Source organism: Cinclus cinclus, chromosome 14, assembly GCF_963662255.1.
Source record: "Cinclus cinclus chromosome 14, bCinCin1.1, whole genome shotgun sequence".
Lineage (NCBI taxonomy): Eukaryota > Metazoa > Chordata > Aves > Passeriformes > Cinclidae > Cinclus > Cinclus cinclus.
The window spans coordinates 20,983,725-21,204,034 of NC_085059.1; the positions used below are offsets into that span (position 1 = coordinate 20,983,725).

General features: G+C 49.6%; 7 protein-coding genes across 12 annotated transcripts; 4 read left to right on the forward strand and 3 right to left on the reverse strand.

Annotated features, from left to right (window-relative positions):
* Nucleotides 1–30,173: 30,173 nt before the first annotated feature.
* Nucleotides 30,174–33,410, reverse strand: GRXCR2 (glutaredoxin and cysteine rich domain containing 2). Its single transcript, XM_062501846.1, has 3 exons — nucleotides 33,060–33,410; nucleotides 31,376–31,591; nucleotides 30,174–30,353 (listed from the first exon to the last, which is right to left on the reverse strand). Exons 1-3 carry the CDS (start codon nucleotides 33,408–33,410, stop codon nucleotides 30,174–30,176), a joined length of 747 nt encoding a protein of 248 aa, XP_062357830.1.
* An 8,209-nt stretch (nucleotides 33,411–41,619) lies between these two features.
* On the forward strand, nucleotides 41,620–61,856 carry SH3RF2 (SH3 domain containing ring finger 2). The gene is made up of 8 exons (XM_062502328.1): nucleotides 41,620–41,991; nucleotides 51,680–51,937; nucleotides 53,563–53,886; nucleotides 57,259–57,353; nucleotides 59,260–59,430; nucleotides 59,636–59,862; nucleotides 60,423–60,784; nucleotides 61,572–61,856. The coding sequence occupies exons 1-8, from the start codon at nucleotides 41,620–41,622 to the stop codon at nucleotides 61,854–61,856; spliced, it is 2,094 nt and encodes a 697-aa protein (XP_062358312.1).
* A 3,247-nt stretch (nucleotides 61,857–65,103) lies between these two features.
* Nucleotides 65,104–89,915, reverse strand: LARS1 (leucyl-tRNA synthetase 1). Its single transcript, XM_062502071.1, has 32 exons — nucleotides 89,729–89,915; nucleotides 88,715–88,833; nucleotides 87,294–87,381; nucleotides 86,629–86,709; nucleotides 86,062–86,202; nucleotides 85,010–85,171; nucleotides 84,213–84,325; nucleotides 83,742–83,805; nucleotides 83,133–83,200; nucleotides 82,555–82,780; nucleotides 81,401–81,488; nucleotides 81,234–81,310; nucleotides 80,537–80,590; nucleotides 79,727–79,867; nucleotides 78,951–79,028; nucleotides 77,986–78,071; nucleotides 77,830–77,895; nucleotides 77,654–77,736; nucleotides 76,874–77,012; nucleotides 74,680–74,892; nucleotides 73,791–73,848; nucleotides 73,010–73,073; nucleotides 72,256–72,439; nucleotides 71,949–72,039; nucleotides 70,952–71,092; nucleotides 70,274–70,414; nucleotides 70,084–70,194; nucleotides 69,177–69,287; nucleotides 67,691–67,795; nucleotides 66,573–66,668; nucleotides 66,088–66,220; nucleotides 65,104–65,450 (listed from the first exon to the last, which is right to left on the reverse strand). The coding sequence occupies exons 1-32, from the start codon at nucleotides 89,732–89,734 to the stop codon at nucleotides 65,245–65,247; spliced, it is 3,534 nt and encodes a 1,177-aa protein (XP_062358055.1). The 5' UTR covers nucleotides 89,735–89,915; the 3' UTR covers nucleotides 65,104–65,244.
* Nucleotides 89,916–90,178: 263 nt separating this feature from the next.
* RBM27 (RNA binding motif protein 27) lies at nucleotides 90,179–109,642 on the forward strand. Of its 3 annotated transcripts, XM_062502073.1 has the most exons (21): nucleotides 90,185–90,283; nucleotides 92,852–92,970; nucleotides 93,733–93,857; nucleotides 95,599–95,705; nucleotides 96,258–96,448; nucleotides 97,241–97,504; nucleotides 98,036–98,266; nucleotides 99,310–99,444; nucleotides 101,431–101,580; nucleotides 103,394–103,541; nucleotides 103,809–103,962; nucleotides 104,627–104,878; nucleotides 104,972–105,100; nucleotides 105,930–106,052; nucleotides 106,604–106,678; nucleotides 106,792–106,956; nucleotides 107,383–107,487; nucleotides 107,575–107,766; nucleotides 108,022–108,108; nucleotides 108,559–108,669; nucleotides 109,304–109,642. In XM_062502073.1, exons 1-21 carry the CDS (start codon nucleotides 90,225–90,227, stop codon nucleotides 109,388–109,390), a joined length of 3,009 nt encoding a protein of 1,002 aa, XP_062358057.1. In that variant the 5' UTR covers nucleotides 90,185–90,224; the 3' UTR covers nucleotides 109,391–109,642. The 3 variants fall into 3 exon arrangements, with proteins under 3 accessions (XP_062358059.1, XP_062358057.1, XP_062358058.1); XM_062502075.1 differs by lacking the exon at nucleotides 93,733–93,857 and having other exon boundaries at nucleotides 90,179–90,283; XM_062502074.1 differs by lacking the exon at nucleotides 101,431–101,580.
* Nucleotides 109,643–119,275: 9,633 nt separating this feature from the next.
* Nucleotides 119,276–120,508, forward strand: POU4F3 (POU class 4 homeobox 3). Its single transcript, XM_062502238.1, has 2 exons — nucleotides 119,276–119,395; nucleotides 119,660–120,508. Exons 1-2 carry the CDS (start codon nucleotides 119,276–119,278, stop codon nucleotides 120,506–120,508), a joined length of 969 nt encoding a protein of 322 aa, XP_062358222.1.
* An 8,634-nt stretch (nucleotides 120,509–129,142) lies between these two features.
* Nucleotides 129,143–158,432, forward strand: TCERG1 (transcription elongation regulator 1). Of its 2 annotated transcripts, none has more exons than XM_062501933.1 (21): nucleotides 129,143–129,213; nucleotides 130,059–130,284; nucleotides 132,720–132,872; nucleotides 133,004–133,241; nucleotides 135,746–135,988; nucleotides 139,557–139,619; nucleotides 140,839–141,036; nucleotides 142,272–142,387; nucleotides 143,474–143,562; nucleotides 143,847–144,007; nucleotides 144,744–144,831; nucleotides 145,836–145,971; nucleotides 146,830–146,919; nucleotides 147,645–147,763; nucleotides 149,704–149,854; nucleotides 153,984–154,148; nucleotides 154,855–155,037; nucleotides 155,598–155,777; nucleotides 156,598–156,681; nucleotides 156,919–157,019; nucleotides 157,321–158,432. In XM_062501933.1, the coding sequence occupies exons 1-21, from the start codon at nucleotides 129,143–129,145 to the stop codon at nucleotides 157,520–157,522; spliced, it is 3,057 nt and encodes a 1,018-aa protein (XP_062357917.1). In that variant the 3' UTR covers nucleotides 157,523–158,432. The 2 variants fall into 2 exon arrangements, with proteins under 2 accessions (XP_062357917.1, XP_062357918.1); XM_062501934.1 differs by having other exon boundaries at nucleotides 144,765–144,831.
* Nucleotides 158,433–162,188: 3,756 nt separating this feature from the next.
* Nucleotides 162,189–217,140, reverse strand: PPP2R2B (protein phosphatase 2 regulatory subunit Bbeta). 3 transcript variants are annotated; one of them, XM_062501941.1, is made up of 10 exons: nucleotides 217,131–217,140; nucleotides 216,920–216,997; nucleotides 173,679–173,776; nucleotides 172,389–172,554; nucleotides 170,978–171,090; nucleotides 166,082–166,259; nucleotides 164,783–164,947; nucleotides 163,542–163,711; nucleotides 162,916–163,007; nucleotides 162,189–162,468 (listed from the first exon to the last, which is right to left on the reverse strand). In XM_062501941.1, exons 1-10 carry the CDS (start codon nucleotides 217,138–217,140, stop codon nucleotides 162,189–162,191), a joined length of 1,350 nt encoding a protein of 449 aa, XP_062357925.1. The 3 variants fall into 3 exon arrangements, with proteins under 3 accessions (XP_062357925.1, XP_062357927.1, XP_062357928.1); XM_062501943.1 differs by lacking the exons at nucleotides 216,920–216,997; nucleotides 217,131–217,140 and adding an exon at nucleotides 214,365–214,443; XM_062501944.1 differs by lacking the exons at nucleotides 216,920–216,997; nucleotides 217,131–217,140 and adding an exon at nucleotides 199,388–199,457.
* Nucleotides 217,141–220,310: the final 3,170 nt, after the last annotated feature.

The window sequence follows — 220,310 nt, forward strand, 5'->3', positions numbered from 1 at the left end:
CCAAGGTTTCTACCTCATTATAATGCTCAGATTCACCATATCTGTGGGGTAACCTGAAAATAACTACTGTGGGAAGAAATCCCTGCCAGGGAAGTGTCAGAAACATAGCATACCAATATGTGTGCTGTAGCCAAAGAAAGGTTAAGAAATAGAAAATTTCAATTCAATATATATTTATAATTCATTTTCAGTGAAGGAAAAAAAATAAAGTCTCTAACCTATAGTTGAGCTCTAAATGTTTTTTTTGAAAGCAAGCACAAAAGAAACAGGAATGTAGCAAAGTTGAAGCTTGATTTTTAGTTTGAAAATACTTGAGGGAGCAATTTTCCTGCTGCAGCTTCAGGTGGGTTATTTTGCCATTAGTCCAGGAACTGGTTTGTTGGGTTTTTTTAACGCCTGTGATTGTTCAGCAAATTACAGTGTTTGCAGCTGCCATCCCAGACACCGTGGTGCTGATTTCTGGTTCACTGAACACAAAATTCCTCTCACACCCCACAGGGACCCGCTCCGAGCTGCTGCACAGCGCGAGGGAAGGCTGAGCACACCCTGCTAAATCCCAGATCCCACATCCCACAGCCCAGCACCGCCCAGCTCCCAGGCCACTGAGCCCCTACAAACGGGGGGTGTCCCACAGAACCCCTGAAGATAGGGGTGTTCTTATAGAACCCCTAAAGATAGGGGTGTTCCTACAGAACCCCTAAAGATAGGGGTGTTCCTACAGAACCCACAGCACGTCCCAGCAGTGGCAGTGCCAGCAGGGTTGGGGGTCAGGCCCCAAGGGAAGGACAATTCCCAGTGGGGTTTCCTGGACAGGTTCCTACACAGCCACGTGTCCCCTCAAGCAGCCTCACTCCCCTTCATCCCTGTTCCCTTATTTATCAGTCCCTTCCCTTTCCCATATTACAGACAGGCTCTGGAGCCTCTCCTGATTCTCAGTGTCAGAGAAGTTCTTGAAGCTGTGCAGAGAATATGTAAGATGAATATTATGATCTCACCTTTTTATACTTGCTGAATATTTAAAGGGTTTTAGCTCCCTTAAAATAAATCCTCTCCAAGTGGAAGGACAGAGGGCCACTGTTTCCATAACAACCACTCCTCAGAAAATCTTCTTTTGGTAAATACAGCAGAATTAACTGCACAGTTTTAATATTTAATCGCATCCTGTTAGACATGTATGAACAAAGGTAAACTTTAGTTCACCTTGCCTCTCTCTCACCTGTCTCACTGAGCAAAGCCTGGCTCCTTTCAGAGGAGCAGAGGAGCCCCGTGAGCTCATTCACTGCTCTGCTGATGGGCACCCCTGGAAACAAAATAGGATTGAAAATTGCTGATGCATCTTCCATCATTGCAATTTCCACAAGGTTAGAACAAGTCACTTCGGATAAAATCCTGGGAGAGCCGAGGCAACTGTCTGGGTAATAAACATGAAAAGGCATTCTCTGTTCTGTGCTAGGTGGGGACAAAATGGAACTGAGGCTCCTGGCAGAATCCTAAAACCAAAGTGTGAATTCTCTGATTTGAATATGGAGGAGAGAGGCAGCTCGAGGGGTCTCACACCCCGTACAACCTGTCCAGCAGGCAAGAAAGACATTCCCCATCCCTGGAAGAGTCCAAGGCCAGGCTGGATGGGGCTTGGAGCAGCCAGGGCAGGGTTGGAACAAGATGAGCTCCAAGGTCCCTTCCAACCCAAACCGTTCAGTGATTTTTGGCCACTTCTGGGTTTTTTTTCTGTTTCTGTGTCTGTGCACTCTCGCTGCCGTGCCATGAGCAGCGAGGGAGGAGCCCCAGCCCAGCAGACAGGCAGCCCAAGGCAGGGAGCCCTGGAGCCCCCAGCCCCTGCGGCCAGCACAGAGCCCAGCCTGAGCTCCTGAGCTGCTCATCAGAGCAGAGCTGCTCGCAGCCATCCTTAACTCCCCACGTACGGATGAGTACGAAATTGGAATTCACAGGTTGGAGGTTTTCACACAAAACTCACTAAACTGTTTCCATCAACTACAGTTGAAAAAAAAAATTCCATACCTTAAATTGGTATTAAGCTTTTTTTCCCCCACACTTTAAACAAACACAGTCCTTATAAATTTCTGCCCATTTTTAGTAAGAGCAGCTCAGCAGACACTGCAATACATAGACCAGGCAGAATGTACTTGCCACATTTAAATACATTTGTTTGGGCTTTTAGTAAAATTCATTGTCTTGCTATTGTGACTGTTTTTCTACCATAAAACCACTCCAGCTTCAGCCTCAGAAGAGATAAAAAGCACCTCCCTCCTTTCCAGTACCGCATAGTGACCCCAGAAGAAAGAACTTTACAATTCAGCTGATTTTTAACCTTTCAGAATAAGGGTTTAGTGAGCTCAGTCTTAGCTCACAATGAGCACATTCACCACAGCCTTCTCCTCACACAGGTGAGTGTTGCACGTTAAAAACACCAAATCTGGCCATTTATCTTGGTGGCACACTTGTGCTCTGAGCTCTTGGTTAAGGCACAAATGTCCCAGTAAGTGGCAGCTGTTTGGTGACATGTTTTAAGCATGTTCAGGAGAACTTCCAGATCTCCTTTTCCAATCACATGAAGAAAACACAAAGCAGCAAGGTTGGAAGATTTGATGAAATCAAATGGCAAATACGGCCATTCTTTGAGAGCTGCAAGATGCTCTCATGAAAACATTCACACACAGGGTTGTTTTTAGAAAATAGCCTCTATCACATCTTCTGTTTCCTGCTTTTTGTTATGATTATTCCTTGGGCTGAGAGCAGAGGACAGACTAAAGCCTTGGGATTTATATAGCATCAAGAAATTGGTGTACAGGGACTATTCAACACAAATATAAGTACCTGTGAGAACCAGGTGAAAACAAAAAACAATACACAGAAACCAGCTCTGGGTTAAATCTAACCTGGAACTTTCACCCAGAGGTGAGGATGGCTTTTCATTTTGTTTTCCAGGCAATCCATTGGTATTATTTCAGACATGAAGGACTGAGGATTTCTCTAGACTGTGAGTGGGCAAAGCAAAGGGAGGCCTCAAGCAAAGATGAAGGTTTCATTGGAAAAAAAGTGTCAGTTATTTATCAAAGGTGGACAAAGTCAAGGCTCTCCAGGTCAGTGTAAGACAGGGGAGTTGTTTGCTCTGGCTGACACACGAGCAATTCCCTCACTGATACTCACCTGCACATTCTCCAATTTAGCAGTTCTGTGTAATCTAAGGATTATTTCCCTGCATTGCACACAAAGGAATAAAAGCTGTCTGGAGTGGAATGAAGATGACAGCTAGCTCAGGGCATTTCCAGCTTTGGCACAGAGCACTGGGAATGGAGGGTGGACAAAAAGCAGAGCCAGGGCTGTGCCAGGGGACGAAGGGCTGCTGACACCTGAGGAGCAGTGGGAGTGCTGCACAATGCACCACAGAGGGGAAAAGTGGAGGTTACGCCACGAGGGCCAAGCATGCCAAAACCATTTTAATGTTGCTCCTCTCAGGTGAGCTGGAGATGCGAGGTAGAGCAGGAGGTGACAGCACCACACACAGAGCCTGCCATCAAAGGAACCTGCTCTCCAGCCTTTAGCACACCCTAAGAATTGCTTGTCTGCACAATTAATTGCCTGCACTGTGCTCATTTTTACAATCCATTTGGAAGGAAAAATGTTGAGAAGAATGAAGATGTCTTTGACCTTCATCTCCTCAGATGGAGATGTCCCTGCTGCCTATTTCCTGACTTCCATGGAATTGCACTGCATTTGGGAAACATGAAAAATACGGTTGACTCAATCCCTGTGAGTTATTCTGGAGGAGTCAGGTTCTTGGTGAGATTGAAATTCTATGGCTGCACTGTTTAAGATATTGGAAACACAGAACTGCCAGCTGCATGACACTGAAAACAGCGTGGATACTTGGCAGAATACATCAGAGCCCAGTATTCTGCTCTGTTATTTATTGTGCATTTTTAACCCTTCACATTCCTCCAGTCAGAAACTGCTTTGCATAACTTGGCCTTCGCTGGCTTTGGCTTTACCTTCAGGAAGACCCTGCCTAGGTGGCAAAGGGACAGCACCACTGAGTCAGGAATAAGAAACATGAGGAGCAGTGCTGGAGCTCTGGTGTCCAAAGCCTTCGGTGCCACAACAGCTGTCAAACATTGCAGGAATCAACTGGAAAACAGGGACAGCTTTGATACACCCCAAAGTTCAGCAAGCCTCAGGAGGAATTAAAGGAAGATGAATCCGTGCTGATAAATTCCAACCTGTCCCAGTTTTACAATTAAATGTTGTCAAGGCAAATTACCCACAAGCAGGTTTCATTCCTTTTTCTGTATTTAAAGGTCCCCAACTGCCGTGTCCATGTTTCCAGCCAGCAGGTAAAGCCATTAGAGATGAGCTGATGTAAGAAAGCTCACTGAGCAGCAGAGGAGCTCCTGGAACTCAGACAAGCTCTTTAACACATCTTTTACAAGCAAAGGCCCAGCTCTGAAGTAATTCTCCCCAAACAGCAGACAACACAGCAGACAACAAGTGCAACCAGCTTTTCCGTATCCTCGTGTGACACCACACTTACGTTCCATCCAGGGCTCCCTGATTCCCACACAGACTCTTGCTCAGATAAAACCTGGACCTGACCTTGAAAGCTGCAGGCAAAAAGTGGAATGTTATGTAAGCAGTGGCAGCCCAAATTAAACAAACACTGCAGAAGTGCAGACAGACGTGTGTCCCTGGCAGGAAGGAAAGGTCTGAGCCAAGCATGGGCTGGAGCAGCAGCGCTCCCCAGGTGAGCTCTGCTGTTGGCTGTACAGATTTGCTATTACAAGTACCAGTGATATTAACAGTGGTGGAATTAAAAAAAACCCTATTTACTCAGTTATAGGGCTGCCCAAATCTCGTTCAGACAAACACAAGTTAATGCTGAAACACCAGGAACCAAGCTTAGGCAGCCTGGATAATTAAGATTCCTGGACTGGGACGAGCACACGTGTTTGAATGTGATTTCAGGGCTGAACCTGCCGTGATTCATCAGCCGCAGCCATGTAAAGACAACATGAAAACAAACGTATTAGTGGTGCTTTTTTTGGGAGGTGGAAGTGCTGCATTCTGTAAGTCAGCACTTTTCTCAGTCTGTAGGATCCTGTTTACTACTGCTCCTGTTTACTGCAGCTCCCGCCTCACTGCTCTGACTCACGAATAATCTCACAGCCCTGGGAGCAGCGATCCCAGGCAGTGGGAAGGGCTGGAAGTGGATGCGGGCAGCCAGCTCACATCCAAGTGTGAGCACAGACACGGGCTCAGCACTGCCGGGGCCCGGGAAAGTCACAGGATAAGGTCTTACTGCTCCAGGTAAAACTCCTGCAGCATCCCAGCACCTGCAGCATCCCAACACCTGCACCATCCCAGCACCTGCACCACCCCAGCTCTTGCACCACCCCAGCACCTGCACCCTCCCAGCACCTGCACCCTCCCAGCACCTGCAGCATCCCAGCACCTGCACCACCCCAGCTCTTGCACCACCCCAGCACCTGCACCCTCCCAGCACCTGCACCATCCCAGCACCTGCACCCTCCCAGCACCTGCACCACCCCAGCTCTTGCACCACCCCAGCACCTGCAGCATCCCAGCACCTGCACCATCCCAACACCTGCACCCTCCCAGCACCTGCACCACCCCAGCTCTTGCACCACCCCAGCACCTGCACCATCCCAGCACCTGCACCCTCCCAGCACCTGCACCACCCCAGCACCTGCAGCACCCCAGCACCTGCACCCTCCCAGCACCTGCAGCATCCCAACACCTGCACCATCCCAGCACCTGCACCACCCCAGCTCTTGCACCATCCCAGCACCTGCACCCTCCCAGCACCTGCACCACCCCAGCACCTGCAGCATCCCAGCACCTGCACCCTCCCAGCACCTGCACCACCCCAGCACCTGCACCATCCCAGCACTTGCAGCATCCCAACACCTGCAGCATCCCAGCACCTGCACCCTCCCAGCACCTGCACCACCCCAGCACCTGCACCATCCCAGCACTTGCAGCATCCCAACACCTGCACCATCCCAGCACCTGCACCACCCCAGCACCTGCAGCACCCCTGTACCTGCAGCACCCCAGCACCTGCAGCACCCCAGCACCCCTGCAGCACCCCTGCAGCAGCAGATGCTCCCTCCCCACCAAGCTGCCTGGTCCTGGTCTCACTGGAACAGTCCTGGATTCAAAGCACGTTCAAGCAATCAATTGACAACCTGTCATTAAACACTGTCAGAAGTGTCAAAACAGGCATCCTATCGTTTTCAATTTCCATGTTTGTTGTTATTTTTAATGCGACAGATTCATCACAGAAAATATTCAAATTGATCTTAGATGTTCAAAATTTCACTTAAATTCAACATCAGTGTCATGCCTAAGTAGCAGGTTTCAGACCTGTTTGAGACCCTTTTTGGGAGTACCCAGAGACAGAGTCCTCAGTATCACCTTCCCCTCCCTGCTTGCTGCCGCCTGTCCTTTCCATAAATCCCTGCCCTGTGCAGACCCAGCCAGCCTTTAGCCTGCCAACAGACTCTCAGTGCACGGAGACCTGAAGGCAGGGATTATTCCCAATTTAAAAACAAACCTGCACCTGTACAGTAAGATTTTGAACAGTCATAAAGCCAAGAATGAAAAAACCCCAAAACCAAAGCTACATCCAGCCACCAGCCCTCCCTGTCCTGCTCCCTGAGCTATGCAGTAGCACTGTTTTGGTCACAGAGGCCACACAGGTTTACATCAAGCTTATTCTGTAATGAAGATTAATGCCTTCTCCAGCTATAATTCAGCATTAAAAAAAAATTAAAAAGTTTTACTTGGGGAAAAGCCTCATGAACTGTACTCTTCCAGCCAGCCCTAAATTAAAGGGACTTTTTCAAGAGCCTGCTTGCACGATTAAAAGAACATTTGAAATATAAACCTTCCTTCCACAGCTCAAAAGCAAGGCAAAAAAAATGATATTGCATTCTCTGCCAGTAATTGCACAAGGGCTCAATATTAACCTGGTCAATGAAATTCAATCAGCTGAAAAGCACAGGTAGCACTGAGCAGACCAGGCCATTCCTTCCCGGGCACATTTTCCTGCAAGTGAAACAAAGGAGCATTTATCCTGCCCCCATTGCCAGCTCCCAGGAATGATCCCACTCTCATGGGGCTGTGAACGTCTCCTGGTGCTGCTGGGCTGAGCCCAGCCCCTGCCCAGCCTGAACCAGGGTGCAGGGAGGGGAGATGGGAAAGGAGAACAGAAGAATTACTGCTGAAGTCATCCAGTTCAAGTGACAATGAAAAGCAGAACATTCAGACAAGCCTAGAACCACAGAAGCAGGCTGGAAAAGCCTCTAACACCAACCACCCCCCAACACCAAGGCCACTGAGCACGTCCCCAGGTGCCACATCCCCACGTCTGCCAAAAACCAGCGTGACACCCACGGGTGCCAGGGCAGGGACAGCCCCCTGTGGGCATCACACAGCTGGGGACTGCAAAGCTGTGTTTGCTGGCCCAGCTTGTGTCTCACTGCTCTCACACAGAGAGCAAAGAGCCCCTCTGCTCCCCAAATCCTGCTCTCCACGGGGATCCCACATCCCACGGAAAGGGGGCCCTGGGGAGAACCCCAAGCCATCAGCACGAGGCTGGGGCGCAGGGGGAGAAGCTGCTTCACTCTGAGCTGCTTCCAAGGTGCACTTCAGCAGCAATTTCCCAGCTGCAGGATGGGCTCTCAGAAGGATAATTACAGCTGCAGGTTCCGTGCTCACGGCTTTGCCAGTTGCTGTCAGACACTGTGCTGGGAGGCAGCAGAGGCAAAGCTGGGCTTGGCCTTTCTCAAATCCTCCCTTTGTTCACCTTCAGTTTATCTGCACCTCCAGCAAAACTGAAATCCTGGACAACAAGCAATAATGGTGTTTTGGTGAGAGCTGAAAAGGTGTTTCAAAGCGCCCAGCAGAGCCCTCAGGCACGGAACAGCACAAGGAACGCTGCAGACCTGTGCTGCTCCTGCACCAGCTCTCTCAAGAGGAAAAAAATGATGCAAAGTGCCTCCATTGTCACCAAACCAGCCCCAGCCCCACCCTGAGGATCTCCTGTCACTAGGTTTTGCCCTTAATGCCACGAAGCCAGAAGTGCTCCTTCTTCGCTTCTCTTCAACCAGGGAGGAAGTTCTTGAACCTCATTTGTCTGAAAAAGCCACTAAACACTGCCAAGGTAGTAACTAATCCCAAAGGAGCTGAGGAAGGTTCAATAATTATCTGAGGTGTGACTGGAAGAAGCCAAGACTGCTGCTCGGAGCCAAGTGCAGAGCAGCTGGTACAGCCCAGCCTGGGCTCAGCTTTTCCCACAGCCCTTACTCCTGCCCCAGCTCTCACCCCAGAGTGGCAGGGCTCCTGAGCTGGGGAGAGTGCCCAGCCTCATGTAAATACTTCATCGATTTTCTTCCTCCCTCCAGATGGTGCAGTTCAGAAGAATTGTTTTTAAATGATGCCTTCCAGAAGCAGCTAGCAGCACAGCCAATAACAGGCATATTTCAGTGGAGCACTGACCTCCTTCCCTCCCCAGGCAGCTGAGGCACCCGCAGCCCTGCGAGGGTTTGTACAAACCACCTGCAGCCCATGAACTCGAGCAGATGGCCTCTAATTGCAACTGCAACCCCTCAGCTCTTACCACTCCTTGTTTATGTTTCCAGCAGGACTCAGAGATGGCTCTGGAGAACAGCTCTGATTCCTTGCCACGTCCAGTTGAATTCTTTTCCTTCCCTCTAAACCCAGATAAGCACATGCACCGAGGAAAAATTTAATGTGACTGATGAGCCAAACTTGTTCCTGCTTCAAAGTGGTCAAAACACTGCAGTGTCCAAAGAGGAAAAGCAGCTTGGGGGCAGTGGCCAGCTCAGGATGGATGGATGGATGATGGATGGATGGATGATGGATGGATGATGGATGGATGGATGGATGGATGGATGATGGATGGATGATGGATGGATGGATGGATGGATGGATGGATGGATGATGGATGGATGGATGGATGATGGATGGATGGATGGATGGATGGATGATGGATGGATGGATGGATGATGGATGGATGATGGATGGATGGATGGATGGATGGATGATGGATAGATGGATGATGGATGGATGATGGATGGATGATGGATGGATGGATGGATGATGGATGGATGGATGGATGGATGATGGATGGATGGATGATGGATGGATGGATGATGGATGATGGATGGATGATGGATGGATGGATGAATGGATGGATGGATGGATGGATGGATGGATGGATGGATGGATGAATGGATGGATGGATGATGGATGGATGATGGATGGATGGATGGATGGATGATGGATGGATGGATGAATGGATGGATGGATGATGGATGGATGATGGATGGATGGATGGATGGATGATGGATGATGGATGGATGATGGATGGATGGATGATGGATGGATGGATGGATGGATGATGGATGATGGATGGATGATGGATGGATGGATGATGGATGGATGGATGGATGATGGATGGATGATGGATGGATGGATGATGGATGGATGGATGGATGGACGGACACAGGGATGGACACACAGGGATGGATACAGTGATGGACATAGGGATGGACAGCCACAACAACCCCACACCCCGAGGGTCATGGGCACTGAGCTGCCAAACACAGTCTTCAAGGAGCAGCAGGGAAAATTTGAATTTTATTGCCAGGAGCTGGTCAAAAAGCAAGAGGTGGAGAAGCTGGGCAGGCTGTGGGCAGCCAAGGCTACTGCACTGCTGCCTCCCCAGGGACAGCACGTGAGGCTGCACACTCACCCCAGTGCTGCTCCTGTGCAGACAGGCACCAGCAAACACCCAGCCACACAAAAATTAAGGCTTGACTTTTTGGCAGTTTTCCCAGTACTTTTTAAAAAGCTGTAAAGTAGGTCACTGCACAATATGGAATTTCCCAGATATTTGCACCTTTTAGTAGAAACACTGGAGGGAACAAATTTACACTGTGGGTGAAAATGGGCTCAGGGTCATCTCAGAATATGAAATCCACCCCTGGCTTTCAGGGAGCCTTCCCTGCTCCTGGAGCATCCTCTCAGCCCAGCCCCAGAGGGGCAGAGGCTCCTGCCTCGTGCTGGGGGGGGTGGGAGAGCAGAGGGCCAGGGTCAGAACCCTCCTGCACCTCAGGGAAGGAGCAGGGAGAACCTGCCCCTGTTACAGCCCAGCCTGCTCTGCAGAGGGCTGGATAAAGGAGCTGGGCAGGCAGGGAGTGCTGAGACACCTGAGAGCATCACCCCGAGTGCACGCAGTGCCCAGCACCACGCACTTCCCTGGGGAGCCTGGGGCTTGTACCGGGAGGGGACAGCACAAAACCTTCTCCCCTCACCTCCAGACGTGTCACTGGGTATCCTCTAAACCAGCCCAGCCTGTGGTGAGCAGCTGCCCCTTCCTGCACCTGCTCCAGCCACACAAACACATCCAACTCCTCTGGAAATGAGGTTCATTACCATTCCTTCGATTTTCTGTACATAAATATTTGCAGAAGCTCTTTATCTTTTTCCTCAGAGCTGCATCTCTCTCCCCAGATGCCCAGCCAGCCTTCTTTTTCATCATTAGAAAATGCTGTAGGCTTAAAAAGTGAAACCCAACAAGATGCATCAAGGGGAAAAGCATTGCTGGCACAGGACACGCCTGGAAGTGCCAGTCCCAGGTCCTCTGTGCTCTGCCTGGCTGGGAAGGGAAAGTTTTGCCTGATAATTCCTCCCATGCTGCTGGGAATCTGTCTTTCATTTTGCCATGGAGCACAAGCAGCACCATCCCTCCAGCTGCCTGGGCTTCCTGGAGCCCACTGGTGAAACCAGGACATGCCGTGGAGCATCCCAGCCTCCCAGGCAGGGAAATAAGCCTGTCCTTTCTGTTCTCTTCGGGTTTTTGAAGCAGGCAGTTTATCCTCGCTGCTGTGCCAGCCACTTTGAGCTGTCTGGTGCCCAAGTGCCCTGGGGACAGCTGTGAAGGTGGCAGCAGGCTGCTGCAGCCCCGAGCATCTCACCTCACCCACACGGACACGCAGCACCCTCTGCCCCAGGTTAAAAGCTTTTCCATTAGCAGCTTCATTGGATGCATTTTGTAGAAAGATAAAGCACCAGGAGAAAATAAAGCCTTGTCATTTCCCTCTGCAAATAATTCAGGGCTGTAATGAGAAGGAATCAATCAAGGCAGAGCACTTTGGGTAGCAAGGTCTTTCCCGTGGTGTCAACGGGAAACTCGTATAAAACCCTGGCACTTCCACAGCCTCAGCATCTTCTGCACAGGGCTGAGGTGCCAAAGGGACCCAGGCTGTGCCTCTGTTGATGTTAAAGCAAATGAGAACCAAAGCAAAAGAAAGAGAAAGATAAGCATGAAGGAATTTACAGAGAAATCACGGCTCTGGCCCATTAACCCTTTCTCAAAGCTGTGTCTGTAGGAGCAGTGCAGGGACAGAGGAAGGTGAGGAAGGCAGCACCCTCCAGCCCCAGAGACACCCCAGAACACCCTGAAGAGGCAGCAGGCACAGGGCTCACCCGCAGGGGAAACTGAAGAACAAAACGTTCGATTCCTGAACAAAGGAAAGCTGATTCTTGACATTTGGAACAATTTCTGTTTCACACGAATGGCAGTTTAAAAATACCAGTGAAATGCAGTGTGTGTTGTCCCAAAGCCAGGGTGGTGACCTGAGATGGCAGCAATGTCCCTCCAAATGTCACAGATGTTCTCACCACCTTCTGTTTACAAGGCAGCAGCAAATGTGAGAGTTTTCCAGTGCTCAGCTCTGGACACATCCTTCCTCCCAGCCACAACTCCCTTCTCCCAGTCCTGCCTAGGATCATGGGAGCAAAGGGAATTATTCTCCTTTTGAAAGGATCCAGTCTTGGGCAGACTTTATTTCCTTTGAAAATATGACTTTTATTAGGAAGGAAAACACTGTCATAGAATCATAGAATGGTTGGAAGGGACCTTAAAGATTGTCTCATTCCAGCCCACTCATTCCACTGTCCAGCACATGTTCAGCACCTTTACAGCATGAGTTCTGAAGAGTGCAGGAGATCCAGGCTGGGCTGCCAGGCCCTTTATCCAGGCACGCTGGTGCTCCAGTCACTGCACACAGCAGCTCCATGGCATCAGATGGACAGAGTGTCCTGGCTTAGCTGGCACTGCCTGTGCCCAGCTCCTGCCCACAGTGCCAGCTGCTTCAGGCTCTGGGCCAAGCCAGGTTGCAGCATGGAGCTCAGGTGAGCAGTTAATTCCCTGGGAATAAAAACAAAAACAAAGCTTCAGTCACATTCAGCAAAAAGATTTGACTGTGTAAACAACCAAGAGGCCCAGAAATAGCAAAAGCTGTGTGAGGTTTGTTTTGGACAGCCTGGAGTGTGACCACAGGCACCCAGGGGTGTCCTGGCCAAGGGAGAGACACCAAGCAGCCCTGGGGGTCAGACCCTGCCATACCCCCTGAGAACAGCTCCATGTCCCCAAGATCAGATCCTGTATCCATCCTGAGAACAGCTCCGTGTCCCCAAGATCAGATCCTGTATCCATCCTGAGAACAGCTCCATGTCCCCAAGATCAGATCCTGTATCCCCCCTGAGAACAGCTCCATGTCCCCAAGATCAGATCCTGTATCCATCCTGAGAACAGCTCCGTGTCCCCAAGATCAGATCCTGTATCCATCCTGAGAACAGCTCCATGTCCCCAAGATCAGATCCTGTATCCATCCTGAGAACAGCTCCATGTCCCCAAGATCAGATCCTGTATCCCCCCTGAGAACAGCTCCATGTCCCCAAGATCAGATCCTGTATCCATCCTGAGAACAGCTCCGTGTCCCCAAGATCAGATCCTGTATCCATCCTGAGAACAGCTCCATGTCCCCAAGATCAGATCCTGTATCCATCCTGAGAACAGCTCCATGTCCCCAAGATCAGATCCTGTATCCCCCTGAGAACAGCTCCGTGTCCCCAAGATCAGATCCTGTATCCCCCTGAGAACAGCTCCGTGTCCCCAAGATCAGATCCTGTATCCCCCTGAGAACAGCCCAGGGGTCAGACCCTGCATATCCTGGGCTCCCTGAGCAAAGGCAATTGGGACCACAGCTCCCCAGAGCCCCCTCCAGCACTGCTTCAAACCCCACAAATGATAAATATTAAAGCAGGCAATGCCCCAAATCCTGCCACTCCTACTGGAATGTTTTTCCCGTTAGTGAGACAGACTGGAAATGTTTTACAAAACAACAAATAAACATGGCAAAAAAATCACACAGAGCTGAAAGCTGGGAGCAAGGCATTTAAATGATGGGTTTAGATCACGGCACAGCTACCCTGAACTGAATTAATTGGTGTACTCAGAGCTGTCAGCTCTGCCAGGGTGGAAATGAGCAGCAGGGCTAGAGGGCAAACTTCCAGCAGCTCTTTATGGGAGCAGCAGAGCCCTGTGGCACCAGCCAGGCCAGGCTCAGCCCTTGGGCAGGTCGTGGTCACCAGCGTGTCCCACCCCACTCCAGCCCCTCACCCCAGTGCTGCTTCCTCCGTCCTGTCCCAGTTCACTCCCTGCTCCTCTGTCCCCCCTGTGATCCAGCTGTGTTTCCTGCATGGGGATTTTTGTGTCATTATTTTTGTCATTAATTTCACACCTCCTGTTGCCCTCTGCTCTCAGTTCCCAGAGCTCCCCCTCCGTGCCCCAGCCCATCCTGGAGCTTTACCAAAGCAGCTCCTTACATTCTGACTCGGGTTTTGTTGCAGTTAAATATGTACAGCAGAAAGCTGTTCCTAGGGAAAGTTTTCCTGGGAGCCAGCTGCTCCGAGTGCTGCTCCAGCAATGCACATGCTGCAGTTCTGGGTGAGCAGAGCTGTGCCTGGCTCAGCCACGGGGCCTGGGGCTCACAGCCTTCATCCAGCTTTCATCCAGCCTTTATCCAGCCCCCGTGCTGCTTCCTCCAGCCCCACCCAGGTGGGATGTTCAACACACCTGTGTGATTGAGCAGGAGATAGAGGAGGCACCATCCCTGGGCCCCAGGACAAGGGCAGGGAAGAGCTGAGGGGAAAAATAATTCAGTGTGGGGCATCAGATCTGGTCCATCCATTTCCCATGACAATGTTTTTGTTGACATTTCTGTATGCAATGGGAAGGAACACACAGAGGAGAAACCAAAGGCAAGTGACAGCTGGAAAATGTTCAAGGCGGGTGAAGTGACAGCGTTGGGCACAGTGACACGGCGTGCCCAGGGCACACATCCCTCAGAGCCCACAGCTCCACCAGTCCTGGGCTCCCAGGGAAACGGGGTCACATGGGAATGGTGGGGTGACCCCAGTCCCAGCACAGGCTCAGCAGAGCTCATCCAGGTCAGGGGAGCCCCAGGATGAGCTGGGACAGCCCCAGTGCCCTGCCCAGGTCAGGGGAGCCCCAGGATGAGCTGGGACAGCCCCAGTGCCCTGCCCAGGTCAGAGGAGCCCCAGGATGAGCTGGGACAGTCCCAGTGCCCTGCCCAGGTCAGAGGAGCCCCAGGATGAGCTGGGACAGTCCCAGTGCCCTGCCCACAGTCCCAGCTTCACCGGGGGCACCACACTCACCTCCTGCTGATGGGGAACTGGGGCTCTGGAGAACAGAATGGATTTATTGGACTTCTATTATTCATAAATTTACTTCGGAGCTGGGGGCTGATACAAATGCTTCCTCACCCTAATTCCAATATCCAGAGTGATGTGAGACTGAAAATGCCAGTCCTAAAATTATATATAGCAGTTCAAATAGAAGCAATTTGATAATTTCCTCAGGCGCACAAAGCAGCAACTCAGTAAGAATAAATATGCTAATGAATGTATTTAGTCTTGGCCATTACATTTCATAAATATTTACTGCTCAGTATTCAGAGTCCCAATTCACAATAATCAGTTACCAACCAAAACAAGAAGTGTGAAGGGAAGCGTTTTGTTCTGCTGTGCCAATACAAAATAGATCCATTTCCTACAGACCCTGCTGGGGCTCCACATCTGGCACAGAGGGACCCCACAGCACAGCCAGTGCAGCACCAAACACACCTGAAGGCAACAAGCAGGTACCTCAGTCCCTCAGTCCAAGCAGGACATGCCCCTGTCAGACTGACTGACATCAGTGCAGCCTCTCAGGTTTGCCAAGGGAGTTACTTATGGAATCCATCACCCTGGCAGTGTGACAACTGCTTTTTCTTCTCACAGTGCTGCAGACTTCCAGGCAGAACCTTCAGGAGGAGAAGGGGAAGGAGGGGACTCCATTAAATGAATAAAATAGGAAAGGGCAGGTAAAGTCATTACCTGGTATCTTTTCAGCAAGGAACAACTAAATCAAAGCCTAATCAATATATTCCTTTCAAGTAAGGTTCAAACACAAATCCCAGCCCCAGGAGGCCAGGCTTGAGGGAGCTAAATTTACACTGCTCAGAGGGCAAGGATGCACTTGCAATGCAGAACAAACATCACCTGCCCATTAAACCCTGCACTCCACAGCTGCAGCTAAAAGCTTCCCTGATGGACAGGCTGTGGAGCAGAGCCCTGGAGGAGGCACTCAGCTCCTGCACAGCCCTCCTGCCATCCATGTCCTTATCCATCCATGTCACAGCCCCTCTGCTGGGACACCCCACATGGTCCCCAGGGCAGGAACAGCTCCAGGTAAGCCCTCAAGTCAGGGCCACCTTGTCACTGAGGCAGGACAAGAACAGTCTATCCCAGATGGCAGGACAAGAACAGTCTATCCTGGGTGGCAGGACAAGAACAGCCTCTCCCAGGTGGCAGGACCACGAGGGAAACACCAAACAGCCTCTGAGCTCCAGCAGCTCTGAGCAGCCCAGGTCTGTACCTGGAATATCTGCCAGGAGCTGCACTGACTGCCAGGTGGCAGGGACAGGGAGCACACCCTGTGCCACACCTGTAACACACACCACACCTTCCCCAAGCCCTCTGGGGTTCCAGTTCGGGGTTAAGGGCTGCACGGGACCGGCACCAGCAGCCTGAAGTGACTCCTGTAAAGGCAGTGGGGACAAGGAGCACCCTTGTCACCACACCAGCACCCCCAGCACCCTGTCCCCAGCCAGCAGAATGTTTTGTGCTGCCTCTGGACAGAGCACCCAAACCCTTTCCTTCTCCTTGTGACCAGGACAAAACGTTGTCAGTGCAATATTTATTATTTGAGCTCAGCACTTCACAAGCTCCACATCCTGCAGTCAGTTGCCACCTCCATGTGTTCAAGTCAAGCAAAAGGAACTTGAAAAGGAAACCAAGTGAAAATGGTAGAAATGCTGGAGCACTTACAGGGGATAAATAATGTATCGACACAGCAGAAGTTTCCTCCTACAAAAGGATTCTTTATTGTGTGGCCTTAACTTGGCTCAGAGCTGCTCCCAAAAATTCCCCTGACCCACCCTGTCCTTGAGGAGTTTTACAAAGCATAACTTTCCCCTCTCATTCTATAAAATACATATATTATCATGGCTCACTCCACAAATTCTTGCTTGGAACCACATGAGATTGTAACATCTCTGTTAGGGTTACACCTAGGGTTAGGATTCCACCAAGGGTTAGGGTTACACCAAGGGTTAGGTAGGGATCAGCAAACCACAATGCCCAGAGATCCAACGACTCTGCAGCCAAAAAAGGAATGTCAGGGGGAGAACTGGAGGGCCACATCATGTCTCACTGTACACTTTTTTCTAGGCACCACCACCCCCCACATGTGACTTTAACATCTCTGTTAGGGTTACACCTAGGGTTAGGTAGGGATTAGAAAACCACAAACCCAGTGCTCCAATGAATCTGCAGCAAAAAAAGCAGTACCAAGGGAAGTACAGGAGTGCAACATCATGACTCCCTCCACATTTTTCTTGGTGCTGCCGCTTCTCCTTGTGACGATTTATTATTCAATCTGGACTGTGTAAATACATGAGTTTTATCATAGCCATGCACAAGATTTAATATTCATACAGTATTTTCTCCTGCCTGTCATGCAGCTCATCCCCTACTCCATTTTCTGCCCCTCACTCTGCTGCTTCCCTGACTCCCTTATCTCCCCCAGCTCTCCAGCAGACAAGGCAGCAGAGGAGAGCTGTCAGGATCAAGGAGATAAAGCTGGAATCAGGCTCAGCTGCTCACACATCCCAGGCAGTGCAGCAGGTGGAGGGAACAGTGCTGCTGGTCAGGCCAGCAGGGCAGGGCTGGGAGATAAGGAGTGAACAGAGGCCAGGGGAACATTTATCAGTCACTGCCATTCTTGCAATGTACATTACAAAACTTTAAATGTCATCACCGTGCTGTCACTGATGACATTTGTGTGTCTGTGCCTCAGAGCCGTGGCTGAGCAGGGCAGGGTCCCTCGGGAGCAGCTGGGGAGGATTGGGGTGCCCGGATCCAGCTGCTGCTGAGGGACAGGGGCTGCGGGGCTGACCACACCCCTTACCTGGCCAGGTGTGCCTGTGCTTCCTCTGTGTGCCCTGCAGGCACAGCCACCATCGCTGAGGGGTTTCTGCAGCTCTGTGGGGACACCAGGGAGGTTTCATCCACGTGTGACCCATGGCTCTGTTCTGCCACACGCCAGCTCCACGCGTGTCCCCCTCACACAGCACAGCTGTCACTGCTCCTTCTTCCTTTTAAAGCCTCAACACAAAAATCTCGGGGCTATAAAAACAAGCAAATGGTAATCAGCCGTGGAAACTAAGCATTTGAAACATTTCCATCAGCAGCTCAGGGCACAGGCTCCACCAGCAGCTGCAGAAGCACCAAGGAGAGGCTGGGGCCATTGGGCCCTGCACCAGCAGAGAGGAGTGACCACAGGGCTATGGAATGTCCACAGGGCTATGGAATGTCCCAAGGACTGCAGAACTGTCTGCACAAATCACAGAAGTGTCCACAGGGACTGCAGGCGCTGCCAGGCTCTGGGATCCTACCCCTGCCCACCTCTGGAAAACAGACAGAATGCTGCTACAGCCACTTAAACACCAAATCAAGCCAAATTTCATCAGAATGAACCGCTTGGTCCCCACGGATAGTCAGGGTCTGCACATGTCCTGAGCCTCCAAATGTGTTCAAAGCCCAAACTCACAGAGAACAAGGCTTGCACTGAGCCCCATTTCCAGGCACGCCGCAGGAGATGTGGCTGTCAGATCTGCCTTGTCTATGGGACAGGGCTCCCTGCAATGAAAGGCCTTGGAATGCTGGTTCCCTCGGGATGCTCCACTGGAGAGCTTTTATCCTGCTCATAATTCTGACTGAGACACAGCTACTGAAGTGCCAGAACTGCTGGGGGGGAAGTGACTGGGGCTGCAGTAAATACATCCAGCTGCAAAAACCATCTGAGGGCTGGAGGAAGATGCATGACATGAGGTAAATTCCCAGGGCCTGCTTTTGACTATTCCAGTGTAAAGGTGCTATAGAACCACAAATTGTTATTATAGTATTAGCTGGTAAAACGAGGCATTAGGGAGAAGAACTGCCTCAATGCCTGGGGGAAATCAGGAAATGGAATGAATTACAGAAACGGATACAGTTATACATGCCCTGTTCTAAAATGTATTTGAAACAAAACGATTACCATAATAAAAGTAAATCCATTTCTGTTCTGCTTATTCTCTGTAGACAAAAGAAAGGGTCAAGAATTTTTTCATCAATTAAAAGATATAAAGAAGCAGGACTCAAAACATCAATTTAATTTTGAGCGCAGATGATCCGGTGATTTGAAAAAAAATAGAATTTAATTCAGGGAAGAAAATCAAGTAATAAAAGACTTACCTTCCTCACACCTTGTTTCCAAAATTGACAGTATGAGTTTCCAAAATTGACTGTGTGAGTTTCCCACACACAGCTGCCTGTCCTGAGAAACAGAGACAGAGCAGAACACCCTTTCCTTTTTCTGTCTGCTTAGTAAACATTGAGTAAACTCTGCATTAGAAAGCTCGTGTTCGATCCCTGAGCAGGGGATTCATCTCTTCACGACTCTTTCAAGACAACCCCAAAGGCAAACACAAGGGGACAGAGGGACATCAGTGCAATGAGGGGCTGGGACGTCCCCTGCCAGGGCCAGCACTGCCACAGGTGCAGAGGGGCTGTCCCCAGGGGGACAGGGCACAGGGAGGGGACAAGGAACAGAGAGGGGACAGGGTACAGAGAGAGGACAGGGCACGGAGGGGACAGGGCACGGAGGGGACAGGGCACAGGGAGGGGACAGGGCACAGGAGGGGACAGGGCACAGGGAGGGGACAGGGCACGGAGGGGACAGGGCACGGAGGGGACAGGGCACGGAGGGGACAGGGCACAGGGAGGGGACAGGGCACGGAGGGGACAGGGCACGGAGGGGACAGAGCACAGGGAGGGGACAGAGCACAGGAGGGGACAGGGCACAGGGAGGGGACAGAGCACAGGGAGGACACCCTGAGGGAACCATCAGGGAAGCTCACAGGGCTGCAGGAGGGGAGCAGCTCCCTGGCCCAGGAGGGACAGCAGCACAAACTCGCAGCTCTGCACCCAGCTGCTCTGCCAGAGCTCCTCTATTCGTTCAGTGCCACCATTGCAGGGGACAGAGGAGGGATGCTGGGGAGATATTGACCCTAGATTGATCCCCTGGCAGGCAGCTGGCAGGCCTGCAGCAGCACAACACGGGCACGGGGAGAAGTCTATTAATGAGCTCCAACTACTAAATTATTGACTAGTTAAGTACTGCAAATTTGGTCTAATTGTTTTCATGATGGGAGTTTAATTAAAGTGTCTTTTGTATAAAAAGTCTAGCAATATCCTTGTTCAGATAGTGTCAGGCAGAGCTTCCAAAGCCTGCCTGGCTTTCAAAACCAAATTAAAAGTTGCATCCAATGCAAAGCTCTTCAAAAGAGGGAGCTTTTGTGTGGGAGAGCCCTTTAATTCCCAGCTCCAGCTCCCAAGTCCTGCTCCTGAACCACGAGTGCCTCTCCCCATCAGGGGCGCTTCTCACCCTGCATGCTCTTCTCACCTTGCTGTGAGACTGCAGCTCCAGGACCACAGGAAAGGAGGGAAGTGTTGGGCAGGAATGGAAATCTGATGGCAATGGATGTGTACAAAATGAAAAGAGAAGGAAGGTTCCCAGGGAGGAGGGGGAAAGCAGCCAAACCCAAACACTGAGGGAAAGCAAATGACACCAAAAATTCAGGTTGCACACGATTCTCCACTGCAGAAAGACAGGAATTACCTGCCCAGACACAGGGCAATCTGACAGTACACAACTTCAGCATAAACCCAGGCAGTCACAGCAGAGTTTGATCCCTGACTTGCCCTTTGGTTTGGCACTGAGAGCACTTCCCAGATCCCTCCCTGGACCTGCCCAGGTGAGCTCGTGCCTAGCACAGCACAGGTGTTCAGGTGCATTCCTCCAGAAATTGTCCCTCAGCCAAACACAGCCAGCTGCAAGCAGAGGGGAGCAGATGCCAGGACACAAACTGCTTTGATACTGCAGCCCTGGGGGCCAGGAGCCCCAGAGCTCTCCCAGGCTGCATCCCAACAGCAGCACTGGGAGCACTGGGACAGTGGCAGGAGCTCACCCTGATGGTAACACCGGTGCTTCCTGGCCTCCAGATACACAGATATGCCTCATCGTGCTTTTTCCATGCCTCATAATTTTTTATGGCAATGCCTACTTGCTACTAGATATTTCCAGATATGTATATGCCCTGCCTGGAAGCAGAATCCAAGAATTGGCTTTGCTAGGATATGGAGCAGTTGGCAGCACCGCATCCACATTTATTTAGGACAAAATTACACCTGCCACTGGGAGGAAAAACTATGCTGTGGTTAAATTGACTGTTGGGATTAAGCAAGCGTCGCTTCAGTTGCCCCAGTTCCATCAGGGACACCAGGCAGGTCGCAGTCTCTGCTCCCTGACTTGCAGTTCTCCAGCTGAAGACAATAAGGGATGTGACTGTCAGTGTTAAACTGGATAAACTCATCCACACCCACGGATGGGGGTCTGCCCAGTGCCTAAGCCCTGGTCCTTGCAGGGGCTGCATTAGGGGTTTGATAGAAGTGTGGGCACAGTGAACACCTTGAGATCAGGCCATGATGAGGGACCAGCTGCTGCAATTAAAGTCTCTACAGCAACAGGGCCAACATTCATAGAGCCATGCAGCTCTGGGAGCCCCAGAGAGGACAGAGAGTCCCAGCAAACTTCTGAAACAAAACAGTTTAAAAAGCCAGAGGAATGTGTCCAGAATCCCAGAGTGGGCTTTCAAAAATGCCTGAGCCACAAGGGTTTTAATTTCTTCTGAAGTTACTGGGTTTTTTCTTGAACACCCTCAGAGCTTTTGGAAGTCACGTGGACTTTGCTGGACAACCCTGCCACACTTCCCAGGGAACAGCACCAGGCAAAAGCAACGACAAATTACAAGAGACACCAGAACAAAGTGGGAATTAATGGGGTTGACATCAGCTGGAAATAATTCTTTCTTTTTTTTTTTTTTTTGTTGGTCACATGTATCACATACATGCTCATTTCAAAGCTACAGGAATTAGAAATTCCACTCTGATTCTGCCATAAATGTGCATCCAGACATTTCTAGGTTCCACTCTGCACAAGGCATGATCTCCAGGCAGAGCCCCGTGGAAGCTCACACCTCTGGGCACAGCAGACACCCACAGAGGAAAGGAGAGGGAATGGTTTGGGAAGGAGCACGCTCCATGCTGAGGGCTGGCAAGCAGGAGGGAGCTGATAATTCTTGAACTTCTGTCCAAGCATCTGCTGGTGGACGCGAGAGCAAAGCAGAGGCTGTGCCTCACCTGCTGTGCAGAGCAGTGGGCAGCCTGCTCCGGCTGCACAGCAGCACAGAAAATTAATTCCCAGCAATTATCTGTGCTCTGGCCAAAGAACCCAAGCCTGTGTGTAAACAAGCCAGAGGAGAGCTACAGGACAGCTACAGCTGCTGCTCCACGTGCATTCAAGAGCCTCAGAAATCTTATTCAAACCCCTGTCACTCCAAGCATTCAAAAGGCAACAAAAAGCCATTTTGGAGGGTCTGGGCTTGCAGCAGCAGCCCTGAGCAGACACAGGGGTTCTGCTGCCCAGTGCCCAGCACTTCCCAGGCTGGGTGCTCCCAGCTCCCTCCCAGTTCTCCCAGTCTCACGGACTCCTCACTTGCAGAGGACACATCCTGTGTCCATGTCAGTGAGCTTGCAGAGCTGTGTTTCTCTTCTGCCCACTAAGTCAAGATTATATTTTCGAGTAGGCGTTGGGTTAGGGTTAGATTGATAGCCTGATCTGGGGAATGGAAGAATTACAGCTTTAAACAAAGAAACAAAAAAAGAAAGAAAAGGAAGGATGGGGTAGAATCATCTCTCAGTATTTGGATAGAATTACTGCCTGTAGGCAGGACTGAGGGTTCTGCAGGGCACATCAGGCAGATTATCCCCAGTGAGAGCACTCAGCTTCCTCAGCCACTACACAAACCCTTCAGGGCTCAGGGGAGCTGCTCAGTCCCCAGGCAGAGTTCCCAGACCCTGCAGGTCACCTCACCTTGGTCCTTCCCCTCCTGCCACTGACAGCCAAGGAGGGAGCAGAGGAGCCAATTTGAAGCAATTACCTGCAAGGCAGCCCAGCCCACATAGGACCAGCAGCAGGAGAAAGGCTCAGACTTCTCTTCAACAGCAGCTTCTCTAACTCTTAAAAAAAAAAACATTTGAGGAAATGTGATCCCTTTAAACACGACAAACCACAGCAAATCATTAAGGGTTTACAACTTGACTAAATTACCTTTCTTACAATTTCAGGAATTACATTCTGGCACACTGCAAGTCTCCAGTAAGTAATCCCCAAATGCAAACCTGATGAGAGAAGAGAATCAGAAGGGAAGAGTCACAGCAGCACATATTACCATTTTTAAATAAAAACAAAGAATTGGAAGATTTTACAGCACAGCAAATGCACAAGCAGCAATGCTGGCAAATTACAGAGCACTTGGGGAAAGTTCCTTTTACTTTTAAGCATAAGTCAGTGCTGCTGCTGCTTTGCCAGCAGGCTGTGACAGGAGGGCACCTGTACCCAGCAGTGCCAGCCAGGGCCCTGGCACAGCTCAGGGGACAAACATTGCACTGGCAGCCACCCCAGGGACAGGACCCCTCCCACAGCCCCAGCACACAGACTGAGCTTCAGTTTAATCCTGCCCCCCACCCAGCTGCCATTGCCAGGCTGGTTCTCACACTGCATGGGATTCACAGAGCAGTCCTGCCTCATCACACACTTTTTTCCCATTGAGTTGGACTCTGTGACAAGGACAAAACTATCTATTAGGAAACAAATTACAGTTATTTAGTACTTCTAAAAAAACGGCTGGCTTTTAGAATCACTTTGCCTTTTAATATTTAATGACCCAGATCAAGAACAGAACGCTCCTGGAGGAGCAGCCAGCTGGCAGGCAGCCCAGGGGAGAGAATTCTCTGGGATCATGGAGCACCTTCTCCAACAGCTGCGTTTGGTGGGATCTGGGAAACAAAGCTTCCTTGGGTTTGGTTCCTGAGCTGGAGCAAACACATCCTGGGGGTAACATGAAGCATCTCCACAAGCAGACAGCAGAGGGGTGTTCTCAGGAAGAGCCGTTTCCTGCACCTGCAGGGAAGGGCAGGAAGGTGTGTGGCACTTCTCTGGGCACCCTCGCTTAAAGACAGAGCAAGCCTGGCACAAAAACCACCACTGAACCAAATTATATCTCTAAATGCATGACAAAGAATTTTGGGGCTGAAACTCTGGGGATTAAATCGTTGGGGACTAAAAATATAATGCCTGAAAGTTGCTATTTCACCCAAAATGAATATTTGATTGTGGTTCCTGTAGAAGAACGTGGGTTGTTTTGCCCCCAAGTCCTAAGGCGCTTGTTTTCCACGTGGTTCCACAACTGTTAATCCATCCTAGAATTGTACAGGCTGCTGTAGGGCACCATCCTGTGTAAGAAAAGCATGCACAAAACAGGACTTCTGAGGATGGACACTCTGCTTGGGAGGTTACAAAACTCTGGCCAGGAATGAGACACAGAAGGGACCTGACTCCCCATGGCAAAAGGCAATCAGCATTCACCTGGGTGACAAACTATACTGTAAAGCACAAGATAATTTAGTGATCTCAAATAACACCAGAACCTTACTGTGACTTCCATACTAATGCAAATGCCAGGCTAAAGAAATACTGCCATCAGCCTGGCAGGAAAGAAAACAGAAGCTTTAGGAAAGGCAGGCAAATTGCATTTTAAGGCTAACACAGTTATGTAGTGCAATTATGATGTGCCATCACAGGTGCTCCAAAACTGTGATATAACAGAATTCTGATGTAAAAGGTTCTTGTGTTCTAAGCTAAAAAGGTTGACAATCCCAGAACAAAACCGTTCAATAAACCTAGCTCTACTGTTTTTTCTTACTGCAGAATACTAGTTGATTTAAAAAGCACAAGGTTTTCAAGGCCTGCTCTATACCAAAACTCGAGGCTTCTCTACCACATGCTGTTTTGAAATGGCAGTAGTGGCACAACTACATTATTGATGTAACCTGCACTCTCCAAGGCCCAGTTGTGTGAAACAAAAAGCCATTTACATGAACCTTCCACTAAATAGCAGGCTCTGTTACCCAGTGTTTAAACAGGCTCCACTTCCTACATGTAACTGTGAAAGAGACAACATTACAAATCTCCAGCAGATGTAATGACTGGGAGAGGGGAAGGACCCCAGTCCTCCGCACACCGGTGTCCCTCTGTCCCTCTGTCCCCCTGTCCCTCTCTCCCTCTGTCCTCTGTCCCTCTGTCCCCCTGTCCCCCTGTCCCTCTCTCCCTCTGTCCCCCTGTCCCTCTGTCCCCCTGTCCCTCTGTCCCCCTGTCCCTCTGTCCCTCCATCCCCGGCACCTCCCGGACAGCAGCGCCACCGTGTGGCCGCCCTGCAGCGCTGCAGGGGGGGGATCGGGCCCGACCCCGCACAGGGACCCCGGGACAGACACCGGGACAGACAGACAGACAACCCGGGACAGACAGAGACAACCCGGCTCGGGATCCCCGGCTCGGGACCCCCGGTACAGGAACCCCCAGCACAGGGACCCCCAGCTCTGGACCCCCAGCTCGGGACCCCCGGCACAGGGACCCCCGGCACAAGGACCCCCGGCACAGGGACCCCCGGCACAGGGACCCCCAGCTCTGGACCCCGGCACAGGGACCCCCGGCACAGGGACCCCCAGCTCGGGACCCCCAGCTCGGGACCCCCGGCACAGGGACCCCCAGCTCGGGACCCCCGGCACAGGGACCCTCAGCTTGGACCCCCAGCTCTGGACCCCCGGCACAGGGACCCCCGGCACAGGGACCCCCAGCTCGGGACCCCCAGCTCGGGACCCCCGGCACAGGGACCCCCGGCACAGGGACCCCCGGCACAGGGACCCCCGGCTCGGACTCTCTCCCTTGCCCCCCTCACTCTCCCCCCCCGCAGCCGCAGCCCCGGCCCAGCCCCGCTCGCCATCCCTCGGAACGGCAAACCTGAGACACGGAGCAGGGACAGGATCCCGACGAAGCGTGCACCCTTCTCCTGAAGTCGTTAATGAGCTCCTGGAATATATTTCTCTCCGGAGTGATTTGCTTATTTCAAGAATTTTTCTCGTCCATCACACGGAGTGTCCCTAAAGCAACCACAAAGCTGACTTTTTCTGGAACCCACCCATAGCTCCAAATAATTTTTCCCACCCCACTATTGGCTTTGAGTGTTTCCAGAAACCCTCAGCACCTCAGCATGGGGGTTCCAGTGGTTCCAGGGCCATCCCTCACATTGCTCCAACCAGAACCAGCCATTCTCCACTTGCAAAAACCCAACAAATAAAACTACACCAAGAATTCCTGTGCCCTCTCTCATCATCCAGCAAATGCATCGATTGTTTTCCACCAACAGCAACAAGCAGGATTGGTTGTATTGGTCATTATTCCGAATCCTGGGAATTCAGACCCCACGTACCTTTGCTGGCTGTGCCATCATCTCCAGAAGCAGCAGGTACCAGAAGTTGTTGCAGGGGAATCACCAGCCACTGGGGCTGCACAGACTTCTGCAGCAGAGACATCACTGCAGCTCACACAGAGCAGTTCGTGTAAAATCAAAAAATTTCAAAGCAATCAAGGGCTGGGTTTACATGCAAATCAAATGTAGCCCACATAAATCAAAATGACAGCCTCAAAGACTTGCAAAAATAATAATGTTTAAATTCATAAATATTCCAGTTCTTTCCTTATTAACTGCAGGGAAATAAGGCAGTGATATTGCAAATTCAGCTAAAGCTTTCCGGATTCCTCCACTTGTTTTCTGCTTTGGAAGGGTGGTGGCTGTGAGTAAATGTAAATTAAAAACCCACTGCACAGATTAGTCACTGCGATAAAGACTGATAAGTACAGAACCCTCTCACATACAGATGTGCCTATTTCAAATACAGATCAATTCATCACACTTGAACTAAATGTTTTGTTCCCAGGTCATGGACTCACTTTAAAACGACCCCTGCAATCACTTAAAGGCCACCCAAAATAACCCAACACCTACAGTGACACTTTCCACTGTCCAAGGGGCCTTTGTGCTCCATCCTCATGGACCACAGCTGGAGCTGGCAAACAAAATCCCCAGCTGAGGCCAAACATGGATTTCTGTGGGCCAGGAGCTGTCTTGGCACTAACACGCCCTTGAAGCTTTGGCTCTGGTCTCTGAGAGCTTGTCTGGTCACACCTTCCCACCTGTTCTGTAGCACAACATTCCAAGGCTCCACCTGCAGAGTCACAACAGAGAGAACCAGGGCAGGAGCCTCAAGTCAGCTTCGACCAAGGCATTTATTAGTAACTCTGGGAACCACTCTTCAGTGCTGCTGCGTTCTGGGTACAAGCCATGCAGCACACTTTGCAGTCATGTACAAACCAGGATTGTTTTCACCTCCAGTTCTGCTCTCCTGGCTGCTGCTGTCACTGCTCAGCTCCAGGGACCCTTCCCCATGCAACAATTCCATTTGCACTTCTGATTTGGCTCAAACCCTTCACAACAAGGAGCACTAACTCTGCTTCTCCCTTCACCTCGAGCTGCCAAACGCCCAACAAAGTCAGCAAGAGGTGGCCCTGACTTCTCTTTTCCAAGTTTGCTCCAAGTTTTCCCCACGTCTTTCAGAGCACATCCATCGGCTCACCATGGTGTGGCATCCAACAACAGTTAGTGAGCGAGGCTGCCCGAGCCTTCCGGAGACACAGCTCTGCACTTCTGCAGCATGGACAGAGAAGAAATGGTTGTTTTCTTGCTCTTGGGATTGTTTTTCCCTTTAGAGAAACCATTAAATGCCTTTTTGCGTGCTCCTGTTCTAAGGCAAACCAAGAACAGCTGTAGAAAGTTAACAAAAACAGGAGAAGCAGACTCCAGGCTAATCATCTTTGCCTGCATTTACTGTTCAGAGTCCTGGCAGTTGTGAGGTTTGGGTTTTGCCTTTGCAAAAGAATATCACATGCAGGACAGTTTGGGGTTTGGTACAGGCTCACCACCACTCCAGGGTCTGCTTCTATTATTGAGCCATTAAACACCAGATAAAAAATAGGTGATCAATTAAACCATAACCATGCCACCAGTTTTAGAGATTCCTGTCACCACCAGTATAGATTCCCGCACCAGCAATTTTAGAGATTCCTGTATTTCACCCACCATTCTCATCAGAGACACTTCAGCTGACCCCACTGAGATCACACGCAGAAGCCTGCTGACTTCAGCAATGTCATCTTTCTGGGCTTTCAGCAAACCGGAAAAACTTGTTATTTTTTTGGCAGAAGTTCAACACATCATCTTCCACTCCTACCCTGACCCATAAAGTAATCCAGCTCGTAAAGATCTGGCAGTTTCTGGTAGCAGGTTACCCAGCAGAAGCTCCCCTGCAGCCCCGGGCTGGCAGCAGCAGGAGCCAGGCTGCCCAGTGCAGGTCCCTGTGGCGCTGCCTCAGCTCTGCCCGTCGGGCTGGGCCGTGGCCGGAGCCGCATTTGTGCTTCTGAGCTGCTGACACAACCAGGCTGCAGCAGGGGCTTGGCTTGTGCCCTCCACCCTGTGCCACCAGCCCAGCAGGGAGGGAGGGAGGGAGGGAGGGAGAGAGGGAGAGAGGGAGAGAGGGAGAGAGGGATGTGGGCTCTGATGCAGCAGAAATAAAACCAGCAACGTGTGAAAGGAGCCCATTGCCTCGGCAGTAGCTAAGCAGGATGCTGCAAGAAAGCTCAAACTTTTGCCATGTGAAATAAGAGCATTTATTGGGTAAATCAGCATGTCACCAAAAATAAAAGGAGTACGTTGGAGGCTGGGGAGGGAAATCCCTGCTCTGCTTGGTCCGCAGTCTCCAGGACACTGGAACCTGTGGGATAGAACTGAGCAAAGGCAGAGCTCAGCTTCTGGCTGCAGGCATCACCCCTGGGACCTGTCCACATGATGGGAACAGCTGACACAGCCAGGAGGAGTGACAGTGGTTGGGAAGCATTATAATTACCAAAGAACAATAAATATTGATTTTAAAAGTGCGTATTTGAGTCTGCTTTTATTGTAAACACTATCAGGCAATTTTGCCTGGTTACTTTTTCTTATCTTAGAGCCAGCAAACTCTCCACCAAGCCAAACAAACTGAGATCAAACAGGTCATATTTGAGGGAAGGGATCTGCCTGACAGCAATTTCTGATTTGGGAAGTCTCACCTGCCCTCAGTGATACCCCAAGGACAACATATTTTCACATTGTGGATACCGATCTGGTGAGTGAAGCCAATCAAGTATCTCCAGTAGATTGATGCACTTTTAAGAAAAGAAACCCTCAGTACCCACAGCAGAATTTCTGCAGAAGACATGTGGAAGTGTAGGAGCTAGAACAGTATTGTTTTGAATAATTTCAGTATTGCAGAGAAACCGTGTAACCTACCACAGGAAAAGAGAAACTTGGCCATAAATTATCCTGCCTGGGCTTGCAGCCTCAGTGTGCAGCACACGTGAGCAGCCTCTAACTCATCAGGGTCCCACAGGGAATATGGGAGTTCAGGCTGCACTGACATCACTCCTGAATATAAAAGGTTATAAGTCAATGCTTTAGACAAAAAATACTATTTCCCCTGTTTGCCTCAGGCTCTCACAGACCCTGTGTTCTATGCACCAGTGGCAGTCTGCAAAAGATCCCCATCATTGCTTCATCTCACTAATTAGAGTTTACCTGCAGCAGATTACAACACGGGATTAATATTAAGCAAGACCTGTCCTGCTCACCCTCAGCCTGGTCCTGAGAAGTGCTGAGCAGCATACAGGGGAGTTTTGATTCAGCCCTTCCTCGTAGGGAGGCTCAAACTTAATAACTTCGATTTAGAATAATAAATTCACATACCCAGCTTTGGGAAGGGTTTTCAATTCCCTCCCATAAATCAGACCCCAGAGGAATCCCTGTGTCACTGAAGCAAGTGTCATATCAGCAAAATCTCAGGAATGCTTCTGACCCTGCAGGGCACAGAGAGAGAACAGCAATGGCAGTGCCATTTTCAGTGTTCAGCAAGTTAGACCCGGAGAGGCATTGCTGGGACAAAGAGAGCACGGACCTGGGCTGGAACGCACTGGTACCAGTACCCCCTGTGCAGCTGGACTGGTACCAACTGCTCCTGCTCTGGCACAGACTGGTCCCAGTACCCCTGCACACCTGCACTGGTACAGACTGGTCCCAGTACCACCTGCGCACCTGCACTGGTACCACCTGCACACCTGGCATGGTGCTGACACTGCCCCACTCCTGCTGAAGGAGCAGCCCATGGTCAGAGCTGGCTGTGCCTTTCCCCTCTGTTGAACACTTGTCCCACGGGATGCAGGAAGGGTGAACACCCCCGGTGTCCCCAGGACCCATGGACACCCCAGTGTCCCCAGGACCCATGAACACCCCCGGTGTCCCCAGGACCCATGGACACCCCAGTGTCCCCAGGACCCATGAACACCCCCGGTTTCCCCAGGACCCATGGACACCCCCAGTGTCCCCAGGACCCATGAACACCCCCGGTGTCCCCAGGACCCATGAACACCCCCGGTGTCCCCAGGACCCATGGACACCCCAGTGTCCCCAGGACCCATGAACACCCCCGGTGTCCCCAGGACCCATGGACACCCCCAGTGTCCCCAGGCTGGCAGCAGCCCAGCCCAGCCCAGCTCAGGCTGCACACACCCGGCACGGCTGCCGCCCGCTCTCGTCGCACGCCGGGCAGCGCAGTGCCCGGTAGGATTCCCGGAATCTGTTTGCCAGCATGGAGAACTTGCTTCCGTGGCACAGCGAGCAGGGAGCACAGCCTGAGCCTCTGCACTGGGAACAGCCGTGTGCAGCATCGCCCTCCTGAAGGAGACAGCAGGCAAAGTCTGTTAGCGGGTGTGAGATACCAAAGTCAGGAACATTCCAGAAAGGGAAACTCTGACTCCCGGTCTTTGCCGTCACAGTTGCTCCTGATACACCACTCTGCCTGTGACAATCGGTTCTCCACAGCAAGGACTTCAATCAAAAGGCTCCCACATGCTTGGGGAAAATTTGTGGCTACTGCTAGAAAATGAGAAGTTAATGTGAGTGGGATTATAACACACAATACTCCAAACTCCTTCTCCTCTGCACAGCTCCACCCATGCTCCTCTCATTTTTATCATGCCATTTCCACTCTGTGGGCTCAGGTTTGAGCCACACTTCATTTCTGCAGGGATTGCCCATCACACTTTCTCCCCAAACCCCTCGTCACTGCCACGCACACCCTCTTTGAGCTGTCTTTTGTGCCTGCCTCTCTCCCACTGTGCCAGGCAGCCTCTCTCAAATCCCACCTTGAAATTCCTGGGAGCAGAAGGGCTGCGGTGACCCACTCTCAGTACAGGCCAGGCTCAGTTCCATGAAACTGCATCAGCTCCACAGGACAACATCAGGTTTTGTGGGATCTGATCATGGTCAGACTAATTGGGATTCTGACCAACAAAGACTCCCCCATGAGAAAGTACATGTAAGGCACAACCTTATTTCAGCTGATACTAAAATTTTAGCCTGAAGCAGTCTCAGCCACAGAGCAGCTGTGTTTAGCCTTGTCAGGCTGGAGAAGCTCTGGGCTGTTCTTATCCCACTGGGAGGGGTGACAAGGGATGGAGCCCAGCCAGGCTCTGGAAATGCCAGCCATCTCCAGGGGGAGAAAGGAGTGGGAGACACGAGCAGCTGGAAGCAGTCTGCTGTCCCAGAGCATGAGCTCAGCACAGTGCGGGTCCTTGTCTCCTGAGGGAAACACGAACAGAGTGGTGCTTTTTACCCAGACTTAGGTACAGAGATGAATGGGGCTTGGGCGGTCTGACCAGGACTAAGGGGAAAAGGCACTTTCCTTCTTCTCTTACCTGTACATGCTGGTTACAAGTGACCTTATTCTCCACATCTTTTTTATGTCCACCACTAAACCATTCTTTCTTGTCCCGGTACACGAATGTCCAGTCATTTATTCCCTCAGAATGGATGATTCTTCTCATGAGCTCTTTCTGGTCCATCGGGGCACGGATGATTTTCAGGTTATTGGTGTAGATGATGATCTTGCCAAAATCTACAACTGGGGAACTCTGAAGAAGGAAGTTACCAGTGTCTCACCAGTATAAATTCACTCTGTAAACACTGTTGGTCCCTGCACTTCCAGAGGAGCCTCCCCTCCACCAGGCCAGCTCCCCTGACCACCCCCAGAGCATTCAGAAAATCAGTGCAGGTACAGCCCTGATGGGTGAATTTGTATTTTTTTTCTAGTAATTTTAAAGCTAAGCTTGGTGAAACATTTCCCTGAGAGCAGCACTTCGCTGACCTGGTCCCTCCTCCCTGGGTGTTGTATGGAGTTACTGGTATTGTTTTACACACTCTTCATATTTCACTCCAAGGGTCTGTGTCAAGAAGCCATGAAAAAGGAGATGTTCTCCTAAAACATGCCCTGAGTCACATCAGCTGCCAGGAGGTGTTTGGTGCTCTCCTGGCACTGGGGCACCTGCTCCCCTGTGGGGAGAAACACGAGGGGCAGGCAGGTGAGGCCAGTCCCGGCCACATGCAGGAGGTGAGAGCCTGGTGTGTGTTACACAGACACGGTGTCTCCAAGCTCCAGTGCGTGCTGGTGCAACACAAGCTGGGACTGGACACTGTGGTTACTCCAGTATCTGTGGCTGGGGAGGCTGGGGAGGGAGAGGAGTGTTACCCAGGAATGCAAAACAAATTAACGGGCTGGATAAGATCACAGCAGTGCCCTGTCTTTGGGCAGGAGAGATTCCTCGTGGTCTGATGTTTGCAGGCAAACTCCATGTCCAGTGTGTTAGCAGGTCAAATATCAGCCAGCTGGGTTTCCCACACACAGCTGTGATGAGCACCAGGAATTAACAGACTTTCAGTGTGCTCAAATCAAGGCCATAAAAAGTATTTACACATGTTGTGCATGTACTGCCTCTTTATTAGGGCTAAAGGAACACTTCTCTATCAGTGGCATTAATTATATGTTAAGAAAAGCCGGTGAAACTAAGCTGGGATTGTCAAAGTAGCCAAAGAGGAATTCTGGCTGCCAGGGGATGCAGACACCTGGTACCCTGATGGTAGCACTGGCTTCCTGCCAGATGAAGTCACACAACTTTAATATTTTAAATATATCTAATTAACTTAACATCCTCCTTACATTTGACTGATCTAGATGTAGCAGGATTCCCATGTACAGATATCAATATGTATGGAAATGTTCTCTTATACTCTATCCAATGGACAGATGCAGATCAGCACCAGGAGAAGCCAGAGCACAGCTGGAGCACAACTGGCAGATGCTGTTCCCTCCTGCCTGCACTGGTGCAGACCCTGAGGATCCTGCCATGTGTGGCATATCCAGCATGTGGAATTCCTGGGATAATGGCTGGGGATTCACAGCCACCCTTTTCAAGTCCTGGTCTGACAAAACATTTTTATCAGGATAAGGCTGCAGTGTGAGACCCCTGTCCCAAGCTGCTCTGGGCAGGATTTATCCCAAAGCCGGTCCGGTCCCAGACAGGGCGCACCGTGGCCAGCACTTACCCTGCAGAGGCTGGCTCCAGGCTGGCAGTCGCTGGCCAGGGGCAGGGGCAGGGTCCCCGTGAGCCCGTGGCTCTGATCCTCTCGGAGGATGCTGATCCTCTGGGCGCTCAGGGCTGTGGGCAAGTAGAAGCTGTTGTGTGGCTCCTCCCCAGGCTCGCACAGGGGGTCTCCTGGCTCGAAGCTGTGCCGCAGGAATCGTCTCGAGTGCTCCTTGGCCGGGGGCTCGAGCTCCTGCCCATCCTCATAGACCTGCTTCAACACCCTGCCACTGTAGGCTGAGGAGATTTTGAACCTCACCTTGCGGGGCCGGCCCTCGTGCCAATGGCTCAGCTTCTTCTGGGGCTCGTCCATCCTTGGAATTGCAAGCTGCAGGTCCTGGAGATCAGCTCCGAGAGCTTTGGTCCAAAAGAAACCACTCCCGGCTTCCCCCCGCCACATGATGTATAATTCAAGGTTTCTAGTAGTTCCTCTCGTCTTACGGCAAAACCGACACCACTGGATTAAATATTGATGGAAATTCACAAAGAGAAAATATCACTGGTAGGGAAGTCAAAAGCAGGTTGGTGAGGGGGGGCCAGGCTGGACACCACAGGAAGAAAGGAGTTAACCTGGAAGGAGAGGATTAAATAGGAAACTCTACCCTTGTTTGTGAAACCATGGAAATGTTTCTGCCACAAGCTGTGATAAGAACTACCCCAAATACATCATACCAGCAGCTTTTCATAATTTTCTGACAAGGTAAAAAGTTAAAAAGACAAATTCAGAGAAAAAGCAATCCAGCCTCATAAATTGCAAATGTGAGTAATTCCTCTCCCATTCTCACACTGAAACCCTGAGAGCACAAAGCTCAGTTTCATTTTAATCTAATGTGTTCCTCTACAGGTTGTGAGATCTAATTAAGATATTATGTCGTTAATGCTCAATTCTTATTTGTAATTCTTCATGCCTTTTAGGGGCTTTTGGACTGTTCTGGGTTTGGTTTTCATTTTTAGGAGACAGTCATGACCTCAGGCAGCCCCAGCTGAGGGACTTCATTTCCCCAACACTCCCAAACCTCCATCTCTGGGCAGCCCATCCTCAGAGATCCCACCCCAAATCTGGCACCTCACCCTATCTCTGGCACAGAGGATTTGGTTCCTGTGCCCATCCCCAGCTGGACACGCCGAGCTCCTCCGACCTTTTGAGGGGTAAAACAAAGAGTATGTGTGGTACAAAACACATCTACAGGTAACTGCTGTCTGGGCTTTAAACATCTGCCAACACCTCCTTGAATCACTCCCTAAAGGAGTTAAAATCTCTTCTTTTTGAGTTGAAAGATTTTAGTAGCTACCCACATTGCACATCAAGTGGGACTCTGCCTTGGTAGGATGTAGGCAGAGCTTCATTTAACTTCTTTCAGTTCAGAGCCAGCACTGTTAAAGCTTAATGCTCTCAATAGGTTAATTGATTCTGGTTTTAAGAAGTTTGTTAATGAAATCCTGGCATGACAGTTTGGAAGCTGCCTGCCCATAACTCCACTGCACAGACCTTCCACCAGCCAAGCAGCTTCTCTCATGACAGACACTGCTCTGAGGGTCCCTTGGGCTGCTGGAAGCCTTATCATAAGGACATGTAAAAAATTGTTTGTGGTACCAAGAGAACAAGCCTGGACAGCCCTGGGTAAGCACTGGAAGACCTGGGAGCCGCCCTCGGCATCCCCAGCACTGCAGGGCTGGTGCCAGTCTCCATCCTATCACACACCGGAGAATCTCACTCCGTATGAAAACTCTGATTTGTATGAAACACACTCGGCATTGCTGCACTCACTTGGGATCCATCCTTCCCCTGTGACCCCCACTGAAAGAGGCCTCAGAACTGCTGCTTTTCAAAGGGTCCCCAGCATCCATCCTCTGACACAAATCACATTCTGAGATACCTCAGCTGGAGATCATTTTCTTTTGGTTAAGGAAACAACCAGACAGGAAAGGAAGTTCAAAGCAGCAATGAGAGAGCAGAGCATGAGCAGCACTGTGAGCCCAGCAAAGCAAGTGGTGGCTGTGCAGTTGTTCCCAGGTGCAGCCACAGCTCAGACCCACAGCTCATCCTCTGCAGGATGCAGCCAGGCACAGCCAGCCCCTGGCACGGCTGCCCCGGTGTCCTGCAGCCACACCCGTGTCACCCTAGGGCCAGGACACACAGGCAGCTGCTCATCCCACAGCCTGCATGAGCCTTACTAAAAATACAGCAAAAATAACTTTGCATTAACAGTGAAATCATTAAGCTGCACGACCTAGATCATCACAGCACTATATTTGACTTCAGGTTCTGTTCCTCTGCATTTCAATGGCATCTGTCTTTCAGGCATGGGGTCTCTCCTGCCCAGCACAGCCCAGGGAGGACTGGGGAGCTGCAGGCTCTGCAGAACAGAGCCAGCCCCTGCCCTGAGCAGCACCAGGTGCTGCGTTGGAGCCACTGCAGCAAAGCTGGGGCTGTACAAAGCAGGGCTGAAGGAAGAGCCACACTGAGCTGGACTTTGAAGGCATGTTTCCACCTGCAAGCTTTGCTAGAAAATACTTTGTTGTGCTGTGCTTCCTTAGAGCAAGCACTGCTGCCCTGGTGCCCCAGCACAGGAGCAGGAGGGGGATGAGCATGGGGCTCTCAGCTGCAGGAGTGCCCTGCCCTCATCACACAGCATCGAGAGCAAGGGGCCAGGACACCAAGGATGCTTACAACAGCCAAGTGACAGAAAGAGCAAGGCCTGGGAGGACATTCACAGGCAGCCAGCACAGCCACCACTCCCTCTGGCCAGGCAGCCTGCACCTAGATTCCATCATTCCTTGTGCCAGGAGACATTGGCATCTGCAGCTAGAAGTGAACCTCCAAAAATACAAGTATTCTGGGAGTTTCCTGCCCAGCAGCACTGAGGCAGTCTCAGCTAAAGCCAGCACGGCTGGGTATGGATTTAGCTCAGTGCCTGACTCTCTGATGCAAATATCTAACACCTCCTTGGGAGTCCTGAGCACCTGATTAGATCTGAACCAAGGTGTGATGTCATGCTGCATCATCTGCCTTCGTGAAGGGGCTGGCAGCATTTCCTTTTGTGTTCAGCCTCCTGTTTTCACAAAAATGCCAAAGTCCCAGGTTATTTAAAGCTCTGTGTGCTTTAACGCTGCACTGAGCTGGATTCACAAGTCACGAGGGCGCACAGACACCGAGCTACACGTACACACCTTCACACTCTCCCTGAGCCCACGGAACTCCATCCTCCAGGAATCCAAGCTGAGGTTTCCCTGTGCCAGCACAAGGCAGGGCCGCTGCACATTCCTGGGGGCTGAAGTCAGCAGGACTGGGGGACGCCCAGCACCTCCGGGAGAGCTCCTTGATGAAAGCCAGCTTACCCTGCACCTAAGTAAGCACAAAAATCCTGAAGTCACAAAGAAACAAAGGGAAACAAAACAGGAAAAAGAGCTTCAAAGAGGGAAATTCCCAGGTACTGAGTTTATCTATGGACACAGCTCTCCCTGGGCTTCTGAGAGAAGCAGCACAGCCTGGGACCAGAGCCCAGGAAAACCCTGGGTGCAGTGGGCAAGGGACAGCCTGGGCACTGGCCATGGCACAGGGGCACTGGCCACTGCTTGGGGGAGCACGCAGGGCAGGGAAATGCCAATCTTCTGAATAAACCTACCTGGTGCTGAAGTGAGCACCTGAGGAGCAGTGCTGTGCCCCACAGCTGCGTTCTGTGGTTCTGCTCTGCTCTGAAGGGAGAAAGGATGAGTGTGCCAGAAAGCCCAGAGCTGCAGAGTGGGAGGCACTGGGCACTGGGCACTGGGCACTGCTGGGGGGCCAGGGGTTCCCAGGCAGCTCCAGCTCCCAGCAGAGGAGCAGGGGCCCTGGGCCATGCAGATCAGAGGTGTCAGAGCTGGGTCTGTGTCTGCCCCACAGTCCCACAGGTCTGGTGGCAGCTTTAGCCACCCCCATCCCATTCCTGCCAGGTGCAGGGACCAGGCGCAGGAGGAGGAAGAGGAGGAGGAGCAGGAGGAGGAGGCCTGGGTGACCTCTCCAGTCACAGGAAGGACACATCCATCCTCTCTCACTGTTGCTCAGCCTGGTTCCACCGCCAACTACTCCTAATGACACTTCAACAAACACACAACAATCTGTCTTCGTGAAAATCGGTGAATAAATTTAATTTAAAAATACTTTTCTATTTCTGGACAGGCACCACTCTACTTCAGCTACTTCAGAATCAGCTGAGGCCTTCACAGCACCCAACAGCCAGACTGCACAAGGCTCTAATGGCAAAATACAGCATTCAGCCCTCTGTGAGCTTAATAAACAGCGCCTCTCAACCCTCATCTATGTGAAGTGTAGATGGGGTCTCAGTGTTTGGCTTCTATCCTCCAGCTGATGTGCATGTACCTCATGAAGGGGAAAAAGAAGGAAAGGGAAAGGGAAAGGGAAAGGGAAAGGGAAAGGGAAAGGGAAAGGGAAAGGGAAAGGGAAAGGGAAAGGGAAAGGGAAAGGGAAAGGGAAAGGGAAAGGGAAAGGGAAAGGGAAAGGGAAAGGGAAAGGGAAAGGGAAAGGGAAAGGGAAAGGGAAAGGGAAAGGGAAAGGGAAAGGAAAGGAAAGGAAAGGAAAGGAAAGGAAAGGAAAGGAAAGGAAAGGAAAGGAAAGGAAAGGAAAGGAAAGGAAAGGAAAGGAAAGGAAAGGAAAGGCTGAAACTCACAGTTCCCCGAGGGTTTGTCTCTTGGTGCCCCTCGGGGCTGTGGGGTGGGTGCTGGGAGCAGGGAGGTGGTGGCTACTGGCTGTGCCCAGCACAGGGCACCAGGCATTGGTTGGAGAAGTGGAAAATTGTAGAGAGGCTCCTTCTCTGCTGGCTGCAGGTCCCCACACTCTGCACACCCCTGCAGAGTCATGCTGACCTAATTATGTCTTCAGGCAAACCAAATTTATTTACTCACTGTACCGGGTCCTGCTGCCAGCACTGCTGTGCACTCAGAGCCCACAGCCAGTGGCCACTGCCCAGGACCAGCCATCCTGGGCCAGGAGCAGCAATCCCATCCCAACCTTGGGGTCTGGAGACTCAGGCAGGTCCTGCCACTGGCCCCTTGCAGCAGCAGCACTGGGTGCTGTGTTTGTGGGTGGGTGGGAGAATGAGCTGCCAGCTCAGATCTCTAATCTGTAGGAGCCTGTAAGAGGCACCCCCTCTCGCTGCCCCCCAGCAGCTAAAAACAGCCTGAAAGGTCCCTCTTCCCCCGGGAAGGAGGCATGTGGCATCCACTCGCATGGTGCAGAGTGGCTGAGGCTTTTTATACCCCCTGGAGGTGCTGCTGTGCTGTGCCTTCTCATGGCACACACAGCCCTGGCTGCAGCTGCAGTGGCCACTGAACCCCAGCCCAGGGGCCACTGAACCCCCCTGTGGCTCCTGTGGGATGAGGACAAAGAATGTTTGCACCTTGCTTTGGGATCCATTGGAGCTGTTTTCTGAGTCAATGCTGGAGCTGGGGGAAGCCAAAAGAGGCACCCCCCGGGAGAGATGTGTGTGCAACCACTTGGTGTGGGAGCAAAGGTGGGCACATTGCTCTCGACGTTGTCTCCCAATTTCCTCCTCCACGATAAACCTCTTTGTGTAACCCAGTCTTGCAACACACATTTCAGAGGATCCATCCCTTCAGCACCCTGCATCCATCCCCTGGCAAGCTGCAGAGGCTCCTGGGGATCCGTGGGGCCGTGCCCAGGCAGAGCCCTGTGCAGCCTGCGGCCCCAGAGCAGCGTCCTGCACAGCAGGCACCTGCTGCATCCAGCCTGAGATAATTACAGCATCCAACACACTCTGCTGAAATGAAAGGGAAGGCTGAGCATCTTTCTAGCTCTGCCTTTATTCTTTAACCCCAGTTAAGAGTCATGTTGGAAGAGAGAAGCAGTGACAGATAATGAAGTTCAGGGGAATGGCCTGAGTGTGAAGTGGAAAACCAGGAAAGCCTCACATCCTAATCCCAAACTGGACACTGATATGCTGGGTGGCCTCGTGCCCTGGTTTCATCCATGTGAGCTGGGGACTGGGGGATGCTTAGTCTGAGGGCATTCCAGAGATTAATTAGCTTTCAGGAAGTGCTTTGAAGATTTACCGTGTTGTATTTGTATAAGTGTTAGCACAGCCGGAGTTTGTATTGCAGCAGAACGGATCAGAGCCCTGCTTGGCTGCTCTGGCAGCTCAGAAGCTGCCTCTGGAAAAGCCCTGGCCTCAGGGAGCCCCAGCCCCCTCATCCCCTGGGCCCCCTGGGTGTGCTCAGAATGGCTGGGTTCCCCAGCCTGGCCCCTCCTGAGGCACCTGCGAGGTCAGCATTCACTCCAGCTGTGGCCAGTGGTTTCCCTTGGGAATTCAGCAGGAGCTGTGCATGTGTGTCCCCCCAGCAGAACCTCGGTCCCAGCCGTGTCTCTGAGAGTGCAGCCAATGCAGCCTGGCCCTTAAAGAGCAGGAAAACCGAGGGAGCAGCCAGCAAACAGATCTGGCTGGAGATGAGCAGGAGCCAGCATGCAGAGAACCATCACTCGAGTTCCAGCACCTCTACACTCCACACTGCAGAGTACTTCAGAATTCCATGTCCTTTCTAATCTAATCAGAGGAAAATACAAACTGAGTGCTAATCACAGAGCACAAATAGGAAAAAATACATATATTAAAAAAACAACCTTCACCGCCTTTGTTTTCGGTATAATTTATGTCAAGCACCACATTTAGAACCGCTGGCAGATGAGCTGGTGCTGATTGCAGCATCATTCATTAAGCAGTGTGTGCCCCACCAGCCCAGCACACATCACCATGACAGACTGCAGAGCAGCACCAAAGCAAAAGGAAACTTGAGATGAAACAGAGTGAGGTCATTAGTTCCTGGCATTATCCTGAAAATGTTTGTCAACATTTTATTTTAGCCAAATGGCCACTGTATTACAGAAAAACAAAAATATTTTGTTTTGACATAATCATGATCTGGAGGGGAGATCTTTTGAAAAAAAATTAATCCTCTCCACACTGTACTTCTGAAGAATCCTGAGAGTAGGGCAGGGACGGCTGCAGCCTCATGATGTTACCCAAGACATCTTCGGATTTACAGTCTCGTCCCCTGGTATTTGTAGTACTCTTATGTTGAAAACACAGAGCTGAAACACAGCAAGGTTTGTAAAGAAAATGGTCTTAGACCTTAACTGCCCCCCTGCTCTCCTTAGGCAATCCATCAGTATGTGCAGAGATAGGAATGCAGCTGATAAGGGGAATGCCAATTACAGGTACCAGATGGTCCCTGGCCTCCCCTGCCGAAGGCAGCGCCTCGCTGGGTGGGCAAGGGCCCCTCAGACCCCTCTGGCTGTTGCTGGGCTCATGTCTGGCTGGGCTCATGTCTGGCTGGGCTCAGGTCTGGCTGGGCTCAGGTCTGGCTGGGCTCATGTCTGGCTGAGCCCAGGCCTGGCTGGGCTCGCACACGGACCCTGCCCGCAGGCAGCACGTTCTGGCCATGCTCAGCACCCACTCGCAGCCCCCTTGCCCCGGCACCAGCCCCTTGCCGAGCAGCCTGGGGCTGGGCGCTGCTGGAGCACAGGCAGCAGCAGGAGCACGCAGAGGGTCAGCCCGGCCCTGCTGGCGCTGTCCTGGCCCCCAGGCAGGTGCTCTCCAGGTGAGCATCCCCGGGAACGCCGGGCTGGAGCGGCCGCTGTCCATCCGGAGCACCAGGCGCAGGAAGCCGGGTCCGGACCGGGTCTGGCGCTCGCCGCTCTCTCAGCGGGCCCGTGGCAGCCCCCGGTGCCAGGGCTGCCCTGGGGACATCGCGGCTGAGCTGCAGGCCCGGGCTTGAGCCGCGCCGAGCGCCGGCCGCAGCCCCGAGCCGGGAGCCGAACAGGTTGGGCGGCTCCGGGCTGGGGGAGGAATAATCGCCCGGGGTTGATTGAGCGAGCTGAGGCAGCCAAACCGGGCGAGGATGGCACTGCGCAGCCAGTGAAGGGCTGGCTTTCCCTGGAGCCGCTGGGAGCGGGCAGGGAGCGAGCCCGGCCGGCACGGAGGGGTGCGGGTGTGCGGGATGGGCTGCAGCCCGAGCCCAGCCCCAGCAGCTCGGGGCTGATGTTTATCAGCGCTCCTCTCCTGAGCCGCTGCATTTTTCCGAGCCGTGTCGGGAGCGCTGCCGCCTGCCCGGCTCCGGGACCTGGGGCTGCCCTGCCCGGCCCCGGGCGCAGCCCGGAGCCGGCCCCTGGCTCCGGCTGAGTCAGGAGTGACTCATTCCGAGCCGGGCTGCAGCGCAGGGAGTGCGTTCTCACATTGGCGAGCGCAGCTCTGGATGTAGGTGGCTGCGTTCGCGCTCCGGCAGCCAGCTCTGCTCCGGCTCCCTCCTCCGAGCCCCCGTACGGGACCGAGCCCAGCTCTGCTCCGGCTCCCTCCTCCGAGCCCCCCGTACGGGACCGAGCCCAGCTCTGCTCCGGCTCCCTCCTCCGAGCCCCCGTACGGGACCGAGCCCAGCTCTGGTTCTCAGCCGGCTCCGGTGGATGTGGGGTGTGGATGGCCCGGCTCCGCTCCTGAAGGGGCTCTACGCTGAAAATGGATGACTTGGCTCTCCTTGACCTGTTGGAGTGTCCCGTGTGCTTTGAAAAGCTCGACGCCACAGCAAAGGTGCTGCCGTGCCAGCACACGTTCTGCAAGCCCTGTCTGCAGAGGATCCTGAAATCCCAGAAGGAGCTGCGGTGCCCCGAGTGCAGGACCCTCGTCCTGGGCAGCATCGAGCAGCTGCCCTCCAACCTGCTCCTCATTCGCCTCCTGGATGGGGTCAGGTGTGGACAAAACGTCACCAGGTTTGGTTCGATCCAGAGGTCGGGGGTCCTGTCCTCCCCCGCCTCCATCAGGAGGGTCCCCAGGGGGCTGCAGCTGCACCAGCACCGGCTGGCAACCAACCCCAGGATCCACATGGAAGGGGTAAGGAGTTTCTCAGTTCTTTCTTCTGCCCATGACCATAGAAAGGTTCCTGCTGTGTGCCCAGAGCCAGGAACCTTCTCTGCAGAGTGTTTGAAGTGAGACTGAGTGTTTTGTTTGCAAATTTCACTGCTGTTTCCATGTGATATTTGACTATTTCAAGTTGACAACAGCAGAAATTGATTCCCAGGCAGAGATGAAGCAGCCTGCCCTCCTCCTTACAAAAACTTCCCAGCACCTCTTTTCTCCCAGAGTTTTCAGATGCTTCCAGGCTTTTGGGGGCATTTCAGGTGCTTGGACTTTTGGGCAATACATTGCTTTTGATTGATAGCAATTAAGTCAGTAATTGCAGAGCTGTAACTGTTAGTGGTGGAGAAGGTATTTCCATAGCTGCTCCTCAGTTTTCCCTGGAAAAGAAGGGGGGTGTCCAATGATGCTGCTGCTGCTCCTTCCAAAGTTCTTGGAGGTTCACTAGTTAAAAATATTAAATTTGACTCACTTTCGACTGTACCTAGGGATGAATTACAAGGCTAATTTTAAAATTCTAAGTTCTTTCAATCATTTCCTATAACAATACAAAAGCTTTTCTTGAATAATGAGGACGTGATATTAGACCTGTTAAAAGATGATGGAATTTAGGGTAAAGACTTGTGGCTTCACCTTTCACGCATTCTATTCCTGGATTTCCATTTCTCTCACGTGAACAGTCCTGTACAATGTCTCTAAAACCTTTTAATAACACTCAGAGGCTTGGCTGGGGGGGCTGTTGGATCCCAGAGCCTGCTCAGGGCTGTGCAGGTCGGGTGCTGTGCCCTGGCTGGAGCCGTGCAGAGGTTGCCGTGTGCTGTGGGTATGAGCTGGCACGTGTCTCCCAGGAATTCTGTGGTGTGGATGAGGGATCTGGACCAAAACGCACCAAAACCAGGCATCCTTCGGGAGCTGCTCTCCCTGAGCCCGAGGCAGCATGTCCCTTTCCCGGGAGCACTGCCTGGCACAGCACAGAGCCGGGGACAGGGCTGGGGTGGGTGGGTGACACTGCCCAGCTCAGAGCACCCTCCTGGCACAGCACAGAGACAGGGACAGGGCTGGGGTGGGTGGGTGACACTGCCCAGCTCAGAGCACCCTCCTGGCACAGCACAGAGACAGGGACAGGGCTGGGGTGGGTGGGTGACACTGCCCAGCTCAGAGCACCCTCCTGGCTACAGCCCCACGAGGGGCACAGAGCCAGGGGCAGGTGGAGCAGGTCCTTGGGCTGCCAGGGGCTCCCTCCACAGACCCTTGCTGGGAGCCAGCAGCTCTCCAGGGCAGCTGCAGGAGCTGCTGGGCACAAACCACCCAACAGTGACAGGTTTTAGTCCCTGCCATCCCAGGCAGCATTCCAGGTGACAAGGAGAAGGTTGTAGTTTTTCCAGCTGGACTCTCCTGGCCCTGGATAAAAGAGCACAAATGCACTTGTCTAGTTTTCTTCTCTCTCACTCATTTCATGTTTCTTTAACTGGTTCTCAGGACAGGTAGGAACTTGCTGCTGGGATATAATGGCAACGTCCATCCATCTATAGCTTCCAAAAGCTTTTAAGACTAACTTAAGACCAAACTGCTAGGAATCAGCAGAGCCAGGGAGCGCTTCGAGGGGCAGTGGCTGTGGCTGGCTCCCTGGCACTGGGACAGCCCTCTGAGCTCCTGTGCCTCTCTGGGAAGGGCTATAAAACACATTACACTGAAATACTCTTAGACGTAATTAGTTAATTATAAAACACTTTGGAATCCTCTGCTGCAAGGTCAAGAATGCAACGTATTAGTCACATTTTGGTTTTAGTGGTTTTAAATACCTGCATTAAGGATCAGTCGTTCCTTTGGGTACTCCGGTGGGATGTTAATGGATTTGGAGCCTCCCCTGAGCTGGCACAGCAGCATGTCGCCCAGCACAGCAGGGACATGTTGGAAAGTGCCTGTGCAGTGCAAAGATGAGACAATGATGAGGATGACTTGTCATCACCCTACCCCATGAATGCTTGAGTCCCAGGGAATTCCACCTGGAGGAATCTGGGCAAACAGAGACCTCCAGATGTTTGTGAACCTCAGAGCAGATTCTTTTAGTCAGGAATCACAGTGAGAGCAGCTGCCCTGCAGTGCTGCTCACCTCACCACAGCTCTCCCCTGGTACTCACAACTGCAGTGTCCATGTGCTGCAGCAGAAGGTCGCAGCTCCCCAAAACCAGACTGCCCCAATCTGCAAGGGCTGCTAATTCCCACAGTGCTATCCACCCCCTGTGCTACGGAGCAAACACAGCTGATGTGCCTCACACAGCTCTGCAGCCCGAACCTCCACCCAGCCAGCGCAGGGCCAGCATTTGGTTTTACCAAGGCTGTTCTAGAAATAAACTTCCTGTACTCCCTGGAGCTGAGAACATCACAAGTTTGATCAAAGTTTCTCTCTCAGCAAAGATGTTTCCTTGCCAGCTCTTTGCTCTTCATGCTCATGAGCATCCATGAAGGAGAAAATGAACTCAATCCGTGCTCAGCCAGCAAGCCAAGAGCTGGTGTTGTTCCGAGCAGGAGGAGCAGGCAGGCCCCCACAGAGCTGCTGGATGAGCACAAACGCAGCACTCGGTCTGCGGTCAGGAATTTCCCAGAGCCAGTTGTTAAAAACCAGGGAATTTTCTAATTGCAGCCCATCCCAAGCAATTTATTTGCTGGCATTTAAATCCCTTTTGAATCCACTTCCTACGAGCTAACGTGGTGTGGGCACGTGCTGGGTTTGTGCACGTGGAGCCAGCCTGGCAGTGCCAGGTCCTGCTCAGCCCCTGAGCCCCCAGCTCTGAGCCCCTGCTGTGCCCCACGGCTGCTCCTGGCACCTCAGCCAGGCCCTCAGATCCTGAACATCAATGCAGAGAGGAAAAGGCTTTGGATTTTCAGGATCTCCACATAATAAACTGTCTGGAATTTAAGAATAAAAGGACTTGCTGGGAGGTGTATGCATAAGTAAGCCACGCTGAAGCCTTTGAACTCTTAGCAGCCGCCCCTGGCATGTGCCAGGTGTGGTTCCAGCTTGTGCTGAAGCTCCTCCTCACCTGGCTGCAGCCCCAGCATGAGCTGGTGAGCAAGCAGAGCATGTGTGCTGAGGTGTGCACAAACCTCCCACACCTCTGCAGGGATGCAGGCTGACCCAGCTGCACCCTGCACACAGCAAAACTCCATCCAGGCCACGGAGCAGCTGCTGGGGTGCTGAACTTGGGCATGAACAGACATGGGACAGTGAGCCAGAGGAAAGAAGTTTTGAGTATGACAGCTTGCCTTAGGAAAACACAGACCACGCAGATTTAACTGTGACTTGGGCTATTTTCTCTTTGCATGAACTGAGTGCTCAACACCCCCTTCCAGCACTTCATGGGAGATAGACAGATAACACCTCTATTGGGATAAAAATACTCTGCACTCCAACGTCCCACCTTCACACTGACGTCTATAGATAGTGCCTGCAGCTTGGTATTTTCTTCTTCTCCAGAATCATCTCCAGCTCCTTTCTGCATTTGACAGACAGAACTTGGATTGCTGGAGCTTCTTGAAGTCTTGTTCAAAGCAAACTCCATGTTTGCACCTGGCAAAGGCAAGGGACTTTCCTGGTCCCTGTACTGAGCCACCCTCCCCAAAACCCCCAGCAGTTCCTGTGTGGTCACAGCAGTGACCTCACAACGTGTGTCCTGTCCCCTGGGGCTGGCTGTGGGGATGTCACACACACCTGGGTGCTGCCCAGGCTCTGCCTCAGGTGCTGGAGCTGGCTCCTCTCCCAGCACAGCATCCTTGCACCCCACAGCTGCTGGGTTTGGTGGGGTGTCACAGAGCCCCTCAGCTGGACACTGAGAGGTTTTGGGAGTGCCCACAGAGCCCCCCGCTGGACACTGAGATGTTTCCTTTGGCTGCACAATTCTGTGTGGCTGTAGGGCCTTTCTGGAGGGAGGATTTGTCCCAAGTCTCCTGCCCTGCCGTGTCCCACCAGGGCTAATCCCACTCTAACAGAACGAGGAGCCTCTCCCACAATGCTGCTGGCACACCTGCATTGCTGTGCTTTCTCCCTCTGCAGGTAGTTTTAGCACTTTTATCTACTACCAAGGGAACGAGGCCAACATAGGCTGATGGGCAGCACACACCCCAAAAGCTGCGTGAGCAGCAGAGCTGGCACAGGGCACTCCTGGGTGGTACCTCAGCAGTGGAAAGCCCAAGGACCTGAATGGCCAACAGCAGGAGCCAGTTTCCCTGGTTTTACAAAATTAGGTATGGAGCTGCAAACACATAAAAGTGTTTTAATTTGTTTCCAAGGCAATGAGTCAGGTTCGGACGGCGAGTCAGGAATAGCACAGGAGGGCTCCTGCGTGAGCTCACCTGCACAGTGCCACAGTCAGCCAGGAGCCTCCAGGTCTGAGTGTCCCTCTCCCATTTCCCTGCTGTTGATGGCCACTGTCCCCGGTCTGTGGAGCTGGTCCCTTCCCCGAGTTTGTGGTTTTCCCTCCAGAGGGGAGGGTGGGGAGGGGGCACAGGCTCTCTGCAGTGTGCCAGGGCTGGAGGCAGGGGAGTCCTGAGGGACAGGAGAGCTCTCCCTGCTGCCAGCACCCTCTCAGCTCACAGAGGGTCCAGGCCCGGTGCCCACTGGCAGAGGTGGCCACGTCGCCCAGGACTGGCAGCGCTGGCTGAGGAGCCACATCAGCACTCCCTTTGCCAGAGCAGGGAGGGCACTGAGCCAGCAGGGAGAGGGCTCAGGAGAAGCAGGAGGGAGCAGGATGCAGATTTCCTCCTTGCACAACAAACAGCCTCCTTGAGAACAGTGGTGCTGAGGCAGAGCATCATGACCGGGCACGCCGAGGGCTGACACAGTTTGTTTTCCGTGCAGCTCAAAGCCCTGACACACAAGTTAACCACGGCCTGGGACTGCTGACAGCAGCACAGACTCATCTGATAGAGCAGCAGCGAGCCAAGAGCCCTGAGAGGGAGGGTTTGGTGCAGGCACTGCAGCCTGAGCTCGCTGGGACCCCAGCACGCCCCGCTACATCCTCTCCTTCCCTCCCAGACCTGGCCCTGCTCTCCCTGTGCCCCCATGGCTCTGCCAGCACCCAGGAGCAAAGCCAGCCCAGCTCCAGCTCCAGCCCCGGGCATTCCTCCTGCTCACCTGGATGTCCCCCATGTTTGACACAGGCACAGTGTGTCCTGATCCAGCCGTGTCCCCTGGGGAGCCGTGGGACATCCCCAGGACAGGCATTCCTCTCGGGGCTCAGCATCTCTCATCCTCTCTCCATCACAGAAGCTTTTCTGTGTTTTCTGTAATCATTTCCACCATTTTCCATGTCCCCTTTACCTTCCAAAGCCAGGCCAGGTTCAGAAGTGATGTGAGCCTTGGTGCAGTGGTGCCCAGGGCTGTGAGTGAGCAGAGATGCTCCCCCTGCCATTGCCCAGCAGCTGCAGCCATGCAGATGGAGCAGCACAAAACCAGCTAAACCCATACAATTTACATCTCCAGCATCTTCCCATGATGGTCGCTTGGCTCAGGAGCAGGTGGCCACCAGCATTAGCCGTGGCCAGTGCTGGCCTCCCATTTGGGCAGCTCCAGGGCTGACATGAGCAGGAGAGACTGGCTTTGTTCTCCTGGTGCACACAGTCTGCACACAGGAGCAATTCTCCTCAGGGAAGAAATAATGCAGAAACCACCCAACTGTCTGAATCCTCAGAACATAATTATGTGAAGAGATTGAAATGACAAGTTCACTTTTGAAGGTTTTGTTCTCTGTGACAAGGCTGAAGTTATCTCCTCTGCCAAAATGCAGAAAAACAGAATCGTAATGGCAATTAATTTACATTCAAATAGCTCTTTTCATCCACCTGGATCCCGCAGAGCCCTGAACTGAGCTAGCTGAGCACACAAGCAGGATGGGGCTCATTCATGCCATGGAGACATGGGCAGCTGTGGCAGGATGTTGGAGGCAGCTCTCAGTGATGAGAGGGATGGAGATGTTGTTGATCTTCTCTATAAAAAGGCAGCGAGTGCTCATCAGGAGCATGGCCTGGGCTGTGTCCTCACATGTGTCCTGGACTCACTGGCTGCCCCAGGGTGAGACATTCACCCTGCCCAGTGCTGTCCTGCCTCCTGCACAGGTCCTTGGGAAGGCAAAAGACACTTCTTGTGTAAATTCCCGTGCTCTGAGTAGGGTCTTCCATGAGTACCCTGCTGCCAAATGAGGAGTTAGAACCTGCTCATTTCAGATAATCACAGACTGCATTTCTCTGCTAGGAAGAGATGCCCCAAATTGCTTCCTCACACACATATACATATTTTTAATCTTCTTTGTTTTGTGCGGAGGGAGACTCAGAGGCATTGGATGGCTGCCCAGCACAACTGATGCCAAATGCCAAAAATAGTGAAAAAATAAAATCTTTTCTCCATTATTGGCCTCAAATCCACTGAGAATGGGGACAAGGAATGGAGTGCATCTGCCATGACCATCCCTGCTGGCAGAGTGGCCAAGGAGGGAAAAGCATCTCCCCAGAGAGGGTGCTGGTGCAAGGGGGTTCTGCTGCACACCTGGCCTTACCTGCTGCCTTCTCTCCCCAGTGCTCTCCCACACTCTCTCCTGGCACCCCATGGCAAGGGGCACCTGGGGCTGGGCTGCTCTGAGAGCCTGAAGGAGCTCCTGGGTCTCACTCAGGCATGATGGAAGAGGAAACAGAGGGGAAAATCAGGAAAAATGAGGCAGCATTAAAAAAAGCTACAGGCACCCCCAAAATGGGTTTCCTCACTGTAGTTTCTCTCTCTCATACTGATCACAAACTTTCAGCAGCCTTTAGCTGGGTTTTGCACAAAGCTGCTCCCAGCATTTTCTCACCAAGATGCTCAGACAGCGTGTGCTGCTCTCATTGTGCTGAACATTCCACTGCTACTGCCACCCTGCTGGAATGAAATGCTGCTTTGGACTGACTCAAACCAGCTGGACATGCTAACGGGAGAAGGTTCCATCAAAAACAAGCAGGTCCTGCTGCCAGGACCTGGCCCAAGGAAGCCTCTCCTCTGCCCTCAGCCACCTCCAGGCACTCCTAGTCTTTATCGCAGGTTAATTAGCACCCCAGTTTCTGCCTTTGCAATTAACCCACTTTAAATAAAGCAAAACAGATCCCTTGCAGAGGATCTGGGAGAGGTGGGAGTGGGCAGAAACCAACCCAGACTGAGCCAGGCTCAGATCAGCTCAGAGCTGCTGCTGCTGATAATGATGATGGCCCAGGACCGACCCCAGCTCCATCACCGGGGTTGTCACAGCTGCTTCTGCTGTTCTTTCCTGCACCCTACACACATGTTAAACAAACAGGGACACTGTCTTTCTGAAATCTTCAGCTTGCAGCTTTATTTTGTGACAAGCTGTACAGTAAAAACCACATTAGTTGCTCCCTGTGGGTAGGTAAAGGCTTAGTTTACATCCTAAATAAAGTTGGAAAATCTATGCGATATTTTTGGCTCAGTAGCTGAGAAGCCAGACAAAATTTCTTTTAAAAAACGTAGAATATCAAAACCTACAGACTTTTGAAAAAGCTGACTTGGGTTGGGAGATTTGAATGGGCAGAAAAGTGTGAGGAAAGGGTTAAAGAGGAGGGGAAGAGCTGAAGGTTGTGAGTGTGGTTAGAGGAAGAAAGAGCCCATGCATCCATGAATGCCAGTGGAGGGATGAGTTCGGGCAGACCTAACCCACAAACACACCTGTCCCACCTGGGTTTCGGGTGTTTCTCCCAATCTGCCCTGCTGTCTCATCCCTTTGCCTGCTGAAGAAAGAACATTCCAGACTCTCAGCACTCTGCTGCTTGCTCCCTGTTCCCAGTTAGCACCAGGTATGCATTTAATTTCAGAGTTGCTCTTCTTTCTGATGTATTTCCATAACTCGTTGGTGCTGCCTTTAATGTTTTGCTGTATCCTGCTGTTCCCTCACATCCCAGACCTTGCTGCTCCTTCTTCCCAAGCCCTTTGTGAAATTCCCATTTGTTTTCTGGCTGCTCCTGAGGCAGTCCAGGGTCTGTGCTCCCCATGCTGGTGTGACCCCAGCCAGTGGTGCCAGCGTGGTTCTGGGGGAGAGCTGCTGCCCGTGCTCCCTGTGCCCACATCTGCACTCCTCTTGGGAAAACTCACCTGCCCAGGTGTGTTTGCAGGGAGTCCCCATGCCCTTGGCATGGATGGGGTCCCTGGTTTTCCATGGAAAGCAGCACTGGCCCAAGCCTCCCTTCCCCATTTCTTTTCTCCCAGCTGTGGGTGTCACTGAGCCAGGCGTGTGTGTTTATTGTGAGCACAAATTAACAGAGAGAATGACTTAATTAGAACTAAACATTAAACTAATTGCTTCCCATTTTAAAGGCTTTGAAGTAAAAGCAGTATGTGAATTTTTTCTCTTCTTGGTTCCTTTTCCCTACCAGGCATCAGGGTTTGGGGATGCTAGAAGATGCGCTCTTTCCAAAAACTTAATTTCCATGGGAAATTCAATATTTTTCACTCTCCTGGAAACTAACATTTTGATTCTCATTTCTATCTCCCCGACCTCTGAGAAGTGGCTGAGAGTGAGCTCTGCAGGAGTCCTGCCTGAGCCCTGGTCACAGACACAGGTGGATTTGGGGAAATGCACAGTGAAAGGCAGGAAATCTGGAATGTGTCAGTGGTGCAGAAGTCTCCTGTGAGATGAGTGGGAAGGGGTGACTGTGGCTTGCCGGAACTGCAGGGCATGGTCCTCACCATGGCACAACTCCTGGCAGCCTCTGAAGAGAGGAGAGGACAATGCAGACACACAGAGCCCAGGGAGGAGGCAGCTGAGCAGCCTCTTGTCCCTGGGCACTTCTGCCTAAAGCTGATCCAGGCTCTGGAGCTGGGGACAATCCCAGTTCCCCAGCTCCCAGCATGGAGCTCATGCAGCTGTGCCACCAGCTCAGAGCCAGGAGTGGAGCTCAGCATTTGGGTTATCCCTTAAGGTGTGGGGCTGACCTGTGCCTGGACCCTCCCTGGGGAGGGCAGGAGCTCCACAGAGTTCTGCTGCAGGCAGGGCTCAGCTCAGCAGCTGCTTCAGGGGAGCTTGACAGGGAGAGTCAAGATCCCCACGTACCCGTATCTCTTCTGGGTTTGGCATATCTTTATGTCATGTTACACTGCAACAATGATAGCATCAAGCCACCTCTGCCCATAACCCAGGAAAAGGCTGAAATAAACCCACAGTCACCTGTATTAAAGCAGGGATACAGCCTCAGGAGCACAGAACCTGCACTCACCTTGCTCTGCTGTGTTCTCCTGGCGGGTGACAGCCACCAGGTCAGCTGGATGATGGCTGTGACCTCCAGTCCTTCTGAAATAGAAATACCTGGGTCATTAAAATACACATTGTGTTGGAAGAGCCCTCATAGCAGGCACTAAGATCCCATGGGAAGACTAGTTTAAGGCCTTAACTGTTTCTTAATATCCTTAAACAAGTCCAGCCTGCTTTTCATCTTGATACAAACTTAGCATAAGTATTTGGGAGCTTGTCTTCATTAGTAAAGCCCATCAAGGAAGGATGTGGGTAGTTAATCCTAATAAATGTATGCTTAAGCCTTAGACCTCTGCATTTTTTTCCCATTAATTACTAGTGCTTTTGGGGAACTTTGTCTGTGTCGGACAAACTGCAGGGGCTGTTTCTTGTCCCCCCAGGTGCCCCGAGCCAGGGCCCTGTACACGTACAGAGGGCACAACCCCGGGGAGCTGCGCTTCAACAAGGGGGACACGATCGTGCTGCTGCGGCAGCTGGATGAGAACTGGTACCTGGGCGAGCTCAACGGCTCCAGCGGCGTGTTCCCAGCCAGCTCCGTGCAGGTCATCCAGCACCTGCCCCTGCCCCGCCCTCTCTACAGCCTGGACCTGCGGGGCAGGGACAAGGGCGACAGCAAGGACATCCTGACCTTCCAGAAGGTACCACGGGCACGGGGCTCTGCCTCTCCCCGGCTCCTCGGCAGCTCCTGGCAGGTGACTGAGGGTCCCCGTGAGGCTCCCCATGCCCTTTGGACGCTGCTGCCAGCAGTTATCCCTCCCCTCTGGGCACGCAGGTGTCCAAGAGCATCCACAGAGGGATGCAGGAGGCCCCTGGCCGGTGCCAGCTCAGAGCAGCACTCCCGGGGCTGCGGCTCCTGAGCCCTTCCAGCTTCCTGGCAGAACTCTGGTCTAGACATTAATTGTGTTGTGGAGCTCAGCTTGAGATGTGGGGTGTAAATGGCACCGGCACCAGTTCCTAGAAATAAAATTAATACCTGTAATGCTCATAATTACAGCAAGCTCTGCTTTGCGGCTGTTTTATAGGAGGATGCAAGCAAAGCGTCTTATTTGAAGCTCTAATATATTTTTTAAATGTCTTTTCATTTAATTAAATAACTTTAGCTTCAGTAATGACTTATTCAAGTCTGGCATTAACAGACAGTTAAGGGACACAAAGCCACCGAGGAATCAGAAATTAAGTCCAGAGAAGGCAAAGGTAGGGCTACTGTGGGACACACGGGGCTCTCCCGGCTCTGGCACACAACTTGTGCCCCATTTTATCATGTCTCCTGGGATTTAGATAGGCAGAAAAATGTTTCCAATTTGCTCACACACAGAAATGACAGGATGGCCATGGCACATGTGTCACACGTGTGGGCTTTAAACTTTTTTTTGGAGAGGGAAATGGGAAAACCACCCCTGCTGTAAAATGATGACTGGGAGACACCTGTACCTCTCCTGCCATGGTCTCCCTGTCCATCCCAGCACATTGCCTCCCACGAGTGGGTGAGGATCTCCACGTTATGCAATTCATTAATGTCAGCAGTAAATCATGATTAATTCCTCTGGCATCCATCGTGGTGAAAAACACTGTCACCACATGCCCTTTACTACTAACACCCTGCTCAGCAGTTTCCAAGAAGTACTGAGTGAACACTGCCCTATGCAAACTAGGGGCCTGCCTCTCCCTCATTAACCCCAATCCTTAACAAGCCAGGGTTTTTTAGGTGGAAGCAGCACCAAGCTGTGAATGTTAAAGCTGACAGAGATGGATGGATCCATCCCAGGTGGATCTGATCCTGCTGGGAATGCCACCATCAGTGAGGGCCCCTCTGAGCCCGTGCCATACCCTCAGCTGCAGGGCTTGGGTGTCCCGCTGCAAGGTGTAGCCACGTGTGCCAGCACAGATGGGGAAAGGGCAATGAGTCTAAACATCCCTTCTCATTCAGAGATAGAGTTATTAATTACAGCTCTCCTGGCACCTCTGCCAGCCAAGGTAGGTATCAGGGGGAGCATTCATCCTCAGGAAACCCTTGTCTTACCAAAGGTTTTCGAACCAATTTAAATTTTGCTGTCATCTTTGAATTGGGAACTTTATACCCAGAATTTGTCTCTGACACCAGATGAGAGAAACAACAGAGCCCCAAGATTTTAAAGATAACCTGTAACCCTGCTGAACTCTGCCTGCAGCTATGCTGCCAGGTGGGGAAGGGGAACAGAGAGCTCCAGGGCTGTGCCAGGTGTAACTTCTGGAACCCCACCACGTCTCCTGTTGTCTCCTGCAGCCCAGCAGCCCCGCTCAGCAGCTCCTGCAGGCCACCAAGGGCCACTGGTCCCCGCAGCCCAAGGGCTCATCCCTGCGAGCGGCGTCTCCCAAGGCCAAGGCCACGGGCTCGCTGCCCTTCCCCAAGGTGCCCGAGCCCAGGAGGAAGAGCCTGCGGCAGTTCTCCATCACCACAGCCCTCAACACCCTGAACCGCATGGTGCACGCTCCCGCCGAGCGCCCGGCGCTGCACATCAGCTCCCCCGTGCTCATCAGCTCCAGCAACCCCAGCGTGCCCACCCCGGGCAGCGAGAGACCCGAGCCCCCCCACGGGCCCCCCGTGCAGGTAAGGCAGCGGCTCTGCTCCGAAACCGGGGTCGTCCCGAGGCAGAGAGCTCCACGGACCTTCTGGAATTTATCCACCCCAGAGTCTCATTCCTTCTTCTCACGCTGACTCAAGATCTGAGCGCAGGATGTATCTGCACAGATATAGCAGAAAAGGGGGGTTTACATTTATATGACGTTTTTCATAGTCAAGGTTGCTCCAACCTTTTTGGAGTAGTCACCCAGCCCCTGGCAGTGACACCTGCAGGCGCTTTGTGCTGAGCACCAGCCTGCAGAGAGCCAGCATGTGATATCTGGGTTGGGGGGGAAATGAAACCCTACAGTTCCATAACTCAAATGAAGCTGTACCATGTCTCACACCCCCAAAGGGACCGTGCCCAAAAGTGCCAACAGCAGAAACAAGAGAGGGTCCATGTTATGGTCTGGCCTTAGAAGGGTTGGAAATTCCTTCTTTCAGACAGCAGAGCTGCTGCCAGGGATTTGCAGGGGAATCTGTGCCATTTCTGAGGCTGCACAGGATGCAGATTTCCTCTCCCATTGCTGAGTTTGGGCTGCAATAACTGAGCTGCAGTGCTGAGATTCCTTCACAAGGAATGGGCAGGTGGGCACTGCCAGGGAGCAGGGGCTACACCCCAGGCACAGCCAGCAGAGCTGGACAAGGCACAGCAGAGGAACTCTACCAGGGACTGTGCCAGGAACTGTGCCATGGCTGTGGGGCTCACACTGCAGGACCTGCCTGCCTGGCACTCAGCAGCTCGGGCTCCTCTCGGCCCATAAAAGGGAATAATCAGCGCTGCCCCAGCCTCCGCCTCCTGCTCTTGCTTCCCCTGGGGTGCCAAGCCGGGCTCAGGTGAGCCAGAACCAGTTTGCAGGGATGTGATGCCATGTCTGTGCCTGTGCCTCTTGTGCAAGGCTGCGGGGTGAGGGCAGCGGGGCACCCACGCCCTCCCTCTCCACCTCTGGAATCTCTCCCAGTCACAGCCCAGCTGGGTCCCTGGGCTGGCAGCCCTTGAGGCTGGCCAGGAGCTGCTGCTGTTCCGTGAAGGGAGCTGACAAACCCCACAGCTCAGGAAATTATGGGACCTTACAGGACCTGTCAGGAGCTACTGGGCTTCCCTCCACACCAGGCACCACGAGGACTCTCAGTAGGGGCTCCTGTGTCAGCAGTGCTGGGGTCACATTGGTGACACACCAGACAAGAAGATGGAGTGAGAGAGGGATTTTTGGAGAGGCAGGGAATTAAACCCTTTGTACTTACAAGAGTTTGCAAGGTGCTTGCAGGACACCAGCAAAAGTGAGTGCACAAATCAGTTATATGTGACTCAAAAATATTTCTTTCAATCTTTTTTCCCCTCTGCATTGTTGCAAATGCAAAGGGAGTTTTGAGGATGCTCTAAATGATAGCTCCTCCCAGGCACAGGGGAATACAGAAATGAAAATCATGGAACTTTCCACCCAGAAGGGACATTTCAACACAGTTCCATAAGGAAAACCAGCGAAAGGTTGTCATTTTGTTCCAGTGCAGGAAAAAAAAAAAACAAAACAAAAAAAAACCCAAAAAAACCCTCCAAATACCTAAAATTCAAGCATTTTGATTATGGTAATTAATAAAACAGAATTATAACTTCCAGTCAACTTTATGAGCACCTGGTCCAATCCTACCTGGACTAGAAAACGAGGAATGCAGAGAAGGCTTGAAGCTGACCTGCCACTCCAGGTTCGAGACAGAAGCTGGAATTACTGGGGTGTTTTAATTAATCTAATTTACTGCAGAGCGCCAGAGTGGGTGAGTCACTTTTCTTTTTTCCTAGGTCCTTGCCAAGCCAGTGCTCCAGCACTGCATTACAGAAATGACCACTAGAAATTAGATTTGACATGAACATGAGATTAAAGCCCCAGCTTGCATCATTACAGATCCTGTGGTGGTTGCTGGAGAGCACAGCTGTGCCACATCCAAGCAGGACGACATTCTACTGCCCAGAGCTTCCCAGGACGTTGCCATCACCCTGGGAGCTCTGTGCCCCACAGAGGCCACACTTCACCAGCAGCAGGGCACAGCCGGGGTGTGCAGGGCTGGGTCTGCATGGGAAGGAGCCACTGCTGGCAGCTGCTTTGGGCTGCAGAAGGGACAGCCCAGCAGAAGAGTGTCCCCATGCCAAACCACCTCCTGCCATCCTCCCTCCACTCACCCAGCACAGCTCCTCTTCACCCACCCCAGCGCTGCTGCACTGACAGCACTGCTGAAAGCCAGCAGGACACAGGCAGGGGCTAGGGGGACAAGTCAGAGTGTGTCCAGCTGGCACAGACACACAGGTTTGGTAGGTGGGACCCTGCAGAGCCCAGCAAGCACAAGGGACACAAAACCAAACTCAGAAGAAGAACAGAAACACCCACAGGCAGGTCCTGGATGCTCAGCAGACACTGGGCACAGGACCCCCAACAGCTCAGAGACCCCCCCAGAGTGGGGACACCAGCCCAGCTGGGAGATGAGGAGGGACAGGGGCTGGGAACAGCCCAGAACACCACTCTTGACCCCACTGGCACAGAAGGGACAAGAAGTCACCCTCTGGCCCTGGCAGGCAAGAAGTCTGGCACAGCACAAGGCACAGCTCCCTCAGCAGCAGGAATGGGGCTGCAGCTCCTCCCTGGAAGCCCAGAGAGCCCCACAGGGGACATCGTGGTGCCTGGTGCCACTCTGCAGTGCAAAATGACAGTGAGGAAAGGAAAAGGGGAAAGGAAAAGGGGAAAGGAAAAGGGGAAAGGAAAAGGGGAAAGGAAAAGGGGAAAGGAAAAGGGGAAAGGAAAAGGGGAAAGGAAAAGGGGAAAGGAAAAGGGGAAAGGAAAAGGGGAAAGGAAAAGGGGAAAGGAAAAGGGGAAAGGAAAAGGGGAAAGGAAAAGGGGAAAGGAAAAGGGGAAAGGAAAAGGGGAAAGGAAAAGGGGAAAGGAAAAGGGGAAAGGAAAAGGGGAAAGGAAAAGGGGAAAGGAAAAGGGGAAAGGAAAAGGGGAAAGGAAAAGGGGAAAGGAAAAGGGGAAAGGAAAAGGGGAAAGGAAAAGGGGAAAGGAAAAGGGGAAAGGAAAAGGGGAAAGGAAAAGGGGAAAGGAAAAGGGGAAAGGAAAAGGAAAAGGATCACAGGGTCTTGATGACCCTGGAGGCTTTTCCAGCCTAAATGATTCATTCTGTGATTCTGAGTCTTCCTCTTGCTGCCTGGTCTTTTTTTTAACTCAAATGCTCCAGACTCTATTTCCTGAAATGTCATTGGTGGTTTTTTGAAGGGTGCGTGAAGCCAGTCAAATGTTAGCTGCTCATCCAGTGGCTGAAAGAAGCAGACAACCAGATTAACATTTTGTTTTCTTTGCTTCCCTTCTCCCGCAGGTCAGCACCTCTTACTACCCCACACCAGGACCCCTGGGGCCCCCAGCAGCCATCCTCACCCTGCCCCACCTGCAGCACCATGGGCCAGCTTACCTGTACGTAAGGAAACTGAAATGCTTTGGGGACAGGGTGTAATTTCCTGCAGCCTCACCAGGAGCTCGCTCCTGCCAGGCAGGTGCACACAGAGCAGAGGGCAGCTTGGATCCAAATGCAGATCCATGCAGGAATGGACCTGGCTGCTCTGAGCACGGGGTGACAGAGACCTGATAGCACAACTGAGTGCATCCTTCTGCCTCACTCCAGTATCTATGGAGAAATAGGTCTGCCCGTTTGTCAACAAGGCATTTTAATTTTTTTAAGTGTAAAGAAATTAATTACTCCTTGAGTGCCTCTAGCTATTTATCCTGAAACCTTCATGGCCACTGGTGTTTTCAACGATCCAGTTTTTGAAAACCTTCACAGAGTTAATATTTGCAGATAACACTCTATGATTATTACATCAAGGTAAGATTCACCACCCTGGCACTTTAGTAAAGCACCTAAAATAACAACAGCATCACAACAGGCTGTTTACACAGCATTCAGCATCCCTGGTGCAGAGCCAGGCTGTGGGAATGCTGGTGCCCAGGAGTAGCACCCACAGCTGGGTGCCGTGCTGAGACCCCCACACACCATCATCAGCCAGCCAGGACTCCAGCACATCCTTAATCCAAAGGACAAGAGAACTCCCAAGACCTTAAAATAATTTTAAAAGGATGGTGTAAGAGCATGCCACCAGCTGCCTGGTTTGCAGAGATGCAGTGCCAGGCCAGCAGCTGCAGAGCCTCCCCTGGATGTGGCTCCTGAGCAGCTAGAGAACACCCAGAGCACACCTGGGCTGTGCCACACCCTGAGGGAACAGCCCCTCACACAGACCGGCCCAGTAGGTCAAACCTTCAGATGCTTGTGCTGAGCAACAGCGAGAGAGAAACCTTTCTAAGAGTCCTGGGGTAGCCCCTGACTGTCCAGCCACCGTGGCTGTTGTTTGTGTTTTGTAAATAAAACCCAAGAATTGCAGTGTTGGGCTGTAACTTATTGATTCTTGGCGCAGATCACATTCCCCTAGAAAAAAATAACAGTGCAATTAAATGGGTTACACTTGAGACGAATTCAAGTTCTTTCAAGATCAGATAGGGATTTTTTTTAAAAAATACACTGTTTTCTTTTGCTGCTCTTTTGCTATGTGCTCACATGTGGGTCAGTGAAAAGAAAACTTCAGTCCTTGGCCCCAATCCCAGAATCACAAAAGAGAGGTCTAGGGGGGATTTCAGAATAATTTCCAATATGATTTCCTCACTACCCCGGAGTGGAGCCATGTACCTCCTCCTCTGTCCATCTTCCATGACCTCCAGTGGCAGGGACCGCAGTCTTTGTGTTCCAGTCAAGGAGGAGGGAGGGAGGGAAGGAGGGAGGGAAAGAGGGAGAGCAAGACTGGTGCTGGTCCCTGGGCCTCCAACACCTCCTGGTGATCCTCCAGGCAAGCAGATCCAAGGCCTCTGGTTTCAAAGGCGGAATTGCCTGATGCTATCTTGAACAGGCACCATACCTGTGCTCTTTCAAGAGCTTTGCCTTAGGACAGGTCCTTGTCAGGCCCTGATCCGTGTTCCTGATGGAGCACTCACTGTGTGAGTGCAGAGCAGCAGCTTCCTCCTCCCCTGGGCTGGCACTTCTGGGACAGAAACTATCCTCCTGAGCTGCTTTGTTCTCCATTCCCGCTGGCTCTTTTATTCATATCCCCTTTGCCTGAGGGGACAGGCTGTTTCCTCCCTGCAAGTTCTCTCCACAAAGAGCAGCACCCAAAGGCTCGATGCAGCGCTGGCTGCAGAGGCTCTGTTCAAGCAGCAGCTGCTCCTGCAGAGCCAGCAGCATCATTCCCCAGCTCAGCTGGACCCCGGAGCTCCGGGGTGCTCCAGCCGCCCTGCCCGGGGCAGCTCTGCCTCCTCTCATGCCCTCTCTCCCCAGGTGCGTGGCTCTCCACTCCTACCCGGCTCATGGACCGGACGAGCTGGAGCTGCAGAAGGGAGAAGGGGTCCGTGTTTTCGGCAAGGACCAGGACGGGTGGCTGCGGGGCATGTCCCTGGTCACCGGCAGAGTCGGGCTCTTCCCCAGCAACTACGTCGCTCCCCTCTTCAGGTCTGGAATTCCTTACGTGAAACAAAAACATGGAGAGGGAAGGCGGTGACACGTAGAACTTGGGGTCTTCTTGTTTCCCCAGAGAATCCATGGCAAGGCATCCCCCCGTACTGAACAGGGACCCCCCCAGTACTGAGCAGTACTGGCCAGGGGTCCCTCGCAGGTAGGATGGCACCCGGCATCTCTCACCCTTCTTTTCCAACAGGAAATCGAGTCTCTCCGACTCGAAGATGCCTTCCCTGTACACCTCATGGACGCTGTCCACGTCCTCGCTGTCCTCGCAGGGCAGCGTGGCCGAGCAGGGCCCGCGGCAGAGCCGAGCGCTGCGGCCGCTGCCGCTCCCCGTTCCCGTTCCCGTTCCCGTGCCCGGCCCCGGGCGGGCCCCGCCGGCTCCGGCCCCGCTGCGGCGCGGCCGCGGCAGCGCCAGGAAGAGTGAGTGCTCGGGGGGCTGGGGAGGGAGCGGGGGACACATCCCCAACCCGCCCCAGCTGCTGCGGGTCGTGCTCCGCGCCCCTGCCCGGCCCCGGCCCTGGCTGCTCTGGGAATTCCGGGCCGTTTGACTCAGCGTGGAAAAATTCCTTGCAAAGCTTCGCGCAAAGCTCGGTGGTTTTATTTGCGAGGAGGCTGCAAGGTTTATCTTCATTCCATACACACTGTTTTGTAATAGACTCCCAGGCGTATTTGGGGAACCAAGTGGTGTGCTCCCAGCTCTGGCAGCAGGGCTGCTCCTGGAGGCAGCAGAGCCCGGGCAGAGGCCACTGGCAGTGGTTTTTCACCCGAAACCTGGTGTAAAATCACACCCGAAACCTGGTGTAAAAATCACACCCGAAACCTGGTGTAAAAATCACACCTGAAATCGGTCCCGGCGCACAGGGGTGAGCGCGGGGTGATCGCTGGGAGCTACAGTCCCACAGCGCCCTGTGAGCAGGGCTGCTCACTCTGCGCTTTTGGGATTCCTGACTAAGTTCCTTCCCATGGTCCTTGCTCCCCAGACGGATCCCTGCAGAGGCCAGGACAGGCAGGGACCCCCGTGCAGATCTCCGGCTCCCTCAGGCGTCCCACGGCCGCGGGGCGACCTCAGCACTTCCAGCTTTACACGCACGGCAGCCCCGCAGCGCACAGCATCCCTCCCGGAGCTGGCCTGGACGAGGCATCGCAGCCAGATGTCTCCTACGAGGCTTCGCCGGCGCTGCTGGTCAGGGGAGGGGAGAGCCGGACCCCATCCGTGTGCAGCTCGGTGATCCTGGACGCCAAAGACCCCCCGGTGAAGAGCGAGGCAGCTCCAAAGCCTCCCGCGTCAGCCCCACCGTCCATCCTGGTGAAACCAGAAACCTCCCGCAACAGCGCCGAGAAGGTACAGAACCCCCAGAACCCCCCAGAACCCCCAGTGCCCCCGAGCATCCCCTTGGAACCAGCGGTGGCAGCCAAAACTAACCTGGACCAATTCTCCCGAGGGCTTTGCTCCATCCTCGCCAGCTTTCCTTCCAGTGGAAACCACTGGGATTGACACAGGCCTTAGGAAATCGGGTATTTGTGCTGCTGACGAAGCTGCTCAGATTAAGGAAGGCAGAATGCTGCAGGGGCTCTGTCCCTGTCACCAAGTTCAGCCAAAGTAAATCTCAAGACTTTTCTGAGGTCATAAATTGGGCAAGAATCTGCGAGTTTGGGAGCAAATGCCACAGAATTGGTGATGCAGAGCTTTGCAGAACTCCCCCATCTCCCTCACAGTCAGCTGGGCTGAGCCAAATGGAATGGGAATTTCTTTCCCTTCTGGCAGCCGGAGAGAAATTCCATAAAGGTAAAATCATTCTGAAAACTGCCCTTGCGACGGCTTCCCCTTCCCCTAGTACCCAAAGAACGTGCCCAAATCGCCCCACATGCCACCCCCAGAGCTCGCAGGCAGTTCAGCATCATCTGATGGAGCCCACGGCTGTGCGAGGGCAGGAGCGGCTCTCCCTGCCCACCGCTAGCTGCCAGCACTGCCTGGGGCTCTCTTCCACCTGCACATCACCCCGGGCTCCTCTGCAGGATCCCGTGCCCCGCAAGGATCCCCCAGCACTTCTCCCCGGTTTTGCAGGAGCAGTGGGGAGGGCGGGCTGGCTCTGAGCTCCCCCCTGATCCTGGCCCCATTCTCGCTGCAGCAAGTGAAGACGGTGAGGTTCCAGAACCACAGCCCGCCGCCTCCCAAGCGGCACAGCCTGCAGCCCTCGCCGAGGCTGACCCGCAGCAGGACAGAGCCCGGGCCCGAGGGGCTCCTGGGCGAGCCCCGCCTGGGCCCCGAGCTGCTGGTGCTGTACTCGCCACGCCTGGGCTCCAGCCCCCTGCACCCGCGCCGGGCGCTGCACCCCAAGGCGCTGTCGCTGGACCTGTCGGGACAGCTGACCTTCCCCATCAAGAAGAGCTACAGCAGCATCTCTGCGAACTGAGCGGGTAACCCTCTGCCTTCCTCCCCGCTCCTGCTCCTCTCCCTCGGCGCAGGGCGAGCGCCCAGCGCTGCATCCTCGCCCCCGCTCCCCGCCTGGGCCGAGGCCGCTGCTCCCTCGGGACCTGGGGCTTGCAGAGACCCCCGGGGGACCCCCGGGGGACCCTCTGCCCCAGGGCTGCCCGAGCACGGGGAGATGTGCCCGGGGGCTGTGGTCTCCACAGAACCGACATCCATTCCCCGGGTCGCTGCCCGCTCCGCACCACAGCAGCAGCGGCAGGGGAGGAAAGCGTGCAGCTATCAGGAGGAGTTTCGCTCGTTCTGATCTCCTCAGGGCTGCAGGGAAGCCCACGGAGATTAAACACTGGCTCATTACCTGCCTGTCTCAGGATAAAGAAACCGTAAATCAGAATCAGTCGGCTCCTGGCTGATGGTTCACGCTGCCTTCAAGGGGAGAGGATCACTCCGATATTTTATTAGGGTGGTTGCTCGCTTGCTTGCTTTTCTCATTGGTTTTAGCCCAGGAATTTTAACACAGAAGTCTAAAAGGTGATTTGGAGGGCAAAGAGCCAATGAAAAGGGCTTTGCCATCACTGCAGTCACCCAGGCTCTGCAGTGAGGGCGCTGAATCTCCCTTCTCCTCATTGCTTGTTTTCCTCTGATCACCTGTCAGCTACCTCCTGCCCACCAGCTCCTTCCAGCCCTCCCTAACACCTGCCCACTCACATGTGGCTGTTGTAAATATCTTAAGTGGGATCCATGGGTTTCAGATGCATGAAACACTGTCTATGTAACAGAAAGCAGAATTCAGAGCTCACTGTGCCCAGACCCTGCTCTGCCCCAGCAGCACCAGCTCTGGCTTCCAGCTTGCCCCAGTCCAAGCGTTCTGCTGTGAATCCCAGGGAAGCCAGCAGAGCCGTGCGTGCTCTCAGACAAACCTCTGCACAACAGATTTTGGGGTTCATACTTAGTTTTCGTTGCTGATTTATCCATCAGCAGTTCCCAGCCCAGCTGCAAGCACCTGACAGGAGGAGCTGTGCTCCCTCCAAAACTGCCCTGAAATCCCACCCTCGGTTACCTGCACACAAACCCGAGGAAGGAACTCCATTGAGCAATGGAGACTCCCTGGCACAGCCTCAGAGAAGGACACATTTTCCTAAAACTACACAAAGGGAATGGATAAAACAATAAAACTGCACCACAACCCCTGGACCTTCCCCCTTCCAGACTTCATGTTTGTGGAGCAGGAAAGCTGGGTCTGCCTGTGGGGATTTTCAGTGGCACAGCAACCTCCAAGGCACAGATCTGTTCTCACTCTGTGCTCTCTGTCAGTATTGCAGCTCCTGCAGAAACACCCTGACAAGCTGAAAGCATGCTCTGCGCCCAGGTACAAAGGGTGGCAGCAGCTGCAGAAGTGAGGGTGAGTCCAGCTCAGCGATGGCACCTCAGAGACAGCTGAGTGCCTCGGGGCAGAAGAGCTGGCTCTGTGCTGAGAACTCCTGTCATCCTTCTAAAGCTGGACCACAAAGCAGCTGGCTCTGGCTCTGAGACACATCCACATACCCCAGCACCCTCAGAAATGAACAGAATTGCACTCAGTCCATCAGTTCCCTCTCCCTCTGGGAACTAAGAATTCAAACACTGGCTCCAAAACGTTTTAGTTGGAAACACCAGAGCAGCCTGGGACTGTGTAAAATCACACATTTATCGATCTGAGGAGGTTTATTCATTGTCCAACAGTCATTGGAGTTAATTTGTGAAATGACATGCTTAAAGCATAATCACAGCTCAAGACTTTTCAGGTTTTTTGTCATATACTTCAGTATCTGTCCCATTTAAAAAGTAACATTTCCAAATATTCATGGAACCAGTGTTTAGAACCCCAAACTGCCCATGAAGAGATGGAGACTTGCCAGCAAAGCCCATGGGAGTTCCATGGCTGATCCCTTCTTGTGTAGGGATGCGTTCCCAGTGGGAAGCAGTGATGGATCCAAGGATCCATCCGCAAGGGATGCCCAGTGCCAGCCTGAGGACGACTGTAAGGGTAATGAAGGGGGGAAAAGATGTATTCAAAGTTGCAGCCAAAAGAGATCTTACAGGCAGAAGGGGTCAACAAAAGTTCCCTGATCCTTCACATGCACACGACCAAGCAGAGTTCCATTGTCTCCTTTCTGACCCAGCCCAGGGAATGCTCCAATGAAACACTACAGCCAGGTCACCATCAGTGAGAAATCATAAATTACTATTTTTTACATATGTATCTTAGAAACTGTAGGATGTATAACCTTTGCTTAGTCGGTGATGGGTAGGAAGAATAAATCAAATATGTTTAGTTTATTGTTCAGAGGCACTTGGACAAATTCAGAGATGATGAATATTTTTTCCATGAAATGAAGTTCATTTTTTAAAGGTTTTTTTCAATTTAAGGTACTATTTGGGAGAAAAGTCAATAAACAAGAAGATATTAGTTTCCTGTTTTATATTAATCTTTAAGCTATTTATTTTGTATTTCTGTAAAAAAAAAAAAAAGCAAAGTTTTAAAGATATTTTAAGTTTTCAGAAGTTTATTCATCTAAGTTTGTAGCACTAATGCTTAGCTCTGTAGCCTGCAAATAATTAAATTAATTGGGGCCAAATGGATTACAGCCCCTCAAGCACTGGAAGCACTGTGGGGGGCACTGGGGCTCAGGAAAGTTTTGGCACCCACTGTGTGAGGCACCAGCCCGTGGAAGCTGCTGTGGCACCATTAAAACTTTTTGCATGAAAAGGCCCAAGAATGTTTATTTTCACTTTCTTATTTCAGGTTTTGCCTATTGGGAACAGATGGCAAGGGGAGGGGGGTGCCTGTCTGTGGGTATGAAACAGGATGGGAAGAAGTCTGAGTACCCAGGAAAGAACACACAGTGATGAGACCTTGGGCATGCAAGGTGTCAGAATGACTTTGAGCCAGCACAGGTGACACCAGCATACTCCTTGCCTTGTGTGACAGCAGTTCCCACCTGCCAGGGCCACCCCTCTCCCCCACCCAGGCAGCACCAGGCTCTTCAGTTAAAGCCTGCAGCTGAGCTGGATGCAGCTGAGGAGGAGCACAGCTCCTTGGAGGAACAAGTGCAATTCCAAGTGTGGCATTCACATTTGTTTCTGAAGACCCTGCCCACAGCTGGAAAGGAAGAGTCTCCTTCCAGGGTAACTGTTTCTTTTCAAGAGAAGCCAAAGCACCAGAGGAAAATAATTTTATTATATCTCTGTTTCAAAGAGCAGGGACAACACACACGTGAACTCAGGTTGGTTTGGGTGGGCTGGTTTTTTTAGAGGACAAATTCTCCCTTTTGTTTAATACAGATGCTTCAAAGTCCCTCCCTGAACCTTCTCACTGCCAGGTACACGCCCGTTCAGTGAACCAGGTAAACAATTGTGTCCCCAACGTCCCTTGTCAGGCCATTCTCAGTGACACAGACATGCCTCTGGGCCAGGTCAATGTGGAAGGTGGCTTGTTCCAGGATAGGAGTTTTCCCTGCTTCCTCTTTGCCAAGGACTGGAACGCGGCGGGGCCCAAGCACGGGATCATCAAACCTCATGAGCTTCACCTTAGAGAGATCTGCACAGAGAGAGCAGCAGGTCAGGCATGGGAGCTGTACACAGAGTTAACCACAGCAATGCTGAGCCCTTGGAACTTCCACGCCTGCTCCGAGGAAATATATTCTCATGGCAATACCTGTCATGTTAAGGTTTACAGCAATACAACAACATCCTTCAGTGGTTACAGTTACCAACAGAAATGGGGATAAACCACACAGAAACACCAGCTCCTAATGCCACATTGCAAATACTGAATTTGCTTAATCTGGCTCAGGACAGGTCTGAGTAACTGAACAGCTGTTCCTCGTTTTCTGAGGAATGAACTGCAGAAACTGGGAGCAAGAAGAAGGTGAGAGTTGATTTCAATACAATTCCCTATCAAAAGCCAGACTAATAATTAGACTGCTAAGCAGACCAAGAAGCCTGGGACCCTTCAGGTCAGCCCTCCTGCAAGTGCAGCCTTGCAGCCCTGTGCCCAACAGCACACTGACACCTTCTGGGAAGACAGGGATGGAGCCCCTGCTTCATCTCGCTCCATTCCCAAGCCTCCACCAGCAGGAGCTGGCAGTACCTCACATCCCTGCACACACAGGGCATGTCACACCTGTGTGCCCCCCTCAGCAGGTGGCACAGCTGTACAGCTGCACTGATGCTACCTTTGATCCCCCTGTCCATCTTCATCAGGCGCCTGATGATGGTCTCTCTGTTGTCCCCTTGCCTGATGTCCATTCTTGTGGAGAAGTGGCCATTGGAGGGTTGAGGGTTCACCAGGAACACAGACACACCAGGCTGTGAGAAACAATACACACCTTAAAGGAGAACCTGTGCATGTGATCCCTCAGCAGAAACATGAAACTAAACATCTGCTGTTAATAAACCTTCCAGAGGAATAAAATCTCTTTAGAACCTGGGTACCAGCACTGCCCCAACTCTAAAATGCAGCCCAAGGTACAACAAGGGTTTAAGGGAAATCAGCGACATTTTTACTTTTAGGGTTAGAAATATTCATACATGATAAACATTCATGTCTGACCAAAGTTTTTAAATGGCATATTTTAAAAAACCCAAACAAAAGTAAAGTTTCAAATTAAGTTTTTAAATTAAGTTTTCAGACTTCCAACATCTGAATTTCTGATTTTACCTCAGTTCTGAATATAGAAAATGGTTTTCCAGGACAGCAGTCTTCTTTGATTTTATCTTCTGCTTCAGATGCAAACTTCACCTCAATGTGATCCAGCTGTCAAAGAAAGAATGGGGGAGGAGGGAATAAGCAGGAGTTTAATAGTTTTAGAGGGAAGAGCAGAGGTTACAGCCCCATCGAACAGCTGCTCATGTAGGAAAAGGGAAAGCAAACCTGCACTGACATAAAGCAACAAAAGCACACTTGAACCCATAAAACCTTGTTTGGAAGGGATCTCTGAGGGTCACCTACTCCCTGTGTGAGGTGCCAAGACCCCACTGTCAGGCTCTGAGAACAGGGACCCCCAGAAAGCCCCCAGCCCTTCTGGCTGTTTCCAGCAGTGTCTCCCTGTTCTGAGAACACATTGCTCTCTCCCCTGTCAGGGGGCTGTGAAGATTTACAGACCCCTACAGTAAAAGCTGCTGCTCACTCTTGGCTTTGCTCTGACAAAGGGCCAGTAAAGCCACACTTGTTTCATACTGCACAGGTTACATCAGCTCTGCAATATATACAGCTCCTAATTCTTAAAAAACAATTGCTTTTGATTTTGACTTTCGGTGTTGGTGTTGTTTGGTTTTATTTGTTCTGGGTTTTTTAACACCACATGCCTGAGCTGTCTCCTCATTACTATGCTGCCTATTAAACTAAATTCTGCTCATCATATGAAGCAGCACAACTGCTACCAGACTGGATGCCTTTTCCACAGCACAGTGTGGAAAGCCCTGCCAAGAGCCTGCTCCTTGCAGAGGGCAGGCAGCCTGCTGCAGCCAGCATGCCACTGCAGGTACCAAGGACTGACTGCTCATGCTGATGCCTTGAAGCAGCTCCTTCTAATTTCTTCAGCTGGAAACCTGAGATGGAGACTGGTTCAGAGAAAAATGTCTCCTCAAAAGTACCAGTGGATGTCACTGTCACAGCTACACCCAGAACTGCAGTGAAAAGCAGCCCTGTTTTCTGTAACCACGTTTGTAGTGCACACCTACCAGAAGTTAACATAACAAGGCTTAGAGCCTTAGGGAAGGCTGCTGCTCCAGCTATCCCAACAAATGTCAAGTAGTAGGTGCCAAATCTGTACCAACCTCCAGGGAATTTGTCAAATAGACAATGTTCTCCATGAGCACTGCACGCTCATCAAACTCCAGTTCAAGATCAAGAACACGAGAACCATTTTTCTCCAAGTTTTCCTGTGAGGGAGAGGGGAAAAAAGTATTAAAACCCTCTAAAGGCTGTAAGTAGAATGATGCTTCAAAACAGCAAACTATCCACATTAATCATGAAAATAATAGGCTTGTAAATCTGAGAGCTCTCTGCTGGCACAACATTAACATTGGAGCAATAATTTTCTTATAACAGGGCTTCTTCTACAGGGAGCTGGTGACACTGATGGGAGGAGTAACAGCAATTAGAACACGTTTTTAATATAGAATTGAAAAGGTATTTGACATTCACAGTTATTTAAATCCCTACTTAATGTGCAGGTTGAGAATTCACAGAATCAGTCAGCATTTCAGTGGTATTTCACAGCAGGAAACTCAGGCTTATGACCCAGTTTAAAATAAAGGACAAGCCCACAACACCTGGACGTGCTCACAGCGAGTTCTCTGCAGGGAAATAACCACCACTTTGTACGTTAACATAAAAGTAACTTAATTAGTCCAGAAAGCCAGCAGCAACAGTCACAAGAGACACAGTATTAAAGGCAGTCTAAAAACCACACTTTTTTTTATTTTTGACTAAAACAGAACTTCCTGTTTGGAGTTTAATCTGTCCCTGCCTGGCTCTCACATGCTGAGCCAGCTGTCTCCTTTGAAGCTCTGCTTTGTCAGCCTCAGCATGGTTGTGGTTTCCTGGTTTCCTCATCAGTGTAATGTGAAAGATTCCCTTTTAATGTGGAACTGCTTCCCTTTGTAAATCACAGAGGTGCTCCTACATTCCAGCCCTCCTCTGATGAGTAGGAAGCACAAGCAGAAATGCTCCTTGTGCCTTGGAATTGATGAATAATTGGTTTCAAAGACACTGCTCAGGGGAGTCCGAGCTCAGAAGTTTCCATGTCTCTGTGGGAAATAGGTTGTTGCTCTTTGGAGGTGAAAAGACGGATTTGAGGAAAGTCTCAGCTCCTTCCCCACATGCCCCAGGATCACTCAGTGCTGCCAGAATAAAGAAAAGATGGATTTGAGGAAAGTCTCAGCTCGTTCCTCACATGCTCCAGGGATCACTCACTGCTGCCAGAATAAAGACACCAAAACACAGCCATGTTCCAGCCCCAACTCTTAGGACTGAGAGCTTGTCTGATCTTTCCTAGCTGGATCAGTGGATCTAACACATCCCTACAGTTCTTACAAACTTAGACAGGAAGCTCCAGAATTGCTCTGTGCTCTCTGCTCCTCTGAAGCCCTTCACCTGGGCTAATTCACATAGAGACATTTTTATTATGCAGTTCTTCTAGAGATGTAAAAGATGTTCATTAACAAACCCTTGAAGGTGCCAAACAAACAAAGGGCAAGCAGGGGGACACTGCACCCACAAAAGCCTTTCCTGTACCAGAACTGTCCCTCTGACACTTACCTTAACCATGGCAACAAAAGGCATCACCTTCTTCATGTACTTCTTCAGCTCTGGCAAGGTGTTCAACTCACTGGCAATTACTTTATTATCTGGCAGCTGACCTCCACTGGCCTAAACAGGGATGAACAAGCATTAAAGAGAGGAGCTATCATGAAAAAACTTGCTCTTCAATATCATATATCTTTCCTGCTCTCCCATAAATACTAGCAAAGTTTACCAGCATCAATGATTCCACAGATAGTTTTCTCATCCTTTTGAAACCCAAACAGCATTTAACACTAATACAGAAGAAAGTCTATACAATGCCCAAAGGTGAATACTCCCAAGAACAAATTCCACACGAGGAATATTGGTTTATCTCATTGCCACAAGCTGGAATAGTCAGGACTCCCAAATCCATCAGCTACAACCCTGGTGTGCTCAAGCTGAGGATGGTTCATCAGGATCCCAAAAGCCACTCTCAGCAGTCTCCCCATGTCACGCTATTTCTTGTCACACTGCTGAGTGGTATACACTTACTCAAGGACTAGAACAAAGCTTCTAAGCCCCTTGCAGAGGAAGGCAAGCAGTAGTCTGTCAGAGAACCATCTTTCCTCAAAAACACACTTGTAAAGAAGAATATTTAAAAGCTAACCATTTACAAATGGAAGAAACAACAGAGCATAGGCACATTTTTACTCAGATTGTCAAAACCAATGAAACACAACTGTTAAATCAATGACAGTCCTCGGGACATTTTCGTTAAGCATCAAAACTTACTGGACAGTTGTAAAAGCATAAAGAAAATGAATCTATTGGAATAATTTGGTAACAATGTACAGCTTACAAACTTTCAATAGGTGAATAATGCCCCCCAAACAGCAGGCAAGCAGCTGGAGGAGAGGAGGAGCAGAGAGGGGATAAGCACCTGAAAGTGCTTGCGCAGCACGGACAGCGTGGTGTGCTGCCAGGGTGGGTAGCTCTTGGCCACGTAGATGGTGCAGTGAGAAGGCTTCTGGGGAGGCTCTTTGGTACTTTTCTGAGGAAAGAAAAAAAAATCAGGAGGGAGTCGCCAGGCAATACAGAATGATCAGCCACGCACACAAACAGCCCCTCACCTTTCCCTTCGCAGGAGCCATGCAGCTCTTGAGGCGCAGGCGCAGGTCGTGAGCTGCTTCCATCAGGTACTGGGAGGAACGAATCAGCACCTCATCCACGGGCCCTGCTGCTGGCCACGAGGCCCTCATGATGGAGCCAGCCTTTGGGCAGAGCAAGACAGGAATGCACTGAGGGGAACACACCTTAGCTGGTGGGTTTCCAACCACGATAGCTTGGATTGGAAAAGAGAGTTTAGCCAGGTTGGATCTCAGTGAGCACCCACCCATAACACCCTAAAGGAGTGGGCACACAGCCAACAAGCACTTCTTTGCAAGTGTGCTCAGGACTGTACACACAATCGCAACTACCATACAGCTAGGGATTGCCATCTACAAGCAGAGGGCTTAAAAAACATTAAAAGTAAGCTTCACACAGAAGAGTAAGACTGTTGTGTTGTTTCACTTAATTTTAAATCACCTCTTTGTAAGCAGATAATGCTAGTGACTGATACTGATGTTCACACACCACCACAGTAACAGGCCAGCCCCCTGCAGTCACTGTTCCAGGGACACCGAGCCACTACAACCCCTTGGATTCTGACATATTTTGTCTACTTGTACATGAATATCTGACACGGGTGTTACTGAAATAAAGAAAAGCTCAGCTCTGAATCAATGCCAGAACTGAAATGTCAGTACCTTCCCCAGCAGGGACCAGATGTGCTCACACAGGTGGGGGCAGATGGGGGCCAGCAGCAAAGTCTGCACCTCGATGAACTGGAACACCAGGTCCCTGTGCATGCCCTCGATGGCCAGCTCCCGGTACTTGTCCTTCGCTGCCTGGAACAACAGCACAGCCATCAGCCCTCTGCTGCCAGGGACAAACACCCAGAGTCACACACACACACACACCCCCACACACACACCCCTGTGGGCTCCAACACGCCTTCACAACATGAGCAGCTTGTTATAATCCATTACTGAGTTCTAAGAACTGTATTTTCCTGAAGCATCCACATGTGAATCTGCCAGTTGGCCATTGGATTTTGCATTTATGTGGTACTTTAAAAAACTGTTTATTGGCACAAACATAGAAGACAAAAACAGCCACAGCTGTGCATCAGGTGCTGTCATCCCAAATAACTTGCATACCAATACTAATAAGGACTAAGAAAAAGGCAATGAATATGATCTATCTTTACACATAATTCAGCCTATTTAGCCCTACTCCTGAGTATCTCAGAGCAGCCACATGAAGGAGTGTGTGCAATTCATTAAATGGAGCAGCATGGCTCTGCAGACACTCTGGAGTCATGGTTTATGGAGGATATCAAAAAGCACTATGCTTCCAAACAATTTTATTGATGCATTATCTGGATTTCTCATAAAGAGTCCTTTATCACAAAAGATACAAGAAAGGCAACACTCTTTTTAATAGTGTCTTTTTTTTAAGCAGTTTCTTGCTCATATTGGGTATCAGGACTATTTGCAGAACTGCATTTGCTTTCCTCTGGATCTTTGTAAACTGACACAAGCAGACCTCTATAATTCCACATTTATTCCCTTGAAGTCCTCTTGTTTCTTGGCACAATTCTGATTCCAATTCAGCTGTATAATTAAAAGGATCAGAGACAGAAGGATCAAAAGAAATCCACAAACTAACAAATACCAGGTGTCACTCTCTTCCACCTCCTACCTGAAATTCAAAGAACCCAGTTTTCAGAGCTTCCTTAAACATCATCTTCTCATAATTTTGGTCTGTCTTCATTATGCCTGCATTCATCTCACTGGGGAGGGAAGGGAAATGACAACATCAATACAGCATATGTCCTACGTAATGGCAACACTGTAAAACTGTCACCAATGTAGCCAAACCCCATAACCTGCTCTGGAATGAGCTCTGTTTTATAGAATTCAATAATTTTTAGAAAAAAATAACTATAGGATTCCCCCTTGCAAGGAAAAACCTGGCCCAAACTGTATTATTAAGCTTTGTACCATACCTGGCAAAAACTCTGTCATTGAAGGTGCTAGCTGGGCCACTCCTCAGGCTATCTCTGTTTGCAATCATCTCCTTCACCCACTCCACCCATGTGTAGAGACGAAGAATACCAGCATCTGCCATGGCTTCCACAAAGTTGGCATCTTCAACAGTGTCTCCAGCATCAGCCAAGGCCAAACGCATGCCTGAAGGAAAGGGGATCAGCTGCCACGGCTGGGCAGATATCCCTGGGGATATCCATGAGGATATCCAGCTGCTGTGCTGGGTGCCACAAGCTGGCCAATACCCATGGAGTGCCGTGCCTCAAAGGAGGCACTTCCCCTGGGAGAGGAACACTGCCCTCCCTGGGAAGGGACCAGACAGACACCAGAACCAGGAGAGCAGCACAGTCACTGCCCAAAGCACAGGAGCTTGGAAGGAGCACGGCACACACGGATACACAGGGCACAGACACATACACACCCCACACACACCAACAGTGTGTCCTGGGTTCTGATCTCCTCAGTGAACGTAGAAAGGTCCAGCAGGCTGCTCTGCTCCTGCAGGGCTCAGCCCCAGCAGCAGCTCCTGGCTGAACCAGGTGTGCTAACACACATCCCAACCTTCGAAGTGGAGTTCAGCTTTTCAAAAAGAACAGGTGGTGAGTGGCAGATTTATTGCCATTCAGTACTCCAATAAACTCCTTTGAGAGCAGAACACTCATTTGAGTAGTTTTGGCATAACTGGCAATCAGATTCAGGTCAGAATGCACTCACCATCTGCAGAAAACTTGTCAACAGCTTGAGTGAGAGTGAGGAAGTTGCCTGTCGATTTAGACATCTGAAAGAAAGATAAGACTGTTTGTTTTCTAACACATCCCCTGTGTTGGTGGATAAGCAAGACAGACCCAACAAGGGTTTGGGCAAACAATTTTCTCATGAATCACAGCAAAAAAGCTCTTTGGTAAATCTGAATGAGGTCTCACAGCAAAAGCACACTGAACTCTGCATGCACTCAGCAACAAAATATAATTCCAGAAATTCTCTCAATTAAACACTACTTTAAAACTGGCAGTTTCAGATCATCCTGCATTGATTTTTCAAGAAGGACTCCACCAGGGTTTGTTTCAGGGTTTTTTTGATTCCTATCAGTCTCCAAGATATAACTCCTGGGTTCAGGTACTTTTAATTCAGTGTCAGTACTTGCACATATTAGCAACCTATTGGTACAAACTTTTTCCTCTCACTGCACATAACTCCAATGCTCTAAAAAGCTAAACTTTAGTTAAATAAATATTCAGTATTACCCTAAAACTTCACAGAAATGCACGGAACTCTTCACTAAACTGGTGAGACTACACAAGAGCCGACTTAAGGGAAAGTGATACATAGAATCACAGGCAAGGCAGATTTTTACCTACAATGAATGAAAAGCTGGAGAGCACTAATGAAGAAATGTCACTGTTTCCCCTGCTTACATCCCAAGAAGTTTCCAGTCTGGCTAGCAAATGCATATTCAGACAACATAAAAGCCATGTCACACAAAACTTCACTGTACCTTTTCAGAGTTGAGGAGCAGATGTCCATTGGCTCTCACAGCTACTGGCCACTTTTCCCTGTTTGACGATAAGATACAAATCTTTTGGCAAAGTAAATACATTTCCTATTTTTTGAAAAAGGAACAAGCATTTTATGTGCCAGTTTGAGACAAACACCTTAAGTGGAATCTTCAAAAAAAATACCTAAGGGTTGTCTTAAATATATTAAGGAGTGCCTCTGAAGATGAAAAGAACTGCAGTATAAAGGCTAAGGATTATCATTGCTGAAATGCAAGGTAGGGAGCAGTGCACCTGCAATTACAGTTCATTTACGTCACCTTCCTCTATTCAGATATTTTTAATTTAAAGGCCAGTGATTGGCACTGCCCAAGAGCACACAACAGTGTGGGGTCCACATCTCTACCCATGAAGGAAGGAGATATTAAATTACCCACAATCATCTTTTACTATGAAGCAGAAACCCACTTTTCCTATATATAGGAAAATACATACAACCCCTAAAGCAAAGTTCAAGGGAATGCAAACAGTATCTTCAACATAAAAGCATCATGCAATGGGCAAAGATTCCCAACCAGTCCTGCACAGTCCATGGGAGAATACATGGCTCTTTTAACCATGCTTGAGAAGGAATTGAGGAGACTTAATAATAAAGCAACATAAATTCCAGTGCATGAATCCAACTCAACACTGGGAAATCCATAGGAGGAGATAATGCAGAAAAAACAGGGGAAATAATAGTAGAAGCCCCTTCCATTTCAATAACTTCTATTACAGACAATTGTATCAAAGCTGCAATATGAAAGAATACATTTTTCAACACAATTCTAAATGCTGTACAGTCCAAAGGCCATTAGCAAATGTAACAGAACTGCAAACTCTCCAACTTACCTTTGTTCTGACCACATGGCCACGTGATTATAGAGGTAGTACGACAGGTGATTTGGAACAAGATCTTTGCCAGAAACTCTGAGATCCACAGGATACCAAAACTCAAACTCCTCCTTCAGCTTATCCAACTTTTCTTTTGGAATCTCAGTTTTAGGGAATGGAGCTGTCTTGAAGAAGATGTAATCCCAAACCTCTTTGCTCATTTGATGTGCCCTGCACAGAATCAGTCCCACATTGCACAGTCAGTGAAAGCTCCTCACACTCCACAGCACTTTCTATAAGACAGCTTAGATCTGTTGCTCCATTCTCACAGCACAGTCCACATGATCAGTAAACATGGACAGAGTGCCCAGGGCCTTTGCCTGAGTGAATCCAAGGTCAGAAACAAATTCAGAACTGCTCAAGCCATGCTCTGCTTAAACTCCCCTTTGAGATTTCCCAACAAAACATAAAGACTCCCATAAAGTTAAAGTGATTAATAAGTAAAGCATAATCTTGAATATTCTGGAAGCCTGATCATTTCTTTTCCAAATGTCACCACCCAAGCCCCAGCACCACCTGTGACCTGAGGTGGACACTGAGAGCCACTCACTGCTATGTCTTATCGACCCATTCCTTTTGGCTTCCCAGAAGTCAAAGAGCAGGAGGACAGGAGAGAACTGCTGTACAGTTCAAGGCTGCATCCTACATGGAAAATATTCGTGGTCTTTTCCCATTTCAAATGCAACGAACATTTAAAATTACCATTGATTGCAAGACACATCTTACCAATTACCAGAGGTAGGATCCACAATTTTGAAGGAAAATACTCATGAGATGCAACTGAGACCCACAGCTCTGTGGCTGGCCACTGGGCTGTATTAACACATATCCTTCTTGTTTCTACAGAGATCTTTATTCCTGGCTCTCAGAACTCGAGCAGAGCACACCAGATACTGCGTGCATTCCAAATTAAATACTTTCAAGCCAAAGTCTGCTATGTGTTAGCACCTGTTAAGGAGCTTTGACCTTTGCTATGCAGAGAGGAGAAGCATTCTAGACCCCAAATACTTCCAGCACACATTAAAAAAAACACCTCAGATGATAGTCTGTACTACCAAATCCTACAGGCACAGCTTTGCTGGTTTGTTTCCGACAGTTCTTGTTCTATGCTTTCAATTCCTGTGCTGTGATTTGGCTTGTGTTTGATGCCAAATCCACTGTAACTGAAGGTGACTGGAAGGATAGGCCATAAACCCCCTTTTCCTTCACACCACAGAGCAAGTATCAGTAAAAAGCATTTTCCAAGGCTGCTTAATGTTATCTACTTGCACAGGAGAGCACTCTAATTGTACATGCCTAATTACATCAGATCTGTAATTCAGGGCCCAGGATGCTCACTTCAAAGCTTGTTTCTAGACACAACTAGCTTGTGCATAGCTCCTCTGTAATTACAGAGGTTTGAGCCCACATGACAGCCTTGCCCAGCCTCAGAGGTATTTCTGTCTGTAAGAATCAGAATCTTTACCTTGGAAATGGTTTTTAGATTAGTTACAGCATCAAGTAAGGAAAGTTTCCATTCCAATATGTAAACTACTCCAGAAATTAGTCCATAAACCACACAGAATTAGAGCAGATGAGTTAAGTCTGAAGTCTGATCCCTATCACCCCACTTAAAAGTCACTCCAGCCAAGAGGTCATGTGCCTCCTTCCCCCTTGCCCTGAAGGCTTCCACAGACAAGTTGTGGATAAAATATGGTTCTAAGCTTCCAGGAGTGTGACAGTGACAAAAATCAAGAGATAAATCCTGTTCCCTCTGTACACTGGAGCCTACAATTTATTGTGGTGCACAACAGTCTCAGCAAGCAGACACCTAAACAGCCACTGAAACCCATCACACAACAACCTGCCAAGGCCCATTTCAAGGCAAGTCAAAGAAGTATTGAAAAAGGTGATTTACTCTCCACATAGGTCCTTCAGAGATGCTTTCAGAAGCATTTTTCCGCTCTCTCTCCTTTTCTCACTGCCTACCTCACTTCTCTCCTTATTGCCCCTCTGCAGACCTGTTCTAACTCAGCTCATGGTAAGTTTAATAAAGATGCTTTTTACACACAAAAGCAAAGATTCAGTGTCCTTGGTAAGTGTTTCTGCAGAGCAATTCAGGACATAAGCACACTCAATTAAACAGGAGAACTTAATGGTTCCCTCTCCTTACCTGATGCCCAGAGGAGATTCTCCTTGGCCCCTCAGGTTCCCTCCCTGCAGCAGGTGAGCCACGGTGTAATAGGCCATGTAGATGGTGGAGTCAGAGAGAGACTCTATGAGCCACTGCTCATCCCAAGGTAAGCGGGTCCCTGGGTAGGGAAGGCTGTGTCAGCACCAGCAGCACACCCCCACCCACACACACAACTCACAAGCACAGGAGCAGCTCATGATTCTCCATGGAACACATAAACATACATATACTCATTAGTACTCATGCTTTTAAAAACATTTGGTTTAAAAATTAAATCATGCATTTGAAAATTTTACTCAAGAGCAAACAACTGCTGATTTTCAATCTGTTTCCTGACACAGCTCAGCTCAAGAACTGTGAATTCTGTGAATTCGAGAACATCTGCTGTGGGTTATAGTGCACTTCTAGGAGCTGTTCCTAGTCAGGCTACGCAAGATGAAGGCGAGTCAGAACTCAAAGAGAAAACCCAAGAGATGGTACAAGTTCCCTCTTCTGACGTCCCTTCCAAATCAATGGCCCAGACAAAAAGCTACCAAGATGCTGCACAGACTACCTGCAGTAGTGCAAAGATTACCAGCCCCATGCACATCCAACAAAGCATACCTTCTCTGGGATGCTGGGCCAAGATACAAGTTGCACAATGTTGCTCCCACACCTCCCTGTATCACTGGGGATGTTGTACAGCACTTAAGCCTTCCAAAAGAAATGAGGAGTACCATCCTTACAAAGCACTAACTGAGAATGGAATGATTTGCCTACCTAAGCCATACGTCCTGGAGCATGCATGCTCTTGTAGCCAGCCTAAGGTAGCTTCAAAATTTCTCCTAGTCTCTTCACAGAACCTATAAGAAAGAAGCTCTTACTGCTTTCAGCCCTCTCAGACCCCACCAACAGCAGCAAAGTCACTCTCCTTTACAGCCACGTTCATAACTCACGTCTCCAGGTGTTGCAAGCACTCTGACGCCTGTTTCTTCCAGCTCACTTCACCATAATCTAAATACCTACAGTCGGGAGAGGTTTATTGTAATAAAGCAATTAAGAAGTAGTGTGCAACTGGAGCAACTGTCTAACTACAGTTTTATTTCACTTACCACTGATCACAAAGGGCCACAACACACTCATCAGCAGATCTCGATATAACTTGTTTCTCGGGTTCCATATAAACCATGGCTTCACCCTAAGAGTTGAAAGGGCAATGAAAGCTGAGATTTAAGTACTGAGCAAAGTATTGAAAACACTGATAACTTACTAAAAAGCATCCCCTCCATTCTAATGTGCTTTATAGCATTTACTGCGTATCTCTCAGCACAGCTCTCTGCCTCAGTATTTTCCCTCAGGTAAAATGAGGCAAGGCTTGACTCTGTATACTTCTCTAAGGTACCAGCTCATACCACTTTGTACAGAATGCATGAGGAAAAGGAGGACATAAGCACAAAATACTCCCCACTGACTGAAACAGCTCCTACGAAACTCTGGGGGACAGAGGAAGGGGGAAAGGCAAAGGAGAACGGGATGCTGAGCTCCAAATCCACTTGCACACATCATGCATGCTGATGCAGTATAATCTGGACATAACAATGCCACAACAAGGGAATAATGACTAAAGGCCTGAAGCCTCTCCCACTCCCAGTCCTCATCAAGGAGTCTCATTAGAGGGATGCCACACTCTTTGTTTACTGCTCTCTGTTTTCTGAAAGAGGAGCCCAGCAATGGGGCATTTGCACAACACACACCCCCTTCACTGGCTTGAAAGAGACTTGGCAGTTCAGGTCCTACACTCCCAGCTATATTCATAAATATACTGGAATATATTCACACTGGTCCAGAATAAGCTGGACCACCAGAACATGTCCTAGGGATGGTGACAGAATAAGGCAGGGAACAGGAGAACTCTAATTAAGCTGCTCAGCCCAAGAACACCAGGTCCCTCTCTCTGCAGTGACCCAAAGCACCATGAGGGTTGCAGAACCACACCAGGGGTTTCTCTGGCAGCTCAGCCCCGTGAAAAGGACAAAACAGACAATTCAGAAGCAGCTGTGTGCACACTGTCACATACCTTATCCAACATCAGCTTCTGGATGTGTTTCTTGACATCTTGAACTTTCTGTCCTTTGAATTCACCCACCAACATCACCTGTAAAAGATGGGTCACAGGAGATAATTTTTTTTCAAAATTTAGCAACAAATAGGTCCCATAGGTGTTCAAATCAATACAAGGAAGTAGCAGGTGCTGCAATCTTTGACATGCAAAAAATAAGACTACAGGTATTGGTTTTTTTCATTATGTGTAGTCATCTTAACCCAAAAACGGTTTGTACACATGTCAGCATACACAGAGATGACAGATTGCAAAGAGTCAGAAATAAAAACTATTGCATGCTTACAAAAGTACAGCTGAGAAATACACATGTTGAGCTACTGAGGTAAAGACAGGAGAAGAAAAAAAAACCAAAACCAACCCAAAAAGAAAACAAAAAACCTGCAAACAATCACACTTTGCTCATTTCATATGTTTCCCTATCTATACTCACAACAAAATGGATCAGCTCCCCAGATGATCACTAGTTCAGAAACCAGGTTATAATACTCAGAGAGCACAGGCATGTATGAGTGGAAACTTCCTCCAATTCTACATCACTCTTCCAACTGCAACTGCAGAATCTTACTACAGGAAGAGTCTAAATGAAAAGTCCTTCAGGATTGTTTTTGGGAAAAAAGGACACAGTCCCCTTTTCTTGAGATTTTTTTAAAAAATTCTTTACCTGCCTTTTTTTTTTTTCCTCCTAGTTAAACTCACCAAGAAAGCACTTACCAAGATCTTGTATTACTTACTCCCTCATAGAATCCTTTCAAGTACACTCTCTCCTTGGCCTCTGCAAGCTTATCTCTGTCATTCTGGCTCTGGATTTTGAGCTCATCACAGATAAAAGGAGCACAAAGGCTGCCAAAGTCTGGGATTTCAATGATGGGCACCTGAGAATTAACAAAGGGCAGTCAAATCCCTCCTGCACCCCACTGCTCACCCTGTACATACACGGTGACACCTAACACCCTGTACGTATATGTCACCTAACACAAGTTACACAGGGCTTACAGATTGCTGCAATTCCACTCGTGGCCCAGAAGTTGTGGCAGCCCCAGGGGCACTGTTGAGCTGTCCCAGGACTGGAGGTGGTGTGAGGAACCAAGGGTTCTGCAGAACACTGGGATGCCTTTACCTGTAACCTGCATTTTCTAAGGAAAACTGCCTCAGCCTCGAGGCTGTGCTAACAGTGAGGGACTTTAGCTTTTTGCATTGAACAGATATCCTCTTAATCTGCCCATGAGGGCACTAAGATTTAATCAACCAACAGGTTATCCGCATAATGATGCATTCCATTTCCCAAAACAATAATTCCCATAAAAGTTGATACTTTCCTTTCTCTCTGAAGTATAGCATAGAATAACAAATCTTGGTTGCAACCCTTAACAGACGAAATGTTGTAACTGCAAGAAAATACGAAAACTAAGTTTTTCAGCTCTTTCAGCTGAGAAGGACTTTGAACAGAAACTCTGGAAGAGGTAGCACAGCTCCTGATTCATTTCACATCAGGGACCATAACACCTTGTGTGCTGTAGATGGACAGGCCTGGGTGCACTCACCGGCTCGAATGGCAGGACCATTTCATCTCTGATGCCATACTTCACTCTCAAAGCCTTGAAAATTGGAAGAAAAAAATAGTAGATAGAAGTCTTATAGATTTAAAGGGTTTTATCCATTCATAGTGTCTTTTTTTTTACAAAACATTTTATTACAAAACAGACAAAGCCACTTTCCTGCCTTCTCACCATTTCTGACACCCGAGCTCAATCCCCATCTCATTTCCAGATGATTCTTTGCTATAATCATTTACATTTTTTAAAAGGGGAAAACCTGACATTGCTCTACACTGAAATGAACAGACAAAAATTCAGTAGCAAGGGATAACTATTCAGATGTTGAGGTACTCCTGCAGTTGGACACAATCACTTTCAGTCTCATTTGAAATTCATAGAGAATCTTAATCTCGTTTTTGGAAGTTATTTCCACAACAGGAACTCATTTCTGTTTCACTGGTGCTGCTCTCTACCTTAATGTGCAACACAAGTTACATGATTCTTGTCCAAAACTCAGTCCTGAAGTACGAAAAAAACCCAAAAATCTGTCCTAGCCCAGTAGGTTTAAATTTGATTTATTTTTAACTGCTTTGATTTCAAGTTAGAAATGACAAAATGTGAGTTTAATTTTACCCACTTTTATTCACTTTTGACCCTCTTCCCTAGGGAGAGGAAACAGAAACAATTCAGTTAACAGACTGACCTGCTTCTTTTTCAAGTCTCTCAGGGCTGCAAAGTCATCTGGAGAGTCAGAGGGAACACCTGTCACCACTCCAGTTCCTTGGCAAAAGAAAAGATAAACAGATGAAATGATTAGTCCCCACATGCTGAATGCCAGTGCCCATCCAACAGGCTCTTCTGCAGAATTACCTTTATCCTCCTTGATGGTGAGCATGGGCAGGGCATATATGACCTTGTAGGTGGTGAGGGGTGCTGAAAGTGCAGCACCAAGAATCTCCTGAGCAGGACAAAGGAACAGCATTACAGTAAATCAGGGCCTTTCAGCCTGGTAGAGCAAGCTCTCCTGGCTGATACTCTTCAAATTTTCTGTAAATTTTCCTGACACACTACAAACAAATTAAATACATTTTATACACAGATGGACAAGGAGGAAGTACATATGAAAATGTGTGGTACTATGAGAGACAGGTAGAAAAAACAAATAAATACCAAGGAACTCAAACTACTAGTATGTAGAATTGGGAAAGCATAGGAAGCAGAAGAACAGTTTGCTCCCAAGTATCTGAAGCACAACAGCATAGAGGCAGAAATGGCTTAGGAAGCCAGTGTCATTAGTGACATTAAACAAAGAAAGGAAAGCACACTGTCAAGATAGTCACACACTGACAGGAGGCAGTGGAGATGTGGCAGCTGCCTTCTACCTTACTAATTTGCTTGAATTCACATCACATCTACTAACAATGGAAAAAAACATGTACTTTCTACTTCATTCTTCGAAGCAAGATCAAGAAAGATGGTGCCAAGTAGTGAATGGAGGTCAAGGGCTGCAAACAGCTGAAGGTGCTTTGCATCAGGATGAATAAACACCACTGACAATACTTGCACAAAGCACACAAGTTAAGGACAGCAAACCCCAAAACCACTGACATTCACTCAGCTAAGAAAGCTTCATTCACACAGATGTACTGGGAATGTCAGTACCAACAAAAGCCTTTTCCACACAACCTTTTCTAGCTATTACTTTTCCCCCTCCCTTTCCATCCACTCTTCCCAGCAAGCAGAAAAGTGTTACTTAACACTATCCTTTCACCACATCATGCTGAGGGAACAGGAATGCATCTGTCCCCAGCTAAGTGCACCAGCTTATTCTCCCAGCAGCAGCTGTGCCTTGGCTGCCAAGGAAGCTGCCTGTTGCTTGCCTTGTTTGTCACTAAAGATTTCAGCCACTCCAAAATCTCTGTAACACCTGCTGTATTCTCTTTACAACTAGAACTCCACCACCTTTCTCAGCGTTAGCCCCAGAGGCCCAGCTGAGCCTGAGCAGTACACTGCAGGGTGCTCACCTCTCCCATCAGCTCCTTGACCACAGGCACGACGCCATTGTCCTTGGTGAAGCCCTGGTAGGACATGTTCCTGGCAGCACGCTGGGTGCAGATGAAGATGTCCCCACTGGCAGTCTCAAAGCCAATGTACTTCATGTCTGGGCGCAGCCAGCAGTTGGTCTGGCCAAACATGGTCTCTGGCCTGAGCGTGGCAGCCACCAGGAAGATGTTTTTTCCTCTCAAGCCACTGGGGGGAAAGAGTGTTGGATAAGTTACCAAAATAAAATCATTCCGATCACACAGATCATGCTTTTAAACTAACATCAACTTTCAAGCAATGCGGCCTAAGAGACAAAAGAGGGTCATTAATCTGGTGCAGGTTTTCCGTTTTCTTTCCTTTTTTTTTTTTTTAGAATTCCATCTTGAGTTCCACGGACACGCAGCGAATAGAGCAGCTCAAAATTCTGACCGGGTCTTTGAAGTGATGGGAATAACCAGGTGGAATTAAATTTTGCATTAGGCAAAGCAGACTGTTTAATTCAATGGTCAGTTCTGGCCAGGAAACAGAGCCCATCTGCCACTAAAAAACCAGGACCTACCTCAATTTTGCAGGGTAAGGATCCAACACCTTCATTTTTATCAGTGTGTATTCTTGAGGCCCAACACCCTACAATTCCCACAAACAATGCAACAATCAATAAATGAAACTCACTTGAGCAGGAAAGAAAATAAATCCTATCTGCAGGAGCCTAATCCAAACATTATTTAAGGTACTGATGCTTTCCTCAGAGTAAATCCTATTTCCATTCATACGAAAGGCTGTCCACCACAATTCAGACTGCAGAGAGGTTATACTGTATTTCTACAGCCAAAAACTTACTTGTCACAGACACTGTCTCAGCAGCATCTAAGTTACCAACAGCTTGTGTATTTGGTTTCAACAGATAACAACACAATGGAATGATGTTGCTGGCACAGATTGCCAAACGATCACAGAAACCACAGAAACAGCTACCATGGAAAATATTATCCATAGCTCCAGACAAATCTGCTCAAGAGAGCAGTTTGTTCAATTTTCACATGCACTGACAGCTGAGCGACAATGACTCCGCACATCCAAACTATGTTTTGCTCCAACGTGCAATTTACTTTCTATTCAGTATTTAAGACCATAAGCAATGCATTAAAGTGTCAAGTAAAAATATTACCTCTCCTGTTTGCCTGTCATGATCCATGCAAGGCTGTCCATCTTTAGGGGAATAAATTGTGTATCTAGAAAAAGGTTTATTTTCATTTAGCAGTGAGTAAAATAGTGTATAAAGCAAGAAGGAAAACAAATGTAGCTCTTGGGGAAAAAAAGACCTCTTAATGCTATTTTCAAATTTTCTGTGGATTTGTATCCACCAGTGCCAATGTTCAGTTTTCACAAGAGCTTTCAGAATTGACCCTTTTTTGCTTGACTTGGCACCACAGGAAAACTAAACCCGGAAGACAAATCTCACACACTTTGTTGGCACAACAACTATATTTCACCGCGTCAGGCAGAGCACCAGCAATGGAAGATTCTGGTTTCATGTGAGTTAAAAGCACTCCAAGGCTTTTAATACACCAGGGCTCTGTCTTTGGTACAGCTGAGCTTATCCACAAGCCCAGAATCTCAGAGCTGAGTGGCAGCTTACCGTTTGCCAAATTTAATCTTATTTCTTTCCTTTAGTGTAAGGAATTGCCATCGCACAAAGGAGTCATAATAGGGATTGACATTTGTTGTAATGAAGGAACGCCTCCAGTCCACCTGAAAATGGGCAAGAGGCTCCAGTAAGAAAACACAATCAAGAAATCAAAGGAATCTCATAATACCATAACTATTATTTTAAAAATAAAAGGAGCTTTCTCTCCAAAAAGACAATGCAAATAAATAAATAAATAAATAAATAAATAAATAAATGGTGTAAGCTTAAACACACATCTGTGCCTGCTCTCTCACACCAGAGAAATCAAGGACTCGAGGTCCTTCCACTGACTGAGAAATTCAGAGGTTTTGTAGTACTTTTAACCAACCATTCAAGCTGCCTTTCATCAGCACTGCCTTGCTTCATCATCTTTATTTCTCCTCATTTTCAAAAATCTGTAGTCAGCAGGCCAAATACTTTTAGGAAGAAGAATGTAATGCTAAATAGAGTTACTGTCAATACTGACTACAGACAAGTTATCTCACATGGGTACCATAGATCATAATGTCTTTATTGGACTCATTTCTAGCTGTGACCACTGTAAAGGGTACAAGCTCTATATAAGAAAGCACTTAACTATCACCCAAGACCATTAAAACCTTAAATGACTCCTTCCATAACTATCAGAAACCTGGAATTATGCTGGCATTACACAGAAAATCTCAAGGAGAAGCAGCACATTCAAACACAATAACAACACAGGTATGGCTGCTTGTATAACTGAGGTTAGGAGCACCCAGAGTCACCTTCAATCCCATGCTCTTCAGATCCTGAACAGCAAGGGGAGGGAAATAATCCAGCCAGTGCTCAGCTTCAGAAAAACTGACCACTTCTTCATCAGACAGACCCAAAGACTTCATGATCCCCCACTGGTATTTGGAAGAGCCAGTCTTGGCAGCAGCCTTGCTCTGCAAGAACAACTGGGATTAGGAAGAAGCCCACAGTCCTGTCGCAAGAGCATTTGCCTCTGTTTATGTTATGATTTCTGATTCCAGACACACAAGTTAATACAAATATTCTCACATCCTCCTTCTAACAGTGAGGGTAATTAATTAGAGTTTCCATTCTACACCCTGTATTCAGAGAGTTTCCATTCAACCATACCTTGCATTCACTGTTCATTCCTCAACCCTCCTCTTCCCAGCTGTTCCATGCTGATGTCCAAAACACCTGCAGAGGCTCTGCCACAACAACCTGGCAAGGAACTGCCTGTCGTCAAGGCCCTGCTCAAACCCATGGGTTTTTGTACCACAGAAAGGTGGATACCTTTACCAAAATATACCTGTACCAAAAACCTTTGCTGCTGTCACTCTGCTCATGGTACTTTTCCCAGCTGCTGTCCCTTGAGAATCTCCTGTCTCTCCCCAACAGTGACCCAGGCAAGGTCACACCTTCTGTCCTGCAGAGCAGCCAGAACCCCAAACCCAGCAGTTCTGGTGGGACAATCTCTTGAGCATACATAAACAACATACAGACTATCTATAAACTTTTCCTAGACTTGATTCTGTGCCTTGTTTTAGAATACCCCCAAAATCCTAAAGCCTATTTAAATACCTGGTAAGTGAAAATAGTTTGGATAGTTTTACTGAGCCTATCTAGACAGAACTGGCTAGATACCAACTTAAAAAACAATAACCAGAACAGCAGGAATACACATCCTCTACATCTGAGAAACCAGGGCTATTTCCTACAATCCACTGAGGTTTCTGTGAGCCCAAAAGAGGAAAAGCCTACAACATGCACACTCAAGTTTTGAAAGCACAGCTCTCAGACCAGGAAGGCTTAGTTTAAACTTTACCTTTTTGCCTTTTGCTTTGTCTTTGATGATAATTTCTTCCTCTTTTTTACCAGAATTTTCTTCCTCTTCCTCCTCCTCATCAGGAAATTCCGGTGGGCAACCATACAATTCCATTTCTCTTTTCAGCTTATCTGCACAAGCCTAAACAGAGTTATTGAGAGTGTGTCAGCCAGGGAACCAACTGCAATCGCAGCCAAGGACTGGGTTTTACTGATAACATTTTGTATTCCATGCTTCAAACTTTTTCTGGACCTTGCATTAACATCTAGGAGATCCTGTCACTTCTAGAACACCTTCCAGGGCAGGAAGAGGTTTACTGTAAGGATTTTCTCACAAAGGAAAATATACAACAGGTAAAATTTAGTTTTCCAGCACTTTATCTTCTGAAGTGATGCTATAGCTCAAGCACAACACGTTTATTACAAATTCAGGTTCCAAATCACACTGTCTTGGTAAGTTTTTGAATAAACTAAGGTGATGTTTGGGATGGACAGTAAGCAAGGCTTCAAGCAGCCTTAGGGATAAAAACCCCATCAGAAACAACCCCAGCAACTGCAGAACTCTCACCTTGATGGGCATCCCCGTGCAGTGCAGCCCAAAGGGAAACAGGCAGCTCCTCCCCTTCAGCCTCTGGTACCCAACTGCGAACTAGAGAAAGGGAAAATGGAACAGCTGGAATGGCCCAAGCTGAGCCAGCACCTGCCCCAACATAGGGTGACTCCTTCTCTAACATGGAGCCTCTGGCAGGTGACACAACTGGGGAGGAGCTCTGGCAGGAAGGTGGAACAGGAGTTTGTTTCCAGGCCTTCCCCTGTGCCTGTACACACAGGCATGCCAGGCTGGCTCCACCACACACCCATGGGCTGCTGTGGAATCCCACCCCTAGCACCCAAAACCTGCTCCCACACAGAGCACAGCAAGCACAAACAAAAGGCACAGGTCTCTTGAGAAAGCTGAGCCATTTAGCAGCATCTCCTAAAAAAATCTCACTTCAAAGAATAAACAGGGAAACACCTGCAGCCCCATCTCATTAAATTAAAAATTACATCAATGGAATTTCCCTTCAGCTAGCAATATTTCTACTGAAAATATTGGAAAAAAAGCAGTTTAATAAGTCATTACTAAAGTTATAAAGGAATGCATATGGCATTCTGTTAGTTCAAAACTGAACTGCAAAATCAGCATTTGTTCTAGAGCAGTATTTAAAGGTAACAGCAAAGGAGGAGCTTTACCTCACATTTAGACAAGGAAAACGTGTGCCCCAGGTGCAGGCGGCCATTCATGTAGGGGTATGGAAAGGTGACAAAGTACTTCCCTTTGCTGAGAAGAAAGTCAAATAATTAAAACACATAATTAGCTTTGTAAATAACCATCAGACAATACACGAGCAAAACATCTGTCAGGATTGACATCACACAGAAACATTGAAATAGATACAGCATGTTCCCAAAGGTAACAAATTCTAATCCCGCTTCTCTAAATTAATTACAGCAAAGGCTTAGAGTCATTTATTTAACCTCCCAATCTGTGAGTTCAGACTTTAAGGGCATACTGCAAGCAATCACTCCTTTCACAGGGATATATTGTTGCAGGATGTTTCAAAGACATAACTATGGTGTTGGAACCAGAGCTCTCAAAGCAGATAAAAATACATTTACATTTAGGACACTGAATTTCTACTTCTACCCTTGCACTCCACACCTTGTCTCTTCACACACTCCCCCAGTCCATTAACATGCAGGAATAAAGGCCAAGTCATTTGTTTGTTTGCAAAATGTACAATTTAAGAACCTGCCACCTGCTACACCACTTCAGCTATTTATCTTGGTTTAGTCTGACTTTCCCATACACCAAATATTAACCTCATACTGCCAAGGTCACTGCTTTTCCAGTCGGAGACCCTCCCACAGCATTCATGCTGTTCCCCCACGCAGTCTCTCCACACCTGTGAAGAGCATGGATCCCACCAAATCCAGAGGAACTGCACTTCCAAGCATGCTATGCATTCCCAGAGGATAAACAAGTTTCTCAGGGTTTACTCTGAGGCAGAAATAAAAGCAAGAGTCATATGGTGTTCCCCAAGAGTGCAGAGCCCTCTCTACACCTGTGAAAGGCTCTTCCTCCCCACAGCTCTGCTGTATCTCCTCGGGGGCTGCAGCCAGGGGTGACCAAGGTGGCTCATCCGCTGTCCCCACAGCCGGGACCTCCCCCAGACCTGGCCTTGCTCCAGGTCTACAGAAGTACAAGAGCTTGTGCCACAGCAGAAGCCAGGGTTTTGTGTAACTCTGCTGTGCTCTGTGGGGCAGAGCAGGACACACCTTCCCTCCAAGTGAAATCTCCCAGTGGTGAGGGCTCAGGCAGCACACTGAGGAACCTCCTCCACGTCAAACAGCACAAGTCACCAGAGAGAAGTTGGTTTTCAGACCACAGAGGGTACTGGCACTGCCAGGGAATGAAAAAGCTTCTCCAATCCCACTGGAACTCAGCCACACACATACTCAGCTACCTTATGTCATCAGCTGCAGAAACATCAACAGGGTGCAAGCAAGTCCCTCCAGCTGAGCCACGAATACTGCTCAATACCACTTCTTCCCCCCACCAGATTTTGTATGAAAAGACGTTTCAAGCAGTAAAAAAACGAGTACAATGATACCTCCTCTGGTCCTTCCTGTCTGCAGCATTGATCTCAAACACTCGATCGTGGTCCCACTTCTGCTGGACCTCTCTTTCAATCTTCTTCAGGAAATCAACTTTTGCTGTTCCTTTACGCTCCTGTTCAACAGAGAAAGGAAGAGAAGCCTGGCTGAACAGGGCAAGAAATAACAGAACTGTATCCTACTACAGACCACTCCTGATCTCCTTGGGAAAGGGCAAGCACTGCTCCAGAGCACTGCAGCAACACCTCAGAGCAGCAGTGATGACTCTGCAAGCCTGTACCTTGAGATCCAGCCCTCTGAAACTGGACCTAAGATCTGCAAGGAAAGCATTAACAACCCTTTTCCATGGCAAAGGACTCTAAAGTAGCTGTGACACACACACGCTGGTCATCTTCCAATAAAGAACAAACTCAGAGAGGTCCGAACTGGGGAGGTAGAAGAGGATATAAATCACAAGTTGAAACACCCACAGAATTCTGTTTATTCAGACTCCACAAATCCATGTAACGCATCCTGTTCTTGACGCACATGAAGGGGGCACAGCACTCCCTGTGCCAGGAAGAGGGCTCGGTAACAACTGCAGCTGTAGCTTACGGAGCTCCTCAGGTAAAGCATTCCGAGCGATTTGAATTAAATCACTGTTCGGTAGCCCTTCCCCTCATTATTTTATCACATAACAAACACATGGCAAGTATTAAAGGGTCTTATTATTTCACCATATAACACCCAGGAATGGTTAAAGGACACACGCATTACAGACACGTGCATTCTGCACTCGCAAAGGTTGAGGATTTAGCTTTTCCCCATCAAAACCAAGACAATCCCAAGACGTTTTACACCAAGGGGACGCAGCCGCCGGGCAAAGGCTCGGCGCACGCCGCTGCAGGACCCTCTTCCCGGAGACCGCGACGCCGAAGAGCGACCCCAAGGACACGGTAAGGAACCGCCGGGAACGCCACGAGCCCCCGAGGGGCCCTAAAGCCAAAGGCCGGCCCTCCCCCTCAACTCACCGCCATATTGCCGCGCCTGACGGGGCCGCGCGGGCCGCGCCACCACGGGAGCCGGCGGGGGAGCCGAGGCCGTACCAAGGGCGGGAGGGGGGACACCGGGCCCTTTTTACCGTGAACGAAGGGGAAAGAAGGAGAATGGGACGGAGAACGAACAGAGCGATCACTGCGGCCACTTGTCGCCGATGGGGAGGGGGAAATGAGCCCGGTGTGCCCGCCCGAGGTGTGCGCCCGCCGGCACGCTGTCGCTTTAAGAGCGCCCCCCAAAATGTCGCCGCGGGTTCATGTGCTCGCTCTACCGAACTTGCTGGTTCTCCGTGACCCTCGGCTCGGGCTCTGGGCGGCTGCCATTGGTCGGCAGCGCGGAGCGGCACCTTCCGATTGGTGGCGGCGGCGCGGCCCCGCCCCGGCCATGCCCAGCAGGCTGCGCTGCGGGCGGTGCCGGGCAGGTCGCGGCGATGGCGGCGGTGTAGCTGTGAGCGGGCGGCGCGGGGCCACCATGATCATCGAGAGCGTAGACGCGCTCAAGTCCTGGCTGGCCAAGCTGCTGGAGCCCATGTGAGTGCGGGCCTACGGACCGGGCGCACGACGCTTCCCGCAGGCCGGGCCCGGCCGAGGCATTACGGCCCTGCCCCCGGCCCGGGCCCGGCGCGCCCGGAGTGCGGGACAGTCTGGGCCGGAGGGTGCTGGGGGCCTTCAGCGTGCAGCGGAGCGGGAGAAGGGTTTGGAGCGCGGGTCTGAGGAGGAGCTGCTGGGGGGGCTCAGCGTGGAGAAATGGAGGCTCAGTGGGGACTTTGTGTCTCCGCACAACTCCCTGACAGGAGGGGACAGCTGGGGGGGATTTGGGCTCTGCTCCAGGGAACAGGGACAGGAGGAGAGGAAACGGCCTCAGGCTGGGCCAGGGGAGCTCAGAGTGGACAGCAGGAAGAATTACTTAATGGAAAGGGTGGTCAGGCCTTGGCAGTCAGGTTTGGAGTCCTCACACCTGGAGGTGGCCAAGGCAAGGCTCACGTGGCGCTCAGTGTTCTGGGCTTGGTGCCAAGGTGGGCATTGGACATACATTGGATTTGGTGGTCTTTTCCAAGCTTTGTGATTTTGTATGCTCCCAGCTGGTGTCCCAGCTCTGTTATCTCGGAGCAGAGCCAGGGGCTTCTGCAGGAGCTGACAAAACCAGGAAGAGCATTGAAACGGTGGGGACTCTGCATTTACACCCTGCTGCTGCTTACGGTGGGAGTGGGACTGGGATGGAGTCAGCATGGGTCCAGGCCATGTTGTCCATTTTATGGGTTTCTGATAACTCATCCTGATAACTTTGCAGCTGATAGGTCAGCTGCGAAGGGGTGCTGAATTTGTGCTGCAGTGCCTGGACGCAGCTGGTGCTGGTGGTGCAGGCACAGTGAGGGGTGTCCGGGTCTCGCCAGGGGAAGCTGCTTGTCAGTGCCTGGCCAGGCTTAGGTGTCCCATGAAGTACAGCCAAGACCCATGGGAAGAGTTTTAAGTATGCCTGTGCTCAGTTGCCATCATTAAGTATTAGGCTTTTAGAAGTCCTTCACAATTTTTTTTCCCTTGTTACAATCACAGGTTTCTCTGGTTTTTGGTCAAACCCTGCTGAAAGTCTCTGGACTGGACAGTGCAGGAGCATGGCCCCTGCTCCTGCACTTTCCCTGCCAGCTCCAGTCAGTGTCCAGCGTTCCTTGGGCGTTTGAGCTGCACTGTGGAATGAGAGACAGAAAATCAAGGAATTGGCCAGTGGGCCCTGACAGTCAGGGACTCTGTAGTGGCACTGGAGTGACAGCACAGAGGAGTGCACTCGCTTTGTGTGCTCCTGTACTCAGGGATGGGACTGACCTGTGGAGGAAGGAAAGGTGAAGTGAGGGTTTCTATTTGAAAGTGAAGATTTATGGTCAGTGGGTGAGGGCCCCAGCATATCACACGCAGTGTATGCATCATGCACAAGTTATTTCTCTGTGTGTGTAAGAATTGTAAAATCTGTCAATTTGTGGTTTCTTTGTTCTTAATTGCTCTATTTACCCTGCTTTTAATGGAAGTTGAATGTTGTTGCAGGCCATATGAGAACAGAGCTGCTTGACTGCTGCTCCTTGAGGTTTTTTATTTCCAACACCTGTTGCCCTCTGCTTGGTTTTTTGCCTTTTGCTTGTTTTCTGGATCTTTTTCTTACTTGAGATTATTTTGAGGTATATTTGGTCTAGAATTTTTCTTTCTATTTTCAGAGTTACTGGTCTCAGAAAATAATCAATTACCTCTTTAAATATTAATTTTAAAAAAAATCTTCTGAGTATTTAGGCTTCTGCCCCCACCTAATATCTGGCATCTGTACGCTCTGAGAGGCCAAACAAGGAGTTGTCACTTAGTGATATTGTTCCTCTATTTCATACCTGGGGTGCTCCTAGCAGCTTAATAATGGCATTATTGATATAAAGCAATATCCAGTTTAAAGATTAGTAATGAAGTATTACTGCACAAAGTTGGTGTCTTTAGTCTTTGTGGAGCCAGACACGGGTGAGGGAGCGTGAAGAGAGAACCTGGGTCAATAGTTGCTTCCCTTTAGGTGTTCCACTAGCATTAAAAGGTTACTGTAAAATAGGGCATGGGAAGTACCCTTGAGGAAGAAACCCCAGAACATCAGGACAGCCTCTGAAGCTGTGCAGAACCTGTACCTGTCTGTACTGAAAATTGACCTCTGGTGTTTTCTGAACTGCTCTGTAACAATGTTTTAAGTTTTAAATGCAGTTTAATACTTCTCAGTCCTTGTGCAGTACCTTCCCCGGCCCCTGCTCTGCTGTGCCTGTAGGGCCATGTGAGGTGTGCCTGCTGGGCTGGGAGGAGGTTCAGCACCAGTGGCTCTGTCTGGGTAAAAGAAAGGTGGTTTACTCTCAGGAAGAGCAGAGGAGGGGCACCTTTGTCAGATGCAGCCGAGGGGTTCACAAGACAACTGAGATACTGTTGTGTGCTATGGTTGCAAAGAGCCCTTTGCTGGCTCCATGGCCCAGTGCAGCTGTGCTGGCGCTGGCTGTGAGCCCGGCAGCCCAGGGATGTTGCAGGAATTTTGGGGGCTCTGGGGCCACATCCTGCAGCAGCCCAGCACAGTTCTCTCTCTCTCTCTAGATGTGATGCAGACCCCTCTGCCTTGGCCAACTATGTGGTGGCATTAGTGAAGAAAGACAAGCCTGAGAAGGAGCTGAAAGCTTTCTGTGCTGACCAGCTGGATGTGTTCCTGCAGAAAGGTGTGTGACCATGGCCAGCTGGGGGAGGAGGGAGGGTGATGCACCATTGCTGCCTTCAAAATCCTTCTAGCCATGGATATTGACACAGAGTTTGAAGGAATAAAGATCTTATGATTAAGAAAGGAATAATGGTAAGATGAAGTTGTGTAACTTGGACTTTTCACAGTTGGTTGGAGGAAATGTTCTTAAATAAAAGCAGTTTAATTTAAAGCATCAGTCATGTTGCCAGAAGCTTCTCTGACAGGTGTTTGGGGACTTTTGAAAACCTGGTCTGTGTTAATCCTTTGGATTGCTGGAAGCTTCACATGTGACAATTTGCATCATAGTCAAGGGTTTAAACACCTGAAAGTCTGACACTCACTGGGAAGGTGATTGTGCATTTCTTGTGAAGTTGAACTGCTGATGAGGGTGTTGAGAATTATTTACTCTCATAAAAATTCCCCTAAAGAGGCTGCTGAGTGTAGCTGATGGGACTTGTGAGCTGTGGACTTGTTCCTTAGTCACAGGCTCCAGTCATGCTTGCCCCTTAGAACAGGAGAAGTCTCTTTTGCTCTCTGTGATATACCTGAGAAATTTCTCTAAATGAACCCCCTCAAGTGCCACAAATGTAATTCTAGCTCCTTCAGTGGAGCTAATGCTCATTAATCTGAGGTGCTGCTGCTGCAAGCAGTACACCTGGCTGTTTTCAGGGTCTTCTGTGGTAAATGTAAGCATGCACTGAAATGCATACGTGACAGTATTTTCTTGTATCTGTATCCTCAGAAACTTCAGGGTTTGTAGATAAACTCTTTGAAAGTTTGTACACCAAGAGTTACCTTCCTTCTGCTGAGCCCACAAAGGCAGAGACAAAGCCTGCAGGGCAAGAAAAAGAAGAAGTCAAGGAGGAGGTAATGTTATTTATTCTGTCTGCCTTTTATTTTCAAATTAGCTCTCCTACATTTGTGAGGCAAAATGTGACAGAAAAATATACTCTATTTGACTAATGATCTCTGTGTCCAAAGAACCATGGAAGGTGACTATTCAGACAAGAACATTTTACATCCCTTTGTAGAGTCTGCCTTCAATCAAGCACTCAGAAATCCTATTCACAGCTCTGGCAATACCAGTGGGTAATTACTTGGAAGGGTTTGAGAGGGAGAAGCAGCAAAAGCATTCCAAAACATTTCCAATTTTCTGTGTTCTGTGAGGAAAGAAAATTACTTAATGTTTTCTGTTATGCTTAAAATCATTGAAATATGTCAGTTTCTGTATTAGAATAACTACTTTGGAAAGTCAGCTGTTTTCTATTTTACCTTGATTTTAAGTTCTGTTGGTAAAATTGAAAGCAATCAGTTTGAGAAAAGGTGACAAATAATTGCAGAAATTGACGGTCAGCCCAAACAGCTGCAGGTCCTTATTTACCCTAATGTGGTTCATCAGGTGATTTAAATTAAATTTAAAAATTTAAAAGTAAAAACTTTTTTCCTCTTTTCTGATGTCCTTGATGTCCTTTTTTTACCTGAGGTTGTGTCACAGTTATGACAGTTTATGGAAGTGGCTTTGCTTATGGCAGTTCATAATTTCAACAAGACTTTCACTGTAAGAGCTTTCCCCTTTGTTCTCAAATACTGTCACAGTTTACAGAAAGTTGTGTAGAGCTGCCTTCCACTGACTTAGTGGTGCTCTGGTGGAAGCAGAGGAGGAGGTTTGAGGGGCTGGAGGAGAGTGGCAATAAGCAAAAGCAGCTATCTAGGACAGCTTTATGGGACAATGTTACAGAATTCAGGACGTTAATTAGTTACTTTGACACCAGCACGGCCTGCAGGATGTGTCATGAAGCTCTGGATGGTGAGATTCCTACACGCAGAGGCCTCAAAATGAACCCCAGGTGGAATCGCAGTGAGGTCAGGGCTGGAGGGGACCCCAAGTGCCTTGTCATGCACCTTGTGCTGAGAGCAGAGCTGCAGCTGGAGCTCTCCAGAGCCCTGGCAAGCCAAGTCCTGAGTATTTCCGCCAGTTCTCCCCAGATAATCCTGTTTTACAAGGATGCAGAAAGCCTTCCTTTTGATTTCAGTTGAAAAAAACAGTCTTCTGAAGATTAGTGCATGTCAACTTTTTCCACCAAATTTTGCTGTAACTTAAAGCAGTGTGAAATGGCAGCAGAAGTGCAGAATGGATCAGTGCTTTGCAGTAGTGGTACAGCTGACACTTCTGAGCCTGCTATGGTAGAGGCCAGCAAGAAACATGACCAGTTCCACCATGGGAGCAGGTTTTTGCTTTGAAGCAGTTATTTAAAATATCAGCTAGTGACTTCCCTACCTGGAGAGGTGACAGGTTCAGGAAATACCTCACTTGTAGGATTGCTTATGCTGAATAAGGCAGTAGAGTGGAGAAAGATTCTTGCCTTTCATGAATCCTCTTTAGAAACAAAACATGGATGTGGTCTTATTTAGGGACGTCTCTTCTGCAGAAAAAAGCTTTGAGATCAAGACCGTTCAACAGACTAGTGCTTGATTACTTTTAGTGCTTCAGTATTCTGGGCAAGTAATGCTTGAGTATTGCTCTCTTTGGGATGCTGTCTGTAACTTGAACTACGTTTTGGTGTCGTTCTCTTCACTTAAAAAAGTGATCCTCATCCTTGTTTTGTAGTTTTGTGCTAAACAGAATTTTCAGGAGTCTGTTGAAGAAGAGCGAGAGAGCAGGAAGAAGAAGTATTCCAGTCCCCAGAGGAGCCGTGCAGACTCCAGTGAGCAAAGGTTAGCTTTGAACCACAATATTAAGAAATTTTTCTGTATTTGTTGTCAGTCTTTGACTGTGTTTTTTTACCTTGTACGTAGTGATTTTTGTGAAAAATAGGGATTTTCTCCTTCCTTTGAATGATACGTTGTGCATATGCTGATCATGTGCATGAGGAGTCTCCACAAAAAGAGAGCCTCTTGCAAAAAAATGATAGTATTCTTCTAAGTACAGTTCCTAGGAATGTCATCAGTTCCATTGTTCCCCTTGTTACATAAATGAAGAACATTTTTGGGGTCTGTAGGGTCTGGGGGCAGTTGTTCACGCCATGTCAGCATCTCTTCTAAAGCCTGTTCTGGTTTGAGCATCATGACTGTCTCACTTTGCCAATTCCTACTCCTGCTTTCTACAGACCATCCTGTACTTCTTTCTCTGTGTAACTTGTGAAATTCTGACTGGAGTGTTTCACTGCCCAAATTGATGGGAAGGATGAACAGTATCTTTTAAATTTAAGCTTCTTTTTAAATTTTGTTTCTCTTTTCACTGATGTGGTCTACCTCTGTCTTTCCTAGAACCCGAGAGAAAAAGCGGGATGATGGGAAGTGGAGGGACTACGACAGGTACTATGACAGGAGTGACTTGTACAGGGAGAAGTCTGGCTGGCGCCGGGGCAGGAGCCGCAGCCGCAGCAAGAGCAGAGGGCTGAGTCGGAGCCGCAGCCGCAGCCGGGGCCGCAGCAAGGACCGCGATGGCAGCCGGAGTGGTGAGTACCCGCTGCCGCTGCGGGGACGCCTGTGCCTCCTGCGTTCCGAGCGGTCTACCGGGAGCTGTCCTTGAGAAGCTGGAGCAAATTCTGATAGCTTCGTGTTCTGGAAATTATTGATTGAGACGCTATTCTTCAGAGCAGAGCAATTAAGGGGTTTGTTTTCCTCTTCGCTAACCTCTTAATTTATCCACAGGTGTATTCCTGTGGATAGCAGGAGCTCATATTTTTGTGCTGTGTTCTGACAAAGCTGTTGATTTTACTCTTTTTTTTTTTCCTCCTAAGGACGGAACTTTTTGCAAAGCAGTGTTTCACTCTTTCATCTTGTTACTGTGTATTTTTTAGAGAAGACTTCTTTGCAGTTGCAGGTGGTTACCATATGATTGTTCTTTTAGGGCTAGTTCAGGTCTGTCGGAAAAGTAAGTGGCACAGATTACAGCATTCCACGCACCTTGAGACCACGTTAGTTAAGGGCAGAGGTAGGTTTGTTGTTTCAGGCGTTTGCCCTTCTTTCTCCTTTAAAAGAGAGCTGTAAACTAGAAAGAAATAAGTAGTAGAGCAGTAAAATGTGAGTTTTGCAAAGAAAACTTTTGATATTTCTGAAGTTAGACCCCTATTTACATTATATTTAGTTATTACTCCATTAGTAAGACTGAGCTCCGTGAAGAACAGTTCAATGTGCAGAATGCTGAGTATGTCAGGGAATTTGTTATTATCTCTTGCTCCTGTCTCTGATGTACAGAGCAAAACATGAAGGCTTTACTCAGCTTTATTTTTTTTTTTTTTAAACAGAGCACCGGGAGAGAGAGAGATCAAAATACAAGAGTGAAAAAAATGATGTCGAAGGCTCATATAACCCAGTGTCTGCATCTCCCAGTAAATCCTCTGAGCAGTATTCCTCTGCACAAGCTATTCCCACTGCTGTAACTGTAGTTGCACCTGCACCCCACCTTGAAAGCACCACAGAGAGCTGGTCAAATTACTTCAACAATCACAGCAATCCCAGTTCATTTGGCAGAAACCCTCCTCCGAAAAGAAGATGTCAGGATTATGATGGTACTGTTCCTTAGTTTTCAGTTTCATGCCTTATTTCAGTGTTTCTGTGACTTTCTTTTTTTTTAATGTATTTACTAAATGTGAGCAGCAAGTCACCACTGCAGTGGCACGAGATGTGTACCTTGTATGTAACAGATGCACAGATGACCTTTATTGTACTGGAGAAATAACTAGTCCTACTGAATGCAGTTTGCTATGCTGTGGCAATTGCTGGGTAAGAGCATAGGGAGCACAACTACCTCAACCACTGGCACTCCTGGTGTAGATTGCAGTGTGTGTGTTTTAAATAAACCACAGCACTTCTGACTGTTTTTTTTCCACAGCTTTTATGATGAATGTGTGTGTAAGTTCATACGATTTTATGAAAATTTGTTCTAATGACTTTGTGAAACCTCACCTTACAATATAATAACGTATCAGCAGATGCGCGTTTCCTTTGGTAAGAAATCCCATGGAAACCTGGAACGTTACAAATCCTTGAGAACCGGTGCGTTTGTTTCCTTACGCGAGGTGCAATGTCCTGTTTTGCAGAGCGAGGCTATTGCGTCCTTGGTGATCTGTGCCAGTTTGATCACGGCAACGACCCTTTGGTGGTGGATGAAGTTTCCTTGCCCAGCATGATCCCGTTCCCGCCGCCGCCGCCGCCGGGGCTGCCGCCGCCGCCGGGGCTGCTGCTGCCGCCGCTGCCGGGGCCGGTGCGAGGCCTGCGCCTGCCGGTGCCGCAGCCCCAGCCCCCGCCGCCCGTGGTGCTGCCGGTCCCGCGTGAGTCACCCAGGGCCGGGGGCACGGCTCCCGTGCCGGCAGTGTGCCGCTCCCAGCGGTGCCCGAGGAATTCCGGAGTATTCACCTGGAACACCTAGTGGTGCTCCCAGCGCTCCAAACCCAGTGGAGCGGGGTGGGGAGTGGAGTCGAGTCGGGGATCTTCCCGCTCACCTCGGTGGGAGTTGGTGGCGATTGCGTTGGTCGCTGACGCTTACTAGCCGGGATTTTTTCTGCTACAGTGCAAAAAATGTTGTGATTCAGTCTCTCAGAGTTGGTGCTACATTATCTACTGCAAGAAAGCAATACATTATTGACAGATTTAAGATCGTAGCTCAGCAGTGATGTGAGTTGTAGAGCCTTGTGTGTTATCTTACTGCATTTTATAAACTCTATGAAGAAATAGCGTATTAAGGGCATGCTTATTCTTTTTCAGTGATGTCTGTTCCAGGGAGAAAGTAAATGCTGTGATAATTGTGTCCAATATCAGCAATTTTGGGATGAGGAATAATTTGGTACAGGATTAACCCTGAACTTTGCATGAGTCCTTTAGTTAGTGGAACAGACTTGCTGTGAGAGAATGGACAGTGCTCCGGACGAGCTGTAGTGTAATTTGGGGTCCTTTTTGATCACGCAGTCAGTAGGAATGTTTGTGTGGTACATGAGGAAACCCAAGCACAACCAGCTGGAGAACTGCCATCTAAATGCTGCCGATGTGGTCTCTTGCTCTGAGCAAGCCTTGGCTCTCCATGGTAGAGCTGAGGGAGGAGCTGCTGTGATTAAGGCATCTCTAGCTCTAGCAAACCACTGGGGGAGAAAAGGCACTTTTTTCCCTTAAAGCTTTGTCTCTCCTGAGAAAGAGAAAATGTGTTGGAATCAGAGTATCTTACCTGAACAGGCTTCTCAGTTTGCTGTTATTATAGTGGGATTGGACACATTTACACCCCTGACCTTGCTCAAAGCAATGCATAAACACAGCCTTGAATTGTTTGCACGTTTTGCCTTTGAGCTGTCAGTGTGTGATCTGTGGTGTGCTGTTGTTGCAGGACCTCCTCTGACACAGTCCAGCTTGATAAACAGTCGTGACCAGCCAGGGACAAGTGCAGTGCCCAGTCTTGCACCTGTGGGAGCAAGGCTGCCTCCTCCTCTGCCTCAGAACCTGCTCTACACAGTGTCAGAACGTAAGCAAATGCCTTTTGGTTTCAATCTGTTTAATGAAAAGAAATTATATTTTCTCTGTTGATGTGTGATTAGAAATTAGGGTCTGTCTTCCTCCAATATATACAAATCTAAAAAGAAGTCTGATGGCTCTCCCTGGTCAGCCCATCATCCATTCTGGAATGGAATGGCAGCACTGCTCTGTCCTGCTCTGAGGAGGAGCACTGTGGGGAGCTCTGGGTTTCATGTGCTCACAGCAATCCCATTGTTGCATAAGAAATGTTCCTTTTGTCTTCAAGCCATTCTGTAGGACATCAGTAGGTGAAAGATGGATCTGCAAACCTTTAATGGATGTTTAACTTATGCTTTATTCCTCTCCAGTTTGGACTAACATAGATGAGAGGTTGTTTTTGTTTTTTTTTCCCAGCTTTATGTCTCAATAGTATTCATAGACATTAGTACTTTTTCTGTTGTTTTTCCAGAATCACTGTGGTTCTAGCTTTCTAAAAGTTGTTAGCTTGCACTGGACATAGCCCTCTTCCTGAGCAGAGCTCAAATTTTTTAAAAGTATATTTTTATGAGGGAAAATAGCAAAATACCTGGAAAGTCCTAGATTGCTCAATTTAAATACAATGAAGTTTGTTTATTTGATAATTGAAGGATTAATGGCATTTCCATGTTCTCTATGACCAAAATAAGATAATTAAATGTCAGTGTTTTACAATATTCTCATCTATGTTTTTTTAACATAAATATTCTGAATTTTATTCAAAGAGGGGATCTAGTTCCATTCATGATCCGTGTCATTTTATTTGTGACTTGCATGCTTTTCAGAACTTCAGACACTCAAATTTCTTGTTAGATAATTTGTTCAGTTATCCCCAAGTCCTGTTGGGTGTCACCATCTGATCCTTTCAGCTCCAGAACTTCTGCTGGGTGATTCTGCCTGTCAGAGTTCACAGGGCTTCCCAGTAATTCTGCTCTCCAGAACCTCTGTGGGCATTCTCATGTCCTGCTCTTGGACTGCTGTGGTAACAGCTGCTGGTTGCCCTCTTGCAGTCAATAATGTTCTAAATCAGGGAGGAGGAGCTTGTGAGTCAGCTCCTTTGAGGTTAGAGAAAGTTCTTATTTTATAGTGTCAGTGTGGATATTGTGGGGCATCTGTTTTTAAGTGTAGGGTTGTCTTTGTTGCTGCAGAATAAGGAACTGAGATTTTGGAGGGGTTGTCAGGTTCCCTTGCACAGGCATTTGCAGTGTTCCTGGATGTACTGTTCCTCTGGAGGCTCTTCACCGACTTCATTCATTCTAGTTCTTGTACAGCTTTTCCTTTTTAAGGTTAAAAAAATGCATTATCCTCAATTTGGACCTTGGGCTGGAGGAGCAATAGGAGTCAGTTCTGCCCTCTTGTATTCTTGTGGTGACCCTTTCTAATAACAATGATCATTAGTACTTTACCTGAGCTAGGCAGCTGATCTCACTCTTACATAAAGTGAATTCATTAGGTAAGTATTGGTTCCATTACCTCATTTCTCAGCTTTCTTTGACTGAAATCATTTAAGTATGTTCTTCACCTAAAATTCTTTTCTGAAGAGAACTAGACTGTTGGGCAGCAAAGGCTGGAGATCTCTTTCCATCTTTAGACTCTACAGCATGAATGCTGAAACCAAAAGCTGTGTTGTTGCCCTTAAACACTGCCAGAAGTCGTGCACGCTGTGACACAGACACCTCAGGCCTTTCCAGGCAGTGGATCAGCAGTATTCTGACTGTGACCTGTGTGCTTTGGACAAGCAGTACCAGAATGAAAACCAGAGGAGAATGTGTGCAGATAGGCTAGGCCTGAAGATCAGCTGAGGGTTTGCAGTGGCTGCACAGGTTGGCTGTACCACCTCTCTTCTCTTCATCCATGACAGCTTCTGACTCTTGGACATCCCTGCACTTCCTTAAAGGAAATTAACCCCGAGTCTTAAACTCACTTGAAAAATTCTGTCGTTTCTCTCCTTTTTTTGTAGATACATATGAGCCAGATGGCTATAACCCTGAAGCTCCTAGTATTACCAGTGCTGGTAGATCTCAGTATCGGCAGTTCTTTACGAGAGCACAAATGCAGCGTCCAAATCTAATTGGCCTAACATCTGGGGAGATGGATACAAACCCTCGAGGTAGGAAGGGTTCTGGTCATTGCTGTTACTATTTTTATCCAAGATCATCAACACTTTTCCCTCTTTTCAGGCTGAAAGCACTAGTTTTTCTCACTGATCTAGTGTTTCAGAGCATTTTTTTTGGACATTCTACCTTTTTTAAGTGCTAACGTGCCCATATTAAAGTCAAAGCAGCCTTTTTGAATAAAAATAACCACTTGCTTGGGAATGCTACAAGGGTTTTGTTGGTTGGTTGGGGTTTTTTTTTCCCCTTAAGCCAGTGAAGGTATTTTCCAGGCACTGGGTGCTCCTAGAAAGACAAATGGTGCCTAAAGATGGCTTTAGCAGCAGAGTCTGCAGAGTGGTTTTGATCAGCCATGGGATGATCCAAGCTCCTTGCCTTGGCTGTTGTGCTGGTAGTGAAGATGGGAGCTGTCGTGGCATATGGTGGTGCTTCATGGTCTGGCTCTGTCAGCCAGGTGTTCTCTCTGAAGTGAACATCACAGGTATCATTCCAATTTCCCAGCTTGTGGGATTCCCAGTCTGCACTTAGGTAATTCCTAGCCCCTGCCTGAATGGATGTGGCTGCTGTCTCTTGGTGGTGATGTGTACAAAATATCTTTTAGGGAAGGGCATAGGTCAAGCTCTTCAAAGTTCAGTTGTGGTACCAAAACTTTCTTTCTCCCTCGTGTTTTTCCTGCCCTGATTCTTAAAGCTGTTAAATTTTGGGGTTTATTGTTATACTTCAGTATTTCTTACTCAGTAGATAAAAACAAAACAAAACAAAAACTTCCTTATTTTCAGTATTTCCTTCCAATGACTCATCTCATAAGGAATGTGGTTAAATATTGTTGTACAAATTGCTGCTGTGTTTGCATCCTAATGACTGTCACAGAGGCAGGGTTGGGGCTTAATTGCTGCCCCTCAGGTTCTCTTTGAGAGCCCATCCCAGGGGTGAGTGCTCACTGGTAGGGCCTCACACAACTTGTTTTACTCTTTGTCACAGGTGTCAAAGGCTTGCTGTCAGATCATCCTCCAAAGTGAGGACGCCATGCTAGAAATGCCCAGTCTCTGTTTTCACCAGTGTAACCAGCAGAGCCCTGGGTTATATAAAAGCCATAGAAATTGCTGTATAGGTCAGACTTCTTTTTAGGGCTTGAATATTTGGCACTCACAGGAGACTAACACCAAGGGCATAATCTTAAAAAGGTTGCAAATCAATTTCTAGCAAACTTTGTGTTGGTAGAATTTGTTTCAAGCTTTAAATCTAGTATCTTGATTAATAACAACTGATAGTTGTGCTTAATTACCAGTTTGTTGCTGAAACCCGGCTGGAGGGCTGGCAGTGGGATAGCAGTGGAAAGAACAGGTTCTTGGTTGCTTTTGCTCTGTCAAGGGTTCACACAGAGCAAGCTGGTTATTAATTCATCCCCTGCCCATTGCAGAGCTCTAACCTAAAGCCTGGGGATCCACCCATGGTTCTTTTCCCCCTTTTCTGTTTTGTTGGGATTTGGGGTTTTCCTTTTTTTTTTTTTTTCCCCTTTTTCTCCTTTTCCTGCAGAATCTGAGGTTTTAGTACCTGAAAAAATTAAGTTTTACTTTTTTTTCTTCAAGCTAATACTAACCTTAAAGGTCAAAACCCACCCCTCCCAGCCGGACCATGTGTGTTTCTCTCAGGATGTGTAGTTAGGTGAGGGAATGATCTGAATGATTTTGTTCAGAAACAAAACTGACTACTTTGGTAAAGTCTTCCTAATGTTTATATTTTTAATCTGTTCTGTTTTTCTGTGTAGAAGTGTGGTGGAATAACACAGGCCTTTTCCCTTCCCTCCAGCTGCCAACATTATCATCCAAACTGAGCCTCCCATTCCCATTACGAATAACAGCAGCAGTGTCACTAGAGTTGTCCTGGAACCAGACAGCAGGAAAAGATCTCCAAGCAGCATGGAATGTCCACCACTGAAGAAACCGTGGTTGGGAAAGTAAGAGCTAGCTACAGATGTTAACTCAAATGTACTTGATTGCTGTCAGTGCTGTGAACGTTGCTGTTCAGTTTGGCATGGTTGGGTCAGAAAGTCTGTGTCCACATAATATGGGGACTAAACTTGGGTCAAGGGGAAGATCTCTTTTGTTAGTGTCTAGAGGGTGTACTTTTTAGGGGAAAAGTGCCATTTAGATGTGTGTTAACCTTTGCTGCCTTACTTAGGCACACATGTACTTATCTGAACTCTTGTTCTTCTTTTCTCTAGGCAAGTAAATAACAACCAGAATAAGCCAGGGTTTTTGAAAAAGAATCAGTATACTAATACAAAATTAGAAGTTCGAAAAATTCCACCAGAATTGAACAATATTACACAGCTCAATGAACACTTCAGCAAATTTGGAACTATTGTAAACATTCAGGTAAAAAACCAAAATCCAGTTTTATGTCTGTGTGTGGGTATTTTATTTTCCCTGAAGCCTGCTTGAATACTGCATGATGTCTTTGAGAAATCTTAGTGGAGACAAGTTGGGAGAGGAGGTAATCAAGTTCAGAGAAAACTTGTCTTGGTCTGCTGTGTATTATCTGTAAAACATATTGGCTTCTGCCTTCATGATGCTTAACTATATTTGAAAGGCTGGCAGGTTTAAAAGTGTCTAAACCAGCTCAGGTTTTTGAGCAACTTGTGTATAACTTTTGAAAGAGACGATCTAACAGTTTTGTGTGATTAGTCTTATGGTATTTGATGGTCAGGATTTTGACAAGGATGCTGCAGAGGAGTCTTCACCTGCTTCAGTTTGTTACCACTTGGCATCCTAGAACTCTGAATACGTGATGCTGTTGGTGGTAGAGTCTTATTCATTCATTCATTTATTTATTTAAATGTATATAGACTTTGCTGCAAGTACATGTAATGTTTTTTAGAAGCTACTTGGCTTTAATTACACAGACTGTCTTACCAGTGTTTTGGGCTGTTCATGCACTGTGTACCCAGCTCATCATTGCACATTACTGGTAGATGGGTTTGCTGCTGATGGAAATGTTTCCTTCCTTGAGCAGTAATGCATTTGTGAACTTGTGCTCTAGGTTGCTTTCCAGAACGATCCCGAAGCTGCTCTCATTCAGTACCTGAGTAACGACGAGGCGAGGAAGGCCATTTCCAGCACAGAGGCAGTGCTGAGCAATCGCTTTATCCGGGTGCTGTGGCACAGGGACAGCGAGCAGCAGCCCCCATTGCTGCAGCAGCAGCAGGCACCCGCCCCACAGACCCTGCAGCACCTGCAGCAGCAGGCCCTGGCCACGCCGCCTGCCGTGACCGTGCACAGCAGCCTGGCCAAGGTACGGCTGGGGGGGCTCGGCGGCGTTCCCAGCTGGCTGCTGCTGCAAAGCAAAGCATCTAACCTTGGTGTTTTCAAATCCACGGGTGCACAGGTGATGAACAAACCCCTGGCATCTGGTGCCTACGTCCTTAACAAAGTCCCAGTGAAAAGGCGCCTTGGAGCAGCGGGTGGGAGCCAGCCCGAGTTCAGCCAGCCTGGGGCTGGGGTGGAGGAGTCTCAGGTATGTTGAGAGTGGACCGTGGACATGCTCTCAGGTAGAACTTTGGCTTCTCAGCCAGGAAGAAACAAGCAAAGAGAACTTGTGAATTGTCCCCACTTGGTTCTGTTCCTTTTCAGTAATGTTTCATGCAGCCGTGGTCCATCACTTCTTCCTCATTTCATCAACTGTTTATATGGAATAGGGACAATGACTTTAGGAGCTATCAACTACAACACTATCAGTGTTGTAAATAGCATAAAATATTTTTGGCAGTGCTTGATAGTTAGCAAATCTGACAACCTGTATGGGAGACCAGCGTTTTGCTGACAAATGTAATGGCTCCCTGAGTAATTTTTGAGCTTATGCTGTGCTTTAACAGCAGTGCTAGAAGCTTAGAGAGTATTTGTACCCAAAGTTCAAGCCAGTACTGTTCAATTCACATTGCTAATGTAATGCATCATGTGTTCTGGGCCATGGGGAAGTCCTTTTAAGGAAGGAAGCATGGAGTGGCTTTTGCTGCCTTACTTGATCAGAAAGTGGGATGTTGGGCTGTGACTGAAGAGCTGAAACTAAGGCAAGTGCAGACCATCCCCTTCATCTGTGTCCTGGTGGAAATTGGGATGCAAAGGGAGTCTGCCATGGAGAAGGAAAGACAGTATCGTTCTCAGAAATCCTTCTAACTGATGTCTTTAGCCATGTGTTTTAATTGCCTTGGTCTTTCTGCCTCCTTGCACAGATCTGGACATCAGGGTTGGTGTTTCAGGGAACACGATGCACTGAAGTTCCCTGCTGTATATCGTGATCGCTTTAAAATACTCCATATTTTACTGTGTGTTTTTTACTATTTCAGATATTTCCTACTTCTACAAGCCACTCAAAAATGGTTTACAGTTCTTCAAACTTGAAGACAACTCTGAAGTCTGGTGCAGGGTCTAAACCTCATGACATGCAAGAAGCTCTTAAAAAAAAACAGGTACTTAATACTTGATGGCTGACTGACAGTATAAGGAGCAAAGTGCTTTAAACACAAGGTTTAATGGGCACCTGGAACCTCAGCCACACCTCTGTAGCTTCATATGAGGGTGTGGAATTGGTCATTGTTATGGGGTAGTCTTGCAAAGACACACTGGGGTAATTGTATGTGGAGTGTCCTTTTGGGTTGTCTTACTGAATGCTCTTTGCCATTTTGAGCTTTCTGGGTTTGCTTGGTGTTTTTTGGATTTAATCTCTGCAGGTATGAGACACTGGCATGACAGTGCACAGTATGTTTAAGAGGTGCCTGAAGGAGGCATAATCTTAGTAAAGTACCTTACAGCAGGAAATTTGCATATTTAAATTTATTTATGTATTGAATCAGCTGCACTTCATACTTGTGCTTTTTGCAGACAGAATTTTTGGTTGTAGATTTCCCTTCCATAGCTTGAAGGGGACGGTATGATCTCTATGAGTACATATATGATCTCTATGAGTACATATAATACTTGACTGCTTTTTACTGATGGAAAGAATTTTTTCTTCTTATAGGAAGCAATGAAACTCCAGCAAGATATGAGGAAAAAGAAGCAAGAGATGTTAGAAAAACAAATAGAATGCCAGAAGGTAAGCCTGGTCTGTGATGTGGCTAGTAAAGACACTCTGATTTTGTAGATACCTATCTGTTCAGGGCTGTTTTTTCTGGAATTTTATGTTCCTATTCCTTTATTATTGTATAGATGTTGATATCCAAGCTGGAGAAAAACAAGGCCATGAAACCAGAAGAGAGAGCAGAAATTATGAAGACTTTAAAAGAACTAACAGGAAAAATATCTCAGTTAAAGGATGAATTAAAAACTTCATCTGCAACCTCCACACCATCCAAACTGAAGTCCAAGACAGAGGTATTTATTGTGCAGCACACTTGCCTGCTTGGTTTTTGTAACTATTTCTTAGTAATATGTCTTAAAAATGCAGTAGCATTAGATCAAAACACTTGCAAGCAGCACTTTAGTGTAAGTGATAACCATGGACAAACAAGCCATGGCTGAAGGAACTCCATGACCTAATTTTGCTTGTTGCTCATTCATTCTTACTCCAGTTCTAAAGCAGAGGATTCTGGGTCCTTCCAAAAAATGGGGTAGGACCACACACACACAAGAGGCAATCAAACCAAAAGTGACTTTAGAGAGAAGTATGTACGGCTATTGTGTCCTGATCTGTCCGTGTGGTTTCCATGGATGTACTGCTGAAGTGGAGTCAAACATACAAGAGCGCCTGACAGTTCTGCCCTTCCTTCTGTTTTCTCTTCCCACCTCTTTTCCTGCCAGGCACAGAAGGAGCTGTTGGATGCAGAGCTGGACTTCCATAAGAGGCTGTCCTCCGGAGAGGACACGACCGAGCTGCGCAAAAAGCTCAACCAGTTACAGGTGGAGGTGAGCTGTGTCCCCTGCTGCTGTGGTGGCTTCGGGGTCTGTGTGTTCCACGTCTCTCACCTGGGCGTGGCTGTGCTCTCTCCCCAGGCTGCCCGTCTGGGGATCCTGCCCGCTGCTCGAGGCAAGGCCGTGGCAGCCCCGGGCCGGGGCCGGGGCCGCGGCCGCGGGGGCAGGGGCCGGGGAGTGCAGAACCACATGGTGGTGGATCACCGGCCCAAGGCTCTCACTGTGGGAGGCTTCGTGGAGGAGGAGAAGGATGAATTGTTACAGCACTTCTCTGTAAGTGTGACCTGTGAATTCATACGCCTGTCCTTCACTGCTGTAAAATCAAGTTCCTCTTAGAATAGCAATTAATCTGAGCTTTTGCCCAAAAGTACAAGTGCTACAATACTGCTGGCAGATGCAGCTGGGAGTCCTCTGGCTCTCACTTTTCTGTCCAAAAAATCAGATTGCAGTGTCACTTTAGTACACCACAGTTATACCACATGATTATGGAGATGAATGGGAATGTTGCTAATGAACTTTTCCTCACAGAAATTTGGAGATATTGAAGATCTTCAAGAAGAGGATTCCCCATTAAGTGTTGTTGTAACTTTTAAGTCCCGCTCAGAAGCTGAGAATGTAAGTAGAATGATGGATATATTTTTTTACATACCTAAAATAAGAGTTTTTATCTACTTGTGTCTACCTTTGTGTTTTAAAATTTCAGAGGCTTTGATTCCCCCAGTTAGAGCTTGATAGTGTTTGGTGCTGCTGCAGGTAGTGCTACTGAAGGGGAAGTTCCTCCTGGGTGATCTGAGCAGTGACACAGGGCTTGCCCTGGTAAAGCTGCATGTCCCTGGCAGTTCAGAGCTCTGCTCATCCTCACAGTGCTGGGGCAGGAGCAGGATTTGGCAGATTTGGGTATGGCTGAAGTTGCTCTTGGAGCACAGAAGTGGATGATTGTGGTTTATATATTTGAGATATCCAAGCATACCTCTGTACCAAATGCTCTGGGTCTGGCCTGTTGCTGATGTTAAAAGTTCTTCCCTTGATCCTCTCTGAAAATGTGTGCATTTAACCATGGCTCAGGCTGCTAACCAGGGATCCCGCTTCAAGGACCGGCGGCTCCAGATCTCATGGCACAAACCCAAGGTACCCTCTGTGTCCACAGAGGTCGAGGAAGAGGAGTCCAAGGAAGAGGTATGAAAATCTCCTAATAGCCTGATCATTCTTACTGGAATCTAATAGCTGAGAGCTCTTAGGATACAGTTTCTTCAGGAAACTTTGTAAAAGATGTTTTTTCAAATGAAGAACTGAACTGCTTTTGAGTAGTCAGGTGCATTTCCTGCATTTTAAAACAGAAAATGGAGGGAAAATAAGACACTCTGTGGAGAAGACATTCTGTGGATGGGCTGTTAATTTGTCAATGGTGTAAACAAGCCTTGGGTTCTGTATGTGCAGGCTGCAAAGCCTTTTACTCCTCACTCTGTGCTCTGCTGTAGGAGAAGTTGTGTGTTCCTCCCTGTAGTTCACCTTAAGCTTTTCAAAATTGTCTTGTTGTGGCTTTTAACAGAAACCTTGTTTAGGAGAGGATGGGTGGTGGTTTATTCCTGCTTCCTCTGAAGCTTTTTGTTCTCTCTCTCTCTCTCTCTCTTTCTTTTTTTTCCTGACCTGAGGCTGCTGTTCTTCCCCCAAAATTGTTTGGATGTACCTGTGTGTGAGACATGGTAGCACCCAAACCAGATCCCAGTACAGCTGGTGCTGTGAGCTGGGATGGGTCCCTGAGCACAGCTTGGACACGTGTGTCTGAAAGTTCATTTTCTTCTTCCTCCAGGAGACTGAAACCTCAGATTTATTTTTGCATGAAGATGATGACGATGATGATGAAGATGAGGATGAATCCCGTTCTTGGAGAAGATGAAACTTGATGTTCTTCGAAATGTATAATTTTAGGAATATAGTTCAAGCTACATCTTTTAAACATTTATTTAAGGAAGTTGATGAGTCAAAAAGAGCTTTACTTTCTTTTCAAACCACAAGATTTACCATGAGCAGTTTGGTATGGAAACATTTGGGACACAGAGCTGTGAGACTGAGCTAGCCAAAGGCCCAGGAACTTCTTACAGGATTATCACGCTCACCAGGGCGGTGATTCTTTTCTATTTAAGAAGGATTAAAAAAAAAGGGGGGGGGGGGAGGGTTGGAAATCAGTATTTTCTTGTCCTCTTTTTGTCACCTGTATTACCTTGTTTTGGGTTTTTTATAATGTGATTGGTTTGTTAGTTTATAATTGAAAAGATATTACAGGTTTTATTTAGCAATATGGGGTTAGGGGAAAGACAAACTTTCATTAAATATTATGAAAGAAAAACTGGCCTCATTTGCTCGTTGAAAAAAGGGAGCATTTTATTTCCTGTGGAGTCTCATGTTGTAGGAATTACTTGTGGCTAGGTTCTTAAATAATTTACTTCAGTATGTGTGACAGCCACACAGTCTATGCTGTGCTGCTTTTTGTGAGAGGAGGTGGAAGAAACAATTTAACAGGGTATTGTTATAACATTGTCCAGTTCACTCTGTTTCTCCAAGTTCTGTTTCACAGAAACCATCAGCAGGGGACACACACTGGAGTGGATTTTCACTCCTCCTTGATTTCCTTGTCATTTCAGTGTAAGGCTCAGTGTAAGTCAGGCTGTTTACTGCATTTCAGTATTTGTGAGCACCAATGGAAGGAGTTCCAGTCTTCCTCAAAAGCAGCTAAGCTGCCCCTGTGTAGCAGACAGGAGCAGCTCTCCTGTCCCTGTTCCAGCTGTGTTGCAGGAGAGCCCTGTGGGGTTCAGCCCACAGCACTGGGGTGTCCTGCTTAGCCTGGCCCCAAAGCAGGGCCCACTGTCCCAAGGGTGTTCAGAGCTGGGTGTCCCAGATGTGTCCCACGTTCAGTGCCTCTGCTGTCCCTGTAAGTGCAGAGTGTCCTCACCTGCAGGGTGAGTGCTGCTGGTGGCACAGGGAGCCACAGCAGGTCCCAGACCAGGGGCTGGGCTGGCTCTGGGCTCTGTGACTTGTGCCTGGGGCACCCAGCAGCACCTGCCCTGCCTGCCCCCTTGCCCTGGCCCCTCCTCAGTAGGTTTTATGTGCATTTCTACACTAAACCAGCACCAGGTCCGTGCACAGCACTCCTTTCTTGAATGATCACCAGTGTGGGCCTGGGCAATTCCTGGCTGAAGGACAGCACCTACCTAAGCTGTACCTGCCTGTGGCTCTGGGTGTGGCCAGGGGCACTGCTGAGCACCCTTTGGGGTCACAGCCCTGCTGACTCTGTCCTTGTGCTGTGGTTGAGGGATCCAGCTTGTATAATGTCCTGTTTCTTGTCAACTGAAGGGGATGTCTCCAGTATTCTGTCTCTTTCCAAACTTCTCTTCTTCCTAGAGTTAAGACTGTCCTGCTACTGCTGAGACTAAATTCCAGGTATGAAGAAAAGGAGGAGAAACCCACCCCATGGACTTAGAAGAATGTCTTGCTCTTCTCCTATTACTGTCCGTGGCACAGTGTGTATCTTGAGAAGTCCATTGCAGCAAACATGTCCAAGTCTTGACAACTTAAGGAGAGAGGGATCAAAAGGATTTATATATTTTTTGTACAGAGTTTTTTCTTAAACTGTATAATTTTGTAAATATTTTGCTTTTTTTGTGTACTAAAATTACCGGCGTATAGATTTCAATAAGAATTGTTGTATTTTTGTATTTGGAAAATGAAAATTACAGTGGATTAATTAAGCTGTAAGGAAAATTGCAGTAGCCTTCAACACACACACAGAATGGATTCCTTTTCATATGGTTTCAGCTCTAAAGTGACACGGGTGGCACCTGTGTCCAGGAGCAAGGGCCGTGTCTGAGACCTTCGCACAGTTGGTGTTTGCCCTCGCAGCACCCCTGGCAGGCTGGCCTGAGTGCCAGGTGCCATCCCAAAGGTGGCTGCTGCTCCCAGGGCTGGCAGTGCCCCCCAGCCTGGCTGTACCTGGGGCAGAGGGGCCACAGCTGGCACCAGGGACTGGAGCAGGGCCAGGGAAGCTCTGTGAAACTGCCCTGCCTTTTGCCAAAGCTTATGGACCCGCTGTACTTTAGGGTATACTGGGCCTGTCTTGGTGTGTTTTGGCTGGATTTCTGTGTTTGCATAGGCAGCAGGGCAGTACAGCTGAGTTCATCTCGTGGTGAGGCTTTGTTGGGAAATTCACAGAACCCTCAGGGTACCTGTGTGCCCCAGCCACAGGTACCAGCCTGAGCTGGGGGACAGACACTGAAGGGTGAGGGGATGGACAAAGGAAGTCACTGTGCAAAGAATTCCCTCCCTTGCCATGCTGCATTATCCTGAGCAAAATAAACTAAACCAGGCACCTGCTTAGGAAAGCACCACTATAAGAAAATCATGTGAAAAGGAACAGAGCTCCTCTTGGTGTATAGTAACCTTGTACTATAGTTTTTACAGATTGTGAACTTGTGTAATAGGATAATAGCAGATATTGTTGAATTTCTAATTGTTTACACATTAAAATTCATATATGTAATGTTTGTTTTATTGATTACAAGCCAAATTTCTAAGATGCATGTTGACTTTTTTGCAATGAAGTTATAGTATGGAATGGTTCAAGATTTAGAAAAGACAAAATTCCGACTGAAATAAATTGGAAGGAGAGCCATTCAAAAAAACTGCAACTCAGAAAAAAGCATTATCACTTCTTTGGGGGGAAGTGGGTGTGTGAAGGAGGATTTATGTGTGTGTGTAATGTGTGTGCAGTTTTGGGTTAGGTCAGAGCTGAGAGATAAGTCTTCCAAGTGCCTCAGTGCTCTGGAACAGAATGTGTTAAAACAGGTAAAGGGAGGGGGGAGGAGATGGGGTGGGGGGAGTCAGTAAAGGCTGTTTGACATTTGGGGGGGAGCTCAAAGTTTAACAGAAGCAGGAGGAAGTTGAACAGTCCGGGGTGGGTTCCCAGGATCTTACATATTTGCGGTGTTCTGGACTGTTGGATACAAATCCTGGCAGGACACAGCTGCCAGTTCTGACTCCTTTGCAGATTGGGGTGAAAGCTATTGGATTCTATTACTGCCTTTACTCTTGGTCTTTGACTCTTTCTCCAGTTCCTGTCATTCCCTTCCTGTACCTGCTGTGTCCAGGTGCTGGAAGGTGATTTAAAACCTGTGCTTCTTCTCTGTGCTGCTGAGGAGCCTCTCCATGACAAACCTGTGGTTTTGAGGCATCTCAGTGCCAGGAGCTGAACTTTGGAGTCTGCCCCTGGCCCTTTTCCTGTCCACAGCCACCAGCCAGCCTCCTTCTGCAGGAAGCAGCAGTGTCCTTTAGGAGACAGATCCTGGCATGGAGCAGGAAATGTTTAGTGGCCAAAGCACTTCTTCTTCCTATTCAATTAAAGTTCATTTTAATGGAAAGAGGTACATAAAAATTAGAGAGGAATACCATTTGTGTGTGTGTGTGTGTGTGTGTGTGTGTGGCTTTGGATGTATTTTTTCCTGCAGCCATTCCAAATGTGATCTGAGAGGTCCCTGAGCACAGCAGCAGCGTTAGCAGGGTGGGCCAGCTCTTCCCACAGCCACGGGCTGCAATCCTGCCAGGAGCCCCTTGGAAGGAAGCAAATGGCTACAGGAGCTATTGTGTAATTGTCAGGCAGAGAATCTCTTTGTTGTCTCCAGTCAAGGCTGTGTGGAATACAGCACTAACTTCTGGAGAGGGTTCCCAAAGGTGGCAATCTAATTTTAACTCATCTCTGCAAACAGGGGACCCAGTTCTGTCCTCTGGAGCAGGTTGTGTAACATGTCTGGGCCTTCACTGATGAGATCACTGACACAAGGGGCGTTCAAAAGGGAAAAATAAGCTTGTCTGATGTTTCTCTGGAGGTTTTTATATGCTTCCACCACTTTATTCCACGACAGACTTACAACTGTGATGATCAAAACCTGAATGCATAAACTAGAGCACTTGCTTTCTCTGTCTCCCCAGGATGATTCCACAGACAATTTTCAATGGCTGCTTGGTCTCAGGTAGGCTGATTGCTGCTGGGTGCAGGGAGCAGACAGGGAGAGCCTCGGCAGGGCTGACAGGGCAGGGCAAGGCTCCTGTGCCACGCTGCCAGGTGCCTCGTTCACTGGGGCTTCCCCATTTCCCCACAGAAGCCCAAGTTTTTTCACTACTTTTTCATGGCATCTGGAAAACACTTTTTTTTTTTGTCAGAAACATCTCTCGGATTTGAAGTTCAAAAATACGTTTTACCTGGTCAAGAGACTTCACCCCAAATGGACCCCCCAACTCCATGCTTCCAGCTGGGGCAGAGGTGAGGGACCAAGGCCAGGGGGAGCCCTGGCAGGAGTAGGAGCAAGAGCAGGAGCAGGAGCAGGAGCAGGAGCAGGAGCAGGAGCAAGAGCAGGAGCAGGAGCAGGAGCAGGAGCAGGAGCAGGAGCAGGAGCAGTGGCCCCTGTGGGTACAGCAGGGTCCCCCAGCAGCACGGCAGCGTGCCAGCTGGGGGTGGTGGGGGACAGGAGCCTCCACCAGGGTCACCTCCCCTGGGGACGCCTATCCTGGAGCCTGGGGACAGCCCTGGACTGCCCCGGGGGCACCAGCATCCCCCAGCTCGGGGCTTCCACTGCTCTGCTGTCACTCATCTTATTTTTAGGAGCCGAATTCCTTCCGTAGCTCGCCTTGGTGTCGCGTGGAGCAGCCCCGGGCTCCCTGACGTGGGAGTTAATTATAGCCCGACCTGCACTGGCAACCTTAAAGCACTCCTGCCAGTGATTTATTTAAACACTGATAAATTATACATTCCTTTAGTAATTCATGTGAAAATTATTTGGAGCCAACTTAACATCACAGACCTCAGTGTGCTGTCAGACACTTCCATCCACTCTTCCCTTGGTGCTGCACGTGCCTTTGGGTTACCTGCAGGTCGCTGAGGAGTGAGGGGGCTCCTGGAGCCGTCCCAGTCCCAGCTGCTGGTGTTGGCACCCAATGGGAATTAACTCTGACTTTAAACAGCCTGAGCTCTGTCTGGCTTTGGGCACACACCGCACCTTCCCTCTGTCCATGCTTCCAGGGCCATCCCTGGCCAGACCCCCCTCTCAGTGTCCCTGGGTAGAGCAGGGTGTGAGGATGCAGAGGATGCTCCTGGGCACTGCAGGGCCAAGAGTGCTCATGCTCCCACACTTCTGGCACCTTTGCTGGGCTGGGAGCAAAGACCCTGCACTGAGTTAGAGGGTGAGACTTTGGGGCAGTCCAATGGGTCAGCATGGTTCTTCTGTCCCCCCAGGATTGCCCTGACAAAGATACAGCTGTTTCACTTGTTGATTAGCAAAAACATTAGCAGACCTACTCTTTCAGGGCATTAATAATTAATGTTTGCTCCTCATTAACTTCTTCTGGCAGAGTCCTGTTAGATGCATTTAGATGTATTTCTAGAATTAGTAGCAAATATAACGAGATGCCTGGAAGATGAGTGTTCTGTTCCACCCCTGAACAGAACAGTTCAGTTCCACTGCCCCATTGCTCCCATCCTCTCCAGAAGGAAGGGGAGAGGTTGCTCTGACCAAGGACTCATGTGTCCTTTATTACAATTTTAATTTCAGTGAATGACACAAGTAACAAATTCTATAATTCATGTAATTTCCAAGTGAGTAAAGGATGACCGTCCCAAGAGAGTGGCCTCCTGTTTTCCTGCAACCTCGAATCAAAACCCTGTTTACTGAAAAATTTAAAACTAAGTTGATGAATTTTCCACCTGCTGCTGCAGGACAAGGCTGTTTGTCCTGCCACTGTCATCCAGCACAGCAAAGCAGCAGCACAGCTTCGACAATTCTCGTGCTCTAATATGGCCACAGTGCTCTGCTAGTGCCAAAGGCTTTTGGGTTTGGTGTGAGATTAACAGCCACAAACACCTGCTCAGCCCCTGGAGCCACCCATGCCACCGCCCAAGGCCAAGGACGTGCCCGAGGCTTTGCTTGCTGGGAGCCCACAAAGCCAGCAAAGCTCTGCTTGGATTTTAATTATAGAAGAGAGAAAAAGCACTTGTAATTTAACCTAAAGCAATGCACAGACCCCAGGTTCTTCCCCTTCCCTCTCCTTGGAAGGAAGTTCAGCAATTGGCCTGATCCTGGTCCCTCTGGAGCTCTCCCTGGTGGGTTTGTGCAGGGTGGCCCTCACTGTGTGGACCTGCAAGTGCTCCCTGTCTGCAGAGGAAGCCTGTCCTTGCTCTGCTGCCACTGGCAGCTGTACTCTTTGGAACAATTTCCATCCCACCCCCACCTGCACTGAAAACTTCCCAGAGCAATGAGGGTCCTGCTCTGGCCCCTCCTTTATCCCTCCAAGTTCTTCTGCAGTTCTCCCTTTCAGGCCCCCGTGGTACCACACAAGGCACAGTCACATCTCGAGCTGCTCTCCCTAAGCCATTCCTTCCAGAGCTGCCGTGGAACAGCTCCACAACAGCAAGTGCTCTGAAGGACCCTCCAGACTCAGAGATTCCTCACTGCCAGACCCTTTCCTCTGGAGCTCTGGAAGCCTGACACTGCCTCGGCGACAGACAGCTCCTGTAACTTAGCAACTTTTTTTTTTTCTCTGTTAAGGTGGTTTCTTCAATCTCCTTAATGAATAAGAGAATCAGGCCAGGTAATTGATGCTTGGCCATTTAGCTGATGAATAATTGACTGTCTGGGTAACTCGAGATATTTCCTCGATCAGATTGTGCAGTGGAACAACAATATCAGCTGGGGTGTAGCACAACTTCAGAGTGCTGGAACTGTGCTGTGCAAGATCAGGGTCTGGAGGAACCTTCCAGAGTCAGCTCTAGTGCTCTTCCTCCACATGGACCAGGCACACGAGCTCCAGCAGTGGGCCCATGGGATCTCCTGTGGCTCAGCAATGTGACGTATCCCTTCCAATCCAAACCATCCCCTGATTCTATGATTTTGATAACTGGCTCCATTTTAGCAACAGAAGTTATTTTATACCATAAATCTTGACTCAGGTCTGGAAATAGGATTTCTTTCCCAGATCTGCAGTGAAGGCAAACACAAGGGCATGACAGTGAGACCTGGCCAGGCCTCAAGTTGAGCTGGGGAGGGGAGAAAAGCCTCCAAAGCAGGAGCAGAAGGGATGAAGGTGCTGTGTGCCCCAGCAGGGAGGTGTCCCCCTGTGAGCTGTGTGTGCTTTGGCTGCTTCACAGGAAAACTCTGCAGCGGCCTCGTCCAGAGGAGCCAGGTGTGCAGGACATCATGTAGTTGTTCTAAACAGCAACAGAAGAACATTTAAAGAGGAGAGTTCTGTCAGCTTTGTGTCTCCAACGCATAGTGCTGCTCCCAGTCCCTGGCAGAGAGGGTACCAGCATGAATTGTGGATTAAATAACTCATGATTTAATTTCAAACTTAGCATCAGCCCTGTATATAAATACTGCATATTTTTTAAAATAAATTGAGTTAATACAATGAAACCAAGAGCCTATTGGCACCACTCTGTGATGAGCTTTGAATTAAAATCTAAATAAGAACAGAGTATTTTGATGTATTAGTAAAATGGATAACAATCCATGAACTGTGACAAAGGATAAAATAGCACATGTTTTTAATCTGACTTTTGCCTTCAGATTTCCAATGAGTCACCAGCAATGTTTCATCAGGGTATGGGTTTGGGTTTTTTCTTCCAGAAATGTCATTAATTATTTACCAGCAGGTGAATGATCCCTGAAATCTATTGCAGTGACACCTTTGAGTCTGCAGACAGTTTCTGATGTCAAACCATCTGGGCTCCTTTAACTTGTTATTGTTTACCCTTCAGACTCCTCTCCCCTGGCTGGAAGGTGTAACGGCAGCAGGCAGGGCCAGGAGCATCAATATTTCACAGCATCCATTAAAGGGAGCTCAGCAGCTCCCGGCTGCCTGCGGGATGGGATGGGATGGGATGGGATGGGATGGGATGGGATGGGATGGGATGGGATGGGATGGGATGGGATGGGATGGGATGGGATGGGATGGGATGGGATGGGATGGGATGGGATGGGATGGGAGAGGGAGCCCCTAAACCCCAAGATCACACAGGTGATGCTCGGCCGTGGCAGTGAACAGTCTGTGCAGTGACAGCGAGGCCAGCAGAAGGAGGGTGCAGGGTCCCAGCAGCTTCTCCTCACTTGGGAGAGAGCAAAGCAACAGCAGAGAGATGGAAACAGTGACCAATGTTGTGGGAACACCCTCGGAGCCGGGACCAGGGTGTCGGACTCTGACGAGCAGGCACTGATCAGGCTCTGCATCCACCTTTCACATCTTCTTGTTGATTTTAACAGACAGCACTAAATGAAGGGAGGGCTCAAACCAAAACAAAACAAGGGCCTGAAATTTATCCCTCTATTAATTACTTCTAGCAAGCAGGGCCGCCTTTAAAGCGGTGCCACTTCGCAGATAAAACTTTCATGCAGCTATTTAGGGCCTCTGAAATATAAATGATTTCCTTTAAATGTTTTATCATAAATCAGGGCAGGCAGCTTCGCCGCAACGCGCCGGTTCCCCCACTGGGAGGGAGCTGCCAACCCGGCCCGGCCCGGCCCCGAGCCCCCGGCCCGGCGGGAGCGGGACGGAACAGGGCGGGAGCGAGGAGGGCTCGGAGCGGTGCGGGAGGGGAACGGGAGCGGAGCGGGAGGGGAACGGGAGCGGAACGGGAGGGGAACGGGAGCGGAGCGGGAGGGGAACGGGAGCGGAACGGGAGGGGAACGGGAGGGGAACGGGAGGGGAACGGGAGCGGAGCGGGAGGGGAACGGGGGGGGAACGGGAGGGGAACGGGAGCGGAACGGGGGGGGAACGGGAGCGGAACGGGAGGGGAACGGGAGCGGAGCGGGAGGGGAACGGGGGGGGAACGGGAGGGGAACGGGAGCGGAGCGGGAGGGGAACGGGAGCGGAACGGGAGCGGAGCGGCCGCGCTCCCCCGCTCGCTGCCGGCGCTGTCCGCGGTGCTGCGCCCGCACGGCCGGGCCGGGCCGACCCTTCCCGCCCAGCCCGGTCCCTGACACGGCGCTCTTGGCTCGGGGCGTTTCCAAAGGAGCCCGTTTCAGCACTGCAGCACCGCTTCTTTTCTCTGCCCACGGTCAGAGTCAGTACATTTGTCAGAAACCAGACAGCAGCTCCTTCTGCCCTTGGTCCGAATTTACCGAGGGTTATAAGTCTTGGAAACTTTAAATCTCGGAGCAGGTTTTATTTTTGTTTAAGAAGTTCGAATTTTGCAAAATATTTACATCTCTGGTCCCTCAAAGTACACTAATATCTGAAGATGTGTGAAGATTGGGAGAGCAGAAATGAAAGGGCCGCTCGGTAATAGAACAATGGCACCTTCAGAACCGCTTTCCCAGGGCTGGGTGTGTGGACGACGACCCCTCTACTCCAAACGTCAGCCCGCGGGTTTTGCCCACGGAGAAACGCCCTCTTCTCCCTTCCCCCGGGACCTGCCGACCGAGGCAAGAGCGGGATTCGGGCGGGATTCGGGCGGTGGCCGCGCACCCGCGACGGCGCTTCCTGCCCCGAGCCCCGGGCGGGGCGCTGGTCCCGGGGCACCGGAGGGTCTCCCCGCCCGTGCCCTGCCCGTCCTGCCCGGGCTCATCACGCGTGCGCGGCCCGTGCGGGCGGGCACCGTGCACGATGTGTAAGATGAGCGAGGGAGCGGAGCGGGGGCGGGCGCCGGCGGAGCTCTGCCATCGAACACCGCTCGCTCGGGCAGTGCCCGGGGCAGACACAGCCCCGCGCCCATGCCCGGGGTCTCCAGCCCGCGGGCCGCGCCGAGATGATGGCCATGGACGCCAAGCAGCCCTTCGCCGTGCCCGCCGCCCTCCAGGAGCCCAAGTTCCCCGGCCTGCACGCCGGCACCGAGGCGATGCGCAGAGTTTGCCTCCCGGCCCCGCAGGTACGTGTGCATGCAGCGCAATTACCGCTCTAAGGCACATTTTCTGACAGGCACCGGGTTAATGTTTTTTTCATGTCGGCAGCACCGCCGCGCGTCGCGGCTCCGCGCCCGCCCCCGATCCGCGCCGTGCGGAGCGGGGCCTCTACCTTCCTATTAATTTTTATGACCTGAGCTCCGGGGAGGACCCGCGGTGCCGGGGACGGTTTTTCAGGCGGAGATGACAGAATTCCCCACTGACCTCGCCATGCGTGCTCTTGCTCGCAGCTGCAGGGCAATATATTTGGGAGCTTCGATGAGAGCCTGCTGGCCCGCGCAGAGGCGCTGGCGGCCGCGGACATCGCCCCCCACGCCAAGGGCCACCACCTCCACCCCCACTTCAAGCCGGACGCCGCTTTCCACGCCATGAGCGGCGTCCCCTGCGCCGCCGCCGCCCTCCCGCACCCCGCCGCCCTCGCCGCCCACCCGCACCCGCTCCCGCACCCGGCGCTGGACGGCTCCGACCTGCTGGAGCACCTCTCGCCGTCGCTGGCCGTGACGGGGCTGGCCGAGCCCCCCGCGCTGCCCGCCCCGCCGCTGCCCGCCGCCGCCGCGGGACCCCTGCCCGTGCCCGTGGGCGCCCCGGGGGCTCCCGCGCCCGCCGCGGACCCGCGGGAGCTGGAGGCGTTCGCCGAGCGGTTCAAGCAGCGGCGGGTGCGGCTGGGGGTCACCCAGGCCGACGTGGGGGCGGCGCTGGCCGCGCTGAAGCTGCCGGGCGTGGGATCGCTCAGCCAGAGCACGATCTGCCGCTTCGAGTCGCTGACGCTGTCGCACAACAACATGACGGCGCTGCGGCCGGTGCTTCAGGCCTGGCTGGAGGGCGCCGAGGCCGCCCGGCGAGCCCGCCCCGCCGGCCCCGACCCGCCGCCCGGCGCCGAGCGCAAGCGCCGGCGGACCTCGATCGCCGCGCCCGAGCGGCGCTCGCTGGAGGCGTATTTCGCTCTGCAGCCTCGGCCCTCGGCAGAGAAGATCGCGGCCATCGCCGAGAAACTGGACCTCAAGAAGAACGTGGTGCGCGTCTGGTTCTGCAACCAGCGCCAGAAGCAGAAGCGCATGAAGTACTCGGCGGTGCACTGACGGCCCCGGCCCCGAGAGCCCCGACGGTCCCGACGGTCCTGCAGACCCGGGACGGGACGGGACGGGACGGGACGGACGGCCCTGAGCCCCCCCCCGCCCCGCCCCGTCCCGCAGAGCCAGCCCGGGACAGAAGCCCAGCGGGACACGGAGCCGGGGAGCGGAACCGGGGAGCGGAGCCGCACGACGGGAATCCTGCAGGTCCCCGAACTCCGCTGGCGGCGGGCGAGGCCTCGGGGCGCGCCCCGGGCAGAGCCGCTCACACCGCGCCCGCGGTTCTGCCCCGTTCCGCCGCACTGCGAGCCCCGCGCCCCGCTCCCTAATAAAGTTTTATTTTTCAACCCACCGGGATGTGTCGTTCCTCCCCGCCCCGCGCCGCAGCGCCGACGGGAATACCCGAAATGACCTGCAAGAGCACCCTCAATAAACTCCCCTAAGCGGGGCGAGGTCCCCCCACACGGAACCGGGCTTCACCCCGCCGGGCCCCGCGGGAAACGGAAACATCCCCCCACCAAAACCCATGCCAGGTTCGTTTCGGAATCTGTTCAGGAGGGGGAAAGGGTTTTTATTTGAGATTCCCAGAAGCACCTTAACTATTAAAGATTAATGTTCGGACCGTGAGCCTCCTCTGGATATTCCACTTTAGCATTTCAATGAGTGACAAACATCGAACTTGAGAACCGGGTCTCATCCTCCTCCCCCGTCAGGAAACGATCTCACGAATACACCCTTTCCTCACGGGTAAAGCTTCCTCGCGCCGCGTTTTCCCAGTCGTCCTCAATGATTTTTCCTCAATCAAAACTCCTATAACAAAAAATGCCCTTACGTCATTACATTATATTGTGGGCTCTGAAAATTTAGAATAAAGGTGACGCGATGTTAGTCACCTGCCACACTGTGAAGAAGACAACTCCGACCGCATCTTGCCCAGCAGCTGCGGACTCTGGGCCCGTGTTTTTACAGGTAAGATGTGCTTTTATCTCTTCCCTTGTCTCCGTGTGTGTCTGGGAGCTGCCCAGACCCCGGGTTGAGGACCGGCGCCGCGGCCGCCGGAGGAGCGGCCACGGGTCGGGAGCGTTTCCTGGCACGGGAATGGAGATCCAGCGCGATCCCGGGCGGTGCCGCTGCCGCGGGGCACCGCGGCCTCACTTCTTTTGTTTTCCAGCTGAGACAACCGCTAGCGCTGCTCTCGGACGGGGTCAGTGTCCTCCCCGGCTCGGGTTAAATCCAGTGTGAGCCTCGCCGAGCCCCGCTCCGAGCCGGCAGTGCAGAACACCCTCACGGCTCCGTGGCTGCCCCTCTGTCCCTGCGCGCCTCCACAAGGGAGACCGGACCGGGCTCGTTCCTACAGCGGCAAAGGGATCGCCGCTGTTTTACCTGTGGCTGTCCTGCTGTTGCCCGGCTTCGTGGGTTTGTGACGTTTCCGCGTTTGTCCCTTTTGCACAGCTCTGGAGAACGCCTTAAAGATTTAAAACAATTTCTAAACGAACTTTCCCGAACCCGCACCTCCTGGGAGCTCCTCCTCACCTCCAACACATTCACCGGCAACACCTTAAGCCCCTTGATCTTTTAGCTCACCTTCCCTCCCTCCTGGCTCCTTTTCTCCCGGCGGTCCTCTGGACGGGGTCACCGCCCAGATTTCACATATAGGACCTGATCACTTCGTTCGAGATTTGCTGTGGAGGTCAGGTCTATGATGGTTGGCCATCACTGGTGCCTTAGTCTGTCCCTGGGTTTGGCTCTCAAAGCTCTGGGGTAAACCCACTGTGATACAGAAAGCTCATCTAGTCCTCCTGGAGCTGGGGATGATGGATTTCTTTCCGCTTCGAAATAGTTCAGAACCGGTATTTAACGCTGAAGAGGCACAAAGAAGTTGCCCACGTTTTCCCCTCAGAATAACGAGCAGCTCCCCGGAGCCAGCAGGCGATGGGAGGCAAGACGGAGCCAGTGCTTGGAATTCCAGGTCTGTGAGAAGCTGCCACCACATCAGAGTCTCCCGCCCCCACTCCCTCCTGCCTCACCGGCTTCTCCAGGTGCCTGGGGTTCAGGACTCACTGTTTTCTTGGAGGTCTGGTACTCCTTGTCCTGGGCAGTAGGGACCTACCCTGGGACACTTGATTATTCAAAATAAACCTCATGCACAAACCCACCTCCCACAGGTAAAATGAAAAATGCGTGTGAAATTTGATGAGAAAGGGAATTCCCTTTCAGTGACAGCCCAAATAAAGGGGAAAGGGAAACCTACTGAAATAGGAAATGCCCAGTACACGTGTAAGAGACACAGCAGGCAAGCCCCTGTCTATGGTTTCTGAACCACGGACGATTGATTTATTATTTTTTCCCTGTTCCATGCTTGTTCTTTAATATCTTGCTCTCTGTCTCCCAGGACCTATGCACAGGAGAAGAAAGCACAGAAAACCAAACAAGCCATTGGCACTGCTCACTCAATTGATTTTTACACAAAATTTGCCTTCATGCACAGAGGATGGAAAAATGATCCCATTAATAATAAATAACAAAAACAAATGCAGGGAGGAAATCAATAGCAGCACATCTGATGACACGAGGGGCCGGGGGAGCTCCTAGTTGTACAAAAGCATGTGTGAGGAGGAGGGGGGAGAGAGAAGAGAGGGCTCAGGGGCTCGGGGAGTTGGGGAGCAAGGCAGCAGGTGCTGTGGTGTGCAGATGGGAATAGCTGATGGCCGGGCAGGAGCACATGTGTGTGTGTATGCACATACGTGTACATGGGTGTGAGTGGGTGTGTGCATGGCCCCAGCATGGCAGGGTCCAGCCACCCCTGTCCTGAGGACATGGTAGGACCTGCTGAGGGTCTCAGCTTGCCGTAGAGCCAAGCCCATGCTCATGGTGTCACCAGAAAATCCAAGAAGCAGCCACTGCCAAGGAGAGCTGGAGCTGGTGCCATGCTGCTTTCCCAGAGAAAACTGATTTTCAGCTGCAAAATTCCAAGCTTCCAGTCCCCTTCTCCTCCACGCCTTCTGCCCTCAGTGTTTTGCTTCTCCTGAGTTTTCAAAGACGCTTGTACTCCCAAGGAGACACATTCAGTTTGAGTTTAAAAGCGTTCCTTAGGACAGTGGTTTCTGCTGCTGCCCAGGTTTTGCTCTGGGCTGGGAGCTGTGGTCCCCAGGGCTGGAGCCAGGCCTGGCATCTGCACCTGGGAGAACTGGGACTCTGGGATGGGACCATCAGGGCTCTGGGGCCAGAGCACCAGGAGCAACCCCCTGGTACTGCCTGCTCCCAGCAACATTGCCCAACACCAGTGGGTCTCAAATGCATACATAAGGAAATATTTAGGAAAAATTTTATTAATCCTTTCAATGTCGAACTTTCCAAAGAGAGATTTTGTGCTTTTGCTCAGTAGTTTCTTTAGCAGGGGTCAGGGGAAGGGAAATTAAGGAACCTGAAACATTTTGCATAGAGAAAATGTTTTCCTTGTCAGAGACACTGCGGTGGGAAAAGTTGTTTGCTTCCTCCTTTGGTGAGGAAACCTGAAATATTGTAAATTTGGGGTCAGCCCAGGCAAAAGCCACTGGAGGAGCACTTTGGCAGCGATGCATGCAGCCGTGTCCCCTGGCAATGGGACATGTGTGCCAGTCATGTAGGATTAGTGGCTCCATGTTGCAGTCAGGTTGGACGCCACGTGCGGGCACGCTAACATGGAAAACACATTAGCCCCCGCTGAGGGAACCTGAGCAAATTGGCCATGAGATCCATCCTGGGATTTCACAGCGATGCCATTCCTGAGACAGAACAGCACAGCAGAGCTGTGGCCTGAGGAGAGGGTGACTCCGGTTCACCACAGTCCCAGGCGGCCCAAGGAGCCGGGATGGAGCAGCCCTCTGGAATCGCAGGGATCCGTCACCTGCCGCAGCCCCTCCCCAGCGCCGGGGCCCCCGGGATCCTCCCGTTCTGCCGAGGAAACGGGAGCGCACGTCCAGCCCGTGCCTCAGAGCCAGCTTCTGCCCTAGAACCTCATGAAATATTAACCCCCGAGCCGGAGCGCTGCCGCTCTCTCGGGGAAGGAGCACATTTGCAGCGCTCCGAGGATGATCTCCTTTCCCTGTCGCCCTGTCACACGCGCTCGCGCAGGGCCAGCACAGACCGAGCTGCGAGTCCCGTGGGAAGGGACACGGAGCCTGCCGGTGTCCCCTCCGCTGTCCCTGCCGGTGTCCCCTCCGCTGTCCCTGCCGCTCCTGCTCCGTGGGGCGGTCCGGGGAGCCCGGGCAGCCCCTGTGCCGCCCGTCCAGGAGGTGCTGCCAGCCCAGAGGAGGAGCCCGCGGCAGCACGGGCTGCAAGAGGACACTCGAGGGGACCACAAGTCGTGGTCAGGAGCTGGAAAAAAGCCTCGCACGAGAAGGGAAGCGATCACGGCGTCTCCAATCCCGTGGGAAGCTCTCGCCTGCTCCAGCCAGGAGTCCCATTCCGTGCCCCAGCCGAGGGACTGGCACTGAGCCCGTCCCGCAGCCCATGTACCATAGCCCATCCCGTAGCCCATGTACCGTAGCCCATCCCGTAGCCCATCCCGTAGCCCATGTACCGTAGCCCATCCCGTAGCCCATCCCGTAGCCCATGTACCGTAGCCCATCCCGTAGCCCATCCCGCAGCCCATGTACCGTAGCCCATCCCGTAGCCCATCCCGTAGCTCATCCCGTAGCCCATGTACCGTAGCTCATCCCGTAGCCCATCCCGTAGCCCATCCCGTAGCCCATCCCGCAGCCCGTCCCGCAGCCCCTCCCTAGGCCTGCAGCACCTAGGCACATCAATATTTCATAAAATACCAGCAGCAACAGAGGGAGAGAGGGACCAGCAGCAGAGCCAACACCAGAATATCACATAGCTTTTTAGTGGTCTCCTTCTATCAGCGTCAGCTTTGTGGCTGTTTTAAGACAGGCGATCTTTCCCTGGATGTTCCCAGAATTTCAGGGTGTGGCCAAGCACCCTCCTGGCCAGGGCCTGCTCCCAGCTCTGCTATGGCTAATGCAATCACAAGGACTGGCCAAGGAGCTGCAAGAGGTAATGGTGCTGCAGGCAGCCAGGCTGGGTTCTGCTCTGCTGGCCTCCTTCCTGCCATCACCTCCGAGCCCGTTTGGGTAAACCCCTGCTCTGACTGACTCAGGCACCTTCCAGACCTCCCACCCATGTGCTGCTCTTACCATGGCTGAGAGCGCATTCCCTTTCCCCATGCAGGAGGGAATCTGCAGGCTCCATATGTAGAGAAAAAATTGAATGATTTCATGTAAATGCAGGGAAAGCCTGGGACCAGACCAGGGAGCTCCATGCCCGGAGCCTGCATGCGGCATATCATGCCATGCTGTGCCGTGCTGACAGACAGGGAGGTGCCCTGTTAAATTTCAGTAATGCCCAGACCCACTTGCTCCCCACAATGCCCAGATGATGCCTCACGTGGCCTCAGAATGGGCCAGCCCAGCTCCAAGGCCAAGCAGGGGCACAGCAGCCATGGCCCCCAAGGCTCCCATGGCTGGAGGGGACAGGGCATGAGCCCAATGGCTTCAGCCCAAATTTCAGCACTGAACCGTGAGGCCAAGGGGGGCTGGGGAAGCAGAAGCACCTCGGTGCCAGCAGGAGCCTCCCCCCTGCTGCCACCCTCCAGCATGGGATCTGGGGTTCTCCCCAGCAGATGCTGGCACTGCAGCAGCCCAGAGGCCCTGCAGACAGCCCAGGGCAAAATTTTTAATTTGTCATCACACTTCAACCTGAAATCTGAAAAAATTAAAAAAGAATGGCAGGATGTCGGTGTCTCTGAGACAACACAACCCCACAGCTGCTGCAGCTCCATGACAGGGACCAGTCCCAGCAGTGGGAGCCCACAGCAGCTCTAGGGTTGCCACACTGCTCCAGAGGGAGCCTTGGTGCTGAAACCACTCAGGCACAGAACTGCAACGAGGATGAAGCAGGCCACTCACCTTGGACCAAGAAAACACAAGAATGTGGGCATGTCTGGGAGGGAACATCCACACTGTGGAGTTTCAGGACTCTTTCCCATATGACTGGCAGAGAAGTCAGACTGTGTCACAAACAGCCTTTTAAAAACTACAGAGATCCAAATACTTGAAAAGGTTCCCAGTTTAAACCTCCCTGTGAGCAAATTCTGGAGCAACAGCAGCAGCAGTGACAGCAGCACAGCAGCTCTGTGCTGGTACCTGGCACAGCACAGCCAGCAGCTTTCCAGCCAGGGAACAACAGGTCTGGGGAGGACTGGTGGGAGAGACAGGGGAACCAGGGCTGCAGTGGGGGTCCCAGCTGCAGGCTTCTCTGGAAAAATTCCTGGATGCCCAGCATACCCACAGCCATTCCATTTGCAGAATTCCATCAGCTAGCTCTGCAGTGGATGGGGGTTTGGGATTCTCCCACAGAGATTTCCCCTGCTCCAGAGCTGGCCACAGCCCCATTCCCCAAGAAGCATGGCCAGCAACATCGTCCCAGCTCTGGGAGCAGTGCCACGGCTTCCTGAGGGGATTAAGAGAGCCTGCTGGTGAGTCCCCTCACACCTGCAACCCCAGAGCCTACGGGGAGTTAGGGAGGGTGTCCAGGCAAACAATGAACTGAGCCACTGGAATACTTGATTTCAATGAAATCCAGGAAAGTGCATATCAATCACAGTCAATTGTGCTGTTGCCAAGAGCCATGTCCTCCAGCACAGGGAGCTGCCACCAGGTTTGGCAAAATGACTCGTGTTTTGCAGCTCACCATTAACTGACTGTTCCTGAAGGAGCTGCAGCCTGGCAATTCCTGACTGGAATGTTTTGAGAACACAAAGGTGAGGGGGTTGGAGTACAGCAGAGGCTCCAGCCCCCCCGAACTTGGATAGGGCCTTGCAGCTGCTTCTGCCTGCTAGCTTGACATCAATAAAACATGGAGACAACCCTTGAACAGGGAGATAAAAAGAGGATGAAAGACATGTGGAAGGCAGGCAGCCCCACTGTGTGTGGAGCATTTGAGCACTCATGGGCAAAGACGGTTTTAATCTCTGCCGTCAGAAGGGGCTGGTGAGATGGATGCGGGATGGGACACCACAGTCCATCTCCTGCCCCTGCAGAGTGGAGCAGGCACTGTGCCCTCACCCGGCAGGCACGGAGCAGGGACAGCCCTGGCCCCTGCCCTGCTGCCACCCTGGACATGGAGTAGGACATGCTGGGATGGAGCAGGACATGATGGAATGGAGCAGGACACTCAGGCTCCCGGGGAGTCCCAGCACCCGCTGACCTGTCCCAAATCCTCACAGTAGCAGGAACTGCACGCAAAACACATGAAAAAAGATCCTGAGCTGTGAGCTCCAAGTGTGTAATGGTGTCTGTGGCTCAGCACTGACCCTAGCAAAAGGGTCCCTAGCAATTCCTTATTTTCATTATCTGAGAAGAGACAGATCTTTTTATTGAGAGCAGGAGAGGAACGGGAAATGTGGGATCACAAAACCAGTTAGAGATGGACAGTCCTGACGGCCACAGGACTGCGTCCCGGGAACACGTCCCTGCTCTGCGCCACCCATCTGTTCCTTCGCAACGAGCGCTACAGCTGCCGGCAGCTGCCCAGCAGTGCTCGATGTCCCATCCATTCCAAGCGCAGCGTCGTCGCCAGAGCTGAGCTCCCGGTGTTGGCGGTGGTCACCGCAGGGGTGGTAACGGTAACTCCGGGGTTTTCCCGGTGTCGCTGCCGAGCCGGAGCTGCGAGTGCCCCCAGGAGGAGCTGCTCTCCCCGTGCCCACGGCGCGGTCACAGGCAGCCGGGACAGGGCGGCTCCAGGCCGCCGGTGCCTCCCCCGCCGTCCAGCTCTTCGTCCCGTTCCCCCCGTGCCGGGCTCCCCGGGCGAGCCCGCCGGTGCTGCCTCCAGCGAGGGCTGCGGACCCCGGCCCACCGCGGCCTGGGGGTCCTGCCCCGCCACAGCGGGGCCCCGCACAGGGCCGAGATCCCCTCGTCCCTCGGATCCCTCAGAGGCCCCCGTGTCCCCCAGAGCCCCCCGGATCCCCCGGGTACCTCAGAGCCCCCCGGGTCCCTCAGAGCCCTCCGGATCCCTCAAACCCCCCCGTGTCCCTCAGAGCCCCCCGGATCCCCCGGGTACCTCAGAGCCCCCCGGGTCCCTCAGAGCCCTCCGGATCCCTCAAACCCCCCCGGGTCCCTCAGAGCCCCCCGGGTCCCTCAGAGCCCCCTGTATCCCCCGGACCCCCGCGCGCACAGCGCCCCCTAGTCGCCGCCGGGCTCCGCGCGCCGGGATAGCTCATTGGTTCCGTGCCCCGTGACGTCACGGGGTGAGACTTTCCCCCATGTGGTTTCGGGGGGCACGCACCGCCGGCTGAGGGCGCTGATTGGTGCGCGTGGTTCCGCCCGCTAATTGGATGCTGCTCCTGCCCTTCCCGCTGCGACGTGAGTAACTTCCGGTTCCCTCCCCGGGTCGCACCTCACGTGACCCCAGGCACGAGCGGCGCGGGCCGCCCGCTCTCAGCCAATCGCGACTCGCCCGGCTCCCCCCATTCAAAGGCGGCGGGCGCGGCGGCCAATGGCGGGCCGGGCTCGGCCCCGCGCGCGCTGACGGGCGGGCGTGCAGTCCAATGGGGCGCGCCGGGGCCCGCGCGGGGTGGGGCGGGTGCGCGCGACGGTGGCGGCCATGGCGGAGCGGGGCGGCGGCGGCGGCGACGGGGAGGCGGCGGCGGGCGAGCGCTTCGGCACTGACCTCCGGTACGGCGGGCTATTGCCGGGCCGAGGCTCGTCTGCCGGGAGAACTGGGGCGGAGCCGGGCGGGGCCGGGTGGGCCAGCGGGTGTTCTCCCGCCTCCGTTCCCGGCCCCGCGTGCGGCGGGCCGGGCCCTGTTCCCGCTCACCGGGCCGGGGGCGCTCCCGGGCGTGGGACGGAGGGACCCCTCGGACTGCAAGACAGACCGTGTCTGTTGTCGCTCACCGTCTTATAACCTTAGATTTTTTCGAGTCGGAGTCCTCATGCGACCATTGTATCGCAGTGCCCTCAGTGCTGGGTGAAATTGTCCCCCCAGAGGAGCTTTCGCTGCTCTTGAAGGCTCTTGTTTTTTCTGAGGTCCCGTGCGGAGAGCCGGGTGGCTCAGCGCAAGGACAGCGGTGGTCGGGCCGGGCCCTGCCGCGGGTCCCAGCTGCGAGGGACGCAGGAGCTGCTGTCAGGCCCTGGTGCTGCCAGCCCACACCGCCGGGCACGGACGGCTTCAGGGGCTCGGCAAGGACTTGCAGGCAGGAGTCAGAGCACCGCGTCTGCTCAGGGAGCTCTGGCAGATAAGGAAGGATGCGCTTCCCAGTGGCTGCGTACCCCATCCCAGCTCTGGCTGTCCATTTTCATGAGGAGAGATTCACATCTGAGGACTAGTAACCTTGAATTGTGAAGCAGAAAAACATTTTGAAATAGTTGCCCGCTTGACTTTACCCACTCAAATGTGACATGTTTTGTACATGCCCTGTTGGTGTTTATTGGGTTTTTCCCGGTTTCTTGTCGCAGCTGCTTTTCCTACATCTCGGCAGCAAGTGGCAGTGACCCGTGTTCCTGTGTCCCTCTCTCCCCAGGATGGCTCAGCAGCAGGCGCTGCGGTTCCGCGGCCCCGCACCACCCCCCAGTGCGGTGCTGCGGGGGCCCCCGCCGCTCCTCCGGCCGCCCCCGCCCTTTGGGATGATGCGGGGCCCTCCTCCGCCCCCCCGGCCCCCCTTCGGCCGACCCCCCTTTGACCCCAGCATGCCCCCGATGCCGCCACCGGGGGGGATACCCCCACCCATGGGGCCTCCACACCTACAGGTAAGGAATTCTGGGTTGTGTAAGTGGGATTTAGGGATTTTTCGTTTATTTTCATTTGTGGAAGTGTCCAGTTCTGGGCCCCTCAATTTCAGGAAGGACTTGGAAATGCTGGAGTATGTCCAGAGAAGGGCAATAAAGGTAGTGGAGAGTCTGGAGCACAAGTCTGATGAGAGCAGCTGAGGGATCTAGGGGGGCTCAACCTGGACAAAAGGAGACTCGGGGTGGTGCTGGAATCCCCATCCCTGGAGGTGCCCAGGGAATAACAGGACATCGCACTCAGTGCTCCAGGCTGGGGACAAGGTGGACATTGGATACAGGTTGGACTTGATGTTCTGGGAGGTCTTTTCCAATGTAATTGATTCTGTGATTGTGTGGAAATAGTATGAGAGCAGTCATTGGAATGGGTGAAGGAAACAGCAAGGCAAGATGAGAGCACAGGGTTTAGGTGCATGTTATACACCACTGCATACCTGTGATGTGCATATACTCCTGCTCAGTTCCTCTGCTGCTAAATTGACGGATGGTTTAAGGTCATATGTGTGTTTTTCTGAGGCCTGAACAGTTTGCAAGGGACAGCACCTTTGTGAATGAGAAATGGATTGTTTAAGTTGCTCTGTGCTGTTATTTTAATTGCTTTGTGGGGGTGCCTTCCCATTAGGCAGTGTAAGTGTCCTGTAGGCCTGCAGGCAGGCTGAGGAGCTGAATGGTACCACGTGCTGTAAATAATGGATTAAATCCATTATTCATAATTGCAGTTTGAAGAACCAACCAAAGTTACTTTGGATCCTGGGCCTGGCTGTGGATCTCCCCCTGATTTCTGTGTTTGATTTCCATCCAGGGTGTGCTGCAGCTCCTCAGCAGCACCAGCCATGGCTGGTGTGTCCAGGGTGTGCTGACACTGTGCTCTGCTCCACGCTGAGGGCTGGGCTTCACTCCCTGCCCAGTGTCCAGTGCAAAGGCAGATGTGGTGGTGAAGGGTCCATGGTCAGAACGGGGGGAGCTGTGCCTGGAGCAGGGCTCATGATGTGTGGGGCCCTGGTTGCACACCTGGCACTGACTGCCCATGTGATTGTACTCCTGGACGGGGAGCTGTAACAGGTGAAGAGTGGGCTGCTTCTCACTGGGTTCTTCGTACAGGTTGTAAGAGCAAGGAGGAAGCTCATGGTGTAGCAGTTGCAGGAGCTGTTGGGGAGGAACAAGGGAGGGAAGGCAGACAGTCTGCAGTCGAGTTGAGGGCTTTTTTTGTTTGTGTAGAGTGCCATCCATACACTCTTGGCTTCTTTTTTTTAGTAGTATTTAATGTAAATAATCATTACTGGTTTGGTATGTGGATTTAAAGAGCAGTTTAAAATTCTGCTTGTAGAGCAGAAAGTTGGATCTCAGGGCAGCTCCCGACAGAAGGCAAGGACGTGGCAGCACTGGCTGCTGCCAGGGGTGCAGCTGCAGTTGTGGCTGCAGGGAGGCAGCTCAGGCCTGTGTGTGCAGCTTGTCACTGAGCCACCCGAGCTTCCTGTGCCATGGGGTGTCCTGGGCTGTCCCAGCCCCAGTCTGACCCTGGCAGGCTCGGGGTGAACATGGCACTCGAGGCTGTCACTCAGTGAGAGCTGGAGTGATGGCCATAACTAGGGCAGCTGTAGGTGTTTGCAGAGCAAGATAAAAAACTTGTCGACTGTTTTTACAGGAGAGTGTTCTTGTTGCATATGTAACTGCACTTGTTGCATATAGGGGATTTCAGACTGTCCAAGTAAACAATTGAAATGTAAGAACTGAATGTACTTTGAATTACAGACAGGTGTTTAGGCTTTCAGGTAACTGTGTGCAGGACAGGTCAGGATTTGTTATCATGCAATAATGAACATTTATTTTTGTCTTATTTTTATTTTAATTGGCACTAGTTAGAATTTTAGTTAGTGGGAAATTTAGGAGTGTAATGGATTTTAATTAGGCCCACTGCTCAGCTGTGCTCATAAACAGGATTATTACTTGTAATTTGAGTTTTTTTTTTTAACATTTCTTTCCTGGGAGGGTTGTTGGGTTTCTGGGGTATTTGGTTCACAGATGGGGATGTCTGAGTAGCAGCTGTTTGGGAACAGCTCTTCCATTCTTTCTCTTCCTTGCATTGGGATATTTTCTCCTTTTCAGGAGAAGACTTTTGGACTTTTCTTTGACCACGTTTCTGTTCATGCAACCTTTTTCAGGTGCCTTGATGTTTGCATCTCAGAAGTGAAGTGGTGGCTTCAGGTGTTCTCCATGGGTGGGGGGTTGGCAGGAAGCACATTGCTTGAGCTGGGAGCACTGGATTGTTAGAGAAGCTTCCAAGCCTGACACAGCTGTCCTTACTGCTGGTGTAGTGTCTCTTGGTTTTCTAAGAAAAGAAAACTGCTTGAAATTATGTTGTTATCGTTATCATCATTATTGTTATTATGTGCCTTTAGAGACCACCATTTATGCCTCCTCCCATGGGTAGCATGCCACCACCTCCTGGTATGATGTTCCCTCCAGGAATGCCGCCGGTCTCTGCGCCAGGAACACCAGCAATGCCCCCAGCTGAGGAGATCTGGGTAGAGAACAAAACTCCAGACGGGAAGGTGAGATGGGTGCCGTGGGTGGTGCTGCAGTGAGCCCGGGTGACACAGGCAGGCCCTGGGCTGGGGACCCTGCAGGAGCAGGGCTGTTGGCAGCAGGGAGCTGTGCCGTGACGTTCGCTGTCCCACCGCAGGTTTATTTCTACAACGCACGGACGCGCGAGTCGGCGTGGACCAAGCCCGACGGGGTCAAGGTCATCCAGCAGTCAGAGCTGACGCCCATGCTGGCAGCCCAGGCCCAGGCCGTGGGGGCCTCCACCCCCACCACCAGCAGCCCTGCATCTGCAGCATCTCCATCCACCTCCTCCAGCACGCAGTCCTCCACCACCTCCACCACCACCACGGCCACCTCCGTGTCCCAGACCAACTCCAGTGAGTACCTGGGGGTGCCTCAGCCTTACGGTGGTGGGGGTGCTGCATGGGGAATGGCTGCAGCAAAGCCTGGGTGTTCAGGACAAAGTTGTTTCAGCATGGAGTGTGAATTTAAAGTACAGTGTTTAGTCCAGAAGAACCTTGCATGCAAACTTTTTGTCTCCCCAATCTCAAAGAATTCTTCAGGTCTTTGTATATTTTTCTTCTGTTATCACATCATCTCAGAGCTATTACACATCTATTTCCTTTTGACTATAGATAGAGCTAAATTGTTTTTAAAAATGTTTCACAAGAAACCTTGATCTGAGGTAGGAGTTTAGTTGTAGCAATTTTCTCCATGGCATTTTTAGATGTTTCTGTAGGCGGGGTCTCAGAGCTGCTGGTCTGTGAGCACTGGTTGATTACAGAGTAGAGATTATTTGTTGTATTATTTTTATTAGCATTATTCTTCTGTCTAAGCCTTCTCAGTTCCTATTTTCTAGAGTTCCACAGAGAGGAAAAAGAAAGTCCTTGGAGCCATTTTTATTCATTTGTGACCTTTGAATGATAGTCTGGAGATTACTGCTGCTTTCATGGACTGAGTCTTTGCTTGCAGTGGTTTTCTAACTAAGGAAGGGGGACTGAATTTATGCAGCATGCACATAAATGCATGGCTGTGCACACAGCAGCGTGGTTTGCACTGCACTTTGGCACGTGTGTGCTGCCCAGGCACGATGACAGAGGTGTGTGTTAGGTACTGTGGGTCTGTTTTCTGTGAGTGTGTCAACAGCAGGGAGGAGTGAGGTCAGTCCCCGTGCCAGAGTGAGGTGTGCAGGGGAAGGAGCAGCTCAGAGCTCATCCTGTCTTGCTAGCAGGGCCACAGACAGACAGCATTGGTGCTGAGCAGAAATCTGGCTGGGGACATTGGGCATTGTAGCTGCACTGTCTCAGACGTGTACACTGAGCCAGGCCAGGGAGTGTGCAGGACATGAGCTCTTCCAGGTCCTGCTGTGGGGTCGAGTTGCATTCTCTGGGATTCATCTTTTTTGTGTAATAGGTGAGAGAAGGCAAGCTTAACTCACCATTTAATCTGAACTTCAGAATTTGTGTGTTAAAGGGAGTCAAATTTAGGTAATCCTCCAATTCTGCTGTCATTTAGGCTGGAGGGAGGACACGTCATTAGAGCAGCAAAGAACTTGTATTCCTCAAAGCATTTGGGGGCTTTTGTTTAATTTGAAGGGTAACTCAGTGTGGTATTAATTCTCTGTGTTGAACTATGGTCTGCTCTAACTGTTGTGCTGAGTAACAAGTCAGATGGGAGGTAAATGTTAACTCCTGACCCAGTGTCAGGCTGGGGAGAGCTAGTCGTGCTTTGGGAGCAGCACTTAATGCACCTTCTCTGAAGTTGAATTTTCCAATGTTGAATGCTGACAATCTGTTCCACTTCTACCTGTTCTATCTGCTAAACTTTGTCTTTGCTTTCAAGAACTGTTACTGTTGCTGTCTGTGCCTAGGCAATGAAATTTTATAATTTAAAGTAATTTTATAACTCTTAGACTTGGCCTGTAAAAATACCCTGGAACTTCTGGCTGAGCTTCCTTCTTGCCTTGTACTTATTTGACTTAGGTCTTACAAATCACATACTGACTGTCTGCTCTGTTTCCCTAAATGTTTGGCACTGCTAAGAACTTTCACCCTTTCTGAAACACTTATTGAAAGATCAAAAATCTTTATTTAAATATGCTAATGCTGGTATGTTGTTTGGAATGTTTCTGGTAGTAATAGAAAATGCACGGCGTGCCCATTGGAATATGGCTGTTAAGTAGTGTGGTTTCTTTATTTTTTCCCCCTTCTCCTCTGCACCAAATCTTACAGAGTGAGTTTACAAGTTTAAGCAGACTTGTCTCAAGTTCCTGTTGCTCTGTGCTGTGAGACTGTTTGCTCCCAATTAAAACAATTTGAAATTTAAACCAGTCATGCTGCAAGGATTATAAAACTGAATGCCAGTTGTGTGTTTTCCTGCTGGGGGGCAGACCAAGAAAGTTCTTGCAGCTTTTGAAGGAACAGCATTTTCCTTTTCCATGCTTATTTACACATTTTTATTGACATTTTCCTGTTCTGGGGGCAAAGCCCAGCATAGTTTAAGGCAGAACTGCTGTCGTGCTGCTGTTAAAAGCAGAACCTGTGTTCATGTAACACAAGGAGAGCCTGTTGCCATTGGAAACTTGCTGTAATGTTCCTTTTCTGTTTCTCTGAACAGAATAGAACCTCATTTCAGCCTGTGTTTGTCCTTTGATACAGCCCTGCTACTGCTGTAGAGACATGTTAGGTGTAAAGAATGGGACAAATCAAAGTTGGAAATTGACTTTCTTTGTGAATATTTAATGTTCCAGAGAAGGCAGGAGTGTCTTCCTGCTGGTTATATCTGAGCATACCTGCTATACTGGGAAACAGAGCGCCAGTATGTTTGCAGCAATTTATTGCAGTGTCTAAGATACAAGGTGTTCTTTGTGTTTTCTTATCAGCACCTACCACACAAGACCAGACCCCGAGTTCGGGTGTTTCAGTTGCCACACCATCAGTCAGTGTTTCAACCTCTGCTCCTTCTGCTACACCTGTGCAGACTGTACCCCAGCCAGTCCCACAGACATTGCCTCCTGCAGTTCCTCATGCAGTACCTCAACCAACTGCAGCAATTCCTGCTTTTCCACCAGTAATGGTACCTCCATTTCGTGTCCCCCTTCCTGGCATGCCTATTCCACTTCCAGGTAAATTGGCAAACTGTAATTGTCTTGTCTGCTACATGTCCATGTTGTCAGTTGTTTGCACTCATGTGTCCACTGTGTACAGAACTTGCCTGGATCCTCTCCTCAGAGTATCTCTGAAAGAATTCAGGGTTAGCAGACAGACTTTTTAATTAACAAAGAACATACATTTTTTGGATTTCTAGTTCTTTGCTATACTTGGCAGAAAACAGCTGCATTTAAACACATAATGCTTAAATGAGAATATTGAGCACTGTATTTTATTAATTGCAATATTGCTTTAATTTTTTTTCTAATTATTTTGTTTAGACTTTAAATCTTGTGCATAAATATCCACTAGGACATGGATGAGCAGAAAGAATTGCCATGGAAATCATGACCCCAGTGATATCAGATGTTCCCAGTTCTCTTAGGCTGGGTAGAATGCTGAGTGTTGAGGTGTGACCTGAGGACCATAATGAGGCATTTAGGGTGCCAGGGTGTTAACCACGGGCTTTAGGTTTAAAGAACATAGAGAAAGAACCTTAGATGGCAGCACACTTCTTCTGGATATATCTTACTTCCTTAAACTTTTATGAAATATTTACATACCTCAGGAAGGAATTTTAGGCTGGCAAAACGTTGGACTCGCTGTCTGTAGTTGTTGCAGAGGCCTCCCAGGAGATCACTAGTGACACTTAGCACTTACACACCAAGCTTCATCTGCATGGATACCATTGAGTTCCTGTTCTGATACAAAATTGATGTGCTCCAGTGCACAGTGGCGCTAAACATACACAGGAACTGATGATTTTGTGTTGCCGAGGGAGGTTGGAGATTGCAGTTGTATTGGATCCAAGTTAGTTTCAGATCTAAAAAGACAAAGAAGCAGCTCTGAGCAGCATCTTGGTGTTTCTGAGTGTTTGTACAAGCTTTGACCTTCCTGCTGTCCTCCTAATGCAGCCACCCAGTGGATGTGGAGGGAGGCCTTCAGCTCCCCACTGCATTGGATGGATGAAAAGTAACCCTTCAGAACACTGCTTTGATAAGGGAAAAAAGCCTGAAAGCAGTTAGAGTGCTGGCTAGAAGAGAGCACCAGCTTTTAGCTGCCTTTGATTTTAGAGTAGTTCTAAAATAACTGGGCAGATCTACTTTCATCTGCATTGGCTTGAAGAGGAAATCACAGTGTAGTACTTGTACAGGAAACATATTCTAAACGTGGTACTCCAGGCTGAACAATGAATGAATGAAGGGTAGGAGAAAGAAGTCTGTTTATTGGTGAAGTTTGGAAGTGTAATAGAAACTGATACACCTTAAAGGTGATTGGCTGAGTGCTCTCAATTGCCATTTCTAACCTTGCCAGCAAGGGACCAGCATGGAATGAAGGGTCCTTACACAGTGTGAGGGATATAATCTACACAGGTGTGCCCTGTTGGGTAAAACAGGATGGTCAGAACAGTGGAGAAGAGTGCCAGTGGAAATGGAGATTCTGGGTGTATTTCCAATTTGGGCTTTATTGTGAGCTCTCATTCAAAAAGTTTTGAGAGTAGTGCAGCACAGGAGCAAAGACATAGTATGAACATCAATCTCCTGAAACTCATTTTTGGAAATGATTTTTTTCAGAACTTCCCTGGCAGATGTGTTGGCTCTGAGCAGTTCTCTCTGTGAGCTGGGCTGTAGGTGGAGCCCATAGCACCTAGGAAGGACACCTGGCAGCAGAGTGCTCCTTCCACTCGTGGGTCTGATTTGTCAGTTTTTTTAGTTACAGAATGAAATCTGTCAGCTTCTTTCAGCTGATTCTGACTTGAGTTGGTTGTGATGGTTTCTAAACGCAGAAAGAGAAAATGAAATCTGTAAAATATTTTACAAGAAACAGAAGAGAAGTCAAATTATTTCAAGACAGTATCAGGTGAAGTCAGGAGGTCTTATGCAGGTAGGCTGTAGGTGTTTGGGGCTTTCAGCACCAGGTATGATATCAGCCAGATGGTCTGAAGTTACAGGGACAGAGCTGAGCAATACCACTGTCAGATGATTTCAAAGTTAATCTCTGTGTTAAACTGTAGTAGGGAATAATGGAAGAGTTCATTAGTTATATCCCATAATCTCAGATCTTAAAAAGTAAGTCTGCTTTCTCTCAATTCCTATGTTTTAAGTCAGTTTTATGTTTGGGAATGACCTTGGCAGCAGAAACAGCTTGGGTGTTTGCTCAGTATAATCTGTGCTGCAGCATCCCTAACTCCAGCAATCCCCAGATTGTGTTATTTATACTGACTCACATTGGAGACATGCTGTAACTTCCTTAACAAAACGAATTTTCTGATCCATTGTCAAATACATAACATGACCACCCTTCCAGTTTAGACAAACACTTCAATCAGTGCTGTATGAGTCAATGCTTTTATGTCTGAATCCAATACTTTAATAAATAAAACTAGTTGCAATTCTCTCATTTAAATTATTTTTAGGAAACGTTACAGATCTGTCTTGTCACAAATTTATTTTCAAATAAATTGGCGGTATTTATGTATGCTTTGCATACTAGATCTCTAATGACCAAATCCAGAAACTACTTTGGTTTTAAACAGGGGTTTAATTTCACTTTCCACTGGAGCATTTCCCACTTCATATGATGAATTTAAACTTTTGAGTGGAAGTGTTTCAGTTTCTGAGCATCCAGACTGGACCAGCCAGAGAGCACTTCTACAGTTGTCTTCTGCACCCCAAATGGAGGTTTTGGAAATGCATTCCCTTCAGCCTTGTCTGATTTTGGTCTGATCAAAGATGAGCTGCTCGTCCTTTTGTGCCTTTTTGTGTCATTTCTTACTGAGCTGGAGAGCAGACCAGTGCATGGTGCCACCTCTTTAAAGGCGAGTTTTGGCTTTTAAAGCATTTTCAGCTCATGCCATTCTTCATAATGAAAAATTAGGAAAATGTCCCTGATCTAGTACAGCTTTGTGTACCTCTGTCTGCAGCTTCATTGCTTTGGTTTCTTTTACCCTTTTCTTGCACCTCCAGCCTTGCTGTAATTACCCTGATACCCTCAGCTTTCCCCCTGGGTTGCACTTGGCTGTTCACCCTGCCCTGTTTTGCTGCTCTGATGAGTTCAGGCCTGTCCTTCTACCCTTAACTCTGCTCTCAAACTGCAGCAGCGGGCTGGGAAGCTCAAAGCCTGTGGGTTTCATTGTGCTGCTGTTCCCCACAGGTCTGTCCCAGCAGAGGCTGCCTGGAAGCAGCCCGACTAGTGGGATAATTTCCTGTGGTGCTGCCCTACAAGGGGAGCTGCATTCCCCCTTGGATGAACTTAAACCCCTGAGTCTTCACTGAAAAATGCTTTTTCTTTTTAATGACATCCCAATAACTTGCTAAGCAGCTGGTTTAACATAGGCAGAGACTGTTGCTGCAGATTCAAATTAGTTTTCTATTTGATCTGGCATAAAATGTTGGAGCAAAAGCAATTCGCATTTTCTTGCTGGAAGGCTTCTTCTGTGCCAGCTGCAAATGGCATTCCAAATTGTGGCAGGAAGTCCGTAGCACCCCGTGGTAGCTGACATCCCATGGCAGCTTTCCAACATGCTTCCTATCCGTTTTGCAGGTGTAGCAATGATGCAAATAGTCAGCTGCCCGTATGTAAAGACAGTCGCTACCACCAAGACCGGTAATTTCCAAACCCATCCTAGTTCGTTTTGTCTGTAAGTTGGCATGGTAGTGAATGTGGTTGTTTCTTTTATTTCTTTATTTTCTTCCCTACTTGAATGATTACATATACTTTATTTTCAAAACCAGTATAAATGAAGTATCATATTTGGTCAGGAGATAACTTCCCCAGGTAACTGTTAGTGTCAGCTTATTCTGTACTCAAACTCCCGTACAGTTTTCTGTAACCATTGAGTTCTGTAATGACTGTGACTCTCATGCCCATACTTGGTTCCTAGTTTCTCGTGTGGATTTTTGTTTTCCTGCTCCACATGTGCAGTGGCTGGCTGTGCTCGCATGTTGTGTGCGTGTCTGTGTGTCTGAGTGTGAACTTTCACATTTCAAATTGTGGATTTACCAATAGTCACTCACTGAGAACACGTTATGCAATGTGTAATATGTGATTTCTGTTATTTAAAATAAGACATTTTCTATGTTAAAGGCTCACATTTATAATCTTGAAGTTCCAGTCCTATCCAATTGGTTGTTCTAGAACTTGGTCATTTCAAATCTGTTCATTATACTCAAGTTTGTTGGGATAAGTGGAGAGATAATAGGATACTGCAGCATTCTGGCTTTCTTATCTTTGGATATTTACTTGCCATTTTGCTTTGGGATTGCAATAAAATTAGTTTTTTTCAACAAACCCAACAACCTGATACTGTTTCATTCTCATCAGGTTTTATCCAAGGCTCTGAATTAATGCCAGTATTTAAGATTTATCAGAGTTCTGTTCTGTGGCTCAAATTCAATCCACTCTTGCCTTTTTTAAGAGCAATAGGAATATCTCGTACAATGGCAGCATAATTAAACAGTGGGGTAGACTTAACCCCAATTATTTGCTGCAGGCATCTGATAAAGCCTTTTATAATAAATAGAGAACCTAATTTTAAAGTGGTAGAATAAATGTCTAGAAGCTAACAAGTTTTGTGCTTTGCAGAATTACACAAATTAATTAAAAGCCATTTTGCCTGGTAATGGGCATTCCTGATTGCAGAACACAGGAAGGAAATTGGGTAACGATGCCTTGCGTTCCAATTTAACTTTGAAAACAACCCTTCTGTTCATTTCTACGGGTTGAATATTTGCAAGTGAAGTCAGTGACGTGCTGGGTGCTGTTCCTGAGGCCCTGCACGGTCACTCACTGTGTTCTCTCCTTGTTCCTTGTTCCCTCTGCCCAGGAGTGCTGCCGGGCATGGCTCCCCCCATCGTGCCCATGATCCACCCACAGGTGGCCATCGCTGCCTCCCCCGCCTCGCTGGCCGGAGCCGCCGTCTCCGAGTGGACAGAGTACAAAACTGCAGATGGCAAGACCTACTACTACAACAACAGGACTCTGGAGTCCACGTGGGAAAAACCCCAAGAACTGAAGGAGAAAGGTACTTCGTTTTTTTTGTTTTTTCTTCAGCTTTGTACTGGGAGCAGTGCTCAGAGCATCAGTGGTCGTGTTTGGAAGTGTGAGCGGCGGTATTTCTAATCCCTGATCTCCCTTAATGTTCTGAAGTTCTGGTTATGAGGATCCACCTGAGCTGGTCTTCAGTCTGAAAGATGCAGCGTGTTTCCCACTGTACTGTGAGAGTTTTTGGTTCTAGAGTTGCTTCCAAATCCTGTGCCTAGGGCACGTGCATGTTCCTGTGCAGTAGGAGGCGAGTACCTCCCCTGCACACATGTTGGAGAAGGTTCCAGTTGCAGACAGAAAGTGAGGAGAATTGAGGGGAAATTGAGTCATACTAAGGGCTGTAGACCAGGAGAAAAATGAAGATCATTGTGCTGGATTTCAGATCTTGAAAAACTAAATGTCTAAATAGATTGGGAGTATGAAGTAAAATAATGTCACCTCCCTCTGTCTACTTCCCTACGTTGTGTTCATGTAAATGCACATTAGATCCATGGGTGGTGGTATATGGAGAGAAATTCCTCTTGTATCATAAATAAGGAGGAAGGGGCAAAAGTCCTGTGGCTCTTGTTGAGCTCATAAAGTCTTTTAGAAGGAAAATCCAAATACTTGTGCCTTTTATTGTCTCCTGTATTTTTATTTACAAGAAGTCTTTGTTTAGACAGATACAGGACACTTACACTGTTGGTTCAATTAATGCCCATCTTCCTAATAAATCAGGTTAAATAATAGGTCTTTTTACTGAGATGAAAGTGTCCAAGACAGCAAATTCTAATTTTGCTGAGAGAAGATTATATGTTTTATACTTTTTATAAATGAATGCAGAGAAATCCCCACGTGGTTCTACGTTGTCTCTGATTTTTATTTTTTTTTGTCTGCAGCTTAAAAATGTGAAAGTGGTCTTCAGTGTTGCACTGTTGGTCAAGAATTATTACTGGTTTTGCATATCTCTTAGTACCCTTTAGTCAGCCTTTTAGCATAATAGCTGCCTCACAAGATTTCATTTTCCAGTACCAAGTAGATCTTGGCACAAGGGGTAACTACAACTTTATAAGCAGACACTGTAGAGCCCAAGGCAGACAGAGAGTGGTGAGAATATATTGAAAAGAAGCTTTGGGTTGGTGTTGTATTTAGAAAACTATACCCATAAAAAGAAATTTGTTGTGGTTCTACAGTGGTTTTTTAATAATACTCAAGAAGACTGTAATCTGTATTTAGAAAAAATGGAAGAGAAGGTCAAAGAGCCAATTAAAGAACCCTCGGAGGAGCCTTTACCAATGGAGACAGAGGAAGAGGAGTCTAAAGAAGAACCCATAAAAGAATTGATAAAGGAGGTAAAAGACCTTGAATCCAAAAGCCAGTCTGAAGTCTCACATTCCTCTACTTTGGCTGCATCTTAGCCCAGGCAGGTTGGCAGGAGCCATGGTTAATGCCAACTAATTCAAGTTCTTAAATTCCTGAGGGGCTTTGAAAGCCTCCCTTTTTGGAGTCAGATCTTTCTTTCTTTAATTTCTTTGCATAAGGGAAAAAAAAGCATTCAAAAGAAATATATATATAATATGTCAGTTAAGGAGTTAGTAAGAGCATGGGACAGAGGTTAGCTCATTACACAGATGTGTTCTCTCACTGATTTTATGGTGCTCAAAAAATGCAACTTGTCTTGAATGTTTGAAATATTTAATAGTTTTTTTCCTCTATTTCTTTGCTTCATTATTTTGAGCAGTTTGTCACAAAGCTTACATGTTCCCCCTGTGCTGTAACTGCTGGGTTGAGGCTGTTAGGAACATGTGTCCTAGAAAGGGCTGTAGTGTTTTCAGTAAACAAAAGTAACTTCTCCTTTTGGAGGCATTTTGCTGTCCTGAACAGCATAGTTTTTGAGGCTGTTAAGGGGTGTTTAAATAAAAATCAAAGCTTTTATCCTGATTTCTGTGAACTTCAATGTGGTTTAATAGGCAAAATCACAGAATTCAGTTGCTGGGTTTTTCTGCCACTCCACTGTTTATTTCTGAGGTAGTTACCAGTTTGCTGATTTCTGCTACAGAGGTTATTTCAGATTTTCACTGTTTCATACTGTGTGTCCCATTACCAAATGAACTGATTTTAAGAATAAATGAAGATTTCATTCTCTGAAAATACACCCTTACACCTGTATCCAGGCCCTCCTGGATTTCCAGGACTCATGCAGATCTTAGAAGGTATTTAAGTAAGGTTTTTCCGAAGTCAAACGTTAATTAAATGCTTAGAGGTTTTGGAATTGAGATTTTGGAGTAGCAGCTGTTGTTGCAATTTCAGTGCTTCTGTTCTAGGCGGGGTCGAGGTGTCTTTGTCAGCATGGTTTCAGTAAAACAAGTTGGCTACTGTGTAATAAATAATTAGCTAATTGTAATTGCCTGATCATCAAACTTGTTTTTTCCCTTGAGGAGCCAAAAGAGGAAGAAATGACAGAGGAAGAGAAGGCAGCTCAGAAGGCCAAGCCAGTGGCCACCACCCCAATTCCAGGCACCCCATGGTAGGTCATTGCTGCTGTGGGACTGACAGTGCTGCTGGGGAGTTAGAGCAAGTGTGGAGAGCATGTTCTTAGTGGGCTGCATTTTTAATATTTCAATTACTGTATTTTCAAACCTGGCAGCAGAGAAAAGCATCAGTTCAGGGTCACAGCTGGGCAGTAGCAATGTCTGGCAGTTGTGCAGTCAGCAGAACCTGGGTCTGCCTGTGACCATGGTGTTCAGTGTGTGGACGCTCAGCAGGAGCCCAGGGAGTGGAGGTAATGCAAGCCTTCCTTCCCACGAGCAGGTGTGTGGTGTGGACTGGGGACGAGCGAGTGTTCTTCTACAACCCCACCACCCGGCTGTCCATGTGGGACCGGCCCGACGACCTCATCGGGAGAGCTGATGTGGACAAAATCATTCAAGAACCTCCTCACAAAAAGGGAATGGAAGAAGGAAAAAAACTTAGTAAGAGCAATCTTATTGCCTTCTTAGGAAGCATAAATATAACTTACCACTTCACTTTCCAAAGCTTGTAACATTTAAATAAGTGACAGAAATGTAAGGACATACTGAAAAAGTGGAATTCAGATTGTGGAGTCCTTTGGGGGAAAGACAGCCCACTGAAGGAAGTAGATACTAACAAAATTGATTGTTCTTCTAAATGCCAACAGATTGAAAATCCCCTTAGTTTTTACTGACTAAAAAAAGCGTTTGTATTTATTTTGTAAGAAAGAGACCAGAAAAGATGAATCATAATGTACAAACAGGCTCTCACAGAAGAGAAGTTAAGTTTGAGATCACCAGTTGGAATAGAGTTTTGAAATAGCTGCCAAGAGAGAACGTTCAAAAGGCTGCAGAGATGAGACCTCTCTGGCCTGAGTTCTAGGAAGTGGTCCTGGGACGATATGTTGGCTTTGTAGTTGGAGGAGAGCTAAGTGCAGGTAATCAAGTAGATCCGAATGTGCTTCACTAGACTGTTTAGCCTGAGTTGTTTTCCCCTAAAAATAAGAGATCAGTGTTTGTCATTTTAAATTTCAAGTTGGCTGAAGTCCCCAGATTCCCATAGTGTTACTCTGAAAGTGACTGAGAGCCACATGTTTTCTTCCTTGGTCAGAACACAATTGCTGCACATGTTGTCCTTGGTTTATGAATGAGGTTTCACTCGTAAGTTTAAAAATTTTCATCAATATAAAATCTGAAGTCTTATTGAAATCTGTTGCAGTTAGAGAAGAGCATGAAGCTGCAGAGGAAGCAAATGAAGATGAGCCTATTAAAATAAAAAAGCGCAAGTAAGTTTTTGCTTTTTCAATACCAAGTGATCTGTGTAGGTAAAATAACTGAAGTTTGTTGCTTGAGCCATGTGTGTTGTGTCCAGCAGAATAGAATGGGAACAGACAGGGTTGGTGAAAAGAGTCCTCAGCTTTCTGCTGCTCAGCAGCTCAGGTATTTGATATTTCCCTGAGACAGGTGAAACCTGCGCAGAGAGGAAATAGCATATGTTTTGGAAGTTACTTGAAATGGAAATAAATGGTGCAAGTTGGTGAATCCAAAGAATATTTTGAGTGTAGTGTGTCTTAAACAGCTTGCTTGTTATTTGTTAATTTCTGGGCAGAAGACTTTGTTGTCAAAATATCCTGCCAGCCAGATTTTCATAGCGGTTCCTCTATTTTCACTGTTACAAATGTTTCCAAGTTTGGCTTATGTCTTTTGGTCTGGTTTACCTTTTGGAATTGATATATGAGATACACGTGGTTTTAAAAGTGGTTTTACGGTCATCTTAGGGAAGATCATGGAGCTGTTATCAGTAGGGGCTGGGGGTTTGTTTGGGATGAAGTGCATTTGCTCTTGGTAAACCTAAATCAGCACACTTCTCCAGAAGCTTTTGGATGGGTGAGGTCTCACCTGTGTCTCAGCTTTCTTGGTGTCATTGTGAGGTGCTCCCAACCTGCACAAACTCCCTCAGTGCCTCATGGCCCAGAACAGAGAGTTAGAAAAATAGTGCTGTTGATGTAAAATCCACTGCATGTCTAGTAAGACCTTTGAGTACAGCCAGACTGTGCTGATTGCTTTGGAATCATCTATTGGCACTGAAGTTACTTGGAATACCTTGGGTTCTGAGCTCTGGGTGTGAAAGTATTCCTATCCACCTCTGAGAATGGCTTTCGTGGATTGTAAGCCTGTTCTTCTGGTATGATCAGTGATACCTACCCTTTCCTGGTGTGGTTCAGGTTCTGACCTCCAGGGCTGGCGTTTTACTTCTCAATTTACTCATTGTGTTTGGGGTTTTTTTCAGGAAAGATGATATCAAAGACATTGATTCTGAGAAGGAGGCTGCTATGGAGGCTGAGATTAAAGCTGCTCGAGAGAGAGCCATCGTCCCACTGGAGGCTCGGATGAAGCAGTTCAAGGACATGCTGCTGGAAAGAGGGGTCAGAAACCTGTGTGTGTGAGAGGAGAGAGGGAGGTTCAGATCAGATCTGTGCGTGTGAGGAGGGAGAGAGGGAGGTTCAGATCGCATCTCTGTGAGGAGGGAGAGAGGGAGGTTCAGACCAGAGCTGTGTGTGTGTGTGAGGAGGGAGAGAGGGAGGTTCATGCAGAGCTCTCAGTTCTTGGCGAGTTCCAAACCTTGTGTACAGAAGCCATCTCATCCTTCCTCTGATCAATGAATGGTCTTGGTACAGGACTCCAGATTTCAAAGAAACTTACAGCAGAGTTTTGATTTCTGTGTTCCTAGAATGACAGGGTCAAGACTGTATTTTTCCCCAAATTAAATAATTACCTAAGTGGAAATTGGCATTGAAGATGAATAGGACACACGAACTGGACACATCTTTAATGTTTGTGGAAATGTTCCTACTGAAAAAAGCAGCAACTTCCACTCTAGTCTGTACAGTCTTATCCTTAAATGGGAGACGTTTTGCTTTTAGTTAACTAAAGAAATCTACTTGATGCCAATCAATTTTGATAAATGAAACTAGTTGAATATAAATTTGGATAGTATCTAAAAAATGGAAATGGTTCCAGCTGTCTATGGAACACAGCTCCTCAAGGGTCTCTTTTGATGTACATTTCATTTATAATGTCACACAGCAGTAGTAAATAAATGTGTATTATCCTCTAGTTTTCAGAGGAAATTGATGTTGAAATTTTCTACAACAGCCTCTGTCATCCATTAGTGATGAAAACTCCAGGATGAGTTTGGTTCCCTTAGTATTACATCTTAGTGGTTTCAAGGAAAACTATAAAACTGCTGTATAATTTGCATATTTGTCTTCATGTAATTAAAGGTCTCCGCCTTTTCAACATGGGAGAAAGAGCTGCACAAGATCGTGTTTGATCCTCGTTACTTGCTGCTCAACCCAAAAGAGAGGAAGCAGGTAAAACAGTTAAATTCACTTCTCATGCAGACACAGCTACTACAGGTTTATCTGAATCCTCAGTCTTTGTTTCTGCAGACCTTTCAGACTAATTAGTACTGCAAGAGATTTTTGTCATGATTAGGGTTTGCCTGGAAATGGAAGAAACCAGCAAGGGGAAGTGTTGATAGTCTTTATTTCCTGTGGTTGGAAGGTCTCATATTTTAACACAGTGGAAGTTGTGTGTCTTACAGAGCACTGCTAAAACCTGAATGAAAAAGTGAGAGTCATCAGTATCTTATTAGAGTATTGACACAAAAAGTAATCTAGCTGGTTTTTTTTTTTCAAATGGTGTTTGGGGGGAAACCTGAAGTGCATTTTTATTGTTAAGCAAGTTCTCACTTCAGTAGCTTTTCTTTGAGTGAATGTAGGGAAATTGAAAGCTTCAAAAGCATGGGAAGTGTCTAAAACATGGGACTCAGGAAAATGTTAACTGGAATGTGTAAGCAACTTCTTCTGGGTCTCAGATGGTGTGTTAGGTACAGCACACTGCGTGTGCAGCAGCTTGGAGCATTTCCGTATTGAAGTAGAAAATGTCTCTAAGATTTCTGCCTCTTCTGTGTTGATTCTGTGGAGAGAGGAAAAGAAACCAGAGAGAAGGAAAGAAGTGGGATTTTTCCTCCCTTGTCCTTAGAGCTTCTGTGTGTCACTGGTGTGTTTGCTGTGGGTGACTGGTGTTTCTGTAGGTGTTTGATCAGTATGTGAAAACCCGAGCAGAGGAGGAGCGCAAGGAGAAGAAAAATAAAATAATGCAGGCCAAGGAGGATTTCAAGAAAATGATGGAAGAAGCAAAGATTAATCCAAGGTAGGAGTTTCTTTGTGGTTCATGTGCATAAGCTCTACTAGGATGCAGTGTGTTGGGTGGTTTTGGGTTGATTAACCTTATTCAAAATGGGAAAAGAGGAGAAAAATCATCAGATATTGTTGTGTGCTTTGTTCCTTTGTGTGCTTGTTTTTGCCTAATCCATGAGGTAGTAGAACTTGTGATTTACATATTTCAAGTTGAAGAAATCTCCAGCATGCTGCCTGGATTGTGAGAAAGGCCTCGGATCCACCCCAAGTTTCTTTAGTAACCCTGTTTGTTCTTAATAAGTTTTTGAGAAGTACTAGGGAGGTTTATTGGGTTTGGAGGGGTCTGAAGGGATGTTTTTCTTGTTACAAACTATGTCAATGATGATGTGATAAAATGTTCTGGTTGCTTTAATACAGCACTGGTTACAGCCCCCTCACATTCAGACCAGTGGCAGCAGTCAGAGCGAGGGGATGACAGTGAATGTACATTCAAGGTTTCACTGCTGGCTTTATTTGTTTCACAGCTTCTTCACACAGAGATCATGAGATACATGATTATGTCACCTGATAAGCTCCAAGGCATCCTCTTTCAGCATCTCTTGGCTCATCTGGCATTAATTGTCTCCCAGTGAAATAACAGCTCATTTGTTTCATTTCAGCTCAGTTTTTTTCCAGGGATTCATTTTGGAAATTTGATTACAGTGTTATGGTAACTTTTAAATTGCTTCAGAGCTGACTGATAACACAGTGGTAGGCTGGAAGAGTGGAGGCATGGAAATGCCTTGAGAAACAGTTATGTTAGCTTTAGTATCCTCAGCTTTCAGCAAATCTTTAGTGTGTTGTGTTGGGACTGATTCTTTACCTGATTATGGGCTGGGGTGGGAAAGAGAATTCCAGCTGAAATACTGTCTTGTTTAATCTTATCCTTTGTCTTCTGGTTTCAGTGTTTGTCTAAAGATATTGCTGTACTTCTGTGAGTGCCAGACTGGTTTTTTATCATCCATCTCAGTCCAACATGCTCAAGAGTTTGTGTTCCACTTCACTTGAGCAGCTCTTGTTCTTCAATCTAGCTGTACATTCACTTTCTAATCCTTTTGAATAAGCTACCAAATTCTCTTCTTGTTTCAATTTACCCTACAGCAACAGTAGGCTGGATTTTCCAAGTCTAATTATTTCCATGCTGTGATGAAAACATTCGTATGATTATAAGTGTCTCACGTATTCTTGGGGCCAGATTTGCATCAGAGCTTGGAAAAAGCACAGTAGTGATTTTTTTCCGAGGTAAGTGGCAGTAATGTACCTACTGCACAGGTTGGAATCTGGCCCTGGAGGTGAGAGAATGGTCAGGGAAACGCTGTGGGATGAGGGATTGAAAGCCCAGTGTTGCTGCCTCTGCCCATGGTGTTTGAAGGGGTTTCAGCCCTGTGTGCTTTAAGCTCAGACTCTGCAATGTGCACTGCAAGGGGAAGAGCTGGTACAGCCTGTTCTGTGGGGACTCCTGTCAAAGGCTGGCTTTCTTGGTAAACTCTTAGCATGGTTTGGCTGCAAGTGAATGCACCTGGGATTTTTGGTTTCACAGCTGTGAAATACCTGGACAGACTGAACTGCTGACCCACAGAAAAGAGTTTTGTAGACAACTGAGGATTTTTTTTGTTTCTTCTCCTTGGTTGCACTGTAGTCTCTCTCTATGCCTGCCCCTTCTGCAGGTGGCTGTATCTGAACAAACCAACCCACCCTTGTAAGTCTCTGACAAACACCTCTTGTGTGAGTGCTGACTCCTTCTGTAGAGTTCATTGGTCGAGCAACTCTGTAGTGAGACCACAGGATTTGCCTTTTGGGTTTTTGTCAGTTGTGCTCTGGCATGTATTGCAGCAGAGGAAACACCTCCCTGCTGAACCTGCCTCCCAGCCCAGACAGCTCTGCCAAATGAGTTCACTTGCCATTTTGTTGCAGAACTACTTTTAGTGAATTTGCAGCCAAGCATGCTAAAGACTCGAGGTTCAAGGCAATTGAAAAGATGAAAGATCGAGAGGCCTTGTTTAATGAGTTTATCACAGCGGCAAGAAAGAAGGAGAAGGAAGACTCGAAGACCAGGGGAGAGAAGGTAAGGGGACTCTTGAGTTCCAGCAGTGTAAGTGGTGTGAGTGAGATGGGACAGAGCCAGTGCTTGGCTTCCCTGAGCCTTCCCCAAGACACAAGCCTGCCCTTTCCTAGAGCTCTTACAGGCAGACACTTCAGGGGTGTCCCTCTGGTCTTTCTGAACAATTTCAAGTTTGCAGTCTACTGACTTTTTTAAGTATTTAGAACTGGATTGTGTTCACCTGTGAAGCTGAGTTTGCTTAAACAACACCGTTTTTTGTTTGTTTGTTTTGTTTTTGTTTTTTTTAAATTTACCCAAGCAGTAACATTATCTTTTCAGCTGAAATAATGCTTGACTTTATTTTTTTTTTTAATTAACTTCTTTTATCCTGACACACAAAAATGCAAAGGAATATTATTACCTTGTTTGGCTGGAACTCCAAACTGGTCATAACCTCTCTGTTCTCTCAGTGGGGGCAGAACTTTGTAATTCCCTGAGAATAGTCTCTCCAAGTTTCAAACAGTTCCCTTTCCATCCCAAAGCAGGCACTTAGGGAGGCACTTTTTAAGCTTTGAGTAAGTAGATCTTATGTATAAACTGCCCCATATTAGATTTAAAGGTCAGCTGTTAGAGATTAATGAACTCCCAGTGTCAGGTGCCTGCACTGGCCGTGGTGGGGAGCAGCTCTCCCCCCTGGAGATGGGACATCAGATGGGGTCACCAAAACCTGGGGCCACTTACTGCCACGTCCCTGTGTGTGTGTGAGTGGAGAAGGTCACCTCTGAAGCCAATCATTTTGGACATGTGGAAGTCTGCAATTTTTATTATGTAGTGTGAAGTTATTGCAGATTTCCCTATCTGGAATACTTACAGGAGAGAGAAATGCTGGGGGACCGGTCAGATCTGGGGACCGTTTCATTCTTTGAGAAGCTTTGCATATTTTCAAAATCTAGGTGATCTGGTATAATTTTATCCTGTACTTGACTTTCTCAAATATTGCCTTATTGCTGCTGTTTTCCATAAATGATTGTGCTTTCAGAGGGGAACTGATGTAGTTCAAGACTAGATTTTGCATACTGCAGTTTGATTGTGAATATGGAATTTTAAAGCATTTTTGCAGCTTAATAGTGCAGTTGAAGACTTAAAGAATAAATACTAGTTTTGTTGTTGCATGATTGTTCTAAAGTTGAAAAGTTAAAAGAAGAGATTGTATTTGTTTGCTTTGAATAATGTTTTTTTTTTCTCCAAAAGCCTTTTGTAACCATTTTATGTATTCTGTTTTATAACAAGTGGATAGACTTTACAGTTATGTGCTGTGCGGCCTGTCAATCAGTTCAGTCTGACAGCTGTCAATCACTGACACGCAAATATTATGGGATTCCCTAGTGAGGAAAGCATTGGTATCTCTGTGTGGTGACTTTAGCCTCCCGCAGTTCCGGTACTTTACATTTTTTTAGTTTTTTTCCTTGTGAAGTGATGAGAGTTGTACCTGCAATGTGTTAACTGCCAAAAAAAAAAAAAAAAAAAAGACTTCTAAATACACCTGAAATGTTTTCAGCTTTATTTTCCTTTGATTTTGAAAGTGCTTAAAACATAAAAGAAACTTTAAGGCATTTAACCTGAAGCTTTCTCAGTCTGTCCAAATCTTTACTTAGGGAGAATCAACTTTACAGAAATCTTTAACGTAAGGGTTTTACATTATATATATAATGTTTGATTTTGCATTACGGGGTTATGACTTATGGGATGGGGATGGAGCAGCCAGCTTTTCCAGTGGCTGGTTTTATTCCTGTGCCTGATTTCAATGAGTAAATACCATGCCAGCACTTCTCAGATGGCAGAGAGGAGCAGAGGGGTTAAGGATATCAGGGAATGCACTGTGGGCAGGGAGTGGTGCCCAGGCTGCTCCTTTTGCCATGTCCCCAGGGTGAGCTGTGTGAGCTGTCCCAGCTGACACAGCCTGGCTGAGATGTTGGGCTGCAGACCCTGCAGTGGTGGCTGTCCCCAGCCAGAGCTCTGGGTGATACTGCCCTTGGTCCCTGAGTGCAGACACACACTCACTCTCCACAGCTGCCATCTCAAAATGTTATTCCATGGTGAGATGCTTTAGACTCAATTATTTGAGACATTTTCATCTTGTTGTTAAAATTTGAAATGAGCTGGCAGTGCCTGTGCTGTGTACAGGGCACCTGAGTGAAGTGAAAGCTGCTTTAGAGCACCGAGCCTGAAGTGCTGTTGGTTTTGCTGGGGAGGGAATTGGCTGTGCCCTCCTGTCTCCTGCCCAGTCGGGAGCTGGCAAGGCTGCAGCTGGTCCCACGGCAGCTGCACAGCTGGGGAGGAGCTCCAGAGGGGTTCAGGGAGGGAGGGCTGCTCTTGGTACCACACAGCTGGGCAGGGGCTCCCAGGAGATGGAGGGGAGCCCCTGGCAGCTCCAGCAGGAGCACCTTCTGCAGCCCGTGTTGGTGGCCTCGGGTGAAGCTTTGTGTGCCAGCTGGTGGCACTGCTCCTGGCACCTCATCCTGTGGAATACACACACACAGGTGATATGTGCAAGAGCTTGGGGATACCCTTACCTTAGAGACTTCTGTAGTAACAGCTGGGGACTGTTTGGTTTCTAACAAATATTTCAAATGCCATGGCTTAGAAAGCTTCATATTTTTAAACTGCATGCATGTTTTATGATGTTTTGAAACAACATTCTTAATTTTACGATGAATAAACAGTTTGCTTAGCATTTTGTTGAGCTCCTTTAAGATAAAGCAGTAGTGCTGTAGGTGTAGCACAACATCCCACTGGCACTAAGGTGCTGGTTCCTGAACTCTGCTTTACTGTCTTAATCTCCTTTGGTATAGTAAAGAAAGCTTATAGAGCCTTTTTATGTTTATATGTTGATATTTTGAAGAACTAAAAGTGTTGGTGGGCAAGGCTGCAGGTTGTGCTGCTCTTCATTCCATTACTGAACACATTTTAGAGGGTGAGGATGTGCCAGGTCTCTGGCAAGCTGGAGCCTGCTCTGTCCATCTGCTCCCTTCCCTGAGGAACCTCAGTGTTCTGCAGCTAAACTGCTTCTCCTGCTTTCCCTTTTTTAAGGGATGGGGAGGGGAGAGAAGTATCAAGTACAGTCAGTCCTCCTCCTGGATTTTGGGTTTTAATCTGTGTGCCATAAAGCTGTGTGGAGTTGGTGGCTCGGCAGGGTGTGGGGTGCTGTGGAGGCAGAACCTTTTGCCCTGCCCTGGAGCATCCCCTGGCCCCAGGGAGCAGGGCAGACCAGCCCCTCACCTCTGCTTTGGCAGGGGAGGCTGAAGGGCCAGCCCAGGAATGTGTGGTGACCTAGGAGCTAAAGTGCAGCAGGAGCAGGGACATCATCTTCCCCAGAAATCAAGCTATCTAGTAAAGGCACAGTAGTTGCCCTGCAGCTGCTGGTTCTGGGACTCTGGATGAAAACATGCTGGTTCCTTGTATTGAAATGAAACCTGCTGTGGTTGATCCTCTGCCAGCCCTTGCAATGGCTGTGACAGACAGAAACATGACATGCCATTTCCAACTGACAAAATAGACTAAAACAGTTTCTTTAAACTTTTATGTAAATGTGCATGTCCATCCTAAATATAATTTTCTTAATTACCCTATGTGGATAATTCTTTATTGGTTAGATCCATTTTAAGACATGGCTCTTTGCTGGCAGATCCAAGCGTTTACCTCTGTTAATTGTACACCTGGAGGATGAATCCATAAACACCTGTTTTCTCTGGAACCCTGTTTCAAGCTGCATGGCTTCATGAGTACTGATATGCAAAATGCAGAATCAGTAACTTGTTAATTTGACATATTTAAAAGCTCAAAAACAAGCTTAAATTGGAGTAAAATAACAAAGAGTGCATTGGTGGATCATTCTTTATAAGAGTTCATCTTAGATGTGGCAGATGGCCTAAATGTATCTGCTTTGGCAAAATTGTCTCAAGAAACAGTGAATTTGGGCTGCAGTTATGACTAAATTCAGAGTTCTAGTGATTGCTCTAAATTGCAATGGTATGTAATGTTAATGTGATCCCTCTGATGAAGGTAAGTCGACTCCTTTTTTCATAAGAACAAGCTGTGGGATATTAAAGTGTCTTTCTCAAGTCTTGTCTTTCTGTTTCTGTGTGTGTAACAGATCAAAATGGACTTCTTTGAGCTGCTGGCAAACCATCACCTGGATAGTCAGTCTCGCTGGAGCAAAGTGAAGGACAAAGTGGAGACTGACCCACGGTACAAGGCGGTGGACAGCTCCTCACAGAGGGAGGACCTGTTCAAGCAGTACATCGAGAAAATAGCCAAGGTGGGTGGGGAGCACGGGGGGTGTGGCTGTGGTGTGCTGTGGGCAGACTGGTCTGTGCTGAGGAGAATTCCATACCAGGGTTACTGTAGGAGTACCCCAGAATGGCAGCTTGGAACTTTGAAGTTCTGTCCCTGGCGGGATGTTTGTGGGACCTGTGTGCATGCACCCACATAATATCGGAGAAGTTATGCCTCAAAGATTCCTATGAAATCACTGGTGGTAAAAATGGCTGTAAAACTGCAGCAGCTGCAGGCACCACATTGATTACTTCCTCCTAGGATGGGCTGCATTTCCTTTGCTGTGATTTTCCCTATCAGCTGAGCTTCCTCCAGGGATGTGTGTTCATACCCAGCTCCTTCAGTGCTGCTTCTCTCTTAGTCCAATATCCCTACCTTTCTCTTCCAGGCAATTAGTGGTTGAGAGTGTAAAACTGGGCCAACACACAGCAATCCCCTTGGCCTCCCTTATTCAGAGTCTGTCACTGAACACTGCTCCTGGGAATAACTGTTCTGTGACCAAACTTGTCTCTCCCCCATTAAAACCCTCTAATAATGCTTCAGCTCTTGAAGCAAAATTTTGTAATCCATAGATCCCAAATCCCTTTAAAGTATTTTGTTCTGAGCTGCCGTTAGTTTGATAGCCCTTTAATTCTCTTTCTAATGAAAAGCATTGCTTTTGTTGAGAAGAGGTGGTTGTTGAATTTCAGAATTTAGATTCTGAGAAGGAGAAGGAGCTGGAGCGGCAGGCGCGCATCGAGGCGAGCCTGCGGGAGCGCGAGCGCGAGGTGCAGAAAGCGCGCTCGGAGCAGACCAAGGAGATCGACCGGGAGCGGGAGCAGCACAAGAGGGAGGAGGCCATCCAGAACTTCAAAGCACTGCTGTCGGACATGGTGAGGCACTTGCAGCAGCCTCGGCTCCTCAGGGCAGGCTTCAGCTGGCAGCTGCTTCCTGTAAAAGCCTTTTAGCATCGGAGTTCTGCTCCGAAGAGGTGTAATCCCACTGGTTTTGCCTTGGTTGGAAGAGAAGGCTGTTTAGGGTTTATTTAGGGTTCTCATCCTGAGGGTGCTCTCTGGGATGGAAACAGGTCACTGCAGAGCTCCTGATGTCTCTGGAAATAAAGATCTTCCAGGCTGCCTTTCCAAGCACTCTGGTGAACGCAGAGTGTTACACACAGAGCAGGAAGGAGAGGAGGGTGCTTGGATTTTCTGGCTTTGAGAATGCTCAGCGAGGCCAGTGGGACATCTCTGTCTGCTCCAAACCAATGCAGAGGGAGAGGGATTCCTTCTGCCACTGCCTGTTCAGTGTTTGTGGGAAACCTGCTACTGTCCCTTGTTAAAAGCTGGGGGTTTATCTTTTATTTTAACCTTAACTTCAAACAAAAAAATAAGCATGTAATAATTATGAGTGAACTGTGGAAAACTGGTTGAAAGACGAACGATCTTTGGCTCAGGTGCGTTCTTCAGACGTGTCCTGGTCTGACACCAGGAGGACTCTGCGCAAAGATCACCGCTGGGAGTCGGGGTCCCTTCTCGAGAGAGAGGAGAAGGAGAAGCTCTTTAATGAGCACATCGAGGCACTTACCAAAAAGAAGAGGGAACATTTCAGGCAACTTCTGGATGAAACTTCAGCGGTGAGAGCTGTTGATGTTCAAATTGACAATCTTTGCAGCCCACTGGGATTTCTCTTCTGTTTTTCTGTCCCACGGTCTGATTGGTTTGGTTTTATTTCCACCTCTTTTCTCCTTCATAACAAAATTTGTGCTTTATGTTTCCTTACCAGTTTATCTGGAGTTTTACTTTGAACATGCAGTTAATTTACATATGAACTTCTAATCAGTGATCTTTTAATCTCCTCTTTATTTCTTCAGTACTTAGTTATTTGATCCTCTTCACTGTCTGTCTCCTTCAGATATTCAGGGTGTTTGCCTTAGTGGCCATCAGTATGGTCTTACCCAGTTCATCTGTTCTGATGTTCTCCTGCTGAACCTGAACTTTTACTCTGCTCATGCTGTGGAATGCATCCCTGATTTTGTGCATTGGGGTGTAGTGAGGTTTCCTCTCTTTTAGTTCTGTGCTAACTTCAGGCAGCTTTCATTTAACCTGGAGCTTTTTCCCTGATTTTTAATGCATTAGTTATTTTAGTTTAGAGGCAAGTTTTCTGCAGGTAATTTTTAGCACAATATACATAATCATACTAGAGAAAGACTTTGGAAAGTAAATTATATTTGCAGGACCTTGATCTCAAAATGCCATCTCAAAATATGAAAGAATAATCACTGTGTAAAATCTACTAATTTTAAAAATAAAACTGTAATAGTATAAGTAATCAGAACCCAGCACTTAACAGCAAGTTCATCAGTGGACTTGGGATCTATTTAAAGGCTTCAGAGGTTAGTATTGTTTGCATTCCATATCCTAATTTAATTTAACTGGTTTTGCTTCTTTTGAAAGATAACTTTAACATCAACATGGAAGGAAGTGAAAAAAATCATTAAAGAAGATCCAAGGTGCATTAAATTCTCTTCGAGTGACAGGGTGAGTGGTTTGCATCGCTCTTGCCAACTTCCACTCTGGTGTAGGGTACAGAGGAGGGAGTTGGTGGCTGCTGCAGTAGGTCCAGCTCAGTGTTAAATATGATTTTTAAAAAATTAAAAATGCAGAAGGTAAGGAAAAGTGTAATTAACGTGCAATTACTGCTGGTGTTTAGTGTGTTCAGTTGCAGGAAGTAGTGGAGCTGCACTCAGTGGGTCATGTTTATCTTTCATCTTTCAGAAAAAGCAAAGAGAGTTTGAGGAATACATCCGAGACAAATACATCACTGCCAAAGCCGACTTCCGGACGCTGCTCAAAGAGACCAAATTCATCACTTACAGGTGGGGAATGCCCTGCCAGTGCAGGGCTTGGCTTTTATTCTGCTTTGCCATACAAACAGCAGCAAACCGACGTTTGTTTTTTTCAGCTGATATCTGTTACTCACGTCTTTCATGGTGCTTAATTAACACAGCACAAGTGCAGGCACAAGCCTGTGTTTTCAGTGCCCAGAGCAGTGTTTTGTGCCCAGTGCCAAGCTAACTTGACATCTTTCTAGCTCAGAAGGTGGCCGAGGCCCTGCACCCTTCCCTGGCTCCCTGTGCTTCCGCCATGCTCCAGGGGTATTCTCACGCTTGCTTTCAGATCCAAAAAGCTGATCCAGGAGTCGGATCAGCACCTGAAGGACGTGGAGAAGATCCTGCAGAACGACAAGCGGTACCTGGTGCTGGACTGCGTGCCGGAGGAGCGGCGCAAGCTCATCGTGTCCTACGTGGATGACCTGGACCGGCGTGGGCCCCCGCCGCCCCCCACCGCCTCCGAGCCCACCCGCAGAACCACCAAGTAGGCACGGGATGCTCCTGAGCCAGGGGTGTCTGTAAAATCCAAACGCTTGCATGAGCCATCTGTCAGGTTACACACATCCATTGCCGTGAATATATTCCAACATCGGAGGAGCAGAGGCAGAAGCAGCATTAGTGAAAGTAAAACGATCTCTGGGGGGAAAACCAACACCAACGCAAACCCACATTAAAGGTATTTATGAGTTAATTGGAGCATGACTGACAGATCCCAAGGTGTGGGCTGCCTGGTGACTGTGGGTCTCAGGGCGGTGTGTGTGAGGTGTGGGTGTCTGGTACCTGGGGCTTTCCTCTCAGCATGTCCCACACGTGAGTCCCAGGCGTGATCCCGTTGTGGTTTGAGCCTGTCCTACGTGTGTGCCACCAGCTGCCTCCTGGTGCCTGCATTTCATGCAGGAGGAGGTGACATGCTCTGGTAGCTGAAATTACTGATCACTGACAGTCCCCTCTGCAAACACCAGTCCCAGTTCTCAATTCCATCCCGGGAATGGAACTAAAGCTGTTAGAGCCAGGGTTAGAGCTGAGTGGAGAACAGGGACTTGGAGAGCAAACCAGGTTTATTCACAGGCTGCTCTGTTCCTGCCCCCAGCCATTGATTTGCAGCAGTCAGGTTGCTCTGCCCAAATGAAGTTCTGTCTGATGAGTTTTGCTCTAAGCTGGAAATCCCAGAGGTGACCGAGCAGGCCAGGACGGTTGTATAAACACATTTTTATTTACAATAAAGTGATCTTTACATACTTCTGGATTAGACTGTGCATACCCCCTCTGGGCAGTTCTTGTAAACTATACTCCTGTTTTGAATGTTAAACTTGTGTTTCTAAAGTTTAATTTTGAAATGTTGGGATTGTTCAGTTTATGTATTTGAACAACAATAAACCAACCCTTTTTATATATGGATTGTACAGGCCTAATCCCGATTTCTGTTGGATTTTGTTGGACTTGTGAATTTATGAGTAAAGGAAATGACTGAAGTGATCCTGCCTACATTCTTGGCTGTGCTGGGCAGAACAGGGCCTGTGCCCTGTTCCTGAGCAGTGTGGGGTCAGCATGTGGGCAAGGGGGGTGAGCAGAATGGTTTTCCAGTTTAGCTCTTTTGTCTGTTGCTTAAACACGAGCTGGCAGTGCTTGCAGAGCTAGTTTCTTTCTGCTGCTTGTGTTTACATGTGTGTCTTGCTCTTAGAGGAGGGCTGGGGAAGGAGTCCATTTTTCCCTCACCCTGACAACTGATCTCTTGTCAGCAGTTGGTGTTGGTGGCCAGGGCCAGGACTTGCAGGCTGAGTATCCAGAGAGGGGTTGTTTGACAAAGACTGGGACAGTCTGGGGAGAGCTGTGCTCTTGACAATGAAATGTGGAGCTCTGGTGGTCCTAGTGAGAGTGTGTGCCCTGAAGTCAGGGCCAGTGTCCCTCCCCTCTTGGTGTGTGCCCCTTTCTGTTGGTGTGGGGTACCCAAACCATCTGGAACCAGTGTTGGTTGATGCCTTTTTTGGGAGTGGAGTAATGAGGATTGCAGCTGGCTAGCAGCAAAAGTGTGAGACCCTGTGGGACGTCAAGCTCCCACCCAGAAAGTACAACCACAAGGGGCCAGGGAGGCTTTCAGGGCTGGGGGAGCCCTGGGAGCCTGGCTGGGCTGTGGGACAATCTCCCTGTATGACAGCCAGGGCAGCTCATTCCAGGGATCAACAGCCAGCAGAGAGCCCCCTGACTCCCCAGCACAGGGTGGGCACAGGGGGGACCCCACTGCCCTCCCCACATCTGCCATGGCCCAGCTGCCCCTGCCAGCCAGCACGCTGCCCTCATGCGTGGCCTTGGCTGTGTCTGGGACAGCAGTGGTGCCCAGAGCAGGACACTGTGCTGGGAGCTGTGTCCCTGTCCCTGGCTCTGCCAGCAACTGGATTTCCTCTTGCTCAGCACAGCCCAATGGGGAAGCTGTGTGTTTGTAACGGCTGGTTTAGAATGTGAACTTCTTCATTAATAAGATAGCTATTAATTTTAATTGATCTGGTTTATGGAGACCAAATGTTCATGGAGGTTTATTTATTTGCTTATCCCGTGGATGAAACAGTCATGCCCATGTGCAGGGCTCCTGGTTGGGGGTGCTGCTGGTAGAATATGGAGCTGGTTCCCCCCTGGCAGCCCCTTAGGCAGTCCCCAGTTTCCCCAGAGGCAGGGGGGCAGCCCGTAGAATCCTCATCCAGAGAGAAGATTGGGTTTGTTAAGGGATGCTGACAATTTCCCTGGCACCATTCCTATGGCAGCCCAAAAGGTCCCCTTGCTGCCCTCACAGCTGGGCAGAGGTTAAATCCAAGCAAGCTTAAGAAAGGGAAAGAAATTCCACTTTTGAAAAAAGCTGAACTAAGTTTTGCCTTGTGGTGCAAACAGATCCAGCAGCCCAGAATGTGCCACAGCTGATGGAGCAGAGCCAGGGCCGGGTTCCTGCTGCTTCAGTTGATTAAGGTCCTGCAGCTAATGTGAAGGTAAAGAAATGTCTGAGGAACATCTCCCTGTCTGCACAGTCCGTGCCCTGCAGCTGCTAATTAAGGGCTGTTGATTGAATTCATCATCAGGAGCAGCCCAGAATTAGGGCAGGGACTGGGGGGGGGGGGGGGGGGTCGGCAGCTCCACCCAGGGCTCTATCAAGAACTGGGGTTCCTGTGCAGTGGGGGACCTGCAAGTGCTCCCACTCCCACGTTAGACACTGCCCCACTGTCCCCACCCTCCGAGGGACCTGGAACCCCCGAGGGATCCTCTGGTCACCCCTCATCAGCAATGCCCTGGCAGCCACCCCCAGCCCAGGAGCTCCAGACGCTGCAGAGTCCCCGAGGCGCAAGAGGCACAGCAGGATCGACCGCACATAGACACGTCTGGGACAACTTTACTGACATGGCAGCACAGGCTTTCCTTACAGAACCAAAAAGGAGCATTTTCTTATAAAATGGTTCATTTACTCTTGCTATTTTATTTTACCATTTCATTTTTTTAAAAAAAAAGTTACTCCTGAAAGCTATCCCTTGGAATAAATCCATAAGCCGGTGCACGTTGTTCTTCCCATGGAATGGCTCCTCTGGAAGTGGTGCATGGGAGCCCCTGCCTCCAGCCAGCTCCTGCTTTTCCACGCAGTCCAAGAGCTCTGTGGGTGTGCAGCAGTTCCTGTCCCTGCTCGGGATGTGCCATGATTCCCGTGGTGCCTGCAGAGAGGCTGTCCCAGGGAACGCTGGCCCTCGGTGTCCGGTCCCTGTAGGCCTTGGTGCCAGCTGTCCCCTCGGGAGGATGGCAACAGGGTCACCCCTGTGGAGCCACTGCTGAAGTGACGGTGCTGAATTTTGTAATTGACTTCATTTGCTTCTCGCTGCAGGAGCAGTTTTCAGAGTTACAGAAAATCCAGTCAATCTTTTGTTACTGAGCAGTTGCTCAAGTAAAGAGGGACCTGGCCAATCTGCAGAGTAGAAAGAGGCAGCCTCGCCATGCAATGAGAAAGAGTTACTGGTTTTATTATTATTATTATCATTGTTATTATAATGTAGAACTGCAGACGGCCTCTCTCTGACACAGTCAGGGGCTAACAGCAATATACAGTTGGATTCTTTTTTAGGTCATAAATTAGCAACTCATACTTTATCTTTAAAAAAATTGAATAAATAAATAAATTAATTAAAAAAAAGAGAGAAAGAGAGAGAGACAGTCAGTCACGACATGCAAGGGCTCACAACAGAACGAGAAAATGACCAAAGCAAAGCCCAGAACTGCAGCAGAGCCCAGGGTTGGTTTGGTTTGCGATCAATGCAGGTCAGAAGCATTGTTTATAAAGGTATTTCATATACCAAAGAAGGCACCACAGTATCTACAAAGCCAAATCCTCAGGAGTGTTCTGGGGGCTGGGGGGGGGCAACCTGGCTGGAGCAGACACATCTGGAGGTGCAGCACATACCCCCCTCCCCTTAAGCTTTCCCATTGCAAAACTGAACTTTTCTATTTTACGTTTGGTTTTGCTGTCTCTGTTGGTAAAACACAAAATAGTTGTAATAAAAAGACAAATGTGGGAAATGGCAAAGGGAGGTAACATTCCAATCTTCAATGCAACAGGTGCAATATTTCTGGGATCAGGCTGCAAGCAATTGGGGTGGGACCACTGCCACCAGAGCTGGCCACAGCCCACGGTGTGCTACCCCATCAATACATTCCCCAGCTGACAGCCCCCTCCACATCACCTCAGCCATGGCAGAGGGCCACTGCCACCCCAGCACTGCCTGGAGACACGCCTGGGGACACGGGACAGCCAGGCCTGACATCTTCACACTGCCCTGTAAGAAGTCTCAGCTCTCCCTGTGTAAATCTGGTGTCTGGGGGGTGCCCCCAGTGGCCCCTGGGCCGGGTGCCCAGTGCTCCTCTGCACAACTGTGATCTGCAGAGCAGGAACTGAAAAGGAAAGGAAAGGAAAGGAAAGGAAAGGAAAGGAAAGGAAAGGAAAGGAAAGGAAAGGAAAGGAAAGGAAAGGAAAGGAAAGGAAAGGAAAGGAAAGGAAAGGAAAGGAAAGGAAAGGAAAGGAAAGGAAAGGAAAGGAAAGGAAAGGAGAAAAAGGAAAAAAGGAAAGGAACAGTTGAAACCTTGTGTTTACTGGTATCAGTACATGAGACTCCTAAAGAACACCTGGCCCTCCTAGTTAACCTTGTCCTGGAATATGTACAGGTTGTTTGTAGCTGCCACAGCAATGATGTTCTCGGAGGGGTGCCAAGCTGTGTGCAGGATCTTTTTGCTGAAGTCCAGACTGTCCACGCTGATCTCATCTTTCCTGCGCTTTCCACCCACGCAGACCTTGCGGGGTTTGAGGATGGCACGGGGTTTGCTGTTCTCCCGCGACGCTTCCAGCGTCACGTCGCGCTTGGTGTTGCGGTCAAACATGCGGAAGAAGTTGTTGTAGGAGCCGGTCATGATGACGCTGCAACAGGGAAGGACAGAGGATTTTCACACCTTTTCAGAAGCAGACTGCTAGTGACTAGAGGCAGACGACATTCAGAGGCACGATGAGATTTGGGTGGGTGCTGGGATTTGTTTCAGGCTCAGTTGTGCCTTGTCATCTCACTCTGACGACTCTGACGAAAACCACAACAGCCCTGCCAGGGGCTCACATACTTCCTGCCACCCAGCTCGGTGTAAGTCACACCTGGATACTCGTTATCCCCAGATTCTGGCAATCTGGAGCTAAACCCTTCACCACATTCCTCCAGGCGGAACTGATTCTGTCCAGGAGAGAGCAGGACCCCCAGACATCCCCACCTGTGTACAGGCTGCAGGTGCAGGTGGTCCCTGCTGCGCCTCTCCAGACCCTGCACCCACCAAAGTGAGCACCTCTGGGCTGAAGGCAGCCACAGTGCCACATGCTCACCTGTCAGATCCATTCCAGACACACTCAAACTTGTCGAAGATGCAGTCGTTCTCATAGAGCGAGCAGAGCTTGCTCCGCAGGTAGTCATGGACCTGCCAGAGGGAGGGACAGGGTGAGGCCCCCACACTGACCAGCACAGCCCAGGCACTGGCAGACAGCCTGGCTCACAGGGGGCTGCAGCACCCAGCCCAGCCCCACGCTCACCACAGCTGAGCTGGCAGCACTGGGCACTGCCTGGCACCCTGTGCCCTCCCACAGCCACCATTCTTCTCTAAGCACCTCCAGCCACACTCGGCACGTGGCTTGGGCACCTCCAGGGGACATCCCCTGGCAAAAGGTGACAGTGACAGGGCCTACTGCTCTGCACAAGGCCTCCCACCTGGCTCTCTCAGCTTACCAGCCCCTGAGTGTTCTCTCCTCACCCACCCCCAGCCTGGGGACATGGTGACAACTCACCAGGCCGCTTGAGCCCACATTTAACAGCTCTGCTTTCCACTACCTGCAGGCATGAAGCTCCCACACAACAGGGGTTTACCTGCTGCTCCTGCCACTGGCCCAGAGCGTGGCTCAGGAAGGAGCTCAGTGGGTGCCTGGCTGCTGCATGCACCTGGCTGTGCCACACTCACCTGGTAGGTCTCGATGGGCCGGTTCTCCATGTTCAAGTCCCACACCTTGACAGTGAGGTAGTCCCGGGTCATGATGTACCTTCCACTGTGGCTGAATTTGACATCAGAGATTGAGGAGATGATCTCAGAAAAAAATGATCGGTTACTTGGGTCTTCAGGCTCTTCAAAAACTGTGCAAGAGGAAAGAACGAGCCCCAGCATTAGCTGAGGCAGGAGCTCCCCGATCTCAAGCCCTGTCCTGGCACCACAGGAAGCTTCTGGGAGAGAGCACTTGCATGATGCTGTACCCAGCACCCACATGTGCTGGAAGTTAGGTTTATCACCCTCTCACCGAGTCCTGGAGCTCCAGTATAGTGGGGAAGATGGCTGAAGTGCCCACATAAATGATCTCTACAATGCAGAAAATGCACTGCCCACAGCAGGACCCAGAGCTGTGGGGTCCTTTCACCAGCAGAAACTTGGAGGCTTTTTCCATATAAAAAGTGATAGCAACAAGAAAATATAAAGCTCTCAGGCAGGCAGAAAACAGCTGAACCCAGGACGTGTCTGCTGCTCACAGCAGGTCAGTCATGAGGCACTGGTTTCCCTGTGAGGGCACTGGGTGCCTCTGGCAATGGGCAGTAGGGCCATGGCCACTTGCTCTGCTGAGGGACCCTGGACCCTGCTCGGTCCCTGCCCTGGCAGCAGCAGGGCTCTGCTGGCACAGAAGGTCTCTCTGGGGTCCCATCACAGAGGCAGTGCCATGCCAGGCTCCCAGCACACACATGAACATGGAGGAGATGCCAGGAGGGGGTCCCAGCACACAGCTGGTGCTCCCTAGTCCCTGAGTGGGTCTGGGAACCAAAGCCAGTGGCCAGGTAGGGCAAGGGCTCAGGGCAGCTATTTTTGCTTTGGCCTGAAGGCTTTTGTGTGGCTTTGCTCCTGCTGCAGAAGCAGATCTGGGCTGCTGAGCTCATGGAAAGGATTTCTGAGCACTAATTCTCTCTTACACAACAAACCTACTTTCCCTGGCACTGAGCAGGCGCTGCCCTGCCTGCCCCAGCTCCTTCTGGCAGCTCCCTCATTCTGCAGCAGGCTCCCAGCTCCCTGGGCACAGGCAGCCCCGAGCCCGGGTGTCATGGGGGTCTCAGCCTGGCACTCAGGGGAGAAGGGAGGAAGGCGCTGGGGCACACCCGGGCCCGGGTGGATCTCTGGAGTGCCGTTTCTGCTCCCTTGGAGCCCAGGGCACATGGCACACTCACACTTGGCGTGGCGGTCGCACAGCGCGGCGGTGCGCATGTCGCACAGGCGGATGGTGCCCTTGCTGCTGCTGTACACAAAGGTGTTGCAGTGGTGAGGGTGGAATTCGGCTGCCGTGATCACCTCCGTCAGCTCCTCCATGTTGGCCGGTTTGATGTCCACGATGTCTGGCAGGGCGAGTCAAGGAGCCCACGCAGGCCAGCCCAGGCTCCTGCTGCTGTCTTGGGCATGGTTCTGCCCTCGCCCCGTGTGAGCCGTGTGCTCTGGGCTGGCACCACCAGCACAGGGAAAAAAAACCACAGCATGGAGAGGGACCAGCCCACACCAGCAGGGTCCAGCATGGCTGCTGCTAAACTGGGACCCCAGCTCTGGTACCAGGGCTGAAGACCCTCTGTGGGCCATGAGACCTGCTCTGCTCCCCCACCCCAGGCCTCAGTAAACGTCTTTTAGTGCAACATCACGGCATGGTGAGTAACCATACTGAAAAGGGCAATGGCAGCAAAGCCCAGAGCACAGCAACCAACAGAAAACCCCTGTGTATGACCCTGGGGCCAGGCGGACTCCCTGAGGTTTGACACACTCACTACTCCTCACCCTCATCCTTGCACATAAGCAGGCACCACAGCCCTCCTCCCCTGCAGCCACTCAGTGCTCCCACAGCCACATGCCTGTGCCTGCCAAAATTATCTCCATCTGCCTAAATCATGCCCCAGGGCTTTCTCAGCAGGAAACACCACATAAATACCACCAATGATTCGTGCCCTGTTTATTATTTCCGATGTGGCTGGCAGCCTGTCACCCGCCGAGGGGTGTCACAGGGTCTGCAACGTCAGTGCTTCCATCTTCCCCAAGGCATCTGTCTCCTCCATCGCCTGCAGAACCCCCCCTGTGCCTGCCCCACCAGACCCTGCAGGCAAATTCAGAAATGTGTCACCCACACATCACTGGGTGACAGCAGCAGTGGTGGCAGTGGTGGCAGTGCCAGCTGAGCCTTGTGCCGGGCAGGGAGCGGCTCCATGTGCGTGCTGGGTGCCTCCTCTGGACACAACCTGGCAGAGATGAGAGGGCAGCGCCTTGAGAATGACACCTGGGCCTGGGGACTTCAGTGCTCAGCAGCCAGGGGCACAGCAGGCAGCTCTGTTCCACTCTCCTGAGCTCCTGCAGCAAGGCACCACAGCCAGGTGTGGGGCTCAGCCAGCTGCTGCTCTGTCCCCATCCCCACAGGCGTGGGCACAGGCAAGGGCGCAGCCCTCACTGGGACTCGGAGCTGTCCCCAGAGCCACCCACACAACAAAGGATACTAAAACTTTGATTAGTGATTTCAAAGTTCCACAGGTTTATCCTCAGGTCATCTGCGGACATGTAGGTCTCGTAGTCGCTGTTGACAGAGATGGAGTTGATGTGGTAGGTGTGAGCATTGGCAAACACCCTCCGGGGAGTGGCCTCCACCATCAGGTCCATGGGCCGGAGCACGGGCACCTGCAGGATGAGGAGCAGAGCGTAGCACCAGGGACAGGGTCCAGAGCCAGGGACAGGGTCCAGAGCCAGGGCAGCCCCTGGCATGGGGGTGCCCCTCAGAGCTCTGGCTGCCAGCGCTGCTACCCACTCACTGCTAACAGAGAACCCTAATGCCTTCCCAAGGGATGACAGAAGGACGAGCAGACCCAAAAGCCACCTAATTCTGAGAGAGGCTCCAAGATGTTTAGAGCACAGTGAAGTAGTGAAAGCCCAGTAAACTAGGCTTTGATCTTGCTGCAGCAACCATTCCAGCTTTAAAACAAAACAAAAACATAAAACAAAAACAAAACAAACAAAAAAAAAAAAAAGAAAAAAGAAAAAACAACCAAAGAACCTCTTTTGCCTCATTTTGTCACTGTTAGCTGGGATCTGAAATTCCTGGAGCATTTCTGATGGAAATACACTTCTTGAGAGAGCCAAGTCAATATGTTTTTTCTTTAAACTTTTTTGCATTGTCTCACAGTGAAGTGATGGAAATAAGAGATAAGAAGGGACAGAGCAAGGGACACAAAGGCAGGAACAGAGGGAAGGACCAGGAACAGGGCTGTGGGTGTTTGCCTTTAGATAAATCAGCATAACCCTGTGGGGCGTGGGGAGATGCAGAGGGGACCATGTGTGTGAGGAGTGGTCACTAATAACTTTGCACACAATGCTCTGAAGGCAACTCAATACACCAGGAATGAACCAGCCCATGGTCCTGCTTGGCAGTGAGCTGCTTCATCCAGCTACTTCATTACTTGTGTTATCTGTGTGCTGCTGGAAGAGATTTCCTTGGCTGCAGAGGTGGGGTTGGGAGTGACAGCCAGCCCGAGTGACACAAGAGCACTGGTGCTGCCAGCTCAGAGCCCGAGCCTAATGTGACGAGCCTGGGCACTAATTGCACCTGACACGGCCAATGATGCTTCATTTGTGCTGACAGATCCAGCTCAGCCAGCTGGGGCTGGGACCACAGGGACACGGGGGCTGAGCACGGAGAAAGGGTTCAGTGCCTGCCCTGGGCCTGGCTAGGCATGGAAACCAGCACAGCAAGGGCTTGGGCAGCAGATCCTGCTCAGAGAGGTGACTCTGTGGCCCAGCAGAGCTCGCACTCACACCCTGGGCTGATTCCTGACCCCAGCCTGGGCAATCCAGGGCTGACACCAGCCCCGTGGCACCTGCAGCTCGCAGCGCCCCAGCACAATTCCCCGCTCATTCCTACATGTCAGTCACTCACAACCACAGAACTATGAAAAACTCAAGCCAAGAACATTCTCCACACATTACTTCAGAGCCAAGTCGTGAGGAGAGTTTTCTTATGTCTGGGACTTGGCCTGTCACCAGGTAAAACCCCACAAGAGGGACAAACCTGGTTATCCATGAATGGTTTGCTAAAGCAGGGATTTTTATCTGCTACAGTGGCAATAATCTGCACTGAAATATAGAAACCAGTGTGCCCACATGCTGCAAGCTCCTGCTTAAGGATATCAGCAATGAGGATTTAACCCTGAAAGCACTGAAACTTTGAGGCAGGAGCAGTCAGGAATTGGCCAGGAGCAGAAGCTGAGTTTGTTCCCCAACAGCAGCACAGGGACCCTGCAGCACAGGCTCAGGACAGCCAAGGGGAGCAGCTGCCCAGACACCAACAAATGTGGCAATGTCACAGCAACTTGTTTCTTGTGGTTTTGTGAAGCAGGCACAAGCCAAGTCAGCTTCTGCCCAACCCACCCAGACCAACCAGCAGTGCCACAACAATCCTGAACAGCAAAGACCTGCATCCATCCCTGTGTCAGCTCCAGAGCCTACCTCAGGGCAGGCTCTGGCGTCACACACACCCATTATTAAATGGTCATTCAGTCTAACAAAGCGCATCAAGTACACAGAAAGATGGTGTCAAAGAAAATAAACACTAATAAATTCAATTACTTTCTGTTTTCAGGAAGGGGGGGCAATGCCAGATATTTTTCATTAAAAACAAAGTAAGTATTAATTTTGATTCCTGCTACAGGTGTGGCAGAGCTGCCCACAGGCAGCTTACCCTGCCCGTTGATGGGCACCACTGTGCTCACCTTGAGCAGCCAGGCTCTGAACTGGCACATGGGGAGAGCTTTTCTTACTCCTGCATCTGCAGCAGGACACACTCTGTGTCCCTCTCTGGTGACTGCTGAGCAGTGGCAGTGCCAGGCCAGCACAGTGGGCGACCATGAGCCCCGCTCCCCCAGCCCAGCCCCTGCTCCACACCATGGCCAGAGCTCAGCTGCTCCACAGGATTTGGCCAAGTGGGATTAGTCAAACTGAAGCTTGGATTGACCCCAGCCTTGAGTGTCCGAGAAGGAAACTGTAATCTGGTGCCTGGCAAATCAGGGAGCAGAGCAAATGCTCAGGGATAAATCCAGGGAGTTTTCCGCCTGCGTCAGAGGCTGAGCTCCTCCAGGCACTCATTTCCTACCTATGTAAGCTATAATCTGTGACTGCCCAATGCCACCTCAAACTTAGCATTTTGCAGACAAAATGAGCGTCAAACACTATTTTCATAGTAGACCGACAACTTTACACCGCTCAGAATTTTTTCCCATTCGACCTGCCCTGTGACATCAGAAGGGACCTTCCTGGAGGAGGACACAGCTGCTGCCTCACTCCTCACACAGCTGATGGAGCTGCTGCTTCCAGTGCTTGTCCCTGCCTTGCCACTGAAATGCTCTGCAGAATGTGTACAAAGAAGAGGCAGAAAGGCACCAGCAGCACCCCAGAGCCCCTCCAAGTCATCTCCATCACAGCCATTCTGGGACTGCAGTCAGGGCAATCAGATGCAGTGGGGCACAGCACAGCCTCCCTGAGAAACTACACAGGGGCCAGAAATCTGAGTACTTCAGCAAAATGGGAGACACAAACCAGGATTTATGATGGAACTTGCTGGAATTGAGAGAGCGAAGCGGCAGCTCTTAAGAGAGGGCTCTGTGGCAGTCTCAAACACAAACAGGCACACAATGGCCCTGCTCACTGCATCCTCCCATCAGCAGCACAGCCGTGTCACCCCAGACTGCTCTGCACTGTGAGGCACCACAGCAAACACCTCCTTTCTTTGAAAAGGTTTAAGCCCTGGACATCACTTGTGTTCATTATCTCCTACACACATCCCAAGGAACAGGTACAGCGTACATCGAGGCAGGTAGACAAGGTCAAAGGGCTGCAGCTATTAGACTGGGCATGATTCAAATCAGCAGAGCTCTTCTACTGACAGTAAACACCTCACTACACCACAGCCTGAACAGTGTTAAATATTCCTTTTGCACTATGTGGGTTAGAAATCCCTCAGAGGATGATGCTCATCAAGTTCATTTAAACCATTAAACCAAATGGGTGAGAAATTATGGCAGCAAGGTGCATTTAAAATCCTTTTTCACTTGTCTGTGGTTGAAAATTGAACCATGGATGGATGTGGGTTTAATTTAAAGCACACTGATCACAGAACAATTATGTGTCAGATTTACACCAAGCTGCAGCAAAAGGTTACAGCTCTGTAAATATCTGTCTAAGTAAAATCATCTAAACATTAGATCAAATAGGGCTGGTGGAAGACTCCTCACTCTTCTGTCCTCAGGTCCACAGCAGAGACCAATAAGCATCACACCTTAAAATGTGTTTGTCCTCCCAGTGCCCTGTGCCTCTGCCAGGAGCAGGAATGGCAGTGCCTGACCCCAGAGCAGAGGCAGACACCAAACAGCTCCAGGCACACTGAGCTGCTACCAGGAGTGCACAGGCTGAGAGTAAAACAAAGACAGTGAGTGGACTCCAGCCCTGTTGGGTTCTCTTATATATCAGTATGACTTTCAACAGGGGAGAAAGAAATCCCAGGGCCTTCCCAGTGTGTCTGACCAGAGAAGGAAGCACCCCTGGGATAAATAACACTCGTAACACTGCTGCCCTTCCAAATCCTGCCTCCCAACCTGCTGAAGGCTGTCAGCCCCAGCTCTGCCAGCCAGAGCAAACCTCTCCAGCAAGCTGTCAGGTATCGGCATGTTAGGCTGGAAATGCTCCCTGAAACATAACAGCAGATACACATCTACATGAAATAAATGCTCTCTTGCTCTGTAGAGAAAAACGCTGCCAGTCACCAGGAGCAGCCCTGTACAGAGTCAAGAATTAACTGCTCTGTTCAACGGTTTCATGCACAATGGAACTGGAACCCACAAAGTGATGCAAGCGCAATAACAGCAACAATTTTATGTATAAATATAAAACTCACAAGTATTCAAAATGCAATTACTGACAGGCTGTTAATAAATTACAAGCTGGTCTGGTCTGATTAACGTCATGACCAGGAGGAAAACTCATTTGGAAGAAGCACTTCTGCTCCTAGAGCAGCAGCTACGTTTGGGAACGCTCCGAGATGGGAGAGCTCCTGCCCTGCTTCCTCCCTGGGCTGGGGCAGCACAGCACACTGTGGCACTGGGGTACCAGGCACAGGACACAGCACAGCAGCGCTGGCAGCAGCTCTGCCCAGCATCAGCACAGTTCCCTCACCACTTCCATGCCCGTGCACAGTCACAGCACCGGCTCTGGGTGCAGGGATGCCCTTCAACCCCAGCCAAGGCAAGATGACATTGCAGGTGCCACGGCACATGGGTGGCACCAGCAGCAATCCTCACCCAGGACCCTGCAGGGCAGGGCTCCCCAGCCCCCCATGGTGCCCCCACACTCACCCGCAGCACGGTGATCATGGAGGGGTCTCGGAGACGCCCGTCCTCATCCTTGAGGTTGTATCCCTCTGGTCTCTTGTCCCGCTCGCTGACCTTCCAGAGTTTCACAGTCTTATCTGGGGAGGAGAGGAGGGGAGAGGAGACCGTCAAGGTGGTGCTCTCTGAGCCACCCACTGATGGACGTGCCAAGGCCACACGGGCTGGAAAAACCTCCAGTGTCCCCCAGTGCCACATGCTGGAAGTGCTGAGAGAGACACCCAGGTGCCCAGCAGGCGCCCAGCCCTGCAGAGGAGCAAGGACCGGCGGGGCACTCTGGCCCTGGACACCCCCTCAGACACCCAAGGGGGCTGTAGCTCACCCAGAGCCATACTGGCATCCCCCATCCAGAACTGCAGAGCCCAGCACTCGCAGCACCCAAGGCACTCTCACCCCACAGCTCCTGTCTCCTCCCAGCATCCCACCCCTACGCCACAGAGCCCCTACAGAAAGAACACCAGGAACATGGGGGGTTATTCTCAATAATGGTGTTTTCTTCGCTCCCTCCTGGCAGGGATTCCATCCACAGTTTATCATCACTTCCACCAGGTTTCATACAAAACCTCATCATCCATCTTCATTTTCTCTATTACACAGCAACTCCAAAGCAGTGCCAATTAATTCTGTTTTTATTAACACACTCTATTTTGGGAGGTCCACTGTAAAATATTAGTGTAACAGTAAGAACAAAAAGAAACAGCATAACACAGGAATATTTCCGAAATAATTGTTTTGATAACCTGCCTGCATATGGAACACCACCCAAATGGAAGGGTAATATCCCTGTTAATCAAAAAACTATTTAAAAAAATTAATTAACAGAACATTATGCTGTATAATTAATCTTCATTGCATTTCAATGATTCTCCCCCCAAAGAGTTTAATAAGTCTTTGAATTTTATTACAATGATCAATAGAGTCAATTTTATAACACAAAGTAAGTTGGTTATGGAAGATAATTAGACCCCTCCTTTCCCCCTGAAGTAATTAAGTCACATCCATCTTAAGGTCCCATTCATCCCAAATAATATTCCTAGATTCTCACAATATTTATCAGAACATAACATAGAACTGCTGAGCCAAACACAACTGCAAAATGAAACGAAACACCTGCAGTTTGTCCTAAAAAAAAAAAAAATTCCCAGCATGCTGAGAATAAAAAATGTAAGTTGTTGGCAGGGCAGAAACCCCCCTCTCTCCCTCAAAGGGAGGGGCTGCCATGAAATACACCTGGTGCACAGGGATTAAGCTCTGCCAGACCCATTCCCCCAAGTCACCTGTGTTACCCTGCTGGGAGGGTTTTTAACAAGTATTTCCCCAAAGAAACAGCACAGCCAAGACCATGCCTGGTGGTAGGAGCCCCAGGACACCAACATACCGTTGGTGGAGAGCAGGAAATACGCTGCATTCTGCTGCGGCAGCCATCGGATCTTATTGATCTTCTCCTCAATCTCCAGGCTCTTCAGGTAATCGAACTCTGGCTCGTGGCTCTGGAAGGTGCTGTAGACATTGTACTCGCCCCTGCGGTGGGGCTGGTTCTTGCTCTGTAGAGGGACAGGGAGGAGCTGAAGGTGTTGGCAGCTCAGGGCTGAGTGCCTGGGCACAGCCTCTGCTGGCACCACAGCTCCTGGCGTGCTCAGTGGGAATGGAAAGGGAATGGAGAGGGAAATGTGTGGAAACAGAGTGGGAACGTAGCAGGAAGGGATCCTACCCCTCTGTCTGTCCCTGGTGAATGGTTGGCACCCAGTGCCAGCTCCTGCCAGGTTTTGAACCCAGCCATGGAAGAGCTGCTGGCAGCAGGTACAGGTACAGGATAGGCAGTCTTGGTTTGGGTGGGTGGGTAAAGCCCCACATGTCCCCTTGAGCAGGAGCTGAGTGGATACATTCAGAGTGATGCTGGAGGCTTAAGGTTCAAGAAAAGCAGTAGAATAATGAAATGAGAGGAAAAAGAGAAATGTGCTGGAAAGGCTGATGAAGTGTCTACACATGTGATGGTTAAACATTGAGTTCTCTTCAACGTATGCAGAAATAATTTTAAAGCTTTAACTTTGAGAACAATTTGAAGCCATCATCAGACTGTGACACGTCTCATGCCCAGGTCTGACGCATTCCTCCAGCACAGCTGAGGACAGGTCCCCCTGACTCAGGGCAGAACAGCTAACTGGGACAGCTTTGGGAATGCTGGGGACCATCCCAGGCAGCAGGAGCTGGCACAGCTCCCCCAGCCAGGCTGGCCAGGTGCCCGCCAGCACAGAGCCATGCTGTGCCAAACACACACTTCTCCAGCAGGCACAGCCTCCAGCTTCCAGCAAAGCATTTGCTAACGCTTCCTGGGCAAAGTTTGGGAAGGGAAATGTAATTGTTGCAACCATCTACACTTTCCAGAATTTGGGTGGTATGAGGGGTTTTTGGGTGTCCCACACTTGTCACACACTCACATGTGCTGCCTGATCCTTGTTACACCTGGAGCAGAAGAGTGCAGGCAATGTGATGTTTGGAAGGCTATTTGGCAGGAGGAAATCTGGCCCTACTGATGTTAATAGCTGCTTTTCAGCCCGTAGTATGCCAGGAGAGCCCTGAGCTTAGGAGTGACACAGGCAGATTAGGGAACAGCAGGACGCTTCTCTTAAAAGGATGAAATGGGCATTTTGCATTCACTGGCACTTACCTCCTGCTCACGCTGAAATATTACAACCCGGCCCCCCTTGTCCCCTGTTGCCAGTAACTCTCCAGTGTGGTTGAACTCAACTGTGGAGATGATGTCAGCTGGTGAAGAGAAGACAAAGACAATTTAAGTAACTGCAGCCTGACTTCCACAGGCATCCAGAAAGCACCATGCCCCGTACAGCTACACTCCTCGGTGCTCTGTACCCTGCGGCATCTCCATAAATCCCTGCTTTTCTATCATCTCTAAACGGGCTGGGCATTTCAGGATTATGCTGTCATGACGCCAGACCTGCCTGGTGCTCCTTCCCCCTGCCCTCACCTGTGCCCCAGCACCAGCTCCAGTGGGAACCTGATTTCCAGGTACTGTGCCTGTTCTAAATGCAGCCTGAGCACCACTGTCAGCACCAGGGGCACAGAGCTGGGCAGTGCAGTATGGCATGGCACAGGATGGCACAGTGTGCTCCCCTCATGCCTTGGGAGGCTGCCAGCACCACTTGGGGCGTTATGATCAGTTTCTAGGACCTGGGGAGGGCTTGGTGCCTGTGGTGCCCCCAGCACCTCATCTCAGCACCTGGCTGATCTTGCTGCCACCTGGCCCTTGTGCCACCCTCTGCCTGGGGTGGTGGTTTGCCTTCACCCTCAGACGAGAGGGCGCAGACAAATGAAGACGCCTTTGTGCTGTCCCCTTGAGCTGCCCAGGTAGAACAGCTCAGGTGACCACATCTACATTGCTGCTTTCCTCTGCCCATTGCTGAATCCACCATCACCTAGCAAGACAAATTAAAGTGATGCCTTTCAGCCCTCCACCAGTTGAAAAGCCACTGCACTCACCCTACTGCCCTTCCCCACCATCCAGGGCACCATCTCCAGGGCTCTGGGCTCAGTGGCAGGAGAAGCCAGCGGACACAGTAACTGCAAACGCTTTAATCTGCATTGTTTACCCTTGAGGCAATGCCTTCGGGAGCTGCTAATGATTGGATTTATTTGGCCTATTTTTAGAAGAGCGTCAGAGGTTAATTCCACGGCAATTACTGCCCAACTGGTACTCACCCACTGACTGGGGAGCCATACTCCACCAGCATGGAGCTGGGGAACTGGGAGAATGACTGCAGCCTTGGAGCCTGAGCACTGGGTGCAGGATGGATTCTGCCATGAACAGCACTTGGCCAGAACCGCTGCCAGCCCACTCCTGCCATTTGCACTGCCTGCCCTTCTCACTTGTGCAGCCCCAGGACTGGCAGGGTTGCAGCCCAGGGCAGGGGCAGGCTATGTGCTGGCCAAGGCTGCAAACACAGCCTGTGCTCACAGCCCATGGCACTCAGAGCCCTCCCAGCACCGCTGTGGCTCCTCCTGCATGTTTGCTCTGGTGTGTGCCAGCAAAGAAACCTCAGAAACACATAACCTGAGCTGTCCCCTCTCCCTCCCCATGAGTTTTATCCCAGATACGGACTAGAAAGCTGCCTCAGCAAACGAGAAAAGACAAAATGCAGCAACTGGCCCAAGCTTCTGGTGCAACCCAGACCACCACTGAGGTTCTGTCTTCCAGGACACCAGCCCAGAGAGCATCCATCAAACACAACCCATGCTGCAGCATCACCCAGACAAGGCACCCCAGAGCCCCCTCACACAGCCATGGGCTCCCCCAAAACAACACCTCTGTGTCCCGGACTGCATCCCAGCTGAGCCAGAGATTCCAGGCAGACTGGAGAGTCGGAACAGACAACCCATCCTGGCAGTGTGGGGACTCGCCAAAACACTGCTCACCAACACACCACACACACCAGTGCTCACCAGCACACCAGTGCTCACAGGCAAACAGGGCTGGGCTGGCTGGTACTGAGCTAGAGAGCTCCAAGGCAAAACACTTCCTTCCCTCAAATGGAACCCGTGTGCCTTGTGGCCATCGTGGCCAGTACACAGTGCCAGGAAGGGTTTCACTGTCTGCTGCCAGCACCCAGGAAGGCTGAGGAGTTCTGCAGAGGGACTGAGCTCCCCTGGCTCACACAAGTGGGGTGGTCTGCAGGCGTGGGCAGCACCTGGCAGAGATCTCAGTCGTTTGGAGTTAAAGTTGTGGAATGGATGCTGAACTTCTTCAGATCACTGGCTCTTGACTCTTGTTCGGATCCAAACTATAGGTTAAATATAATTCCCATTTAGCGAGGTCACACAAGCACCACATTCGGCAAATTCCTCCCAAAGGGCAGGAATTTTTAAAATAAGCATTTTTATCACCTGTTAGAGGCTGGGGAGGGACACTGGGACAGGGCAAATTCCATCTGTGCTGCTGGAAACTGTCTACTTCCCAACAGCCTGTGACAGCTGTGCAGAGCCAGAATCCAATCTGTAATATCATGGAATGGCTGCTGGATCTAACACACATGAGAACAAACACATCTCTGGGAAGCCAACCCAGAGCAGCCTCCTGTTCCCACAGGTAACTGCAACCACAGCTGCTGACAGGAGCCAGAGCAAAGTCAGACACCTTCAAGCACTGAAATTCTGTGTTTGGCACCAAGACTGGCTCAGCAGCTCCAGCTCAACCCTGGCTCACACAGAGGTTTTCATTCCTGCAGCATGTGCCCCCCACCCTGCAGTGTCATGGGCTGAGCCTGGTGTCACTGAGTTGTCACCTGGATGCTGCTGGGAACAGCCTGGGAACAGCTGCTCCAGCAGCCAGGGGACTCTGGCTATGGCTGGGCAGTGCTAACATATACCTCAGAATGAGACACGCTGCTTCCTTCTAAAATTACTCACTTGAAATGTACCTGTTTTGCTCTATTTAATCCTCTCCATTACCAGCTGCCAGTTTTAGGTCATTCCCTTTTCAATGAATTAAAAATAACTTTGTGTGCTGCAATGAGGAATTTTTCAGACATGATCTAATGCACCAGCCTGTGAGCTGGGCTGTGGTCTGAGACAGCAGGGCCAGGCACCTTTGTGCCACCCCAGCCCATTTACACTGCACCCACAGAGAAGGGGGTTTCAGGTCCTCAGATCCTCCCAGACCTGCTGTTTACTCATGCCCATCATCAAGACTTCAGACGAGGATACCAGCAGAGCCTGGCTAACAGCACCTTTCATATGTTAAATATTAAAAAAATCTCTTCTGAGTAGAAGTGTGCCCCAAGCCCAAATCCAGCACAGCTGACAGAAGCATCACTCCCCCAGCACCCATGATCTGGGCACTGGCTCTTTTCCCTGGTGTGTCTGGGCAGTAACAGCAGTCTGGCACAGAAGAACATCCAGAGGGCAAATAGGGGACTCCCAGGGAAGAAACAGCCCAAGAGCACAGAGCAGCACCAGCTCCTGTCCAAAGGTGTCTCTGAACAAACCAGAGGTGTCACACCCCACCTGCTGCCCTCCGAGAATGAAAATGCAATGAAAATGCACATGCATTTGTGTTGAGATGATCAGTAATTTATGCCCATTTCTCCTCAGCAGTTTTGTGACAACAGAAAGGAAAAAACCTTGCTTCTTTTTTGCTTTTTCATTTCCTTCATCACCTCCTACACACTCAGTGCCCCAATGCGGGAATTTAAAGCAAACAGTTTCCATGGAGACCCAGCCCGCCGTCCTCCCTCCCCTCCCATCCTCCCTTCCCTCGGCATCTCTGTGCCTTCACGCTCTCATGCTAAAAATATCCGAGATGGGATTTGATTTCCGCCGTAGCGATACAGTTTTATCAGAAAAATGGGAAATTACAACACGCCCCCCTCCCCCTCTCCCAGCGTGGAGGAAGGCATGCTCTCTGCCAGAAGCAGGGAATGAATCTGTTATTAAAAAGAAAGAAGATAAACTAGGGAAGCTGCTGTCAGTGCTGAGTCCTGGATCCCTGATCTGCAGCCTGAGCTGCCCACACAGCCAACCCTCTCCTCCTGCCCACCAGGGCAGGGTCTGGGTGTCTCATCCCTGCTCCTGGAGCATCCCAAGCATCTTGTCCTCGCTCACAGAGCTTTCCAGGCACATCATCCCTGCTCCTGTAGCATCCCATCTGCTCCTGCTCCAGCAGCAGCTCCACGCAAGAGGGCCCTGGTACCTCCTGTCCTGGTGGGGAGGCCACAGGACACCACACGTGTCCCACACAGGACACCACACGTGTGCCACCCTCTGTGCCAGGAGCACAGGTCTCTCCCTATGGACACAGGGTGACACCCCTGGCCCAGGCCACAGCAGAACAGCCACTGAAGGGTGGCAGGGGCATCCCTGGGCTCACACCCACTGGGCAGAGGGTGCCCCCAGCCTCCCAGGAGCTCTGCCTGCTTTCCCAGGGGAAATGCCTCCTCTGGGGCAAGTAGTGACAGGCAGGTCTGTGACCACACACCATCATGGAATCATTTAGGTTGGAAACATGTTAAAATCGGATCCAACCATTCCCCCAGCACTGCCAAGGTCACCACTAATCCCTGTCCCCAAGTGCCACACCTACATATCTGTTAAATCCCTCCAGGGATGGGGACTCCATCGCTGCAGCCTGTGCCAGGGCTGGTCAACCCTTTCAGGGAAGTAAATTTTCCCAGTATCCAACCTGAGCCTCCCCTGGCCCAGCCTGAGGCCATTCCCTGGGACACAGCTCTGGACACCCTGCTCTCCTTACTGTATCTATAAATCACTCCTGGACAGCACCACACGTAAAGCCTCCAGCTGCAGATGATAGTGAATTGGGAAGCACCGTAAATAACAGCAAACCAGGCTGCCAAAGGAGTATTTAGATCCTTCAAATTCCAGGCTATGAGTTGCCAAATCGAGTTTAATACCAATAAGTGTGGGATAATAACTCACCACAGCCACATCCCTCACCCCCCATTAGAGCCCTCCAGGGAGGGATGGCTGCAGGGTTTGTCAAAGAGGTGGAGATGTGGCCCCTGACTGGGAGCACAACCAGGCCATGGCACAATGGCCACTCCCTGACCACTGCTTGCTCACGAGGGAGAAAACAAGGGGGACATCAATGGGCCCTGCTAATTGAGAACAAAACTTACATCTGAAACCACTCAGATGGATGAAGAAAGCACAAAGAGGTAATGAAAAATTAAAAGGCTTATGAAGAGAATGTGTGATAATGGGAGAGCCCATTAGTCCACAGGTCCAGCCACAGATCTGCTGTGGAGGTCTCAGTGCATCCTACCTTCTCTGCATCCCACCACACCATGGAAGGAGATGGACCCTGAGCTCAGACAGGGGTTTGAGAAGGACACAAACCTTAGAATTACAATTGAATAACGCAGAACAACCCTCAGCCTCTTGAGGAGGACTCCCAGGTCTGACCCTCAGTGACAGTGTGGTGAGCCTGGGGCCATCAATCCTGCCCCAAACTGTGTGGTCCAAAGCAGAGGGGCATGAGATGGAAGGGCAGAGGACAGCAGAGGTTAAACTGCAATCTAATGGCATGCAAAATCACATGTGATTGATTGGCATTGATTATCCCCTGCTGAGGTGAATGATAGCTTCAGAAACAGAAATCAATTCCACTGCATTAAGCCCAGTAAGGATCTGGAGCATCAGCAAAATGCCCTGAAACACCACAGCTTGCTGACACCACGAAGTGAAGCACAGCAAACCATGGCAGGGCACGGCATGGCACGACACCTGCCCGACCCCTCCATCCCAGCCAGGCCAGGGCTGTGGTGAAGCAGGCAGGACGGGCTTGGTGGAAAAGCCCCATGGCTGAACAGCTGCCAGCCCGGGGCAGGCCCATCCCTGTGCCCATCCTGAGGCTGTTTCCTGCAGGGAGTCTCGGCTCACAGGGACCTCCCAGCAGCTCGGGCAGGGCTGCACACACAGCTGAGCTCTGCTGTCTGGGTACAGCTCCTTGTCACCATGAACTGATGCTGCAGAGCTAGCAGCAGCTGCTCCTCTTCCCCAAAGTGGAAAAAGTCTCCTAGACTGAAGAGCTAAAAATACTGGCACATTCCAAATTTTCTGCCCTTGTTACAGCAAAGAGTAATTTCATGCTACCCAACCTAGACAACAGAAACTCCCTTCTGGGAGCAAACCCTGTGTTGCCCAGTGTCCCCCACCAGAGCTCCCATTTCAGAATGCCAGCATGTAAGGATGTGAATTGACATCACTCTACCATCCTGGCCAGCTGTCATTTACTGGAACTGCTGGAAAAGAGAGTTCGGGAGGATTTAGCATCATGGAAGGGCTCAGCACAGAGACTCACAGGGAGCAGAAGCTCTCACAGCTCCTGGTGCCCAGGGCAAGCACATGAGAGGAGTGGGCAAGGGCTGCTCCAGAGCCCAATGCACCAGCAAAGCCCATGCAGCTTCAGGATGCGTTGGGTTGGGTCATCAACAGGAGCAGAATAATAAAACAGAAAGGAAAGTGAAGGCCAGCTTTCAGGCAGAACACAGCTTAGCCCATGTGAGGAGGTGAATGGAGTGAGCAGAGCAGCAGAGCTGCCCTGGCCCCACCCAGCACCCACACCTGCCCACCAGTCCTGCTGGGTCCTGGGTATGCACAAAACTCTTCTGTCTGCATCAAGATGCACAGTTCATTAGCTCTTGGACTAATGGCAATTTTTAATTGGTTAGGCTATGAACACCTTATTAAGCTGTTACACATCACACCTGTGGTGGCAGAACAGTATGTAAATCAAGACAATTAGCGTGGGACCCAAGAATCTCTCTACCAGTGCAAATAACCCTCACTTAGTGAGGAAAACCAGCAGCTGCTCTAGGTTGCCCCAGACCACCCAGAGCAGCCCCAGCACGGCCCCAGCTCTGGCTGGGGTGGGAGAGGCTCACAGGTGCTACAGTCCAGACAGACCCACTGTACTACACCTGAGATAACCACAAACCATAGTCTACAGAGCACAGCAACCTCTTCTAAGAAATCACAGAATATTCTGAGTTGGAAGGGATCTGCAAGGACCATTGAGTCCATCACTTATGTGACTGCCCCATACAGAGATTGAATTCACAACCTTGACATGATTTGCACCATGCTCTAAACAACGCAGCTAATCAGCAAACTGATTGAGAGTTGGGCAGTTACTGAAACCCACTGTTTCCTGAATGATTTTTTTCTCTATTTACTGTTTTTTTTCTACATTATTCATCTTGCATGCACACACACACACACACACACACACATGCACATCAGAGCAGCCCTCCTGACACCCTGTTCCTGACACCCACTGCTCCTCACTGACACCCTCCTGTCCTCTGTTCCACTGCTGGGGGACAGACAACAATGCTGGGACAGTGAACAACAGCCTGCCCTCCTGCACCGTCCTGTCCTCCTGTACTCCTGCACCCTCCTGCACCCTTGCCAGTGCCCATGGCCATGCCTTCTCCTGGCTGGGCTGGGCTGTTCTGTGTTGTGTTGTATTGTGGGGCTGGCTCACACTGCCAGGGCATTCCAGGCAGCTCATCCCACTGCTCTGTTCCTTGGCTCACTGCAGGATTTACTGCCATCCCTGTGCCAAGAGGCTTTAGCGGCACAACAGACACAACCTCCTCAAAATGGCTGATTTGGGCTTAGGAATAGTGATGGAAACTCCAAGCCCATCTGTAAAATATACCCTTAAAAAATGAGATTTTGTAAAAAGTAGCTGAGCATTGATCAAGTCCTCCACCCTTTCCACACTAAAACCTTTACAAATTCCAGTGATTTCTGCCACAGAACTGTCCGGGCACTTCTCATGCATGGCCATAAAGGCATAAGCAATCCAAAAAATGACCTGATTCCAAAATACCTTCTGAAAACCTCTGATTTCCAGGGACATCACTGGTTGCTGAAAACCTGAACGTCTGACACAGGAAGCAAGAACTCACAGATGGTAACAATACTGCGCTCTTTGTGTTTACAAGATCTTTATCTGCAGCAGGAACACAAAAGCTGCTTTTCTCAAAAGGTAACACTGTGGTGAACATTGCAGCACCAGGCCTGACCTTCAGCATGTACCTGTGTCCTGGGGATGTTGCCTTGCAAACCCAGGAACCCCTGAGATCACACCCCACGTTGGACTGTTCTCACAGACGAAGGTTCGGTGTGCAGACACTGGGATGGATGCTTTCCAACATACTTCATGTGCCATGCAGTCTGTCTTTCTGGTCATCTTGCTGCAGCCATCTGTTAGCTTATCAGCAAAAACTATTGACTGTTTAAAAATTTTAATTAGAAATACCCAAATGTCAGTTAAGTGAGTAAAATTCAGAAGCAGCAAGCTTTGCTCTCACGTAGAGCAGCTATTTTCAGCTTACAACCCAATTTTGTTACCATCTTGCTCTGATGTCATTCTCTGTCACATTATTCCAGTTTGGTGCCCCTGGAACAAGCCTCTGGGATGAACATGGGAGGCACAAGATGCACCTCCTGTGACAGGAACTTCTCACAGGAACCTGGCACTGAGTGCCACAAAGGATCACAAAACATTGCACACGTGGAGACTCAAGGGATGGGTGCCCATGGGCAAACCTGGGCACTGAATGAGCTGCCTGCAGGTGGGCCAGCCAGGCAGGCAGCACCAAGACAGAAACGCAGCTGGGTCAGCAGTGAGGAACAGTAATGGGTCAGCAGTGAGACATAAGGGGCCTGACACATGATGGGGAATGGGGGATGCAAATGGGGAATGTGGCTGATGGAATATGAACATCTTCTACATGGCAAAACTGACCCTTCTCTGCCATAATCTCCCCCTCCACAACAAGCACCCACAGAAGCTGCTGTGCCCATCAGAGTGGTGGCATTTGAAAAAATGTTCATAACGCTCCAACCCCAGTTCTACAGAAAAGCAAACACACCAAAACTGTGCAGACAGTTCCTGGCATTTGTTACACAGATTTGAATTTAATCGGCTAAAGAGGGCTTAATCCAACATCTGGGGCTGTACTGAGTGAGATGGCAGCACAATGGAACTGGGGCAGGTGGTGCCACTCAGAGCACTGGGCCACCCCAGCACCCCTCTCTGGGCACACAGATATTTCAAACTGCCATCAGCCACCACAGTGCTCTGCCAGCAGAATTTCCCCTGTGTCTATCCCAGTCAAGTCCCACTGCCCACAGACCCCTTCTCTGGGAGGTGGCATGGCCTGTTAGCCAGTCCTGTTGGCCACACTATTGCACCCCATTGCCACCCAGGTCCTCCCTCCCTCTGGGGTGCACCCTGTTCCCAGAGTGCCAAGGGCACAGTGACACCCAGCGCAGGTGGCCACTGTCAGGTTCTGTCCCCACACGTGGCTCAGTGCCACTTCCTGCCATGGCCCCACTGCTCCTTCTGGGACACAAACCCTTCACAAAGCTGAGCAAGAGCTCACAGGGACCCAGAGCCCCTCATGAGGCCACACCACAACACATGCTTTAGCTGCTCCTTCTAAAACTCATCACAAACTATATTTTCTGTCTATTTTAACATTTCTTCCCATGGAATCCAGATGTCTGTGCCATCATTTTCAATCTGCTCCTGGAAGATCTTGTCTCAAGACATTTTCCTTGCAGTATTTTAATTAAACTTTCTTTCTTTCAATTTAGTTGGGTTCATTAAGTGACGTCCTGAGCCACTGAAATGAATTGCTTACAAGTGATTTGTGCAGCAGCTTGAAGGAGCAGATTGCAGCTATAAATGAGCCTGTCTTTCAACTTTACAAGTTTTGTTGCTTGGGGTACAGAAAGCACCCAAAGTCCCAGGTGAAGGCCCAAGGTCTCAGCAGGCAAGGCAGCATTCCTACCTCCTGCAGGTAAGTTACAGAGAGTGAAAACCACTTGTTTATAAACTGCAAGTGCAAATAACAAATAGTTCTGATTGAAAAATAACAACTTTTGCATATACACCTATCTTTAGTGGAAAGAAACCCCTTGTTTGCTACAGGGAATAAATTCCTGGATGTTAGAGGCTTCCTAATGGAAGCATGGACATTCACTAGATCCAGTGAAAACCCTCTTCCAGTCAGATGGGATTTAATTAAGTTGATTCTCACAGGGAATTAAAAGTCTTTGCTTGAAGCTCTTTTTCTGGTGTCAGGGCTGTGACACCAGAACGTGGCACTTCCCCAGGCAGGATCAGTGGAAAATATTTTTGACAAAACTGTTGGGCTGAGATGATCTTGGCTGCTGGGTGCAGCAGAAGAAGGGTTAGTGAGGGTGTGTGCAGCACACACGGTCAATGTAACTATACAACATGCAACAACTTCCCCTGAAAAGCTGCAGGGATAAACAACAATATGTTGCCTTACAGACCTCACCTTCTAAAATTGAGGTGAGAGCTGGGTACTTCATCTCTTTTCATTATCAGTGAGAAAGCAAGTTACTGGATGTGACCTGCCATTTGGCAACTCTGCTCCTATACTGCCCAATACTTATCCAGAGACTTCCACTGGGCTTCCCTGTCTCACAGTCCTGCCTGCTGAGGTTCAGCAGGAATGAATCACGTTTGGTAAGGCTGTAGAGCAGATCTCAGCTGCCTCAGTCACGCTCAGCTTTAGCTCAGAGCTCGCCACCCAAGCACAGCATCACTGACCTCCAGTGACTCCGAGCGTCACTGCCAGCCCAGCCAAGCCTTTGCAGGTCTGGTGGAGTCCTGGAACACCGAGGGGTTTGGGACACCCTGGGGGATTTGGGACAACCTCTGCTACCCAGCATGGTCAGTACCACGAGCACCCACCCACACCCCCTCGGGGGGTCTGAAGCAGCACTCAAACACTCATCTGACAGCTCCCACCAGGCAGTCACTGCCACTGCTGCTACACAGGACAAGCCCGAGCTTCATCCCAGGGGTGGGGGACACAGCCCAGGGGCACAAGGAACAGCATCACTTCCCCAAAACATCCATGCAGCAAGAGCACCTGCGGGACACTGGGCACAGGTGCAATCCCTGCCCATATACCCAGGTGTGTGCTGGGGGTGAGGGTTTAACAGTGAACAGGGGGGTGGATTTTAGCAGCTCTGCTGGGAAGCCGCTTCCCATTCTGACAGAAATCTAGGCATTACTTAATTCAAAACAGAAAACAAACTGCACAACTGTGGGCTGTGAGCATGTTTGGGCTTCGTTCGGAAGGGGAAAAAGTGAAAATACTAATTAACCCCAGTTGTTGGAAGAACACCCTGCAGAAACATGATTCGAAATGGGTCACAAATCATAAAATAATAATAATAAAAAAGCCACAATGCTCTGGGGATATTAAGCGATTACAGAGAGTTGTTATTTGGCTGATTTTCACACTTCATTAGCATGTGCATAATTTAACAAGTGAACGTGCTGTGGGCTGGCAACACATAAGAGCCACTTTCTTGAAACACGAACTGTAAATTGGGGCACCGCAGTTAGGGGGTTTGTTTTAAATCGTGATGGAAATGCAACAGACATCAATTCCAGGCCTTCAGCAGAAGAAAGGGATGTTCAGGGACCACAGACCAAGCAGAGAGGTGCCATGGGAAGAGAGCTGGCCCTTTGGACATGGCACAGAGAGCCCAGCTTCACATGTCTGGGAGCCACCTCGAAGCCATTTAACATAAAATTAGATAAATCTGGAAAAAAACAACTCAGTGAATCTGTGACTTTCTACTGCTCCCATTTGTCTGGCACTCACCACAGAGCAGTGGGGATGGCACTGAAGCAGAGGGCAGGCAGACTTTGGGAGTTACCATCAGAGCAGGCAACCTTCCAGCACACTCATTCCCCTTCCAGCAGGGAGAAATGAGGGCAGAAAACAAAGGCAATTTATCAGTACCAAGATGGCCACATCACATGGAAGAAGGGGCAATGCCAAGACAAACCAGAATGCCTAGGGCTGGCCCCACAGGCGTCCCACTGCAGGGGCTGTGACACTGGGGGCTGAAGGTTTCGCAGCCATCAGTCAAGGACAAGGACACAGCAGCCCAGGGCATGAGCTGTCTATCACAAGACTCCCACAGCACCTCCCAAGGCTGGCCAGACACAGCAGCACAGGTGTCCAGCACAAGGAGACCTGTGAAAGGGATGGTTCAGATGCGGGAGAGACAAGATCTTTGCAAGAAAAAAAATCTCTTGCTCCTTTTGCCCCACAGTATGTGGCTGCCACATCTCTAACCACTGTTCCAGATTGCAATTTCCCCATATTTTAATAGAGATTCTGTTTATGAAACTGCAAGAGGATTTGGTACTTATAAATAATGCCATGAGGTCTGGGAGATGTTTCTTTATATGATTAACTGACCACAGGCCATTTGTTTTACAACAAAGAGGCTCAATGATCCGTGCACACTGATTTATTCAGCCCCCATCTAGTGTAGTGGCTGACATCTTCCTCATACCCATATCTGCACAGTGTTGGGAGGAATGCAGACTGTGAGAGCCTGTGCCCAGTGCTGTACATGACAGTCCATCAGCTGGGGCACAGCTGATGGGCAGGAACCCCAGATGTGGTAGGGGAACCCAACTGGCACACCAGGTTTCACAGGGGAGCAGCCCAGGGCTCTGATTTATGGTTCTCCTTAGCACTCAGCTCACTGGGGCCCTGCTGCACATTTCACTCACATTTCTGATTTCAGATGCAATATTTGCTGCAAAGATAATGGGTATTACAAATTAAACTGGGGGAATCAATGACAGCCCTGTCATATTGGACACTGTTGACACCGTTTGCTGATAAAATACTGCTGCACTGAAACAGTGTGTGAGAAGTGGCAAGTGGATCTCACTCGGAATCAAAGTGGAACTGACAAATGCACTGTAATTGTCCAAATTAAAGAGCTGATGGCAAGTACCTGGAATCCTCCGGGTACCACATGCTTTCTCTTCATAAGCATTTGATTTTGATCAGCCTGTGTTCAAGGTAGGGATGCTGGAAAGGTTACCTTCCTTCTGAATTTGGTTCTTAATAATTGAACCAGAAACTTTATGGCTACAGAAGAAATCTGAGTTTCCCCATCCAATGAAACACAGCAAGGCCTGGATGGCACTTAATGTTGTTTTGTTTTGCTGTACATTAATAAGGAGGAGTGAGGATACAGTACTTTGAAGTTGAACTTTGGAGTATGAGCAAAGCTACAGTGAGAGTAATAAATTATGCAAAACTATTTGTGCTTGGAATGTTAATGTTTTGAGATGATGCAAACAGGCACTTTTTAAACAACTTCTAAAAACCCAAAGAAGCCTTGGGACTAAACCATATGGTTTAAGTCAGCGGCCTATAGCAAGCTTAATGCTTCTGCCAGCCAGCAAGGATTTGGGCAATTAGTTTATTAATGTGTTTATGTAAACAAAGAGAAAAAAAGTTGGGGAAAGTCTCATCCATTTCTCCCTGCCAAACTTATTGAGCATCATCAAACAGAGACAGTTCAAATTTAAAAAATTTAGAACCCAACAAACCAGCCAGCCCCAGCACCCTGACAAGCAGAACTGGTGACGCCCTCACATATATAAGGCTGAGCAGAGTGGTGTTTTACCAGAGTCATAAAGAATGGGTAAAATGGTCCCTTCCAACCTCAAGAATCTATGGAAGCTCAAGCACAAAACTACCCTATCACTTATAGTTTATTATTATATATCCCTGACTCAGGACAAGGAATATCTAATTATCCTAATTGCTTCTGCTTTGAGAATGGGCCCTTTACACTTGGATAAAGGTGCCTATAAACAGCACCATTTCTGCCTGCTCAGGCTGCCCGTCAGGTTTTATGTGCCCTGAGAAGATCAACTTTATTCTTAGTGAAGAATTTAATTACAGGAAGCGATTAGCCAAGTGCTCCTAGTCAACAGAGATGCAGTAGGAGCTGTGCAGGAGTGGGCGCCTCTGCTCCTGTGCAGGAAGTCCAGGAACAGTGACATTATTGCAAAGGCATTCGGGTTTTAAGTGACACCACCAGACCTGGATCTCCACAGACTAATTGCAACACGCTGACTTAAGCAACATTCAGCAGGGCTGGGAAGGAGGAAACCAAGAAAAAGACAGCAGGAGACTGAAAGTCCATTTGAAAATGCAGGAATACATCAGTTTATAGGCTCGTTTTCTAATTGCAACACTACAAAAATCAATGGCTTTTGAAAAGTAAAAGAAACACAGTAAACTGCTTGTAAACTCTGCTCATCAGAAAACGGTGCTTGCTGATAGATGTCCTGTTTTCTGCCTTTTGGAGGACAGGACAAAAGAATGCCTTGAATACTTGCCATCTCCTGAAACCTTTCTACTGCATGTTAATAACTGCAGCTATTCACTAAGCAAGAAAAACTGTAATTAAATATACCTAAAATAGCCTTCCAGCCTCCAAATAGCACTGCCAAGGACTAACAAAGGCTGAATCCAACAAGCCAGCCAAGCTGCCTGTTAGCCCCTCACATGGGAGGCAGCTGGGTGCGATGGTGGAAACACACTGGGGTGCACACTGAGCACCAACGGGGAGAACTCACTCAGATGATATTATGGTGTATTTTTCTACTGTTAATTTCCAGCCACACCTCTTCCCAGGCTTGCATGTGCACTGAGAAGGTACTGGCTGGACCCACTACTCATAAGGACACCAGCCCAGCAGCTGCTGCCCTGAGCCTCACACACAGGTTTTCCATGGGGTTGGTTTCACTTGAAGGCCTGAGACTGCATATGCAGATGAAAAAAGCCTTTTTCTGGCAAAGCCTAGTCCTCTTGATTTCATCACCTCATCAATAACTTTGCACATTGTCAGAAACAGATGGCAAGGAAAGAAAGAGGTTTGGTGAGACAGCAGCTATCAGGAGATCAAGAACAAAGTGCCTCTCAAGTCTGGAATTCAGCTGTGTAGCAGTACCTCAAACCAGGGCACAACTCCTTCCTGGAGCCAGGAAAACCAGTCCCAGCCAGGGAAGTGAAAACCACATATTCCTCAGCCTAGCTGCAGCATCCCTGTGGGACAACGTGCTGCACAGCAGAGCTGTGCTGCAGTGCCCCTGTTTGGAGAGCAGTGCTGGCACCTGCCATGCCCACTGCTGTGGGCACTCCCCGAGGTCAAGCCACAGTCTGTAAACACACTGAAGAAGTCAAGAGAGATGCTTTGCCCATCCCCAGCAAATGCTGAGACAGGGCAAGACACCTGACATGGACAGACGCCTCCTACACATGGGAACATGAGCATTCCTGAGGAGATGTGTCCCTCCAGAACACACAAAGAGTGGCAAAGTGAATCTAAAAACAGCCTCACAGGTTCCTTTCTCAAGAGAAAGCAGAGCCCTCTTAATTAGAGAAACAGAGCCTTTAAGAATAGTACTCCAAAGCCTCTGTGGTTGCCCAGTCTGCGTGGGTCCCTGGCAAAGGGAAACACACCAGACGTGAGCACAATTTGGAGCAATTCCTGGCAGTTCTGTGCAGAATCTTCCTTCCTGCCTCTAAAGGAGGGCTCTGGCTCACCCTGCACCATTCTCCTGCTGCTCCCACATCAGCAGGTCCATGGCTGGACCCACCCACTTGCCCCATGAGAAGATGGGGAGCTGGGAAGGTGCAGGGGTGAGGGGAGGAAAAACGCAGGAGTCATGACTCCAGTCCCAGCAAGAAGGTTCACTAGAGATAGTGACAAGTGTGTGAGTGTGTCTGTCTGTCTGCAGCCAAGCACACGGACGTGCACAGTAACAGGTGGAGACACAACTAACAGCCCACAGCCTTATGGGCTTTTTGATTCACAACTGCTCATTCCTGAGAACAGGGGTCCCAAAATGCTTGTGAACATTCCTCTGTCCTTCTGCCTCCTTGCACAGGCAGAATACCCCATAGGAAAGGGGGAGATGGCATCTGCTTGCCTGAGAGAGAACCATGGAGCAAAGAGGACACCTTGCACTGTGGCTGCATTTGGCTGTTCAAGGAGATGGCAGGGTAGGTGTTAAGTCAAAGGTCTCAAATGACAACATCCTTCTGCAACACAGACATGTAGAACCATAGTCCTCCCATCCCAGTCCTTTAACCACAAGGGATATTGGGACCACACAGCCAGAGATGTCAGGGATGGGATGTCAGGTGTTAATTACACCAGTAATTAACAAACAAAGATGTTAAATACACACCTGTATTTAACAGACAAAGCAGTGTGGTTGTGTCCATAGCCAGCCAGGGCAAGGGAATGTGTGGCTTGGGATCTACAGGCCACAGCGCTCCCAAGCAAGCTCCACATGGACACTGACAGCAGCATTTGGCCCTGAGAGCCTGACTTAGAGCAAGGCTGATTGTATTAAGGACCACACAGCATATTGCTTTATTCGTAATGAGTTTTAGCCTTCAGAAGCTGAGAATCCCATCTGCAAGAACAGACTGTTGCAGGATTCATCTATTAATAGCCACTGGTGCACACTTCCAGCTGAGGGACACGAGGGAGGAGACAACCAGAAGGAGATAATGCATTAGGGTGACACAAAGCCAAAAAAAGGATGATCCACTTCCCCACATCCTCACACACATCTCAGCCTCGCAGCAGGGGGCAAATGAAGTGTCACATGTGATTAACTCATAAACATCCTAAATAGAAAGTTTTTACACTCAATCAAATGTCCAAATATGACAAGATTTCAATGTCCTCCCCAGAGCCTAGTGCAAATGAAGTAATACTGCAGACTTCAGCTCCAGCTTCAAAGCAAGACCCCTGCCCAGCCTGGCACTGCACTAATGGGCAGGAGTCAACAAATACATCTGTAAGGTCTTGCTTATGAAGTGCTTTGAGACCTGCTAGTGAAGGTGTGCTGGATGAGAACCAAGAGCTGCTCTTCTCCCTTCAACACTACACCCAGATCGAGTTCTCAGGCACTTACCCAGGCTGACCTCCACACCAGCCTGTCAGCAGGAACTGCTGCCACTGATGGGCACTGCAATGATGGGGAACTCTGACCATGTCAAGATCATGGGAGACGCAGATCTGGCCTCATTGTCACCAAAACACTCCCAGCTACAAGGTCATCTCTGCACAACATCATCTTCCCAATCTTGGGTGAACTCAACCATCTCTGGCTTTGGTTTTATGCCCAATGTTTTTCTGCCTGATGACTTCCATTGCTCAAAAAAGCTGAATACCCTGCCATAGCTGGAGCTGCTCCATCAGTAACACCTCACTGCTGCACTGTGCAGGACTCCTAACAAAAATGTCACATCCAGTTGCCAAATGACCGTATGAAACAGGATCCACAGGCAGAGCTCTGCTGCAGGAGAGCTTGTACTGATCTCTACAGAGGCAGAGGGGCTTCCCTCAGATGCCTCCAGGATGCCAGCAGCATAACAGCCCATCAGCACCTTTGGGGTTTTCTCCATCACCACATCACACTTGCTAGCAGCAGTCCAGCGGTTCCCCACAGCAACTGTGCCTCCAGCCCATCCTCCCCTGCCCCTGGGCTGCTTCCCACCCAACACGAGCACAGCAGGAGCACAGCTCACAGCTCAGAGCATTGCTGAGCAAAGCCAGCAAAGCTCCTGGGACTCACTGGCATCACCAGGGCAGGCAGACTCCTGTCACTTCAGGACTCCAGCCATGACATACAGACAGAAATCATGCTGGGTCTGGTGGCTGCACTAACCCCCAGAGCAGTGCCCTCACCTAAGGCTAGGGTGGAGAAACACCATCACCAAAACTCAGACAAAACTCAACAGTTTGTCACTGCTGAGAGAGGTGCAGGTCCCTGCTTGCCCTGCTGCCTTCAAACAGAGCAATTCTGTGGAAGGAAACCGCTGTAGAGACGCTTGTGAAGATTCTGATGGGACTCTGGCTTCTGCCAGGAAATCAGGAAAACAACCGGAGTGTCCCTGGATCCCTGCATGACTCGTGTCCTCCAGCTGAGAGCGTTACCCAAACAGATCTTCCCAAGCAGAGGCAATCACAGGCAGACATCTGGCACACCGTTCCTGCTAGCCATAAATTTCCAATGGGGAACTAGTTACAAAGCAACAATGCTCATGCTGTTATTATGATTAAGAATCTGTCAGCCTGCTGAAACGAAGGCCAAGTTTATTTCGGGATTGTGAGGGAGGGCTCTCCAAAACTGCCTCTCTAATTCTCTTTTTTCCATTCCCCAGATCCCACAGAGATAAATGTTTCCACGGACAGCTTGCCAGCTGAGGTTGGAGCAACCTCCACCACTGCTGACATCTATCTAACCTCCAGCAGCAGACCCCATCTCCTGCTCCAAAACACAAGTGCAAGGGTCCCCCTAATCATCATAGAGGTTTCCAGCAGAACTAGGAGCAGCAGGCATGTGTGCCATCCACAGGCAGGTATAGGTGAGTGAGCTTCCTCTGGTGCTCCCCCTGCCTCAGTGGACAACGCCATGCACCCCACCTTCAGGAATCCACAGAGCGGGACCACATGGAAGCAAAGCTTGTTTTCTTGTGAGCAATTTCATGCTGGCTGAACAGCCTCACACCTGCACGTCTGGACACTGCAGGTGTCCAGGCACCTTTCATAGGGCTCCAGTGCCCCTGGAACCCCACATATGAGATGGGCACTCTTCCCAGCAGCAGGTTTGTGCAGGACCTGCACCACAAACATGAGATAACAAACAGCTGGTGATGTGCACTGTGTGCCTGTGCCAGTTTATCGGGGAGGAAGGAGCCAGGTGTTAAACAAGCTGCAGCCCTCCCAGCACTGGTCAGGATCTGGCACCATCAGCCTGAGCTCTGTGGTAAGCCAGACCCAAGGGCTGGTGCCCCTGAGCTCCTTGACCTCGCCCCATTCTCGCACAGTAAAATTGACTCAGCCTGCCAGGGAAGTGATGTGTCTGCCCTGCTCACCAGCTGCGAGGCTGCTGCAGGGATGGGCAGTCGGGCACTGGCACTTGGTGTTTGCTCAGTGCCTGCACTCCTCAGGAAAGCTGCTCTTCATCAGGTCCTTGCTTTTACTCACAGAGCTAACAAAGAGAGTGCAAGGAAATGCCACATAACTCAGTACTGAGGCTGCACCGTTCATTTCAGGGCTACCTGGTGACACAGCAGCACATGGGCAGGGGCCCAAGCACTGCCCCCAGTTCTGCCAAGGCAGCCAGGGGCAGCACCACCACTGTAACACAGCTGCAGCCAAGCAGGGGACACCCAGAACATCCAGCACTGGCACAGAACACCAGTCTGGAGCTGGCTGGCTGTCACTGGGCACTGTTGTGGCACAGCACTGCTCCATCCCCAACAGCAGCCAGGGTGCCTGGGCAGGACAGGGTGAGGGCAGGGCAGGACCCCAAGGGCACTGGCTGTGGAGCCACACCAGCTCAGGTCACACATCAAATCCCAACTGAGACACATCTCCCTTGCTATGAGCTTGCTGATGAGGACCCAGATAGCGAGAATGAAAACACCAAAATGAAAGTTTAACAACCCACTGGTCATCCAAAGTCTACAAAACCTTGAAGGTGAGCACATTTAGGGAGCCCTGCTTGTGTGGCTGAGTTGGGCTGGGGTCACTGAAGCCACAGCTGAACCAGAAGCCGTTTTGTGGTCCAGGGCTTCCCCCACTGCTGTGTGTCTCAGCGAGCCCGTTATCAGCATTTGGAGAGGCTCGGCTTTGATACCCCTTGCACTAAAATGAGTCGCAGATCAAACCAGGCAGTCAAGAGAATTTTTAAATTAAACTACAAAATTATTTAAAATCCCCTTTGAGGACGTTATCACAGGGTTAACACCCACTCTGGCTTCAGATAATACAGCAGCAATAAATGGTAATGTGGTCTATGAAACATGATTTATTTTTTGCTGAGCAGGCTTGGCATAATAAATCTCAGCACTCTTAACATTTAAAGTTGTTATTCCAATGACAAAATAGACATGAGGGAGATAACAGTCTTTATCTCCATTAATGTTTTATTGTTGTTCAGAGAATATGGATATGGACTGATCCAAGCGTAGGAAAATCACAGCAATTTGTTTGCATATTGGGGAAGCTGAGATAATGGTTGTGTTTTACGAGTGCACCAGGGAATCAGCTGAAATGCAGGACAGAGCAGATCAAAATGAGGGATTAATCGGCTGCTTTGGTTTCTGGTTTCTATTCTGGTTACATTTCCATTCCCAGGACCTGTCTTAGCATGACATCAGAAGAGATGGTCCGTGCGTGTGGCTGAACAGCTGACCCGTGGCACCCGAGAAGTGAGGAAACAGGCTTTAAAGGAAACAAAAAGGCTGCACAACAGTTCTATGCAATGCAGACAAACAGCACTGCCACAGAGGCAGGATCCTGCTGGATATTCAGCTGCCTGGAAGCGACTCCTCGCTCTCCTGAGCCCCACTCAGAGTCCCTGCAGCTTCCTGTGGTGTCACAACACAGAGCTCCTGACCTGTCTGGCATTTTACCTCCTTCCCAAAGTACACACTGCTTCCAGAGTACCACAACACCCTCTGTGACCTGAACCTGAAACAGTGAGCTGGAGCTGCAGTGAGGGCTGTGCTGCTGGTGGCTTAAGCAGATAAAGGCTGAAAACAAAAACAACAGAAACCCCAGACAAATCACACAGCCACCTGCCCCATCCCAGGACTCCCTGGGCCAGAGAGGGAGACCCCTTCCCCTCAAGAAATCAGGCACATAATGCATCAGGGAAAATTCACCAGCAGCACTGCCCTCACTGAAGACATTGACTCCAACAGACCAGTGACACCTTCACTGGCAGGATGGCAGGGAGGTGAGTTGGGGCCAGCATTCCTGACAGCGTACAAACAACATGGCAGTGCCCACATATCTGGCCTCCAGTGCCCAAGCACCAGGGCAGGTGGCCGCGGTGCCATCTCACCCTTTCCTAGAGCACTGGGGTCAGGTCCAGGCCAGTCTGGGTTCACTGTGCCCCAGCTGCCCCTCTCCAGGGCAGGGCAACCACCAGCTCCCCAGCTCATGGGGATTTTGGGAGGGCTGCAAAGAGCTCAGGTGCCACTGCCCAGGGCTGCCAGATGCCTGGCAGTCACAGCAGCTCTACACAAGGATGCTGAGGTGAGAATCTGAATCTTTTGGTCAGCTCCAGGCAGAGTGACCATGCAGCAGCTGCACCAGCACTGGCTGCCCAAACCCCTGGCAGGTGACTGCAGTCAGTGCTTGGGCACTGCCCAGACCCCGGGGATGCTCACGGGGCACTGCCCGGTGCTCCCTGCGGTGCCCGAGCCCTGCCAGCCCTGCCTGCAGCTGCGGCTTTGTGCCTGCTCAGCACATCGCTGCACCGCCGCGATGGGGAGGAGCAGGGAGGGAGCAGCCGCTATTTTTAAGCTGCCTGATCAGCATCCTGCCAGGTGAACACGCCTCGGCTCCAGCCAGTGGCCTCCCCTCCGCACATTCATACAGCGGGTACGGGAGGCACCAACTCACACGTCAGCAGCATTTCCAAGTGATCCAGCAGCTAGCGTGGATATTCTCAAAGGATTTTTTTTCCACAAGCATTTATTCCCCCAGCCAATCACTAACAAGCAAGTCTGGACTCAATAATCTTGGAGGTCTTTTTCAACCTTAATGATTCTATGATTCCACTCCTGCTGGCAGGGGTACATCTCTGCTCCAGACTGCAGAGTTAGAGAAGCTGATGATTACCTAGTCTGCCATGGCAATAAGCCCTTCCACTTACTGACCTTCCAGGCACCAGATCTCACCAGCTCTTTTGGTAGGAGGCATCAGGGGTTTGGCACAGCCCTGCAGACTCCCGTTCCCACAAGCAGCCACAGGGGCAATCTGCCGGGTCAGAGCAGGAGCACATCCAGCCCAGCATCCTGTCTCCAACAGACCAGGTGATACACAGACAGAGCAACCATGCATTATTTCCACTAATATTCTTCTCCTCTTTGCAGTGCTCAGCTCAGGGGGCTCATGAACCAGAGGTGGTCTCTCTACGTTGCGCAAATCTTGACCACTTCACCAAGTCCCTCAATTCCATTTCAAAACCTGATGATGAGGCTGTCCTGGCTGGCACCCCAAGGATCACCCTGTGAGCACCCACAGCATAACCCAGGGTCCTGGGCTTGAGGGCCTGGCCAGTGCTGGGTTCTGTCCTGCTGCAGCTGGTCCCCAGAACACTGGGACCCCATAGCAACAGGGACCAGGTAACTCCAGGTTATAAGGCCAGGTCCCTCCATTTGTTGTTGGTGCCTGCTGGGAGTGACCCATCTTTCCCCAGCACTGGAGAGGGAGCAGCTTGGGTCTTGCACAGGGTTGAGGAGACAGAGACAGATGCAAGCCATCACCAGTGACCGGGCACCCTCCTCACAATCCATCTGCAGTGGGTCAGTCACATCATTACCTGCTCCCAGTCCTCTCAGTAATCTCTAGATTAGAGAGTCCCTAGGCACATCTATTCTCTCCTTAATCTGTAGATTAAAGTATCCCCAAATCGGCTTTGATGTACAGCACTGCAAACATTGAGCTACGCTGTGCTTCTGCATGAATTCCCTCTGAGGCACAAGGAGATGTCTGTGGGTCCTTCCCACCTGAGGGGAGCACAGGCTCAGGAAGAGGAAGGGACATCTAAACACAGCACATGTGCATAAACAAAAAGCAGAAAGGATGGGACTGTGTTTCATAACCAAAGTACTCATGTGATAAATCAACTTCACAGAGGTTCATGGATTAATTAAATCTCAATCCAGATGATCTCCAAGCAACAACTTCCATCATCTGCAACAAAAGAAATACCCTTGCCCTAAACCAGCACTGGGAAATGCTTCACTTGGTGCTTTCCAGGAGACTATATGCAGATTTTTTAAAAAGAGAGTGCTACGGTTCTCACCGTACCACAGAGAACTCGAGGCAAACTTCCCCGGCATCAGGGCCCCTTCCTGCAGCATGATGGTAGGGCAGGGATACAGGCAGATGGGAATGACTGAGAGGCTGACAGAGCGTTTCAGAGGGAGTAACAGGATTAAACCAGGAAAAGGAAATAAAGGCTTAGTGATAGATTTCTCAACAGCAAAACCTATTCGGTTTGGGAAACTCCCTCAGGAGTTTCTCCCCTCAAGGCCACATCTCCAACAAGCACATCTAGAAGTGGAAGATGCTGCAATGGTTGTTTGTATTCAAATGTCTCGATTTGTCCTACTTCTGGCTGAGCACTCAGCAGAATTGCCAATGAAGATAGATTTATGCAAAACAAGAACAAATCAAGCACATTTTCTGGACATGTATCATGTGAGATCTGCCGTTCTGCAGCAGTGTTCTGAGATCTGAGCTGGTATTGCCCCGGAACCCGCTTGCCCTGCTTCCTGTGCCCGGCAGACCTTGTGGCACGGCTGGGGATGTGGGCTGCATCTCAGCACCTCCCTGGCAACCCGGGTCGAATTAGCACAAGGGCCCCGCTTCTTCTCAGCAATACTCGGAGCTGCACAGGAACAAGGCATTCATACGTGCACTTGTGATGATGCCGTTCATCACCCCGCATTTGCATGAAAATACCAGACCTATTTAAGTGACAACGACACTTCACTAAAGTAAATTACATAACTGGCTATTTCCCTCAACTGATACACCAGAGACACCTTCATTTCCAAAGCAAGTCTGCACTTGCTGCACAGCATTTGGAAGGATTTTCTTATTTTTTAACCAGATAACAACGTTTTAGGGATATGCTGTTTTCACATGTAGAAAAAAAGTAAAACTGAAATATCTAATTTTTTATCTTAGCAGAATCTACCATTTCAAAGTGCAGTCAGCCTTCCTCTAGCAGAATCACTGCATAGAGTCAGGAGTTCTATACAGCATGAAGTGACAAAAACTCCCAGCTGAAACACAGACATTAAATACCCCCTGTACTTCCCCCTGCCCTGCTACCACAGCAGGGATCACACTGGCTGATTCAGTCATGTACTGCACAAATGTCCCTGTGTGTTTCATTTCTACCGAGAGGTTTGCTGTGGTTCCACAGTACAACACACAAGGTTCTTCTGAAAATGCCAGCACACAGCCACAGTCTAACAGACAGACTGGAGCTCAGCACTGAAAATCCCCAGCCCTCCCAGTGGCACCAGCAGAAATCACTGCAGGCTCATCTCAACCCCCTACTCTTCCCCACCAGAAAACCTGAGTTCTCAGCAGGTCACAAAAGGTAGCTATAGCCTCATTTTACATTTGCTGGCTGTTGCAGCTGCCTTTTAGAATGCAGCAACAGCAAATTCATCCTTCAGAGAGCACAGCACATGGTGATGTGAGCCAGACAACTGGCAGGAGTGGGAGCTCAGTCCCATCCTAGCCACAGCACCCCCCTGGAAGCACTGGCTCACACCACCCCTCTCAGCAGAAACGTCCAGTCAGCGTGTTGTGGCCTGCAGAGGTCCATCCCTCAGCCCCATGGCAAGTCTGCCCACTCCCCAGCCCCATAGCAAGTCCTGCTGGACCCCAGGCCCAGAGTGTGAAACACCCAAGGGGAGCAGCAGAGCCAGGGGTGTCCCAGGACAGCCCTTCCCCAGCATCTGGGGGCTGTCACGATGAGCACTCGCATTCCAGCTACACACAAACAACACAAACAACCATTTCTTTGGCTCACCAGGTATCCAAAGCTTTGCATTACAAGACAAAGATTTCCCACTACATAAACCCTCCTCTAGCCAAGTGACAAAATTCTCGAAGTATGGCTTCCTGTAAGTCTCATGAGGATGACACAGTAAGGGAAAGCCTCCTTGGCTACTAATTAAGCTATCAATAAATCTGCTCAGATTCTGGTATGGAGTCTGGTTTTTGAAGCCTCATTGAAGGTGTCAGTGCTACCAGAAAGGGTGGGGGGTTCAGTTTTGCTTTACATCAGCTGCACTTTCCTCCTGAAGCAAGACAGCAAAGGGAGGTTGTGACAGAGCTGATGTGAAGTTGACAGCTCTTCAGCTACCAGGGAGGACAGCAGAGGCAACAGCAGCTCCATCCCCATCCCTTCTTCACCCCTCGCTGGTGGAGCTGCCTTTGTGGTGGCTGCAGCATCATGTGCAGGCTGAGCTCATGTTCTGATGCTTGAACCGAACATGGCCACACCATCTTCTCTTGAGTCATTATGGGAAACCACTTTCAAATGCACCATGAGCCCCACCAGGGTTGTGACATTATCCATGTCCAACAGCCTTGGCATCTCCTTGCATCTGCAACGCACCAGCCAGTATTCATACACCACCCTCCCCCCCCCCCCCCCCCCCCCGAAGCGGCTTGTAGTGAAAACAGCCCCTAGACAACTGTTCCATTGACGAGACCTGCACCAGCGTTTGGCGTATTCCCGCACCTCACAGCGCGGCTCCAGCCACCTGCAGCACCGCGAACGCCCTCGGCGGCTGAGGAAGCCGATCTCGAACCGCGGCCGCCGCCCGCATCCCTCCGGCTCCGGCGAGCTCCGTATCCCTGCGGCCCCGCGGGCTCCGCTCCAGTGGGGAAGGACTCGCGGAGGGGTCGGGACTCCCTTTTCTCCCGGAGCCGAAGGAGCGAAGGCGCGGGGGATCCCGGAGGGGTCCGGCGGGGCTGGGGGCTCCGCAGCAGGGCGGGAACGCGAGGCTGCGGAGCCCCGGGCTGGGAGATGGGGGCGGCTGCGTCCCGAGCGCGGCTGCGGGCGGCTCTCGGTGCCCCCGGCTCGGCCGCCCCCGCTCCGCCGAGGGACCGGCCCGGCCCGGGGGAGCCCACCCAGCGACACCCGGCGCTGCTGAGTCACCGGAGCGGTTTCGCCGCGCCCGCACCGATACCCGGGGCGAAGCCGCCGTGGGGCTGAGCAGCCCGGGCGGGGCAGCGGGGCCGGTCCCGGGACAGCCGCGGCCCCGGGGCGCGGAGCGATGCGGGGTAGGGAGCGGAGCGATGCGCGGCGGTGCGGGCGGGGGCCGGGGCCGCTGCCGGGCGGCCTCACCTGCTGCGGGCGGGCCGGGGGCTGCGGGCCGGGCTCACCTTCCGTGGCATAGCTGTGATCCCGCAGGAAACTGCTGCTGATCTTACGGGTCTCAGCGTCCTCCTCCATTGACGGCGGGCAGGCGGGCGCGGGGCGTCAGCAGCCGCAGCCGCGGATCCATCATCCCCCCCCGCGCCCTGCTCCGCGGCGGCGGCCGCCAAATGCGGCGGGGGGGGCGCAGGGGCGGCGGTGCCCGGCGGCTCCTCCCATACGGCACCGACCGGCACCGCGCGGGCGGGCGGAGCGCGGCGCGGCCCCGGCCCCAGCCCCGGAGACGCTGCTGCTCGGAGACACACCTGCCCCAGGAACGCTCCTGCCCGGGGGATGCTCCTGCCGCGGGATGCTGTCATACCCGGTGATGTTCCTGCCCGGGATCGCTCCTTCCTGCCCGGGGCTTCACTGCCCCTGCTGGACACCCCAGCCCCTGGGGAAGCTCCTGCAGCCTTCAGGCAGAAGGACTGCTGCTTCCTGACCTGCCTGCCCTAAACACAAGGTGCCGGCCGAGGGCTGACAGCAGACCCTTTTTTGGCAGAGCCAGAGCATACGAACGCCGGGTGTCCCGGGAAAGGGGATGAGGTAAGGGCCATGGAGGTGGCCGTGCCAGCAGTACTAAGGAGATGTGTACCCACGGGCAGTTGCCCCAGGCTCACCCTGTCTTGACTTTGGAAGGGGGTAGGAATGGTCGGTGACTTATGACCACAAAGGTCGACGTGAATGGAGGGATTGGCAGCATCCAGAGAAGAGAATGAACACAAGGACTATGGGGGAAGGGAGGGCTTTCTTGTCCAGGTCACATCTCTGAAAGGACAGGCTGTATTCTGGACTCATCACCTGCTGCACAACAAAGGGAAACAATTGCACACTGGAAGCGTTTTGTGTCTTGGTAGAGTCCAGGAAGAAGCCCTGGCACTGGCTGAGCCACTGGCAGACACAGGGAGGAAACTCAGAGGGGGCATGTTCCCTCAACTCCAGCACCTGAAGTTGGAAGTAAAACCCAACCACAGCATCAGGGCAGAAGAAATCCCCAGCAGGCAGCAATGTGCACAGCGGGCAGCAGTGAGAGGATGGCCACAACTCCCCACTCTCACATCTGACCCGCAATGTCCCCTCTGACCCCACTCTCCACTACTCAGCTGCTGAAAGGAAACAGGTGCACAGACCCACCCTGGGCCTGCGCCCCACAGCACCCCACAGCACCCCACAGCACCCCACAGCACCCCACTGCTGTCAGGATCCACCTTAGCACTGCCTCGGTTCACTCTGCACAGGAACATCCTCAGCGCTGGGCACTGGCCGGGTGCAGTGGCAAGCTGGCACACGGGGGCTCAGGGCCCGTGGCCCCTTCACACTGTGTTCCCACCCACCCAGCACCCCTCGAGGAGCTGCCATGGCACACCACACCATGGAGGAGCTGCAGAGCTCGGCGTGCCATGGCACAGCGGCTGCCTGACAGTCCAGGGCCACTCAGCAGGGAGTGTAATTGTTACTGGAACAGGAAGATGCAGAGGGAATGGACAAAGATGGTGGAGAACATTGTAAATACAGTGGTGCACTGCAGCTTGATGTCCTCTCCCAACTGTAGTATCATCATTAAAATCTCATTGGGAAGGTTCAAGATTTTACAGCCTGTATTATTATTCTGCTGAGATTCATTGCCTGCTGAGGGGCTGCTTATTCTAGAGAAAGCACAGGAGAGGGCATCTCTGAGCAAGAGGGTTCAAAGACTCCAGTACATCCAGTACGTACATCTTTTGGACAGCATGTTCCACGCCTGTGTTGCACAATCACACCAGTACACCCCCCACAAGCACCACATGCCTTTTGGAAGGGTGTGTGGATACTCTCAGACAGAGGCAAGAGAAGGAAAGCTTATTCTACCCATTGTGACCTTATGAGGAAAGGTGAATTCCCAGGCCCACAGCTGCCTGCCCCCCCAGGATATTTTCTGACACGCTGTCACATAGAGGCTGATACAAGACATTGTAAAACTGCGCCTTGGAGAGTGCTGGCACTTACTCACATGCATATATAACTTCAGTTTTTGTCAGTCAAACACATCACATCACATCACAGGCCACTCATTAATACAGGGATTAATAATGTGGCAAGCCAGAAGCATTCATCAGACAGGCATTAACCTGAAGTCTCCATGCCCAAGCCTTCACTGAATTATCCTGGAATGTGAGTTACTTGCTATAATCACCAGACATATGTTTAGGTCAAGAAAACACATTGTATTTGAGGCTGAGGTTGCTTTTGGCTGCAGGGCGTGAGAGCCACAGGTTAGTCTGAATTCACTCGGTGTGAAAAGGCACAGGAGCTGGCCATGGCTTCATGGCACAGCGCAGAGATGCTGACCAAAACTCTCTTGCAGGCCAAAGAGAGCCACAGCACTAACATCATGCTTTAGAAATAATTTTTGTGTTGCTGGTAGCTCCTTGTGCGTGCGACAGCACAGACCCCAACACACCACAGGACCTGGAACTGCTGCTGGCTCTGGGCAAGCCAGCTGACACCTCTGTCTGTGGTGTCCTGTCTCCCGAGGGAAGGACATGGACTTCCTGCAGGAAAAGAGAGATGGAAAGGAAGGATTAAAACTGCATCACAACACTATCCCAGGAATTGGGTTCCCTCAGTCTACAAGCTACACTCACCTGCAGGTGTCCTGTAAGAGGGAAGAGCACCTCAGACAAGAAAAACATAGGCAGATTTAGAATAAGCATTTGTTACCATATCACCTCCTGCCATCAGACCTCTGATGCCAAAGCCCAGGCTAAAGGTAATGCCCAGCTGAGTAACAAGCCCCTGCAATGCCCATGAATATCATAAACACAACCAGTGACCTCCTTCCCTTCCTTTTCAGTAGATACCACCTTCAGTGTATTTTCATTTTAACAAGTGCCAAATCCCTGCTCCTTTACTAAGTAGCAAAAATCATTCCCCTATTGTGCATGAATTATACTTATAAATTCTGCAGTTTTTCAATACACTGTATCACTTAAACAGTTCCAGAAGCCACCTGTTTATTATGCAACATGCATAGGAGCTGCATCATGAAATCCATTTATTCTCAGCTTTTTAAAATCCAGGAACAAGCCTTTACAATAACTAAAAGCATTAGCTGTCCTAAGCAGGAATCCATTTGCAGATTAAATTCGCCAAAGGTCAGCTTGTAGCTGTCACAGTTTTCCAAACCCCCAGGCGTCCACCATGTTCTGTACTTCGACATCTCCTGAAGGGCCAGGACACTTTCCATTCCAGTGATTTTTGCTTCAATTAGAGAGGCTGAAGAGTTCCATGCTCAGCTTTCTGTGGGATCTAAACAGTGTGTGAAGAATAATTGGATCAAACTTCCAATTTTATGCTCAGTACAGAACTTTCTTCACACACAGCCTTTATTTTACCCTCCCATCCATGAGCACTAAATCTATTTTCCTAATTACTGTTTTGGGTTAGAACAATTACCCTTATCTTCTAACCACTAAATATAGATAACAAAATTTCTTTTAAACTTGTAAGAACTATTTCTGTTGGTTAATTGATGGTTAGCTCAGTGCCCTCAGTGGGGCACCTGCACTGTCCACGTCTGAGATGCTTTAACTGAAAGCCCATTTCTGCTGAGGAAGGGAAGCCAGGGCATTCATGACACCCCTCAACATTCCATATCAGAGCCAGCACCTTGTCTTTGATCTGGGTGAAGGTCATGGCACACAAATAGTGTTCTGAGAAGGAGAGCACTTAAAGCCCTTGTACAATTTCTCCTATCATGTCCAGTGCTCCAAGTCCTTCAACTCACAGATTCCAGTAAAGACAGCACTTAAGCTTCATTAATCTGAAGAGCTAATTATACTGCAAAAATGGGGTAATTATACTCCTATTCTCCACATATAATTGGTGTCAGCCACCTGGGCTGGTGGCTGGCTGGCCCATATTTAAAGCACAACTCCAAAGGGAAAAGGCTGTCTCATGGCAGAGTCCCCCATGCTGCACACCCTGCAGGAACCCAGAGCTTCTCACCATCCCCAGTGCTGAACACATCCAATGTCACAGGCACGAGTTCCCTGGGATGGCCAGAGACACAGACACCAGGTCACGGATCCTGGTCTCCAGAAGACCACAGACAGCTGAGTCCTTCACAGCCAGTTTATAAATACTGTGCCAGCTGAGCACCCAGAGACACTCATGCTCCTGTCTTCCAGCCTAGAAAGCTGGCCAGGCTCAGGAGGGCTACCAGCTCCACCAGCCAGCAAAGACCATTCCCATCCAGCCACGAAGGGACATGCACAGAGGGTGAACCCTCTCTAGAGGAACCCCCTCAAGGTCAGCACCTCATGCAGGACCATCCCCTGCAGCCAGTGTGCTGGGCTGTGTGGTCCCCAGGGAATGCCTACAACCACTACCAGATGTTAACATCCTCACTGAGCCCCTGTGCACCCTCTGCTGTGCTCTGCAGCCCTACCTTTGTGCTCCTGCAGCGCAGCAGGAGCTGACTGTGATTTCACTGCGCTAAGTCAATTTGGTTTTCCCGTTTTCTCCTATAAGCCACTGTAAGCAAGCTGGGGAAGCCATAACCCACAACTGTGATGAAGTGCCAGTTATACAAGCCTTAATTAGCTTGACTTGAGGAAGGCCAGAAATTTACCATATTAAACCAAGATCAAGAAAATCGGGAAGCCAGGTTACATGCGGAGGATAAGCTGCAGCCCTCTTCTTCCCACATGATGGAGAACAAGATTCAGGACCTCGAAACTGGAAAGGGAAGAATCAGTTCATTGAATGCAAAATGGGTGAAGACTTCTGCCTCTTAAAGGTCAAATGATAAATTGATCTACTTGGCCTTGACCCCTGCCGTGGCGTTACAGGTGCTGTACATGCTGTAGGTGATTAACAAGCACTGCCACACACCCAGCCTGGCTCCAGGAACAGCTGCTCCCCAAGGGCTTTCCCTCCTGCCTTCCATTAGACTAACCTGCTTCTGCTGCATTTTAGCAGCCCTTCCCTCAGATTCAGTCTTTCCCTACTAAGCATTTTATGCCAGGCTTTAGAAAAGCCCAGACATCTATCTTCCTGTTCTTCAGATTCCTCCTATAATGCAACAGCCACACAGCAACAATAAAATACACCTGTGCAATAGCAACATAAACATGGTGCTTCCAGGAAAAACTTGCTATGAGTTTTTCTTATTCTATTCTACAGATGATCCAGCCATAACATACTTATTACCTCTATATTATTACTAAGTTATACACTTCAGAGCACATACAATACCCCAAGAGTGGAACGAGGCACAAAATATTTCATGGGGGTCTGAGACATCAAAGTCTTTTAAAGGATACAGTGTGAACAGTTTGTCACATGTTCCTCACATCAGAGATATAATTAGCTTAAATACTTACACAATAAATAGGATTTGCCACTTCTGAAGATTAAGGCCACATGCTTCAGCACTGGAGCATCTGAACCGGTGTAGCACAGTCTAAGGAATAAGTTTTGAATTGGAAACAGCTACTCTGAGCCATGCGGCAGTCAAGGCCTGTCCATGGTGGGGTTTTGGTCTGCTCCTCTGGGTTGGGGTTTTTCCTGTCGCAGGCGACAGTGGAAGGCCAAAACTGGCACTGGGTGAGTATCTGGAGTGAAACACATCGCAGGGCAGGAGTGCAGGTCCCTGGAGCCCTGGACACAGAGCACAGCCCTGGCACAGGCACCAGTCACACACCCAGAGCTCACTGCCCACAGGGGCTCACAGGCTGCTGCAGCAAAATGGGATATGGGGATAAAGAGGATACAAGAGGGCACTGGAACATTGCTCATGAGGGAGCCACTAGAGGAAGTCTCAGGCTGAATTACTAAATCTAGTCAGCACAGAATGCAAAAAGAAAGGCAGTATTCTGTTTCTTGGGTTTTCCTGTTGATTTATTTTCAGTTGGGGAATAAAATCACTATCAATTCAACTATTTCATGTGGAAATAAAGCTCTCAAAATGTTTTTATTAGGTTAGGTCACCCTATGGGTGGGAATATGTGAACTCACACGTGCATTGGAGTGGAACAGACACAACTGCTTGTGGCCAGCTGGCTGCACACCCGAGCCCTGTTCCACCAGCCACCCACACCCCGCAGCCAGGCACTCCACATGGGCATCAGGGCTGGGCAGGGCAGCTGGCACCTGCCTTTAAAAATATTAAATAAGCAACAATTTGAAAACTGCTGATCTGTCAATGGATGATCAGAAGAATGAACAAAAGAGAAACAGGGATCAGTCTGAGTACTGAAAAAGCAAACTTTGTCATGTAATGTATTTACATTGGACACTCATATCATGGGACATCTGCAAGAATGGCTGTTCAGCATTTATTCTTCTAAATTAGCAATTAACAGGCAAAAGTTCATATGGCCTCAAAGGTGGATTTTATTTGAAAGAATGTTCATCAATGAAATACCAACACATCCAGGTCACCGCAAATTGCATTTCCTAAACTGCAATTACTTCACAGTCTTCAGTTACTTGAATATGTCCCACATCAAAAAGTAATGAAATCATGCTATAAATTAAAATAGGGCTGCCCATGTCTTGCAACGCAAACACAGTAAGTTTCAGAGCATTTGGAACTTGAGGCTGGGATTACTACCACCATATAAAAATCATTCTGCTTGTCCTCAGATGTCACCCAGCAGCAGCAGAGTGAAACACACACAGACGTAGCCTGGCCAGCCTTACAAAATGGAAAGTACAAAGGCTAATCTGTCAGAGTTAACTCTCCAAAGGAAAGGAAACTGTGTCTGGCAGAGCAGCACTTCTGACCTGCACGGGGATTAGGTGAAGTTCCACAGCTGTCAGAAAGTGTGACTTTGGGGACCCTGTCACCTCTTCCCAGGAGAGCTGACCTCATTCCTCCAGGTTCGTCTTCAGCCACGGAGCAGGGAGAGCTCCCAGGAACAGCCACTTTCTCCTCTGCGTGGTGTACAGCCTTCCTACTTGTTCACACCGAGTCCCACCTTTGGAGATCTCCAGCAGGAAAGGTGGGGTGACAGCATCACATGAGGATAGGAATGGGCTGGAAGGAAGGATGCTGCACTGGCAGGATAGAGGATGGCCTAGGACATCAGCCAGGTCTAGGCATCCTTACACTAAGGGGAGACCAGCCTTTAACAAAACATAAACCCAACTGTGCTACCAAAGAATCTTCACGGACTACAGCTTAGGGGAGGGGAGAAGGGAAAACAAGAGACACCATGGGGAGCCTTAAAAGTTTGCCTGACTTCTCAGAATGCCAATGCTGTAAAACAAATATTTGCATGTCACTAATATTTACACATAATCTGCCTCATGTCATTTGGAAAAATAAACCTGGAAAACTGTTAATTAATAAAAGATATCTTGTCTTATTACCGTTCATATAGTAATTATGAAAATCACATATCCATCTGTTAAGCAGTCAGCAAACAAGACAAACGACTGTGTTATGTTAAACAGATTATAAAATGCCTGGGGGAAGGAAACCTAATAGCCCCGACCCAGCCATGAATCAAGCAGCAGCACATGGGCTCCAGCACACAGGAACACACACACACACACACACACACACACACACACACACCTTTCCCAAGGCTTTTTCCTGAATTACATATAACAACAACGTCAGCAATGAGGTCGGTGTGACATTAGGCATGGAAGTCTACATTGAAATGTGATGATATGATCATTAAGATTTTATTGTCCTTTAAAAAAAATTACTTCCTAAAACAGAGAACTACTCCCCTGAAAGATGAGAGTGGAACAATATGCAAAGGAACATTAAATCCAATTGCCTTCATAAACATGGGAATACAGCTACTTTAATCCAAATGAATAAACAAAACTGATTAAATTCCTGTTATGTTTGTGAGTGATTTCTGAACATTTAAAGGGAGAAATATCCATGCATGGAGAGTAATCAATTCATTATCATGAACACTGTCAATCTGTGTGTTCTGTGGACGTGGAATGCTGCAGCCCATCCTCACACCTCCACACATGCAGCTACTGGGTGCCAGCTTGTAGCAGTCTCACCTTGATTGCTGACACAGAACAAGTACAAAGAGGAGATGAACAGTGTATTTCACATGAGGTCACACATATTAGCAGCTCCCTCTGCCACTGGGCAGCAACACACACAGCCCTGCCACAAAAGGATGTCCTGGGCAGAGAGGACTGAGCACCCAGCTCCCCCACACAATCCCTGGCTCATCCCCAGCACTTCCCACACTCAGCTCGCTCAGCCCTTCTACTCCAACCTGCCATAACCTACAAGAAAGAGTCACTTTTCATCCTGCTGACTGCAGAGCTTATTTTAGACCTATCCACCACCATCATACACATCTTTTGCCAACGGGCTTTGACAAAGGTACTTAATTTTCCTGAGACCCAAATTTATAGGAACAGAATGTCCAAGATGTATCAGCAAGGTTTCCCTCACTCCTGCCCTCCAAAAATGGGTGTCAGAAAAATATGGGCATGACAGTCCATCAAGAACATTCTCATCAAAAACAGACTTACATGTGAAAATTCAGCACTGTGAATTTACAGCTTTTAAGTTTCAACAGCATGGCAAGTGACATCAAGCACAGCAAACCTGCAATATCTTTCCTCTCAAGGACAACTACCCTTGAGAAATTACAAAGCCAGCACAAAAAGGAGGAGAAGATTTCAGGGCAGCCCAAGCAGCAGGGGACTGTAATTCTGCAGGCAATGCCTTTGCTGTGCAGCTGTGCACATGCTCGTGACCAGGACACAGAGCCCTCAGAAGAGCAAGGGGAGCAGTTTGCCATCAGGGAAGGCACAGGACACCCCTGGGGGCACGCAACAGCCCTGGGCAGCCCCCGCTCACCCCACATGGGGCCAAGCCATCCTTCTTGTTCTGCACCAGCTGTCCTCAGGCCTGGACCTGCTCATGCACCAGGAATTGTCACTGCCATCCTTAATCTTGTGAAATGCCTCTCAACAACTCTGACTTTCTCCTCCCACGAGCTACAGAGCTCCAGATCTTCAGGCTGGGAGTCCTCCTGAAGTCCCCCTGGACCCCATCCTGGTGACACTGGCTGCCCCACCACGGGGAGCAGCAGTGCACCCCACTGCTCACAGCTCACAAGCTCTCACGCTCTCTGCTAACCCACCACAGCCACCATGGTGTGCCCTGGCCAGGTGTGGGCACACCTGCCTGCACGCTGAGCCTGGTGGGCAGCACCAGGGACCTGGTGCCCAGCACCTCTGGCACTGGCTCTGGACACAGAGACCCCTCCCTCAGATGAGACCCCCCCCACCCCAAAGAGCACAAGGGGGATGTCCCCCTGTCCACGTTCCCCCAGAGCTGGTGCCTCTGAGACCCCCAAGCCCAGAGCTGGACCTGGCCAAGCAAATGCCTGAAGCAGCGGCGGAGAGTGGCTCTGATGGCCACTCAGACACACATTCCATGCAGGGTCTTACAGCCCTATTTCCAGAAGAGATCAAGCCAAATATTGCACTGTTGTGCAACACTGTACAGAAAAGAAAATAGCAGCCAGCAGCACTGGAAATGAGCAGGGACAAAAACTGCTGATAAAGTCCACAGGAGCTGGTAAGGACTCACTAATGTAAGTGCTTAATTATACTGCTGAATGTGCACTGCTGAGACAAGGGGTGGCCCACGGCCGCAGCCAGCTGACCGCTCCCAGATCACACGCTGCAAGAGGAAACAGAGAAAACAGAGTGCTGAGCTGTATGCTGGAAAATGTATTACTAAATGACATGAACTTGCATTTGAAAGGAACTGCTGATTGTGAATAAATCCACCATATGGCTTTACAAAGCTGAGAGTGTGTTTATTTCCCAAATATAGCCAAATCAGCCTCTGACAGCCTGGTTTTCTTTTATAATCCATGTCAGAAAATTATTTCGAGTGTAGTATCAAAAACAGTTTGTTGGGTGACTGGTGTAACACAAGAAGTTCACAGTAAGAGCAGCATCTCCTCTAAATTGAGTACACCTACACAGCTCCAGCACAACAACATATTTAAGGAATTTCAGAGACCTTTCTGGTGACCTTGTTTTGCAAAACTGCCTGCAGAGAAGAAAGAAGGTTGAATCTCAAACTATCGGGGGTTTTTTTAGGTTTCCATTGAGTCCCATGTGTGACCCCTTGACCCTTCATGTGGCGACCTGTGACATTCCTGGATGGGCTTGGTAGAGATGGCACCCAAAACTCAAGGGGCTGCAGTCTGTCTCTGGCTATTTTCCATCTGGTCAGTACAGCAGCTAAACATCTCTTTGGGTCTGATCAGAGACACTGCTGTGCCTGTGGCTGTGTCAAATGCAGCTCGTGATGCTGGGGAAAATGGGCACCCTTGGCTCTGGCCCTGGGCAGGAGAAGGGTTTCATGAATTCCACCGATATACAAAGCTACCTGTGGCAGGGACAACAGAGACAATTTCCCAATTTCTTCTTATTGGTAGGTCATCCTGACCACACCACATCACACCACACCACACCACACCACACCACACCACACCACACCACACCACACCACACCACACCACACCACACCAGTGCTTAAAATAACTCCATTTAAAGGCAGCCGCAGCCCGAGATCTGCTCTGAAGCTCAGCCCCCACCAGCTGCTCTTCCCTCTCACTCTGAAGCATTTCCCTGCAACCTCCATCAGGTCCCTTCCAAGTGGGAGGGATGACAGAAGGCACCTTTATGCTGATTTAAGCACTAACTAAATATAGACAACAAGGGAACGCTGGGAGGCTACAGCTGACCCCATCTGTATGAGGAAAATACAGTTACAGAAAGGAAACATCTCTAGAGATATGTGCTTATAATTCGGCTTATGCTTTTGTTGCAGCCGTTCGACACGGAAAATCGCAGGAAGTCTGAGCTCCAGGAAGCCTGTGGAGGCCGATGCTCACACAAGAATGGGATCAGAGGGAGAGGTGTGGGGAGCAGCATCTCGGCACAAACTGGGGGAGAAGAAAAATAATTTCCAAAGTCCTCCAACGCTAGGATGGAGCATTCACAACTGAAAGCATTTTTGATTAAAAAATCCCTCAGCGACATTCTGTGTCACGAAAGACGAGAGCTCGTCTCGCGGTCAGCGCCGGTCGGGGTCACCCCAAGCATCCCCGCAGCGATGTCAGAGCCGGAGCGCTACGACCCCGCGGGGAGAGGCGAACGGGCGGAGCCAGAGCGGCCGGTGCTCCCCGCAGCCGCTGTGCACCGGGACCGACAGCGGCACCGGGACCGACAGCGGCACCGGGACCGCAAACAGAACCGGGACCGCAAACAGAACCGGGACCGACAGCGGCACCGGGACCGCAAACAGAACCGGGACCGCAAACAGAACCGGGACCGACAGCGGCACCGGGACCGACAGCGGCACCGGGACCGCAAACAGAACCGGGACCGACAGCGGCACCGGGACCGACAGCGGCACCGGGACCGCAAACAGAACCGGGACCGACAGCGGCACCGGGACCGCAAACAGAACCGGGACCGCAAACAGAACCGGGACGGCCCCCTCCCGGCAGCCGGCGGGAGTGCAACCGGGCCGGGCCGGGGTGCCACAGCCGCATCAGTGGCACGGGAGCTCCCTTCCGCGTCCTGTCAGGACACAGTTCATCAACTTTAACTAAAGCAGCTCGCCAGTGCACCTGCATCTCTCCTGAACCTGCCTCACACCAGGCACTGCTACAGCAACAGGGCCATGCTCTGGGATTCCCTCCCTCAGGCAAACAGGAACAAAGAGAATAAATGGGCATCACAGAAACAAGGCCTTAAGCACACTGGGAGAAGAAATAATCTCCACATTGCTTCAGCTTGACACTATGCCTTGTATTCAGGATAGGGAAATAGCTGTTTTCCCCCTAGCCACAATCCATTTCTTTGTGGCCACACAGAATTAACCTCATTTCCTATTAGGCAATGAACCAACCAGGCAGTTGGACTCTCGCATGTGGTGCATGTCCTGATAAATGTAAGACCTGAAATTAGAGCCATATGATGTTCTTCACTCAACAGCAAGGATTCATACCACATTCAGAATGAGAAACTGCAAAATATCTAAATCCGGATATGTGATTATTGTAGAAAGCTCAATCTTAAGTCAGTGTTCTCCTCAATCAGCCTTACACTAATGACCTCTCTTCATGTAATTACAGACTATTAATTACACCAAACCACATTTGCATAATTTCACAATCTCTAATTCCTCTAATTCATACACCATCCTGTAGAATTAGGACTGCTGTAAACTTAGTATCTGTGGGTTTCCCTCCATGAAGCTCACAGCTGCCAGTGCTTGATTAATTCAGGTTGGAACCATTGGAATGACTCACCAGGACAATAAACCCACCTGTGGTCAACACAGCAAGAACAAAACTGACAAGCTGATGGTAGGTGCAACAGTCATCATAAAAACAAAGGCAAAGTCTCTAAACCACGACACTGACTATTTTAGGTTCACTCCAGGCAAATGCTTTTGTGTGAGGGCTCTCCTGCATGTGGACAGGAGTTTGCTCTGTGACAGGACTCAGGGCAGCAGGAGAGCCTGTCAGCCCCAGCCAGCTGCTCCCTTCACAGCTCCATCCCACTTCCAAGCTGGCACCAGGGACCAAGAGCTTTGAGTTACAATTCAAACAGTTCCCAAGCAGACCTTCCTTCATGTTGTTAATTGGCCTGTCCTACTGATGATCCCACTGAAACCTGACCACAGTTTCTGTACTTACCCATGGAGGAATCTGCTGTGTGGAGTATGTGAGGAAATAATTATTACTGTTTACATCCATCACTCAAAAATATTTCAAAGGCCAAAAGCTTAGCCTAGAGGTGCCCCCAAGGTAAAGAGCTTAGTTTAAGGGGCCTCTGGCTGAACTTTTATCTTAAAGACCCCTACAAAGCTAACCATCTAGCTTAAAGGCACCTTTGAGCTAAGCTTTAGTATCAGCTCTAACATAAGCCACTTAACATATCGGCCTTCATGCCACCTCCACTGGAAACTCCTAAAATGCTGGTTCAGAGCCTAGGCACAAACTAAGAGGTGTGGAAAACCAGAAAATTGTAAAAGGCTTCTGAGAAAACAGAGAGTTACCTCAGGGCTACTGAAACAGAGGCATCACTCCACTCTTCAGAGTGTTTGTGAGTTAGGGTACTATGATACAAATATTCTGGAAATTATCATAACTTCCAAACAGGAAAAGACACCGGAGCTACTCAAAAGATGACAGAGGATGACACTGTGACATATCAAGCAGCAGGGATCAGAATTCACCTGTGCTGCTCTCTTGACATTCAGTGTGTAATTTGGAAGCTCATGTAATTTTTGAAGATCAGATGTAAATTGTCTTTATGTTTCAACTGCTGTGGGACAGACCTGGACTGCTGGTGGGAGGAGAAATCCTCAGGGCCAGCCAAGCTCCCTCTGCCAGCCAAGTTTGCCAGGGGCTCATGACTGGGCAGGAGCAGTGGGCACCAAGCCAGCAGGCACCACTCATCGTGGCAGCCCTCGGGACAGCTCCCGAGGCTGTGCCCTCTCTCGGGGAGTGCTGGAGGTCGAGAACAAAGACTTTGTGTCCCAGTGTTAGGGCCATGCTCACCCTCACTGCAGACAGTCCCTGCCCTGTGCCTAGCAGCTGCACCCAGGCTGAGCTCGGCACGGTGCCAGCCACTCTCCAGAGGTCTTTAAAGAAACATTCATTGCCAAATACATAATTTTTACCCCACTGGGCTTTTAAAAGCTATTTATTAAACTGCATTTTCAGGCAGGAGGCAGCTCTTACCTGGGTTCTTGTTTTGGTTTGGCTAATGAGTAAGGGTGGAACAGGGACCTTTAAACTCCCCAGAGGTCCATTTTACCCCAAGTTTATCATATGCATCTAATCATGGTCTGAGAAAAGTGCTGTTTCAGTTCCATTCTTTTTCTCTTGTTTGCTATGGAGAAGGATGCATACCACACCAGTGTGACATTTTTTCTTTCACTTTTTTTTCCCTCAGTCTTATCATATGAACTCCCTTAAAACAGCAGGTTTTACAGGTTTAATAGGTGTGCTTCTCTACTGAGTTACATATTCCCATACAATAATCCAGAAGTGACTTGTTCAAGGTATCTTAGGGAACTGCACCTTTGGACAATGTCAACATAAAAACAAAAGAAATATTCAGGAAAATTCTGAGAGAAAGAACTTCAGAGTCAGATATCTGTTTGGATAATTTGATCTCCTTAGAATCTCAGAGAAACTTTAAAACAAAAAAGTCTATACTGTCTACTTGGTTTGAACTCCCGCAACCCAAGTAGCTGTGATAACTTAGCCTGCAGTGTCATCGTCTGCTGCTAAATGCTCTTTGCTTGCCCCTTCCACATCCTCAGCACCCAAACATCCCTCCAGCGTTCGCCTGCATTTTCCTCTTGGGTCAGGTTGGCAATTCAGTCGTGTACACAGACTGATGGGTCTGCAGAAAACTGGGTGTCAGGGAGATGGTTTTCCTCATTAACCGATTTTTAGGGCAAATGAGGAAAACCGTTGTGGATCCACATGGGGAGCAGCAGTGCCGGGAATGTAAATCGCACGGAGCTGTTTGGTGCCTGGGGGTGCCCCGTAGACCCGTCCGACAGCTCTCACAGCACGTCACACAGGGATGAATCCGCAAGAATGGGTTTTCCGCTGCGAGAGTCCCACGGAAGTCTCGGCAAACACAGTCCCGCTACTTTGCATTTCTACCCTGGAAATGCAAAGCTGAAACGCTGCTTAGAACATTTCCTTTTCCCCAAATTGCTGCAGAGCTGTTTCGCCAAGACCTGGAAACGCGCTGACGGCGGGAGAGGGGTCGGGTGACCGGAGGAGGGCAGAGCAATGCAGGATTGTTCCATTTCCTCGGGAATATCCGGCTGCATTTAAAGCCACATCTACATACTCCGCACCCCCGGAGCCGTGCAGCACCATCACCGCGCCCCCGCGCCCCGCGTACCTTGCGCGTGGCAGCCGGCGGAGCGGAGCGCGCCGTGCGGCCGCAAGAGATACGGGAGGTACCGCGAGAAGCATTTCATCTTCCGCGCCGGACCGAGCTAAGACACCGACCGATACCGGGGGGAGAGCGGCACCCCCGGGCCGGCGGGGAGGGCCGGTGCCCGCGCTGCGGCCGGAGCGGAGCGGAGCGCCCCGGCTCGCCCGGCCCGGCCCGGCCCCGCCGCATCGGCTGCAGCGCGGCCGGGAGCTCTGACTAAGCCCGTCCCGCCCGCGAACACACCCCCGGCACCCCAGACCGGCACCACAGGGAACCGCAGAGCCCCGGGCCGGGCAGCCCCAACCCGGCCCGCTCTGCCGCAAGGTCCCCCGGCCGCCTGGAGCCGCCGTCCGGGCCGCTCAGGGCGCATCGCACCGGGAGCATCGCACCGGGAGCATCGCAGCGGGCGCGCATCCCAGGAGCAGCAGGGCCGGAGGGACGGATGCGTGTCCCGACAGTGCCGCACACCCGGAGCCGAGCTAGCCCCGCACCGCACCGGCCTCGAGGAGATTTCACCTCTTAGGTCGCGCTAATCCGTTTTCTACAGTAGACTCCTAATAATCAATATATCAGAATAAGGCAAGATCTCTAAAACCTGTTTCCCTTTGGCAGTACAGAAATGTAGTTCAAAGCACTGTGATATGACAGTGGCAGTCAGCAACATCACGTGCTTCACATTTAACACTGAAATCAGTATTTGAGCAGCTGAAAGATGTCTCAGGCCTCCCATCTATGCACAAGGGAGCTCATTCATGCCCACAGTTGCTTTAGTTAAAGGATCCATTACACCCCTGGCTTCACTGGGACATGTACCACGGACTGTGACACCATTCTCCAAGATAAAGAAAGCAACAAAGAAAGAACAAAATGGGGTGGTTGACGTAGATCAGTTTGTGGAGCTTCTGTGTGGATAACAGCACACAATTAACACAAAATCAATGCAAAATTATTGTTGGCAACTTTTGAAGTGTCATTTAAAGCCAGAATGACAGTCCATTCTGCTGAAGGAGATAGGCTCTACTACATTCAACAGTGAAGATCATTGTAATAATCTAAACATCTCTTCTTACCTAACCATACACAACTGCGTGCTTCCTAATCACTAAAGAAATCACATGGTGCAAGTTCAGGATGCTCGGATATTACCGAGAGTTCTGAAGTCAAAAATGTGCTGTAAAGAGTAGCATAATAGTACCAAGTTATGGATAAACTTCTGACCAAGGTGAGGCACCTGTAATACCACATCTATGACTTTATTCATGTGTATGTGCACACATTAGTACCTATACACATGTGCATTCACATACCAAGGCAAAACAGCACAAGAACCAAAGTCCATCCCACAGGGAACACTCGTGTGAGCTTCCTCCTCAGTCATGACCATGCTGTTTGTGCCTGTTCAGGTTAAACACACCAATGGTATCACCTTTTCATTACTAGTTTTAATGAATACAGCTTTTAAGTATTATTCATCAGCCTTTACTGTTCTGTGAGCCCAGATTACCCCAAGGAAAAATTGTGGGAGTCCTTTCCTGCCATCATGCCTCTGGATTCATCCACTAAGTCTCCAGTGGAAAAAAAAATATTATAGCCCTCAGCTGATAAATGGTTACATTAAGAAAAGAATAGAGAGCAAGAGAGGCAATCTAACATTTCATTAATCCTAAAGTAGCAAACAAGTACTCCTGACCAGTTACAGTGATCTGCTGATTCTACAGTAAAAGCTCAAAACACTTGTAAATAATTATTTTTAAAAATATTAGAAAGAAAGAAAAAAGGAACAACAAACAAACACAAAACCTACACAAACAAAACAAAAAACTACCCCAAAGAAAAACCTCAGTAAAAATATTTTGGCTTTAATCACTATGGCAGTGTTTTTTTCTAGATATTTAATAAATTGTTAGATATTCTTCTGAGTGTTATGCCCCACTGTAGTCTAGTGATTACAGACTGAAACCCTCTTGTGCAAAAGCAGCATAACAGAACTGCTGCTGAAGCAGGACAGCTGACAGTGCTCCAGGCAGAGCTGCATTCCCACCAGGGGAAGTCAGAGCTCTGCTCCCAGAGGCTGGGCCTACTCAGTCCTCTTAGTCTCACAAGAGTGTGCTTTTAAAGAAGTCATCACATTTCGTGACCACAACAAAATAAGTGTGTCTAATAACCCATCTCAGTTCCAGAACTGATTCCAGTAAAGGTTTTGATGAGAGAAATTGTCTCATAATTCTCCGAAACACTCTGTAAATAACAGCTGAAAACCAAAAGAAAACCTATATCAAAGGCTATTAGTATGATTAAGCTATAATGCCTTCAAATGAATTCTTGAATCAATAGCTAATTTGAGGCCCATCTCTTTCAGATGAACAAGCACATAATGAGGGCAGAAACCAAGGAGTGTAGCTCAGCTCTGCACCAGCAGCTCCCAACAGCACACAAATGACCTCCAGGCACACCAGCTAGGCAAGATGTATTGTGACCAGTCATTTTGGTCACAGCAACAAAAGGAAAAATAAACTTACATTCTGTCACCCCAGTATCTATAGTTCCTTTTATTTGACTGAAGCACCACAGCACGTCCTGCATGAGGCTTCCAAATCCTGCCAGGAACACACATTCAGAAAGAAAATACAGCTCATTAATACACAGCTTGTCCTCTTTTTAAATGAGCACCCGTGCACACACATGCACATAGAAGGTGCAATCTCTGCATGAAGATAAATATCTGCTCACCTGGTGTCATAGTTCCGTGCCAAGCTCGCAGCTAGCCCTGCAGAGCCGAGAGCATCGTGCCCGTGCTGTGAATCACCCTCTGTTCTCTCCGTGCCGTGGCAGGGCTCTTGGGAAGCGGAGCCATCGGAGTCAGTCCCCTGCACATCACTGGCAGCAGCACAGGAGTCAGGAGGCCCTGTAATCATGGTCTTTGTCACAGCCTCCCTCCTTCAGAATACTAATGTTCCCAGTCATTTCCAGCACAGTTAAAGAGGGAGTGAGAAAGGAAAAAATAACTACACCTACTACCACAAGATTTTATTTTTTTTTTTTTCACATTTGTGGTCAGTGTAGTTGTGAACTGTTTGGTAATGAACCCAAGCATGGAGCTTTACAAAACTTTATAACACTTTCCCCGAAATCTGCCTGCAATCACAAGTGCCTTATAGCTGCTTTAAAAGATCACTACAGACATTTCTATTAAAAGGCATATTATTCAGCTGTAGTGCTTTTAACTGTTAACTGCTGCAGCAATACTCTGTGTTAAGACTCTCCGAGAAAAATTAGGATTTCATCTACCAATGCTTTTTGTTTCTTGACAGCTCAGCAGAATTTCCCTTTCTGTAACACAGTTTTCGCTGTTCCACAAAAAATCCACTCCCTGAAAGGACAACTTGCTTTCTTTCATCCCAGCACACATTTTATCTTGAAGAATTTCCAGGCATGAAGAAAGCAGGAAAATGGAGCCACGAAGAACAGTACATTTCACCTCACCTGTTTTACACACAGGTAAAATGTGTAACAGAAGATGTAGGTATTTCACGGTGGGCAGCTGTGATACTGGGGTGGGTCCAGGGTCATGCCATGGAAACACAGACTTGTCAATTCTCTACAAAAGAAAAGGAAAACATGGGGTTGGGAGATAATGTCCGGTAGGGGATATGACCAAGCTATATGGACTATGCTATAGCCTAACTAGATGTCTTTGTGAGATTTCTGTCTGATTTTATTTAGTGTTTTGTATAATAATACAGGTAGATATCAGAAGTAATTTAATCATCTGGATACATAATAGGTACTAAGTCAAGATTTGGTTTATTCAAGCCAAATACAAGGGAAAGATGGAGCTTTAAGGGTATGAAAGTGGGAGGGTGAGGATTAAATGCCACAACTAGGCAATGGGGAGATGTTCATTTTCACATGCTCTGCAGTGCTTCCTGCAGCTTGGGCAGAAACTCTAATGAGTGACAGTGAGTCTAACATCTGGGCTGTTTGCAGGGTTCTGTCTCAGATCTTTGCTCTCATAAACATTGCTGTTCAATACATTTTTTGCCCAACAATCTCTGACAGGATTTGTTCCTGTCCTCACCACTGTGGTTCCCACACTGACACCAGGGATGGTTTATTCCTGCTTTGCACTGGAAGTGCTGACAGTAGTAGTCAGGGTTTCTCAGCCCTTGGTACCCTAGACTTCCAGAGCACCAACATTGCCCTGTTGCAGACACCAGGCTGGGAAAAAGCCTGTAATACCTGAGTCCTCCTTTCATATGTTGGAGATGGGTGATTTAAAGAAAGTTATTGTGGCTTTTAAGGTTTATTGCTAACTTAATATGTGAAATTTCTCTCTGGACCATGCAGACCTCACCTGTAATTTTTTGATTTCTTTCTCTTAGCACCAGTTCTTGCTTTAAAGATGGAAGTTGTCTAATGAAGAACACATCTCTGGTATTGATGTATAGGAAAGTATGTCCTTCAAGCTTGGTCTCTGTCTTGCCAGAATGCAAACTAAAAGCCTTTTCATTCTATGAATTTGAAGAACTCTTTTAAAAATCAAATATGCCTGTGGGAAGGCTGCACATGGATATTGGATAGTTTTATCTGTACTGCATCCAGCCCTGGGGCTGGACAAGTCCAAATGCTGGGGAAGAGCATCTGTTTGAGGTGCTGATGGGAGAGGATGATGTACACAGGAATCCTGTCCCAGAGGGAGACATGATGATGCATACTGGTGAAAAGGAGTGGGAGGAACACTTTTACATCCCAGTCACTTATTGACACCTACTGTGACCATGAACCAGTGTTAATTAATGCGTTCCATTTCACTGCAATGAAAACAGACACACAAGAGTTACTAGTCACTGTTAACAGCTCAGCTTGCTGGAGGAGAGCTGTCACACTCATTCTTGATTTGTGTGCACAAAGCTATGCATAAAGCATTTTTTTCAGTAGAAATTTACTTAAAACTTAACTTTACTTAACTTTGATTTCATATTATGATTTTTCCCCAGTTGTTTTTTGCAATGTAAGTATTATGGAAAGGGTATTTAAAAATCGAACAATGAATATTAGGTGGCTTTCATTGTAGCAAAAGAAGGAAAACGTGTAAGTGAAGTGAGGTGGATTTCCTTTTGTCTCTATCCATGTCAGAAAAGAGACTCTCCTTATTCCAGGTGCAAGTAGAGCTGGAGGAAGGGAATGTGTGAAGCATAAGTCAGTGTGAAAGGATGGCTGCAAGTGTGAAGTGTGAAGGGAAACCCCTTGGTACAGGAGGGAATATGGAGAGCCTCCTCTGTTTTAGAGACTGGGGCAAGGACTTGGCATTTCCAGTGGATTCACTTACCAGAAGCAGTGCTGGAGAAGGAATGTGAAGCTGCAGTTAATGTTAACATTAATATATAAAAGCTTTTATCCAGTAGTCTCTCTGTAGAGCATGTTTTCCCTCTGGAGTCACTTTAGATTCTGTCCTGCCTTAAATTCTAGTGACCCCTAGCTGAGGAATCCTAGTCCTTCACATCCTGAAGCCAGGAAAAGATATTCCTCAGTGTGTTCTCTGAAGTGGAGCTCAGACTCTACAGAAATCTTGCTGGGATTGGCGTGTTTAAAAATGCAGGTTTTGAGTTTTGTGGTTTGCATTATGAAAAGGATGTCCAAGGTATTTTCAGAAGCAGCCACCTCACAACACATTTCAGAGTGGGTGCAGGTGCCATCATCTGAGCTGCATCATCAGGGGCCAGGGAAACTGTCAATGGGATGAGGCACCAGGGAGAGATTTGTCCATCCAGAAAACACTTGATCCCTGATCATGGGAGAGTCCCTGCTACAGGAGGGGAGCCCTGGGTGGTCCACACCTCTGCACAGCCTGCAGTGAGTTTTAACCTCGATTAAGTATATATATCAACACCTACCCTTTGGGACTGGCAG

Bases quoted from the DNA above. Each gene is read 5' to 3' on its own strand.
- LARS1 (XM_062502071.1), bottom strand. The intron at 81,311-81,400 runs GTAATTCTGCAG...TCTTTTGCCAAG, and splicing joins CACCATCAAGGAGGATAAAG to GAACTGGAGTGGTGACAGGT. The intron at 65,451-66,087 runs GTAGCATCAGTG...CTCTCTGTGCAG, and splicing joins GATGGACAGGGGGATCAAAG to ATCTCTCTAAGGTGAAGCTC.
- PPP2R2B (XM_062501941.1), bottom strand. The intron at 173,777-216,919 runs GTAAGTTTATTT...TCTCTTCACCAG, and splicing joins AGATACTGGGGTGACAGAAT to CTGACATCATCTCCACAGTT. The intron at 166,260-170,977 runs GTGAGTGTGGGG...CTCATCCTGCAG, and splicing joins CCATGATCACCGTGCTGCGG to GTGCCCGTGCTCCGGCCCAT.
- POU4F3 (XM_062502238.1), top strand. From the start codon at position 119,276: ATGATGGCCATGGACGCCAAGCAGCCCTTCGCCGTGCCCGCCGCCCTC. The intron at 119,396-119,659 runs GTACGTGTGCAT...TCTTGCTCGCAG, and splicing joins TTTGCCTCCCGGCCCCGCAG to CTGCAGGGCAATATATTTGG.
- SH3RF2 (XM_062502328.1), top strand. From the start codon at position 41,620: ATGGATGACTTGGCTCTCCTTGACCTGTTGGAGTGTCCCGTGTGCTTT. The intron at 57,354-59,259 runs GTACGTAAGGAA...CTCTCTCCCCAG, and splicing joins CACCATGGGCCAGCTTACCT to GTGCGTGGCTCTCCACTCCT. The intron at 59,863-60,422 runs GTGAGTGCTCGG...CTTGCTCCCCAG, and splicing joins CCGCGGCAGCGCCAGGAAGA to ACGGATCCCTGCAGAGGCCA.
- GRXCR2 (XM_062501846.1), bottom strand. From the start codon at position 33,410: ATGGACGAGCCCCAGAAGAAGCTGAGCCATTGGCACGAGGGCCGGCCC. The intron at 31,592-33,059 runs GTAAGTGCTGGC...TTCCTTCTTCAG, and splicing joins CTGGAGCCAGCCTCTGCAGG to AGTTCCCCAGTTGTAGATTT. The intron at 30,354-31,375 runs GTAAGAGAAGAA...TGTCTCCTTCAG, and splicing joins CTTGTAACCAGCATGTACAG to GAGGGCGATGCTGCACACGG.
- RBM27 (XM_062502073.1), top strand. From the start codon at position 90,225: ATGATCATCGAGAGCGTAGACGCGCTCAAGTCCTGGCTGGCCAAGCTG. The intron at 103,542-103,808 runs GTAAGAGCTAGC...TCTTTTCTCTAG, and splicing joins AAGAAACCGTGGTTGGGAAA to GCAAGTAAATAACAACCAGA. The intron at 106,957-107,382 runs GTATTTATTGTG...TTTTCCTGCCAG, and splicing joins AACTGAAGTCCAAGACAGAG to GCACAGAAGGAGCTGTTGGA.
- TCERG1 (XM_062501933.1), top strand. From the start codon at position 129,143: ATGGCGGAGCGGGGCGGCGGCGGCGGCGACGGGGAGGCGGCGGCGGGC. The intron at 130,285-132,719 runs GTAAGGAATTCT...ATGTGCCTTTAG, and splicing joins TGGGGCCTCCACACCTACAG to AGACCACCATTTATGCCTCC. The intron at 143,563-143,846 runs GTAGGTCATTGC...TCCCACGAGCAG, and splicing joins CCAATTCCAGGCACCCCATG to GTGTGTGGTGTGGACTGGGG.